This window comes from Odocoileus virginianus, chromosome 14 (genome assembly GCF_023699985.2).
Source record: "Odocoileus virginianus isolate 20LAN1187 ecotype Illinois chromosome 14, Ovbor_1.2, whole genome shotgun sequence".
Classification (NCBI taxonomy): Eukaryota; Metazoa; Chordata; class Mammalia; order Artiodactyla; family Cervidae; genus Odocoileus; species Odocoileus virginianus.
In genome coordinates, this window is record NC_069687.1 from 45,370,809 (window position 1) to 45,659,166 (window position 288,358).

The 288,358-nt window shown below is 41.5% G+C and overlaps 2 protein-coding genes, 4 long non-coding RNA genes and 2 pseudogenes across 10 annotated transcripts; 6 read left to right on the top strand and 2 right to left on the bottom strand.

Moving 5' to 3' along the window:
• The first annotated feature begins 46,481 nt into the window (after nucleotides 1–46,481).
• Nucleotides 46,482–69,944, top strand: LOC139038190 (uncharacterized). The gene is made up of 3 exons (XR_011491116.1): nucleotides 46,482–46,895; nucleotides 49,713–49,858; nucleotides 68,619–69,944. It is a non-coding gene; the product is annotated as an uncharacterized lncRNA (long non-coding RNA).
• Nucleotides 58,382–65,215, bottom strand: LOC139038189 (uncharacterized). The gene is made up of 2 exons (XR_011491115.1): nucleotides 64,770–65,215; nucleotides 58,382–58,892 (listed from the first exon to the last, which is right to left on the bottom strand). It is a non-coding gene; the product is annotated as an uncharacterized lncRNA (long non-coding RNA).
• A 4,891-nt stretch (nucleotides 69,945–74,835) lies between the features above and the next one.
• Nucleotides 74,836–181,293, bottom strand: ANKRD55 (ankyrin repeat domain 55). 5 transcript variants are annotated; one of them, XM_070476701.1, is made up of 12 exons: nucleotides 181,158–181,293; nucleotides 180,764–180,854; nucleotides 149,744–149,866; nucleotides 143,072–143,202; nucleotides 139,949–140,058; nucleotides 128,027–128,087; nucleotides 117,928–118,056; nucleotides 105,636–105,820; nucleotides 97,418–97,585; nucleotides 92,329–92,555; nucleotides 77,426–77,518; nucleotides 74,836–75,316 (listed from the first exon to the last, which is right to left on the bottom strand). In XM_070476701.1, the coding sequence occupies exons 2-12, from the start codon at nucleotides 180,819–180,821 to the stop codon at nucleotides 75,195–75,197; spliced, it is 1,407 nt and encodes a 468-aa protein (XP_070332802.1). In that variant the 5' UTR covers nucleotides 180,822–180,854; nucleotides 181,158–181,293; the 3' UTR covers nucleotides 74,836–75,194. The 5 variants fall into 5 exon arrangements, with proteins under 5 accessions (XP_070332802.1, XP_070332798.1, XP_070332799.1 ...); XM_070476697.1 differs by having other exon boundaries at nucleotides 91,894–92,555; nucleotides 181,158–181,292; XM_070476698.1 differs by having other exon boundaries at nucleotides 91,894–92,555; nucleotides 181,125–181,292.
• LOC110134497 (poly [ADP-ribose] polymerase 1 pseudogene) lies at nucleotides 82,795–86,085 on the top strand (annotated as a pseudogene).
• LOC139038262 (uncharacterized) lies at nucleotides 116,823–130,313 on the top strand. Its single transcript, XR_011491220.1, has 3 exons — nucleotides 116,823–117,390; nucleotides 119,516–119,592; nucleotides 130,020–130,313. It is a non-coding gene; the product is annotated as an uncharacterized lncRNA (long non-coding RNA).
• On the top strand, nucleotides 135,120–143,680 carry LOC139038263 (uncharacterized). Its single transcript, XR_011491221.1, has 3 exons — nucleotides 135,120–136,998; nucleotides 141,982–142,191; nucleotides 143,299–143,680. It is a non-coding gene; the product is annotated as an uncharacterized lncRNA (long non-coding RNA).
• LOC139038167 (protein VCF2-like) lies at nucleotides 161,310–169,011 on the top strand. The gene is made up of 2 exons (XM_070476380.1): nucleotides 161,310–161,339; nucleotides 168,798–169,011. The coding sequence occupies exons 1-2, from the start codon at nucleotides 161,310–161,312 to the stop codon at nucleotides 168,918–168,920; spliced, it is 153 nt and encodes a 50-aa protein (XP_070332481.1). The 3' UTR covers nucleotides 168,921–169,011.
• A 68,797-nt stretch (nucleotides 181,294–250,090) lies between the features above and the next one.
• LOC110150621 (E3 ubiquitin-protein ligase RNFT1 pseudogene) lies at nucleotides 250,091–251,348 on the top strand (annotated as a pseudogene).
• Nucleotides 251,349–288,358: the final 37,010 nt, after the last annotated feature.

Genomic DNA, 288,358 nt, shown 5'->3' on the forward strand with positions numbered 1-288,358 from the left:
ACTTGGACGTTAAAAGCCTGACAACTTGATTTTCTGCTAATGATGAACTAATTTTTCTAAAGCAATGGGGAAAATTTAGTAAAAGAGGGGTGCAGAGAGAAAAAGCATACTTTGGAATGAATACGAAAATATTTTAACCAGAATAAAGCTTTTAGCTCTTCCAAATCTAGGCTTCCTCTTCTCACATTGGCCAACACAGTCATAGGTGTTGACCTGAATGAAGTCATGCTGGATTCACACTGGAATGAAGAGTGTCTGCTTCTTTAGTCTGATATCTGCTGTGCGGGTAGAAGAGGGAAAAGATCAACTAGATGAAAACTTGCTTTCAAGTACCTGCGCCAGGGGCTTCCCTGGTGACTCAGCGATAAAGAACCTGCCTGTCAATGTGGGAGACGTGGGTTTGATCCCTGGAGAAGGAAATGGCAACTCACTCTAGTTCACGGGGTCTACAGTCCATGGAGTTACAAAAGAGTTGGATACGACTTAGCAACTAAATACCACCACCACCTAGGCCAGAGCTTAGAATGGGATATTTTCCTTGGGGTTGACTGACTTGGGACTGAGCCTCAGAGGTCATGTAGAAAATTTGCCAGTGACTTTCAAGGTAGGTCACACTCTCTATTGTGGTAAATAAAGGGGGAAACTGAAAAACTGCCTGGCACCAAACTTCTTTTGTGGCTCGCTCAGTTGTACATTGTGCAACTGTGGGAGGGAGGATTCCTGTCACACACCTCTCCCCCTTTGGCTTTCTTCATGCTTTCCTTTCACTTATACTCTCTTACCTCTTAACATCATAATCACAAATGTTTTTCCATATCCTGTCTTTGGCTGCGTGTGTGAAGGCAGAACAAGAAATGAAAGAATGAGCAATAGCTCTGAAGTGTTTACCTGGTAGGAGGTGATAAGAAAGCTGTTGTTGTTTGTTATTTAGTCTTCCAGTCATGTCTGACTCTTTTGCAACCCCATGGATTGGTATTTTCCAGGAAAGAATACTGGAATGGATTGCCATTTCCTCTTCCAGGGGGTCTTCCTGACTCAGGGATGGAACCTGTATCTCCTGCCTGCATCGCCTGCATTGCAGGCAGATTCTCACTACTGAGCCACCAGGGAAGACCATTTTGAACTTATCAGATTGTATTGAGAGAGACTTTGGAGAAAAGTCTTTTCTAGCCACAAGGTTCTGTCGTGTTGTTCCGTCCAATTCAGGAACGTCATGGCACTACTTTCTCTGAGTAAGGTTTTACTATGTGTGAAAATCAGAGTGATAATAACAAACATTTAGTGCTTACTATGTGCTAGACACTTTCCTAAGTGCCTTATATCTTAATTCTCAATTCTCACGACAGTTCTATGAAATCGGTATAGTTATTGTCTCTGTTTTAGAAATGGGAAAACTGAGGGACTTCCCTGGTGGTCTGGTGGCTAAGACTCCACGCTCCCAGTGCAGGGGGCCAGGGTTCCATCCCTGGCCAGGGAACTAGATCCCAAATCCCACAACTAAGAGTTTGCATGCTACAACTAAGACCTGGGGCAGCCATTAAAGAAATATTAAAAAAAGAAGACTGAGTCTCAGTGGTGAAGCAATTTTCCCAAGATCTCACTGCTGCTAAATGGAGAATCTGGGACTTGAATCCTGAGACTGTGCTGTTGAACACTCTGAAAACAGCTATTTATAAATTATAGTGTATCAAGTTATTTTTATAATTTAAAACATGTAGTCAGCCATCAATGTCTAGATCAACTAGGGCTCCTTATGCTGTAAATAACAGAATAACCCAGTACTACTTCTGAGAGAAGTCCAGAGGCTCCAGGAAAACTTTGATCCAATGGCTCAAATGTTGGCACCACGGATGTGTCTTTTCTCTTTTCTCTCTACTCTGCTTCCCTAGTATAGTTAGAGCCTTGGGCTCTACTAAGTGGTCACCTGAATAATTACATGTTTTCATTCTATGGTGACAAAATACCTGCAAAAGTTTGAAAGTTAATATTACTACACCATTTTAATGGGAGAAGAGTGAAAGCTTGCCTTTCCCCAAAGCTCTAGCAAACATCTCCTCATGTGTCATTGGCTCTAATTAGGTTGCATGTCCACACATAAACCATGGCCAAGAGAATGAGCTAAACTGATTAGCTTCAGTTCGCTGGGTTCCACTTATGTAGTTCACACAAGCGACATGTCTAAGAATGAGAGGATGGTTCCCCAAAGCAAATACAGGGGGGGTTATTTCATGGAGGGAGAATATATGCTGGGCAGGAAATGGCAATTGCCAATGACACCCATGCTCCTACGGCTGAGAATTATTCCTATTTTCTAAGAATATTTTTTAATTCCATATACTTTTTGTTTCTTCAACCTACCGTTATGGCCCAAGCAATTTCCAATATTGTTAGAAGCTTATTCTACTGACTACACTCATCATGTGTTTATTAGCTCTAAGAAGTCTTCAAATAAATCCCTCTGATATAGATACTAAGAATAGACATAGCTGGAGGATATACGTATGTAGTCAGTCATGTCCAACTTTTTGTGACCTCATGGACTATAGCTCGCCAGGCTCCTCTGTCCATGGGATTCTCCAGACAAGAATACTGGAGTGGGTTGCCATGCCCTCCTCCAGGGAATCTTCCTGACCCAGGGATCAAATTCAAACCTCCTGCATCTCCTACATTACAGGTGGATTTTTTATCACTAGTGCCAGTTGGGAAGCCCACCTGGAAGGCATAGCAATTTCAAATTAGCCTGGGTGTGGTCTTGGAAAGAGGCAGCTGCCTGGCTGCTCCCCACTACTCTTTTTTTTTTTAATTGAAGTACAGTTGATTTACGATGTTGTTCCAATCTCTGTTACACAGCAAAGTGACTCAGTTTTACACTCACACATGTATTTTCAACTATTCTTTTCAATTACAGTTTATCTCAGGAGGTTGGATATGGTTCCCTGTGGTAGTAGGACCTTGTTGATATACCTCCTAAATGTAATAGTTTGCATTTATTAACTCCAATTCCCAGTTCATCTCTCTCCCTCTCCCCTGCCTTGACAACCACAAGTTTCTATATCTGTGAGTCTGTTTCTCTTTCATAGATATGTTCATTTGTGTCATATTTTAGATTCTACATATGAATGCTATCATATGGTATTTGTTTTTCTCTTTCTGACTTACTTCATTTAGTATGATAATCTCTAGTTGCATCCATGTTGTTGCAAATGTCATTATTTTTTCTTTTTATGACTGAGTAGTATTCCATTGTATATATGTACCACATCTTCTTTATCCACTCATCTGTCAATGGACATTTAGGTTGTTTCTGTTGGCTATTGTGAATAGTGCTGCTATGAACACACTAGGGTGCATGTCTTTTTTTTGTCTTTTTTTTTATATTGTAGTGGGTTTTGTCATACATTGACATGAATCAGCCATGGAATTACATGTATTCCCCATCCGATCCCCCCTCGACCTCCCTCTCTACCCGATCACATGTCTTTTTTTTTTTATTATAGTTTTGCCTGTGTATATGCTCAAGAGTGGGATTATTGGATCATACAGTAGTTCTATTTTTAGTTTTATGAGGCAACTCCATACTGTTATCCATAGTGGCTGCACCAATTTACATTCCTACCAACAGGTTAGGAAGGTTTCCTTTTCTCCACACCTTCTCCAGCATTTGCATTTGTAGACTTTTTAATGATGGCCATTCTGACTGGTGTGAGGTGGTACCTCATTGCAGTTTTTATTAGTATTTCTCTAATAATTAGTGATGTCAAGTATCTTTTCATGTGACTACTGCCATCTGTATGTCTTTTGCTCCCCACTACTCTTGCCTCTCCTACAGCCAAGCTTCAAGTCCCTCTTTGCATGGCTTTTGGGGTTTGGTTTGTGAGGGGAGAGGATGAGGAGAATGTAGGTTCTAACTTCCCAGCAGTATTCAGCCTCTTTTGCTTCGTCACCATTATCCCCAACAGAAAAAAACTGTAGACACCAACATCTACTCCTTCATGACCTGAGAAACTCTATAGCTTGAGTAAAAAGACCAAACAATGGGGAGAAATTAATTAGGATTATGGCAAGTTATGGGTGGAAGGAGCATCCACTGCATGACTCTGAAAATCCCCAGCATGGCCCTGGCATCAGTCTCTGAAGACATATAGTATCGTCTCTGTGAGACGTGTTTTTCACTTTGGTTGGATTTTCACTTGTAAGAGGGCCAATTTCTCTTGGATTTGGACAGAATATTTTAGATCCTGAATTTGTGGGTCCATACTCATTTGTGCTTTTCCTAAGTAGAATAGGCAGGTTGAACTTGTGGATTAACAGTCAATATGTGCCAAACAAAATATTTTCCACTTTGAGGCAAGTAACAAGTTCCAATATTCTACTTGGGCCTTTCACACATAAGCAAATGGGTCACATCATTAACACTGCCTTGGCGGGGGTGGGGTGGGGGTTATATGATCGTATTTGTAAAGCTAACATTCTAGAAGAGTGGGAATTATACAAACATGGAGAACTATTAATCAGTGTTTTGTGCTCTCAGATGATTTGACGCTTTGTGTGTTAGTCTCTAAGCAAAGTTCAGAGTGATCACATTATGCGTGATGGTGCAAGGCACTGGCCAAGCGGTGGGCAGCTGTTGGCTCTGATTTCTGTTCTGCTGGGCCAGGATGGAAGCAACCAGTTAGGTGAAGAGAGGCAGACAGATGCCTTTCACATGAGGGGCAATTAGTTATGATTTGGTGTTTATATTATGGGTCTGAGAAGAGTCACTGGAGAAGAGACAGAAGACCAAACAGCTCTACCACTTCTCCAGTCTAGTAACTTTAGGCAGGTCACTAACTTTAGGAAGGTCTCATCTGAACCTCCATTTCCTCATCTGTAAAATGGGAATATAATCTCTTTCCATAAGTTATTATGGCCATATAAAGAACAGTATGGAGATTCCTTAAAAAACTAAAAATAGAAATACCATGTGATCTAGCAATCACACTCTTGGGCATATATCTGGAGAAAACCATAATTCAAAAAGATATGTGCAACATTCATTGCAGCACTCTTTACAATAGCCCAGACATGGAAGCAACCTAAATGTCCACCAACTGAGGAATGAATCGAGAAGATGTGGAATATATGTACAATGGAATTTTACTCAGCCATAAAAAATGATGAAATAATGCCATTTGCAGCACCATGGATGGGTTTAGAGAGCATCATACTAACTATGTCAGACAGAGAAAAACAAATATCATCTAATATCACTTATATGTGAAATCTGGGCTTCTCTCATGGCTCAGCTGGTAAAGAATCCACCTGCAATGCAGGAGACCCTGGTTTGATTCCTGGGTCAGAGAGATCCACTGGAGAAGGGATAGGCTACCCATTCCAGTATTCTTGGACTTCCTGGTGGCTCAGCTGGGAAAGAATCAGCCTGCACTTTGGGAGACCTGGGTTCAATTCCTGGGTTGGGAAGATCCTCTGGAGAAGAGAATGGCTACCCACTCTAGTATTCTGGCCTGGAGAATTCCATGGACTGTATAGTCCGTGGAGTCACAAAGAGTTGAACACAACTGAGCAACTTTCACTTTCATATGTGAAATCAAATAACAAATGATACAGATGAACTTATTTACAAGCCAGAAACTGACTCAGAGATCTCCAAATCAAATGTATCGTTACCAAAAGGGAAACTTTGGGAGAAGTGATAAATTAGGAGATCGGGATTAACATACACACTACTGTATATAAAGTAGATAACTGGTAAGAACCTACTGGGAGCACAGGGAGCTAGCTACTCAGTATTTTCTAAGAACTTATATGAGAAAAGAATCTGAAGAAGAATGAGTATGCCTATACATGAGGTTTCCCTGGGGTCTCAGACAGTAAACAATCTGCCTGCAATGTGGGAGACATGGGTTCAATCCCTGGGTTGGGAAGACCCCCTGGAGTAGGGCATGGCTACCCACTCCACTATTTTTGCCTGCAGAATTCCATGGACAGAGGAGCCTGGTAGGCTACAGTCTATGGGGTCGCAAAGAGTTGGACATGATTGAGCGACCAACATTTTCACTGTATTATATATACATATATATATATATATAATTTGCTTTGCTGCATACCTGAAACTAACATATTGTAAATCAGCCATATTCCAAAAAATTATAAAAATACAAGTTATGAAATCTAAATCAGATAGTACATGTAAAGTTGATTTATATGGAAAAATATAAATGTTAAGGTATGTTATTATTGTCATTAAAATTATTATTAAGTTAACCATTCAAACACTTGCATACTGACTAGTGAACTGTGATAGCTTGGTAGAGATCTGTGGCTTAGGGTCTCAAAATAACAACAAAAACATAAATGTTGGTACTAGTCTCCCATTTTACAAAAACAAACATAAATATCTATCCTGATTCTACACGTAGACTCACAGACAGACACATATACACACACACACAGCAATTTGTCTACTTGGTGTCCTTGGTAATGATGTGGTGGTGTTTTGTCATTTTTTTTTTTTTGATGTTTCTAGTTTTTGCTACCCATTTGCAAAGTAGTCAATGCTGGATTCTTTCAAATTCCAGAATCATTAACTTTTAAGAATTGGTGAATACTCCAGAAATTTGTATATCCAACCTTATTTTATAGATGAGAAAATTGGGACCTGCTCTGCTTCTAATTAGACCGTGGTTCAAATAAATAGTTAATGGCAGAATTGGGATAATAACCCACAGTCCTAGGCTCTTTCCATTTTCCCAGGTAGGTAAGATATAGGATCCAGTGATGTGGAGCAGCCTGGGTCTGATGTTAAACCCTCAAGTGATTGCATTACATGGAGATAACAGAGTCTTTTGTCTACAAATAATTGAGGGTTTTGAGTAACTGGCTGAGCCTGATAGAAGTCAGAGATAGATTGTTCTGATATCAGACACTGTATCATCTTAAGGATTGTTTAGGAAACACTGCCATAGTATAACTCTTGTTAATTGCTTAGGATAAGAAATTATGCCCACCGTTAGAGTTAACCATGTATTATGTGACAGGTATTCTACTTAAGGTAACTTTATCTTTCCACCAATCTGGAAAGTTGGTACTAGTTTCCCATTTTACTGAAATCAAAGCTCAGAGAGACTAGGGAGCTTATTCAAGGTGACAGAGCTAGTAAATGTCAGACCCAGGATTCTAAGCCAGGTCGAGAAGGCAATGAAACCCAGGTTCTTTCTACCACTTAGTTAATACGGACAACTCAGGGACAAAGACTGATTGTCTCATTGATGGCCATATCTTTAGTTCCTAGCTAAAAAACTTCCGCCCCCGAAATTAGTTGTCCTAAGATGGAGTTTCTTGCTTAACTCAATTCACACTGTTAAAATTCTCTACTTCAAATAAGTGCTTGAAATGTTCCTTGTTACAGTGAATTCACACTGCAGTGACCCCAACTCTCCAAATCTTTCTAAACACTTCATGTTCCTGCCTGGAATTTGAAGGGAAGGAAAAGAATCATTATACCTAGTCACATATGGAAACTTTGGTTTGAATAAACACAAGAAGTACAGACTTGGGCAAACACTCAAGTTAAATAGGATTTGATTACAGCTTAGGGTTAAAACACAACACAGACTATACAGTCCATGGAGTTCTCCAGGCCAGAATACTGGAGTGGGTAGCTGTTCCCTTCTCCAGGGGATCTTCCCAACTCCAGGGATTGAACCCAGGTCTCTCCCATTGCAGGCGAATTCTTTGCCAACTGAGTCACAAGGAAAGCCCTAAAACACAACCTTAGATACTTTTTGGATAACTAACTGAAGAACAGACCTGAACCCTGTGTTTCCTGGGAGCAGTACACATACTTGAATATTGAGCAAAAGATCCTGGAGAGGAAGGTGAGAAAATTTTTACTGTTCTACAATCTGACTTCAATTATCTTACATGTAGAACATACACAACATGCTTTACTTTGGAAAACCTCATTCCATGTGACAGGCATATGGGCCGTGAAGCGGGTGGGCAGATGACCAAGGGTCAGAACATCTTTGAGTCCTGGTTCTGAACAGTCCTGACTGTTCAGCTTTTGGAAGAGAAATTCACATAATCTCTCTGAATTTCACTTTCCTGATGGGTAACATGGGACTGACAAAGGCCGCGCCCGGGTACTGCACAGGGATGGTGTGAGGGCCAAATGAGACAAAGACTGCAAAGAGCTAAGGAGATGTAGGGAGTTAGTAGCAACCGCAGAACTTCCTTGCTTTGAGAGTGACTTCTGCGAGAGGGTAGTGGCTGGGGAGGTGGGGAGCGGGTGGAAGTGTGGTGCTAAGGAGGACATTGGTAGTGTTTACTTTCGGATGTTAACCCACAGCTGCCAGGCAGGCAGAAAGCCAGGGCCAAGCCTGCTGTCTCTACTGCATGTGAGACTCCAGTTCCTCTCTGCACTGTTCACTCACTGCCTAGTCTGTGAACAGGGAAGGACTAGGCCCTTCACATTCCACAACCACAGAGAGCAGGCAAGTCAGCACTGAGCCACCGAGAGGTTGGGTTCCTAACAATAACTGCTATCTACTATGTGTCAGGCATGATGCCAAGGATTTTACATACATGATCTTATTTATTTTGCATGTCAGAATATGAGATAGGTATGAGCATTATCCCATTTTATAGATGAGGAAATCAAGAGTCAGAGCAGTCCAATGACTTGCCCAAGATTATAAGTAGACAACAGTCTTCAGTGAGAGTCTAATCCAGGTAGTCTGACTCTAAAACCCACATCCTCAAACACTGAGACGTACTGTCTTCTTAGAAGCCCGAGTAATCTCTGGCTCACATACCTTCTCACACCCTTAGCTTCCTGCCACCAAACAAAACCCACTGCTGGGATCCAGATTCTGAAGAAAGCAAATGCAGAGAAGGGGGTTGGGTGCTAATGATGATCTAGAAACTCCATTTCCGACTCACCATGTAGAGCTGCATCAGTGCAGTAAAGTCCTGTCCTGGAAGGGTGACCAACCTTTCATCTGGTTACCTGTGTCTTTTTGCTGCTGGAGATTCTGGCTAATAGATGTCATAAAGTTGTCTAACCCTAATTTTAGGCCACCACAGGATTAGCATTGTAATTAAGTCAGGGTTTTTCTTTTTTTGGCTGTGCTGGGTCTTGTGGTGCCCACAGGCTTCTCTTGGTGCGGGAGCATGGGCTCTAGAGTGCCAGGGCTGAATAGTTGCAGTGTGCAGGCCTCTCTAGTTGTGGCTTGTGGGCCTAGTTATGGCATGTAGGATCTTGATTCCCTGACCAGGGACCGAACCCATGACCCCTGCATTGGATGGTGGATTCTCAACCATTGGACCACTAGGGAAGTCACAAGCCAGGGTTTGATGTGGTGGTCATAAACCAAGGAATGTCTGTGACCTGGAGATGGGGAACAGTTGCTAAAAGTGACAGCAACTGGTGGCACACCAACTCTTACCTCCATGGACCAATGGAATCACCACCTGTAGGAAATATTTCCTGAGCGTGGCTGGAATGCCACACACAAAGCTAGGTGCCAGGGACTTACAGATGATAAGGCACTTAAATGTAAAAGAAAGTCATAGAAGATAGTATAAGATGAAAACAAATCAGTGGCTCAGAAAGTAACTGAATTCTAAAGAAGAGGAGATAATTTGGGGTGGAGAAGTCAGGATGAACTTTACGAAGGACAGAGTGAATTAGACTTTGAAAGAGGGATGAAATTTGACTATGTGAAAATGGGTGGGGATTGGAGGGAGAAAGGTGAGAAAGGATGGCATTGTGGGAGAAGGTTTAGTGCCAAGGTAGGTTCAAGAAAAGTGGGAATGAACACTAGTGTGGAAGGGTGCTTTCTGCTCATTGGGCCAGAAGTGGCTTCCACACGTGAATCCTTTAATACAGTCCAGAAGTTGGAGGGGCTTCGGGATGGCTTCATCCGGCAACTAAACAGGCCAGGTTTTCACCTCTCTGCTCTGCAGTTCCTAGTGTCACATTTAATAGTCAGGCAGTGTATTCCCTTGTTCATATCCAGCAAAAGAATGATTGATTTATCTTTACCGAAAATCTCAAACTAACCTGTCTATGTACTGCATTGGCTCAAACTGGCTTTAGGCCTGCCTGTTCCTAAACCCATCATTGAAGGAAACTGAATATTATGAATGGCTTGTATCAGTGGATCTCAAACCTCAGTCTACACAGGACTCACCTGGGAGAGCTCATACAAACACATATTGCCACCTTGTTCTACCTCAGAGTTTCTGGCTCAGTAGGTCTTGGGTTGGAATTTACATTTCCAGCAAGTTGCTATATGATTAGTACTACTTGGTCCAGAACCACACTTTGGGGAGCACTATCTTAGAATGATTATTCATATTGGGGGTGAAGTGGAGGTTGGAGCCTCGATCACAATGTCTCCTATGGATATGGCCACTAAATGCACTGGTTTATCTGGCACACAGCTCCTGTTTATGTCTGTTAAGCCAGTGTGATTATGTCTCCTTTACTCTCAAAACTGCCCCGGTCACTTTCACATATAAATTGCATGATTAGCTGACTATAAGATATAATCAGATATATCTATAAGGTATAGTCCGATATATGTGACTGGCACTGTTTAGTTGCTGGATGAAGCCATTATCTGAAGACAGAGACCTTTCCCTACAAGTGAGCCCAGGCTAGGATCTATCAGTAAAGTATGTATTCCAACTGGGAAATCTCTTCTTTGTCCTGTGTCCAAGGATGTAAAAGAGGGGGAAAACCCAACAGTATCAACCATCAACCCATTAACAGTCAGGACTGTTGGGTCCTGACTAATGGGTAGGAGCACTGCTCTTAATTTGTCAGGAAACTATCCTCTATTCATAAAATAAATATAGCTTTTGATACCCTTTTTGCTTAATGTTCTTAACAGTATAACTCATTTTATTAAGCTACATGTTGCTTCAGTTATGTCTGACTCTTTGCGGCCCTATGGACTGAGGCCCACCAGGCTCCTCTGTCCATGGGGATTCTCCAGGCAAGAATACTGGAGTGGGTTGCCATGCCCTCCTCCAGGGGATCTTCCCAACCCAGGGATCAAATCTGAGTCTCTTTATGTCTGTTGCAATGGCAGGTGGGATCTTTACTATTTTACTAAGCTGTAAGGCATCAATTGCAAATAACTCATTTAATGTCTTATGTTTATTGACTTATAATTTTTATGAAAATATGAAACACTTATATTAATCTAAAATATTCTATTTTAAAATTTTTGACCATAATGCAGTTCACAGTAAAACAGAGTTCAGAATTAATAAATAGTGTTAGTTGCCAAGTACTTTTGATTCATCCAGAACTAAAAATTTTTGTTGAAAATTTATTACATCTGGCAGTCATAGTAGGAGGTCATGTAATTTCTGGAAGAAAAGCAGTGAAAGAATATTCATGTTTTTCTTTCTTAATCTAGCACACTTTTCTTAGTTTCTTCTACCTAAAAGTTACCAAGACTAGGTTTGAAATGATCTTACATATCAGACAGCTCCCACCTTATTCATAAAATCATATTTAACCTCTTGAGTTTCTTAAGAAACTGATAGCAAGCAGTGTTTGGGGTGCAGCTTAAGAGTTTACTTAAACCACTTCCTCCCAACCCCACACAAAATCACAAATTCAAGCAAAATCTAGATGAGAATCATAGATATCTCATTCCTCTTTGCAAAACCAAGAATTGTGAAATTTTACTTAATTCAAAATTGTTTGAATTGTGTTGTTCCAAGCCTTTTAATAGACTTTTCTCCTTATGCCAATGTAGCCACTTATGGTTTCAATCCTTTGAGAGGGAGACAACTTGGGGTGAAACTAGCAAAATAGCAATATTATAAAAGTTTAAACAAGGTAGAAGTTTTGAGTTGGAGAGAGCCTAGCAGTCTTCTTTAAGCTGTTGATCATTTAGGAATCTCCTCTCTAACATCACTGGGAAAAAGATTCTTTAAAACTGAGTTACTGCTTCCAGTGATAGAAAGGCCACAGTCTCAAAGGGTGGGGGATTGGTTTCATTGTTGAAAAGTTTTGCTAGAAAGTTTTCTTACAGGGAGTCACAACTGTGCTGTGCTGTGCTTGGTCGCTCAGTCATGCCTGACTCTTTGCGACCCCATGGACTGCAGCCCACCAGGCTCCTCTGTACATGGGGATTCTCCAGGCAAGAATACTAAAGTGGGTTTGCTCTCCTCCAAGGGATCTTCCCAACCCAGGTCTCCCACATAACAGGTGGATTCTTTACTACCTGAGCTACCAGGGAAGCCTAAAAATACTGGAGTGGGTATCTTATCCCTTTCTCCATGGGATCTTCCCAACCCAAGAATTGAATTGGGGTCTCCTGAATTGCAGGTGGATTCTTTACCAGCTGAGCTACCAGGGAAGCCCCAAATGCAGTGATAAGGGTGACATCCTAATCTAATAGGACAAGCAGTCTTAAAAGGAGAGAGGAAGAAAGGTCTCTTTCTCTCCATTGCATGCACTGCGTGAGAAAAGGCCATGTGGGGGCTCAGTGAGAAGACAGCCACCTGCAAGCCACAGGAGAGCTCTCAACAGAAACTGAATAGACTGACACTTTGATCTTGAACTTCTAGCCTCCAGAACTGTGAGAAATAAATTTCTGCATATAAGTCACTCAGTCTACAGTGTTTTGGGGCTTCCCACGTAGCGCTAGTGGTAAGGAACCAATGAAAGAGACATAAGAGACGTAGGTTCAATTCCTAGGTCGGGAAGATCCCCCTGGAGGAGGAAATGGTAACTCACTCCAGTATTCTTGCTTGGAGAATCTGATGGACAGAGGTGCCTGTTGGGCTACAGTCTATAGGATCGATCACAAAGAGTCAAACACGACTGAAGTGACTTAGCACACACACACCATGGTATTTTGTTATAGTGACCTGAGCTGACAAAGATATGCTGTACAGACTGCCTTTTCAATACCAGTGGTCTCAGCTATTATGCCCATCCTAACACAGTCTTTAAAATGAAGATTCACAGTGAGTTCTATTTTACCTAATTGCTGTGAAGCTTGGGTCTGTCTCGTTGAAAATAAAGTTGTCTAAAAATGGACATAGAGTATTCTAAATTCATTCTGACCAGTGCAGAATACATTCAAACATTATTTTCTTTACACTAGATTGCATGTGTTCCTGTGGGCCATACAAATGTTGGTTTTAGGTTTTCAGGAACACATTATTTACAACTTAAATTTATGGCCACCTAAAATCTGCATATTTTTAAAAGTGAGTTTCTTTCTGGGTCCTGTAATCCAATAGGCTCATACCAAGTATGAAACCATATGAAGAAAAATGTAGAAATTTAAAGAAAACTGACACAGTTGACCCTTGAACAACACAGGTTTAAACTTAAACATTTCTACCCCGCCCACAATAAATAGCACTACATGATCGAATCTTGAATGTGGAAAGTTGGATGTGGAAGGCTGACTAGAAAGTTAAACTCAGATATCTGAGTGCATGGGTGTCCCTAACTTCCTCATTTTTCAATGGTCAATGGGATTTCACCATATAGCTGTGAATCCCAAGAGCCAATTGGTTTACATAACATGTAAGTCAATTATACAGTATGTTGGAAGGGGCTAAATTCTATGGAAAACAAGAGAAAGGAAAGCAGAGCAGGAGTTCTGGGGATTACATTCTTCTGGTCAGAGCACAGCAAGAAGCACCTGTTCATTAACATGATTGTTAACTTTTTCTGTTTCTGTTGCCTCAAACTCAACCATGAATAAATTGATCACTTTGGACACTTATGTATTTCACATATTTAATATCTCTAATGCAGAGTTGTTATAGACTCTGGTAATTAATTCAGCTTAGGAAATCGTCACTGAGTTATTCACTTAGAGTAACAACTTGTGATTTTATTTATTAGTGATATATCTGATTTTGAAATGCCTTCATTTAGTCAATTGACCCATCATCCATCATTTAGTCAACAAATATTTATGGACTGCTTGTTATGCAGAAGGTTGAATTATATGTACATGTATTAAAGTTATAATTAAAGAATTACAAACTTTAGAATTCTTGGATATTTATAAAGGTAGAATTAGGTGTCTAGAAATATTGTGAAGTTAAAAAATGGCAGTATGTTTTAATGCAAAGAATAAAGCTGAGGTATGAGTATTTTTCATTTTTTTTGTTTTTACCATTGTGTAAGAACATGTTGGTTGGTCTTAAAATACCTCTCTGGTAGATAGATTAGCATGCCTTCCTTGTTGTATATGTGGGGAAACTTGAAACTCCAGGAAGATAGGTATCTTGTACTTAGTCATTCAGGCAGTGTTAGTATTGCAGTGGGAAACTGTAGATTTCAGGGTCACTGTCTAGCAACATCTGATTTTGAGTCAGTTAGTGTAAGAGATCACATGTTTTGGCTCCAAGCATCTCTGGGAGTCAGGGGCCTCTCACTGTAACACCCATTCTGACCTCCCCTGTTTCTGGGGTTCACATTCTCAGTGTCAAAAGGCCTCAGGTAGCAGCAGTTCTCAGGATGCTCCAGGTCATCTTAGCCAATGGGGCCCAGCCTTCCCTCTAGTCCAGATATCAGCAGATACAGAAGGAGGGTGTAGGGGTGAAAGTGGGGCAGGAGAAAAGGCCAGAAGAAGGAAGCAATCATGTTTATTCCAGTTCCTTTATTTTACTGCTACTCCCAGCTTGTAACTTAAAGTTAAGTCGCTCAGTCGTGTCAGACTCTTTGCGACCCCGTGGACTATAGCCCACCAGGCTCCTCTGTCCATGGGATTCTCCAGGCAAGAGTATTGGAGTGGGTTGCCATCTCCTTCTCCAGGGAATCTTCCCAACCCAGGGATCGAACCCAGGTCTCCCACATTGCAGGCAGACACTTTAACCTCTGAGCCACCAGGGAAGCCCGGCTTGTAACTTATCCTTCTCCTAATCAATTATAGGAACAACAACAAAAAAGGAAGATGACAATCATAAAAGAATCTAGACAAGTGCCACTGACCATTTAGCTTTTGGGAATGTCATGTTGTTAGGCTGCACCCATAGACCTGCAAGCCTTGTAGCTGCCCAGCCTGGCGGCCGAATGGAGCATGTAAACAGTGACAGAGACCACGATGATTTATTGAGGAGGGGATCTTTCACGTCTGCAGCAAAAGGAGCTGGAGCAACATGCCACTGTACGGCAGACAGTAGGCAGAATGTGGCAGCAATCGCTCTTGGTGCGGTGGGGGGCGGGGGGCGGCAGGGAGGAGGCTACACTTTCTAGAAGAAATTGACCTCAGATGGATTCATCAGCTACCCAGGAAACAAGCAGCTGAACCACATCCCTCCCAGCCCCTCAGGTGAATGACCATCACAAGGGCAGATGTTTTCCTTTAGTAAATTAGCAGGTGGAGTCATTCTGGCCTAAGGGTTAGAACGGTCACTCACTGAGGCAGGGGGCAAGCATGTTCACATGAGCACGATGTTGGTAAGGCAGGGCTGGCTGAGCAGGGGGATGGACAAAGAGCAAGAGAACTTCTGGAGTGGCCTGACCCTGCACGTGTTCATGCCTTAACTTTTGAACACTGTTATCTGGTGGTTTTCGATCTGGTTACAAAATGGACAGAAGGCATATTACCCCCATGAAGATGTATTAAAAATACCTGAGAAAGGAAACAAAGTGAAAGTGTTAGTTGCTCAATTGTGTCCGACTCTTCGAGACTCCATGGACTGTAACCGTTCAGGCTCCTCTGTCTAGGCAAAAATACTGGAGCAGTTTGCTATTCCCTTCTCCAGGGGACCTTCCTGACCTAGGGATCCAACCCGGGTCTTCTGCATTGCAAGCAGATTCTTTACCATCTGATCCACCAGAGAAGTCCAAAAATACCTGATGAAGTGGTGTTAAACTGGGAATCTCTGCCTTAGACCTTCCCAAGATGATCTCATGCTAGTGAAGATTCTCAACCCTGGTTGCACTTTATAATTACCTGGGGAATTAAAAATGAAATTCCCAGGCCTGAGGCCCACCTCCGAGGCCCACCTCCAGGTGTTCTGAGTTCTTTGGTCTAACGTACAATCCTGAATGACACTTTTTGAAAGCTCTAATGTGTTTTTAATGCACAGCCAGGATCACCGCCCTGGTGATCCCCTGTGGCTGACAAGAGAGCAACCCATCCTGCATGTCCTAAGCCCAGGTGTGTGAGTGTGGAGAAAAAAGTTGGGGACCATCAGCCCAGTGACTCTTAAACTATAGTTCACACACCAGCAGCATCAGGATCACCTGGTAACTTTTTGAAAATGCATGTTCTCAGGCTTAACTCCAGACTTACTAAATTAGGGATTCTCAGGGTGCGGTCCAGAAATCTATGTTTTAAAAAACCCTGCAGATGATTGTAATGTATAGTAAAATTTGAGGTCCACTGTCCTAACTTAACCTATAGTATTCTGAACTTGTAATTTGAATATAATTGGGTTGCTTGCATGCGTGCTAAGTCGCTTCAGTCTTGTCAGACTTTTTGCAACCCCATGAACTGTAGCCCTCCAGGCTCTTCTGCCTATGGGATTCTCCTGACAAGAATACTGGAATGGGTTGCCATGTCCTCCTCCAGGAAATCTTCCCCACCCAGGGATTGAAACCCTGTCTCCTGCAGCTCCTGCATTGCAGGTAGTCTTTACTGCTGAGCCACTGGTGAAGACCGTAATTGGGTTAGATACCTATTTTTTTCTGACAGAGAGAACATTTTAGTTATAAATGTGAATATAGATAAGGCTTTGCTTGGCTAAGTGAAGAGTGTCTATAGAAATCTAAGACAGTAACTGAAGAGGACTCAGCTTTGAGGTATAGGTTCTTTCCCAAGAAATCACACTGCATAGGCAGACATCTTCTCCCCTGAGCTAAGCTCTTTTTGTGTTGACTATGAGCTTAAATTTTAACCTACTCAACATAGGCCCTTCCCTATAATCAAACAATATTTTCAAAGACAATGAAGATCAGCAAACAAAACCTTGCACTAGACAGAAGACTGAAAACACTTGAAGTCACCCTGAGCCAAGACGTGTCCCTGGGAATTCACTGGGTCTTTAACAGCCATAACATGATTTGATCACGCCAGAGAGCTGTGTCATCACAGTTGGAAATGAAAAATGATATTTCCTGATCCATTTTGTCCCTCAGTGATCCTGTTGGCTCTGAGGGAACCTTTAGATATGAAACTTCGGAGGTGGGAAGCTGTGTGTTTTCACACATGCTTCATGTTATGTTTCCAGCTTTTGATCACATCAGTGAGGACTTCAGCAGTGCCCTAAGCAGGAAAACCGTGATATCATTGGAAAAGCCTCCCTGCTGACAAACTTTCAGATTTCTTTGTTGTGGAGGAATTTATTATAGACTGAAACAGGTCTGAGGGATAGGCTGCTTTAAGATCTCACCTGCTTCATATATAGCTCATAAATTCTCTAGGAATAGATCACTCTTACGGGGACTGAAGACATGTTTAAAGTCAGAATCTAATGATTCACTCTGAGATTTCATATCAAGCCACAGGAACTAAAAATGCAACTATATTTCCTAATGTGAAACACAACCTGTAATCTTAATCCATTTAACTTCCTCAAATGGCCATATTACTCAAAACAGCCTATTTCTTCATTGAGCATAGATGAATTTCCTCTGTGGTAACTGTCACAATCTGACCCAATGATATATCAGGCTCCCCTGGCCACTTGTGTCTTCTTCAAGGAAAGACACTGAACAAACAGAAATGGTTTAGTCAAGGGCATGCGCTTGGATCAGATTACCCATATTCAAATCTACCAGCGTGGCTTGAAAGGGGTATACCTCTGGGTGGTTTCTTAGTCTTTTTAAAGTACAGTTTCCCCACCTATAAAATGAGGAAATAATAGTACCAACCTCATAGTATTAGCAATAGCACAGGGTCTGTTACACAGGGAGAGCTCAGTAAATATTACCTCTTATTTGAGTGGTTTACAGCAAAATGGTTAAGAACAGGATCTTGAGGCCAAACTGTTTAGTTCAAATCTGAGCTTTGCCACTTACTAGCTGGATGATCTTGGATATGTTTCCTAACTTCTCTGTGTTTCTATTTCCTTATTTATAAAATAGGAATAGTAATGTTATTTCACAGGTTGCTGGAGGATCAAATGAATCATTGCATGTAAAGGGCTTATGATGTCAATTGGCATATAGCTGAATTAAGTATTGGCATAAATCTGAATTAAGTAGTAGTCCTGTGATATAGGAATCATGACATGGAATTCTTCTCAGGATATAGCAGGGACGAGTCAAGAACCTGCTCTCAGGTAGAATCAGACTAGTATTTTTCTCCTTAACGTCCTTACCTGATGAAGGCTGGCTAATTCATCAGAGAGAGAAGTGAAAAAGGAGTCCAGAGGGAACTTGGACAGCACTACCACCAGGTTTGCCCCTCGCGTCTGTAGGGCACCAGAGTATTAACCAGCCCCACTTACCATATTTTAACTGCTTAAATGTCATAGATCAAGTAAACTATACCTCAGAAATAAATAAATTTGTTCTGGGGATGTAAGGTATAGCACGGTGACTATTGTTAACAATACTGTATTACATATTTGGAAGTTAAGAGAGTCAATAGTAATGTTCTTATCACAAGAAAAAAGCTGTACGTATAGGAGGTGATGGATGTTAACTAAGCTTATTGCATTAATCATTTCACAGTATATACATACATCAAATTGTTAAGTTGTAGACCTTAAACTTATACAATGTCATGTGTCAATTATATCTCAATAAAAATGGGAAAATGTTATAGATCAAGCTAGAAAGCTGTTAAGTAAGACATTAGCAAAATTCTCCTATCTTGAGAAATATTTCTTTACAACCACTCCTCAGAGTTCCGTGCCAGAATTTGGAGGTAGAAATGGAGCCAGAGGCCAGCCCCTGGCCCCAAGCCTCTTCCATTGCCAGCTTCTTCCTGTGTCCCATCTCAGCGTTGAAGGTGTACCCTCCTCATCCCCACTACCATACACAACTCAGGGTTGAAAGCGTGCTACCTAGCAGTCTCGAGCGAAGTTCCAGGTGGAGTCCTGGATACTAGGAACTCCTTCTAAGGGGAATGTTATACACTAAATGTTGTGGCCCCTGCCCCAACCCCTGAATTTATATTTTGAAGTCCTGACTTCCAGTATGGCTATATTTGGAGATAGGGCCTCTAAGGAAGTGTGTATGAGTGCTCAGTTGCCCAGTTGTATCTGATTCTTTGTGACCCCATGGACTGTAGCCTGCAAGACTCCCCTGTTTATGGGACTTTCCTGGCAAGAATACGGAGTGGGTTGCCATTTCCTCCTCCAGAGGATCTTCCCAACCCAGGGATCAAACCCATGTTTCCTGTGTCTCTTGAATTGGCAGGCAGATTCTTTACCACTGAGCCACCTGGGAAACCTGTAACCCCTACACTGTGAGAAAATACATTTCTAGTATTTAAGCCTCCAGTCTGTAGTATTTTCTTATGACAGCTGGAGTTGACTGATACAGGGAGTGTGGGGCAGGCTCCTGTTGGGCGCATCCCTTGGCCCTGCAGAGTCTTTGTTCGATCTGTGTGGAGGAAAAGCAACCAGAGGAGAGCTCTTCAAAAGAGTTCCTCTAAAGAGAGGGCCTCAGGGCAGGAATCCTTTTGAGCCCTAAAGCATGGTCCTTCTCAGGAAGTGGAGAATCTATGAATTTCCTTTATACTTGGTCTAGGGATCTTGGGCATTTAGGCCAAGATCCAACTCTTTTCCATCCTTTATACTGTAGCCCGGAGGCTCCCCAGTCCAGGGGACTTTTCAGGCAAGAATACTGGAATGAGTTGCCATTTCCTCCTCCAGGGGATCTTCCTGATTCAGGGATCGAACTCATGTTTCCTGCATTGCATGCAGATTCTTTACTGCTGGAGTCATTGAGGAAACCCAAGAACTAAACGGATCTTGGCAATTATGGTCATGGACTTTTCAGCTAGAAATTACCTTAGGGGTCATTTGGCCTTGGTTTTACAATTGGAGAAACTGAGTTCTACAGACTTTCCAGAGTTTGCAGAGAACCTTGCTGAGAATTTGGATCTCTAAAATCCTGGGCAGATACTCTTTTTAATTATTAGCTCAAGTTTCCCAATTTTTGGATTAACTTCCAGAGGCCTACTCAATTTGCCAGGAGAAGAACTTTGGAGAATGCTTTAAGAATTCTTGGGCTCCCCTGGTGGCTCAGTGGTAAAGAATCTGCTTGTCAGTGCAGGAGACACGGGTTCAATCCCTGATCTGGAAGGATCCCACATGCCGCAGAGCAACTGAGCCCGTATACCACAACTATTGAGCCTGCCTGCTAGAGCCTGGGAGCCACAACTACTGAGCCCACGTATCACAACTACCGAAGCTTGCTCACCCTAGAGCTTCTGTCGTGCTACAAAAAAAAAGCTACCGCAACGAGTACACTACAACTAGAGAGCAGCCCCGGCTCGCTGCAGCTAGAGAAAAGCCCTTACGGCGACAAAGACTCAGCACAGCCAAAAATAAATAAATAAAATTATTTTTTAAAAAAAAGAGAGAGAGAATTCTTGCCTCATTGTGGGCCAGAGCTACTCATGTCTGCTTGACCCAGGGTTGATGAGACAAAAGCATTTGCTTAAAAATCATACATAGCTGCCATGTAATTATTTGCATTTTCTTTATACTTATTAACTTAGGAACAAGTGCTTAATAAGTTTTTAGGGCAAGACTTTGAATATTTACACACTGTTATTCACCCCATTAAGACAAACATATGACTATAGCAAATACGGCCCTTTGAGATTCAAAGGAAATGTTTGTTTACATTAAAAGTCTATTGAGGTCACTTGAAGGAAGCACTTTTGAAGCTGGGTAGAGGAGGCCATGGTAGGCTGCAGTCCATGGGGTCGCTAAGAGTCGGACACGACTGAGCAACTTCACTTTCAATTTTCACTTTCATGCATTGGAGAAGAAAATGGCAACCCACTCCAGTGTTCTTGCCTGGAGAATCCCAGGGACAGGGGAGCCTGGTGGCTGCCATCTAGGGGTCACACAGAGTCTGACGTGACTGAAATGACTTAGCACAGCAGCAGAGGAGGCCAAGATGTAGTTCAGTAAAGGAGTTCATGTTCTCTCTCATTCCTGAAGGCCTGGGGGCATTGAGAGGGGAGCAGGTAGGACCTCAGAAGATCAAGATTTAGAAAACGTGGTCCAGCACATCCGGAGTTCTATGCAGCTTCTGTCCTTTTTTGATGATATGATAGGTAACCTGTTCCAGACCTGTATGCAGGTCAGGGAGCAACAGTTAGAACTGGACATGGAACAACAGACTTTTGACTGGTTCCAAATAGGAAAAGGAGTATGTCAAGGCTGTATATTGTCACCCTGCTTATTTAACTTATATGCAGAGGACATCATGAGAAACGCTGGGCTGGAAGAAGCACAAACTGGAATCAAGATTGCAGGGAGAAACATCAATAACCTAAGATATGCAGATGACACCACCCTTATGGCAGAAAGTGAAGAGGAACTAAAAAGCCTCTTGATGAAAGTGAAAGAGGAGAGTGAAAAAGTTGGCTTAAAGCTTAGTATTCAGAAAACTAAGATCATGGCATCTGGTTCCATCGCTTCATGGGAAATAGATGGGGAGACAGTGGAAACAGTGTCAGACTTTACTTTTTTGGGCTCCAAAATCACTGCAGATGGTGACTGCAGCCATGAAATGAAAAGACGCTTACTCCTTGGAAGGAAAGTTATGACCACCCTAGATGGCATATTAAAAAGCAGAGACATTACTTTGCCAACAAAGGTCCATCTGGTCAAGGCTATGGTTTTTCCAGTGGTCATGTTTGGATGTGAGAGTTGGACTGTGAAGAAAGCTGAGCACCGAAAAATGATGCTTTTGAACTGTGGTGTTGGAGAAGACTCTTGAGAGTCCCTTGGACTGCAAGGAGATCCAACCAGTCCATCCTCAAGGAGATCAGTCCTGGGTGTTCATTGGAAGGACTGCTGCTGAAGCTGAAACTCCAATACTTTGGCCACCTCATGGGAAGAGTTGATTTATTGGAAAAGACCCTGATGCTGGGAGGGCTTGGGGGCAGGAAGAGAAGGGGACGACAGAGGATGAGATGGCTGGGTGGCATCACCGACTCGATGAGCATGAGTTTGAGTAAATTCTGGGAGTTGGTGATGGACAGGGAGGCCTGGCGTGCTGCGATTCACGGGGTCGCAGAGTCGGACATGACTGAGCAACTGAACTGAACTGAACTGAACCTGTTTCATTGATGATAATCAGTCTTTTTGGGTATGGAGAAAGGTATAATTATAATAATAATTTTCATTTACCTAGGGAATTTTTCATATCCAAATGACTCCTACACATTTAAAGGCATTTAAGCTGATTGGCCCTGCACTTTTAGTATTCCTAGTTGGGAAATGACATTATTAAGATTCAGAGAAAAAAAAAAGATTCAGAGAGACTAATAAAATGATTGGCTCACAGTCATGCAGCTGAGAAACTTAGAGCTGAGTTCATGTCTTCTGGCATCAACTCTTCTATAGGGTGCTATAAAAATACAACAGCAAGAGAGTATGGACATTTCTTCTTCAGACCTTAGCTGTGCTTATCAAGGGAAATTGTTTTAAGAAGGTATGCTAATGTATTTTGTTTCCTCCCACTAAGGGCTTCCCAGGTGGCACAGTGGTAAAGAATCCACCTGCCAATGCAAGAGATATAGGAGATGCAAGAGATGCAGGTTCAATCCCTGGGTCGGGAAGATCCCCTAGAGAAGGAAATGGCAACTTGCTCCAGTATTCTTGCTGGGAATGTCTCATGGACAGAGGAGCCTGGTGGGCTACAGTCCATGGGGTCACAAAGAGACAGACGTGACTGAACACAAGCACACCAACAAAAACTGAGGCTGTAAGTTTGTGAGCATCCATTGCTCACATCTTGGTCAGTTCAGGTGGTTCCTCTCCTGACTCCAGGAGGAAAGAGTTGTGGCCTTCTCTCTGCAGCTCTGCTTTTGACAGAAATAATCACACTGCTGCTGTTTTTAGTTTTGGGTGGATAAGATTGGGAGATACCTCAAACTGGTATGCAGTTTATCTACTGAAAGGAGTAAAAGTCATTCATAATGTTCCAGATAATTCTGTTAAAGCATAACCTAATGTTCATTGGCTTTTTACTTATTACAGAAAAAAAAAACCTCGTAGATTTCTTTATAGAAAGTTTGCAAGTCACAGACGAGTATTAAGAGGAAATCAAGTTCACCTGTAATTCTACCTCTTCGAGATAAACACTGTGAACACCTTGATGTGTTTGCTCAAGTCTTTCTGTTCTGTATTAAAATACCTGGACCATACTATACATATTATATCTTGCTTTTTTAAATTTAATATTTTATGTTATTGCATTTCCTCATGTCATTAAATGTATTTTAAAATGCATATTTATTTTAGTAGATGCTTTCCTGCTGTTGAACACTTTGGCTTGTATCTAAATTTTTCAGTCTTGTACATAATTCTATAATAAATATTCTTCATGTAATTCTCTATTTCTAACATTCTTAGAATTTGAATCTTGGAAATAAATTATTAGAATCAAGAACCAAAGATCCTTTTGAGATCCTTGATACTTAGAGTCAAACTGCTTTTCAAAGAGGCATTACCAGCTTATTCCACCACCAGTAGCTCAGAAGAGTGTTTGTTTCATGATTTCCTCCCAACACTAACTTTTGCCTCATAGGTTAACACTGGGATCAGGCTCCTGAATCAAACTGTTTAAAACTGAATCTTGACCACATCCTAGCTATGTGGACTAGGAAGAGTTGCTTGGCTGGGAGGAGTTGCTTAGCTGTTCTGTGTCTTAGTTTCTCTTCTATTAAGTGGGCTTAGCAATATTGCTTACTTTGTAGAGTTGTTATGACATTTAAATGACATATTATACATAAACACTCAGAAGAGTACCTAGTACATAGTAAATACCCAATAAATGCTGGTCTATGATCATCAGTAAAATTCCCTTCCAATCTGATATATGAAAACTATCTCATTGTTACATTAAATTGCATTCTTTGATTACTAGTGATGATAAATATTTTTCATGCTTCTTGGCCATTGTGTATGTCTGTGAATTACTATTCCTGTCCATTGACTACTCTCAATTGGGATTGCAGTTTTCTTGTTATAGATTTCTTTGGGACTTATCCATAGTAAGGAGATTTACTTCATGCATGTCCCTTATACTGCCAATATTTTTTCCCAGTTTGCGATTTGCTTTTAATCTTTATAAATTTTTTTGTTATATAAAAGTTTAAATTTCTGTGTGGTCAAATATAATGTCACCTTTGACATATTTTTCTATTGCTTTTATACTTAGAAATCCAGCCCTTTGCCCACATTAGTTTATAATACATTCTTTATCATTCATTCATTAATAAATTGGATTTTTTATATTCCAAAGTCTGTTTTGAGATTCACTAAAAGATACCATTTTTGCATCAGTAATACCATGTTTTAATTATTCTAGCTTTATGTTTTAATACCTGATAGTTTTTTTCTTTCAAAAATTTCTTAGATATTCTTTAATTCTTTTTCTTTCAGTTTATAATTATGTCGACTGAAAAAATACATGCAACCTACAAGTGGAGAGTTATGTTTTATTTGGTGGAAATTTTTAGGACTCCAAGACTGAGAGATAGCATTTCAAGTGGCCTGAGAGTACTGCTCTTAGGAGGTGAGGGGTGGTTGTACTTTATATAGAAGTTTTGCAGCAAAGGGCAGATGGCTTGAATTTCAAAAGATTTTGTAAATTAAAGAAAACCAGATATTTCAAGTTAAAGAATTTAGGAACTTTTCTGCATATGGGAAGATGCAAGAGTCTGGCCTCAGTGAAATCATTCCTTTGACATGACCCACTTCCCTGGTGGCTCAGACGATAAAGCATCTGCCTACAATGCGGGAGACCTGGGTTCAATCCCTGGGTTGGGAAGGTCAACTGGAGAAGGAAATGGCAACCCACTCCAGTATTCTTGCCTGGAAAATCCCATGGACAGAGCAACTTGGTAGGTTACAGTCCATGAGGTCGCAAAGAGTTGGACACCACTGAACGACTTCACTTTTCACTCACTCAGCTATCTGGGGCTAGTATCCTGTTTTCACATCCTGAGTTCCTCAGGGCTCACCTTAGGGAGTGGGTGTAGCCTGATGAGAAACCTTCCTTTTGAGAACCTGTATGCAGGTCAGGAAACAACAGTTAGAACTGAACATGGAACAACAGACTGGTTCCAAATAGGAAAAGGAGTACGTCAAGGCTGTATATTGTCACCCTGCTTATTTAACTTGTATGCAGAGGACATCATGAGAAATGCTGGGCTGGAAGAAGCACAAGCTGGAATCAAGGTTGCTGGGAGAAATATCAATAACCTCAGATATGCAAATGACACCACCCTTATGGCAGAAAGTGAAGAGGAACTAAAAAGCCTCTTGATGAAAGTGAAAGAGGAGAGTGAAAAAGTTGGCTTAAAGCTTAATATTCAGAAAACTAAGATCATGGCAGTGGTTCCATTACCTCATGGAAAACAGATGGGGAAACAGTGGAAACAGTGTCAGACTTTACTTTTTTGGGCTCCAAAATCACTGCAGATGGTGACTGCAGCCATGAAATGAAAAGACGCTTACTCCTTGGAAGGAAAGTTGTGACCAACCTAGACAGCATATTAAAAAGCAGAGACATTACTTTATCAACAAAGGTCCATCTGGTCAAGGCTATGGTTTTTCCAGTGGTCATGTTTGGATGTGAGAGTTGGACTGTGAAGAAAGCTGAGCGCCGAAAAATGATGCTTTTGAACTGTGGTGTTGGAGAAGACTCTTGAGAGTCCCTTGGACTGCAAGGCCATCCAACTAGTCCATCCTCAAGGAGATCAGTCCTGGGTGTTCATTGGAAGGACTGATGTTGAAGCTGAAACTCCAATACTTTGGCCACCTCATGGGAAGAGTTGACTCATTGGAAAAGACCCTGATGCTGGGAGGGCTTGGGGGCAGGAGGAGAAGGGGACGACAGAGGATGAGATGGCTGGGTGGCATCACCGACTCAATGGGCATGAGTTTGAGTAAACTCCGGGAGTTGGTGATGGACAGGGGGGCCTGGCGTGCTGTGATTCATGGGGTCGCAAAGAGTGGGACACGACTGAGTGACTGAATTGAACTGTAGCCTGATGGCTGCTAGATAGCAGGTATTCTCCTTCCTGGGTTCCTTTAGGGTTCACCCACTCACGTTGGAGGGCTGCAATTACTGAGGATTGTGAAATCTTCATTTACTGATTTGGCAGGAAATATTCGTTTCGCAGTTGCTTTCATATCGTGTTGTAAAGTTCCCATACACGGAAAATCTTTTTAATTAGACTAAGATTTAACTCATAAATTAAATCTGCTTTAGGAAGGTGAACTGTTTTTTCATTTATTACAATTTTAGTTTTAAAGTTAGACAGATTTACTGTTTTTGTGGTTGTTTTCATATAGCCTTATATGTTTCTTACTAAGATTATTTCTACAGTTTAAAAAACATTTTTAAATTATAAATTGGCTTGTTTCTCCCACTATATTACCGAACTTATTGCGGACATATGGGGCATCTACAGATTTCTGGCTGTTTTGCATTTGACCGCTCTGAGGAACTTTCTTAGAAATTTCAAAGACTTATGGTTGAAGGCAAAAGGAGAAGAGGGAGGCAGAGGATGAGATGGTTAGATAGCACCATTGATTCAATGGACATGATGTGAGCAAACTCTGGGAGATAGTGGAGGACAGGAAGCCTGGCAGGCTGCAGTCCACAGGGTTGGAAAAAGTCAAACATGATGTAGTGACTAAACTACAATGGTTGAGTCAGTCAGATTTTCTTAGTTCATAATCAGATCATCTGGCATAACGTTAATGTTTTTCAAATAATTGTATCTTTTTTGTTTCATGGATATTGTTAACTGTCAAAAATGTGTGGAAAATGCTATGTCTAAAGCAATCTTTTCTTCCCTGTGCTCTCCACTTCTTTGACAGATTTCCAGAGGATGAGTTGAGGGTGGGGAGAAGAACAAGGGCGGTGCTTATCTGCTTATCTGGGAAGAGGCAGAGAAGCCTGCACAGCACAATTGCTGTAACCTGAGGGCCGGCTCTTGACCTACTCTTGTCAGCGATCCTTTGTTTCCCATTTCTCTGCCGGGAGCCTTGCTTTTCCCTCTCCTCCTTCTATGAAGGGGGATACGGCAGGGGCTGTAGCCTCTGCATCCAGGAAAGAAGTTGCTGACATGCTTCTAGTTCTACTAGGAGCCCGTTCATCTTTGGCCAGGAATAGCACCCTGGATCAGCTCTAAGAGTCCTTAGTGCTCCTGAAAGTGTTAGTCACTCAGTCATGTCCGACTCATTGTGACCTCTAGCCCACCAGGCTCCTCTGTCCATGGAATTCTCCAGGCAAGAATACTGGAGTGGATAGCCATTCCCTCCTCCAGGGGACCTTCCTGACACATGGATCAAGCCTGTGTCTCTTGCATCTCCTGCATTGGCAGGCAGATTCTTGACCACCTCACCACCTGGGAAGCTCCTGTCCTGATGGAATTCCTCCCTTCTCTCCACCTTCCCTGCTCCCAGCTTCCTATGAGCCACCAAGAACACTCACCTTGACACTTGCAGTAGCTCCTCTCCAATCCATTCTCCTCTCAGGGACATATTTTATTTTTTTTATTTTTTATTTTTTCAGGGACATATTTTAAAAGCCAAAATCAGAAATACACTCCCTTGTTAAAAACTTTTCAGTCCCCATTGTGAAATGGAACAGGACACTATGGTCTTTGCCACCCCCAACCCCCCATCATGTCCCCATGTACTCTGCCTGCTTTTTGTCTGTGGAAAATTTTAGTCAAAGAGTAAGTTTAATCAGAGAAGTGAGAAATGCTGAAACAAAGGAAAACAGTCAAAGGAGATGAAATAATAATAATAATGTCATTAAGCATAGTCAAGGACCTTTAGTTCTCTCTCAAGGGTTACAGATAATATTCCTATGAGCTGTCTTGTGGATACCAAAACCCCAGGTGGAAAAGTTAACTATATGATAGCCAGACTATTCCTAGGACATGAGCTGCCACAATTCTGAGAATTGACAGCAAAGAAATGGGAATGAATGGACCCTGGAACTGAAGATTAACTGTACCTAAAACAATCAAGATAATTCTGGTCAGACCGCTGATGACCAATTTGAAGATGACTTAGAGACGTTTCTATATGTAGCAAACCCCCCCACAAGGCCTTACCCCATGGTTGTCAGTTGGGGGAGTTGGCCTTTGGACAGCTTGCCACCCTTCCACCCCACAGTTGCCAGCATCTGAAATAAAGCAAACTTTTCTTTCCACCAACCAGGCCTGTTTATTGGCTTTTGAGCAGTGAGCAGCTGGATCCCATGCACATACTCTTTCACTAACAATAGGGCTTAGAATGAAACTCAAACTCCTTAACATGGTGCCATGTGATTTGGACTGTACAGTCCATGGATTTCTCTAGGCCAGAATACTGGAGTGGGTAGCCTTTTTTTCTCCAGGGGGTCTTCCCAACCCAAGGATCCAACCCAGGTCTCCCGCATTGGAGGTGGATTCTTTACCAGCTGAGCCACAAGGGAAGCCCTTTCTATCTCTAATAGCATCTAATGCTCTCTTGTCCTTGTTCTCTGGGCTCCTACCACTCTGCCTTCTTTCTTTCTCTAGAACACACAAAGGGCATTGTCACCTCAGTTCCTTTGGACTTGCTACTCCTTCTGCCTGGAACGTGTTTTTCACTCTAGCCCTTGGCATATGTTCACCTTCTTATGATTCAGGCCTCATGTGTGTTTGTCAGTCACCCAGTCCGACTCTTTGTGACCCTGTGGACTGTAGCCCGCCAGGCTCCTCTGTCCGTGAAATTCTCCAGGCAAGAATACTGGAGTAGGTTGCCATTCCCTTCTCCAGAGGATCTTGCCAACGCAGGGATCTAACCCATTCTTCCTTCATCGCAGGCGATTCTTTACCGTCTGAGTCTCCAAGGAGGCCCCTCAGCGGTCTATTCAATACCCATGTCCCCACACTTCCCGCTCTTAGAGCGCCTTGTTTGTGTTCTTCAAGGCACTTATCGCAATCTATAATGATCTTGTTTATTTGTTCACTAATTAACCATGTGTTTGCCACCTGGATTTGGTTTGTTCTGATTACATCTGATTACGTCTAAATCCCTGGTATCCAGAACCATGGCATAGAAAGCACTTGAAAAACAATACTTTAACCTGTATTATTCCTAGAAAATGATGTCTGCTACCAGGGCTTGCGTGCATTTGGGGGAAGTGATTTCATGTAAGCCTGGGGGTTGGGGAAGAAAAACAGTGAAGCAGGAGAGCCAATACAAATGTTTGTCTTCAAGTGGCTACTCAAAGACAGGGGATCGTGGAGACGGGCTTTTGCTGTGCAGCCACATAGAATGTGTCTCAGAACTGTCCATTCAAGGGACAAAGGAAGTGGGTATCTACCCACTAGATTCTGTTGCGACTCTGGTCAAGGGCTGTTATTTCAATGGGTGCATGTGGGACCAGGTATAAAATTCATGAGGTCTAGTGCAAAATGAATTTATAGATCCTTGTTCAAAAGTAGTAAGAAATTCAAGACAATGAATGATAGAAGAGTCTTAAATCAAGCCTGGGGCCCTTCTGAGCACAGAACCTGTGACACTGCACAAACCTCATGATCAAGCTCTCAGGCCCTAGGTGTCTACCTGGGTGCTAAGCAGGTTCTGGCAGGCATCTTTCTGGATGTCAGAGAAACCCCGGGGGCAGAACAGTTAGAGAAATGAGGGGAAGCTGAAGGAAGGTGCTTCCAGATTACACCTGCAAAAAACAGATTTCCCAGCAGTGACTGGAGGAAAGTGTGGGCTGAGAGGATGTCAGGACTGGCCACTAGAGGTATCAGATACCAAAAAGAATAAATGAGTTTTGTGTTACTATTGCTCACTGAAATGCACCTAAAATTCCAGAAAACCTAAATGATAATTTTGAGAGTAATCATTCTTATATTTTTGACGTTGATGAATACATTCCTTTTGCTTCACCCTTATGTATGATCTTGGTATTAGTTTGGGAAATGAGATTATTATGTGAGCAAACACCCTATTCCTGGTATTCTGTACACTGATTATTAAAATATTAAGTAATAAAATAGTTTTGTTTTCTTCTGTTCTGATTACTTACTGCTGTGTCACAAAGAACCCCAAAATTTAGTGCCTGAAAACAGCTTTTTTTTTTTTCTTTCTTTTAATAGTTTACAATTGTGTGTCAGAAATTTGGGCAGGGTAAGGTGTCAACTTAGTCACTCGGTATTCAACTGTGGGGTAAGCTGGCCTGGAGGGCCCAGGATGGCTTTGCTTACGTGGCTGATAGCTCAGCAGGATTGACTAGAAGTCTGGGCTCAGCAGGGATGGTCAGCCAGGGCACCTCCATGTGTCCTCTCCAGCATGGTGATCTCAGGATGCTCAGATTTCTTGCTACCCTTCTCAGGGCTTCTTGAGGGTTCAAACGACCCAGGTGACAGCTGCAAGGATTTTTGTGCCTTAGCCTCAGAAATCACGGAATGTCACTTTTGCCACATTATATTAATATTTGTTAAGAACATCTCTAAGGCTAGCCTGGATTCAAAAGGAGGGGAATAAACTGATCTCAACTGGAAAAGAGGCAAAGAATTTGTGACCATCTTTAATTTACTATGTCCCTTCTAAACTTTCCTATATATCACACGGTAGGACAATTGATCCCTTTGGTATGGAACCAGTGGTATCTTCAATTAGGGTTACCAGATAAAACACAAATATTGCATGAGACATATTTATACTAAAATTTATTTGTTGTTCATCTAGGGGTCCTTTTTTCCTCCTAAATCTGACAAGTGTATCTTCATTACTTCTAAGTAAATTGCATATGAGGGGCTTCCCAAGTTGTGCCAGTGTAAAGAACCTGCCTGCCAATGCAGGAGACACAAGAGACATGTGAGTCAGGAAGATCCCCTGGAGAAGGGCATGGCAACCCACTCCAGTATTCTTGCCTGGAGAATCCCATGGACAGAGGAGCATGGCAGGGTACAATCCATGGGGCCACAAAGAGTTGAACATGAGCGAAGCAACTTAGCACGCATGCACAAACAGCATATGTACTAAAGTACACAGTAGATATGCCAGTGTGCCCTCAGAATAGCCAAGGGAGATGAGCTGAAAATCAAAGAGTACATCTGTAACATACAGCAAGGCCCAAGGAGCAAACCACATGCAAGGAAAGGCTGGTTTACTTTTCTGATTAAGTAAAAATTAGCTAGAAGGCTAACTGTTCTTCGACCTAGGTTCTGCAAATTGTCTAAAGTATAGGAAAGACAATATGCAGCAGTAGTACAAGGCCCGGGCTCCGAAGCTCTTAAAATGTGCTTTAAGCATTAACACAATTTTCTAAGGTATCCTAGAGGCCAGCTCTGTCCAATAGAATTTTCTGAGATGATGAGAATATTTTAGGTCTGTGCTGTCCAGTATGGTAGCCAATAGGCACATGTGGCTATTGAGCGCTGGAAAAGTGAGGAACTGTTCTTTAATTCTTTTAATTTTAATTAATTGGTATCTACATTTAAATTGCCACATGTGGCTAGTGGCTCCTATATTGTGCCATGCAGCTATCTACAGTCAATGATATTTGGTCACTCCACTAACATTAACACACTACATCAAAAGTTCACTTCTGCTTTGTCTCTCTGTGAGCCCCATGAATTCAGAAAGTTAATCCAAGCTTGCTTAAGTTTAAGGCAATAGATTCTAGATTCAGGAAAAGAAGTTCCATTTCCCCATCTTGTACCCAAGGTGACACAACTAATTGATCATGGCATTTTTTCCCCTTCTGAGCAGAAAATCTTTCCCTACAGTTAGACTCTGTAAAGCCACTGCTCATTGAGAGGAAGGGCTAACAATGTGTTGAGCGTTTTATAAAGCGTCACCTCAGAATTAAATCCTTGTCATTTCAGCCATGCAGATCTGCATCTTCTTCTTTGTGTTAGAAACCAAGATATCATTTCAAATGTGATTGGACATCAGCCTACTCTGAGACAGTCCAGTCATTTAAAGGACAAAGGCACTCCTTTCCCGCCTCACAGTATTTGCAAGCATAGGTGCTCAGTCCCTCACTTGTGTCTGGTCCTTTTGTGACCTCGTGGACTGTAGCTCACCAGGCTCCTCTGTCCATGGGATTCTCCAGGCAAGAATACAGAAGTGGATTGCCATTTTCTCCTTCAGGGGATCTTCCTGACTCAGGGATTGAACCTGTGTCTCCTGTGTCTCTTGCATTGGCAGGCAGATTCTTTACCACTGAGTTATCAGGGAAGTCCCTCACAATATTTGACAAAATTTTAAATATTGATCTTCTGATTTTCATTTCACTTTGCTTATCACATATACATAATGGAGGTGGGACATAGGAGAAGAAAAACAAAAGAACATTTCCTAAGTGTCTGTGTCAGCACACTGCGAGTTGCTGCAGATATTTGATGTCAATTAGCAGCTAGAAGAACCACACTGACAGAGTATAAGAAGCATCTTTAATTTTCCTTTTCTGTTGTACCTCCCAAGAAGTGAATAATTTTTGGCAGAGAATATTTAATTCAATTTACTTATTAATTCATTCACTTATTCTTTCAGTGATATTATTTAAGATCTATTAAGTATAAAAGCCAGTGCTTGGGTGCAGCATACAGACAAGGTCCTGGCTTCAAAGTGTTCAGCTTCTTGGAGCACAAACTAAGAACGAAGAGGCACGCAATACAGAGGAGAGTGTGTTTGAGGAGGCAAGAAAGGCTGCAAAGAGAAGGTGACCCTTTTACTGGGTGTTGATGGATGAAAAGGATTCATCAGGCAGCAAAGGAGAGTCTGTGTGCTCAGGCACTCAGTCGTGTCTGATTCTTTGTGACCGCACAGACTATGTAGCCCTCCAGGCTCCACTGCCCTTGGGGATCCTTTAGGCAAGAAAACTGGAGTGGGTTGCCATGCCTGCCTCCGGGAGATCCTCCCAATTCAGGGATCGGACTCAGGCCTCCCACATTGCAGGTGGATTCTTTACCATCTGAGCCGCCAGGGAAGCTAGAGAATCTCGACTGGGGTAAAATCATATATAACAGCATGGAGGTTTAACAAGATCATGTGAGGTATTTGAGAAATTGTGAGCGATTTACCATTACTAAAAGTTCTGCTCTGGAAGTGATGTGTAGTCACTTACAATGGTGTGTTGTAAATTATTTTGCAATTTCATGATGAACTTAAAGTAATCATTTGGTATGTAAGTGAGGCTGTTGTGTTTGTGAAGATGTTGTCATGTGAAGTATCAGTGTATTATAATATTTCAGTAAAGTCAGAGGGAAAATGACATGCTGCTAATTAGCTGTCTGATGTTAAGCAAGTCAGCTTGGTTACTTTAGGTTTTAGTTGCTTCATCTATAAAATGGAGAGATTGATATAGAATTTAGACTTAATTGTTTTTCTACTATTCTAAGAAACAGTAATTATCCTAAGGACTCATTCTCAGAATGAAGGAAAAAAGAAGATCAATAGGTATTTATTCAATCTGTCTCCATAATCTTATAAGCAACCAAAGGAAAAGAGATAAGTATGTCTTCAGTATAAATTTGCACAAAATGATTAAAATCTGCTAAGACAGTGTTAAGGTGGAAGTTTGGACTGCTGGATGCCAATGGCTGGGGGAGGGGTAAAATATGGTGAGGAAGAACATAATTGTGAGTCTAGGCTGTCCTGTTTGAGGAAGATTTGCCAGACTTGTACAAAGCAATCAGAAAAAAAGGATGCTGCTATGCTCTATCAATATCACTTTCTTAAAAAACAAAAGAGATTATTCCTGGAACTCTGATAAGAAAGGTTCCAGTAGTCAGGTCAGCTGAGGTTCAGCCAGGAAGGCTATTTACTTAATATTGTTGCTGCCTGGATTGAAGAGAAAGAGACACTCCTAGCTTCAAACTCAGCCTAGGCTATAAAACATGGAAAAAGGATTCATGTGTTTTCTAGGAAGAAGCAGATGTTATCAATAATAATAAAAATAATAACTCTATATAGCTGTGTTATTGTAAGATTCATATATGAGAACCCATACCCATATCACATTCATGTGTGATAGATGCCATTTGTTCTTTAAGTAAAGGTAGTAATGCATTTGCAGATAACCAGATAGTTCAAAAAAATATTTGATTTGTTAAACCTAAATTAGGAGGTGAATTCTCTAAGAACAACCAGGGAGTATCTGAAGTTCCCACACCTACAGATTTCCTTTCATCCCAACAAATATTCATGACATGTGTGCCAGGTGCTGTGCCAGATGGTATGTATACATTGAATGATGAAACGAACACAGACTGGTCCTCCTAGAGCTTAGAGTCTAATGGAGGAAACACAGTAAAAACAAATGCAATAAAAAATATCTCACTAATGCCTAAAGGAAAACAACAGCGTGTTACAAGAGGAAAAAATGAGGAGAATGTAACTTATGTTGAGGAGCCAGGGAAGTAGATGCTGGCTGCTCTTTTCCTTGCCTGTAAGAACAGACTCCATTCAGCTATCAGGGATTTTTCAGAGCAAAATACTTCTGTAAGCATCCAAGTGATTTAAATATTAATTCAGGATTTTTTGGTCATGAAAGTTTTAAAATCTTCACCCTTGACACGTTAGTCAAAAACTGTTTTCACTCATTGCATCCTGACCCACTATAAAAATAGCAACATAATCTGTGCTACTCCCTTCAGATCTAGACAAAGTTTCATAAAACCTCCTTCATTCCTTGCTCTGTAGAAGTCAAAGCCCATTTCACTACTTCTGTAAAGTATTGAAAGCGTTTATGATCTCATGGTCATGGCTGGCCCTGAACTCCTGCTTTTGTAGTTGTTGTTGTTCAATTGCTAAGTCGTGTCCAACTCTTTGCAACCTTATGGATGGCAGCACACCAGGCTTCCCTGTCCTTCACTATCTCCTGGAGTTTGTTCAAACTCATGTCCACTGAGTTGGTGATGCTATCCAACTATCTAATTCTGTATCACCTCTGCTTTTGTAGATGGGTTTCGATCATGGAACATATTGCTTTCCTATAAGTGCAATCTCTATTCCCTGCCATGTTAAATCAGATGTGAAATTCAGCCTCCTTTATGATCACCACAGAGCCACCACATTTGTATGTATAGCAGACTTTTTAAAAAGTTTTGAAAGGGAATGAGATGAAGAAGTGAGTTGTTAGCAGCAGCAGCAGCAAAGTCCTGTATGACATGTCTGTGCTTCTCATAATGATGTCAATGTATTCTTGGGAATCTGTGGCTTTGTGCCTGGAAATATATGATGTCTTAAGATAAAAAGAATCTCTTCTTGGCTCAGAATGGTTCTCCCAGGGGCCATATTTGTGCTGTCCTCTTCCTTTTGGACATTGTTCCCTGCATCTCATTGCTGTAATATATAGACTGAATCTTTTAAATGTGACTGGTGTGTGTGTGTATCCATCCTAATGTACACAAATGTGATTTGCATCTTTTGTTCCCTCTGTTTTTCTCTTGAAGAGAAAAGCAGAAGCAAGAGGCAGAAAGGAAAACTGTATTAATGGTCTCTAGCCCTTGGATTATGCTTTCCATTATCTTTTCTGATTACATGAGTACTAGATGAACTTCTCCCTCTAAAACTGAAAGTGTTAGTCGCTCAGTGGTGTCTGACTCTTTGCAAACCCATGGACTATAGCCCACCAGTCTTCTCTGTCCATGGGATTTTCCAGGCAAGAATACTGGAGTGGGTTGCCATTCCCTTCTCCAAGGTATTTTTCCATCCCAGGGATCGAACCTGGGCCTCCAGCATTGCAGGCAGATTCTTTATCATCTGAGCTACAGGGAAGTCCTAATCTGATTATATGAGCACAGATGACCTTCCCTCACCAAGCTAATTCAAATATGGTCTGCCACTTACTACCAAACAATTCTGATTTATATAATAAGTGTGGCAATTTTCCTAAAAAGTCATTTTTACTATCAAATTCGTGCAAGTCCTAATATTGTTTTTATTTTAAGTCAAATCATTCAATAAAAGCCATATTATTGAATAGAATGCCTGGCTCTATCCTAGGATATATATATATATATATATATATATATATATATATATCTCCAGGACTGCACACTTAGGTGCTCAGGTTGGAACTGTGGAGGAAGACTCACTACTCACAGTTTGGGGAGGGATAAAATCAATCCTTCAAAGAGAAGGAACTTTTGCCTGAGGACCTGTGAAATAATAAGTTTTTTATGCACTTTCTAGTTGGATGTACTTGGGGTGTGGGGTAATAGAGGGAGAGATGTGCAATTGAGTAGTAACATCAGAGAAGTCTGCTGAGCCATCTGGCATCAGGAGAATTTGCCCAACTTGCTTTCTGGAGGGTGTGAAAATTTTATATACAATTTATAACACAAGGGCTTCTAGAGAGGCTTAGGGAAAACTCAGGGCTGTCTCAAAAGGTAGAGGAACTAGAGAGCTAATCACCAACATCCCTTGGATCATAGAGAAAGTAAGGGAATTCCAGAAAAACATCTATTTCTGCTTCATTGACTATGCTAAAGCCTTTGACTGTGTGGATCACAACAAACTGGAGAATTCTTAAAGTGATACGAACAGCGGACAATCTTACCTGTCTCCTGAGAAACCTGTATGCAGGTCAAGAAGCAACAGTTAGAACTGGACATGGAACAATGGACTAGTTCCAAATTGGGAAAGGAGTACGACAAGACTGTATATTATCAACCTGATTATTTGACTTTCTGTGCAGAGTACATCATGTGAAATGCCAGGCTGGATGAATTACAAGCTGGAATCAAGACTGTTAGGAGAAATATCAACAGCCTTAGATATGCAGATGATCGCACTCTCATGGCAGAAAGTGAAAAGGAACTAAAGAGACTCTTGAGGAGGGTGAAAGAGGAAAGTGAAAAAGCTGGCTTAAAACAACATTAAAAAAAACTAAGATCATGGCATCCAATTCCATCATTTCATGATAAATAAAAAGGGAAAATGTGGAAACAGTGACATATTTTATTTTCTTGGGTTCCAAAATCACTGTGGATGATGACTGCAAACATGAAATTTAAAAAATGCATGCTACTTGGAAGGAAAGCTGTGACAAATCTAGACAGAGTATTAAAAAGCAGAGACATCACTTTGCTGACCAAGGTCTAAATAGTCAAAGCCATAGTTTTTCTAGCAGTCATGTGTGGATATGAGAGTTGGACCATAAAGAAGGCTGAGTGCCAAAGAATTGATGCCTTCATATTGTGGTGCTGGAGAAGACTCTTGAGAGTCCCTTGGATTGCAAGAAGTTTTAACTTGTCAACCCTAAACGAAATCAACCCTGAATATTCATTGGAAGGACTGATGCTAAAGCTGAAGCTCCAATACTTTGGCCATTGATGCAAAGAGCTTACTTGTTAGAAAAGACCCTGATGCTGGGAAAAATTGAAGTCTGGAAGAGAAGGGGATGACAGAGGATGAGATGGTTGGATGGTACAAGTTTGAACCATCCAACCATACAAACTAATGGACATGAATTTGAGCAAACCCAGGGAGACAGTGAACAACAGAGGAGGCTGGCATGCTGCAGTCCATAAGGTTGCAAAGAATTGGACATGACTTCAGCAACTAAACAATAAACAACAGTACTGTCTCAAACTGCTGGGAGTAAGTTTTAAGTCCTCAGCTTCCTCCCCCAGTACAGAAAAGTTCCAGTTTTGAATGGAAAGGAAACACTTGTAGCTCCATTTCCTCCCAGGCACAAGCAGATCTAAAAAAAGAAGCTAGGCGAGCAGAATGCTTCGTTTGCAAAGTGATGAGGAAGCAGAGCAATAGTGGTAACAGAAAAGGTTTGAGGCTAGCTCAAGCAAAAAAGAATTGCAGATTTGGAAACATACATTAGTGGATGGAAAAAGTAGATAAATCTACCTAACTACACAGGGAGGGGTTTGTCATTGTTTTCTTTCCTTTGAAATGAGCATTATCTTCCAATCTAAGCATTGACTATTTCTCATTTCTCTTCTCTTATCTGGGAGCTTCTACTTGAATCTTATCCATTTTAAGTAGATGGTTAACTACAGCAGGATATGGCTTTTTTCTTTTTTTGAACTTTCTATTTTGTGTTAGTGTACAGCTGATTGACAATGTTGTGATAGTTTCAGGTGAATAGGGAGGGATTCAGCCATACACATTCTTGTATTCATTCTCCCCCAAACTCCCTTCCCATCTAGGCTGACAAATAACATTGAGCAGAGTTCCACGTGCAGTAGGTCCTTGTTGGTTATCCATTTGAAATACAGCAGTGTGTACATGCCCATCTCAAACTCCTAACTCAAATTTTTAAGAAAGGTTCTAAAGTCACTGCATTTGGTGTGATGATTTCAGTTTGACAAACACTGGAACAGAACAACTGCATAGCCCATGTCTGTGATCTGCTTCACCTGACAGCTTACTTTTATACTTGTCTGTGGAAAATGTCCAGATGCCATGATGACAAACAGATAGTAAAGGTAAGTTGGCAGGCCCCAGGTGTCCAAAGTATAACTTGACTGGGTTATAGAATAACCAGGTTGTCCAGTATTATTATGCACTTGTTCCCCAAACAGGCTGCACCCCATATACATCCAGAAAACTTTAAAATGTTTTCCAATTTATTTTAAAATTTAAAGAGTAAAATACACTTTTTGGTGTTAAGTTCTGAGTTTTGACAAATGCTTGTTACCACCATCACAATCAAGAAGTAGAACCATTTCACCACTCCTCCCAAAATTCACTTGTATTATCTTTTTGTACTCAAAATCTATCCCCACCCGTAAACTCCGGAAAACACTCATCTGCTCTCCATCACTAGGTTTCACATTTTCCAGAAAGTCATATAAGTGGAATTATAGTATAGAAAGGGAATTCCTTTACTTTGTACAATATACTGGAGATTCATCCTTGTTGTTGCTTTTATCAGAACTTTGTTCCTCTTAATTGCTGAGTACTATTCTATTATACAGATGTACCACAGTTTGTTTATATACCCTCAGCTCAGAGACATTTAGGTTATTCCCAAATTTGGATGATTACGAATAAAGCTGCTATAACCATTCATATGTAGCTCTTCGTGTGGACGTACATTTTTATTTCTCTTGGGTAAATACATAGAAGTGAGATCCCTGAAAAGTTCTGAAAAATATTCCTATTTCCACTGAATTTCAATCCCTTGGGTTTGGGGCCATGGAATATGTACTTCTAAAATGCTCAGCAGGTGTGACTTCTTAATGGGTCTGGAATGTTCATTTAGGGTGAGGAAATGTCTTAAAAGAAATATAGATGCTTTTGGTACATAGTGATGTACTAAACACCATTCAATTGTATACTTAAAATGGTTAATTTTACATTATATGACTTTTGCTTTAATTTAAAAGAAACTAAAAAAAAAGGTCCCCAAGTGATTCTAATTTTTGGATGTTCTGATCTTGGGAGGCTGTATGTAGATAGCTTTCATTTTTAAGATGTTTGTACTTGTTACAGACTGGTCTCAGGAGAATGTAACTGGATCTTGGGTCCAGGCTTCAACGTGTGAATCTGTAACAAACTGAATCTTCTTTAGAAAGTTCAAGGAGTCTTAACAACTTCTGGTGGTTAGAAGGTAGACTGTAGCTTATGTGCCCTCTTGGAGTTTGTGCCAAGTTTGGTTGGATGCAAAATTTTGAGATCATCAGATTTCTGCTCCCATCTAATTATAGCTCCTAGGAATAAGTATGGCCTCAACATTCAAAAAACTAGATCATGGAATCCAGTCCCATCACTTCATGGCAAAAAGTTGGGGAAACAATGGAAACAGTGGCAGATTTTATTTTCTTGGGCTCCAAAATCACTGCAGATGGTTACTGCAGCCATGAAATTAAAAGACGCTTGCTCCTTGGAAGAAAAGCTATTATCAACCTAGACAGCACCTTAAAACACAGGGACATTACTTTGCTGACAACGGTCTGTCAGGTCAAAACTATGGTTTTTCCAGTAGTCATGTATGGATGTGAGAGCTGGACCAAAAGAAAGCTGAGCACCGAAGAATTGATGCTTTTAAACTGTGGTGTTGGAGAAGACTCTTGAGAGTCCCTTGGACTACAAGGAGACCCAGCCAGTCAACCCTAAAGGATATCAGTCCTGAATATTCACTGGAAGGACTGATTCTGAAGCTGAAGCTCCAATACTTAAGCCACCTGATGCGAAGAACTGATTTATTGGAAAAGACCCTGATGCTGGGAAAGAAAGAAGGCAGGAGGAAAAGGGGACGACAGAGGATGAGATGGTTGGATGGCATCACCGACTCGATGGACATGAGATTGAGCAAGCTCTGGGAGTTGGTGATGGACAGGGAAGCCTGGCATGCTGCAGTCCATGGGGTCGAAGAGAGTCGAACAAGACTGAGTGACTAAACTGACAGGGTCTAGCCTGTACTGAAGTGAAGCAGTGTAGCTGAGATCCTTCTCACCAGAGAATTACCAAGGGGTTGGATCACAATGATGTTACAGTTTGGACTTGAACCAGTGAAGAAGATTCAGTGATTGAACTCCCCAGTGTTCAGATTGCATCTGACCCTGAGCAAAAATAGGAAATTGCTGTACTACCATATACACCTTGCCTTCCCTGCCTTCCCCTGCTTCCTCAGGCTGACTCAGGGCTGGAAGCATTCACTGCAGACTTGCTCATGGAGGTGAGGAACAGTCAGGCAAAAAAACGTCAGTGAAGAAAATTTGTTTGGATTGGCTGCTTCTTTATCTCCCTTTTCTGGACTTCTTCCCCACAACTTGGTGTCTTTACAGACAGGCTCCCAGGGTGGAGAGCTCTGAGGCTATCTACCCCAGCGGTCTTTATGTACTAGACCATTTTCTGACTACTTCTATCTCCTCACCCTTATTTTTCCTGTATTCTGTCCTCCCTTCAAGGCTAGTGTGAAATTGGAATTAAGGTGTAGAGAGTGGTAGTATCTGAACATATTTGCTCTCTCTCTGCTTCTAGGTGATATGTTATTCTCTCCTCATTATCATCTGAAGAAATGAGAAGGGCAGAAGTGAGGACACACAGTAGGACTGTTGGTGAAGAAATTTTTTTTTTTTAGGTCAGGGAAACATTTAGATGCATGTTACATAGGAAATTGACTTGAATGTTTTCTTCTCTTTATATAAAAGGTCAAAATTCCAGAGTATTCTGTGGAAGCATAGTTAACTTGCTTATCCACCCATCCCTTCATCTATCCATTCATCCATCCATCAATTATGGACCCCTTCTATGTACATGCTGGGCTTCCCTTGTAGCTCAGAGGTTAAAGCGTCTGCCTGCAATGCTGGAGACCTGGGTTCGATCCCTGGGTCGGGAAGGTCCCCTGGAGAAGGAAATGGCAACCCACTCCAGTATACTTGCCTGGAGAATCCCATGGATGGAGGAGCTTGGTGGGCTATAGTCCACGGTGTTGCAAAGAGTCGGACACGACTGAGCGACTTCACTTTCACTTTCACTTTATGTACATGCTACTGTGCTTTGTGATACATTATAATATATGTTGGGAAGGAATAGGGAAGAGACAAAGATAAGATAAATAGATGCCTTAAGGCAGTGACTGTCAGGGATTTATCATCTGAGAGAATTGGAAAATCTTGGCTGGTACACACAGTGATGATCCCTGAGGAAAACAGCACAGCTGCTTCACAGGCTGTAAAGGAGACCAAAAAAAGCACATAATGACATCTTGGCAAAATGTACCTCCAGGCACATTTCCCAGAGGGCTGTGGTTGCCTGGTCTGCACCCCTCCTTGGTTATAATAGTGGCTAGCAGGCTGTGTTCTGTCATTAGTAACAGCTCCCTTTGTGGGAATAGTGGTGTAATTGTGGACAGAAGTTCATGCTGGGTTCTATTTATAGCCTCTGATGACTCATTAATATGTTACCTTAGCAAAGGCTAGTTCCAGAGCTAGCCGCTTATTACCTTTCAGTCACAAACATTCTCACTGGAATATTCTGATGAAATAAAAAGCAAATTATCTGTAAAATACTGCTAGCAATTTGCACATCAGCCTTTTAATTGATATAATATTAGCCACACTTATATTTAGTATTGCAAACTACATTTGTCAAAAGTACTGGCATCTCCTGGTGCTTACCAACAGGTAGATTTTGTGTGAAGGAAAAAAAAAAAATTCACGGGTAGTTTTCTAAAGAGTTTAACCAGCAGTTGATCTGGAAAATATGTTAACCAACCTTCAAAAGTATTTCCGTTCCCGGAAGTCTTTGCACCCTCTGTGACTAGGCCCTTTGTGACATTTCCACACACGTGACCTTCACACTCATCACTTTGACTCCAGCAGAGAAGTCGTGGTCGAAGGTGACTCTAAGCTTTGTTGAGATGTTAGGGTAAGACTTTGAAGCTGCAGTGCATTTATCAATTCAGTCTGAAAAACAACCTCTGTGGTTAAGCATGTTAAATCCCCCTGTGCTTTCATAGCAACTTGGCTAAAGGTTATTACCATGAACACTGGAGGATGAGTGGGAGACAGCTTAGACCAGAGCACTGTCACCAAAATGAGTTCAAAGAAGTTACTCATCTTCTATGCATTTTGGCAAAATCTCATAATCAGATATTATTCTACACTTTGTTAAAAATACAGCCTATACCAAAGACTACCAAAGCCAAGTGCTAGCAAAGATGAAAGCAACTGGAAATTTCATACATTGCTGATGGAAATGCAAATGGTGCAACCACTTCGGAAAACAATTTGGCAGTTTCTCATAAAGTGAAACACACACTTAGCCCATACAATGATCTCAAACTCCTAGGTATTTACTGAAAAAAAAAGTGAAAACCTATGTCCCTGGCAGGTAGTGGTACATGTGGGAGGAAGAGAGTATTCAGGCTGAGCAAGTAGCATCTCCAAGAGTGGGACAAGGTATGGGAATGGAGAATATGGAGCATGGAGTGTGGGAGAGAAAAGAAGATGAAGCTGGAGACCGCCAGTGTTGAGCTTGTTGGGTCTTTGGTCTTTATCCTGAGATTGATGAGAGACTATTAAAATGTGTGAAGCATGAATCAGACATGCCTTTTGAAAAGATCAGTCCAGCTGCAGTGCAGAGAACAGACTCGAGGGAGGTGTGGAGGACTGTGGGGGGGGCAGTTGCCTTGTCTGGGATAGTTCACAGTGGGTTGGGGCTGTGGCATTGGGGATCTTCTCTTTCACCCTCCAAACTCCTGAGATAGTTTGCATTGATGTATTTTCTATAACAACAGAAATACTCTGTTTAGAAATAGCAATATTTCTAATAGAAAGAATGATGAATTGCTTGCTTAAAAAATCTGTTTATTAGAAAGCCCAGAGATAAATCCACGTACCTATGGACACCTTATCTTTGACAAAGGAGGCAAGAATATACAGTGGAAAAAAGACAACCTCTTTAACAAGTGGTGCTGGGAAAACTGGTCAACCACTTGTAAACGAATGAAACTAGAACACTTTCTAGCACCATACACAAGAACAAACTCAAAATGGATTACAGATCTAAATGTAAGACCAGAAACTATAAAATTCTTAGAGGAGAACATAGGCAAGACACTCTCCGACATAAATCACAGCAAGATCCTCTATGACCCACCTCCCAGAATATTGGAAATAAAAGCAAAAATAAACAAATGGGACCTAATTAAACTTAAAAGCTTTTGCACAACAAAGGAAACTATAAGCAAGGTGAAAAGACAGCCTTCAGAATAGGAGAAAATAATAGCAAACGAAGCAACAGACAAAGGATTAATCTCAAAAATATACAAGCAACTCCTGCAGCTCAATTCCAGAAAAATAAATGACCCAATCAAAAAATGGGCCAAAGAACTAAACAGACATTTCTCCAAAGAAGACATACAGATGGCTAACAAACACATGAAAAGATGCTCAACATCACTCATTATCAGAGAAATGCAAATCAAAATCACAATGAGGTACCATTACACTCCAGTCAGGATGGCTGCTATCCAAAAGTCTACAAGCAATAAATGCTGGAGAGGGTATGGAGAAAAGGGAACCCTCTTACACTGTTGGTGGGAATGCAAACTAGTACAGCCACTATGGAGAAGAGTGTGGAGATTTCTTAAAAAGCTGGAAATAGAACTGCCATATGACCCAGCAATCCCATTCCTGGGCATACACACCAAGGAAACCAGGTCTGAAAGAGACACGTGTACCCCAATGTTCATTGCAGCACTGTTTATAATAGCCAGGACATGGAAGCAACCTAGATGCCCATCAGCAGATGAATGGATAAGAACACTGTGGTACATATACACAATGGAATATTACTCAGCCATTAAAAAGAATACATTTGAATCAGTTCTAATGAGATGGATGAAACTGGAGCCCATTATACAGAGTGAAGTAAGCCAGAAAGATAAACACCAATATAGTATACTAACACATATATATGGAATTTAGAAAGATGGTAATGATAACCCTATATGCAAGACAGAAAAAGAGACACAGGTGTATAGAACAGACTTTTGGACTCCATGGGAGAAAGCGAGGGTGGGATGATCTGAGAGAACAGCATCGAAACATGTATATTATCAAGTGTGAAACAGATCACCAGCCCAGGTTGGATGCATGAGACAAGTGCTCAGGGCTGGTGCACTGGGAAGACCCAGAGGGATGGGATGGGGAGGGAGCTAGGAGGGGGGTTCAGGATGGGGAACACATGTAAATCCATGGCTGATTCATGTCAATGTATGGCAAAAACCACTACAATATTGTAAAGTAATTAGCCTCCAACTAATAAAAATAAATGAAAAAAATGTGTTTATTATAATATATTCAACATATAAAAAGGAATTTATGTAAAATATTAAGGTAAACATAGAGAACATAATGAAAACTGTGCAAAGCCATCTCCCTGTTTCAGAACCAGAACATTATTGTTATGAAAATCTTTTTTAAACCAGACTCTGTGCTTAATTTTAAAAAGGGATTGAAAACTCTCCTTGGAATGTGGTGATATCAGGACTTTCTAACAATTAGAGCTTTTAGGCAATAGAAGAAGCTGCCTCAGGAGCCCGTGGGAGGTCAAGAGCAGTCTGTGTGAGAATGCAGAGGAAGGGTTCCCAGGAGCGGAGGGAGGTCGAGTGGATGGGTGCAAATGTGCTCTTCCTAAAACCCTCTGCCATGATGCTGCAAAGAGAAGAAATAAATGGGAAGAGCAGAGCTTTACGGGGGCATTTAAAACCCTGAAGTATTGGCTTCTTAAACTTAAATGTGGAATTGTAGCTATTTTTTGAAGTCCTTTGATTTTTGGAATATATAAGATAGAACAAGGTTTATACAAATAGTCCTATACACAGAAATATATGTGGCTGTAATATTTTAAGTTCTTGAGCCCAGAAACAGTGAGTTAGGATCAAGATGAGGAACAGGACAGAGTTTTTGAATACAGGGAAAGAGTTGCAGCTCTATTTTCTATCTGTAGCAGGAGGTGGCAGACCATGGCTTTGCATCCAAATGATGTTTGTTTTTGTATGGCTCACAAGCTAGGAAGGGTTTTTACATTTTAACTGATTGACTGAACTTTTAAATTTAAGATAATTGCAGATTTACATGCAATTATAGTATGTGCATCTATTATTACACAGAAAAAATAAGATATACTGGATTCATCAAAATTAAAACTTGTGTGTGTCAGTGAAAAGGCACCCCACAGAACTGGTGAAAATAATTGCAAATCACATGTCTGATAAGTGATTAATATGCAGGAGATATAAAGAATTCTTACAATGTGAAAACATGAAACCAAACAACCTATCAAAAGATGGGGAGAAGACTTAGACCTTTCTCCAGAGAAGATAAAAAATGACCAATAAGCACTTAAAAATATGCTCAATATCAATATTCAATTGCTTTATAATCTTAAACAGAATACCATGACCAGACTAGATGAATCAGGATTCATCCCTGGAAAGGGGAAGAACCCAGTGTTTGAGACACATGGTCACCTAATACTTGAGCAAAACTAGAATTTTGTCAGCAAAGAAAAATGTGGGGGAATGAATGTTGGGAAGCAACAAAGAGTGTCTGCCATTCTCACCGTTTGGATGTCTGCAACCTCAGTTGTGGAGTCTGCGAGCCAGGATGTGGGCTTTCACCAGACACCAGATCTGCAGGCACCTTGATCTTGGACTTCCCAGCCTCAAGAACTGTGAGAAACAAAGTTATATTGTTTATAAGCCACCCACTTTATGATACTTTGCTATAGCAGCCCACGCTGACTAAGACACCATTCAATGCCTCCTTCCATCTGGTCTTGAAGTGTTTTTGAATGTTGACTTTCCTTTCCTAGGTGACATAACTCGGTAGTAGTCATCGCTCAATTTGTGGGTAGAAAGAAAATGTTCGTGCAGAATCTCAGATTTACCCAGTGCTAACCTACCCCCTCTTTTTAGGAATAGGAGAAAAAGTCTGAGAAATGTACCTCTGACTGAAATAGAGAAAAGAGAGCAATGATGTCAGTGAGAGAGCTTCTAGGAGAGTGAAGTCAGACAGATGGATGATGCCACAGCAGACACTCTTGGGACTGAATACTTCCATAAGAGGGGCATATGGGGCAAAAAGGAGAAGGAAATGGCAACCCATTCCAGTATCTTGCCTGGAGACTCCTGTGGACAGAGGAGCCTAGTGGGCTGCTGTCTATGGGGTCGCACAGAGTCGGACACGACTGACCTGACTTGGCAGCAGCAGCAGGAGTGTGGGGGAAAAGGACATGAGAACTGAAATTTTGCTGTGATGGTGAGTGCCTGGCTGTCAGACTCTGTTCTCACTCCGACCTGAGTCTGACATTTTGAGTGATTAGAAGTTTGAATGGGGGCTATTAAATTCAGATTAGTCCAGAGGAAGGCTGTCCTGACAAGGGTTAAAGCCCCGTCTCTGCTAATCAGCAGCTTTTCCCACCTTCAGGCCTCTCGGTACAGCAATCCTTGCCTGCCGCTTCCAGCAGGTCTAGTGTCTCCACAAAGATAACTCGAGTCTTGAGGAGGGTCCAGTGGATTGGGCCTCCTCCTCCCCCAATCAGATCTCTTCTTTTCTGTCTGAATTATATGCAATGCCATCCCTAGGGTCAGAGCACCTTTCACACTCTTGTTCAGACTCTTAAGAATCTTCCCTAAAATTTCGTTTGTATCCATCTGCCCTGAGTGCATTTTGTTGACACCCTGAGTACAATCTGAATCTTGGGAAGCATTCTCAGAGCATTCTGTATCAGGAATTGGAGTGGGGAGGGATTGAGGGTGGGATAAATTCTAAGAGGCACAGATGGGATAGAAACAGGTATCACCATTAGTGTTCCCTGAGATTAAGTGACAGACGGCTGGGATAGTGGAAGAGGCACACCTAACATCCTCGGTAAGTAAGCAGAAGTGTGAGTGTGGAGAGAGTAAGTGGGAAGCATCAAGAAGGCTGCTTCACAGCTAAATATTCCTCCTTCAAAATCCTTTTAGTTTTTGATGTGATAAGTAGAGAATTTTTGCTACAAATCCTTATGGCTATGATAAAACTATTAACAGAATATTTTGGAAATAATGTTTTATTAATTCATATTGCTACTCTTTTGAGAAAGGATATAGAAACTGAACGGTACAGCATGAATAATAATTAGAAATAAAAGAATAAGGACAACACAAAACAGAGCCAGGAATGTAACTAAAAATGCACACCATAATTATTAGTCATGACCTGGGTGCAGATTTAACTTCAGGCTGACCAGCAACCAACTCAAAGTGGGAGGTGTGACTGGTTATGCAGTTTACATAGTTGATAAGATAAAAAAAAGCCAGTGGCCCAAAATAAGTAAACCATTCTTTGTACTAAGACCTGACAAATTCTTTGGAGAGTCTCCTGGATAGGACAGTGTGAAACACTGACATGGATTCTCCAGGGAAAAATACTGGACTGGGTTACCGTTTCCTACTCCAGGAGATCTTCTGGACCAGGATCAAACCCATGTCTCTTATATCTCCTGCATGGGCAGGCAGGTTTTTTACCACCAGTGCCACTTGGGAACCCCATATTTTTTAGGAGATACAATGACAGAATCTTTTAGTCCAGCAAGTTGTACTCAGGGGAAAGGTGGGTGGTGGTAGTGGTGGGCTCTTTGAAATATCAGTACATGTTCACAACTGTGAAAAGCCACCAAATATTGCCAATATAGGAAATTTCAATGTCTCAGTGAGGAAAAAACATTAATAGTCCATTTTTCTAGAAGAAGGAGAAAGTTCTACCTTCAGAGCCCTATCATTGTTCTTTCTCCAATCTATGGTATGCAACGTGTGTGTGCACACACATACACACATACACAAACACACACACACAGAGACACACACACTTCTCAAATTCACATTCCATGTCTTGGATGAATGAGGGAAAGGGTATACTGTAATTGTTTTTAAAATTAAAAAGGAGCCACTAATTAAAATTACTGCAAACTGACACTAGGCAATAAATTATAATTAAATATTACCTATTCTTTTGCAACAGTGGAGTCAGATTCTGTGGGTACTGAAGTTTATATAGCTTTGGGCACTCTTGTTAAGATAACATAAAATTATGAAAAACACGGGCATGAAAATAGATAAAGAGAAAATAAATCACAGCAAATGACTAGAGCTGTGGAGATTTCAGTTCGTTCTTTCTGAAATTAGGCAGTTTACCAGAAACGCTTACATAGAAACGTTTCCTCCCTTTTCCACCATCAAGTAACCCCCAGCACTCACAGGGGCCTCTGCAAGTAAGGGACCCTGAAGCTTAACTGACATTAATTCATGGCTTAAGAGAAAATCCTGTCCTTGGTTCCCATCACTAAGTCCATCATCTTTTCCTAGAAGATGAAGCTTCTTCCTTCCTCTGTTAATGCAAACTTTGAACTGTTATTGACAAGTCCCCCAAAGAAATCAATGCCTTTATTTTCTTGAAAATGACTTCATATCCATCTGGAAAATAGAATAGCTCCCAGACTCATTCTTTTTAAAGTGATCCTTTGCCCTCACTCATAGCTCTAAATACGGCTCTTTGGCTGTCATGTGAGAGAATTTCCAGAGAAGTTTTTTGGGGCCAAAGAGGAGGAATGTGAGATTGGCTCTGCTCTGTGAGGCAAACAGCGGGAAGCTGGGAAAGTCTCTGAATGTGTCTTGTGTACATCTTGTCCTGTCTTCAAATCAATTTTACTTTTGTTTCTTGGATGAAAAGCTGTAAGCTGCCACTGAGGAGCTGTGAGAATGTTGACTTCAGTTTTGTAACAAATGAATTTGAACGTGGAAAAGCCAGATGGAAAAACAGTCTCCAATCTGAAAAGCGAAAGGTAAAATCTACTTCTAGAAAACTATTGCCTATGACTTGGAGAAAAACTAGAATTATTGTAAAAATGATGCCAGTTTTGTTGAGTTTCCTCTCACTTCTTGTAATTTTACTCTGGGATTTAAGCAGTGTTAGCATATTTGCCACACAATAGATTTCCTGTAGTAAGAGGAAAAAGTCATAGGTTGAGTTTATCTGAAGGAAGGCAAGGCCCTCTGATGATTAACGCAAAAATGAAATGTGGTCAGATTTTTTTAGAAGTCAGCCATCAGTTTAACCCAGGAAGATCCCTCCTACATGGCCGTGGATCCTTGCAGTAACTGAGCCCCTGGCAGCTGCTTCATGGAAGTGATCCAGTTCAGGTCCCTGGGAGGTGGTATATGATGAGCAACTCCTCGGTGATTGTGAGTACTCAGGGGAGGTAGGGCTCTGAGCCAGGGCTGGAAAGCAAAGCCTGAGGTTCTCAGGCCTGAGAGTTAATCTTCTGGTCCATGGGTCTCTGCAGAAATTGAGGAACCCTTTTAGAACTGATACTTTTGATTAGGCAGCCACAGGGCTGCCAACTGGAATGTATCAAACTGATTGACCAATGAGTTTTATAGGAGATCTGAAAAGGAATGAAATGGGAAACAGTGTACATGAAGGAAATAAAGAAAAGAAAGAAAGCAGAAAGAAATTCAAGCTCAAAGTCTGGAGAAGAGACACCGACTGTTCTGAAGTATACAACCACATGAATTCTCAGTATACACAGACTAGTGTCGAAGAGGTCTGACCTGGATAAAAACTTAAAGAATTCATTCATTTTTAGAGTTAACATAAATTTACTATTTTAAGACCTGTTCCTTAACCATTAAATAACTGAGAAAACAACTAGAAATCCTCCTGGGATGGCTTAAATGCCTAAAGGGAAAAAAAATTGTGATCAGTTCAGTTCACTCAGTCATGTCCAACTCTTTGCGACCCCATGGACTGCAGCATGCCAGCTTCCCTGTCCATCACCAACTCCCAGAACCAACTCAAACTCATGTCCATCATGTCGGTGATGCCATTCAACCATCTCATCCTCTACTGTCCCCTTCTCCTCTCGCCTTCGATCTTTCCCAGCATCAGGGTCTTTTCCAATGAGTCAACTCTTCGCATCACGTGGCCAAAGTATTGGAGTTTCAGCCTCAGCATCAGTCCTTCCAATAAATATTCAGGGTTGATTTCCTTTAGGATGGACTGGTTGGATCTCCTTGCAGTCCAAGGGACTCTCAAGAGTCTTCTCCAACACCACAGTTCCAAAGCATCATTCTTCAGTGCTCAGCTTTCTCTGTGGTCCAGCTCTCACATCCATATATGACTACTGGAAAAACCATAGCTTTGACTAGACAGCCCTTTGTTGGCAAAGTAATGTCTCTGCTTTTTAATAGGCTGTCTAGGTTGGTCATAGCTTTTCTTCCAAGGAGCAAGTATCTTTTAATTTCATGGCTACAGTCACCTTTTGTAGTGGTTTTGAAGACCCCCAAAATAAAGTCTCTCACTGTTTCCATTGTTTCCCCATCTATTTGCCATGAAATGATGGAACCAGATGCCCTGATCTTAGTTTTCTGAATGTTGAATTTTAAGCCAAACCTTTTCACTCTCCTCTTTCACTTTAACCAAGAGGCTGTTTAGTTCTTCTTCGCTTTCTGCCATAAGGGTGGTGTCATCTGCGTATCTGAGGTTATTGATATTTCTCCTGGCAACCACAAAGTTGTGATGAGGGCAATTAATCGTTCTTATCTAAATATATGCTGCCAAAATACTTTAAGTACTTGAAAACAGTTGGTTTCCTTCAGAAGTCTAAACATGATTTTGGCATTTGTTCTGTAGATCTTAATTTTCAAAATACTATAGATTTAGAATATATCTTGAAATTATTCTGCACTCTTTCTTTTTAGCAGGATGAGCAAGAACATGGTCTTATTCCATGTGGAATACATGTAGCAATAATAACAATTATTATAGCAATAATAATTTTGGTTTCCCATTTTTGTATTTACTATGTACCAGCCTCTGTACTGATTTATTTTTGCTTATGCTTTTTTTTTTAAAATCAGGTTTTTTGTTTTTATCACATCATGTGGGATCCTACTTCCCTGACCAGGGATGGAATCTGTATCCCCTACAATGGATACAGAGAATCTTAACCACTGGACTGCCAGGGAAATCCCTGTATATGCTTTTTGAGATTACATTTTTTTTAAAGTTGGTCATCTCCACCCAGCAAAAAAATGTATAAGAAATTGAAGAACATAGAGTGAGAAATACCATAAGTAATTCTCCTCTCCTTTCTTGTTCCCTAATCTTTCCCCCAGAATCCAGTAGGTTCACCAGTCTCTCCTGTTCGCCTTCCAAGTTATTGTGCTGAGCATTTAAAATAAGTGATTTCATTTTATCCTCACCACAACCCTATGTGGCAACTATTATTATCATGTTTATTAATAGATGAGGAAACTGAAGCACAGAGAGAACTTGCCCCACATCACAAGAAAAGTAGGAGAACCAGGATCAAAATTCACAGCAGTGTCATCGCCACAGTACTTCCTTCCTGCTATCTTCACTCCAGATGGCCGCCAAGCCTGGCCTCCACTGTCTCTCTCCTCTTGTCTAAATCCTACCAATCGTTCAGGACCCCGGTCATAGTATTACTACTACTGACATTTACTGCGTGCTTTCTGTGTACCAGGCCCTTACACAAACACACACAGTCTTACTTAATCCTCACTGAGCCCTATAAGGCATGTGTTATTATTATCCTCATTTAACAGAAGTGAAACTGAGACTTAGAAAGTCACACAGCTCACAAGCAGCAGAGACCAGAGTCAGGCAGGATGGTCTGGTTGAGGCCCTTGCCTCCCAGCTCAGACCCACCCACCCTCACCAAGCTCTCCCTGACCTGCTGTGTTTCACTCCTCTCAGAAAGCCTCAACACTTTTCCTCACAAACCAACATGGTATTAGCTAGCAAACCATCCTGTATTATTCTCTGCAATTCAGCATTCTAGAGTCTTCTCTTTCAACTTTGCTGTCCACCCCCGGAGAGCAAAGTCTCTATTTTTAATGCTCAGTCAATTATGCTTAGCAAGTGCCTGGTGAACGGTAAGCGCACAACACACAATTGGGGTGTTTTATTATTAAAAAATATCTTAGCTCCATGTGAGCAGTTGTAGAAATCCTAATGAGATCTTACAAAATAGAAAATGGACTCATGAAAATGAGCTCTTTAAACTTCTGTCTGGAATGATGTCATCAGCATATTTAACTTTTGAAAAATCAAATCAATGAGCACTAGAGAAAGTGAGATGAAAAAAGTCAGTTTAGAGAGTGCAGTGATTCTGTCCGTGGGCGTGCACCAGGACCCTGCAGCCTGGCTCTGCTGGATGGGTCTCCATTCCAGGGGCTTTTCAGAGTGTGGTGCAATGCTACCTTCCCTCTGGTGTGGTTCTATTGCTTCTACTGTGCTGTGCTGGGTTTTGTTTATTTTTTTGTGTTTTTAAATATTTATACAACACAGCCTTTAAATACAAGTTGACTATTTTATCTGGTGTTTAACTGAGGACACTGAACTGGCTTCAAATGCTAGAAGATAATCCAACCATATATCCTTCTTTTAGGAAAATTAAAGCGTTTCTACTTTTGGAACCCAACTGCAGTTTAAGATGCTACAACACTGTACTTTGTATCTAAGAACAAAGATGGTCCCTAGACAGGAAAACTTCAGATCCTTTTAGTTTACTTGCTCCAATATTGGGCAAATAAATTTGCAAACTACTTTCCACAGTGAAAAAAGATCTCTGTGTGAAATGAGGTTGTTTTTGTTTTGTATTAGTTTGCCTTTTCTCTTTGCAGTGACTCCTCTCAACTTGCAAATTAACCCTCATCATGGGTGAGGCCTTTGCTTAAGAAACTTACAACAACACACTCTGATAAGTCAACTTAGCATAAACTTCCAAGTAAAGGGAACCCCCGCTGGGTGGAATATTGGGTTAGAAGTTCTCCAAATTTCCTCCCAAACCTCACTCTGTAATGATATTCCAGCAGCCCTAAATTTACTAGAACAAAGTTTTCTGAGTAATTGATGGTCTCTTTCCTTTAACCAAGCACATTAGCTGCTCTCCAGACCCTCAGGTCCTTTGGTAGCTGGATCATCAGCTGCACTTTGGGCCACTTTGCAGGGCTGTGGGGACTACTGCTCAGACCTGCAGGGACATATTTAACCTGCTGATTTTGGGGTGGCCCCAGTTACTTACTGCTCTTGTCTGCCTTTTGTTAGCTCAGCGTAACCACAAGTGGATAGTTAAATTTAAGGAAGATTAAGTGTTATTTGAAAATATTTGTATCCTGGAACCCCAGGCAAGGGTGGAGGTCTACTTTGGAGCCCTCTGAAAGCAGAACAGACTTCTAAACTTTGAGCACAGGGCCTCTCATCAGAAAAGCAGGACACCAGTCTGGGTGAGGAAAACTTGCAGGGGAAGGCTACCAGCCCTTGCCTCGATGTTTGGGGCTGCCTGATAGTCTCCGTGTCTCCTTAACGCTGTCTTGCCTTGTTGTGACCCTTTTCTGACTTTGTTTAGAAATGATTTTCTTGACGCACTACCCAGAGACCCTCAGTTAAACCTTCATTCTCCTTCTCAGGGGCATATTGCCATGAACAGGCTTAAAAAGCCATATCCTCTGACAATTTCCTTCCCCATACCTCACTTTCCGCCTAGTCTCACAACTCTTGTTCCCCAAATCTGAGTGTACTTTCTTGATAAGCGAGGTGGGCCAGTTATAGGACTGCCCAGTAAGGCTTCCATTTATCAAGCCTCAGCCCAAGTGTAGTTTCCTTCAGGAGGCCGCCACCCCCTCAAACACCAACTCCCAATTCCCACTCACCTGAGACCATACTCCTCTCTCGCTCACACGGCACCTGCCTCGATACACTGATCTATGTGGGACCCGGTCTGTCTACTTCTCTGCCTTACACCCTGAGCTGTTACCTCAACAACTGGGTTTTATTCATCCTTACCCACAGTTCCTGCAAGTAATGTTTTGGGGGATAATCGACCCGCCTGGGGAGTTTTTCTCTCATTTTCCTCAGCTCTCACATTTTTACACTTTCATACGTTTTCATATAAACAGAAATATAGAACAGTATACAGTGAGTACGCATTTATCTAGATTTACCGTTTTACTAATTGCTTACATCTTGCCATATTTATTTCACCTGCTCTTCTTTGCTCAGCTATTTCAAAGTGAATTTCAGATTTATTAACATTTTACCCCTAAATACTCATACATCTCTGAAAATAATGACATTTTCTGACCGAACCATAATACCATTTTCACACATATTCATATTATCATACCTAATAAATAGTTCCCAAATGTCACCATTGTCCCCAAAAGATTTCTTATGACTGGTTTATTTAAACTAGAATCCACTCCGGGTGTGCCTTGGTAGGTCCTTGACCAACCAATTGGAGACATTCACCTATTATGTTCCTAAGTCTCTTTTTCAACAGTCCTTCCCCTCTTTCCCATGTTTATTGACTTGTTGAAGAAATCCAGCCAATTCTATCAAAAGTCCCACTTTCTTGTTGTTGTTTAACTTTGCCAGACTTCCGAGGTGAGCTGACCTAAGGAGGAACCGCAGACACCGCTGCAGGAGTCTCCTCCATGGCAGGGACCTCCCCCTCTATCCTCTTCTTTGTTCTCATCATCGTGGCACAAATCCTTGAGGCATCAAGACCAAAGAGTTACCCTGTTCTCTCACACCTTCTGCTTGGACGTCCCTTTCCTGTCCTTGCCGTCAGCTAGTGAGAGCCTTCCAACAAAGCAGGGGCCTGCATAGCTCTCCCATCCCTGCCAGCAACAACCACACGAGACCCTGGCACCTGTAAAACATGCTGGGGAGAAAGTCTTTGAACTTAGGACTCTCGAGTCCCCATGAATGAATCTTTTCATCATCAGTAGCAGCAACCAGCAGCCACCATTTTGAATGAAGTTAAACTCTCTCCTTTTTATGCTGTTCATGGGGTTCTCCAGACAAGAATACTGGAGTGGTTTGTCATTCTGTCCTCCAGTGGACCACACTCTGTCAGAACTCACCACTATGACCCATCCATCTTGGGTTGCCCTGAGTGGCATGGCTCATAGGTTTATTGAGTTACTCAAGCTCTTTCACCATGACAAGGCTATGATCCATGAAGGGGCTTCAACTGACTGGTTCAAAATTGGGAAGGGAGTACGACAGGATGTATATTGTCATCCTATTTATTTAACTTTTATACAGAGTACATCATGTAAACTGCCAGGCTGAATGAATCACAAGCTGGAATCAAGATTGCAAGGAGAAATATCAACAACCTAAGATATGCAGATGATACACTCTAATGGCAGAAAATGAAGAGGAACTAAAGAGTCTCTTGATGAGCTTGAAAAAGCAGAGTGAAAAATCTGGCTTAAAACTCAACAGTCAAAAAACTAAAATCATGGAATCTGATCCCATCACTTTATGGCAAATGGAGAAATAGTGGAAGGAGTGACAGATATTATTTTCTTTGGCTCCAAAATCACTGTGGGTGGTGACTGCAGCCATGAAATTAAAAGTCACTTGCTCATTGGAAGAAAAATTATGACAAACCTAGACAGTATATTAAAAAGCAGAGAGATGACATTGCCAACAAAGATCCATATAGTCAAAGCTATGTTTTTCCAGTAGTCATGTACAGATGTGAGAGTTGGATTATAAAGAAAGCTAAACATTGAAGAACTGATGCTTTCAAATTGTGGTGCTGGAGAAGACTCTTGAGAGTCCCTTGGACTGCAAGGAGATCAAACCAGTCAATCCTAAAGGAAATCAACCCTGAATATTCATTGGAAGGACTGATGCTGAAGCTCCAATACTTTGGCCATCTGATGGGGAGAGCCAAATCATTGGAAAAGACCCTGATGCTGGGAAAGATTTAAGGCAAAAGGAGAAGAAGGCAGCAGAAGATGAGATGAATAGATAGCATGACTGTCTCAGTGAACATGAATTGGAGCAAACTCCAGGATATAGTGAAGGACAGGGAAGCCTGGAGTGCTGCAGTTTATGGGGTCGCAAAGAGTCAGACACAACTGAGCAACTGAACAACAACAAGCTCTCCTTCAGTTTCCATGAAGTCAATGCTGTTTAGTCACTAAGTCACGTCCAACTCTTATGATCCCATGAACTGTAGCCCTCCAGGCTTGTCTATCCATGGGGTTTCCCAGGCAAGAAAACTGGAATGGGTTGCCATTTCCTTCTCCATAAAGCCAATAAACCTTTTAAATTCATCCCTGGAAAAGAGCCTGCTTTCTATGTGATGTCAGGTCCAGTAGTGCCACCACCACTCTCTTGCCCCAGAGAGTTTGTCTCCAGGCGGAAAATCATTCCCACTGGCTCCTGCTGGCAACAAAGAGATTTCCACTGATTTGATGGAGAAACATGACGGGATTTAGTCTCTGCTGTAAAGTCAATAAACAATTGTCTTGGCTGAGATGCTCCAGCAAATCACCCAGGAAGAGCAGGATCTACTTTCCATTTCAGAGGGATGGGTGGAGGTGGGAGGTGGTGGGCAGCTTGGAGTGAGGAGAAAGAAGGAAGTTGATGGGGAGGCTGGGAACAGCTGTGGGTTTAAATTGGAAGTTCTAGGCCACAGGCAGTCAGAGAACATGAAAATTCAGGCAAACAGAGGATTCCTGAAAGTGTTCATCCCGCTTTAGGGGAAGAGAGGAGTGGAGGAGGACAGTCATGGCAGCAGAAGTTGTGGGTTAGAAACCCTGGAGGGACAGTTCCAGCCAGCCTGATATGAATATGTTTACTTTGGCTCTGTGGAATTTCTAGTTGTTTATTTTTTTAACAAGGAAAAAACTCTCCAACAACTCATGTCTAGCGGTGGAGCAGGTCCTGAACGTGGCAAAATGCCTGATACTGAAGGGGAGAAACAAGAGGACTTTATGATTTCACAGGCTTCCCTGGGGGCTCAGCTGGTAAAAACCCACCTGCCAATGCAAGAGATGCAAGAGATCTGAGATCGACCCCTGGGTCAGGAAGATCCCCTGGAGAGGGAAATAGCAACCCGCTCCAGTATTCTTGCCTGGAAAATTCCATTGACAGAGGAGCCTGGTGGGCTACAATCCATGGGGTTGCAAAGAGCCATACTTTCACACAAAATTCTCAACTGGGAGATTATAGTTAAACCTTTTCATTTCCTGGCTTTTCCTTTTCCTAACTCTGTTTCCTGTTTTCCCTTTTCGCTGTGGTGTTCCCTTCCCTGCCCCCCAAGACACAGACACATTCCATTCTCTGGCAAAATCAGAGCATTATTTGGTTTTGAAATAGTCACTGCGGAAGTTTATGAAATCTTTTTCTCTAGGTTTCATTAAGGCGGATCTGAGCCTGTCTCTTTTGCAACAGCGTAGGGAGGGGGTGGGGAGGGTGCTGGTGAGAGATCAGGTGACCCCTCCAGGACTCCCCTCTTTGTGGCACAATAGCAACTTGATCCCCAGAGTGGGGAGAGAGGGCAGGACTGGTAGAAACTTCTGTGTTCCCTCCTCAAGATCCAGTGGGAGGCCTGGGCTTTCTGGCAGGTCACTTGGCCTCCACTTTGCTGCATGGTTGATTTGGAAAGCAGATCGCTGAGAACAGCAAGGAAAGCTGGAACCTTGAAAATCCCTTTTATGTGAGGGCCTTCCTAATGCACAATCAGGGATGGATCTGGATCACCTGGGCATGCAGAGGGCCCTACCACTTTCTGATGTCAGCCATGTGGGGTGGGAGCTCCCTTTCCTGTAGGAAGCCACTGTGGGAAGTGGGGCCTCGGAGTTTCAAACAGCTTTGGCCTTCTGTAAGTACATTAGGAAGCTAATGTAATGGAATGTAATGGAAATCATCACTTGAGCTTTAAAGCAGATTAATACTTTATTTGAAGGCAATGAATACAGAAAATAGTCTAAAGGTTTTGTGAAACCAACAAAAACAAAAAGGGTGTTGGTGGGAGAGGGAGGGAGAGAGTGGTTGGAGTTTGTGTCTTTAAGTTCTGGATAATATGCAGTGTGAGTTTCAGGAAGTTGACTTGGTTGTCTATGTGAATTGCACTTGCCCTTTCTGGACTTCTATCTTTAGGTTCTTTCTTCCTGTTCTTTAGCCTCTGCTTCTCTGAGGTCAGCCCCCCACTTCTTCAATAATTCTTTCCTGGGCCACCAGAGCTTCTTGGGCTTTAGAAAACCCTCCCTTCTCTGTCCTTCCCCAATGTTCTTGTGACTGAAGGCTCACTGGGCACACAGCAGTCATTCCTATGATCTGAGCTGGCGCCCAGGAGAATAGCTGTGCTGGTCCCCACGCTGTTCCCTGGAGCTTGGAAGGCATCTCCTGGGCCTACAGCTGTGGCTAGGACATAAGACCTACCTGTTAAAGGAAGGAAAGAGAAGCACTTAATGACAAGTTTTGTTTTGTCTTGTTTTCTAGTTATAAGTGAAATCACTATCAGAGAAAAATTTGATTGTAAAATTGGCATCTTTTTCTCTCCCAATACACACACACACACACACACACACACAAAGTTGTTGTTCAGTCACTAAGTGAAAGTTTCTCAGTCGTGTCCAACTCTATGTGACCCCATGGGCTGCATAGGTCCATGGAATTCTCCAAGCCAGAATACTGGAGTGGGTAGCCTTTCCCTTCTCCAGGGAATCTTCCCAATCCAGGGGTAGAACCCAGGTCTCCCGCATTGCAGGCAGACTCTTTACCAGCTGAACCACAAGGGAAGCCCTAAGTCGCTAAGTCGTGTCCAACTCTTTTTCAACCCCATGGACAGAGGGGCCTAGTGGGTAGCTCCTCTGTCCATGGGATTTCCCAGGCAAGAATACTGGAGTGGGTTGCTGCTTCCGTTTCCAGGAGATCTTCTAGACCCAGGGATCAAATCCAGCTCTCCTGCATTGGCAGACAGATTCCTTACCACTGAGCCACCTAAGTATAATCTGTTGGGGAATTTTTCTTCTCTTCTACATTGTAAGAGAAAATAAAAGCCCCTAGAGAGAAACTCCCTCAAAATCTTGCCACACATCTGCAAGGATGCTTGTCTTCCTCCTCTCCTTCCATCACAGTTGAAGTGATTGCTCATTGCCAAGGTCGTTGTAAGGCTCTATATTTCTCTTGCAGTCTGATAGACTGCTCCACTGCAGATCTCTCCTCTCTCCTGCTGCCTCACTTGCTACCGATTCCTTTCACTAGTTTTTAAGCAAGCCCAAGTTGTTTAAAGTTATTTCTCCTAGCCTAAAAATAGTATCTTCCGCAGCTTCTACATTCCTTTCCAATGTATTAATATTTTCATAATTCTATATTTTTTTTGAGATCTAGACAAATTTATTGAAACATAAAGGGTGTTAGCGGAGAGGTCATTGAATGGTATGTTACATCAGGCCACATACTGCTATATTTTTGATACTCTGGCATTTGAAGCCTTGCTGACCAGGGAAGGCTTTCTCTGCCCCTCCCCCACCCCCACAGGGATAACTAATTCCTAGAGATATAACACTACTCACTTGAGAGTGTACTTTTTCTATGCAAAGGAACTAGTTCCAGAGCCCATACCCCAACCACCTCCTTTACTGGTTTTCACAGGGTCCTTACACTTGGCCCACTATCCTCCTGCCCTAATCACCCCAGGGCCAGATACTAGAGGACTGGAAACAGCCTCTATGAGAGCCTACTAAAATTTTTTCAACTAACCAATCCTAAACCTTCTTACCCTGTGTTGCTTTTCTTTCCTGTAAAAAACCATAATCAAATCTCCTGTCTATGTTTTCCCTCTCTTTATTCCTCCTGGGCTTCCCTGTAAGACCCTGTGAGGCCTGGCGCCCCACCTCTTGAAAACAATGAATAACAAATTGTCTTTTTGATGGCAGTCATCTCCTGATCTGTTGGTCTCACATTACTGGAATAATAATGAAACCTATATTTTAAAACAGTCACCTATCTCCTTGTCATTTAGTCGCTAAGTTGTGTCCAACTCTTTTGAAACCCCATGGACTATAGCCTGCCAGGCTTCTTTGTCCATGGGGTTTCCCAGGCAAGGATATTGGAATGGGTTGACATTTCCTTCTTCGGGGATCTTCCTGACCCAGGGATCAGACCTGCATCTCCTACACTGGCAGGCAGGTTCTTTACCACTAGGGAAGTTTACTTCCTCATCTGGTTCTCTCTGGCTTCAGTCAAGTGTATTGAAACAGATGTCTGTACTCACCATCACCACTTCCTTATCCTCCACTCTGAAATTCTCCTTGAAATCTGGCCTCTGTTCAAACATTCCTCTGCTACCTCTCCTACCAAGATCACTAATAACACTGTTGCTAAATTTTAAGGTTTTTTTCCCTGACATTATCTGATTTGAGCTTTAAGCATCATCTGATACTAGTGACTACTATCTCCTTGAAACTGTCCTCCCTTGGTTTAGTGATATTCATATTTTCCACTATAATTTCTTAGAATCCTTTGTGGGTTCCATTTCTGTTATCTGTTCATCACAGAAGCCACAGAAAATTCAGTAGTGTGCTTTCATCTCCACATGGATGTCCTACTGGCATTTTAGATTGGGAACTTCCTAAAGTGAGCTCATCATCTCCACCCTTGAGCCTGTTCCCAGTGTCCCACCCCTCCCCACCCCGCCCTGTGCTCCCTTTCTTAGTAAATAGTGACATCATCGTTGAGTTGTCCTAGTCAGAATCCTGATGTCACCCTCAGCTCCTCCCTCCACGTACCCTGAATCCAGTCAATCATCAAGACCCATTCATTTTACATCTTGAATATTTACAATCCCTTTATTTCTATCCCCAATGCCTCTGTGTTCATTTGAGTTACTGTATCTCTCACCTGGTTAATGCAGCAAACTCCTGACTACCTTCTGTTCTTCATATTGCAGCTGGAGATCTTTCTGTGCATTCGCATCAGGGCATAAGCAACCTGCTATCCCTACTTTATACCATTTTGATGGTGCCTCATTATCCTGCCGATGTTAGGACAAAGTCCAGATTTCTCCCACATCCTCTTCAAGGACCTTCATCTTCTGTTCTTTGTGAGCCTCCCTGGTCTCTTGCCTCATCATCTCTACCCCCACCCCATCATACTAAACTGTTTCCAGTATCTTGGAAGCCCTTTCTCCACTCCCAGCCTTTGTGCAGTTCCTGGGACTCCCTTTCCTTCTCCTCTTCCTGGCTAACTCAAGCTTATTTCTTAGATCCCAGGTTAGAGGTTTAAGTCCGTAATTAAAGCCTTTTCTGATTTTCAGGTGCTCCCGGAGGCAATAGAATCCCTCCACTAAAAATCTCACCACGCTCTGTTGTCAGTGCCTGACTCCTTGCTTGTTTCCCTAATTGTTCCAAGCACCTTGAGGGCAGCCCCGTGTCTCCTTAACTGGACCATTTCCAACACCTTGCCCAGTGCTGGCACAAAGAGTTGTTGAATAAATGACTGTGATTCCAACCAGTGCTTGTGGACAAGAGTGCTTCAAAGACACTGTCTATCCTGAGAACACTAAGATGATTGTCCTCATGCTTCCTTCATCATCAGGAGTAACATTCATTGAGCACTTACTGTGTGTCATGCAATTTTCCAGGGGTAAGGAAAGAAGCCAAACCACTTCCTTGTTCTTCCATTGAAATGACTTTTAAATAAACTCACTTTCATTTTTCTTTTCTTTTTTTCCAGTGGTGATTAAAACTGAGATCATTCTCGTAGAGATTGGTGCATAAAAACCCCAAGGGCTAATCACTGGCTTGAAGCAACACAGACCTCAGGGTGATGGATTATCCATGATATGTTTTGACCGCATGCGTATAGCCATTCATTAGATCCCTGGGAATATTAATGCCAAATCATCACCGCTTAAAAATGTGCTGTCTTAAAAATGTTTAGGGACTGTCTTTTAACTTGTTGAGTTGGACCACGTGTTTCCCATCTCTAGTAATTAAATGAATAGCAAGCTAATAATCTATCTTTTGGTTTGTTTGTAGGCATGCAATTGCTAATATGTACTGGGGAAAAGGAGGTCATTGTGGGGACTGATGATATCATTACTTATGAGTGAGTGGAATTTTTGTTGGTTTTCTAGAGCAAACAGATGTTTACATGTCTGAGCTTTTGAGCATATCTGGCAGAGGCTGAAAAAAACAATGTATCTTGCATTTCTTAACTTGCAGTTGCCATCCCACGAGTCTTTACCCACATTTGTCATAGAACATTTTGCAAAGACCTTATAGGAAGAACCAGGCATTCCTGGATTAAGTTATTCCATTTCTTCTTCATAGAGAAGAAATTGCATTATTTAATGCTTCCTTAAACCACCATTCAGCCTGGGGAGAAAAGGTATCTTAGTTCACTTGGGCTACTATAAAAAAGTACCAGAGGCAGGGTGGCTTATAACAATAGAAATTTTCTCATGGGTCTGAGGCCGGGAAGTTCAAGATCAAGGTGCCAACAGTTGTGGTGTCTGATGAGTGCCAGCTTCCTGGATCAGAGATGGCTGTCTTCTCCCCGTGTTCTCACACAGTGGATGGTGCAAAGGAGCTCTCTGGGATCCTTTTAAGGGCACTAAATTCATGAGGGCTCTACACCCATGACCTAGTCAGGGGTGATGGTATTAGTAAGTGGGGCCTTTTGGAGGTAATTAGCGATAAGGTTAGGAGACTGAAACCTTCATGCCTGGAATTAGTGCTCTTGCAAGAGAAACCCCACAGAGCTCCCTGGCCCCTTCCACCATGTAAGGACCAGTGGGAAGTCACTAGTCTGCAACCTGGAAGAGGGCCTTCACGCAACCATGCTGGCACCCTGATCTCAGATTTCCAGCCCCCAGAATTGTGAGAAATATATTTTTGTTGTTTATAAGCCACCTAGCCTGTGATATTTTGCTCTAGCTGCCCGAATGGAACAAGGTAAATGGATCCTGTCCAAGAGAGCTTCCTAGGGTAGAGAAAGGACCCTAAGAGAAAGGCAGGTGATCAGAATCTTGGGGCAGGTAGAGAAATACCGCAATGGAGACAGAGTGAGATAAGCTTTTAGAAGTCCCACTGGGGAAAGAGGCAGCTGTACCACAGCCGCACCCAGAGGGCAGAGGCTGGAGCACAACTCTGTCAGTCTTGCTAGACTGTTTCTTTGTTCCTCCCTCCACTCTCTCTCCCTGACTCTGACCCCGAGGGGTCTAAAACTTTGCTAGGGAGTTGGAGAAAAGGTGGATAAAGGAGGAGAGAAGAAGCCAATAACACCTAGTTTTTGGTTGCAGGCTCACAAACCTGAAGACAACTTGATCTAGAAATTTAGATAAGAATTAGGTTGGAGTTTCGATGTTAAACTGTTCTGAACTTTTAAAATAACAGGCTGTTCTTGAGCCTGGAACACCTACGGGACCTGCTTGAGTTTTAATCAAAGCCCTGAAACAATGGTCCATGTTTACTATGGAGTGGTGAACAAGATTAAAAGTGTTTTCACGTTCACACTGTCTTGTGACGACTTCTTAGATAAATGGGTTACATACACATTTAGAATGTTTGCTAAAAAAATATTCAGCTCAATACTCTACAGCCTCTTTTCATGTGTATGGACATATCACAGATATGTAATCATAGACTTGTATGGTTGAAAGGATATTTAGACATGTTCTAGTCCAAAGCACTCTGTACATAGGAAAATTGTTTCATTAGGACCTCTTTCAGTTCCAAAGTTCTCTAAGATTTTATGGTACTGATAATCACTCATAGAAGACGTTAAAACAACACTGCTCTCTTAAGAGCATGCATTAGACTATTGTAAAGCAGAATGAAGTAGCCTCTGGTGTTGGGGAGGCACTCAGGATACAGTTGGTTCACTGTTTCTGAAAAGAACATAAAACTGATTGCTTTGTTTGTTTGTTTGTTTTTTTAATGTTGACTGGGGATCTGCCAGCTTAAATAACTGCAGTGCTTGACCAAGAGCCCAGCCTGGGAGGCCAAAGACAGAGAGTCCAAAGATTGCCCTTGTTTTAGACAAGATCATTCCTGTTTACCTTCAGAGAATGTTTGGTCCAGAGATTTAGGCTTCCAAGATGTCAGCTTTTCCATAGAGTGTTGGTTCTGCATCCTTGGATTTTTCTCTCCACTCTAGCAGCAGAGGCAAATCCAGGAGGATCTTTCAAGGACTTTTAGGTAGGAAAAGAGAGGGGTAGGCTATGGCCACACTCTATTAGTCACATTTCCTTCTGAGTTCTCCATTTAACATTACCAAATTGCCTCTCCCTTCCTCCTCAGAATCACTTACCATGTGTAGAATACGACTGGAAGGAGGTGGGAAGAGAAGGCATCTTCTATTGCAGTTTGGTGAGCATCCCATGGTTGATAGAGCCCTAACGATGCTAATAGCTCTCGCTTTCTCTTCTTAGGCCTTCAGTGGTTTTGAAGTAGCAGCAGTGACCGAGTAGTTAAAGTCTCAGAGCAGAGAGGCCATGGTCTGGAGGTGGGTTGTGTGTCAGGATCTTGTATATTCAGACAAACACGGAGAACAGTGACAAGTGCGTGTGGAACTTCCCTGGAGAAATCCCTTGGGCGATAGGAACTGATAGAACCCAGGAGTCCAGCATCTCAATGGCCTTGGGATTGAAGGAGAAGGTTTGAGCAAAAGAGCTCTGTTTCAGCCTTGGGGATTCCCCAGTGCAGTTTCAGGTTGACTGTACTAGGGAGACTCAGCTTATACCAGCTCTGGGCTAATAAGCCTCCCTGGCCTGTAAGAGCTTGCAGGTTTCCTATTGCCTGGGTTGCTGGTTATCAAGAATTCTGATGAAACATTAGCTGTAAAGCAAAGCCAATAACCACTCTGTTGTTTTGCTGATATTTTCCTTTATAGTTACAGGAAATTTTCCAGAAAAAGGGGATCTTAACACCAAAAACCCTCCTGCCCTTCGAACATAATACAATAAATTGACTGAATTGATTGAATAGCTACCCATCAGTTTATTCTCTCTTGGAGCTGCTTGCTGGATGTGATCTGAGCCCAAATGCAGTGAGCACAGTTCTAGATCCAGGCTGTCTGCACCGGAATCCCAACCCTGCCATTTGTAGCTGTGTCACCTTCTTTGTAAAACAACCATAATAATGGTACTTACCTTTTCAGGCTGTTGTGAGGGTTAAACAAGATGACTCCCATAAGTATGTACTAAACTCAGAACAATGGTGGTACATGGTAAATGCCTGAGGAATATTCAACGTTGATCATGAATGGGAGCACTTAGACCAGATCTGATAAGAGGATGCCAGAGAGCAGTAGCTGTATCAGTTCTCCTTTCTTTTATTGTGACTTCAACTACAAATGTCTTTTTTTTTTTTTTGGCTGCTCCATACAGCATGCAAGATCTTAGTTCCCCAACCAGGACTGGAACCCATGCCCCTTGCAGTGGCAGCACAGAGTCTTAACCCCTGGACCACCAAGGAAGTTCCCAAATATAATTTTCTAACATGTTCAGTATCCTCCACTGACCTCCATCTGCTTGTCCTTTTCTTTCTTCTCTTCTTTGCTGAAAGTTTGGATGGCTGTTTCTGTCCCTGATTTTTATTCCTTTCTCCTCCATCATGTACCCTCCAGCTGTAAAAGTCTCCTTTATTTATGCCTGACTCTGGCCTCCAGTCCCCTGCCCGCCATCAAATACCTCCTGAAAAGTTCCTTCTAATGAAATCTTGTCTTTATTGCCCACTTAAAAAATCGCTCTAAATTAAGTGGAGTGGTGCCCTCTGCTTTTCTCTTTCCCCCTCCTTTTATTGTATAAATTCTCAGAGGAAATGAAACCAGCAGAATCTGGACTATTAGCAGCAGCAGTGCCAGTAATTGGGAATCAGATTTTATGGAGTTTCTGGGATATTGAAGGGATAAAGTCAGAGAACAGAACCTAAGATAATTAACAGTTTTCATAATTTCTTTACCTGTATAAATGCAATCTGGAGAATTTGGGTTGGCATCCTCACAGACAATGAGAATAGGCATTTTGTTTTTTTCATAGCTGTAGTTCCCTCACTGGAACAGTGCCCCTAATGGGTGTTCACAACTTTTTTTTCACTTAACTGTTAGCAGCAAAAGGGAATTGGTAAATGGTAAATGAGAACAAGAGAGCATTTATTAAAGATTATTCTCTATCACCACTTTTTATGAATTTTTAATTAAGAGTAAAGTTATTTTAACAAGTTTTTTTCTTTGCATCAAAAAGACACTAGCAAAATTGGAAGGACTAGCATATTTTATAAAAGCATGTGTTTTGAATCTAAATGGCCATTCTTTTTTTTTTTTCATTTATTTTTATTAGTTGGAGGCTAATTACTTTACAATATTGTAGTGGGTTTTGTTATACATTGACATGAATCAGCCATGGAGTTACATGTATTCCCCATCCCAATCCCACCTCCCACCTCCCTCTCCACCCGATTCCTCTGGGTCTTCCCAGTGCACCAGGCCTGAGCACTTGTCTCAGGTACATGGCCATTCTTCTTCATCATATTATTCGTTTTCTTTTAAAAATTGTCAGGAAGACATGTTCTTCAGATACAGTTTAATCAAAAAAAGGCAATTACTCATATGTTCACATTGTTGTTTGTTGTTCAGATTCTTTGATATCTCATGGACTACAGCACACCAGGCTCCCTTGTCCTTCACTATCTCCTGGAGTTTGCTCAAATTCATGTCCGCTGAGTCAGTAATGTTATCTAATCACCTCATCCTCTGCTACCCGCTTCTCCTTTTACCCTCAATCTTTCCCAGCATCAGGGTTTTTCCCAATGAGTCGGCTCTTCGCATCAGTTGGCCCAAGTATTGGAGCTTTATGTTCATGTTGGTGAAATTTTAAAGTAACAAAAATCAGAGCAAAGCATTACATTCTATTATTATGATTTGTAAAATTAACTTTCAAATGTTGAAGATAAGACACACGAGAAGCTTCTTTATGTTTTAAGTTTCATTTCTTGTAAGAACCAGCATTTAACTGAGAACCTGTCAAGAGGTGGATTGTTTTTACACAGTGCTCCATGTCTGTGTGTGCACATCATTGGTCTGAGCTACACACAGCCAGTTCACTATCATCAGAAACTGAAAGTTGATGGGTCTAGGCCTCACCTCTTTCTTTCCTTCTCCTCCTTCCAGGGTCCAAGAGCCCAGACACAGGATGGGTAAATGGTTAAGAGAAATAAGAACACAGAAATCAATTTGTTTTGCTTCTTGTGAGCTGTGGGTGTTAAAAGGTTTGAGAGAAGAGAGAAAGTAATGGATAACTCATTAAAACACTGCCTGTTGATGGAATACCATCAACACCTCTCACTTTCTACTAGTGTAATTCTTGTAAAGGAAAATTGTTGGATCGTGTTCTTCCTGCCCCTCCACCCTGAGAAACTCTAATCTCCACTCCTGACTGGGTTCAGGGCTGGCTGGCAAAAGGATCAGCTTCATCACCTCCTACCCCAGTTCTATTCTTCACGTCCCACAGAGTTTCCGAAGTTGACTCTCTTTTCCTGAATAGGTCTACTGATGAAGAAATGAGGTTAAATTAGCATGAAGTATCAGTTTGAGGAAGAAAAAGTTAGCAATGCCAACACTTTTGATATTGGGGCTGTATTGTCAAATACGTTTTCTTTTTTGCCTAACCAGTAAGGTTACCACTTTATAAGAACCAGTCCAGATTTCTTTATACTCTGACCACTTGTACCACCTACAGAAAGACTCTAGTTTTTACTCACACTCACACACACACACACACACACACACAAAGATTCTGGTTTTTAGTGTCAGAATCTTAAAGAGGTACAATGTTGATACTATGAGTTATCATTTCAGTTTTTTCTTCAAATTAATTTATTCATGTCTAGAGCCTTTTTATTTTTTTATTTTTAGGCTCTGAGAGTGTGACTCTGGGAGGAACAAAAATAGTGAAATAATGTTGAGACAATACTTGGTTTTATTAGAAGATAATTTACTGACTTCAAATCACAAAAATATAAAGAATCAAAACAGAGAGTATATAGCTCAAACAATAACCATTTTTTTCTCTAAGAAATATAGGAAAATCCTTATCATTTAACCCCATATGAACTCGTTATATCTTTTATACTTTACATGTTGTTTTTTTTTTCCCTGCAGCATCTACCGCAATGCAAGCATTAATGAATGTTTGTTGAAAGAATGAATGGCGGCTGATTCACAACAAGCTAAGGCAAAGATGGGGAGACAATGGAAACAGTGACAGACTTTATTTTCTTGGGCTCCAAAATCACTGCAGATGGTGACTGCAGCCATGAAATTAAAAGATGCTTGCTCCTTGGAAGAAAAGCCAAGACCAACCTAGACAGCCCATTAAAAAGTAGAGACATTCCTTTGCCGACAAAGGTCTGTCTAGTCAAAGCTATGGTTTTTCCAGTAGTCATGTACGGATGTGAAACTTGGACTATAAAGAAAGCTTAGCACCAAGGAATTGATGCTTTTGAACTGTGGCATTGGAGAAGACTCTTGAGAGTCCCTTGGACTTCAAACACTTCAGTGTTTGGACAGAACAGACCAGGGATGTGTCTTCTCCTAGCCTCTCACCATCCTCCAGCCTCTTTTCTAGGAATGACCTTTGGAACCATCTTCTCCTCCATTGTCTGCTTCCATGATCAACTAACACTGGTTTTGAGCTTAGTTCCTTATTGCAGATCAACCATGAGCTACCAGATGTGTCAGAATTATTCCCCTGAGGTGGAGGCCACACCAATGCCCTGGTCAACCTGCATCTGCAGGTCTCCTACATTTACCTCTCTCTAGGCATCTATTTTTGACCTTGATGATATGGCTCTAGAATCACTTCTTCCATACGTTGGTTTAGGAGAAGCTGAGGGCTCCACAAGTCTCTTACAGATGCAAAACCAATGCCATAGTTGTGCCCTTTTCCAGGAGGTCCCAAGATGAATGGGTAAAACCCTGAATGCTGTGGTAGCTGCCATGATCCTGGAGAAGAACCCAAACCAGGCCCTTTTAGATCTGCATGCCCGGGATCTTCCCAGGTGACACAGTGTTAAAGAATCCTCCTGCCAATGGAGTAGACATAGGACACTCGGGTTGGACCCCTGGGTGGGGAAGATACTCTGGAGTAGGAAATGGCAACCCACTCCAATATTCTTGCTTGGGAAATTCCATGGACAGAGGTGCCTGGTGGGCTACAGTTCATGGGGTCACAAAGAGTCAGACACAGTTGAGTGACTGAGAACACATTCACATCCTGAGCACACATACACACTGCACGCACATGTGCATAGAGCCTGGCAGACTACAGTCCATGGTGCTGCAAAGAGTTGATTAAGCAACTGAGCATACATGCACACAGTGAGCACACAGGCACGCTGCAGTCAATAGGCACCTTTTAAACCACCTGAAGCTTTCTCTCAAGTTGTGGACCAAATAGAAACAATAAAGAACTTTGCAGAAGAAAAATTTTCTTACGTGTTCTTAATTCTGAAAGATTTCCCCCCCTCCCCCAGATGTTATACCCAGTGGTGTATTGGTAAGCCAGATTAAAAAAAAAAAAAAAAGTATGCCCTGATTTGTAGTGTTTGCCAATTTTCATGGTGAAAATGTTCCCGCCATGGCCAATTTCAAGCTACCAATGATTGAAAAACTAGTTCACCAAATTCCTGAATGTTAGATTCATCAATCAAATCTTGCAAGGTGGTAAGAACTAACTCTAGCACATTCACTGAAACAAAATCCTACTCACTTTGTAAGCCTTTATTAGACTCATACAAAGGGCTTTATGGAAGCTTAATCTTTATCCATAGGTGAAGACAGGATGTGGCAAAGGGAAGGTCGTGCTTGCTAAGCTCCCTAAGATGGAGATTTAATGGTCTAGCTCTCAGAGTTTGAGGGAAGGTATCTTAAATCTCAATTCATTTTTTTTCTTTGTATTACACTGCCCCTCTCCCCTCCCCGCTTGCCCCAAGTCACTTGTTCAGAGAACACTGGGATTGATTTCGTTGAGTGAACTATTTAGACACATGAGAACAGTGCCTTGATTTTCAGCTTTTCTTGAATTCAAAGGTTTGCTTGGCTTTTTCATATAGATCTGACAAAACTCCTCTAATAGGCTCCTTCTAGCTGTAAACTATAATGCTGATTGGCTTCACCTTCTGTTTTTTTGCTTTCTTACATACTTTCAGAAACTTTTGTTTCTGAAACAAAAGTTTTTGTCATCTAGCTCAGCAGTTTAAGTTATGCTTTCAATTGCAGTTGATGTTTGGCTCAATACAATACAAATGGCAGAGCAGGGCTTAGCAGTGAAGTGTCTCTAGTCCCATAGTCCACATACATAATTCCCCAACAGTGTATTCCTGTTTCAGAAACTTCATAAGTGTGGCATACCTTTGGCATAGCCTTCTTTCTGAATTTATTTATTCAGCCTATCTGTCATCCAAGCAAAGTGGAGCTACAGTTAACACTTGTACAAAAAGCCCACCAACCCAGTAATTTTCGCTAGTTTTTGGAAGTTATAGTTCCCCTCCTCATTTTTCTTAGTTTCCTTCAGTAATTACCTGGTTTAACACAGATGTAATTTTTTCCAGTAAACACTTAATTCCAAGGCTCTCATCTCCCTAGAATTAAGCCAATATAAATAGATTTCTGTTCCTCTAGCTTATTATGCCTTCCAAGTCTATTAGGTCACAGCTTGACACATAATATGATTTTAGAAAATCCCACTAAATGACTGATTAGAAATATAGCACTTTCCCCTAAAACAAACATAACCATTGATTTTGATTTTGCCCCTCTTAAAACTGTAATGTTTAAACTGCCCCTCTTTAAACTGTACTGTACTCTTTAAATTGTACTGATGCATGTCTTCTGGCAAGTATATCCTTGTGTCTTAAAGAAGGTCTTTTGAAAATAACCCTTCGGAATCCACCATAGGCTTAAATGAGGTAATTAAGAAGGAACATATTTGACCTTGTGTGTGTTCAGTTGTTTAGTTGTGTCCAACTCTTTGTGACCTCATGAACCATAGCCTGCCAGGCTTCTGTGTTCATGGGATTTCCCAAGCAAGAATACTGGCATGGGTTGCCATTTCCTCCTCCAGGGGATCTTGCTGGACCAGGGAGGGATCAAACCTTTGTCTCTTTTGGCTGATGATTTGGCAGGTGGATTCTTTACCACTGAGCCAACTGGGACACCCATCAGCATGAAATATAACACTCAAGCCAAACACTAAATTAAAGGAACATGATAGCAGCTCTCACACTCTGTAGCTAGATTCATTGTTTTCAGGGCAAATTTTATTTTAGAGTCAGAAAATTCTATCAGAATCACATATTTCCTAGACATTGAGATAAAAATATTAATACTGGTAGTTGAATACTGTCAACAAACTGTAGGTCTCTATCAAAACTTGTTCTTCAGATACATTCCCATTCTGACCTCCATTTTAGTCCAACTTTGGTCTTTGGGGCAGCTGAATGAGTTCCAGGATATTTCCAGAGGTCAAATCTAGGAGGTCAGTGAATAAATTGTATGAAAAGTTGAAGAGTTTCCTGTCAGCCATGTTATTCTGGCATAGTTGTCACCAGAAGGACAAAGGTAGCTCTAACACTAATACGTAAAAAACAGGAAATAACTTGTTAATTATTAAATCTCTGGTGAATGGTAAATCATCTTGCAATTGCTGGTGGTCCACAGACTAGGAAAAATGAGAGCAGTATTTACTTTATTGCAGAGCTGGATCTGCAATGTTGCCAAGATATGCTTGTATTAGCTCTGTGACTTTGAGCAAATTATTTAACTTCTCTGTGTTGGTACCTTGTCAGTACTTGGGAAATACAGGTTGTTGTAAGGATCCAAATGAAATAATGTATGCAAAGTTACTATTTTTATGTGCTTTGCAATAAAGGGGAATATAAGTGGTAGAAGAACAGAAAATCATTTTAGAAGAAAAAGTTGCTTGAAAAAAAATTGGGCACAAATTGGTGAGTATCTCTATCTGATATGGTCAGTAAAATATTGGCTGAAGAATATCCTACACCAAGCAAGCAAATTTATCTAGAGGCAAAAGGATAGTTGCTCTATTTAAAGAGGTGGTAATGGGCAACATGTTACTTCTTTTTAGCTAAGCAAAGATTCTTAAATCAACTTGGATGGAAAGGCCCAACATTAGAAGATTCCATGTGCATATATATAAGTACAAGTGTTGAGGGATGGTGGGTTTTATAAAGGGTGTTTTGTTTTCTTTTATTGTTTTGACCTCTTAACTTTCCACTTGGTGATCTCTTAGGGCCCGAGCTTTGGTTAGTGTGGAAATCTTTTGGATAATTCATAAAGAGTTGAATTTCTCCCTTCCTGACGCAAACAGAAGGATTGCATTTCTGTATCTGCTTTGAAGTTAGGCACGTCCATATGACTTAATTTAGCAAATAAAATGTGGGAAGAAGTGCTGAGACTCACCTCTGATTTTCTCCATTTTGGTGACTAAGGAAGTGCAAGTTGAAGGAGAATCTACATCAGCCAACTCTGCCAGCTAGAAATGAGACATGCATTGTGAATGAGAAAAAAAAAAAATATTGTGTTACCCAATGAGATTCTGGAGGTGCTTATTACTGAAGCAGAGGCTAGACTATCATGGCTAGTTGAGGCAGTGTAGGGCCAGGTATCTACACATGGATTCAGAAGTAGCTAAGTGACACAACTGAACAGCCTGATGTTTACAAAGAATGATTATTCAAAGACAAAAATAGCCCCCACATACACACAAAAAAAACCCTTCAGAATCTATGTCCTGGGAACTCTTCCATTTGCACCAGAAACTGCTCTCCCTCTAGCTACTGTCTAGCTTGGGAGGTTGATAGGTTTATTCTTTATAATCCCCGATATAGATAACTATCATTAGCAAAATGAGACTGTGGACTATTAGCTTCTTTCCTGATCACTTCTTACATCTCTCTACCTTGCCAACTACCTCTCTATCTCCCTATTTTCTTCCCTTCCTTCTTTCCTAAAGAAAAAAAGAATAGATGATTGAGCACGTAAGTATGTTCCAGGTACTGTACACATTTCTAGATGTGTAAAGCCAAGTTACTATGATTTGGTCTCAAAGGAGCTTCTATCTAGTTAATGGCACAGTCTGACCTCCCTAAATAAATATCAATAATACTAACATAGAATGGTAAATGTACCACTATCAAGCCTGCTGAATGGTAATAACATGGAGTGAGTATGATCTTATATGGCTAAATCTTGAAATTTCAATTACTCCAAACAATACACAAACCATTTAGTAAGGAGATCTGTAGTTAGTAATAGTCTTTTTGAAATTTGCTACATCATAAGTGTGGGAATATCTTGAGTAGACAGAGACCATTATTTTGAAACAGGAAAAAAAAATGATTAAATATGTAGAGTGTTTGAGGAATGCATGAGCAATGTCTATTTCATTCCATTAGGTCAAGATGTAGACTTTTCCAACTCACATGATTTTCTCTATTAGAACAAACAATCATATCTGAAAATGACAATAGGTGGAAATAATCTTATAACAAAGAAGATATATAAACATTGTTAAATGATTTATTTGATCTCTAGCCAGGAACTGACAGTGTTGGAAAATATTTTGTAGATGATTGTACACTTAAAAGCCATAAACACTGACTGATGAAAGAAATTTACTGTTTTAATTTTAATTAAGTTTTGTTAACCCAAAGTGGCTGACTTTATTTTTCTGGGCTCCAAAATCACTGCAGATGGTGATCGCAGCCATGAAAGTAAAAGATGCTTACTCTTTGGAAGGAAGGTTATGACCAACCTAGACAACATATTAAAAAGCAGAGACATTACTTTGTCAACAAAGGTCTGTCTAGTCAAGGCTATGGTTTCTTCAGTGGTCATGTATGGATGTGAGAGTTGGACTATAAAGAAAGTTGAGCACCAAAGAATTGATGCTTTTGAACTGTGGTGTTGGAGAAGACTCTTGAGAGTCCCTTGGACTGCAAGGAGATCCAACCAGTCCATCCTAAAGGAGATCAGTCCTGGGTGTTCATTGGAAGGACTGATGTTGAAGTTGAAACTCCAATACTTTGGCCACCTGATGTGAAGAGCTGACTCATTTGAGAAGACCCTGATGCTGGGAGAGATTGAGGGCAAGAGGAGAAGGGGATGACAGAGGATGAGATGGTTGGATGGCATCACCGATTCGATGGACATGGGTTTGGGTGGACTCCGGGAGTTGGTGATGGACAGGGAGGCCTGGTGTGCTGCGGTTCATGGGGTTGCAAACAGTCGGACGCGACTGAGTGACTGAACTGAACTGAACCCAAAGTGGAATTGCAATAAATGTAAATAACACATATGGAATGTGCTTTTTTTATTCAGCAAAGCATACATTTTTTAAAAACAGAAAATCATTTAAAAAAAATCAGCAAACATGCCACAAAACAAACCAAACATAACTAAGGTTCCCTGCTGATAACATACTGTGACTTTTTATTTGACTTGTAGAGGTCACAGAAACTCACAGACTTGCTATATATACACAATTAAAGATTCTAAGTGCTTATGTGGAACAAAGAACTTTGAGTTAAAAAACCATGAATGGCTTATAGAATGCAATTTACTAGATCAGTCTTCATTCTTACGAACTAGAGTAATCTTGTTCTTTTACAGTTGAAAATAGATCTTGTCTATATTTTCACAATCAGTGACCCACAGCTACTTTTCATCATTGGTGGAACTGGCAGAGTTTTCACTCTCTTCAGCTGGTGGACTGTGTCCCCGCTGGCTTGGAATAGCAGGAAGCACTCGGTTGGTCCGTAGAGGTTCTCCAGACAGAACTGGGAGGAAAGAATAGAAGGAAAGACTTTCAAGGTTTTCTTCTCTTAGGAATGGAGTGGTGGTAGAAGAACTGTGTTATATCTGAAGGAATAGAGGTGCTTCTAAGAAGTTTTTCTTGCAGAAAGCTAAACTTCAGGAGAAAGTCATGTGTATCTACCTATCAAGCTTACACATAGTCAGGGATGTTGTGTGTGCGTGCTAAGTTGCTTCAGTCGTGTCTGACTCTTTGTCAGCTTCCTCTGTCCATGGGATTCTCCAGGCAAGAATACTGGAGTGGGTTGCCATGCCCATCTCCAGGGGATCTTCCTGACCCAGAGATTGAATCCACGTCTCTTATGTCTCCTGTATTGGCAGGCAGGTTCTTTACCACTGGTGCAACCTAGGAAGCTCCAGTCAGGGAAGTCTAATATGCGCAATACGAGGCGGGGCTGAGTTTGGTGAAAACATGATCAGGCTGTGTGTGCCTGGCAAAGTTCTCTTCCTTGGGTGGAGCAGCCCTTGAAAGCCAAGTCAGCACAAGGTCCTAAATAAGCCCCAAGACGTTTGTACTGTGCTTTTATGCAAACCTCAAAAGGTTCTCAGGTTTCTTTCAGGAAAGGCACTGTACCTTTCCATTTCTTTTTCATAGAGCTATAGTTGATCAAAGATCTTTATCTTTCCCTGTCTCCTTAAATTTAATCATGAAAAGCAAAGCTGCTGGGCTCTGTCAAAGAAAATCCCCTCTCCTTGGCTTCTCTAGGCCATACTGGATTTAAGGCTAAGTGACTCTTTCCTTAAATGTCTTTGTGACTACATTTCTGCTGAAAGACAAGGTCAGACTTGAGTTTCATTCAGTGATTGAATTCACACCATCCAAAACTCTCTCTTTAGACAAATTAGTAAGGGCAAGGAAAATAATCTGTCAAGGAAGAGGTCTTGGTTTCTGCTACTAAGTATGTGTGTGACTTTGGACAAATCTTCACTTCTCCCTTTCCTTATCTGGAAAAAAAAAAAAGACAGAGTTGTCCTAAGACCCCATGGTTCTTGGTTTTTAACTAAACTAAACTCTTGACTTGTACCATCTGTACTGCAGTCTGGGGAAGAAAAGATATATTGCTTATTTACTCTGTGCAAATGGTTGCCAAGGATTTTGCACATGTCATCTCATTTAATCCTCTCAACAATCTTATCAGGTTGCACTACGCTTACAGGCTACAGGAAGAAATTGAAGGAAAGAAAGGGTAAGGGACTTGTCTTAAACAGAGCAGCTTCTAAGTCATCTAATCTCTGCAATTAAGAGGATGTAGAGTGTGTGTGTGTGTGTACATGTGCATGCGAGTGCTTGCACACATGTTATAAACCAGTGCGTTGGGATAGGAAGAACAGGAAGAAAGGAAATTAGAATCCAGTGAGTATTATTTGTTTCTTGAAGCAGCTGACTCAGTATCCTGTAGCTCTGCAACTTACTGCCTAAATAATAATGGGTGAGTCATGTGACCTCTCTGAATCAGCTTTCTAATCTACACTGTCTCAGAGTACAGATATAAGCATATACAAACTCAGCATTTTTGAGTGTGGGGCCCTGGAATCCATTTTATAACAAGCACCCTAGATAATACTTAGGCACAGGCAAACTTGATCACTTGGTGAATAGAATATATTAACAGTTTATATTGGGAGAAGTTTTGTATAAAATAATGCCAAAAGTAAACCTGTTGAACATCATACTTGATTATTCCTTTCTGCTAAGGACTGCAGAGCCTGTGAGTACAGAGGTAACACATATTTCTTTCTGTCCAATATAGTAAGGAAAACAATGTCAGGAAGCCAGTCTTAGAATATTTTTTAAAGCATTAAAGACATTAAATAGTACATAGCAAAATAAACTTCTGTTATTGTTTTTATAGTCCAAACATAAAAATTCCTCAAGGAAGTGACTATTTCTTTTAAATAAGCATTACCATGTTGGATGGAGCTTTAAAGACTGTCTCTAGTCTATTTTCCTATAATTTTCAAGTTTTGGTACTTGATGTTCTCTTGGAAAAATGAAAGTAAAATGAAATAACATTTAGTCCTAATAACAGCACTACTATTTGCAAAGGAAGCTGAGGAAGATTGAAAATACTTACATTTTTGGTCTGGTAGGGGAGCTAGGTTGTTCCGAGTGAAAGGAAGATCCCTGATTTTGGGTCTGTTTGGGGAGAGGTGCTGAAAATTTTGTCCTGGGGACAAACATAATTTGTGTCAATCATTTGAGACTCAACCAAGTGCAAATGATAAAATCCAGTGGATTAGAGACTCATACAAGGTGTTATAGATCATGAAATTTATGATGGTAACAACAAAATAACTACACCATATTCAGTTTCTATCACATGCCAGTCACCATTTAAGTGAAAGGAAAAATGTATCCAAAATCATTTCTTGAGTAAACTAGATTTAAAAAATTATAAACAAGCACAATTAGGGACTTCCCCAGTGGCACAGTGGATAAAAGTCCACCTGCTAATGCAGGGGACATGGGTTTGAAGCCTGGATGGGGATGATTCCACACGCTCTGCAGCAAGCAAGGCTGGGCGCCACAGCCACTGAGCCTGAGTTCTAGAGCAAACTGAGGCCCACACACTCTATGGCCTGGGAATCACAACTGCTGAGCCTGTGTGCTGCAGCTACTGAAACCCACACACTTAGAGCCTGTGCTCTGCAACAAGAGAAGCCACTGCAATGAGAAGCACGCACACTGCCACGAAGACTAGACCCTGCTCATGGCAACTAGAGAAAACTCAAACAAAGCAACAAAGACCCAGTGTAGCCAAAAATAAAGAAAAAAGAAAAAAAAAAAGCACAGTTGTCATGTACTGCACAAAACTCAAAAGTTTGAAAAATAAAATAGGGTATTAATGTATCATGTATTTGTGAATCTGTGTTGAAGAGTGGGTGATGAGTAGGATATATTCTTCAAGATCAGTGTTTCTTAATCCTGGCTGCACTGAGAAATTATCTGAGGAGTTTAAAAAAAAAAAAAGATGCTACTCTGACTAAACACCAACCACACCGATCAAATGAGTATCTCAGGGGCTAGATAGGATGCCAGATTTGTTTCAGCTCCCAGGTGATTCTAATATGAATCTAGGATTGTGAATTATGAGATGGAAGATGAGAAGTGAATGAAAGCATTTTGGAGACCTGGAATATATCATTTAAATGACCAGTAGTGCTATGCTGGAGCTGTGCATACCCATTTTCAGGAATTTTGTGAGATGGTTGACATCACACTTAGTGGCTTGACTGACATCAGCCATGGTGGGAGTACTTACATCAGGGAAATCAACAAGCACTGATTTTTCTCTGAACAGCCACCTACTAAACATTTATTAGCACATGGGCACTAGGATGCAAAAGTGGGAAGCCAAGAGATAACTGGAGTAACAGGCAAATTCAGCCTTGAAGTACAAAATGAAGCAGGGCAAAGGCTAACAGAGATTTGTCAAAAGAACGCACTGGTCATAGCAAACAGCCTCTTCCAACAACACAAGAGAAGACTCTACACATGGACATCACCAGATGGTCAATATCAAAATCAGACTGATTATATTCGTTGCAGCCAAAGATGGAGAAGCTCTATATGGTCAGCAAAAACAAGACCGGGAGCTGACTGTGACTCGACCATGAACTCCTTATTGCCAAATTCAGACTTAAATTGAGAAAGTAGGGAAAAACCACTAGACCATTCAGGTATGACCTAAATCAACTACCTTACAATTATACAGTGGAAGTGACAAATAGATTCAAGGGATTAGATCTGATAGACAGAGTGCCTGAAGAACTATGGACAGAGGTTCATGACATTGTACAGAAGGCAGTGATCAAGACCATCCCCAAGAAAAAGAAATGCAAGAAGGCAAAATGGTTGCCTGAGGCGGTCTTACAAATAGCTGAGAAAAGAAAAGATGCAAAAAGCAAAGGAGAAAAGGAAAGATATACTCATTTGAATGCAGAGTTCCAAAGAATAGCAAGGAGAGAAAAGAAAGCCTTCCTCAGTGATCAATGCAAAGAAACAGAGGAAAACAATGGAGTGGGAAAGACTAGAGATCTCTTCAAGAAAATTAGAGATACCAAGGGATCATTTCATGCAAAGATGGGCTCAATAAAGGACAGAAATGGTATGGACCTAACAGAAGCAGAGGATATTAAGAAGAGGTGGCAAGAATACACAGAATAACTATGCAAAAAAGATCTCCATGACCCAGATAACAATGATCCTGTGATCACTCACCTAGAGCCAGACATCCTGGAATGTGAAGTCAAGCGGGCCTAGGAAGCATTACTACAAACAAAGTTAGTGGAGGTGATGGAATTCCAGTTGAGCTATTTCAAATCCTAAAAGATGATGCTGTGAAAGGGCTGCACTCAACATGCCAACAAATTTGGAAAACTCAGCAGTGGCCACAGGACTGTAAAAGGTCAGTTTTCATTCCAATCCCAAAGAAAGGCAAAGCCAAAGAATGCTCGAACTACCGCACAATTGCACTCATCGCACATGCTAGCAAAGTAATGCTCAAAATTCTCCAAGCCAGGCTTTAGTAGTATGTGAACTGTGAACTTTCAGATGTTCATGGTGGATTTAGAAAAGACCGAGGAACCAGAGATCAAATTGCCAACATCTCTTGGATCACAGAAAAAGCAAACGAGTTCCAGAAAAACATCTACTTCTGCTTCATTGACTGCACCAAAGCCTTTGACTCTGTAGGTCACAACAAACTGGAAAATTCTTCAAGAGATGGAAATACCAGACCACCTGACCTGCCTCTTGAGAAATCTGTATGCAAGTCAACTAGCAACAGTTATAACTGGACATGGGAGAACAGACTGGTTCCAAATTGGGAAAGGGGTAAGTCAAGGCTGTATACTGTCACCCTGCTTATTTAACTTGTATGCAGAGTACATCATGAGAAACGCTGGGCTGTATGAAGCACAAGCTGGAATCAAGATTGCTGGGAGAAATATCAATAACCTCAGATATGCAGATGACACCACCCTTATGGCAGAAAGTGAAGAAAAACTAAAGAGCCTCTTGATAGAAGTGAAAGGGGAGAATGAAAAACGTGGCTTAAAACTCAGCATTCAGGAAACTAAGATCATTGCATCTGGTCCTATCACTCCATGCAAATAGATGGGGAAACAATGGAAACAGTGACAGACTTTGTTTTTCTAGGCTCCAAAATCACTGCAGATGGTGACTGCAGCCATGAAATTAAAAGACTCTTGCTCCTTGGAAGAAAAGCTATGACCAACCTAGACAGCATATTAAAAAGCAGAAACATTACTTTACCAACAAAGGTCTGTCTAGTCAAAGCTATGGTTTTTCCAGTAGACATGTATGGATATGAGAGTCGGACCATAAAGCAGGCTGAGCACCAAAGAACTGATGCTTTTGAACTGTGGTGTTGGAGAAGACTCTTGAGAGCCCCTTGGACTACAAGGATATCAAACCAGTCAATACTAAAGGAAATCAGTCCTAAATATTCTTTGAAAGGTCTGAGGCTGAAGCTGAAGCTCCAATACTTTGACCACCTGATGAAAAGAGCCTACTCATTGGAAAAGACCCTGATGCTGGGTAAGGTTGAAGGCAGGAGAAGGGGATGACAGATGAGATGGTTGCACAGCATCACTGACTCAATAGACATGAGTTTGAGCAAGGTTTGAGAGATGGTAAAAGACAGGGAAGCCTGGTATGCTGCAGTCTGTGGGGTCCCAAAAAGTTGGACACAACTGAGTGAATGAACAACAAGGACCACAAGATCAGATAGGATTAGGCTTAATTCCCAACTTGAGCAAGTGATGTTCTCTCTCTCAGTCTCAACTTCCTCATATGTAAAAAGTGGATAATAGCTTTCTCTGTCTTTTCCAGTTGTTATAAAGATTAACTAGGAGAACAAATGTAAAGCATTTAGTTTATAAAGTAAACAATAAACGTTAGCAATTATCACAGTGTTATTCTATGGCATTTTAAAATATGATCTCCTAGAGAGTGGGGCATGTATTCATTTGATCTTTTACTTAGCAGTCTAGTAGGAACCAGAGTCACTACAATAAGGCCCATAGGGTTTAAGTCTTCTGTTTGAGTAAAGCAGTCCTTACAACAGGGGGAAAAGATCCACCCCCATCTGCTTCAGTGAGTCCAGTGGTAGATTTTTAGGGGTGGTCATCTGAGCAGTGTCATTTGAGCAATATTAAGCAAAATTTCCAGTCTCCTGGGTGTACATTTTGCCTTTATGTTTTTATTCCTTTGAACTTTGAAGGTTAAATAACCTCATAAGTGAAAGTGAAATCACTCAGTCCTGTCTGATCCCACGAACTCTAGCCTACGAGGCTCCTCCATCCATGGGATTTTCCAGGCAAGAGTACTGGAGTGGGTTGCCATTTCCTTCTCCAGAGGATCTTCCCTACCCAGGGATCAAGCCCAGGTCTTCTGCATTGCAAGCAGATGCTTTTACCATCTGAGCCATGAGGGAAGCTCTTAAGCATTGTTTAAAAAAAAAAATTCCTGAGTAGAATTACAGTAAAACCTGTATCAACTCATATCTGACTATTTATCCATGAACACTGGAGCAGAAATCTGCAAAACCAAAAATGAGATGATAATTACGGGTAAAGCTATAGAGCACTTACTATGGTCAAACACTTAACTAATTGCTATATATGTAATCTCATTTAATCCTAACAGTCACTTTCCCTTGTGAGAGAGGTACTATCATCCCCAGTTTCCAAATGAGGACACTGTGATTTGGAGGAGTTCTGAATGGAGCTCAAGGTCATATGACAGGAAGTGACAGTATCTGGACCCAACCCAGGTCTGTCTGGACCTAAAATTCACACCATGCTGCCTCCTTAGGGGCCAAACTGGTATAGATAGGATGGGAGAAGTGGCAGAGAGGGACTTCAGCAGTGATTTGGGAGGAGGTGGGAGGAGAGTCAAACTTTTTGCCACCCTGACATTTTGCTCAGTTTTGAAGAACAAGGTAGAATGTAATGTGCATAGTTCAAAGATCTCTTATCTGTGCTGCGGGCACTTTCAGGGAGTGTCCAGCCTGTGGAGGATGACCACTGTCTTAGAATAAAAAGGCAGAAAATTTTTTCTTAGTTAAATGAGGAAATAGAAGAGAATGAAGATTAATAATAATAACAAATACACACAGCACTCACCTATTGCAAACTCTTTGCATTCCAGAGCCTAGAGTGCAAAGAGGAGGCAAAGTGTTCAAAGTGGCTGATGGGAATAGAAACAGATGAAGTACTTTTGAAGGCCATGAGTAGTGCTGTGAAGATATCACAGAGGAAAGAAGGGTCTAGAGAGATCAATGTGTCTTGAATCCCATAGACCTTGCTTAAACATCTGCTCTGCCACTTCCTAGCCACCTTTATGACCTTAGGCAGGTGGGGTAACCACTCTAATCCTCCAATTTCTTTATCTCTAAAATGGGGATTAGAGACTGCAGTAGCAGAAGCGGGTCTCCAGGTCGCGGCGTCGGGCTCCCGGAGCTGTAAGCGGCAGGAGAAGGATGGCGGAGTCTTCAGACAAGGTCTACCGGGTCGAGTACGCCAAGAGCGGGCGCGCGGCTTGCAAAAAATGCAAAGAGAGCATCCCCAAGGACTCGATCCGGATGGCCTTCATGGTGCAGTCGCCCATGTTCGATGGGAAAATCCCGCACTGGCACCACCTCTCCTGCTTCTGGAAGGTTGGCCACTCCATCTGGCACCCTGATGTCGAGGTGGATGGGTTCTCCGAGCTCCGCTGGGATGACCAGCAGAAGATCAAGAAGATGGCCAAGACTGGAGGAGCGACAGATGTTTCAGGCAAAGGCCAAGATGGAGTTGGCAGCAAGACCAAGAAGACGCTGATTCACTTTGGGGCTGGGTACGCCAAATCCAACAGAAGCACGTGCAAGAGCTGCATGGAGAACATAGAAAAGGGCCAGGTGGGCCTGTCCAAGAAGGTGGTGTACCCCGATAAGCCCCAGCTGGGCATGGTTGACTGTTGGTACAACCCAAAGTGTTTTGTTCAGAAACGGGAGGAGCTGGGCTTCCGTCCTGAGTTCAGCGCAAGCCAGCTCATGGGCTTCAGTTGCCTCACTGCAGAGGACCAAGAAGCCCTCAAGAAGCAGCTCCTGGAAATCAAGGGTGAAAGAAAGAGAAAAGGCGATGAGGTGGATGGAATAGATGAAGTGGCCAAGAAGAAATCTAAAAAAGAAAAAGACAAGGAGATTAAACTTGAAAAGGCCCTCAAGGCCCAGAATGACCTGATCTGGAACGTCAAGGACGAGCTAAAGAAAGTGTGCTCAACAAATGACCTGAAAGAGCTGCTCATCTTCAACAAGCAGCAAGTGCCCTCCGGGGAGTCGGCGATCTTGGACCGAGTGGCTGATGGTTTGGTGTTTGGCGCCCTCCTTCCATGTGAGGAATGCTCGGGCCAGCTGGTCTTCAAGGGCAATGCCTATTATTGTACCGGGGACGTGACTGCCTGGACCAAGTGTATGGTCAAGACACAGACACCCAACCGGAAGGAGTGGGTGACCCCAAAGGAATTCCGAGAAATCTCTTACTTCAAGAAACTGAAGATCAAAAAGCAGGTCCGTATATTCCCCCCAGAGAGCAGCGCCCCGGTGGGGGCGGCACCCCCGCCCCCCGCAGCTTCAGCGCCTGCCACTGTGCACTCTGGCCCCCCAGACAAGCTATTATCCAACATGAAGATCCTGACTCTTGGGAAACTCTCCCAGAACAAGGATGAAGTGAAGGCCACGATTGAGAAACTCGGGGGGAAATTGACAGGGACGGCCAACAAGGCCTCCCTGTGTATCAGCACCAAAAAGGAGGTGGACAAGATGAATAAAAAGATGGAGGAAGTAAAAGAAGCCAACATCCGCGTGGTGTCTGAGGACTTCCTCCAGGACATCTCCACCTCCACCAAAAGCCTTCAGGAGTTGCTCTCCACCCACCTCTTGTCCCCCTGGGGGGCCGAGGTGAAGGTGGAGCCTGTTGAAGCAGTGGCCCCAAGAGGGAAGTCAGGGGCCGTGCCCTCCAAGAAGAGCAAGGGCCCCACCAAGGAGGAAGGTACCAACAAATCTGAAAAGAGGATGAAGTTAACTCTTAAAGGAGGAGCAGCCGTTGACCCTGATTCAGGTCTGGAACACAACGCACACGTCCTTGAGAAAGGCGGGAAGGTCTTCAGCGCCACCCTCGGGCTCGTGGACATCGTCAAAGGGACCAACTCGTATTACAAGCTGCAGCTCCTGGAGGATGACAAAGAGAGCAGGTACTGGATATTCAGGTCCTGGGGCCGTGTGGGCACGGTGATTGGTAGTAACAAACTGGAGCAGATGCCATCCGAGGAGGATGCCATTGAGCATTTTATGAAATTATATGAAGAGAAAACCGGAAATGCCTGGCACTCCAAAAACTTAACAAAGCATCCCAAAAAGTTCTACCCTCTGGAGATTGACTATGGCCAGGATGAAGAGGCGGTGAAGAAGTTGACGGTAAACCCTGGCACCAAGTCCAAGCTCCCCAAGCCAGTGCAGAACCTCATTAAAATGATCTTTGATGTGGAAAGTATGAAGAAAGCCATGGTGGAGTATGAGACTGACCTTCAGAAGATGCCCTTGGGGAAGCTGAGCAAAAGGCAGATACAGGCTGCATACTCCATCCTCAGCGAGGTCCAGCAGGCACTGTCCCAGGGCAGTAGTGACTCTCACATCCTGGATCTCTCCAACCGCTTCTACACCCTGATCCCCCATGACTTCGGGATGAAGAAGCCCCCGCTCCTGAACAATGCAGACAGCATGCAGGCCAAGGTGGAAATGCTGGACAACCTGCTGGACATTGAGGTGGCCTACAGTCTACTCAGGGGCAGTTCTGATGACAGCAGCAAGGACCCCATTGATGTCAACTATGAGAAGCTCAAAACTGACATTAAGGTTGTGGACAAAGATTCCGAAGAAGCTGAGATCATTAGGAAGTATGTGAAGAACACTCACGCGACCACACACAACGCGTACGATTTGGAAGTCGTCGACATTTTCAAGATAGAGCGCGAAGGGGAGAGCCAGCGTTACAAGCCGTTTAAGCAGTTGCATAACCGGAGGCTCCTGTGGCACGGGTCCAGGACCACCAACTTCGCAGGCATCCTGTCCCAGGGTCTCTGGATAGCCCCACCTGAAGCGCCTGTGACAGGCTACGTGTTTGGTAAGGGGATCTATTTCGCTGACATGGTCTCCAAGAGTGCCAACTACTGCCACACGTCCCAAGGAGACCCAATAGGCTTGATCCTGTTGGGAGAAGTTGCCCTTGGAAACATGTATGAACTGAAACACGCTTCGCATATCAGCAAGTTACCCAAGGGCAAGCACAGTGTCAAAGGTTTAGGCAAAACTACCCCTGACCCATCGGCTAGTATTACTATGGATGGTGTGGAGGTGCCTCTCGGGACAGGGATTTCATCTGGTGTTAATGACACCTGTCTGCTATATAACGAGTACATCGTCTATGACATTGCTCAGGTCCATCTGAAGTACGTGCTGAAGCTGAAGTTCAACTTATGACATCCCTGTGGTGAGCTGTGAGGGGTGCAGCCTGCTGACTGACGTGCTTCGCACTGACCAGGCAGAAACCTCAGCTGAGGTGCTGAGGCATAGTAGCTTCACTCAGTCTCCTTAGAGAGGATTTTATATGAACACTTGGTCACATGTTTCAACGATTTTCCCAACTTTTCAAATCCCTTGATTGTGTTGGGTGGGGGAGCGGGCAGGGGGCTGTTCAGGGGTTTTTCTCCTACCAGCCATAACCCTGGTAGGTACAACTGACAATAGAGGGAAAGTCGGGGAGGGTCTTAACTGTCTAGATTAGTCCAATGAAAGAGACTTGCAAGCCACGTTAGAACGTCTGCCTTACTGGTTTCCCCAGGGAAGGAAAAAAATAATCTTCTACCCTTGTTTCTAAGTATTCATCTTTAGTTTTGGAAAAATGTTAAGTGTTTATTTTGAAGTCAAAATAAAAACTAATTTCGTACTAAAAAAATAAAAAATAAAATGGGGATTAAAACCTCCTCTTCTGCAGTGCTGTTGAAGGGGAAGTCTGTGGTTCACTGCCTCTGAGGAGGCTTAACAAGGGGGAGGAGGGATTCTTTCATGATGGATAGTAAAAACGGGCCACACCTCCTACAGCAGTCAGGAACCTTCTACATAGGAGGCAAGTCTGGGCTGGTTCTTAAAAGATTGTAGGACTCTATCAAGCACTCAGTGGATGGAAGGTTAAAAGAAAAAAAAAAAAAACATAGGCAAAGACGTCGTAGAGTAAAAGGTATGGGGTCCTCAAGAACTGAGAGATATTCAAGGAACTGTTCAAGGGGATGGGGGCAGGGGGAAGGATTGAAATGGGAGGTGCAGAAGTTGAGAAAAGCAAGTGAGGCCAGGCTACATTGGGAGGACTTTGCCAGCTAAAGAATCTGGCCTTTGTCCTAGAAAGATGCAAAGCTGCTGATGGGTTTAAACAGAGGTGGTCACGACATCAGACCTATGGAGGGAGGAGAGGGAGTTGTTGCTGGGATAGTCTAGAAAATTCTGGAGAAGAAATTTCTCTCTTGAGGGAGAAAGGAAGCAAGCACTTTCTTAGGTTCCTTGTGATGACTTGTAAATAACCAGGCTGGTAGCAAACACCACAGAACTCTCTGTTCCATTTTCTCTGAAAGCTGCTTGCAATGAATTAAGCTGATGTGCTCCAAATTCCCTCATTTAGGTTAAGTGCCTTATCCCCCATCCTCTCCATCTAGCCCACTGACAGGTCTCAATAAATGTTAAGCAATAATCATTACAGCTAAATGTTCAGAGTTGCTGATGTCAGCACAGGATATTAGCTGCCAGGAATTCAAACGGTAGGAATCACTGCTAGCCCATATTATTTCTACTAAACCCGGGGCAGGAAAAGAAAAAATCCAGGGGAGAGACGATCCAAGTTCAAGCCAGTGGTGCAGTGGTATGATTTATAGTACCCAATTGCTTTACCACATTAGGTTTTCACATCAAGTATGGGAGCTCAGTGCAGAAATCTGCTGAGTTTCAACCCGCCTAAACTAACAATTTAAACCACTTAAGTGAACTCTCCCAACTGTAGTCTGGAAGTTTCAGTAGTTGTAAAAAAAAAAAAAAAAAAAAAAAAATCTCAAATTGGGTTAAAAATATTTGCAAAAATAAAATCCATAAGGCAGAAATATTTTTCTTTGGGGGAGGATGGTGTAGTTTCTAAGAAAATCACATTGTAAAAAATTTGGTAAGCATGCTATCAACTCGATTTTGAGATTTAAATACAGAAATAAGGGAAGCTCTTATTTTGTGGGTTCAGTCCCTGGGTAGGGAAGATCCCCTGGAGGAGGAAATAGCAACCCACTCCAGTATTCTTGCTTGGAAAATCCCATGGACAGAGGAGCCTGGCAGGCTACAGTCCATGGGGTTGCAGAGTCAGACATGACTTAGCAACTGAACCACTTCCACCACTATTGTATATGTGCTCAGCCTGACTCTTTGTGACCCAATGGACTGTAACCCACCAGGCTCCCCAGTCCATGGTATTGTCCCTGGCAAGGATACTGAAGTGGATGGCCATTTCCTCCTCCAGGGGATCTTCCCAAGCCAGGGACTGAACCCTCATCTACTTGCATTGCAGGTGGACTCTTTTCCTCTGAGCCACCAGGAGGCTGTGTGGTAACTTCTTAGGAGATATGGGTTAAAGTTCTGAATATGTCACTAATTAGTTGTAAGACTGAACAAGTTGTTTTAACTTTTCTAGGCTATGTACATTATAACTGGAAAGTCCTTTATCAAACAAAACAGCCCCAGACTGTGTATCCAGAGAGTAGGAAAACTGTAGCTGAGAGAGATGACATGTCTTGCCTTATCAGTCAGGGCTCATTCAGGAAAATGCAGACCTCTTTAGACCTCTGAAAGAGAGGCAATTTCATATAGAAATTTCGTTATGCTGGTGGTAGAAAAGCTGAGAAGCCAGATGACAAGGTTAAAGGCCATCCAGAAATTAACCACAGAAGGAGGATGCAACCACTTCTGTTCTGGAGTATAAGAGAAAGAGCTGGTACTACCAAGGCCCAGAAGCTAGTGGGAGCCAGAACCACAAGTGAGGGGCTGTGAGGAGGAAGTGGGAGGAGTAGAACCCCTACTGGAGAGTTCATAGGAAGCAGAGGGACATTGAGGAGAACTACACTGGTTTTCCGCGTTCTCCTGCTCTTACTCTTGCCAATGCCTCCTGGCACTTCCCCAAAAGTACCTGGAGGCAGCTTCCAGGGAGCCTGGGAGGTGTAGTTTCCTGAGATACAGACTAGAGCTGAAAGTAAGAGACTAGATCTGAGAGCAAAAGGGCAGTTGAATAGTATATTTGCTTAAATGTCATCATCTATAGCTTTTGTCTAAGGCACTGGGCTTAGTGTAGGGTCTGGCACATAGTTTAAAGAAAAATCCACAAATTTGTGTGCATTTATATAGTACTATGTTCAAGTCACTATTTTAAGTATTATAAATGTATCAATTTGTTTAACCTTAATAGCAATTCACAACCCTAAAAGTTGGGTATTTCTTCCCATTTTTGACATGAGGAAACAAAGGTTCAGAGAGATTCATTAACAGCAAGTAAAAGAGAGCCAGGACTTATGGACAAAACAACAACAAAAGTGTGACTTTAAAAGACCTCTCTTGGGGAATTCCCTGGAGGTCCAGTGGTTAGGACTCAGGTCTTTGATTGCTGTGGACCCAGGTTCAGTTCTTATCTGGGGAACTAAGATCCTATAAGCCATGTGGTAGCCAAAAAAAGAGGAAAAAAAAAGAATTTTTCTCTTAACCACTGGATATGCTGCCTCTTGACAAATTATAATAATAGACACTCAATAATCATTTAAAGAATGAGTGAAGACTAGGGTCCTTTCCATTTAAAACCCTTATGATTTTCATATGTAAACATGAGAAGAAAATCAATTTAAAGTGAGTTGTATAATCAACTTAGAAAATCCATGTTCCTGAAAGTTCATTTATAGACTGAAGATTCTTGGGATATTTATCTTGTCATGACTCAGTTACCTAGAATGGCTCCTAGTTATTATCAGCACTCAAAAACATTGGTTGAAGAAAATAAAAGCTTTGATCCAGGCACAGCTAATCATTTAATGTTCCCTTGGAGAATTCTGCTAGTCCTTTTCTGCTTTCCTGCCCCTAGGGACTTTTCAAGTCACTTCACTGGAAAAGTGAAATCAATCCTCAAATAAACTTTATTGAATTTTCTTTTAAGTAACATGGAAAGTTTTAGATGGCACATGGAACAGAATCTATGAATTCCTATTCAATACCTACTCCCTTTTTTCTCTTAGAAACAAAAATCCAGTTTTAGAGGTATAGTCATGTGATCAGCTAAAAGACAACAATTCCCAGTCTCCCTTGCAGATAGGCAGTCATGTGACTAAAGTTCTGGCCAATGAGATGGAAGTAGACTCTAGGACTTATGGGCAATAACTTATTACACTTGCTCTTAGCCAAAAGGCCGAGAAGCAATAGGAGATAACTTATTAATGGGAGATAATTCAGATTGGGGACGTCCATTCCCCCCCTACCCTTCCTTTCTCCCTGCCTCTCTCCTTTCTCCTGCTCTTTCTCCAAAGGATGAAAGCCCTAGGTTAAGTTGTAGAGAATACAGATGGAAGGAGCATGCGTCTCTGGTGATCATGGTTCACCAAGCAATGGGAACCATAACGTTCAACTTCTTTCATATGAGAGGAATAAACTTCTATGTTGCTTAAACCACAGTTATTTTGGGTTTCTGTTACAACAGATGAACCAATTCTAACTGATAAAGAAAAAACAGCCCCAGGCTGTCCTGGGAACAGAAAAAGAACAAGACTTTCAAAAATCTAAAAAAAATTTTTTTTTTTCCTAAAAAGAAGATATTAGCCAGGACAGGACTAACTCCAGAAGGCAGGCTGAGCCAAGGCCCTGGAGGCCATCAAAGTGTTAAAAGACAGGAAACCAATATCTTTGCTTCCTTACCCCTCCACAGAACACAAGGAAAACTACCCACACTCCAGTGCTCTGAGGAGGAAGTAAGACCTTGAGGGAAGTTCTTCTCAGGAAATAGCTGTCACGTATTTATTCAAGTAAATATGTTTGAATACAAATAAATATGTATGAGAGAAGTCGTATGCTGCCTCACAGGTTTCAGACACCAGGCACGTGTAAATGAGTGAGGAGAGCCAGACCCATACTGCATATTAAATGGGAAGGAATAGTTCTTACCTCCAAAGATATATTGATCTCATCTACTTCTTAAAACATACATAAACCCTCTTGGTCTTTCACTTTTCTACTTTTGAAAGAAGCATGGATTCAAGAAACATATCATTTTCCCTCTTAACCCCACTATAAGAAAAACAACAGAAACTTATTGATAAAGAACAACAGACACTCCATGGAAAGAGACTAGAGAGCGGTGTGGACTGGGCTGAACTGGGGACAGTGATGTCCAAGTGGTGTCCATAGGGATACTGGTTACTCAGATCTAGCCAATTATTGCCAAATGGAATTTGTGTTTAGTGTTGCTAGATTTTTCAATTTCTCTGGCGAACCTAGAAATTTAAATTTTTATGTGAAAATTTCATGATTTTTAAATGTTAGTAATTAATTCACTTGATGACAAAATAAGATATTATAGTAATGACCTGATTTTGGAAGCTGTCCTGAAGCTTATGCTTTAGAACAATAGATCTTAGTCTCCACTGTACCTTAGAATCACCTGTGGGTGATTTAAAAATATATAAATAAAAGTTTTAGTGTGATATGTTTGTTTAGAAATGGGTGAAAAGTAGACACATATATATTGCTTGTATGTGTACAAAAATATAGATTCTTTAGTGTGATGTGCTTATTTAAAATGTATATATATGCATATATACAAATACTTAAATACATATAAAATACTTCTGGAAGGATAAGCAAAAAATTAATAACATAGTTTGCTTCGGATGAGGGGCACTGCATAGCTGCGGGCAGACACAGGAGGGAGAGCTGCCAGGTTAGTCCTTTGACATGTTTGGAGTCTTGAACCATAAGTGTGTGATGTGTTCCCTTTCTACACATACACGTGGAAGGCATTACTCTTTTCCCTTCTGCCTCACCAAAATTTTGGTTCAGTGGGCCCAGAGTGGGCATTGAACACCTGATTTAAAAGCAAACAGTCACACAAACAAATCAACCCCTTGTAGGTGATATTGGCAAGTATCCCTGCTTAAGAATCCTTGCTGGTGGAAATAATAATATTCCTGCTCCAATCTGCCAGTCACCACACATATTTGGTGGGATGGGATAAGATGAGAAGGCACATGCTTCTACCTGATGGTTGTCTTCAGGTTGGAAAAGCAGACTGTTTGCCTAGCCTGGACATCCTGAATCCAGTGGACTAAAGGGAAGTCCTCCAGGCTACCTACTCTCCCTCCTCACTCAGGATGGGATGACATGTTTCTTGTACAGAATCTGTCAGGAATGAGGAAGGACATTACCTGATGAAGGATTATGTAGATGAGGAAGATGTGGGGGCCCTGATACTTCCTGGTGGCCAGATCTGCTGGTGAGCAACCTGTCTAGCAGCTTGTCAGATGAAGACCTAGTCCAGGCTTTATAGAACACCGGGTGAGAATCACCTTTCCAAGGGTTATCTAGCAATGCCTGGCAGCCAGTTCTGTTATTCAACAAATCTTGCTCACTTCGGCTTTTCTGAGATCGCTGGGCCACATGATGAGTACCAGAGCTCAGGCCAGCATGGGAAGTGGCCCCCTGGGAGGCTGTCAGGAAGTTATGGCCCAGGGTGATGGGTGGGAGGCTCTGTGTTCTGATTGGTGGAAGCCCTTTACGGGCCAGAGGCTTCTTTTCTGGCAAGTGATATTTTGAGTTTTCTGAGGTCCTCTTCTTAAAGTCAACCATAGCCACCTGCTCACCAGGCTGCTCTTGGCAGTTGGTATCCACGTTGCTGTCGAAGGTGGTGATGATGTCATCGACTTCCGAGGTGTGCTCCCCTCTGTGCCAGTCCCTGCTGGGGTCCTTCTGATAGGCCCTCTGCTCTTCCTTTTTGTTCTTGCAGAAGATTTGATTGAGCATGCTGAACCGTCCCTCCTTCTTCTGGGGTCTACTGTTCTGGGCAGGAAGGGGTCTAGGAGGCTCTGTTCTACAGGAATATAAAACAAGGATGCTCTGTGAGAACAGGAAGTGGCGCAACAGCAGTCATCAAACAAAAAATACCTCCCTCTCTTCCACCTCCAGAAGGAGATCATTCAAAGCCATTCAGCGCCCTCTCAAGTTAAAGGTGATGTGCGAGAGCTACTCACAGCACCCTTTGCCACCACCTTCCCTGCCATGGTCAGTCCACTGCCCAGAATTAGAATATTTCTTGGTTAGATTTTGCTTGTTCCCTCAGGAACTATCCTTTCAAATTTTGTTTTTGCCAGGGGATCAAGTAAGCGGAAAATACCAAATACCTTCAGGGGTTACTGTTCTTACTTCTTAAGGCCAGTCAGTAGGAGTGCCAGCTTTAAGTCAAAGAAATAAAGGCCAAATGTTGTGTTCAGGCTTTAGCTAGCAGCTGGGTGGAGGATGCAGAGCTGGGGGAGGGGAGTCTGATTTTTTTCAGGCGTTCTCTGAAAAGGCTCCCCGGAGATAAGGGCAGAGCTCTGACATTATCCACCGCAGGAAGCCTGCCCATTTTACGCTGTTTGTGTGTTATTTATTTCCTGTTGAGTTTTTACTAAATTTCCCATTGAAAAACACTTAAAATAAAGCATACTAAAGAAAGCCAAGGAGAGAAGCTTTTGTCTGGGCTTGGGCTGCGGAACAGGAAGTGTGCATGCCAGAATTTGGGCGTGGCAGCAGAAGAAAAGTGAGCAGTGTCCAATGGGCAGGCAAATTCTGCAGGGAAAAAGATCTGCAGTTGGCTGGCTGGCTCTTCTTGTGTGGAGTTTCCCTGAGGCACTATGCTGTTTTTGTTGCTTGGAAATTTCTGTGTTATTCTCTTTTGAGGCCACAATTGATTTAGTGCTTTCTGCGGTATGGGTTAATGATGAAACCGGACCTGTGTGCATGCCCTAAAAGCAATATTGCAACATTACTTTTTGCAGTGAGATATTGTAACCTGTGGTTTGAAAAGTATCACTCCTCATTTTGGCCACATCTGATGAAATTTTTTCTTTTTCCTGTAGGTCACGCAGTATATAATTGAATCTTTATTCCTGTGACGAATTTTTATCTTCCTCCTTTCACCTTCCAAAAGACTTTGTGAAATATGAAACACAGATTCTGCACTCCTGACACTACCAGAGAGAGAACCCCAGGAGATCTCTAACATTCCTGCAAGTTTTCCCATATAGAATTATGCCCCTGTGCTAACTAAATTAACTAAATGCTAATGCTACTTCAGCATCTTCTGCAATCAACCTCCTCTTCCTATTAAGGTTGTGATTTTGGCCAGTGGGTCTCAAAGTGTGGTTCATTGAACCCTGGAGGTGAGGTCTCTGACAGGCTTCATGAAGTTAAAACTACATCATAATAATATCAAGATGTTGTCTTTTTCACTGGACTGCTTTTTACACCAAGCATGCAAGAGAGAAAAATGGGTAAAACAATGGGCTCTTTGGCACAAATCAAGGTAGTAGTAACAATAGACTTTCATTAAAACAAAATTGCCATTTAATTTAATAATGCCCAGTAAAAGTTATTCATTTTACTAAATATTGATCCTTGAGATGCATTTTTTTTTTTTTTTGGACAAAATAGAAAGTACTCATAAGCAATTCTGTTATATACTGGTATCACCAACTCAATGGACATAAGTCTGAGCAAACTCTGGGAAATGGTGGACTACAGGGGAACCTGGAGTGCTGCAGTCCATGGGTTCACAAAGAGTTGGACATGACCGAGTGACTAAAGAACAACAACCCTACACTAATATATGATGGATGTTTTAAGGTAAAACATTTGTGGAATTGTTTGAGTGGAACTAGATACTTTTTTCCCCCATGAAACATCATTTCAATGGCTTCTAGGCAAGTTATGGTTATTTGGAGTTGGGCATTTAATTTTTCAAAAATGAACAGAGTGAGTCTGTCATTTCAAGGTAAACAATTGACAGTAATTGTCGCCAATGACAAAAATCTAACTTTCATGCAAAAATTAGAAATTTTGGAAAATTTGTATGCATACTTTGAGCTTGATAGCTTCCTGATACATAAAACCTGTTCTGATGAGATCAGTAGTGACATTAATAAATATGATTTTTTTTTTCTAATGTTGTAAAATGAAATGTATTATTTAATGGAAGATCTTCATAACTAAGCAAACCAATGTTCTTCAAATGACCAATGCAAGATATAAAATCATGCATAGGTATAAGACACATTTAAGGTGCTAGAGAGATGAATGGATTTTAATGTAACAGAATTCAAAAAGTTCACTGATAAGGTGACAAAGTCCACACTGCAACTAATCTTTGGGAAACTATTAGATTGGTACAAAAATAATTGTGGTTTCGGACCATAAATTTTAAGTCATTATAACTAGGCTCAAACCGATCTTTATTAATCAAAATAAGAACTATTACAATCAACACATTTTTGCCAATGAGAAATAAGTTTGTTTATTCCTGTAGTGTAAAAATCCATGCTTCAGGATTCGATGAACCGTTGGAAAGCATCTTCTGCCTCCTGCTGACTGTGGAAGCATTTCCGCTATAAAAAGTTGTCGAGATGCTTGAAGTGATAGTCGGTTGGCAAGAGGTCAGCTGAATACGGCAGATGAGGCTAAACTTTGTAGCCCAATTCGTTCAACTTTTGAAGTGGTGGTTGTGTGACATGTGGTCGGGCATTGTCATAGAGAAAAATTGGGCTCTTTCTGTTGATCAGTGTTGGCTGCAGGTATGGCAGTTTTCAGTGAATTTCATTGATTTCCTGAGCATACTTCTCAGATGCAATGGGTTCATTGGGATCCAGAAAGCTGCTGTGGATCACTAGAGCGGCAGACCACCAAACAGTGACCACGACCTTTTTTTAGTGCATGTTTGGCTTTGGGAAGTGCTTTGGAGCTTCTTGGTCCAACCACTGAGCTGGTCATCACTAGCTGTCGTCTAAATTTCACTTTTTTTTGCATGTAATAATCTGATCAAGAAATGGTTTCTTGTTGTTGCATTGAATAAGAGAAGATGACACTTCAAGATGACAATTTTTTTTTTTTTTTAATTTCTGGCCAGCTCATGAGGCATCCACTTATTGAGCTTTTCCACCTTTCCAATTTGCTTCAAATGCCAAATAGCCGTAGAATGGTCAATACTGAATTCTTTGGAAACTTCTCGTGTAGCTCTAAGAGGATCAGTTTTGATGATGGCTCTCCGTTGTTCATTGTCAACTTCTGATGGTCGGCCACTGCGTTCCTTATCTTCATGGCTCTCACGTCCTTTGCAAAACTTCTTGAACCACCACTGCACTGTACGTTCATTAGCTGTTCCTGGCCCAAATGGGTTGTTGATGTTGCAAGTTGTTTCTGTTTCTTTGCAGCCCATTTTTAACTCAAATAAAAAAATCATTCAAATTTGCTTTTTATCTAACAACATTTCTATAGTCAAAATAAATATAAAAGAAACAGCAAGCAATAAGTCATTAGGAAAAAGATATAAAGTGAGAAATGCACATTAGAAAGTTGTATAACATAACCACATTTATTTAAGAATGTACACCAATATCAATGGCAAAGTTCAACAGTGTAAAACTGCAATTACTTTTGTACCAACCTAATGCTATTTGTTAAGTTTTGGTGTAGTATCAGAGGAAAAGTATCCATAGTTATCTCAAAAGTCTACTGAAATACTCCTCCCTTTTTTACATATGTGTTTATGTGAGGCCAGATTATTTTCATACACTTCAGTCAAAACAGTCACATTGCAGTGGGTTGAATGCAGAAGCAGATGTGGGAATCCTGCTGTATTCTATTAAGCTTCTATAAAGCTATCAAGGAGACTTGAAGAGCAAAGTAGAATAAAGCTGCTCTTTTCATCATACTTTTTCTGGATGGTTTTGAAGAATAATTTATTTTTAACTAAAAATATGGTATTAATCTTAACTTGTAATGGGTTATTATCACTTTAAGTTACTAACTAAATGTTTTATCAAAAGTGTCTCAGTTTTAGACACTTTTCATGCCATAAATATTGATAGGTGTAACTCACATCAACAAAAGCTCTTTTGGGTCCTCCATAATTTTTGAGTATAAAAGGATCCTGAGAACAAAGAGTTGGAGAAATGCTGATTTAGGCAAAAGAGCAATTAGTGTATTGCCTAAATGGATGTGGAAAGGGAGAAAAAGGAAAGAAGAGATTAGAGTTCAGTAAATGTTAGGCTGATACACTCAGGCTTACTACTACCATTTTGCTCCACAGATTCAAGGACATATCATTGTTAGATAATGGTGTCGATAGAAAAAAATGCACAACATGAGAGCTGTGAGTCACTATTTATTTGGGGGAAAATGAGGACTACAGCCCAAGAGACAGCATTTCTGATCACTCAAGAGTGGTGAGCAGAGGTGGCTGGGAACGTTTTGGTGAAGGGGAAGTACATGCAATCGAGCACATACTTTTTGTAGGAGCCTGTTGCTACTCATAAGGAACAGTTGTCACCGTGAAAGATTTTTGTGCTTTTCTCAATATGAGGAGATGCAGGAACAGGGACTCATAAAATTGGTTCCTGAAAACATCTAACTATCTAGAGGCCTGTTCTGTCAGTGATTCCAGGGCACAGAGAGCTTCATTTCTGCTCTCCACCTTGAGCTCCTTTCTGTGGTGGGGCTGTTGAAAGTCAGCAGCTGCAGCAGCACATGGTTTAATCCTTGTAGAGGTAGATGGCAAGTGCCAATTCGTAGTTGGCAATGTCAAACACAATTATTAAGTTATAGATCGTTTTGTGCTGGTCTTGGCAGTTTAGACAATTGCATCCAATTTTATAAATCTTTGAGACGAAATAAAAAATGAGTGCCTCGCAGTGTGCTCACCTGCCCTCTTGGGAGAGGAGCTTGACACAGTCCGTGTGGCCGCAGTACAGGGCGTAGGCCAGGGGCGTGCTCTCATTGATGTCGCGCAGGTTGCCGTCCATGCCCAGCTCCAGCAGTGACTGCACACAGTCTGCTTTCCCTGCAGCTGCAGCCCAGTGCAGAGGCGTCCTGGGGGGCCACGGGGGGATAGCACAGTGTCTGAGTACATGAATGATACAGGTTACCTAGCTGACAACAGCTCCTGCTCAAAGTTGGGTCCTGGCAGGACAGACTTGCTGCTACTTAACAGTGTGGAAATGGGATGCACTGCATGGGGCTTCAGGGTGATGGTGGATGTGTATAGAGGCCTCTCTAATTCTGATACTCTGTGGCCTTTCCCCTTCTTTGGTCTTTCTGCGAATTTCCTCAAAAAGGAAGTAGTGGGTCAAAGGGGAGGAACAATTTGAAGGCTCTTTATACACAGAGCCAGATTGCCTTCCAAGAAAACTGACTCAATTTTTCCTCCTACCAGCTGTGTCCCTACTCCTTCCTAATATGAAGTGTTATCAACATCTTTCAAAGATCTGTGCCAACTTGGTAGGCAAAATTAGTACTTCAGTGTTGCTTTAATTTGCGTTTCTTTAAATAACATGAGGAAGAACCTTTGAAATACATGTTTATCTGACATTTTAGTTTCTTCATTGAAATGACCCTTAATGCCCTATGTCCATTTTTCTATTAGGTTGTTAGCTTTTCTTACTAATTCATATAAGCTTTTAAAATATTTAAGGTATTGGGTTTTTTCTAGGTTTATGAAAACATTTCCTCTAATTTGTTACTTAGCTTTTAATTCTTTTAGTGGTTTTCCATAAACATTTTAAGAAACAACCACATTTATTTACCTCTTCATTTTTGATTTGTTTCACGATTTTACGTTTTAGAAAGTCCTTCATTAGCCAGAAGGTAGATACATACTCACCAGTGTTTAAACTTTTGATAAATGGCAAGACTATAATTTTCTTAAAAAAACCCAGAGAGTGGGGGGGAAATATTTGCAAATTACACATCCAACAAAGATAGCATGTAAAGTATTTCAAAACTGAACAATAAAAAATATATATACAAATCGATTTAAAAAACTCGCAAAAGAGTGAATACTTTATCAAAGAAAGTGTATAACTGGTTAACAAGCACATGAAAAGATGCTCAGTAACATTTTTCATTCAGAGAAATGCAAATTAAAACTATATGGGAATACTATTACATGCTTATTTAAATGGCTAAACTTTTTTTAAAAAAGGATTTATATATGTGTATAACTGAGTCACTTTTCTGTATAGCAGAGATTTACACAACATTGTAAATCAACTATACGTCAATGAAAAAAAAAAGTTAAAAAAAAAACAAACAAACCTGGCAATACATGTACGGATGAAGATTCAGGGCCACTTGAACTTTTATATATATTTTTAGTGAGAATGCAAAATGGAAGTAGCCACACCAGAAAATAGTTTGTCAGTTCCTTCTAAAGTTAAGCATACTTACCATATGGCCATGCAATCTCATGTCTATTATCTATAGCTAGAGAAATGCAAACTTATGTTTACACAAAAACTTGTACACAGTTTATAGCTGTACTGTTGGTAATCGTCCAAAAGTATAAAAAACCCAATGTTCTTCAATGCGTGAATGGACAAACTATAATTTATCCACAAAATGGAATACTACTCAGCAGTAAAAAGAACAGCCTACTGGTATATGGAACATAGATGAATCTGAAGTGCATTCTACCAGGTGAAATAAAGCAATCTCAAAAGATTACATATTGTATATTTCCATTTACATGACATTCTGGAAAAGGCCAAACCCAAGAGAGAGATCTAATCCATGACTGCCAGAGCTTGGAGATGGGGAAGCCTTGACTATAAAAGGACAACCTGAGTTGGTGTTGGAATTGATGTCATTTTTTCGGATCTGCCTTGTGGTGATTGTGTGAATCTATTTATGTGTTAAAATTCATAGAACTATACATCCAAAAAAAGTAAAGTTTACTGAATGTAAATAAATCAGAAACCAATATTTTATTCTAGATTTCTTCGGATTTAAACAAAACTGCACGTGTATCTGAATGTGTATTCTGATATACGTGGTGAGGTGTGGAGCCAATCTATTTTTCCAGTTACATAGCCAGCTTTTCTCAACACCATTTATTAATGCAGTGGGATCAAATTTTAAGATCCTGAACTGTGTACATACTTCTCTACCCATCCCCTTTCCTCCATATAAGGATATGGTTGACTTTATGCTCAACTTCAAGGGAGGGATATAGCAGGGTAGATAAGAGAAATAGTCAGTGTCTTCCTGTTTCCTAAAACCAAGCCCAGGACTGAGAGCAGATGTGGAGCAAAACAGTTCCCCAGCTGTAGAAAGAACTATTAAGGCAAATGGGACAAGAAGGTGATAAGAGCATAAAGGACCACTGGACTCAAGAAGAAAGGGGACCTGAATCTTGCTTCTTTGGCAGAGATGCTGGGAAGTAGGTGGTTGGGGATGTCTGTGTGGTGTGTCTGGACAGTGGGACTCTGGGGGGCTGAAGAGGGGCATGGTGATAGATGATATTCCTGTGAATGGGGTTTCCCATGAAGAGAAGGGCTATTCTTCCTGTCAGTCCCTCTGGGAGAGGATCAATCCTGGGGCAGGAAAAGAAGGCATGGAAGGCCTCTCCTTGGCTTCATTCTGGGGCTTGAAACCTGGCAAATGACCACCCCTGGAGAGCCAAGAGGTCTCTCAGACATGGAGGCAGTCTGGGGGCCGGACAGAGAAGGACTCAGTTGGGTCCATCTGTGAAGGGGCTCAGGACTTAGTACTGGGAGAGTATCCATGTCCACAGGATGACTAGAGTCCCCATGGGTAGACTGTGTCCTGTGTCAGTCAAGCATCCTACTCATGTTATGATATGGACAGCAATTTGAGGACACTTAATGGAATTTGATTCATTCCATTCTCTTTGAGAGGCCTCCAGACAATATTTATTATGAAACAAGATGAAGCACCAGCCATATTATACCCTCCTGATTAGAGAATATATTGCCAATAAGTCCAGTAGATGGAGGGTTGGACAACACGTCAGGTTTATCATCAGTCAGGTTTATCAACACATGACAGTTCTCTCTGGGATATTGTGAAATACTCCTTTATGACAATCGCTGAGTGACTGTACTAATGGTCCCATCACTTCATGGCAAATAGATGGGGAAACAATATAAACAGTGAAAGACTCTACTTTGAGGGGCTCCAAAATCACTGCAGATGGTGACTGCAGCCATGAAATTAAAAGATGCTTGCTCTTTGGAAGGAAAGTTATGACCAACCTAGACAGCATATTAAAAAGCAGAGACATTACTTTGCCAACAAAGGTCCGTCTATTCAAAGTTATGGTTTTTCCAGTAGTCATGTATGGATGTGAGAGCTGAACTATGAAGAAAGCTGAGCACAGAAGAATTGATGCTTTTGAACTGTGGTGTTGGAGAAGACTCTTGAAAGTCCCTTGGACTGCAAGGAGATCCAACCAGTCCATTCTAAAGGAAATCAACCCTGGATATTCACTGGAAGGACTGATGCTGAAGTTGAAACTCCAATACTTAGGCTACTTGATGCGAAGAACTGATTCACTGGAAAAGATCCTGTTGCTGGGAAAGATTGAAGGCAGGAGGAAAAGGGGGTGACAGAGGATGAGATGGTTGGATGGCATCACTGAGTGGACATGAGTTTGAGCAAGCTCTGGGAGTTTGTGATGGACAGGGAAGCCTGGCGTGCTGCAGTCCATGGGGTCGCAAAGAGTCGGACACGACTGAGTGACTGAACTGAACTGAAGAGTGACTATATTAATTTCTCTTGAGGCAGGAGGTAGATGGCCCCCAGAGTAAAGTTTAGAGATTCATTCTTTGTGGACAGAAACTACAAACTATCAATAGCAGGACAACTGAGAGAGGAGGCTGGGCCCCGCCCAAACAGAAGATAAGAGCCCACATATTTCTCATTTTTTGAAGTCAGGAGGCCTCCCAACTGCACATGCATAGAAAGGCTTCTTGGAGGTCAAAACGGGAGTGATGCTGATGCCACCCAACCATAAGCCTCTTTCATCTTGGCTAAGAGATGTGTGTGTGCACATGGGAGGCTCCTGAGGTATAACAGATATGAACTCTGAACCAGGCAAATTAAAACGATTGGCCAAGGAAACCTGGAAGAAATGCCCCATATAAGTAACTTAAACTGCCACGAGGGTGCAATTCTTCCTTTGAGTCCGTCTGTGTGTCTATCCACATATACTGTACTCTTTTTCCTCCTAATAAATACTTTACCTATTTCACTACTTTCAATCTTTGTGGGAATTATTTTTCTGCACGCTGAAGGGCCAGGGCCTTGTTCCTGATCTTTGGTCTAGTGGCTGGGATTCAGCTCTCTCACTGTTGCGACCCGACCTCAATCTCTAGCCAGGAACTGAAGCCCTGCTTCAAACGAGGCAGGCTGAGGCAACCTGAGATCATTCTGAACATCAGCATGGAAGAAGCGGTCCAGAAGGACACAGGGCAAAAATTATTTTGCATAAACAAGAGAAGCATAGATAACTTCTAACTAATACACATAAAGCCTTGGCAGGCAATGTGTAGTATCCAATTTCAAGTTATGTAAGTTGCAGTCCCTTTCTTATCTCTAAGCTTCAGGATAGTCTTCAAACATAGCAGATTGGATTCAGTTATCACAGTGAGGAGCTGGAGAACCAGGGCCCATGATTCAGAAGAAATTCATCAGAGGCAAGCAGTGGGCTGATGAGGTGGTCTCTGAATGACAGGAAATGATAGGTACAAGAATACATTGTTGGTAAGGTGTCAGAAGCCAAGGAACCATTTATGGAACATGCAAACATTCCCTAGATAATTCCCAGAAGTATGTAGGGAGGAGAGTTTGATTAAAGACTCTCCTTCCTAAAGATAAATGACTTGGGTACTAAAGGAAAGCATGACTTCATAGACTGATGAAATTTGGGACCTTTAAGCTATACAAGCTATTTATGAGTTATGTATTCTGTACCATCAATCTTAGGCTAGCACCAACATGTTTTAAAATGTCATAGATTTATGATGTGTTTTAATAATCTAGGAGGACTAGTTGCCTCATATTTTCCCTCATCCTCTTTTTTTATTTTTTAAAATCATTGCCTTATTTTTCTTCCTTTTTCTCAAAAACTTTCTATCTGGAATAAAAAAAGAAGGGAAGCGAAGCCACAATTGTTGCCAATGCTTCAATACTTAAACCTATGAAAATTTTGAAAAATTCTCTACTAACACAAGCTTACAGTGTCAATGTGAAGGTAGAGCTATACAATGTAGGATGCAAAAACTGAAACAAAATGAAGAGCAGGATGAGCTGAGCTCTGGAGCAGAAACTAGACCCTACTTGGGATTTTACTTCACTTTGAACCATCGTAGGGCCCAATCTTTCACACTTTCTTACTCCCTTTGGATATACTTTCTTCCCTGAGACTGCGGGAACTAAGTTTTCTCTCCTAAGCATGGGAGAAATATCAATAACCTCAGATAAGCAGATGACACCACCCTTATGGCAGAAAGTGAAGAAGAACTAAAGAGCCTCTTGATGAAAGTGAAAGAGGAGAGTGAAAAAGTTGGCTTAAAGCTCAACATTCAGAAAACTAAGATCATGGCATCCGGTCCCATCACTTCAGGGCAAATAGATAGGGAAACAGTGAAAACAGTGGCTGACTTTATGTTTTTGGGCTCCAAAATCACTGTAGATGGTGACTGCAGCCATGAAATTAAAAGACGCTTATTCCTTGGAAGGAAAGTTATGACCAACCTAGACAGCATATTAAGAAGTAGAGACGTTACTTTGCCAACAAAGGTCCATCTAGTCAAGGCTATAGTTTTTCCAGTAGTCATGTATGGATGTGAAAGTTGAACTGTAAAGAAAGCTGAGTGCCGAAGAATTGATGCTTTTTAACTGTGGTGTTGGAGAAGACTCTTGAAAGTCCCTTGGACTGCAAGGAAATCCAACAAGTCCATCCTAAAGGAGAGTGGTCCTGGGTGTTCATTGGAAGGACTGATGTTGAAGCTGAAACTCCAATACTTTGGCCACCTGATGCAAAGAGCTGACTCGTTTAAAAGACCCTGATGCTGTGAAAGATTGAGGGCAGGTGGAGAAGGGGACGGCAGAGGATGAGATGGTTGGATGGCATCACCAACTCAATGGACATGAGTTTGAGTAAACTCTGGGAGTTGGTGATGGACAGGGAGGCTTGGCATGCTGTGGTCCATGGGGTCACAAAGAGTCAGACACGACTGAGTGACTGAAGTGAACTGAAGCATGTGATAATTCAAGTGGGAAATACTGTATTAGAGCTGCTTTTAGAAGTATTTTGAAGTAAGCAAACTTTTTTCTAGCCCTATTTTCCTAAATGTGTTCCTTAAAAATATTTTTTTTCCCCTATTTTTATTTATTTGGCCACATGGCATGTATTCCTTGACCAAAGTTCAAACCCCCACCCCCTGCATTGGAAGCAAGGCATCCTAACCACTGGACCACCAGGGAAGTCCCCCTACATGTGTTCTTTTCTTCGCTTTTTGGATCATTCAGCTTTTCTCTCCATGTAACAAAATCCTTCCACTTTTTTACCTGCTCAAGTTCAATATCTACTCTTCAGAAAAGGTCTACTTTCAATTATTTATATATTACTTTTAATTAAAGTCATCCTGTTAATGGTCTCCAGCTTCTGAGACTTACATGGAACCCAAAATTTCTTTCTTCTGTGTTATAAGGGTTTCAGGTATCAGGAAGTAGTAGGAAGTGCTTCTTGGGGAATCGAAAATCATGGAAGTAGGTGGCTAAATTTGCACTTCAATAGAAAAAGCTTAAAAAAACTATGCATAATGTACAAGCCTTATACTTATTTTCAACAGTCTTATTTGTTCTTATATTATTCTTATATTTTCATTGAGTCTAAAATGCCTAACTGAAGCAAAGGTTAGATAAGCATTGTAACTGAAAAATTCTATTAGTTGATTATGGATGAAGGGCCAGTAGGTGAAAAGCTCTACATTTAAAAGACAAGGGTACAAGTTTTCTTCGAGTTACACAAGGTTGTGATCCATGTGACCATTTTGGTTAGTTTTCTGTGATTGGGTTTTCATTTTGGAGGCCATGGATTTAGTTCTTACTTCTTCTGTCAGCATATTAAAAAGCAAAGACATCACTTTGCCGACAAAGGTCTGTTTAGTCAAAGCTATGGTTTTTCCCGTAGTCGTGTATGGATGTGAGAGTTGGACCATCAAGAAGTCTGAGCGCCACAGAATTGATGCTTTCCAGCTGTGGTGCTGGAGAAGACTCTTGAGAGTCCCTTGGACAGAAAGATCAAACCAGAAAATCCTAAAGGAAATTAACCCTGAATACTCATTGGAAGGACTGATGCTGAGGCTGAAGCTCCAACACTTTGGCCACCAGATGCGAAGAGCCAACTCAATGGAAAAGACCATGATGCTGGGGAAAATTGAGAGCAGGAGGACAAGGGGACAACAGATGATGAGATGGTTGAATGGCATCACCAATGCAATGGAAATGAATTTGAGAAAACTCTGGGAGATAGTGAAGGGCAGAGAAGCCTGGCATGCTGAAGTCCATGGGGTTGCAAACAGTGGGACTCAGATTGAACAAGTTTTCACTTAGTTGCTAATTACTTCTTAGGCAAGTCTCTTCACCTTTCTGGACTCAGCTTCCTTTTCTATGTAAATACATCTTTAATGACTGAAGAAAACCAAAACAGAACCCTGATAAGGTCACATCTAGTTCTGAACACAAAGCCTCTATTGTGCTCTTCTCTGGATAACAAGAGCTTGTTGATTTTATGACATAATCCAGGAATGAAGGAAAAAAATAAGACTTACTGTTAAGAACAAAAAGTGTATATAGCAGGAAGCTGATATACAGAAAGCCTTCTGAGAACAGTTAGCAAAAAGTGGAAAGTCTGACAATACAGTCACAGAGTTTCTCTTCATAACAATGGTTTTTCCTGTCCTGACTAATATAGGGCAGTTTTTATTGTCACAAGCCCAGGTATAAATATTAACATTACTGGCAGTTAGGATATAGTCATATAAGATAACTCCTTAAACATCTTCTTTGTTTTGAGATTAAAATTTGGAAAAGGTGACAGAGTGGCCACGTATACCTGTCATCCACATCTAGAGCCTGCAGGTTGCACTCAGGGACCCTTGCCAGCTCGTTGATGATGTCGCAGAAACCTGCTGCTGCGGCGATGTGCACGCATGTCTTGCCACTCTCATCGTCATAGTTGATTATGGACGGACCCTGGTGATGGCTCAGAATGATGGAACACAGAATTCTATTTCCACTCTGGAAAACAGTCAAAGAAAGCTCATTATGTATAATCCAGTGCTCTTCCCTGTCCGTGCAAATTAAGATAAAAATTCAAAACAAACAAAAAAAAATTCAAAACAAACACACACGAAAATAAAATGCATTTTATCAAACCCACCAACAGATTTCCACTTGTCTCAAGTCCCAGTAGGGATTTTTGTCTCCTGTAAGAGCTAAATTGTCTTCCATGGTTAGTGGGGAGGACTTAAGGTATGTGGGTGCTTAGTCAGGTCTGACTCTTTGTGATCCTATGGACTGCAACCCATCAGGCTCCTCTGTCCATGAGATTCTCCAGGCAAGAATACTGGAGTGGGTTGCCATTTCCTCCTCCAGGGGTCTTCCCCACCCAGGGATCGAACCAGTGTCTCCTGAGTCTCCTGCACTGGCAGGCAGATTTTTTACCTTTGATCACCTGGGAAGTTCAAGGAGGACTTAAATACGGGTGTAATTGACTGACATCAGAGCTAGCATGATGGGTGGGCCATCTAGATAACTTCCCCATTAAATGTATGCATCTTATTTCCCACTTGCTGTAGAGGTTGACCCCTTAGAAGCTGGCAGAGTTAATTTTAATATTAACAAAATGACAATGATGAATACTGACTAGTGGCATAATGATGACCAAAATGATCTGGTAATAGTCAAATTGCTATAAGTTGCATGTAATTTAGTTGTCAAAAATCCTTTTTGAACAGAAGTGGGTCATAATTTAGTAGCTAATTAATAAAGAAACAAACCAAGTATGAAAAGGAAAGAGCTTCAGGAAACCATTTAAATTGGATCCCTCTCTCTGTGTAGATCTATAAGTTTTTATCTTATCTTTGGAATGAGATTTCTCTACAGTCTTTTTAGCAACCTGACCCAGCCTTAAAAGTCACCAGCTTTTCCTTGAGATTCAATCCCTGTGTCAGGAAGATCCTGGGCATGGCAACCCACTCTAGTATTCTTGCCCGGAGAATCCTACGGACAAAGGAGCCTAGCAGGCCACAGAGTCCATGGGATTGCAAAGAGCTGGACATGACTGAAGCAGCTTAGCATGCCTGCACTACATAAGCATTTGCAATTTAAGATAACAATAAATCCTCAAATGCCAATAAAATAAATTCATTCTATCTCACCCTGTGGAAAGTCTTATCTTCCAGTTTTCTACTGATACCTGGGTAAAGATTATAAAACAGTCCGAATAATTCACCTCCTTTTTCTCATTGAATCTACAGAGACCCTGTATCTCTAGGCAGCAGGACGTATGGGTAGAATGGAGGTCCCTTGGAGGCATGAGGAGCAGGTTAAAGAAATGGGAGAGATAGGCTGTAGTTCTGGGGGCCAGGAGCCAGGTCACATGCCAGACTCAGGGTCCCTGGGCTGAAAGGGAGTACTGAACTTTTTAAAAACTGCAATTCTAATACACTCCAAATGCTGTTCAACAGCCATCTCATAATAAATTTCCCAAGTATGTAACATTTCTTTTGGCATTCTTCCCACTTGATTATTTGACCCCAGGGTTGTGTTTTAGAACCTCTGAGTCAGTTTGCACAATTCCGTGGAACAGAACCCATTCATTTTGGCTTTTCCTCTTCCTTTCCCTCCCCTGTCCCTGTTTTCTCCAAGAACTCTCCGGATATCCTGTGACTCAGCATGGCTTCTCAGAGAACCACTACACAGTGAACCCTGCAGTGTGCACCCCCTGTATTGGGGACAGCGGCTGACACCAGTTCTGAAAGCTCTCACAGGCCCAAAGGCTGAGGGCAGCAAAGCTCTCAACTTTGAGCCCCAGGAAGAGTGCTGAGTGTGTTTTAAATGCTATAACCATGGCCAGCTACATAATCTGTGGGGCCCAGGAAAAACGTGGAGCCCCCTGCTCACATGCCAGAGGAATAATGTGTTCCTTTCTTCCGTGGTATCTCTTTTGACCTGTCATGGCGAGTTTTATTTGCTATTTAGTGTCACACTCGGTCCCTGGAGGAGGGCATGGCAGCTCACTCCTGGGTTGCCTGGAGAATCCCATGGGCAGAAGAGCCTGGTGGGCTACAGTCCTTAGGGTTGCAGAGTGGAACATCATTGAAGTGACTGAGCAGGCTCGCACGTCACACTCCCTTGGGCTGGGCATTCTCCCTGTGAGTGCAAGCCCTCCCAGGCGCCTAGGGCTCTGGTTTGTCACCAGATCCTTCCTGAGTCTATCATCCCCAGAGCCCTGCCAGGGGACTGAGGACACATCCACGAAGTAGCCCCTGCCTGCTACCTTTAGCCTTCCGTCCGTCTCACCTTCCCCCTTGCATCCTCTTCTCCCTCCATCCTTCCTTTGTCTCACAATGACTTTTAAATAATTTGGATCAATGAGTTCAGGTCCATGACATGCCTGTCATCAAAAGGTTGCTACAGGGAACACATCTAAGCTTTCATGCCTGCTTTATCAGCTTTCCTAAGATTCTTTCACCTAATGTTACTTAAACATATTTTGAGGGGTCTGACATACGTATATTTAAGACAATCGAGAAGCCCCTCTCCCCTTTTAAGAAGCACTAGCCATTGGAGAAGTAAAATAGAAGCAAAAAAGAGTGTCCACTCAGTGAATTGATTTTGTTTACAGTTTCCTGGAAGAGCAAGGGAATTCAGCTTGCCAAAGTGTTTTAAAGAGCAAAACAGCCTGTCACGGGTTCTCCTCCTGTGTGGGATGGAGTGTCAAGCACAGACGGAAAAAACACACTCGTCTTACACACAGTCTTCCTCCCTCCTTGCCTGACCCGTGGAGGAGCCATTTTGGAAGCAGCCAGCTTAGATGCGGGGTGGGGGTGGGCTGCAGTCCGGCACATCTGAGTGGGCCCCGGCTGAGTTCACAATTCCCTTGTGAGCTGGACTCTTTACATGGCTTTTCTGGATAAGAAAGATTTCACCCGGTTACCCCTTTCCTCCAAAATGCCTTTGTCCTGAATCTTTCAGACCATTCCTTTGTCTCCAAATCTAACCCTCATTTACATCACCATTGTTTTTATAATAATGTCCTCCCAAGAGTAATGGTGATAGTGATGTTTACCGAGTGAATGTTCTGTGCCCAGCATGGCATGTTCTCACTTGTTTAATCCTGACAACAACTCCATGGTTGTCAGGACTAAACAAGTGAGGACTGTAAGGTAGGTACTCTTATCATCCTCATATTGTAGAGGAGAAATTGGAGGCACAGAGGGATTCTGTCTGTCTGTGAGTCGCTCGGTCGGGTCTGACTCTGCGACCCCATGGACTGTAGCCTGCCAGGCTCCTCGGGATTTCCCAGGCTAGGGTACTGGAATGGGTTGCTGTTTCCTTCGCCAGGGCATCTTCCCAACCCAGGGATTGAACCCAGGTCTTCTGCATCACAGGCAGATTCATTGTCCAGTGTCACAGCCCTGAGGTGGCAAGGCTGGGACTGACTGCAGAGCCCTGGCACTTTGCTGTTACACTATTTTGTCTTCAGTTAAAGGAATGGTTTATTTATTTGATCCTGCATGTTCACACGGGAGGAATTAAAGTGAAAACTGCTGTTGGTATCAGCAACATCAGTAGCAGTGAAGTGTGTCTTACCAACTGAGACCTTCTCTCCACATTTGGTGCTTTAAGAGCCTCTCCTAGGAAGGCTGCATGGTGCACCCTCACAAGAATTTGAGAGAGCCCTAGTGGGGTCCCTAGGGCTTCCCTGGTGGCTCAGTGGTAAAGAATCTGCCTGCAATACAGGAGATGCAGGAGACGCGAGTTTGATCGCTGGGTTGAGAAGATCCCCTGGAGAAGGGTATGGCAACTCACTCCAGTATTCTTGCCTGGGAAATCTCATGAACAGAGGAGCTTGGAAGGTTATAGTCCACGGGATTGCAAAAGAGTTGGACATGACTGAACGACTAAACAACAAGAAAGAGAGGTCCCTAGTTTGTGAACAGAGGCCCTGGCTCAGTGGTCTCCTGGTAACAACACTCTCTTCTGAACATCCATCAGATGGAGTCTCCAGGCCTGGGAAGCCTCGGTCACAGACACCAGGAAGCATCAGGAGAGAAGACATGGGTGTTGCCCAAGGGCCCCTAGGAAGATTGGAGAGTGAATTTCCATTTGGTGGGAGTATCGTTCAACAGGGGAAGAGTATTGTATAGATCTTATTATGCAGCTCTAGAATTCTGCATTAGGTGGCCAAATGAGATTGTGGGTTTATTTCTTTTTCTTTTATTGTGTTGTTTTTGTCTGTGGGTAATCCATGAAATTGCCTTCATGTAACTTAAAGACGGCTGGGAACTACTGAGTCCTAGTCATTTTCTCTTTACACCTCATGAAGGAGAAAAATTCATAAAGGCCTTGCTAAGAAGAAAGTTAGGTTAAGATACAGCAATTTTGTTATCAGAGACCGATAAAAAACAAGATTTCAATATACTGATTGTAGAACCTTTTTATTCTAGGTGACTTCCCGAGAAATCTTAGTGCAAGATTTAGGATTAGTTGTTTATTTGTTAACATGTTGGGGAAATTAGTTCTATGGTAGGTTCTTCAGGGAGGGAACTCCAATCTCTGCCCTTCTCTCGGAATCAGGGGGTCTGTTTGTCACATGACAGTGACTGCACAAAGGAGATGAAAGGGTTTTAGGTCACGTGACCCTTTTAAAGGTCTAGGTGGTTCTGTGCTGTGAGAAGAACACTGACCCTTAAGTTCCGCTGGAGCCAGATGTGTTAGACTGGAATGGAGTTGGAGGGGAAGACCTACTAGCTTGTGAACTAGTAGAATGTGAACATGAGAGTTGAGGGTTTGTGGTTGACTAGGAGAGAAGTGATGGAGAAGGCAATGGCACCCCACTCCAGTACTCTTGCCTGGAAAATCCCATGGACGGAGGAGCCTGATAGGCTGCGGTCCATGGGGTTGCTAAGAGTCAGACACGAATGAGCAACTTCACTTTCACTTTTCACTTTCATGCATTGGGGAAGGAAATGGCAACCCACTCCAGTATTCTTGCCTGGAGAATCCCAGAGATGAGGGGAACCTGGTGGGCTGCCGTCTATGGGGTCACACAGAGTCGGACATGACTGAAGTGACTTAGCAGCAGCAGCAGCAGAAGAGAAGTGAAGTGAAAGTCGCTTAGTCGTGTCCAACTCTTTGTGATCCCACAGACTATACAGTCCATGGAACTCTCCAGGTCAGAATACTGAAGTGGGTAGACTTTCCCTTCTCCAGGGGATCTTCCCAACCAAGGGTTCAAACCCAGGTCTACCACATTGCAGGTGGATTCTTCACCAGCTGAGCCACAAGAGAAGCCCAAGAATACTGGAGTGGGTAGCCTATCCCTTCTCCAGCAGATCTTCCCGACCCAGGAATTGAACCGGGGTGTCCTGCATTGCAGGTGGATTCTTTACCAACTGAGCTATCATGAAGCCTGACTAGGAGAGAAAGGTGCCCAATATCCTAGCTTGGAGTCAGGACCCTCTTCATAGTTAGCCCGTTTGGATCCAGGCTTTCTGCTTGGCCTGATACCAGAGTCTGCTGTACCCCAAAACTTGGGGCGGACCTCCCTGCAGGGCTACTGTAAGATAGAGATGGTGGGGGCGAGGCAGTGAGGCACTGTGACCCTCAGCTGCTGAACTACAGCATTTCACAGGTGTTCTAATGATTAATACGGAAAACACCCCCACGAAACCTCCTTCCTTGCTGTGGTCATGTGTAGAAACACTGTCTTTCTGCTGAAATGGAGCCTAATAAAGAGTAACTTGTAATAAATATTGGCTGAACAGAGCATAAACAGATAAATAAAACAAGCCTCACAAACTATGGGCAAAGCCAAACTAGAATTTTACCCGTTCTTTTCTTAGCTTTCCTCTCTTCTTCTTCTTGTCTCCCACCTTTCACTATCTTTTCACTTCTTTCTTTGCTTGTGTTTACTCCTAGGTGAGTTCTTGTTTTTTGGCCATCAACCCATCTCCTTCCCTCTCTGCAGCCAAGCCCTGGGGAGCTGACACATGCAGGCCACTTTAATTTAGGCTATCCTTTAAGATAACTCCATCTTTGCTTCCAGGGTAATGGGAGTTGATTTAGTAGATTTGACTTTCTCTTTGTTTATTCTGGGCTTATGTGGTTTTGTAGTTTTCCTTTAATCAAGCACTGGGAGTTGTGTGGTCTGGGTATCCATGGGTGTAGGGTGAGCTTGGACAATGGTAACCTCTCTGTGAACTAGTTTTCCACCTGTGAACAGAGGGGTTGGATTAAATGACTTTGTGTGGTCCCTCCCAGCTCTAAGGTTCTTTCATCTTTGGTCTGGATCCACTGGCCTGTGACATTTATAATTATCCTTTGGCATTCTGAATATATTTAAAGTATATTTATAGAATTTTGACACAATTCAAACAGTTGATCACATATCTCGGCCACCACAGGAAGGAGGAGAATTTCATGCTAGACCAAATCAGTCTCAGACACTGGTGGCTTCATGGTTATATTCAAGAGCTCCAAGGGTGTGTGTATAGTTTCCTTAATCACATACTGAATGAACAAACATGAAATAGTTGCTTTATATTAGGGCAGTTCTTTTCTTTCTACCCACCCTTGAAAAATGCACTGCAAGAAGAGTACTACTGAGGAAGCTTCTAAATAAACACATTTTCTAGGATTAGGAGGAAGGAGCTAGAGGCGAGATTTGAGGGGTGGTAGATATTTGGCCTTCTTGCTGACCTGTCATCATAGCTATCCTAGATTACATATCATTTGAAAAAACTCCTTGATACCAAGGCGATGCATTCCTGGAGGCCTCAGTTAAGCTGAAAATGGCATGTCACAGAAAGAACCCAATAAAGAACTAATTCCAATTCCAGTGGCTTGCAATGGATAAGCTTATTGAACTGAATTCAGTGAAAACTTTTTTGGTGCTCACAAAGATTCACAAAGGTCTGTTTTGGGTCTTGAGAGACATCTGGATGAGTAAGGCATGTTACCCTTAAGTATGTGGTCTAGAAGAGGAGATTCAGGCACTCCACTGATAGTAACACCAGCAATAGAAGGAAGGAAGTGCTAGACAGAGGGGAAAATTCTAAAAGGGAGTTCAGCAAAGAGGGTAAACTTAGTTGAGCCTTGAGAAATAAGGAGGAACAAGTATAAATTCTGCAGTTAGAAGGGATGATGCAGGGAAAGTAAGAAGAAAAAAGTATTGGGACTTCCTCGATGGTCCAGTGGTTAAGAATCTGCCTTCTAATGCAGGGGACTTGGGTTTAATCCCTGACTGAGGAACGAAGATCCCACATGTGGTGGGGCAAATTAACCTTTGAGCCTCAACTGCTGAGCCAGAGTGCCATAAGGAAAGATTCTGCATACCACAACTAAGACCTGATGCAGCCAAATAAATCAATAAGATTACTGTTAAGTATATACCACTTAAAGAAAAACAAGTAGAAAGAAATGCTTCACCAAAAGGGAACAGGATGACCAAGGGGAAGACTGGATGAATGTTTATCATGTATTGAGGGGATTATTAATATTCTAGTATGATTGGATTAATGTCTATACAGATTGAAGAGGAAAGGCAGGGAGTAGGGTGGGGTGGGGAGTGGCTGTTCACAGCAGTCAGTGCAAATCAAAGAGTTTGCTCTTTACCAAAAACAGCACTTGCTGAAGGTTTTTGAGCTAAGAACCAAGGGTGACCATCAGTGTTTTGGTGTAGTAACGGTTATGTGAGTACGTTCCTTTGTGATTTGTAGAAAGAGCACCTGGCGGCAATGTGAGAATAGAGTAGAGGAAGAAAGGGCTGAAGTAGAAATACAGATACTGAAACTTCCTGTGAGAAATAGGGGAAGCTTGCCCTAAGGCAGTGACGGTGGGTGGACTTAATCATCTCCATTTGTTCTTTCTGGTTAACTCCCTTGTTTCAGCCTGCTCTCAGCAGATGTGAGCTGCATTAAATGGGCTCCTTTGCCCTGTGGCTGCTAGGTGGGATGGGCCAGTGAGTGGCACTGGCAGGAGATGGACGTAAGGAGGAAATAGTGCCTGGGGCATTTGTCTTTCAGTTCTCTCCCTGCTAGATAACAGGTTGATTATTCCATCCAGGGCCACCGCTTCTGTCCTGGGCCCTCTCCTGCAGCTACAACTTTTGCTGTGTCTTAGTAACCTCTCCCTCCCAGGCTCTTTTAGGCCCTGATTCCCTATGGCAACCTGTGGTTGGGTGTAAATAGCCTTTTTATGAGTCTATGCTCAATTAATCCCATCTAAGTGGGCTGCTTTGTGCTAGGACCCTGATCTATACAGTGGAGATAGAAAAGAGGCAACTGTGAGACCCGAGGAGGTGGAAGGAAGAGGTCTTGACAACCAACTGGACGTGAATGATGATAAGGAAGGAGTGTTCAGGGACCACCTGGAGGCCTCTGTCTTGGACTAGAGGGAGGATGGAGATGTGATGGGAAGGAGAGACTGTGGATTCAGTTTGAACGCGTTGACTTTGACACATCCATGGGAGATGATGGGAAGATGCCTGGTAGAGCTGGAAATGTGAGCCTAGTGTCAAGAAAGAGGTCAGTTGCTGGATTTTGACCTGAGAAAATTCTGAGTAGATTGGTAGCTGAAGTCATTGGAACCGGTGGGCTTCCTGAGAAGAGAATGAAAAAAAGATTTATGACTAAATTTCTGCAGTGTTGAGGAGTGAGAGGGAGATGAAGCTGAGAGAGACCTGTGCAGACTCCTGATAAGTGAGTGCCATCACAAATAGGCGGGAACATGCCCCGAAGCGACTGAGATTTCATTAGGGGAGACTGGATGCCGATAGGGACAGGGTTCTGCTCAGCATTAGCCCAGAGACAGCCAAACAGTGGAGTCTCCTGGGCAGATGGGGGAGGTGAATGAGGGCGATGGGCCCACAGGAGGGCCCCACCAGCTACCAAGGGACCTGAGAAACGGGGGCAGAAGTCAAACATAGTTTACTTTCTGGGAGTGCGTGCTTGCAAGAAAGTGTTAGTTGTTCTGTTGTGTCCGACTCTTTGCGATCCCATGGACTATAGCCCCCCAGGCTCCTCTGTCCATGGGGATTCTCCAGGCAAGAATACTGGAGCGGGTTGCTATTTCTTTCTCCAGGGGATCCTCCCGAGCCAGGGATCGAACCCATATCTCTTATGTCTCCTGCATTGGCAGGCGGGTTCTTTTACCACTAGCACCACCTGGGAAGGCCTTACTTTGTGGGCCGTGTTTCAAATCTTTACTGCTTTGATTATCTGGGTCAAATACAGAGGCTTTATTAACTTGAAGTCCTGTCACTTTAAATATGGTCTCATATAGTCCCAGAGAAAAGCCCCAAGTTCAGTGAAAGGAATAAATGACAACAGGAAATAGGCCTATTTATATGGAAAAACTTCAAGAGGAGCAGAGTGCTGGCCCCATGTTATAAATGAAGAAGATAGCTAAAGGAGGCAAGTGTAATCCTGGTTGACATTTGGAATTACCCTTGGTCTTCTCTGTAAAGTAAAGGGCAAAGCACATCACTTCTGAATTTTAGTGCTAGCTACAAGGAGGGAGGGGGTGCACAGTTCCTCCAGAGTAAGATTCTTAACCTTTGTGGTCTGGTTACAGATCCTCATTGAAGAGTTGAAGAAATAGTGGACACCTTTCTCAGAAAAACGTATGCTAACATCCTCACACACCCACCCATGCAATATCACATGTGATTATAGGGGTCCTAGAAGGGACCTGTTGTGTTAATCTCTCCCTCTTCCCATGCCACATACAAAGTAGGTGCTCACTAAGCATTTATTAAGCTATTGAGTATATAAATGTGTGAGGCATTATACTTAGTTTATAAAATCACAGGTCAGAATGAAATATCTTAGGTAGGAGTAGTTAAGGTTTTAGCACCTGTTCATATGAATTCATTTATCATAGTGATTTTCAACTCTAGCTGGGCATTACCATCTCCTAGAGGAAGGGAAAATGTTACAAAAATACTAACACCTGGGTTGCACCCCGGAATAATTGACTGAAAATAGGTATGGGGTTTGAGAATCAGTATTGCTTAAAAGCTCTTCAGTTGATTCTAATGTGCAGACAGGACTAAAATCAATGTAGCAGGTTAAAAGCCACATCATTTAGTAGACAGAAAGATTATATAGATAGTATGTTAATTAAGCTTTCATAAAGGAAATTTGGGACCATAATAAAAACTATAATCTCTTCCAATTACATAGAATATTATATATCACTGTCATGCACACTATCTCATTCATACCCCAAAGATACACCAATAGTTAAGCCAAGCAGGCATCAGTGACTTTTCTCAGAACAAATCCGGTTCTGTTAATGCAAACTCAGATCCTCTGAGCTGAGCACATTTTTCTTTGATTTTGCCTCTTGGAGGATGAAAACAGGGGTTCCCACCCACAAAGAGCCCAACTCATTAGATCTGGAGTGGGGTCTGGGAATTTGTCATCTTACAAGCACTGCTGATTCAATTGCAAGCCTGCGTCCCAAAAAGTAGCTCTAAATTGTGGGTGCAGTGGAAGAAGGTGGAGCAGAGGAGGCATACAGGTAAGAATTACTTGGGGAGATTTTTTTTCAAATGCACATACAGGAGCCCCATCCTAGATCTATGGATTCAGAGAACAGCAGTGATGAGAGTGAAGATACAGAAAATGCTTGATTCTGATACCACTGTCACCCCAGCTGAGAACCAACACACATGGGATGCTTCTTGATTGCCCAGCCATATTGCCCTGAGGCTACTGCTGCAATGGAGACCCCTGACCAGAGGACTAGGTGCTGGGCAGGAACTGGCATCGTGCGGCAAGGCAGCTGATTAAATACTGAAAGTATGTAGGAGGGTGCTAAGGGCAGGTGGGGATGACAAAAACAAGCTTTGTTCATTTCAGAGTTTTGTCAGGGCTGGCCCTGCTACAGAGTAACTGAAGGCAAGCTTGCAAGAACAAAAACAGAGTAGTTTCCAAATCACTTCTATTTCCCCTTGATCTCAGGCACACATGTCAACTCTGAAAGTGCCAGGTGCCCTTCTCTGCCATGTGTGGCACGTGAAAACACCTAAGTGAAACCACTGTCGGAGCGCATAGAATCAGGGGGATACTGACTGCAGTTCAGCAAGGGTCCCTTTATAGGGCTGATGGAAATAAACCGTGGGGATGTCTACATCAGGCATCAAAAGACAGAATGGGCTGGCAGGTTGGTTCAAAGGATGCATAGTACTGCTCTCAAGGACAGAACAGATAACTCTTAGTTAATCAATCCCTTTGAATGATTTCCCTAGACAACACCTCAACAAAAGTTACTGATGGTCATTCTTTCACCTTAGTATCAGTTCGCCTCTCTTTGGGCTGTAGATTTCTGATTTCTCTGGTCATGTGTACTGATACAGACTCCCTTTGGGGATAGCGAGGTAGGGTGTCATGAGCTGCTGTTTTCAGGATTCAGAGTAGAACTCAGGGTCGCCTGGAATTACTCTGCTTCAGAGGATTTGGAAGGAAGAAGAGACTCATGGTCCAAAAGACTCTGAAGGGACTTCCTAGTAGTTCTTTGAAGAATTATCATGGAACACAGTGAGCCCCTCAGCAAGCACTGCTGGAGAGAGTGAGGTATGTATATATGTGTATGTGTGTGTGTGGAACAGCTAAGGTGGGCTCTGCCTGATATTCTGTAACTCCTCACCCTCTTTACCTTGGCAGGATTTCTTCTCAGCAACTAAAGTACCCAAATACTCCAAAGTGATGTCTGCTGTTGCCCCTCTGGGTATGGATGGAGGGAGGAGGGCAGCATGCATATATCTTGCTTGCTCTGTCATACATATAAGTGAAGTGAAGTGAAAGTCACTCAGTCGTGTCCAACTCATTGCAACCCCATGGACGATATAGTCCATGGAATTCTCCAGGCCAGAATACTGGAGTGGGTAGCCTTTCCTTTCTCCAGGGGATCTTCCCAACCCAGGGATCAAACCCAGGTCTCCCGCATTGCAGGTAGATCCTTTACCAGCTGAGCCTCAAGGGAAGTCCCATCATGTATATAAAGCCCACATCAATGCTGGGACTGTGCCTTACAGGTCTGACTTGCTCAGAACTGTTAACACTGCTTCACACCATTTACACTTGAGACAAGCGCACTGGCTAATTTCTCACCTGGACTGCCCAGTGGAGAGCTGTTTTGAAGTCTTTGTCCACAAGGGTGGGGTCTGCCCCCTTCTTCAGCAGCATTTGGGTGTGTTGAGGCCGGTTGTGGAAAGCTGCCCAGTGGAGTGCTGTCATCCCCTGCAAAACCACAGTCAGAGGGACCGAGATGAGCACAGGCTATTAGGAAGGAGAGTCCACTCTCTACACACTTTCTCCCCAGGCCCGAAGGCATCACCAGATGCGTTGGCTGCTGACTGTCAGTTCACTTGTTCCTTGAATCATTCATTCAATGGTTACTCCTTGGCTTCCTACCTGATGCCAGGCAAACAGATGTCAAGGATACGATAGGGAATAAGATCAAAGAGATCCATGTCCTCGTGGGAACTCCACTGTGGTAGAGGAAGATAATAAATGCACACAAGCAAGCCAAAGGATTTTCAGGACTGTTGAATGCTAAAAAGAATGCACCTGGGGTGCCATGACAGCGTAACCACCCTGGAGGTAGGGACTGTTCTACATGGGCCTCTGGGAGCCGAGGTAACCTGAAGGTAGAGACCAGCGAGCAACAAGTCACAGAGGCAGACACTTGTGATCAGAGTATGCTGGGATGCCATCTCCCACCACCAGACCAGAGCGCTGTCTCTTTACTAGAGTATCCCCAGAGACTGACCCAGGCTAGATGAAAAATAGTTGAATGACTGAATGAATGAATGAAGAGGGAGAGGAGGAGAGCCATGCGAGATGCAGTTGGAAAAAGAGGCAGGGCTGATCCTTGGAGCGTGGGATGGGGAATACCCTGTATAAGGCATTTGGATTTTATTCTGAAGTCAGTAGAAAGACAGTGAAGGATTTTAAGCAGGTGTTGACATGACCTGATTTACACTGTTTAGAAGAGATCACTTGGTGGCAGCCTGGAAATTAGATCTGGATGAGCCAGTCTGGTGAATTCCACCTTCTCTCCTAGCTTAAGGTCACATGTTAGGTACGGTTTCATAATAAAATGAACTTCTGCTGGTAAACATTTGCCAAAAAGAACCAGTAGTATTTGAGAGTGGACTATGAAAAGATGGCCTCTTCTCCTTGAATATAGCTCACAATTACATGAAATATATCTAAAATGATTCTAGATTAAGATGCCTGGTAAAGGGAGTGAAGGAAGTGGACAGCTTTCTCTTTTTGCAGTTGTCTCTGCATATAAGACAGTGTTACCACCTTGGCCTTCTCTGCTCATCCAAGATGAGCTGAGTGCAGGAGATGGGCTGCAGCCTAGCTAGGAGGGCAGAGCTATTACTATTCCAGATAACACATTAATCATGTTCCAGATAATACATTCCCTGGAGAATTGAATGGCAACCCACTCCAGTATTCTTGCCTGGAGAATCCCATGGACAGAGGAGCCTGGCAGGTCCATGGGGTCAGAAAGAGTCGGACATGACTGAGTGACTGACAGACACACAGATAATACATGGATATGTATTGATCTAGAGAGCTTTATGAGTTCTTCTGTATATTATCTCAATCCTTCAAATAACCTTTTGGATTAAATATAGTGGTGAAGTCTGTGGTGCTCACCAAATTCTATTTCCTCTTCCTCCAGGGCACATACTGAGTCTACATTCCCCAATTTCCTTGCAGATAGGTGTGGCCACGAGATTGAGTCCTGACCATTGCCGTGTGAGTAGAAAGAACGGAAGAATAGAAGCCCCCACTCCTCTAAGGCCTGCCTAGAAAATAAAAACTGTGTAGTCTTTTATATATTTTCTCTTTCCTCACCTGACAACTGAATAGAGGGGAAGATAAGTCTCAAGAAGATGCTGGGATCATGTGATTAAAAAGTCCAGGACCCTGGTTGATGAAACAGGACAGGGTCAGCTCATCAACCAGCAATGAACAATGAAGCAAGCAGGAAAAAGCTTTTATTATGTCAGGCACTGAGGTTTTGAGTTTTTGCTATAGCAGTTGGTCAGCTCTGAAAGGTGTCACTGTCCTTCCCATTTTATGGAGGAAGTTGAGTTCTAAGGAAGTTCTCAAACCTGTGACTGAGCACAAAACTGAAGCTAGGGTTTGAGGTTTGCGGCGCAGTGGGATTAGAATGTAAGTCCCCTTGACCAGTTCCACATTCTAAATCATTAAATTATGGTCTGCTTTTAAGTTTCAAGTGTCATATAACACTGAGCCTCCAGACACTCTTGAAGATATTTCAAGAAATTGGTTCCATATGGAAAATAATGACCGTCTAACAACAGTGGAACTTCTTGTTCTTATTCCTGCAGCTGAATATTTACTTGAGGTTCAGAATAGCTCAAAGCATTTCAGTGGGTCCTCTTTAATTTAATTTGGCCCACTGGAATTAGAAATCTGGACTCCAGGGAATCAGATTCTTTTTATTCTGCAGTGATTACCCCTTTCCCAGAGCTGAGTACCATTTGCTTTAGAATCATTGGCTTCATTATGAAGTGCCACCAGCCCCAGGACTACAGACATCAGAGACAATTCTGAATTACTGGAGTATAAGCTCATGAAGGCAGGGCCTTTTTCCGCCCGAGTCCCTGGAACCTAGAACAGTGCCAGTCACATTGTGAATGCTAAGCAAAAGCTTGTTAAATGGATGAGTGACTTTTTATGCTTCTGGATGGAATTTTTTGCTTTTGTAAAATTTGGCTTTGCTTTCTAAAACCACTCACATAAGAAAGACAGAACATGACTTCTTTATAGAAAATGAACTTGTCTGCTATGATCATTGTTATCAACTGTTCAGTTGAAACCTGTTGAAACTGGTTAAAATTCTTGATGAGTCCTCCAAATGAGGTAAATGGCAATCACTATATGCAGAGAGATTGATTTAGCCAGGTGAGAATTCAGCATGAAATTGTGAATTAATTTAATTCTTGTTAGGACACTGTTAATCCTTGTCTCCTAAACAGTTTCTAGGCTTTAGGAGTTTTTGTTTTAAAGCAACCACCACTCCTCCTTAACTCCCTGTTGAAAAACCAAACAACAACAACAAAAATGAAAACAAAAAAACCTCAGCTCATGCATGTTTTGATAAACAGTGCGAATGGCCACTACTATTTTTCATATACCTACTTGGTGCCAAGAACTTCATTCACTTCATTGAATCTTTACAACAATCCTGAGAGATAGGTATTTTTAGACTCATTTTACAGGTGAGGAAACTGAAACACAAGTTAAATGATTTCCCTAAGGTCACTGACTGGGTATAAGACAAGTTGGGATTCAAATTGGGGTCCCTCCCACTCTGGAGGAAATTGTTTATTCCACACATCAAGCTACAAGATTTCATTTTGGAAATGAGTTCAGATACTGGAAAATTTTTTTCTTTGTGATTTTAGCTGGATTTGGGATCTTCTCACTTTCTAGACTGGTGATTCTCAAGCATAAGGGTTGCCACCCTGTATTATTATTTGTTTCATTTGGCATCACTTCTAGTTTTCTTCTGAAAGTGCAGCTGGCAAATATTTAGTTTAGTAAGCTATTGAAATATATATATAATCCCTCCCACCCATCCTCTACCTTGAAATTTGGGATCAGTGTTATAAATCACTGTTGATCCTCTGAGTGGCCCCAAATCAAGACTTGAATTACTCGATTAGTCTCTAAATAATAATACATTATAATATATAATATAGATATGTTGTATATTTATATTACAATACAAACAGGCTTCAAACATTCAGTCAAGTCAAGAGAAATTTCCTGTTGCTATTTTTTTCAGTTGGGCTAATGAGAAATAAAAATACACCCTCTTAGATTTAGTAATATGAAAACCAAAACTTTCAAAATCAGCTCAAATGCAACTCTTTGTATTGCACAACACACTTTGTTCAGGAACTGTTTCCTACAACTGCGTCCTCCTTCTTTTAACTTCTTTAACACATCGCTAGCACATCGTAGTTGTGTTATGTTAAGACTGGTGGCCATTTAAGGGGCAGACTTCCAGTTTGGCAATTGGCGTCCGTCCTGAGCTGCGATAAGAATTAAGATTAAGCTGTGATGCACTTTAATGGCAGAAGCTGTAGCATATTCACTATGGTATGCCCAAGCACATGGTATGTATTTGAGAAATGTTTGCAGAAAGAGTTAATCAGTGAATCACAGATTTTCCAGGTTCCCTTGGATTCACAGGGAGTATAAAACACCAGAGTCTGTTGAATGAAAGCCAGCCACCTGTGTCTAAACTGTGATGCCCCTCATTGAGGACCCAACTGGGCCTTCAAAGAATCTGAGAGCTAAAAATCTAGGAGTCTCTGGAAGATATGTTGCAACACACACCCAGATGGTCCTGGTGACAGTAGAATTCTACTTCTTTGAAAAAGAGGGTATGTTGGCTCTGAGTGTAGAGTAACTCACACTCATTTAAGAACATAGCTCTCTAGAAAGTTTTGGAGGGAGAGGTTAAGTTTTGGAGGGAGAGGTTAAGTTTGGTTGACTTAGGAGCCATTTCGAGATTGTTGATAGAAACAGCTGTGTGTGATAGCTGTTGTGTGCATGGCAAGCTGGCTTTGGAACACACTCTGGTGCACATGAGTAATTCTGTGCCTTGAGCCTGTGCCACCAACATTTCAGTTAGGGCTTTCAAGTCCTATTGTCTTCTCAGAACTTTTTTCTTTTTCTCCAAAACCACTGTAACTTTTGTGCTTTATGAAGCAGAAATCTGATTCAGTGTTTAGTAGTTTTCTGTTTCAGAACTGCACTTTTAGACCAGCTCTTGCAGATGCTGAAAGGCATAGAGAGAAACGTGTGATGTGGCTGGGTGCTTTGGTTCATCCCGCATCTTGGTGCACCGGGGGATAGAATTCTAGCAGGTGCTTGCAAGATCAGCAAAACAATTCTAGGTCATTTGAAGGATCTAGAAGTTCACAGAAGTCCAGTTTGGCTCTCTTTGACATTTTTATATTCACATATTATTAATTTTGTGACTACTGCTCACAAAAGTTACAGAGGGCCTTCCGTGTACAAAAAACTAGAATAAAGGATATAATTTAAAAGAGTCTAAAAGAACTTCTAAAACAAGATAAGAAATTCAGTAATAAAAGCCATTTTCTTCAAATTTATGTGGGTAAAAACTTACAATTATAGATCACAAAGGGTAGTAAGGCATTAGCAAAAAGAGCTTGCATGTAAATATTGCAAATTTGTTCTTTAAAATATTTTGGTATCTGTTTTTCAATATAATTTTTTGTAATGTTATGTATTTTATATTACATAACTTCAAACAGTTTTCTAAGAAGGGATCCACAGCCTTCTCCAGTATACCAGATGTGTCCATGTCATGAAAATGGACAAGGACTCCTGCCCTAAAAGCTACAATACATTTTTGGGGAAGCTCTCAAATGATATAAAATCTTATTTTTTTGAGAGTATATTTGGAAATAATTAAAAGTCACAGGGAGTCAAATCTGGTAAATAAAATGAGTCATTCATGGGTTGGGTCAACACAACAAAGAGGGGAAGGACAATAAAATAAAATCATATGCCTTTTTCTTGAATTTAATAAGTTAATTCTTTATCTAAATATATATTTTAGGGAGACTCTACTATGTGTAAGTTACTGAATTAGATTCTAGGGATATAAAGATAAAAAATACATGGTCTGCCTCTAGGACCTAACAGTGAAGGAGGGTCTGAGGAGAGAGGGAAGTGAGAGTCCTGAGTAGCACTGACTCAATTTGTTAAGGTGTTCATTTTTAGAATACAAATTCTGGTGCATTAAATTTTTTTGACTTTATTATTTTACCTTCTGCCAGCTGTAGGGCAAAAAGATTTCTAAAGTCAGGGACTGTTTCTATTGATTTTGCCTTTTTTAATGCACAGTCCCTGCTTGTGCTGTATCCTGGGAATGTTGTAAGTAGATTTTACTGCTAAGAATTATATCCAAAGATTCACGTCTGTTTTTGCAACTTGGATTTATTTTCTGTGAGTGCTGTTGTAATGGAAGTTTGAATTGTCAGGCCACTCACAAAAATCTACTTATATCAGAATGTACATTAATATAGGACCAACTATCTATTTTAAATACCATGCATAACAGTGCTTTTCTGGATAAATGCATTCAAAATTCTAATGCAGATGCCAATATTTTATAGTCCTTCTTCATGGGGTGCTCTTCCTGTCAGAGCTAAAACGAAAGCAGGAGAGTTAGATTCCAGGAATTTAGCAACTTAATTCTCTGTGGCTGCAATAGACAAGCCCCTCTCTGTCAGAGATCCCCTGAGGTCCCAAAGAACAAAGACACAAAGGACAATCTGACCATCTGACCCATGGTGACTTTCCCACAGTGTTAAATCCTGCAGTGTGGATAGCTTCCAAACAAGTCACTTTATAATTAAGCAGTGTGGTTAATGAAGCAAGAAAAACAAATAGATCATTGGAATGAGAACTCAGAAATGAAACCACATATTAAAAAAAAAAATCTTGTAACAAACTAAAAGAAAATTTAGCATGATGTAGTTATGTCGCTAGGGGTAGGAAAGGCCTTTAAAAAGGATACCTAAAACAAAACAATAATGGACAAGAATGATCATCTTGATTATATCATATTTTAAAATTTCTGTAGAGGAAAAGACATCACAAACAGTTCTAAAATAAAGAATAGACTATGAAAAAACATTTGCAACTCAATAGCAGACAAAGGATTGGTCAGAATATAAAATAAACTCCTATGGGAACTTCCTTGGCAGTCCAAAGGTTAAGACTCTGTGCTTCCACTGCAGAGGATACAGGTTTGATCCCTAGTCGGGAAACTAAAATCCTGAAAACCATGTCATGTGGTCAAAAAAAAAAAAAAAAAAGCCTCCTATGACTATGTAAGAAAAGGTGAATGGACAAAGGATCTAAATAAATAGGCAATTCACAGAAGATCTAAAAATGAGCACTGTACCTATGAAGTTATGCTCATTTTCACTGGTTATTAGAAAATCCAACAACAGGAAAACAGTGATAAGCACGTTTTACACTATGAGTGGAGCTATAAATTGATGCAGTTGTTTTGAAGAACAACCACGCATGCATACTAAAAATTAAAATAGGGAACCCTTGTACACTGTTGGTGGGAATGTAAATTGGTGCAGCTACTACAGAAAACAATATGGAGGGTCCTTAAAAAACTAATAATAGAACTACCATATGATGCAGTAGTTCCATTCCTGGGTATATATATCCAGGAACAATGAAAACACTTATTTGAAATGACACATGCACCCCAATGTTCATAGCAGCATTTTTTTACAATAGCCAAGACACGGAAGCAACTGAGTTCCCATCAATAGATGACTGGATTAAGAAGATGTGGTAATACATACAAAAGATTGAGAAAGTATATATATACATACTATATATATATACACAAAAGAACAATTACCTGCAGGCTAAGGTGGTAGGGTAGAAGTAATCAAGGACTTCTAGTATTACTTGTAATATTTAACTTTTTAAGAAGCAAATGTGTTCATGTATTACTTATTCAAGTAAAAACTAATAGTACAAAAAATGTTTCAAGTTACTGAGCTCAGAACAGCATAGCCTCTAGAGTGACAGTCATCTCTGATATAAAGTGGTACATATTATGTTTTGTTTTACATGAGCAATTAGAGGATGGCTGCAGAAAACATTTTTTTTTTCTTCTTCTCTCCCTCTCTCCATTCTTTAGTTTCAGTTAACAATCTGTCTCAATTAAGTTAGATTTCTGTTAATTGATCATTTAATCTTTAAGCCTCATTGTGACAAGCTTGGGAGCCCTTTAGTTATTCTTGGAAAATAATTTTATTCAAACTCTGTAGGGGATATGTTTGGCTCTTCCCTTTTGTCATCAGGAAGCCGTAATGCTTCGCCAGCACTAGCTTACCTTTTCCCTGATTTCTTTTGCCTTGCTGTTTTGCTTCCTATTATTTAACAGATGTAGGGTGTGTGTGTTTTAACTGTTACTCCTTCATATATAATGGAGACTGTACTTGGAACTCATTGGAAAAGTGATTATGGGGTTGGGGTGGGGGTGGGGCCAAAGGTGATTGCTTATTCAGAACACTGAGAAGCCAAATCCAGGAACTCTACCAAGGTAATAAATGGAAAGGAAAGCCTGGGCTGTGTTCTTTCCATTTCAGAGCTATCCTTATTTCCCAATGGCAAAGAACAAATTAGCCCTTGCAAATTTATATGGATTGGCTCACACCAGCAATATATATGGGCTTCCCTGGTGGCTCAGATAATAAAGAATCTGCCTGCAATGCTGGAGACCCACGTTTGATCCCTGGGTTGGGAAGATCCCCTGGAGAAGGGAGTGGCAACCCACTCCAGTACTCTTGCCTGGAGAATCCCATGGGCAGAGAAGGCTGGAGGGCTACAGTCCATGGGGCCATAAACAGTCAGACATGACTGAGCGACCAACACGCACACACAACATATATATGAAAGAAAAACACAGGCAAGCATTAGTAGTTGGATTCAGGTGGATTTCAGACATGCTGTGATATGGTGTAAAGAGGAAGCTATGACACTGATGGCAAGGGTCCTTGTTGAGGCATCTGCTCAAAAAAGCCAATAGGTCCAATGCTGGTTAAGACCAAGAGGAGTCTTGTCTGAGAGGTTGCTTTGCACAAAAAGGAACTACAGACTTTTCTAATATTAACCACATATTGTCTGAAAAGTGTTAAAACTACCACTGTTAGAAAGATCTCCGACTGCTTTCATTCTCACCACCAGCCAGGGGCCTCCCAGGGTGGGGAAAAATAGGGAACTGTCACTTTGCTAGGGGATGTTCGGCTCCACTGAGTTGGGGACAGAGTTGGATGTCTGTAGGAGAAATTTAACTTTAGGGTGTACATGACTGAATTTGCCCCCTTTTATTTAATAAGTCCCAGTGTGGGGTGGGGGTGAAGGAAAAAGCTGAGGGTGTAAGAAGTGGTTGGCTAGTTGCCCAAAGTCTAGAAGTTCTTAATCAGCTGACACAGACTGCAAGTCCCCAGGCTCCCTGCTTTCACACGAAGGGCACTTTCTCATCTCTGGTTCTCGTTTTTAAAGCAGAAGTTTAAAACAGTGCAATATTCTCTCACATGGGGTTTTGCTTTAAACGACTGAAGATGAGGGGTAGGTGAAAGCAGCTTATGACCACCGAGTCAGAGAGGTGTCTGACCTTAGAGCCAGACTGTGAAGTAGGGACTTTTTGATGTGGTCATTAATGCCAAGCCAGTTGGAAGGAGGCCTTTGATCCAAAGGCTCAAGGAAGATGAGATGTGAGCCCGAGAGAAATATGGAGTAGGGGCCCAGCCCCTGTTAGGGGCTTCCTCCCACTCTGTCTTTGGCCAGTCGGCCTCCTTGAAATCAGAGTTATTTTACATCTTGAGGCATATACATTTTCAATACTATCGGGCCTTCTTAAAATTATCTGACATTCTTAGTGAGGTCAAGTTAAGTTTACATTTAAAAAATTCCATTAAGGATCAGGTATTTAAATCTGTTTTTTGAAGCTGGTTGAAGAAATTAGCCTGGCTAATAAAAACCAGACTTGGTTTTTTAAAAAGAGTTAAATAGATACAAGCCCCTCAGTGGCTCTGGGGCAGCTCTGCCTGGTCTGATCCACCCTCCCTCGGGAACTTTGTTGAGAGTGTTGCTCTGTCTTCTTGGACACCTGGCACAGGCATGCCTTGCAAGGTAAAGGCAACAGCAGTTGTGATCATTGGCATTAATAGTGTGGCCTCTGGAGCAGGGAGCCTAGAATTACTATCTGTCTGTCGTCTTCCACTCAAAGAAAGAGCATCAGCAGCCATCGAAATTTTTGGTTCTCGAGAAGACAGGAAAGAGCAATATTTATTTCCCAATGTCCAAAGGGAAATTACAAAATCTCAGTGGTAGATAAATGCTTAAATACTTAATGCAATAAATCCTACCCAATTAAAAGCTATCCACAGCCACAGTGGGATAAATTTCTGCCTGAGAATTAATAATAGAGACACAGGCTTCCCTCTCAGGGTAGGAACACAAAACTGCTCCATCCCTTCCTTGCATCTTTAAGAGAGGAAGCTCTGTGGTTCAGAAAACCCTTTTTCCTACTCTAACCTGCACAATGTCCAACCATTCCTTGTGAGGGCAGGCTCACCTCATTGTCCTGGTGATTAATCTCGTTGAGGTTTGACTGTTGCACCAGGACTGTAAGGAGCCTGTAAAGAAAAACAGGAGAAGTAGCTTTAAAGAACAGAATCTGTATGAGAACATGACATTAAAAATACAGTCTGCTGAAGGCCTCCAAATGACCAGATGCCCTTTGCATTTACTAGGGGAGAGATCTATGGGAAAGAAGCCAGGATGATAGGTAAGAAGGCCCAGGAAGGCAGGTAGGAGGAAGACCTCTGTCTCTTCTCTCCCTCCTCCCTATCTTAGTGCTTCTGAAGGGTGAAAGGGAATGCAGAAAGCAAAACCTCAGGCTTATTTTATTCACCAGACCTGTATCCCTTTGTGTTCACTCTAAGAAGCAAAGTTCTCCACTGCTTATTCTTTATTCATTTTGCACAAACTTCGAGTGCTTTCAAATTGCTTCACTACTTGGAATATGTGTCATACCTTCTAAATGTACAGGTTATACTCAGTCAGCATTTACAATTTTGCTTATTCTTTCTAAAACACAAAATATTTCAGCATGCAGTCGCAGTTATCAGTGTGAAACAACAGCTGATGATTCCTAAGTTCAAGTTCTTATCTCACTTGGGCCACATACTTGGTTGACTGAGGTCAACACTCCATCTGTGGGAGAGAAGCAATTGAGTTTAGGAGCCCAGACTCTGGAGCCAGACTGCCTGGGTTCACATTCCAGTTCTGACACTGACCAATTCTGTGACCACAGGCAAGTAACTTAACTCCTCTGTGCTTATGCATCCTCATCTGTAAAATGGGGGGAATGAAAGTGCCTACCTTATAGCTCAGGGTGAGGATTAAATGAGTTAATATGCAGACAGCATTTAAGGCATGCCTGGAGCACAGTGTTATTTCTAGAATACTTAACCCTGGACATTTTAACCCAGGCTCCATCTCAGAATTCCCTGGAGATTTTTTAAAACCACAAATACCTGGGTTGTATATTCAAGGTTTCTGACTCAGTAGGTCTGGAGAGAAGCCTAGCTTCTACTATTTAAATAAACTATTCAGGAAATTCTTGTAAACAATCAGATTTGGAAACTACTGAGGAAGATGCTGAATGAATTAATCAATGGATATTCATTGTCATAGACAGAATTGTGTCCCCCGACTCCCAATTTATATGTTAAAGCTCTAACCTAGTGTGTGTGCATGCTCAACTGCCTTGTAACCCTATGGACTATAGCTCATCAGGCTTCCCAGTCCATGGAAGTCTCCAGGCAAGAACACTGGAGTGGGTTGCCATGCCCTCCTCCAGGGTATCTTCCTGACCCAGGGATGGAACCTGAGTCTCTTGTGTCTCTTGCATAGGCAGGCAGGTTCTTTATACCACTAGCGCTATTTGGGAAGCCCCTCTAAGGCCCCCAGTGCCCTAGAATGTGACTGTATTTGGAGATAGAGCCTTTAAAGAGGTAGCTAAAATGGGGGCTTCCCCGGTGGCTCAGATGTAAAGAATACACCTGCAATACAGGAGACCTGGATTCAATCCTTGGGTCAGGAAGATATTCTGCAGGAGAAAATGGGAACCCACTCCAGTATTCTTGCCTGGTGAATTCCATACAGTCCACGGGTTCAAAAGAGTCAGACACAACTGAGCAACTAACACACACACATACACACCGCACACATACAAGGTAAAATGAAGGGTGATTACAGTGGGCTCGAATCCCGTTTGATTAGTGTTCTCGTAAAAGAGATTAGGACACACAGACTGACACAAAGACACACGCTCATGGTCGGCTTCCCTGGTGGCTCAGATGGTAAAGAATCTGCCTGCAACGCAAGAGACCCAGGTTTGATCCCTGGGCTGGGAAGATCCCCTGGAGAAGGGAATGGCCACCCACTCCAGTATTTTTGCCTGGAGAATCCTATGGACAGAGCAGCCTGGCAGGCTCCAGTCCATAGGGCCCCAATGAATTGGACATGACTGAGTGACTAACACTTTCACTTCACTTTCGCAGTGGAAAGTGAAGAGAGGCAGCAAGAGGATGGTCACTGAAAGCCAAGGAGAGAGTCTCAGGGGAAACCAGGCCTATTAGCACTCTGATGTTGGACTCCCAGTCTTCAGAGCTGTGAAAAAATAAATTTCTGTTGTTTAAGCCACCCCGCCTGTGGCACTGTGTTAAGGTCACTCCAACAGCAAACTCAACTCACCAAGAAGATAAACAGTTGTCTGTGTGGAAACAATTTTAAAAACTCAGAAATTATTTTGGAAGAATTATTTGAAAAATAAAATGGATTGTTGTTCTGCTGAATCAGATTTTCACTGTTGCTCAGCTTAGGTTACACCTAAGTTCCTAAGTATTAAATTGCTTAATACTGATCAGAGGGATTGATCATGCTGCATTACAAAGAGTACTTATATGGGGATAGACTTCTTCAGTGAGGGTGAAATAAACAGGAAGCTTAAGTGGTGGTGGTGGTTGTTTTTTTTCTTTAATTTTTACAATGTTGTGTTGGTTTCTGCTCTAAAACAATGTAAATCAGCTATAATTACACATATATTCCCTCCCTTTTAAGTCTCCTTCCCTCCCCCTACCCATCCCCCTAGGTCATCACAGAGCAACGGACTGGGCTCCTTGTGTTAAATCTAGTCTTATCACTGTGTGGGGGGAGCCAGGACAATGCTGTGATTTAAATCTGTCTTCACCACTGTATGACCTTTCTGAGCTTCTGGTTCTCACTTCGTAAAAAGGATAATAACAGTGGTGGTGGTGGTGAGAGTTAAATAGTGTGACAGGTGTAAAGCTCCTAGTATACAGATTTTAAAGGAACAATGGTTATGACTAAAAATGGCGCATTTATTTTATCCTTTCTGAATTCTAGAATTCTTCCATCAGGTGGGAAGATGCTACAAAAATAATTTCATTATGGTTAAACATTGTTTTTTATGCTTTCCTTTACAGCTTCTTTATGAGGGGAGGGTAACTGGTGACTATCTTTCTTCTTTCTCTCTTTCTTTTTCTTTTTCTCTCTCCTCCTTTCTCGTCCCCTCGCCTGCTCTCTCCTCTCTTCCCTTCCTCTCTCTCTCTCTCTCTCTCTCTCTGTGTCTCATTGATGGCCATGGTCTGATATCTAAGGCACATCTGGTGTAAGTGCTAAGGAGAGTGGGAGGGAGCAGGGGCTCAGTGGTGTCCAGTCTGGTTATCCTTGGCTGACCCTGAGCAGACTGAGATCATCTGCAGTCAGACAGGCTTTTCTGGGGCTACTCCAGAGCAGCGTGATCACACTGGGGGGAAAGCGAACTCTACCTAGATGGGAATGGAGGTGGGGAGATCAAGACCTCTTCTCATCCTGGGTGAGCCTCTGAAGATCACGGGGTGAACCCTATGCTAGATGTTTCTGTTTGCCTCTCAGCTCCAGCCTCTGCCCTGCAGATTCCTGCTTTGAAGGCTGACCTCCAACAATGTCATCATCCAGGTCCCCTGCCCTCTGGCTTCCACTGGGTTTGGTCAGTGGGAGAACCTGCAGGAGGAAGGAGAGGAGCCACTTCCCTTTCTGACAGTGACTTTTTCCCTCTACTAAAGGCCTGGGGTCCTGCCCCGTGGCCCTTCTCCTGCACTCCAACTGCAACTACAACACAGTTTCCAATAAGAGCTTCCTTCCTCACCTCTTGTGAGCCCGGGTGAAACATTTTCCTGCCTTAGGAGGAGAGTGGGGGTGGAGATTGTCACCATCTCTTGTTGGTTGATTTCAGATGTGTTACTCACTCAGTTGTGTCCAACTCTTTGTGACCCCATGGACTGTAGCCCGCCAGGCTCCTCTGTTCATGGAATTATCCAGGCAAGGATACTGGAGTGGGTAACCTATTCCCTTCTCCCAGGGATCTTCCCAACCCAAGGATCAAACTTGGGTTTCCTGCATTGCAGGCAGATTCTTTATCATCTGAGTCACTAAGGAAGCTCTAATTTCAAATAGCCTTTCATTAAACTTTCTTAGTCATCCCTATTGCATGTTTTCCCTTTCATGACTCTGAGTGATATATGCAAATCTATTCTGCTTGCCTCCATTTGATTCCTAAGTCACTAAAACTCATCAATCTTAAAGCTGGTACAAATTTACAGGTGAGTATTCTCTCTCTCTCTCTCCCACTTTATGAGAACAAATGACCCGATGCACTACATTGCTTGCTAAGGCCAGCACACGTTGCCTTGGTTATCCAGCTTGGACTAGAACCCAGATGACTGGTTTCAGCCTGGTGCTTCTATATTGTTCTGTGCTTCAGAGGCAGTTTGCAAGAAACCTGTCCCACATCTGTCTTAATGACCAGTAGACTTGCAGACCTCTTAGTTTTGTTTTCTTAGCGTTCCTGTTATGTGCTAAGCTGACCCAGGTGTATTTATCCCATAACCCTCAAGCCCATCTATTATCATTAGCTAAAACTCTGTCCATCTCTCAGATCTCCAGCCACACCATCAGGCCCACCCCCTCCCAGCTGTCAGGACAGCAGGCCCAGGTCCCAGCAGACAGGCAGAGTCGGGGTGATGAGAGCACAGAGGCTGGGGCCAGACTGCCTCTGTGAGAACCTCTGCCCCCTCACCAATCAGCCAGACCTTGGACTCATTAGGAAACTCTCAGTGCGTACATTTTCCTACCTGTAAAATAAACGTTAACACCTCTTTTCTAAAGATCTGTTGTAACTGTAAATGAGTCAATGCCCATAAGGCTTTTAGAATGGACTTTATATACTATAATAAATTCTATATAATGATTGATTTCTTACTACAAAAAGGTCCTACCCTTATATCTTGGGGTTCCCTGATTGCCATGAGCTGATTGGTTGGCCAGGGAGAGCTCAGCTAGAAGTATCCTGGAAAGAAGGGAGGTTTGTCTCCTGGAACTTCTCTGTTTTGCTGGCCCCTTAGGCTCACAGTCCTGGAGCTAGTTCAGCCTGGGGATGACTGGGGAAAAGGGTCCCCAAAGCTGCCATCTGCTCTCCTGTCCCTGAATCTGCCCAGCGGTAGAAGTAAGCTGCCATGAAACATCCACTGCAGATTAGGATGCATCATCTTGAAACTAGAGAGCGGGATCAAAGAAATGATTTCCTTCCTCCCTCTAGCTGCAATCAAGAGAATAAAGAGGCAGAGCTGCCGGCACTTGACAGGAAAAAAAAAAAAAAAAATCTGCTGGTAACCATGGAGATGATGAAAATGACTTTCAGAGAGCCCTGTGACTGCTTTCAGAGGAAATCGCTGCTTGCCTTCCAACTCTAGCGTGCACAGCGTTGTACAAACACAACTGCATGCTCTTTGCAGATTTGTTAATGATTATGCCCCCTCTTTCACATCGCGCCCTCTGAATGTCCTAGCCAAGGAAGCAAGAAGAGCCATGGGAAGCGGAAAGGGAGAAAACCCAGACCTGCTGAGAAGTGGAGTATCCAAAGCAGGAAGGGGACTCACGAGAGGAAACTTGTGCTCCTTTGCTTTTGTCCATCCAACTTGCCCTCGTGTGCTTAATTTTAGGCTCTTCCTCCCTGCAGGAGCTTAGATTCCCACTGAGCTATCACTTAGCCAGGGCTGCACATTGACTGGCTGGTTTGCTTGCGAGTTGTTTTCATCAGAGAACCAAAACCTCTCTGGAGGCAAAGGGCTAATTGAAGTGTCCCCTTTGCTTGTTTACAAGCTGCTTCAGTTTGAGACTTCACTCTAAATAGTCTCCAGCAAGCACCGAGTGGAAGGAGTCTGTGCTGTTTGGAAATCTAGGGGTGAGTAGATTTTAAAAGGAGTCTGAGTACCTGAGTACAAGTCCACAATGTGGCCAGCACATATACTTATGATTAGAGGAAAAATATACATGTATGTCCACTGACAAAGGTAGAGAAGGGAGTTTCAGAGGAGCTAATGCTTGAGTTTGATGTTCATTGGGTTCTAAAATCTTGCGATGCTCTATGTCCCAAGGTTAAAACAAATAGGAGTGATGTTCATACCCTGATGAACTTCACAGGAAATGTGTTCTCATGTCAGTGAGTACAGGACTGTGTGTACACGTACCTGTGTGGTTGTATTTTTTGTGGACCTGTGTGTGCTAAGGTGGAAAGGCCAGGGTGAAGGCTGGTAAGTGGTGGTATCGGGGTTTCATTCTTTAGTGCTGATCAATTATACCTTTTTATTTCTATCTTCACTATCATCATCATCAACATCCTCACCCTTATCCCTCATCATTGTCACTAACACTCAGTGAACACTAACAGTTGATGGTCTCACATATTTTCTCATTTACTTCTGCCTTCTTACCTAGGAGGTAACTACTGTATTACTCCTACTTTCTAAAAAAGAAAGCTGGACCTTAATATGTTTACTTGCCCAATATAATGTGTCTGTAAGAGATGGAGCCAGATTCATCCTCAGCCAGTCTGACGCCTGGGCTGGCACTCTTGCCCACCCTTTACCTCCATCCAAAAAAAGGATTTTAGGTGGTTTTCAGATACATATAGTAAGACAAGATCACAAGAAGAAACTAGGCAGAGAGAAAATGAGGGCAGGATAAAGAACACATAATTATGGTCCTATGCGCATGCCAGAGGTGAGACACAAATTGGGTTTTGAGTTTTCTAAATATATAAAGAGAGAAACCTGATCATAAGTCACAGTGTCCACATAGTAAAAATAATTCATCAGAAGAAGCACAGGAATTCCTCCTTTAGTAGAAATTTTTCTTGTGCGGTTTTTCAGAAAAGATTGTTTTTGGACACTGTAATGAACAAAATATTTCCTGACAATCAGACAGTAAGGAGTTCTGTAAGTCTGTTTCTTTTTTTGTTTTGACTACATGGTGTGCAGAACTTCTTGGATCGAGGATTGAACCTGTGTCTCCTGCACTGGAAGAACAGAGTCTTATTTACTGGACTACCAGGGAAGTCCCATAAGACTGTTTCGCATAAGGCCTCTCGGGGTAGACTGAGAGCTTAAGGACAAAATGTGGCCATTAAAATGAATTCAACAGGGTCCACAGCAGTGGACTCCAGGAGCATGGCACACCCCCTGGGCAGGTTACTTATCTTCACACATGCTCTAGGCAATTAGTTATCTTCTTGATGCCTTAGTTTTCTCTGTAAAATGGGGATAGAAATATTACCTATCACATAGAGGTGTGGTAAAGTTTAGATGAGATAGCACATAGAAAGTGCTCAGAATTTTGCTCAGAACATGATAAATAATTAATGCTGCTTGTCATCATCATGCTTGTTATAACTATAGACCACTATGCTTTAATGGTCAGACAAGCTGGCCTAAAGTTGTGTCCATTTAGGAAAATTAAACAGTTGAACAGATTTAGATGACTTAATGGAAGATCACTCCCTTCTGCATTATGATTTTAGGATTAGAAGATGCCTGTAAGGCAGACTAAGATTTTTTTCTTAGAAAGTGATTCTGAGTTCAAGCAGACACATAAATGGGCAGTTGAAGCCCAAGTTCTTTGGCTCGGTTAGTTTTGCCTTGAAACATTTAATGCAGATGTTATCAAACTCAGACACAGCCATAAGGTTTCTCAATAAAACAATGATAAAGTATCTAGTTTTAAGCAATGTAATTCCATAAGAAATCCTTTCAGTCAAGCTAGTTTTGAAATGTTCTCTAGGTAACAAAGTCAGCTGATTTGCTATATGGGTTGTACAAAACTATAGGTTGACCCTTGTCATCTATCTCTACAAAGATTCAGTCCAAACTGCTGAGATTGCTGACTTAACCCCCTGAAAGGAGTTCAGGGTGGAGATCAGGAATGAGACACCCCGAGCTCTGGGGAAAAAAACTGGCAGAACAGGCCTTCAAGGATTTAGATATTTTCAGAAGAAGGCTTTATGAGCCCAATTCTTACATCTCTTCATATCTAGAAAAGCACTAAAATCTTTCATGGTGACAACTGCTTCTCGTGACTCACAGTAACTTTCTACAAAAATACATGGTCAATGTATGTACTCCCCCTTCACCAAAATCACACAGACACTGACCTTCCCCTAACCTCTTTGCAGTAGTTTCTCAGAGCTATCTGAAATGCTATCTCCTGGGCTATAGTCCTCATTTTGCCCCAAATAAAAAATTCACAACTCTTACAGTGTATAATTTTTTCTCTCAACAGTTGTTAAGGTTTAACCCAATTCATTTTTGGATAACATTTATCAGAAATGCTAATTTGGGTTTTGGAACATTTAATCTTACCCTTTGGGTTCTACTAGTTACAACAGCTAGCATTACCATAATTAAAGCAGATTTTATCTTCCAGAATCAGCAAACTATCCATCTAGGACAATAAAATGATATCATTAGTACAAAGAGAATTTTATTTTTCTGGCTTCAGCTCTTCCAAAGGTGGTGACTGGGTCATTTGGGACAGTTTCATGAGAAGGGGAAACCACAGCTCTGGGTTCTCTCAGTTACAGTGATGTAATGTAAGTCCTAGAGAGTCTAGAGGCATAATAAGAACTAGCCTAATAAATCCACAAAAGAGGAAGTATGCTTAGATTGTTTTTGAATATATTATTGCAGTGATTTCAGATGATAAGCTTACTCTATTGACCAAATTGAGGATTTTGATGCAAAGGCTTGATTCACCCATGAGGTGCAATAGTTTAATGGCAGAGCCAGATTCTCACCAAAATTCGTGTCTCCCTTTCTTGGATTGGAGTCATGGCCAGGATGTGGATTCTTTCTTGGTCAGGGACTATGTTCCCTAGCGCTTCTTATGGCCAAACGACTCATCCTTATTAATGGAATGTGAGCGGAAGTGAACTGTGTCATTTACAGGCTTTTAAAGAATTAAGTGAGGCTTGTCTACTCTCCTCTTACCCTATCTGCAGGCTGAACAAAAAGGATTCTGTGATCCTAGGAGAGAATGAAGCCACAGGCTGGCATCTCTGAATCATCTGTGGAGGGGAGCCACCTCCCCTGCTCCCAGTCCACGAAACCTACGTTGGAATAAACTTATACTATGTTAAAATGCTGGGTAAGGCTTCTATGGTGGCTCAGATGGTAAAGAATCTGCCTATGATGTAGGAGACCCAGGTTCAATCCCTGGGTCAGGAAGATCCCCTGGAGTAGGAAATGGCAACCCACTCCAGTATGCTTGCCTGGAGAGTTCCAGGGACAGAGGAACCTGGTGGGCTACAGTCCATGGGGTCGCAAAGAATTGGACACCAGTGAGTCAGCAACACTTTCACTTTCACTTTCCCTGGTGGTCTAGCGGTTAAGAATCCACCTGCCAATGCACGGGACATGGGTTCGATCTCTGGTCCAGGAACATTCCACATACCGCAGAGCAGCTAAGCCCATGAGCCACAACTACTGAGCCTGTACCCTAGAGCCTATCCTCCGAAACAAGAGGAGCCACTATGACAACTAGCCCTGAATCGCAACTAGAGTGTAGTCGCTGCTCACCTCAACTAGAGAAAGTTTTTGTGCAATAATGGAGACCCAGCACTGCCAAACATTAAAAAAAATACTGAAGACTTAGGTTTTATTTCTTACAACAGCTATGATTACCATAACTAAAGCAGATGTTCATTTTACAGAATTAGTTATATAGATTTTGAAATGACTGCTCTGAGTGAGGTAGGTAAAAAGCACCTAAGTGGAGTAAATTGATGCAGAATAGTCTTTAAAATGATGGCTCAGATGGTAAAGAATCTGCTTGCAATGCAGGAGACATGGGGTTCGATCCCCGGTTGGGAAAGATCCCCTGGAGAAGGGAATGGCTACACAATCCAGTATTCTTGCCTGAAAAATCCCATTGACAGAGGAGCCTGGCGGGCTACAGTCCGTGAGGTCACAAAGAGTCAGACACAGTTAACACACACACTCTTGGAAAAACAGTATGATTTTGTGACTAAATATTTTTGTGGGTTGTCTAGAAAAGTCATTCTTTTTTCATCAAAAGGTAGTCATCTTTTTATGATGTCCACAGATTGTTAGCTCTGGGCTTGCTGTTTCTTCTCTAAACTTCCTTGTTTTGTTGGGCTTTGAGTAAATCTAAGTTTTCTATTATTGCTGGATATGATCCAATGATAATAAGAGGCAAGACTTGGTTGGGAATAGTCCTGGAATTTCCCGAGTCCTCTTACTTTAGTGTAAACCAGACTGAAATGAAGAAACCCTATCACCTCTCAACCTGGAAGGGGCCTTGGTCTCCTCAACCCCCACAGGCTTCAGTTTACTTCTGGACACAAGGTGTGGAGGAGGAGGCAGCAAAAGGCAGCCCCTGAGGTTCTGGCCTGCTGCCTAGCTCTGGGACGTCAAATTCCTGTCAGAGGTCTGCTCTGTCAGCAAAGGTTCAGGAAGTGCCTGGAGTGTTGCTGATTCCATACTGGGAAACTCTTATCAAGCTGCTAGGAGGGGCTTTTGAAAGATTGGGGATCCAGGCCACTTAGTACAGAGGACTGTCTGGGCAAAACTTTTTCCTTTGTTGCACAATCATCTTACAAGAAAGTGACCTTCTCAATCATCCAACTATTTGAGGACTTTCTTTGCATGGCCTCCAGCATCACACACTCCTGCTTTTCCTGCTAACCCACTGTTTACCCCATGCCCTTTCAGTCTCCTTTGCTGGGTCTTTGCCGGGTCTTTGCCTTCTTCCAGCTGTTGACTTACAAAAAATGCACAGCATGAGAGTTGTGAATTAAGTTTTATTTGGGGGCAAAATGAGGACTGCAGCTGGGAGAACTCAAGCAGCTCTGAGAAACTACTCCAAAAAAGAAGGGGGGAAGGTCAGCGTATATATGAGATTTTGGGGAAGGGGGAATATATGCAATCAAGTGCTCATTTTTCCAGGTTTCTTCCAGTCTCATGAAGCTTTTGCTAGTCACAAGGAGCAGTCATCACCATGGAGGATTTTAGTGCTTTTCTAGATATGAGGAGATACAAGAACTGGGCTCGTAACATTGGCTCCTGAAAATATCTAACCATCTGAAGACCTGTTCTGCCAGTTTACCCCTGGGCACAACATGTCTCATTTCTGCTCTGAACTCCTGAACTCCTTTCCTGGTTGTGGGGAGGTGAGGGGTGGGTGTGAGAGGGGTGGGGGTGGGGTTTTAAAATCAGCAGCTGTAGCAGCACATGATTTAACCTTTATAGAGGTAGATGTGTGCTGAGTTGCTCAGTCATGTCCAACTCTTTGTGACCCCATAGACTGTAGCCCACCAGGTTCCTCTGTCCATGGAATTTTCCAGGCAAGAATACTGAAGCGAGGTGCCATTTCCTACTCCAGGGGATCTTCCTGACCCAGGGATCAAACCCTCATCTTTTGCATCTCCTATATTGGCGGGTGGATTCTTTATCACTAGTGCCAGTTGGGAAATACCCAGAGATAGATGGCAAGTGCCAGTGACATGTTCCAGTTTGTAGCCGACACCGCCCTTAAATGTTGGCATGACTCTGGGTTCAGACAGTAATGCTCTTTTACCTTGTTTGGTTTCTGTCATACCCTCATCACTACTTGAAATTACACTATTTATTTGTTTGCTAGTGTGCCACTTAACTCCTTCACTAGAAAGTAAGATCTGTGAAGTCAGAGCCACTGTCTTGCTCATGTGGAAATCTAGGGCCTAGAGCAATGCTTGGTCCATAATAAGCATTCTAAGCATGCAATAAATAGTTATTGAATTAATCACTGACTGACTGAGTGAAAGAATATACAAATTCAGATGGTGACACAAAGCATTTCTTATTAAATCAGAGGCTAGGAGAAAAGGATTTTATCGAAGTCAATTTGAGAGTGATATTAGAGTTGAGATAATTGCAGGGTATTTAGATTCACTGAGATGTGGTCCTGTGTGCTGTGAATACCAAAGAAATGGATAAAATTTGTTTTTATTTGCTACAAGGGTTGGATTAGGTGAGCTTCTAATCCAACTTGGGTGCATCCCAATTTGAGTGTCGCGTGAACCTGGCTAGAGACGTACCTCACATCGGGCTCAGCGGTGGCAGCGTGCAGTGGCAGACGGCCGTTTTTATCTGGGATATTGTGCTTGGCACCATTTCTGAGTAGACTCACACAGCCTTCCAGCCATCCCTGGAAGAGCAAAAGCAATGTTATATAACACAATCCCGCATGACATAGTACCAGAGTCCAACAAACTTTCTCCAGTTTTCTTTCCCTCTCTTCTTTTGGTTTGGCTTAAAACATATTCTACTTGACCTGAGGTGGTTGGTTAAGGCCCATGCCTCCCATTCAGACAGCAGAGGACTGAAGGTCTTGAGATGAGGATTCTTGAGTTTTCTGGAGGACCTTTTCCTGTCAGGGGCAGACAGATCCTAGTCTTCTGCCTCTGTCTCCCCAATTCTAGGGCCACTCGCTGAGATTCATTCCCCTTTTATACTGTTTCCAGAGCCAAAGTTGGCAAGTGATGAGGATGATTAGTCAACTCTAGACCCTTATGGGCTTAACTCCAAATCACGCTAATTCCAAAACTGGATGCCATGGCCCAATTTCAAAGCTGGGCTCCTATGTCATCATTTTATTTAATTTATTTATTTTTGGCTTCACTGGGTCTCTTGATGCACAAGGGCTTCTCTAGTTGCAGCAAGTGGCGGCTACTCTCTAGTTCCAGTGTGCAGGCTTCTCTTGCTGTGGAGCATGGGGTTCAGAGTTGGAGGGCTTCAGTTGTGGAGCTTGGACTCAGCAGCGGGCTTGGACTCAACATGGGCTTAGTTGCCCATCAGCAAGTGGAATCTTCCCACACCAGGGATTGAATCTGTGTCCCCTGATTTGGAAGGAGGATTCTTAACCACTGGACCGCCACGGAAGTCCCTAAGTCCTTAGGTCCCAAACTCCACTGTATGCCTTAGTTCACCTATATCTGAAATATGGCCCTTCATCCCCTTTTCCAAGTTCTCTTTCTAGCAACCCCAAAGATAACATCTTCGTGACTCTCATCAGTCTCTTTTCTGATCCCTAGAATTCTAAACTGAACTCTACTCCAATGGCTGGGACCCTGCCAGCCACTGACTGCCCTTTCTGCTGCTGAATATGGATCTATCACCAGCACCCTCTTATGTCTTCCCAATTGTTGTTTATCCACCTCTGAATTCCCCAAGACCCTTCCTGTGAACTCTCTGTTGCCTACAAATTCACCAGATTGAGACCTGATATTGCCATGTCTGAAGCTTGACTCCTCCTTGGTTAGCACTTAAAACTGGGTCATTTCTCCACTGTCTTTCTGATTTCAAAGGGAAAATATAATTGCAGGCTAGTCCTTCCTTTCTGTTCATTAATACTTTAAGTAACTGACCCAACTCTGCTGAAAACTGAGCTTGGCTCACATGCCAAGGAGAATACCTCCAACATTCATCCAGAATCACTTGGGTTTCCCACCTAATTATAAATAAACTTATAAGTAAATGCAGTTATGATTATGAATAATAATATAATAAAACTCTATTTTTTCCTCTGCTTTATTCTATCCTGTATAGTTAAGAGTCAAGATTACCCAGTAACAAGAGAAAGATTACTGAATATTTTCCCTTGTAGTACTGGTAGTAATAAAAATGTTACTTAAATGTGTGGAAGAGAAAGAAAGATAATGATAAGAACTTTCACTTCTGAAAAGTCTAGGGAAAAAAACTTTCAACAAAAGCACAGTAAAATTCATAGGTTCTAAGATTAAGTATGACTTTGTAGAGCTGACCAATAATATCTGAGTGTTAAGTAGACGCAAACAGTTTTCAGTCTTGAGTCATAGTTTACTAAGGTATTAAATCTGGTTTTAATTCCTGATGCTTAAATTAAAAGTTCTCTGATTAAAAGGAAAAATATGAGCAGGAGACCAAAAGAAAAGCATACTGGACAAATTTCAGAGTTGCCAAATTGTAGAGTTGCCAAAGTTTTATAGCTCTTGAAAAACAAATCTTCTGATGGAGGAGGGTTTGAAACATTTTTATCATTTTGCAACATTTCATGGAACTATGTATGTGGTTTTCTTTTTTTCTTCCTCAGAAAAGAAATCAGAAAACTATGGACTACATCTGAATCTCACAGTCATTGTTTAGAACCAAAAAACTATGTTTTGTACTACTATGTGCTGGGTGACTGCATGTGGTTCTCCTTCAGTTGTGCCCAACTTAGGGTATTATTTTTACTACATTTTACAAATGAGGAAGCAGGCGTAAAGAGGTGAAGAAATTTGCCTAGGACTACACCTCTATGGTAAGTTTATCTGTATATTGAGTTTGAATTTGTGACTGAGAAAATTTCTGAATGTTCTCTTTGTCAAGTTTCTCTTTAATACTTTAATTCAAACATTGCCAGAGAAAGTGATGGGCTTCAGAGTGTAATGGCTAAGACACTACCTATTCTCAGCTCCCAGGGAACCTCAGAAGAGCCAGTGAGGGGCCCTACCTTGGGCTTCCAAACAGAGGTGGTGTCAACAGTCGAGGGTAATGCTTTGCTGTCATTCAGGCATACTTTCCTATGCAACCCCTTAGAATGCGTTCCCAGAAAGAGTTGTATGCAATGCTGGCACCTCGCTAAGCTCACTGCTCACCATCATCTAGAGAACTTCCTCCCTGCCCCTTAAATGGCTATCTAGCCCAAGAAATGTGAAATTTTGAATTTTAGAGGAAATGTAGCTTGATTTCAGTGATTTCTGTTTGCTTGTTGTTTGTTGTTGCTTAGCGGCTTAGTCACGCCCGACTCTTTTGCAGCCGCATGGACCTGCCAGGCTCCTCTGTCCATGGGATTCTTTAGGCAAGAATACTGGAGTGGGTTGCCATTTGCTTCTCCAGGGGATCTTTCCTACCTATGGATCGAACCTGCATCTCCTGCACTGGCAGGCGGATTTTTTTACCACTGAGCCACCAGGGAAGCTCCTAGAGGCTTATTAGGAAGATCCAAAATGACTTAAATCCATGCTACCAATTCTAAGTGATTACATAAATGTTGGAGATGATTAAGGCAATATTTCTGAACTTCTATTTCTATTGACCAGCTGCACAAATCGAAGATCACTCTTCTGCAAGTGGGGGCCCCATAACAACACATCTAGTCCACCCCACTCCTTCACACGCGCCACAAATACAGTTGGTACCAGATAGGTTGCCAGACAGAGACTCGTGCGGCCATAAGCGTCCTGCGTGTTAATATTGGCTCCCATCTTCAACAGCAGCTTCACTGTGTCCACTTGACGTCCAGAAACCGCATGCATTAAGGGTGTGCATCCTGAAATGAGACATTTCAACAGCTTTTAAAAATGTTTGACTTGTGAAATTTATGAGTCGACTTTATTTACCTGTTCATTTATTATGTTCTTTGCAGATGAACTACCCTCAACACAAATTCAGCTGTTGAGCTGAAGAGAGATGATGATTGTTGCTGCATTTATATTAGGTTGGCCAAAAGTGTTTTTGTTTTTTTTTTCATAAGCTGTCTCTCATAGTGCTTACTTGTCTCTAACTTCATTCTAAACAATTTTGTTTGGTTGTACTGTGATAGCTGTCACATCAGCATGCATTTAAAAAAATTATCAAAATTGGTGAATTTTTGTAGCTATTTTAATATTGGATGGAAGGAGAAAGCAACATTTTTGGCATATCATGCTTTATTATTTCAAGAAAGATAAGAGCACAACTGAAACTCAAAAAAAGATTTGTGCAGTGTATGGGAAAAGTGCTGTGACTGATTAAACATGTCAAAAGTGTTTTGTGAAGTTTCATGCTGGAGATTTCTTGCTGGACAATGTTCCACAATGGGGTAGACCAGTTGAAGCTGATAATGATCAAATCAAGACATTAACCGAGAACGATCAACATTATACCACACAGAAGGTAGCTGATATATCAAAATATCCAAATCAAGTATGGAAAACCATTTGTACCTGCTTGGTTATGTTAATCACCTTGATGTTTGGATTCCACATAAGTTAAGCAAAAAAAACACTTTGACCATATTTCTGCATGTGATTCACTACTTAAATGTAACTAAAACATTTTGTTTTTGAAACAAATTGTGATGGGTAATGACAAGTGGATTCTGTACAATAATGTGGGAACATAAAAGATTGTGGGGCAAGTGAAATTAACTACCACCAACCACACCACAGGCCAGTCTTCATCCAAAGAAGGTGACATGTATATGGTGGGATAGGAAGGACGCCTTCTATTAATGAGCTCCTGGAAAACCAAACAATTAATTCCAACAATTGCTCCCAGGGCTTTCCTGGTGGCTCAGATGGTAAAGCGTCCGCCTGAAATGCAGGAGATCTGGGTTTGATCCCTGGGTCGGGAAGATCCCCTGGAGAAGGAAATGGCAACCCACTCCAGTACTCTTGCCTGGAAAATTCCATAGACTGAGGAGCTTGATAGGCTACAGTCCACGGGGATTGCAAAGAGTCGGACACGACTGAGTGACTTCACCTTCACTTTCTATTGCTCTCAAATAGACCAACTGAAAACAGCACTAGATGAAAAGTGTCTGGAATTAGTCAGCAGAAAATACATAAGAGTTTTTACTTAAAAACTGAAGGAACTTTTTAGCCAGCCCAATATAAATTATCCATTTTTAGACCCTATTAAATCTTTTGTAATCTTGCTGTAATTGCTTGATTAAAACATTTTGTGCAGATGATAAAGTTTGTATATTACCGCCTTGGGAATCAGTATAATTTGGGACATAACAGGCAGGGTTAAGCCCAAGTTGGTTTGAACAACGCAGAATCTGGAAGTATCTTTAGAAAGCAATGCTGACTAGGCAGATAGGTACAGCACACACTTATTGGAGGTTATTAGCTGGGAAATAGATGGGGAAACAGTGGAAACAGTGTCAGATTTTATTTTTGGGGGCTCTAAAATCACTGCAGATGGTGATTGCAGCCATGAAACTAAAAGACGTTTACTCCTTGGAAGGAAAGGTATGACCAACCTAGAGAGCATATTAAAAAGCAGAGGCATTACTTTGCCAACAAAGGTCTGTCTGGTCAAGGCTATGGTTTTTCCAGTGGTCATGTATGGATGTGAGAGTTGGACTGTGAAGAAAGCTGAGTGCTGAAAAATTGATGCTTTTGAACTGTGGTGTTGGCGAAGACTCCTGAGAGAGAGTCCCTTGGACTGCAAGGCCATCCAACCAGTCCATCCTCAAGGAGATCAGTCCTGGGTGTTCATTGGAAGGACTGATGCTGAAGCTGAAACTCCAATACTTTGGCCACCTGATGCAAAGAGTTGACTCATTGGAAAAGACCCTGATGCGGGAGGGATTGGGGGTAGGAGGAGAAGGGGATGACAGAGGATGAGATGGCTGGATGGCATCACCGACTCAAAGGACATGAGTTTGAGTAAACTCCAGGAGCTGGTGATGGACAGGGAGGCCTGGCGTGCTGCGATTCATGGGGTCGCAAAGAGTCATACACGACTGAGCGACTGAACTGAACTGAACTGAGTGATACAAAATCACTGCAGCCATGAAATTAAAAGATGCTTGCTCCTTGGAAGGAAAGTTATGACCAACCTGGACAGCATATTGAAAAGCAGAGACATTACTTCTCCAACAAAGTTCCATCTAGTCAAAGACATGGTTTTTCCATTAGTCATGTAGGATGTGAGAGCTGGACTATAAAGAAAGCTGAGCACCGAAGAATTGATGCCTTTGAACTGTGGTGTTGGAGAAGACTCTTGAGAGTCCCTTGGACTGCAAGGAGATCCAACCAGTTCATCCTCAAGGAGATCAGTCCTGGGTGTTCATTGGAAGGACTAATGTTGAAGCTAAAACTCCAGTACTTTGGCCACTGATGGGAAGAACTGACTCATTTGAGAAGACTCTGATGCTGGGTTGAGGGCAGGAGGAGAAGGGGATGACAGAAGATGAGGTGTTTGGATGGCATCATTGACTCAACAGACATGAATCTGAGTAAGCTCCAGGAGTTGGTGATAGACAGGGAAGCCTGGCGTTCTGCAGTCCATGGGGTCGCTGCAGTCCATGGGGACACAACTGAGCAACTGAACTGAATTCTCCCCTACTTCATTCTTCTTTTTCAAAATTGCTTTAACTCTCCTAGTTTCTTTGCTTTCTATATAAATTTTAGATAATCTTGTCTATATCCACAAAATATATCTTACTTGAGTTTGATAGAAATTGCATTAAACTTGTATATGAATTTGGGGAGCATTTCATGTTTACTATATTGAATCTTCTAATCCATGAACATGATCTCTCCATTTATTTTAGATCTTTGATTTCTTTCATTAGCATTTTATGGTTTAGAGTATGTAATTCTTGAATGTATTTTGTTTTATTCACACCTGAATAGTTTTTATTGAGTGATTTTACTTGGTATTGTGGTTTTAATATTGATGTCCATGTGTTCATTTCTAGTATATATCAATAGAAATAAATTTGGTTTTGTATATTGATCTTGTATTCTGGGACCTTGCTCAACTCATTAGTTGGAGTTTTTGATAGTTTTTTTTTTAGGATTTTTCTATGTAGACAATCAAGTTGTGCAAAAAAAGGAACAGTTTTCTTTTTCAATATGTATGCTTTTTATTTCTTTTCTTGCTTTTTTGCACTGGCTAGAACTCCCAGGACTATGTTGAATATGAGAAAGAATGAACTTTTTTGCTTTGTTGCCCATCTCAGGGGCAAAGCATTCAGTCTTTCACCAGTAAGTAAAATGTTAGCGTTAGGGTTTTTTGTAGACACTATCTATCAAATTGAGGAAGATCCCCTCCTCTCCTATCTTCCTGAGAGTTTTTAATAATAAGTGTGTGCTAAATTTTGTCAAATGCTTTTTCTGTATCAATTGATATGCTCATGTGGGTTTTCTTCTTAGCTGGTTAAAATGATACATTGCTTAATTTTTCAAGTTTCTTTTTTAAAGGTTTATTTATTTTTGACTGTGCTGGGTCTTCATTGCTGTGTGGGCTCTTCTCCAGTTGTGGCAAGAGGTGGCTCTTCTCTAGGTGGAGTGCACTGGCTTCTCATTGCAGTGGCTTCTCTTGTTGCTGCTCAAGAGCACAAAGTCAATAGTTGTGGTGCATGGGTTAGTTGTTCCACAGCATGTGGGATCTTCTTAGACCAGGGATCAAACCCATGTCTCCTGCACTGTCAGGCAGATTCCTTATTACTGAGCCACCAGGAAAGCCTCGATTTTCAAGTGTTGAAATGGACTTCCATTCCTAGAACAAGCCACATTTGGTCAGGATATATAATTCTTTTTTATATATTACTGAATTCGGTTTGCTGGTTTTTAAAATTTTTTATTTACTTTTTTTTTTTTGGCGGCACCTCACGGCATGTAGAATCTTAGTTTCCCAATCAGGGATTGAACTTGTGCCCCCTGCATTGAAAGTGTTGTCTTAACTACTAGACTATCAGAGAAGTCCCTATTTGCTGATATTTTGCTAAGGATGTCTGTCTATATCTGTATTCATGTGGAGTATTGGTCTATAGGTTTATTTTTTATATCATCTTGGTCATATGTTGATATGAGGGTAATATCAGTTTCATAATCATAACTCAAAAAAGTTTCCTCCTCTTCTGGAAGAGATTATGTAGAGTTGGTACTAATTTTATTTAAAAGTTTCTCGAAGTCCCCAGTGAAATCATCTAGGCCTGATGATGTCTTTTTCTGGGAATTTTAAAATTAACAATTTGAGTTCCTTTATAGTTATAGAACTATTCAAATAATGTCCTATTGGGTGAACTGTGGTCATTTATCTTTTTTGAGGAATTGCTCCATTTCATCTAAATAGTCAATTATGTGTGTAGAGCTGTTTGCTATATTTTCTATTATCCTTTAAATGTCTGCAGGGTCATTGCTGATAGTCATAACTTAGATCTCTTTCATTTTCTTTTTTGTCCTTATTGGTAGAGGTTTATAAGCTTTATTGACCTTTTCAAAGAATTAGTTTCTTGGTTCACTGATTTTCTCTATTTTCTCTCATTTCAAACTTCTAACGCCAAAGCAGATGTACAAGTAATTCTTCTTTAAAAAACAAATGAATGAAGAAACTACCATGGATAAATTAGGGAGCAACCACACACTTTACAAAACATTTTATTGTCATGACAAGGGAATTCCAAGCTCCTCTTATGACAAGTCAACTGGTTAAAAATGATTAATTACTTCCCAGAACTACTAGGATAGAGAAACCAATGATAAATTCTTTGTTATAGTTCCATAAGTCCTTGAGGCTGCCACCCCCTCCTCTCCTCCTCCTCCTCCTTTTTGTTTTTCTTCTCTTCCTCTTTCTTCTTTTTCTTAGTCTTCATCTTCATTTTTTAACCCTTTTTTTCTTTCAGTTGTTCAGATTGTCTCATTGCTATTGTTCTCTTTTCAATTTCATTGATCTTTACTCTGCTTCCTCATTCTGCTGCTGAGCTTAGTCATTGAGTTTTTAATTGAAATTATTGTATTTTTCAGTTTAAAAATTTTCCATTTGATTCTTCTTTATATCTGTTATTTCTTTGCTGAGCCTTTCTACTTTTTGTTTGTTTGAAGCATACTTGTAATTGCTCACTGAAGCATTTTTCCATGGTTACTTGAAAATCTTTGCTAGGTAATTCTAACATCTCTCATCTCACTGTTGGCATCTATTGATTGTTTTTTTTTTTTTTTTTTTCCAGTTTGAGGTCTTATTGATACTTGGTATGTCAAGTGATTTTCTTTGAAACTTGGACATTTGGAGTATTGCATTATGAGTTGCCTAAGTCTTGCTTAAATCCTCTATTTTAGCTGTTTTTTTTTTCTAATACTGCTCCAAAGGGGAAATGAAGGGGGAACACCACCTCAGTACTGCCAGGTAAGATTAGAAGTCTACGTCCCTTCCTTAGCCTTCATTGACATCTAAGGGAGAAGACTCTTCATTACTGGGTGGTGGTGAGAGTCCTAACTGAAGAAGGAATCCCCTCACACTGCCTCAGTGGTGGCAATGTGGGGACTTCGTTACCAGGTGAAGGTGGAGGTGCAGGCTCCCAGCTTGGTCTTTGCTAGAATGAATGGGGTTGGGGTTGGGGTTTGTTGTTGTTGTTGTTTTGGTGGGATTGTTTGGTGGAGTAGACTCATTATTGTCTAAAAGATTTTATTGTCTTGCTATGTGACCACTTTCTTGGTTCTTTGACTAGAGAGCAGGCTTTTGTTGGGGGCTTTTTTGTTCTCTGTCCATTGACATTTCTACATTGTCAGCTTCTTCAGTTCTAAGTCTGGGAAATTCGGAGCAAAAAGGAAGCCCAGGAAACTCACCACTATGTCATTCCTTGGGTCTCAAGGTCCTAGCTAGTCTGTCATTTTCTCTCTACCCTCCAGAGTATTCTTATGTTTATGCTATATACAATATTCAGGATTTTTAGTTGTATTTAGCAGAAGGAATTTAAAAAAAAAAAAGGTCCTACTTCTGCCCCATCTTCCCAGAAGCAGAAGTCCCTGCTCTCTGACTTTAATAATCACACTTTCCCTAACATCCACTGCTGCCAAAAATAGCCTCTTCTTTTCATACACTTCTTCTAAGGTCATCTACTTTGCCTATCTACTTTTGTCACTCATACAAAGAAGTTGAAAACAAACCCAAACTGAACAGCTTTATGAGAAGAGGTGATATAAAAGAGTTTGAAGATTTGTGTCCATGACTCTCATTAAATAAAATTCCTTGACCCTTCAGTATCAAAGTAGTCTTTCAAATATTATTTTATTAACATTGCTCACCTCTGGAGGCCATTTCTGAAAGGACAGATCAGGACATTCTGCAGGATCCAAAATGCATAAATAGCTCACCTTCACTGTCACAGCATTCTAGGATGGAAGGGTCTTCCCGAATCACAGCAGTCAGAGCACTGACATCTCCGTTAGATGCTGCCTGATAAACCATGGTCAGGTCAACTTCTTCAGATGAATCACCTTCATGAATCAAACAGAGACAAACTTAGTGTGTGGAGAGAATTCACTGAAAGAGTAACAACACCCGGAGGGTCACCCACACAAGTGATTCATGAAAATCTCTCTGGTGAATCTAGGCAGAAGGCTGAGTCATACTGATCACACACAACTTCACTACTTCTGAAGAAAGGTGGGCCCCGGTGGGCTGCCTTGTAACATCATCACATATTGGGAAGGAGTTTGAGGGAGTAAATGTCCTCTGAGATTTAATGATTCTCTCCAAGCATTCAGACTACTTGAAACCAGTGAGAACAGATTGGAAAGTGCAGCGTTTATCTTGGTTCTGGGTCTCCCTTTTTGATCTGAAATATGTTACTTTCCCTTTCAGTGACTCAGTTTACCCACCTTTGAAGGAGATAATGTGCTCCTTATTCTCTGCCCTTTAGATGGGCTCTCTACCCTTTCCTCTTGCTCGGAATCCTGAAGGCTAACGTTACTGACCACATCACCCAGGCCTCCTGGCCCTCAGTGTCCATGGGTGGCAATGGCAAAAGAGTGGTGAGGAGAAGAGGAGGAGAAAGAGACGGGGCATTTCCTTCCTTCCTCTAGTACAGAGTCTAGTAGCAGCTGCTTCTCTCTTTCAGCAGGAGGGTCCTTTCCCCAGAACCAGACCTCACTGGGCTCCCTGTGGTAACAAATATTGTCCTTTCAATCCTGCCTCATCTCTGCATGCGGTCCCTTCACAAAAGCCCTTCATTTGAACCATATGGGGTTTCATGACACGGTGAATTCAAAAGAAACAGAGCTATATGACACAAACATAGGGAACAAATGTCCAGACACCAGTGGGGAAAGGGGGTGGAGGATGCATGGGGAGATTGAGATTCACATGCATACACTATTGATGCTATGCATAAAATGGATAACTAATGAGAACCTACTGTATAGCACAGGGAACTGTGCTCAATGCTCTGTGGTGACCTAAATGGGAAGGGAATCCAAAAAAGAGGGGATATATGTATACATATAGCTGATTCACTTTGCTGTGAAACTTACACAACATTGTAAAGCAACTGTATTCCAATAAAAAATTTTTAATTAACAGAAACAGAGCTATATGCAACTCCTTTGAAATTGATGTGTGTTCAGTTGCTGAGTTGTGTCCCATTCTTTGTGGTCCCATGGACTGTAGCCCGTCAGGCTCCCCTGTCCAGGGAATTTTCCAGGCAAGAATACTGGAGTAGGTTGTCACTTCATCCTCCAAAGGATCTTCTTGATTCAGGGACTGAACCTCATCTCTTGCATCCCCTGAGCTAGCAGGCAGGTTCTTTACCACTAGTGCCACCTGGGAACCTTCCTAGCCACTTGGATTATACCTTTTTGCATGTTTGAACCAACTAATAGTATCGCCAAAAGTGACAAGAGAACTGTGGGTCAAGGGACCCCAGGGGAGCAATGGAAGGGCTGGAAGAGAAATTTTGTTTATGAGGACACCTCTTGTGAAGTGCTGTGCCGAGGCCCCCTACTTAATATCTCCCACATGTGGCCATGGTTCAGGGAAAATATTCGTGTATAAGAAAAGTTGTGTTTTTCTACTAATGTGGACGTTATGCTAGAGACACTTTACAGTTCTAATGGATCTTTAGTTGGCAGTGGTCCTAACCCTTTGGCTCAGTTTCCTTGTCCCATTAGTTCTGGGAAGTCACTAATGACTTTATAACCAGCTGACCTGTTCCAGGAGAAACTTGTCACTGAAAATGATTCACTTGCGACAACAAACTGCCTTGTGAAGTGAGTAGCTGTTCCCTAATCTAACCACGGTAGGTTTGTTACTGTAGAAGCTGCTTTCAAAGCTAACTCACATGTGCATTTGACTGAAGCCTGGGAGTGAGTGGTGACAGATGTGAAGGCAAGTGCCACTTCTGTGTAAGTGTAAGGACTCTGGAGCTGCAAGAGTGGGGTTCAATTTCTGGTTGGTACTAACCAGCTGTGTAAATTTGGGCCAGTTACACTCTCTGGGTCTTAGTTTCCTTGTCTTCAAGATGGAGATGATGATGATAATAACCATGTACCTTATAAGGTTGCTGTGAAGAATAAATGAGTTAATATTTAACCCTATATGCTCTTAGAACAGGGCATAGTGTGTTGTAAATGCTGTATATACTCGGCTACCACTACTGTTACCACTTTTTCTTGAGAGTGTGCATGTTTCAAGAATATTTGGAATCTGGGGGATGTAAAGAAAAAGGTCTTTCTGATGATGGCTAGATGAAGGATGCATAGATTGCATACAACATTCACTCTCTACTAGAAGCCCTCCCAGGAGCACAGACATCGTGTGAGGATCATTCATAATATCTCTGGACACAAGAAACAGGGCCAAGACTTAAGCATAAAGATGGGCCTGGTGTCAGGTTGTATGACTTGATACTGAAGATGCTGGAGATGTCAGTTCAAAAGGAAGGTCATGATGGTGGGCTGAGGTACATGGTGTTCATAACCTGTTTATATCACATGTATAAATGTGATACATAAATGTGTACTCATCACTGAGTGCAATAAAATCTGTAAGGCACATTCATCACACTGTTATGTAACACACAGCTGAGAGAAACAAGGAATGCATTGCCTGATAGAATAAAATTCCAAATAATTTACCAGAGGATTCTAACAACATTGAATTTAATAGAGATAAGCTAAAGGTAATATCTTTCAGTCCATAAAATATTCGGTTGAACTAACTGAATGGTGGTTGAACCTGTTTGGTGGCTCAGACGGTAAAGAATCTGCCTGCAATTTGGGAGACCCAGATTTGATCCCTGGGTCGGGAAGATCCCCTGGAGGAGGAAATGGCAACCTGCTTCAGTATTCTTGCCTGGAAAATCCCAAGGATGGAGGAGCCTGGTAGGCTACAGTCCATGGGGCTGCAAAGAGTCTGACTCTATTGAGTGACTAATACTTTCACTTTCATTGTGAGCCTTTAGTTTTGTTTTCTTTTAAAAATATTTATTTATTTGTTTATTTTTGGCTGCTCTGGGTCTTCACTGCTGTGTGAGGGCTTTCTCTAGTTGCAGAGAGCAGGGGCTACTCTCTAGTTGCGGTGCGCGGGCTCCTCATTGCAGTGGGTGCTCTTGTTGCAGAGCACGGGCTCTAGTCGTGCAGGTTGCAGTTAGTTGCTGCGTGGCGGCTCAGCATTTGCAGCTGTGGGTTCTAGAGTGCAGGTTCGGTAGTTGTGGCACATGGGCCCAGCTGTCCCAAAGCACGTGGTATCTTCCCAGACAAGGGAACAAATCCGTGTTTCCTGTATTCCAAGGGGAATTCTTAACCAGCGGACTGCAAGGAAGCCCGAACTTCTAGTTTTTGTTCTTTAACATCCCCTTACCCTGCTGGTGACCTTAACTTGATTATTCTCTATGGACTATCTCCTCTCCTCTTTCAGCCCATGGAGTTGACTAGTTCCTGCTCAGGGCTGGCACGTGTGACTAGAACTAAGCCAATCAACACCAGCACTATCCTGGCCACAGAGATTGATTCAGGGATGGACCCCAATCAGAGCCCATGAAAGCCCGTGACAGTTTGGATATTTTGGGATTGCTGGGAGCAAGTTTTGTTCTACCACCCCTGAAGCCATGAGTTATGGGGGACATCTCATAGGCAGAGGGCCTAAGAATGAAGACAGGAGAAGAAGAACAGAGCTGGGCTAAGAGAAGAAAACAATTGAGACCTGGTGACATCGTTTAAATCCTGAATCAAGCCATACCTTAAGCCAGCACCATTTTGGGAACATTTACATGAACCAATACATTTCTTGTTTTTGTTTAAGTTTTTTGCACAGATTTCATGTATTTGTTTTTCTTCTTAATCACTGAAAGAGTTTTAACTGACAAAAGGTTTTTAGTGGTGGCACATTAGAAAAGCACATAGACTTTATTTGGGAAGTTAACGCCATGGGAATTAACAACTAGTAGGTCTCTGGCTGTAGTAATAAAAGTCTAGTAACAAGAGTTTAGGTGATAATGGGTTTTTTCCTGTTTTTCATTGTGCTGAGTCTTACTTGTAACACTCGTAATCTTCGTTGCTGCATGCAGGACCTTTTCTGTGGCATGTGAGACCTAGTTCTTGGACTAGGGATCAAACCCGGGCCCCCTGCTTTGGGAGCGCAGAGTCTTAACCACTGGACCACCAGGGAAGTCTTGGCTTTCCTCTCTTAACTAACTGGTCATTTTCATGCCGAGGTTTATGGCCCATGGACTAAATGGGTTATAGGTAGGTAGCTGAAGGATATTCAGAGGAAAGTGACCTGAGGATGACTGGACTTTATGTAATAGGGTGAACAGTGGAAGGAGAGGGCTGTGAGATTCCTCTGTGAGGCCATGTTGGTTGCCTTCATTTATTTGAAGACTTTTTTCAAGTGAAAAAAATTGTGGTAAATATTTATAACATAAAGTTTGTATTTTAACCATTTTTAAGTGTAGAGTTCAGCAGCATGTGTATCACCACTATCCATCTCCACAGTTCTTTTCATCTTTCAAAACTCAAATTCTGTATCCATTAGACAAAAACTCCCCACTCCTCCCTCGACTCCTCCCTCCCCTTCGTCTCCTGGAAACCATTCCACTTTTTGTCTCTATAAATTTAACCACTCTAGATATCTCATTTAAGTGGAATCAACATTATCTGTCCTTTTGTTACTGGCTTATTTCACTTAACAGAATATCCTGGATATTCACTCACATTGTAGCCTGTCTTAGAATTTCCTTCTTTTTAAAGGTTGAAGAATCTGTTGTGTGTATGTAACACATTTTGTTTATTCATTCATCTATTGGCGGGCACTTGAGTTGTTTCCACCTTTTGGCTATTGTGAATAATGCTGCTGCAAACATTGGTATACAAATAATTTTTTCAGATTCTGCTTTCAATTCTTTCAAGTATATACTTAGAGGTGAAATTGCAGGATTACATGATAATTCTATTTTCAATTTTTTTAAGGACACACCGTACTATTTTCCAATGTGGCTCCAACAGTTTATATTCTTACCAACAGTGCTCAAAGGTTCCAATTTCCCATGTCCTTACCAACACTTGTTATTTCCTGTTTTTTGCTTCTTGTGTTTGTTTTAATAATAGCTAGCCTGATGGGTGTGAAGTGATGTCTTGTGGTTTTGATTTGCATTTCCCTATGATTAGTGATGCTGAGCATCTTTTCTTTTTTTTTTTTTTTTTTCTGGTTTTTTGGTGTTTGTATATCTTCTCTGGAGTAATATCTAAGCCTTTTGTCCATTTTTAATTGGTTTTTCTTTTTTTCTATTCAGTTGTAGAAATTCTTTTTTATATTCTTGATTTAACTCTTTATTAGATATATAATTTGTATATATTTTTTCCTATTGTGTGGGTTGCCTTACCACTCTGTTGATAATGTTTTGATATACAAAAGCATTTAACTTTGATTAGTTCAAATTGTCTGTCTTTCATTGTCTATGCTTTTGTCATTACATCTGAGAAATTCAATTCATTTTCATTCATTTCAAATTCAATATCATTTTCCTTCTACATTCTCTTCTAAGAGTTTTATAGTTTTAGGTCTCATGTTTAGGTCTTTTATCCATTTCAAGTTATTTGTTGTAGATGGTGTTAAGGTAAGGGTCTGACTTTATCATTTTGCACTTGTCTGTCCAGTTGTTCCTGAATTATTTGTTGAAAAGGCAATTCTTCCCTCCAATGAATGGTCTTGGCACCCTTGGTGACTCCTAAGTTGATCATAGATGTATGAGATTATTTCTAGACTCAGTTCTATTCCACAGATCTGTATGTCTGTCTCCATGCCAGTACTATACTGTTTTGATTGCTGCAGCTTTACAGTATGGTTTGAAATCAGGAGGTGTGAGACCTCCAACTTTGCTTTTCTTTTGTAAGTTTTTTTTTTTTTTTTTTCCCTTTTGGTCATTTGGGGTCCTTTGAAATTCCACATGAATTTTAGGATGGATTTTTATATTTCTACAAAAACATCATCAGGATTTTGGTTAGGGACTGTAAATATCTGGGTAGTATTGACATCTTAACAACATTGTCTTTTAATTCATGAAACACAAGACATGTTTCCATTTATTGGTGTCTACTTTCTTTCAACAGGGTTTTATAGTTTTCAGTGTGTAAGTCTTTTGCCTTCTTGATTTTATTCCTAAGTCTTTTATTCTTTTTGATGCTACTATAAACAGAATTATTTTTCAAAGAGCTTTTAGGCAGAGAAGTTTATGATTAAACTTTCCTGTGAAATTCCAGCAGTTAGATACAGCAATGGTGAAAATGACAGAAGGGTATTTTAATTGTCAGAGCACTGTAAAAATATCCTGGGTCACCTCAAGAGGTGGTATGAACTTCTGTTGTTAAAGATGTCTATCTTGGCTAGGTGGTCACCAAGGGGGTGTGTTCCAGAAGGAATTCAGACACAGAGAGAAGCACAAGGTATGGGGAAGGAAAGATGTGTGCGGCAAAACAGAATGTATTTCAGAGTTTCTTCTAGCCCTGAGATACTATGTATGTGTGCTTAGTCATGTCCATCTCTTATGACCTCATGTCATAAGAAGCCCACCAGGCTTCTCTGTCCATGGGATATTTTAGGCAACAATACTGGAGTGGGTTGCCATTTCCTCTTCCAAGGGATCTTCCCAACCTAGAGATTGAAACTGTGCCTCCTGAATCTCCTGCTTGGCAGGTGGATTCTTTACCACTGGGTCATAAGATAATATACTAAATTACAAAATGATTAGGAAATAGGAAAGGAACGAACTTCCATGGAACTTGTGTAGAAACAGTCAATTTAAATTGCAGTCAAAGCAAATAATTATGCCTAAACCTGAGATAGTACAAAGAATTTCAGTAGAAATGAGGAAGGGTGATTTAGAAATAGCAAGTATGAGAAGAACAACTGATGGTCCTGATGGAATCTAAAACAGAAGCAAGAAAAATTCTCTTATATCAGAAGTCACAAAGCCATTTAAGATATGCAAAAGATCTACATAAACAAATGATACATAAATTCTTCCTTCTCTCCTTCTTTCTTTATCCTCTTGTTATCTACTATTTTTTTTCTCTGTTTATCTATCAACCAGCTATTTATCATCTATTTATCTTTCTTTCCATTTAATTTTAGAGAAGGAGCATGGTTTGAATGGCTTTTTGTCTCTCCAAATGTCTGAGAGTTAAACAGATAGACATATATGGATGCATAGAGAAAAAGTTCTATAATTCACAGAGGGAAAGAGACTGAAATAGAGAAAATGGAAAATAGACATTAAAGAATAGAAAGAAAGAAGTATGTGAACAGATGTGGTTTAGTCACTAAGTTGTGTCTGACTCTTGTGACCCCATGGACTGTAGCCCAACAAGCTCCTCTGTCCATAGGATTTTCCAGGCAGGAATACTGGAGTAGCTGCCATTTCCTTCTCCAGGGGTTCTTCCTGATCTAGGGATTAAACCTGGGTCTCCTGTGCTGCAGGCAGATTTTTTACCAACTGAGATACCATGAACAGATGTAGATTATATTTTTACAAAAAATTATCTGTATATATGTATATAAATGGAAAAATATAAGACAAGAAGAATATGCATCAAAACATCAATAGAGATAATTTCTTACATATTATTCAGTACTCTCTACATTTTACCAATTCTCCACAATGAATCTATATATATTATTGTTGTTGTTTAGTTGCTAAGTCATGTCTGACTCTTTTGAGATCCCCATGGACTGTAGCCCTCCAGTCTCCCCTGTCTGTGGGGTTTTTCAGGCAAGAATACTGGATTGGGTTGCCATTTCCTTCTCCAGTGGATCTTCCTGAGCCAGGGATCGAACCCACATCTCTTGAATTGGCAGGCATTGGCAGGTTGATTCTTTACCCCCAAGACACCTGGGAAGCCCTTAGATATTTTTAATAATCATCAAAATAAACCAAATGTTAAATGATGGAGAGGAGAGTCTTACTAGCTTTATATTAATGTGTTACTACTAGAAGGGTAGACACAGCCTGAGTGAGAAAACAAGTCCTTGATATTTGACAAACTGCTGAGAAAGGAAAGACATACATGTATTTTAAAAATTCCAACCTTTATAAACACCCTAGTAAATTTTTTAAAAAACAGGAACATATTTTAAATTTTATTAATTTTTACTTAAAAATTAAAAGGGTAGGTTTTTAAAAAATCATCTCTTTCCCTCATTTTTCATGGTTAAAAACCTTTAACAGTTTTTTGCATGTGTCATAAATTAGCTACCTAATTTCAAGGGCCCAGCTTTTTAATAGTAGGACTGTAGACATATGACAGTCTGTTAGAAATGTTTTGGATTAGAGGGAAAAAACAAAAAAATCAAAGCTTCTCAGATTTTATACAAATGGTTCCTCTACATAAAGACTCTGTCCCTGGATTCTTGTGGACTTCCTTGGAAAAGTCCTTGATGGCATCAGCTACTGAACCTACTTTGTTGGAATTATCCTGAGGTCAGCTTGGCATTTGTTCTTCTTAAACTGAGACCATTTTAAGGAACAACAAGGTCAATGTAAAGACAGATCAGTTACTTCAGTTTCAAGTGTCCAGACCAGAGGGCGCTGGGAGGATTTCTTGGGTTCATTCTATTCTGAGGATCCTTGGATGGCTAAACCCAGCCTAGAGTCACCAGTGAAGTCAGGCTTCATTTTAGGCAACTATAGAGGATTCCACAGTTATTTCTTTGATTGTTTTTTAGAGTGGAATTGACTGCACCTGCAGAACTGAGAGTTATTCATTCATCCATTTACTTAACATCTACCCTAGGTTAGTGAGATTGCAGGTACACAGGCTGTAGAGTCTCTGCTCCTAAGGAAGTAGGAGGAAGACAAGCTCCAATGCGAAAAGGAGTGTGTCGTTTACGATTGAGATACACCAGGGATATTATGGCAGGACCGAGGAGAAACGATTTGAACGAATAGTTTCCTGGGCCTTCTCCTAGTCCAGGCCCATCTGTCCTCCTGGAGGATTATCCTAGGTGCTTTGGGGACAGTAGAGAAATTGTTTTTGGGGGACCGCCTGGAATGATCTGTCCATAAAGTGGTGAGGCCTTTCCACTTTTAGGGACGGCATCAGGCCTTCACTGCGCCCCAGTTGGCTCCATGTAACAATATTGCCACCCGCTGGTGATAAGAGTCTCTCTGGGCCTTGACCTGGGCTCTGAGCCAGGATGGTGCCAGTTGGGAATACTCTGGCCATGCAGGAACAAGTTTAAGGTCACTGATACTGTTGCTGGCATTGAAGTCAAATGAGTTTCATGTGACTCATCTTATATATCATGTGATACACAGCAGACATATATGGAAGCGATACAGAAAAATAGTTAAGAGCCCAGCCTCCAGATTTTGAATTCTAGCACTGCCAGTTTCCTGCTAGCTGTATGATCTTGGGCGAGTTACTTCTTTATTCCCATTCTTCACTTGTCAAATGGGTAACAGCAGTATTTACTTCACAGGGTTGTTTCGGGAGCTAAATGGGTTCATCCAGATAAAGGACAATACCTGGCACAAAATATTCAAAGTATGTCAGTGATCATATGCTATCACTATTACTACTTTAAAAAATATGGATTTACTTATTTGACTGTGGTGGGTCTCTGTTGCGGTGCAGGCTTTCTCTGGCTGCGGGGAGCAGGGGCTTTCTCTAGCTGTGGCACACGTGTTTCCCATTGCTGTGGCTTCTCTTGTTGCCACGCACGGGCTCTAGGGTGTATGGGCTCGGTAGTTGTGATGCACAGGCTTAGTTGCCCTACAGCACATGGGATCCTCCCAGACCAGGGATCGAACTCATGTCTCCTGAATTAGCAAGCGAATTCTTAATCACTGAGCCACCAAGGAAGCCCTCACTATTGCTACTTTGATAGCGATAGGAACCTCTGTCTTCTTTCCCCATAATGAGACCCTCAGTCTTGCTCAGCAGACTGTAGAGAATTTTGTGAACTGAAACATTTTGCTATTTTGCCTGTTTTCTCCTTTAGTCCCTCAGGGTGTATTGGCTGAGGTTTTAAGAGTGTTTTATAAAGTGCCAGTCATATAGGAGTACAAAAAAAGAGTTTCTTTCTAACATTTTAAAGAGAAAAATAGCTCCAAGCTTTCTGCATGTACCAGCTGAGAAAAGATATTCAAAGCAACCTTCTTGCCGTGGGAGTGGAAAAGAAGGGATTTCATTCTGTGGGAGGGAAGTCTTGCAACAATATTATCTCAAGGGTAAATATCTGGCCACAATCAGACCTTTCTTCATAACCAAACTCGTGATGCAACACATGTTGTAAATCTCAAAATCACTGTATTTCTCTGGGTGATTCCTCTGACCTGTGAATTCCATTCCACAGTTAGCATCTCTACTGGACATGGGGTGGGGGGTAGTGCTGGGAAATGGAATTTGCTGTTCTAAGAAGCATGTCTGTGTGAACTTCAGTAATGATGAATATCTAGAAAGCATTTTCATAGAGGGAACTTTCATTTTAATAATGTGCTTAATTGCTCCAATCGTGTCAGACTCTTTGCAACCCCGTGGACTGTAGCCTACCAAGCTGCTCTGCCCATGGGGTTCTCCAGGCAAAAATATGGAGTGGGTTGCCATTTCCTTCTCCAGGGGAATCTTCCCAACTCAAGGATTGAACCTGGGTCTCTTATGTCTCTTGCTTTGGCAGGCGAGATCTTTACCACTAGCACCACCTGGAAAGACCCCATTTTAATAATACTAGCTCTTAAAAAGATCTCAATTTTTAATACATAGGACCTTTAGTATATGTGCAATGAATGAATTGATTGATTGGTATAGTTTTCATGTTCAATGGGCTTTCTCACCCACTGGAGCCTTGTGGAAATCTCACTGATGTCAACAATGTTGTGTCAAGAAGTTCTTTGGTAAGTAGGCAAGTATAAATCTTAAATGACTTTTATGAAGGATTGTGTTAGCCTAGCTGGTTTTTGGAAACTGAAGAGTAATCTACATGTTACTTTGACCACTGTTCCTTCAGTCTTCCTCACTTTCATCTGGATCGAATGTATGACACCACTCACCTCTCTTACTTTCCAGAAATGGGAGATGTTCATGTCAGGAATTTGCCATTTTAACCTGGGACTTTGAAAGGTGAGGAATAGGTGAAGGAGCAGAGTTTGTTCAGTTTGGGGAAGAGAAGACTCAATTGGACAAGACAGCTGTTTTCAAATATCGTAAAAGCTAGAGGAGAGTTTAGATTTGTTTTCTGCAGATCCAGTGAAATTTGATCCAGTCACTGAGTTGTGTCTGACTCTTTGTGACCCCATGGACTGTAGCCCACCAGGTTCCTCTGTCCATGAACTTCTCCAGGCAAGAATACTAGTGGATAGCCATTCCCTTCTCCAGGGGATCTTCTTGACCCAGGGATTGAACCCGGGTCTCTGGCATTGCAGGTGAATTCTTTAACAGTTGAGCCACCATGGAAGCCCAGAGAGCAGAGCTAGTTATGGTGGGTAGAAATTGGCAAAATTAAGACTTTTAATGACTAGAGCTGTTCATAATTGGAAAGGATTATCTTGTGCTCTGTGTGTTCCTTCTCACTACCCATGTCTAAGGAGGTTCTTATCAAGCATATCTTGGGATGCTCTTGAGGAGATGTCTGTATGACTAGAAGGTTGACCTCTAAGGTTCCCTCTGTGATTGAGAGTCTATGTGTCTTTCTCACATCAGTGTAGAACCAAATAATGAATCACTTACTCTTGATGGACAATGACAATTGGGCTGAAAAGGGTTTGGAGAAGTGGGTCTTCCTTGAGTCCTTTAAAAGGCATCCTCCTAGTGGCCCTCCACTGTGGTCACTTGTAAAATTGCCCCAAGAGCCTTGATAGCCTGAAAATATTTTAAGAAAACAAATGCAGTTTGGGTGGTTGGTCCAAGTGTTAGAGATTGAATCAATCTCTTTCTGTAGTCCTTGAGATTCCATGGCTCCTGAAGCCCTGGTACAGTTCCCTTCTGGCATCTGGGCTTCTGTGGCCATCTTCATTGTCTTGACTCTGCTTTCTTCCTCTTCATGATAATCTGATGGATTCCTGAATGTAGTTGAAATGGAATCAGGAATCACTTCTTACTATATTGGGCTTGTCGCTTTATAAAAGGTACAGAATAAAACCCAAACTGGTGAATAATCACCCTTCATGTGACCTCACTAGAATATTGTCAGTATGGCTTTCCTCTTACTGCAGAAAAAATTATCTTGAACATTAGATAGTAGAAGTAGATAGACAGTGTTGGATACATTGAGTCTGTGTTTGTGGGTTAGTCACTCAGTTGTGTCTGACTCTTTGCGACCCCATGAACTCTAGCCTGCCAGGCTCCTCTGTCCATGGAGGTCTCCAGGCAAGAATACTGAAGTGGGTTGCCATGTCCTTCTCCAATATTGTATATATTGATAAATTGATTTAATTAGCATATTCTTTTCCAATTGACAAATTGAAGAGAAGTAGATATAGGGAATGAAGTCTCATCCTTCCCAATCCTCGGAAATAGAATTAGGAAAAGAAGGAGTCTTCTGCTCCTTTAATAATTGTATAAAGCATATCACTAGGATTTCAAGTAGAGTTGGAGTAAATAAGTAGCTTTCTTCAGTTCTCATATATTATGGGTATATGGTTACCTAAGGCTGATTCAAACTGTATCATCTAGCTGTGAGTATGTAACGTTGTGAAGTCTAAAAAAAGTGACAAAGCAGCAAAGAAAACCATAAACAAAACAAAAACACAACCTATGGAATGGGAGAAAATATTTGCAAATGATGCAACTGGCAGGAGTTTAATTTCCAAAATATACAAACAGTTCACACAACTCAACAATAACAGAACAATAAAAAAGGGGCCAGATCAAGAATAATATTAAAAGCATCTAATGACTGGCTTGTCAGGTCCCATATCAGACTGCAGGCAGGCCTAACAGCTGAAAAAGGGTTGATAACTTTTTAAGCTGCTGTATGGTGGCTTGTGTGTATTTCTGGGGAATGGTTAATATAATCTTTATTGATCTGAGGATATAGAGCTATATTAAGGTTGTAACACTCAGTGACTAATAGCATAGTGCCAGAGTTACATTTTACAAAAAAAAAAGGGATCATCCTGATTTTTTATTTGATGTTTTCTCTTTTTTAAACATTTAATGTGTGCTCAGTAGCTCGCTCAGACGTGTCTGACTGTTTGCAGCCCTATGGATTGTAGCCCACCAGACTTCTCTGCCCATGGAATTTTCAGGCAAGAATGCTGGAGTGGGGTGCCATTTCCCATTTTAGGGGATTTTCCTGACCTAGGGATTGAACCTGTGTCTCTTGTGTTAACTGCTTTGGCTGGCAGAGTTTTTTTTAACCACTAGTGCTACCTAGGAAGCCCAAACATTTAATTATTGGATCATAAATATTTTCCCATGCCATAAGGTAAGATTTGAAAATGTTATTTGTAAAATGTGGCATAAAATTCCATTGATTGGACTTAACACTATTGATTTAATCATTCTCTTAATGTTGAATATTTAAATTCTTTCACTTTTGGAGGGAATTATTCATTCTGTGGCTATTCCAAATAATACTATAACATTCTTGCACATATGTCTTTCTGTGAATCTTTGATTATTTGCTTTGGACACATTCCTAGACGTGAACTTATGAAGCAATGAATTTTTGGCTCTTTGTCAAATTTCCCTCCTGGAAGGTTGACCCAACTCACCCTCCCCAAGCAGGACCTGACAGCAAACATTTCACTTCATTTTTTTTTTTACTATTTATTTGTTTAACTGCACCGGGTCTTCATTTCTGTACATGTGCTTTATCTCGTGGGGAACATGGGCTACTCTCTAGTTGCAGTGTGCGGGCTCTTCATTACTGTGGCTTCTCTTTCGCAGAGCACAGGCTCTAGGGCCTGGGCTTCAGTGGTTTCTGCCCATGGGCTCAGGAGTTTCAGCACTCGTGCTTAGTGGCCCGGCAATATGTGGGATCTTCCTGGACCGGGCATTGAAACAGCCTCCTCTGCATTGCAAGATTCTTAACCTCTGGACCACCAGGGAAGCCCTCACCTCATTCTTAATGACACTGCATAACTGTTTTTTGTCTTTTTTTCAATGCTGGTGTGAAAGAAGGAAATGAGTATATCATTTCCAAAGGTCATTTCTTTTATTGTTCCTGAGAGAGAAGTTTTTCATATATTTATGGCTATTTCATGAATTAGTCATAGGTGTCCTTTATGTATTATTTTAAGGCATTTGTCTTTATTTGATTGATTTGAGAAAGCTCTGTTTACAGTAAGGACATTAACTCTTCATCTGTTATCTAGGCTGCAGTTACTTTTCTCTGTTTGCCACTTAAGTCCTCAGTTTGTTTTGTTGGATATTGCATTTATGATTCATGGTTTTTATGATTAGAAAGGTCATAACCCACGGAACCTTATACTTAAGTGTTAACATTCAGTTGTGTCCGACTCTTTGTGACCCCATGGATGATACAGTCCATGGAATTCTCTAGGCCAGAATACTGGAGTGGGTAGCCTTTCCCTTCTCCAGGGGATCTCCCCAACCCAGGGATCGAGCCCAGGTATCCCACATTGCAGGTGGATTCTTTACCAGCTGAGCCACAAGACCCAGGAATCGACCTGGGGTCTTCGGCATTGCAGGCAGATTCTATACCAACTGAACTATTAGGGACGCCCTCTGTTAACATTTAACTATGATTCATATGAAATCTTTTTTTTAATCCTCAAGTGGTTTTTTTTTTAAGTTTTAAAAAATTTATTTATTTTTACATATGTAACTTTTAAACTTTATTTTTGTGTGCCATAATTACCCTTTTCCCCCAACATCAGATAATTCTCCTCTTCCTCACTTGTTTGTAAAGGCAACCTTACATAGAGTTAACACATAGTTAACACATAGTTAACACCTTGGAGGAGGCGCCTCCTACAGTCCACTCATTGGAACTGAAGCCTGGAAGGCAGGGACCCAAGAACCATTTGCAGTGGCACAGGCATGAATGTGGAAAAGTGGCCAAAGTGCACTCACTCACATTCCAAAGAGTCTTGTCGTCTGCCTACAGTCAAGGTTCTTAGCTGGTTTTGTGTTTCCTGTATGGTTCTGAGTTCTAGAATTTTTGCTAGCCTATTGGAAGGAATTAAACTCAGAACAATCTTAAAGTTAGCAAAAATATCGATGCAATCACTTTCATGGCACAACAACATCCTCCAGCAACTATGAAAGCATCCACTGTTATTCTCCTGTCCCCAAGGGGTCTCTGTCACTGTCTGAATAGCAATCATAATGATGGTCAATGATTACACCATGCTTATTATTACCAGGCACTGTGCTAAGCCTTTTGTAGAAATCGACTCATTTAACGCTTTGTGGCCCAGCTGCATGGGTCACCTGCAATGTGAGAGACCTGGGTTTGATCCCTGGGTTGGGAAGATCCTCTGGAGAAGGGAAAGGCTAGCCACTCCAGTATTCTGACCTAGAGAATTCCATGGACTGCATAGTCCGTGGGGGTAGAAAAGAGTCAGACACAACTGAGAGATTTTCACTTTCACTTATGAGAATGATTCCCATTTTATGGATGAGGAAACTGAGGCACCAAGCAGGAAAGTAACTTGCCCAAAGTCACACAGGTAGTAGTGAGTAGTGAGGCTCAGATAAGCCTGCAGACTGTCAGGCCTTAGACTGGATCCTCTGACCAATGTGCACTATTGTCTGTCACTGCCTGTTGACTCAGGAGCAAAGCCTTTATGTGTTTCAGTGAACTCATGACCTTTCTTGGTGCTGGACAACATTCCACATGTCATTCTCTCTTACTCACAGCAGCCTATACCAAACTGTTGACAAGCTGTGTAGCTCAGCAATCTTCTCCGCAGGCATTATTGTGCTGTAGTTTATACTTATTTGTAACAAAAATTAAATTTTACATGTTAATTGAAAATTGGTAATGCATCTACAAAGAGCTGCTTCTACACTCGAGAGAGAGAATTAACATTAGTGATAACAGCATAAAGAATCTAAAATGAGGATTAGTGAATTCTTTTAAAACATTAAGATAAATGTCAAGTGACCAAGGAACAAATAACTTTCATACTGAAGCTCAGAAAGAGAGCGAAATTTTTCTAATTTATTTTCTAAGGCTAACATACACTGCTCAAGACATATGCATACAGGCTCCTATGTGGACCCAATTTGTAAACTCTGAATTCTAGGGTTTAAATTAAATTCTGTCAGATTAGATTCAGTTGGATGTTGAAAGAATAATACACCATGACTGGACAGAGCTTATTCTAGAATATAGGTGTTTTAATTTTTCTAGTGCCTATTAATAAGATACATCACATCAGTAGAACAAAGGGGAAATATAGGGTTACATAAATAAAGAATAGAAAGGCATTTAATAAAATTTAATCTCTTCTTTAAAACTGCTTAACAACTAGGAATAAAAGATTTCCTTCTCAATATAATTAACTACATCTATTTCTAACCAATTATAAACATCACACCTAATAGTGAAACAATAGAGAAAGAAAGAAGACAAGCTTTATCTAATGCAGTAATGCTGTTGTTTAGTTTCTCAGTTGTATCTGATTCTTTTGTGACCCCATGGACAATAGGTTGCCAAGCTCCCCTGTCCATGAGACTTCCCAGGCAAAAATACTGGAGTGGTTGCCATTTCCTTCTCCAGGGATGAAACTCGCATCTCCTGCATAGGCAGGTGGATTCTTTACCACTGAGCCACCTGGAAAACTCAGTAATACATGAAACAAAAAGAAATGAGATGACAGTCATAAAGAAAGAACAAAATTATCAGAATTTAATCAAGGCTAACTTTTAAAGATGACTCATGTTCCACGCACTGTCCTAACAGCTTCCTTTGAATTAAGTTATTATTTGTTTCAACAGTTTTATGATGTAGGTAGTATCTTTACCCCTATTAACAGATGAGGGAACTGAAGCAGAGAGAAATTTAATAATTCCCCCAAAGTTGTACCACTACTAAATGTCAGAGCAGGATTTGAAACCAGTTAATCTGGTTTCATCATGTTTAGAATTAATGTTAGCCAGATTTAAAAATAAATAAGAAACTAAATAGTTCTTCTACATTAAATATGAGGAAACTAACTCCCTTCATTGACAATAACTCAATAAAATGAAAATATAAAATGCCCATTAATAAATATTCAGAATCTAAATAAGGAAAATTACAGAACTAAGAAAAGAGTTGGATTCATTAAGATACATGCCATGTTTCCAGACAGGTGATCTAAACAGCATAATCAATTTTAATTTTTACACAGATTCATTTTTAAGTTTGATGTCATTTCAATAAAAGTTCCAACAGTTCTTTGCGGGGGGCAGGTGCAGAAAAATGATATTAACTTTCATTTGTGAAAACAAATGGATAACGTTGTGTTTTAAAGAAGGGAAAAAAAGAATATACTTAAGTATTTGCTTACCTATGCACAGAATCTCTCTGTCAGAATGCATAGGAACTGCTTACAATGTTTTGCGTCCAGTAGGGCATCTGGATGGCTGGAGGGGTTGGTGTGAGGGGAGATTTTTCATATATTGTTTTATACCTTGAAATTATGTGAATGTATTATTATACCAAAAGAAGAAACAAACAAAAAGAGGAACCCTCCCCGACCAAATTGTAAAAAAAAAAAAAAATTTTTTGAAAAAAAGTATTGAGGGAGGATTCCTCTATCAAATAATAAAATGTTATGAAACTGTAATAGTTTAAAAAATAAGATTATGCTTTAAGACTAGATCAGTCCTTAGAACAAAATAGAAAGTCTAGAAACCTGCCTGTCACCAGCATGGAAAGTAGAAGCTCACACATAGACTGGCTTGTAAGCAATGGAATGAGTTATGTCTAAAAGTTAAGTCTTAGACTGAGAAGATAGAACCCCAGAAAAAGAGGAAAGGGAAAGCAGAAGTACTCCAGGACCTATGAGCTTTCCTGGTGAATTATTTTCCTTCTGATGTGGTTTTCCTGCTAGGCAAATTCTGCCTTTTCCAATTTCCAAGTAAAAAGGGGTGCTATCAAAAATAGATTCTTAGACCAACGGAATAGAATAGGAAGCCCAGAAATAAACCCACACACTTTCAGTCAGTTAATCCATGACAAAGGAGGAAAGAATATACATTGGAGAAAAGACAGTCTTTTCAATAAGTGGTGCTGGGAAAACTGGACAGATACATGTAAAAGAATGAAATTGGAACTTTCTCTAACACCATATACAAAAAACAAACAAATAAAAATACCTTCAAAGTGAATTAAAGATCTAAATATAAGACAGGATACTATGAAGTTTCTAGCAGAAAATATAGGCAGAACACTCTGCACAAATCATAGCAATAATTTTTTGGGTCTGTCTCCTAAAGTAAAGAAAATAAGAGCAAAAATTAAACAAATGGGACCCAATTAAGCTTAAAAGCTTTTGCACAGCACAGGAAACCATCAACAAAGTGAAGACAACCTACTGAATGGGACAAAATATTTGAAAATGACGTGACTGATGAGGGATTAGTACCCAGCATGTATAAACATGTGCAACAGTTCATACAATTCAACATAAAAAAAAAAAAAACTGGTTTAAAAAAAATGGGCTGAAGAACTGAATAGACATTTTCCAAAAAAGAAATGCAGATAGACAACAGGTATGTGAAAAGATGCTGAAGGTTTCTATAATTCTGGGCCAGGATTAAAGGAAGTCAGCCATGCCAGGATGATTTTTCAGAGCCACTTTGGCTTGTTCTGGTCCATCTCTGGTCCTCACCATCATCCCACTTTGCTTCTTCGACCAATGTTGCCAAGGCCACTTCAGTTACTACTAATGTATTTTCTGATCCTAAATATGAACATAGGGGCCCAAGTACCAACATGCTATTGGAATTAGGAACATAGTCACTGAACAATAAGCAGAAAAGAAGAAGGAATGATAATAAAAATGATAATCACCATTCTCTCCCGTCCAAAAGGAGTAAGAGAAACTCTATCTTCCAGGAGTCTCAGGATGCAATGAAAAACAAAAGGAAGGCCAACTAAGAGGAACCAAAGTGTGTGCATCTACAAGCAGTGACAATAATAGGAGCAGCAGTGTTAATTCCCCGGACAGAATAATTGGTCCAGAAAACAGCTTAAACCAGATCATTGTTGAACCCAACATGAGTACCCCTCAGTCTTTATATGAGATGTATGCATTATGCCAAGGTCATTACTCCCACATCAACCAGATCTTAAGGAAGGCACACTTCAACAGCCTATCACAGTGAGGACAATCTCCAACATAATGAACTAGGTGCTCCTTATTCCAGACTAAAATTTGTTTATAAAAGCAATTGCACACATACACTCATGAAAGAAAAGATACTCAGTATCATTAATCATCAGAGAAATCCAAACCAAAACCACAATGAGGTATCACCTCACACGCATCAGAATGGCCATCATCAAAAAGCACACAAGTAACAAATGTTGTCAAGGATGTAGAGAAAAGGGAACCCTCCTACACTGTTTGAGGGAATGTAAATTGGTGCAGCCACTGTGGAAAACAATACAGAGATTTCTCAAAAAACTAAAAACAGAGCCATATGATCCAGGAATCCCACTCCTGAGTTTATATTCAAGTATAACAAAAACGCTAATTCAAAAAGATACATGTACTAAAATATTCGTAGCAGCAATATTTACAATTGCGAAGACCTGAAAGCAACCTAAGTGTCCAGCAACAGATGAATGGATAAAAAGCTATGGTGTATATATTCAATGGAATACTACTCAGCCACAAAAAGGAATGAAATTTTGCCATTTGTAGCAACATGGATGGACTTGGAGGGCATTAGGCTAAATGAAATAAGTCAGACAGAGAAAGACATATACTGTATGATATCATTTATATGTGGAATTTAAAAGACACAACAAACTAGTGAATATAGTGAAAAAGAAGCAGACTCATAGATACAGAGAGCAAACTCGTGGTTACCAGTGTGAGGGAGGAGAGATAGGGGAGTAGGAGGTACAAACTATGATAGGCTCAAGGATGTATTATATAATATGGAGAATATTGCCAGTATTTTGCAATAATTGTGTGCTAGTTGCTCAGTCACGTCCGACTCTTTGTGACCTCATGGACTGTAGCCCGTCAGGCTCCTCTGTACATGGAATTCTCCAGGCAAGAAGATTGGAGTGGGTAGCCATTCCCTTCTCCAGTGGATCTTCTTGACTCAGGGTTTGAACACAGGTCTCCTGCATTGCAGGCAGATTCTTTACTGTTTGAGACACTATGGAAATTAACCTTTAAAATTGTATAAAAATTAAAAAATAATTTTTAAAAATGAGTGCTATGCTATGAATTCATTATAGAGGGGAAGATTACTTGACAGATGGGTGTTCTCTTGACCAGGGACGACCGGTTGTCCATGTGACCTTAGGTAGATCATTTATAAGAATCACTAGCATTTGCTAAGTGATTACTCGGGCCAGGCATGGTTCCAAGTACTTTGTGTGCACTACACCATTAAATCTTTATAACCATGCTCTGCAGATTGTTATAACCATCTTCATAACAACCCTATAACCACTTCTAGCAGTTTCTGAGTGATTACTATGGGCAGCAGTGGTTGCAGGAGCGTTGCAGATACTCATTAATTCAGGCTCTATAAACAGTCCCTTGTGGTAGCACTATCTTAATCTACAAGTAGGCAAGTGAGGTGTAGAGATGTTAAGTCGCTAGGTCATGCAGTAAGCAGCAGCAGCAGCCATGCCCATTACCAATTCACAGAAAACTAGAATTTGGGTGATAAAGTCTAACTGTTTTTATTTTTCCTTTGCGCTTGGTCTGTTTTCACTTGATCACAGTGGGCCTCGCACAGAGGCTTCATACTGGTACTTGGCACTTCAGACCAGAGCTCCTCCTCCTGTCCTTGAGCACAACAGCTCGATTCAAGATGGCAGCAGCGGGCCCTGTGCCGAGACACTGCTCCCGGCACTGTGGTCTGGAGCTGGGCCATGCACCTCTGTGGCTCCCCTGTGTGAGCTCCGTCCCTCCCCGCTGCTGAGATCCCTATAAAGCAGCCCTGCCCGTGGCCTGTGGGGAGACCGTGTCCTCCAGAGCGGGGGTCCCCAACCTCTGGAATCTAGTGCCTGATGATCTGAGGTGGAGCTGATTAATGATAACAGAAATAAAGTGCACAATAAATGTAATGCACTTGAATCATCCCCAAACTGTGCCCCGTCTCCGGTGGGTGGGAAAACTGTCTTCTGCGACATGGGTCCCTGGTGCCAGAAATGTTGGGACTGTTGCTCTAGAGCCTGAGCTTGCACCCCTCCACTCTTTGATCAAAGAATAAAATTCTCCTTTACTTCTGAACTAAAGTTAGTCTCGTTCTGTTGGCTCCAATGGCATTGGTCAGAGGGACCCTTGCTGCAGCCTGACAGGAAAGGGTCGGTAACAAGAGTGGCAGCACTGGGATTTGAACTGTTTGGTTTGACCCCAGTGGCCATTACAGTTCACCATGCTGCTCCATAGCTAACCCTTCGGTTTATGTTTTCACATAGAATTATACATTCACTGAGATTCCTTCAGTGCTACAAGTGACTACTATTCTAAGACAAAACACTTCCAGGATCCATTCTTCAACTGGTTTTGGCGGTGACCACCTGAAAGTGGACACCTCTAAGCCCACCTCTAGGCCTCTCGATAGTGGTCATGCTGAGTCAGCTGACTTGCTGCCGAAACTCTAGGACATCTTTTTTGAATAGCACTAAGTAAGAAGGATAAAAATATCAATTCAGATGAATCTCAGATATACATCTCACGGTTCTTAAAAAATAAGGCTCTTTGTTCCCCAAAGTTGTTTGGGGAGTTGTTTTTGAAAAACAAACACCAGATTGTGTTCTGATTTACTGTTGTGAATTAGAGAACAGAGAAATGATCTCAGGGTCACCCAGGATCAAAGCTTAAGATGTCAAGGTTAAAATAATTATTTTTCCTCTTTATCAACTGCTGTCTGTGACCTTGATTATAGGATCAGGGTTTACTGAGCTATGTCTTGGAGAAATGCTAACCTGTTTTTGCACAGAATAAACATGTTGAGTAGGAAAATGATAAAGAACCTGACTTCAAACATTTCTGTGGTGCAAGCCAAGCCCTGACCTTGCAAATTCCCAATTCTTATCACATCAGTTCCACAGCTCATATTCCAGGGTAATCCTCCCCTGTAAGTCTCCTCCTCCTCCTAGGAGGCTGGTGTCTGTCTTTGCTCTAAGGGCAGATTGCCATGGATCCACTCTTACCATGGAGGAGGTCAACCTGTCCCTAAACTGAACCCACTGTGCAGAGCTCATTTCAAATGAAAGCCCAGCCCTGGTGAAACTTGAGCAAATTTAGCCACCATCACCTTTATTTTCCTTTGTACTAAGAGTCATGAAGGGGTTGATGGAGTGTGTTATAAGAATGCAGAGAGTATAACTTCATGGTGAATAGGAGTGTGAAGAGGGCTTGAGGGTCAGAAACCAGAGTTAAAATTGCAGCTTTGTCTTTGTCCTGTGTGGCCTTGGATAAGTCATGTAACCTCAGGTGGACTAGAAATTGAATCTCTCTCAAGGGCTGTGTTGAGGATCAAGCAAGATGATAGGCATGAAAGTTTCATATAGTGGATGAATAAATGGGAGCTGCTTAATAAGCCAGAGTTATTGTTCTTCTTCTGATTATTGCTACCGGTTAATATTCTTGTCCTGATTTCTGTTTCCCTATAGAAACTATTCTCCATCCCCACATGGAAGATGAATTGCTAGGGTCCATATCGGCAGCTGAGAAGCTGGGAACAGGCTGGGGCCAAGAGAACCTCTGAAGAACAGAGCCCTGTGCTATTTAAGAGAATACAATACTTTGTATACTGAATTCTTTTTTGTATCGCTGGAATATTTTGAAGAAGGTGACACTAGCTTTACATATAGAAAGAAACCTGAGTATTTGAAGAACTCCATAAGAACCAGTTGACATCTAATAGTGCAACACTGGTAACCTCAACTTACCTTCTAAAAGAATTTAAATAATACTGTGATAACCTGAGATGAGTACATCACCCATGTGGTGTTCTGTCTGCAGATGCATAATCTAATCTAGTTGTGGGGAAGTGTTGACAAACCCACAAGAAGGAACTTGGTATTAAAAAAAGAGAGAGATTGTAAGTCAAAAATGTCAGTGTCATAAGAGACAAAGCCTATAGCAGTATTCTAGACTGAATCCGGCACTGGGCTGTGGCTGGGAGCAGGGCATGCTGTAACAGACACTACTGGATCAATAGACAAAATTGGAATGCAGGCAGATGAGACAGAAGAGCATACACTCATGTATACACACAAAGTCTCATACACATACATACATATAGAGAAAGAGGCAGAGAGAGAGAGACACCAAGACTGAGAGATGCAGAGACAGAGAAAGAGCTAACAATAAAGTAAATGGGGTAAAATGTTAACATTAGGTGAATCTGGTTAAAAGATATACAGTTTTCTTTATACTGTTCTTACAATGTTTAAGTTTAAAATTGTTTCCAAACGAAAGGTTGGAAAAGCATCAGAATGTTATTAAATATTGCATGTGTATATTTTAAAATTCTGAGGCTATTTTTAGAAATGGAAATATTTTCCATGTAGACTGGAACATTGTCTCTTCATTTCCTCCCCCAATGAACCCAATAAAATAAAAGTGGCCTCATCAACAAGCAACTGATATTTAAAGTTTTCACATAGAGAAAACAAACTTGAGGGCCCTTACTTAGCACACGAACCTATGTATTAGGCTTGTGTGTGCTTAGTTGTTCAGTCGTGTCCAACACTTTGAGACCCCAAGGGCTGTAGCCCGCCAGGCTCCTCTGTCCATGGAGATCCTCCAGGCAAGGATACTGGAGTTGGTTGCCATGCCCTCTTCCAGGGATATATTAGGCTGATACGTATGGTTGAATGTGGTCTTTGTGCAAGACAGTATCGAGCCCACTCCCATTTTTTACACCAACCTTGGGTCTCGGTGTATCTAGACCCTTACCTTCTCACCTTATCCCATATTTGGGAATGAGTGAGATGTTCATTATTCTACTAGTTTTGTAATAAAACTAGTTACAACTTTGGTGGTTTTCCCTTCAGTCTCCTTTAAAATATCCTTGCATCCAAATGGTTACCTCAATGGGAAAATCCATGGATATCAGTTGCTCAACACAGCTGTAACTAAGGAAACGTGAGGTTAATGAACAGAGATGAATGAACATTATGAATAACATAATGAATGTTAATGAACAGTAGGAAAAGCTCGGTGTGTTGACCCAGCTGACTTCCAGACAACGGGCTAAGTTGAGGGTTTGCCTTCTGAAGCTGATCTAGCCAAACTGTGGGACACAATATCAGGATTGATTAAGGAGATCTGGCTCACCAGGTGGGCCTCCATTCCCTCTGCATACCAGTCCCAGATTCTCCTTCTTGCAATGCATACTCAGGCCAGAGGCCCTAATCTGGAGGACATTGCGGCTGTCCTGCGGTAGAGAATGCCGACAATGACAGCACGCCCCTCACCCTCACTTTCGGTTTCCTGGCTCTCTAGGGCTGTGAATAGTAATTGTTTGGATAAGATCAGTCAGGGGCTTCCCTCTAGCTGGGCTTCCTTGGTGGCTCAGCTGGTAAAGAATCTGCCTGCAATGTGGGAGCCTTGGTTTTTATCCCTGGGTTGGGAAGATCCTCTGGAGAAGGGAACAGCTACCCACTCCAGTATTCTGGCCTGGAGAATTCCATGGACTGTATAGTCCACGGAGTCGCAAACAGTCGGACACAACTGAGCGACTTTCACTTTCCCTCTAGCTAGGTCCAGCAGAGGAACCAGGAGCGGACATCAGTTGCCAGGAGTTGGTGGGTGGAAAAGAAGTTCCTGTGTGCTGCAGAGATTCTGCACAAAGGAGGCAGAGGAGCGAGAGGGGCAGGCCTCCTGTTAATATGTTTGCCTGGCTTAGGTCTTGAATGGGCAAGAAGATTGGAAAAAGGATTCTTCTTCCATCTCTTCTTCCCTAGGCTCCTCTTTCTTGACCAAGAGAGGGAGAAGGATGAGTATTTTTCCAAAGGTGACAGATCATCTCCTTTTAAAACTCTGGACTGGTCATTTGCCATCAAATCTTCCTTTGTCTGGATCATCAATCTGAAAATCTAATCACAAAATTTACCTCCATGTTCCCGGTTTCATCTCCTTCAAGGTCTGTGCTAAGCCTAAATTGTCCCCTCTTTCCAATCTCCTCTGACTGCCTTTTCTCTACTCCTTCCCCAAGTCCCTGGGAAAACCTGCTTATTCTTCTTTTGGAGGAATCTGATTGTCACAGCAGAATTTTAACCTTTGCTTTTCCAGCAAATTGCGTTATCTAGGCACTCTACGTTCATTTTGTTTAGAGTTCCCATTTTGGATGAAAAGTTGGAAATTAAAAGCAGACATCTGTACGTGGGAGCATCAAATTCCACAATACAATGTGATAATAGCTTGATTCTAAAAACATAGGCTTCATTAATTTTAATTTTTGTTAATGTCTTATTTCTTCATTAAAATATATGGTTGACCAAGGAAGAGTACTGCAGTAGAAAGAAGATGGGTTTTTAAGTCATGCAGGTTTAGGTTTGGATCTCAATTTTGCCATTTTATCTCATACTCTTTCTACCCCATCTCCCAAATGCCAAACTTCCTTCTAGCTTAAATAGGAGTGGATTTTACCAAAAACCCAGTGAGGCAGCTGCATACATCAGAGAAGGAACTTGAAATCTGACCTCTTTTCATGCCATAAAGCAGGCTAATTGGTGGCCCTAAAGGTATCTCCATGTCTCAGTCCCTGGGACCTGTGAATAATACCTTAGAAGGCAAAAGAAGGAATATGACCTCAGATGTTGAAAGCCTGAGTTCAGGATCTTGAGAGTAGATGTTTATCCTGGCATATCTGGGTAGGCCCTAAGTGCAATCACAAGTGTTGTTATAAGAGCCAGGCAGAGAGAGCTCTGAGACGCACACACAGAGGAAAAGGCCACGTCAAGACCAGAGGCCGACTGCAGTGACGAAGCCACAAACGGTTAGAAGCTTGAAGGGGCAGGGAAGGATTCTTCCCTGGAGCCTCCAGAAGGAGCACACCGCCTGCTGACATCTTGATTTCATACTTCTGGCCTCCAGGACTGGGAGAGATTACATGTCAGTTGTGTGGAGCCACCCAGTTTGTGGTAATTTGTTACAGCAGCCCTAGAACATGGACGCTCTGCACTGATCTGGGCTGGAGGGCTGAGCGCCTCCTCACATTCTCTCAGCAACCCTACCAGAGAGAAACCTGTGCGGGTGGGCCACTGCCCTGACAGATCCCTGTGAACACAGTGCTCAGACATTTCTCATAGAACCAGGAAGGGCTGGGCTGGGCTGGGTGAGGCCCTTGGGAGCACCCTTCTCAGTTCTATTTTCTCTCGGAGCCCTGGGTTCCTCCTCATGCAGACGTCTTCGGTTATATAACTGAAGTCTCAGCTTTAGTAGGAGCCTCTGTGTTCTGTAGTAAATGATTTTACTACAGGTCCTTCCCTGCGTGTGGGCTCTGAGAGGGAAGACAGCCAGAAGCACGTGGGACCAGAGATGTGTTACCATGGTGAGAGCAGGAAGCACAAAGCCAGAGTGGAGAGCTGTGAAGACCCAGGCTTCCTCCTCATGCTTCATAGAGAAAGCCAGAGATGTGGCCTGAACCCCCTGGTCAGACAGATAACACAGTCTTTGAGCCTCCCAGTCACCCTGTGAAGGTAGAACACTACCCACATTTTACAGACCAGAATTCATCAGTGAGTCCCAGTTCACGCAGCTGGGATGAGGATTAAGACTGGACTAGAGCAAATGTCGCTCTGTCCCCAAGACCCTGGCATAGCGTTGTCTTATTTCCCGCTACTGATGAGAAAAATAGAAAAATGCAGTTGGAAGGACTCCAGATCTACCTGATTTTGATTTGAGCTCTGAAGATCACTGTGCATGTGTGCATGCTAAGTCGCTCCAGTCATGTCCAACTCTCTGTGACCCTATGGACTGTAACCTGCCAGGCTCCTTTGTCCATGGGATTCTCCAGGCAGGAATACTGAAGTAAGTTGCCATTTCCTTCTCCAGGGGATCTTCCCCAGTCAGGGATCAAACCTGGGTCTCTTATATCCCCTGTATTGGTGGCCAGGTGCTTACCACGAGAGCCGACTGGAAAGCCCAAAGTTCATTATGCATTAGTATTTTCCAAGTGCTCATCGCTGACCATTCTCTGGGCAACCATAGGCCAAGGCTACCTGGGCCCAACCCCCACTTCAAAGTAGCTATTAAGACCAGAGATTGCCCAGGAAAAGAAATTTCTTAGTCTGTTGTCTGGATAGCAAACAGCTGGGTCTCAGTCCCCTCCTTTACTAACTGTTCAGGTGCTCAGTCATGTCCTGGAGAAGCAAATGGAAACCCACTCCTGTATCCTTGCCTGGAGAATTCCATGGACAAGGGAGCCTGGAGGGCGACAGTCCATGGGGTCACAAAGAGTTGGACATGACTGAGCAACTATCACTCACTCACTTAGACAACTCTTTGCAACGCTATAGACTGTCGCCTGCAAGGCTCCTCTGTCCATGGGACTCTCCAGGCAAGAATACTGGAGTGGGTTGCCATTTTCTCCTCTGGGGGATCTTCCTGACCCAGGAATTGAACACACGTCTCCTGCGTCTCCAACACTGCGGGTGGGATCTTTACCACTGAGCCACCGGGGAAGTCCCCTATTACTAATTAGTTGTATGCTATTCTCACAAGCGGGCCTACATTTTAATCTCTCTGTGCTTCCCTTTCCCATCTGAGAAGTTAGGAGGATAGATGGAAAGAGTGCTTCTCCATATTTGTTGTACATTAGAACTTCCTGGGGAGCTTTGTCAGGCCATGTCCCTCACCAGTTAAATTGGAATATCCAGTGATGGGATCCAGGCAGAAGCATTTTCAAAAACTGGCTAGGTGATTTTATATGTGACCAAGTTTTTTTTTTTTCAATGTTACATTTCATTTAGATAGATCTGTAATTTTGTAGTGATGAGAAAAGAAAGTCAGGTCTTTAATAATCATAATAAAAAATAATAAAAAAGCTTACAAACAACAATGCAATATTTCCTCCCCAGCTCCTTGCCCCATTGATGGTTAACAGCTGGTAGAAGATGCAATGATTCAAAATCAAAAATAAAAACAAAATAAAAAAGCAAGCCAACCCCAGGAACAACCCACACTGTCAATGAGTTTCCATATGTAATTCAAACAAGCAGTGAAATGTCAATCACTTGTGGAAAAACCATGGATTTCCTTGGTTTTTGATATGTTTTTCTTTTGAAGGTAAAATAAAATAGGACAGAAAGTTATACATAAATGCCAATTCCATAAATGCACTGTCGTTGCAGCAGTCTTACACGACTTCTAAGATCTTTCCAGATGTAGTGTCTTTTGTCCACATCTGCATGTAAAGCCAGTGACCACTAGGGTTTTGATTCCCCAGGTATCAGGAATTCCAGGAAAATCCTCTACTAAAGCACCAACCACACTCAACTTTTCAAGAGAAAGTCATTTCACCATGGTTTTGCCCTACAATATAATATTTAGAATCTATGCAATGGTCTAAATTTGTCATGACCTTTCATGTTTTTAAGAAGGTGGAAGGATTAACATGATAACAGAACTATTCAGCTATCATTCAGTTAACTGTTATTCTGTGGGTTGCTCTAAATGGTACCCTGGAGTTCTAAAAAAAAAAAAAAAATTAATGTAATCCAGTCAACTGGTCTTAACTAAATCCTCATTTGTCCTGAAGACTGCTAAATTTGAGCCAGAAATAGAGAGGAGAATACTCTTTTATATCTGGGGAACTCACAGTTCAGGGTTTAATAATTATAAATATTATTTATAATATTAATAATAATAAAAAACAGCCACAATTTGAAAGCACTTAATGCATATCACCTGGAGAAGGGAATGGCAACCCGCTCCAGTACTCTTGCCTGGAAAATCCCATGGATGGAGGAGCCTGGCGGGCTACAGTCCATGGGGTTTCTTTTTTTTGGTGGGGGATGGTTCAAAGAGTCAGACATGAATGAGTGACTTCAATTTTTTCCTAATGCACATCAGGCAAAGTGACAGATGCTTTTTATACATTATTTTAGATTATTGCAACAACCTTGCTAGGTAAGCATCATTTCTTCAATTTTACTGTTGAGGCAGTTAAGGCCCAGAGAGGTCAGGTAACTTGCTAAGGTCACACAGTAAGAAGTAGTTGTTCTACAATTCCAACCTATTCTGCCCGTGCTATTTCCACCGTACCACAACACCTCTGGAGAGAAATGATTGAGAAAGAAAGATGGAAGTCACAGGGAAAGAGTTAACTTACAAAGGTGGGGAATCAGGCCTACGGTGGAGAAATAGTTGTGAGTTGCTCACATGAAAGGTGCTGTAAGAAAATAAATATTATAAATTAATATTTTAACTGTCTTTTGGGCTCAGTCTTGTTAGGAGCTACAACACTGGAATAGATGAATTCATTATGAAGGGCTAGTTCTTCATACTCAGTTCTAGCTCCCTCAAATTAGCCTTAATAAAAATAAACCTATTGTGTTCCTGTTTGGATTACATAACTCAATAATGTCGTTTTTTAGCCAGTTTGAGGTCTTTGGGTTTCAGCGTATTTTCACTCTTGCTGATTGCCATCACTAGCACAAACAAAGAGAAAGGATGCAGTGGGCACAGCTGTAGCAATCACTTTGTCTACAGTGTTCACATTCAAATACTGTGTGAATCGGCACATTCTGAAGATACACACAACATATGCATCAGGCAATTGCTCAGAAATCTAAATGTAAATCTGTAACTTGACAAAGCACTGAAAAATAATTCACCCATGAAACCAGATGTAGCTTGAAGAATAGGTAGTAAACACACTATGGCCTAGAGCAGGAAAAGGGGGAAAAAGAATTTTCTTAATGAGTCTTTCATGGACCACCATTTTCAGCCAAAACAATTAAATAACCAAAGGATCTTAGCATTCTGAGGAATACTCAGATGTTATTGAAAGTGGTTTAGGTATCAGATATTTTTTAAAAATCTTCTAAAAATATTTATTACACTTAAAGAATGGAAATTTCCTGCACTTACAAAAGAGAAGGTGCATGATTACACATAGGTATTTATATATATATATAGACAAACTTCATATGCAGAATGTACATGCATAGGCTATATGGCTGAATACATGTTTTTTTATGAGAATAGGTCAATTTCACAGTAATTTTTTTCATGTTGAAAATTACCTCCACATTGGAAATTGGGAATCAGAAAGATATATCCTTTCACTGCAAATAATAACATGTCATTACACAACCTCAGAGGAGATAATGCATCAACAGCAAGATAAATTTGGGCAACATCTATTCCTGGAGGGAATCAAGAGATATTTACAAAACTATAGCAATGCGATACTGGGTTAGTAGATTGAAATATATATATATGATTTTTTCTTTTTATGTTGCTTACTATAATGTATGTATTTTTTAAGATCTGAACAAAAAGCTAATGAGAATAAAGATGGTACTATCTGAAATAACTGGTTTGCGCTTGATACCCAATTTTTAAAATTTGTATGTAGGAGCACTATAACAAGACTAACAGACCATAAGCTTGTTTTTCCCTTGCAAATGCTTGTCAAATGAGAAGTGAACATTTAGAACAGGTTTGTTTTCTATGTGAAATCCTCTTTCTGCATCACACACACACACTCTCTCCTTGTAAACTGCAAATCCCTACATTGAACTAAAGATGCAAAGAACCAAAGGATGAGTTAAAGCAGCATTTTTACCTTTCTGTTGATCAAATACAGATGGAGTGCTGAAATCCATGGTTGCCTGTCTCATCATCTACCATCAGAATGGCAAAAAGGATCCAGGTCTCTAGAGAGGAGAAAACACCGTCTCACACGTTACAGTCAACACAGCAGTCAGACACAGCAACCCCTGCCAAGCCCTCTGTTTGAGAATTCAGCATGCATCAGAGCTGCAGGTCGTTGTCAAGGCAAATAATGAAAATAGGTAAATGTTATTCCTCTAATACCTGACAGGAAAAAGACTTACTTCTTGTGGTCTCACTCATCAGCTATCCCCGTGTGTAAGTTATTATACACTCTCCAGCCCCCAACAAAGAGAGAGAAAAAAAGCTCAAACCCTGAAAAATGGTGTTCATGGAGGGCCACCTGCCTTGGATCTGGGCCAGGAAAATACTGGAGGTCACGGAGATTCAGCAGCTGGTGTGTTGCTTTAAACCAAAAGAAATCTCAATGGGTGAGTGAGGATTCACAGGGCCAAACAGAGCATGTGCAGAGCTGCCAATGCAGTCTGGATTCGGCTGTGTTCTTGGGGGAGTGAGAACTGCATTTGGGTCATGTGAGCAGAGTGCCATCTCAATGGAATAGCACGTAAATATTGTAGCAGGAGGCTGCTGCCCATGTGCTGTATGGAGTCGTTACAGGCTTTCCCCACTCATCTCTAGTCTCCCTTCCACTCTGTTCTCCAAATGACAGGGAGGATGGGGGAAGGAAGTGGCATTTGAAAGCTTGCATTTCAGAACTCAGATATCCATAACGATAAAATTAAAACAGTGTGCAATCGCAAGGGTGTTTAGTATTATATGTGGTGGGGAAAAAAGCCTCAAAATCACCTGAATGTGTATCATTTGAGGAGCAGCTTGAATAAATGGTAGCAAACTCATACTCTAGATTTAAAACTCTGAAGTAAATCTATATGAATTTATTTGGTAGGATGATTCTATTAACAAATGGAAAAAGTTATATATTCATTTGTTTACATTTTTATTAAACCACCAACCACCTATTGTATATATAAATACGTGTATATATGTTCATAGGAGCAGAAGAAGGTGTATGAAGATATACCATTAATACTGGTTCCCTCAGGGTCTTCCCTGGTAGCTCAGCTGGTAAAGAATCCACCTGCAATATAGGAGACCCTGGTTCGATTCCTGGGTCAGGAAGATCCCCTGGAGAAGGGATAGGCTGCCGACTGCAGTATTCTTGGGCTTCCCTTGTGGCTCAGCTGGTAAAGAATCTGCCTGCAATGTGGGAGACTTGGGTTTGATCCCTGGGTTGGGAAGATCTCCTGGAGAAGGCAACGGCTATTCACTCCAGTATTCTGGCCTGGAGAATTCCATGGATGATATAGTCCATAGGGTCACAAAGAGTCAGTCACGACTGAGTGAATTTCACTTTCAGGGATTGCAATTACAGTAGGAGATTTCTAACTTGTTCTTTTTCTACCTCTGTATATTTAGGCTTATCATAATAAGCCTATTATTTTATATTTGTTATTAAAAACCTGATATAATAAATTCGAAACAAGCAAAGCTCTACATTCAAGACAATCAGATATTTGGAGAAGTCCAACAGTCATGTAGAAGATGCTCTCATATATGCTGTTGATAATGATAATAATTTAAACTTTTTAATTAGTGTGTGACTATAAAAATAAAAGCAGAAACCAACAGTCTTTTTCAATACACAAGCTTCTTTCTTATCTCTTGCCTCACACATTTTCCGCATCAACACACTGTCTGGCCTCAGTTCCTTGTGACAATACTATGACTAACTCACTTTCCTCATATCAGCCTTCCCCCTACAAATGCCCTGTGTTCATTTTACTTTAAAAGCAGGCAAAACCTACTTCTTATAAATCATTACCCAAAATGTGCTCCATAGATGTATTTCTTAAATTTTCCAGTGCTGTGTGTCTTTTTTTTTTTTTTTCCATTAAATGTGAAAATCAGACTTTTGGGACTGAAGAGTGAATTGGTGAAGACGTTTTGGCTTAAGCTAGTGGATATTCTGCTAAGGAGAGATGGCCTAAACTCACCCAACTGACTGAGGTAAAAGGAGTTGTGGTTACTTGGTCCCAAACACTAGAAAGATTAAGGACTTAGATTAACTTCTTTTTAATTCATTTGTTCATTAACTCATCAATGGCTATGGAAAGACTACTACGCTCCAGTTATTTTGACAGGCACTGATGATGCAGCTGGAAGCAAGATAAGAAAGATCTCCAGGCTCGATGAACTTCACTTTGGGTATAGCTTCTGCTTCTGGCTACACTGCAGGAATAGGGACTGGATTTACCCTCCAGTTCAAAGAACTAGAAAACTAAACAAAATATTTGAAGTGATGTTTTTCAGACAGCAGGCAATGTAGACCAGATATCCCTGGGAGAAGAGAAGTGAACTGCATCTGATGAGTCTCGCTGGCTGCTTGGGGAGAATTTTCAGGCTGGGATGAACAGGGAGCATGCGGTGGATTCAACGGTGGCCCCACCACAAAGATGCATCTGCTTCTTAATTTTTAGAACCTGTGAATGTGACCTTATTTGAGAAAGGGGTCTTTGCCTATGTAATCAAGTTAAGGAGCTCAAGGTGAACGCATCTTAGATTATCTGTGCGTGCTAAGTCACTTCAGTTGTGTCCAACTCTTTGTGACCCTATGGACTGTAGCCTGCCAGGCTCCTCTGTCCATGAGACTGTTTAGGCAAGAATACTGGAGTGGGTTTCTGAGCCTTCCTCCAGGGAATCTTCCTGACCCTGGGATTGAACCCTTGTCTCTTACATCTCCTGCATTGGCAGGTGGGTTCTTTACCACTAGCACCACCTGGGAACTCCTAGATTATCTGAGTGGGCCCTAAATTCAACGACAGTTGTCCTTAGAAGAGATAAACATAGTGAAGTCATGTGGCCAGCGATTACAATGATTCAGCCACAAGCCAAGAAGGTATAGTTGAAGCCACTATAAGCTGGAAGAGGCAGGAACAGACTGCCTCCTAGAGACTTCAGAGATAGTATGGTGCTGTTGACACCTTGATTTTGAACTTCTGGTCTCTAGACCTGTGAGAAAATAAATTTCTATATTCTCAGCCACCAAATTTGTGCCAATTTGTTACAGCAGCTTCAAGAAACTAACACAGAAGAGGGCTTCCCAAAATAGGTGCAAGTCTCTGTAATGTGATATTTCTGTGCCCATTTATATCATTACCAAAGCCAAACGAAAATACAGACAATTCCATGTTTGTTAAAGGGCTGTTAGGGGCTCATTTTGAAGAAAAGTGTCAGAGTAAAAAGGACACGAGTTTGTTTTTTGTTAGCTGTGTGATTTGGGCAAATTATATAACTTTTTGAGCCTGTTTTAATCTGTGGTGTGCGTACCCCACCCCCTAACTTCCTGTGAGAGTTCTTATTGCTCAGTCCACTTCTCAGGCTGCAAACAGAGAGAGAATTTTCTTCTGTAGAACCAGAGCCAAGTGTAAGATAACATTTGGTTGTTTTTTTCAAGTGTGTTTTGAATAAGGCCATTATTCAGACATATTCACACACTTTTCACAGATATCGGGTGCCTGTGATTCAGTAACTCTTATCTGTAACGTAGGAGGGAAGAAGGGAGGTCTGGGTGACTGCAAAATCTGGCTGTGTGCTCCCTCTCCAGATTATCTCTCACCACCCTCCCTGTTCTCACATCCGGCCACACTGGTCTCCTTTCCGTTCCTGGGTCATGCCATGCCCTTTCCCAAACTCCCAAAACTTTGCTATTTTTTCCCTTCACTTGGAATGCTTTCTCCCCGGTTCAAATGTCACTGTTACATCGAGGCTTTCTCTGACCACATTTTCTAAAATAGTCTTTCATTCCTTCACCCCATTTGTCACTTCCTTCTTCAGCATGCCACTTGGTGGATTAACAATGAGGAATACCCTCACCAGGAAGACAGGCCTTTGCCCATGTACAACATCTCTCTAGTTCAGTGCTTCTCTGACTACCTATGGTAAAGGTTGCTATTGTTCAGTAGCTAAGTCATGTCCAACTCTGCGATCCCATGGACGGCAGCACGCCAGGCTCCCTTCACTATCTTCCAGAGTTTGCTCAAACTCATGCTCAGTGAGTCAGAGATGCTATCTAACCATTTCATCCTCTGTTGTCCCCTTCTCCTCCTGCCTTCAATCTTTCCCAGCATCAGGGTCTTTTCAAGTGAATCGGCTCTTCGCATCAGGTGGCCAAAGTATTGGAGCTTCAGCTTGAGCATCAGTCCTTCCATTGAATATTCAGAGTTAATTTCCTTTAGGATTGACTATTTGATCTCCTTGCAGTCCAAGGGACTTTTTTTGGTCAGAACTGTTCACTATGACCCGTCTGTCTCGGGTGGCCATGCACAGCATGGCTTATAGCGTCATTGAGTTACTCAAGCCCCTTCACCACAATAAGGCTGTGACCTATGAAGGGGTGTGGTAAAGAACCAGGTTTTCAAATTTTCAAAGCATCATGAAACTGATGCATTAATAAAAATATGATAAAAAATAATTTAAAAAGAAAAACTGATTTATAGACGGCAAGCCCCAATCTTTATTATTAGATTCAATAGGCATAAAGTTATATCAATAACTGTAATCCAAACAAGGAATAATAAAAGAATTTTTTAAAAGCACACATTGTTCATTGAAAGTACATTTAGTCATTAACATGCTATGCCATCCAATATGGTAGTCACTAGCTACATATGACTTTTTAAGTTTAATTAAAATTAAAAGAAATTTTAAAAATCATTCCTTCAATCACAGCAGCCACTGTGATTAAATTTTGTCATAATTAAAAACTTTAGTTCTTTAAAAGATGCAGGTAAGAAAATGAAAAGAAAAAAGACAGGAAGAAAATATTTATAAAACATATCTAATAAAGGATTTGTGTCCAGAATACAGGCTTCCCTAGTGTCTCAGTTGGTAAAGAGTCTGCCTACAATGCAGGAGACTTGGGTTCAATCCCTGGGTCAGGAAGATACCCTGGAGAATGGAATGGCAACCCACTCTAGTATTCTTGCCTGGAGAATCCCATGGAAGGAGGAACCTGGCAGGCTATACTCCATGTGGTTGCAAAGAGTCAGACAAGATTGAATGACTAACACTTCACTTCACTTCATCCAGAATACACAAAGAATTCTCAAAACTTAATGATAAAAACCCCTAATTTTAAAAAGAACAAAGATTTGAACAAAGACGTCACCAAAGAAAATATATAAATGGCAAGTAAGTATATGAAAACATGTTCAGCCTTATTGCTCATTAGGAAAGGCTAAATCAAAGCCACAATGAAATACTACTACACACTTACTGGAATGTCTTTGAAAAGCTAAAAATGTACTGTTTGCTGGTGAGGATGGTAGAACTGTGACACATTGCTGATGGGAATGCAAAATAACCCAGCCATTTTAGAAAACAGTTTGACTATTTCTTAAAAAGTAAACATAAATATGGCCCAGATATTCAAGTCCCTGGCATTTACTTAAGAAAAACGAAAACATATGTTTTCACAAATACCTATATGTGAATGTTTATAGCACTTTATTTTCACCTCAAACTGGAAACAGCTCAAACATTCAACAGCCAGTAAATGAATGAACAAGCTATGGTACACCCATATCCTGGAATACTACTCAGCAATGAAAACAAATTAAGTCCTTATACATGCAAAGAATGAGTGAATCTTAAATGCACTTGACTGAGTGAAAAAAGCCTGATTCAAAACACTACATTCTGCATATTTCCACTTGTAAGGAATCCTTGTAAAAGATACAGAGACAATAGAAATCAGAGGAGTGCCTTCCATATGGGAGGGAAAGGGACAAAAGGTACAAAGGGACCAGAAAGTACTTTTGCAGTGATAGAAATACTCTCTATCTTAATTATGGTGACAGTTATACACTCTCTATTCACTTGACAAACTCAGAGAAATAAACATTTCAATAGGGTGAATATTGTTAAATCATATCTCAATAAACCTCAAAGAATAAACAATATAAAATACATTTCTGTAATTTAAATAATAATGTTATCCTAAAATGTTTTAAAACACACTTGTAAAAATTCAAATGAATGAAAATAGTAAGTTTTAAAAATAAATAAATGTGAAGAAAACATAGGTAGTACTCTCTTTGATAAAGGTCATAGTAATACTATTTCAGCTTTCTCTCTTCAGGCAAAGGAAACCAAAGCAAAATCAAACAAATGGGAATATCCAAGCTAAAAATCTTTTGCACAGTGAAGGAAATGACCAAAAAAGGAAAAGGTTATCTCACTGCATGGGAGAAGATACTTGCAAAAAATATATCTAAGTTATTAATTTCCAAAATATTCAAAGAACTCCTACAACTCAACATAAAAAAAAAAAATCAGATACTTGACTTAAAAATGGCAGAGGATCTAAACATTTTTCCAAAGAAGACATACAGATAGCCAACTGTCACATGAAGGTGTTTAATGAAAACTAATCATCAGAGAAATGAAAATGAAAACCACAATGAGATATCACCTCACATCTGTCAGAATGACTATTACCCAAACGGCAGTAAGTAACAAATGTTGGTGAGTATATGTAAGAAAGGAAACTCTTGTGCACTATTGGTGGGAAGGTTAATTGATATAGCCACTGTGGAAAACAGTATGGAGATTCCTTGAAAATTAAAAATAGAGCTACCTTCAGTTCAGTTCAGTCACTCAGTCGTGTCTGACTCTTTGCTACCCCATGGACTGCTGTATAATCTAGCAATTTCACTCGAGTATTTATCTGAAGGAAAGAACCTCACTAATTGGAAAAGATACATGCACCCCTGTGTTCATTACATAGCCAAGATGTGGAACTAAATGGCAACCCACTCCAGTATTCTTGCCTGGAAAATCCCACGGATGGAGGAGCCTGGTAGGCTACAGTTCATGGGGTTACAAAGAGTCGGACATGACAGTGACTTCACTTTCACTTTCACTTTTCAAGTGTCCATCAATAGGTGGATGGGTAAAGAAGATATAGATGCACAATGAGATATTACTTAGCCATGAAAAACGAACTCTTGTCATTTGAGACAGCATGATGGACTGGGAGGGTACTGTGCTAAGTTAGATAAGTCATACAGAAGTATACAAATACTGTATTGATTTCACTTACACGTGGGATCTAAAAAACAAAACAAATGAACAAACATAATAAAACAGAGACTCACAGATACAGAAAACAAACAGATGGTTGCCAGAGAAGAAATAAATATAAATAAGTGCTTATTTTTCTTAGATTTGTATACACATTTAGATTGTAGTTAACAAACTAACCTTAAAATATCATGTATTTACCACTATCCTACTGTGTGTGACTTTCCATACCAGTGTGAGAGAGCACCCAACACGGTCTATACCATGATCATGGAGACAAGCCCCTTACCACAGGCTTGGAGATGTGGCAATGTTTAATTGCTACAGCCATTTCTAAATGGTTATGTTTATAAGCACTCTCAATTTTTTAGCGTATCTTGTATTGAACTGGTGACAAGCCAGGCTAGCACCAGTGGGGGCTCACACTTTGCATAAGTTTGGTTTAAATTTCTCTTCCTTTGACTCTTACCACGATGGCTTCTTCCTACCATCCAGGTCTCAGCTCAGAGAGGCCTTACCCAAACTCTAAATTCTATGTAAGCTGACTTCTTGCCCAACTCCAATAGCAGTTAATAAAATGTCTTCACTTTCCCTTCTGTGGCTGCCACTATCTGTAATTACTGTGCCTTTCATTATATCTTCATAATGTCTTCTGCTGCCACCTGCAATAACTGACTTAATAACATTCTTTTTATGGGCTGCCATTCCTCTCCTGTATGACATCCACCCATCCACCTTTCCTTCTCATTTCCTTCTTCTTTCTCAATAAGTCACTTGCATTGGAATAATTGTCCCAGGATCTTCTTCTGGGAAAACTCAGATTAAGACATTTCTGCAGGAGAGGATGAACTTCATAAAGACCCTCGTCTACTTTGTCCACTGTGTGACCCCAGTCCAGCTGAGTGAGGCACAAAGGGAGTGCTAAAAAATATTTAGTGAAGGAAGGACTTTATTAATGGACTTCCCTTGCCAAAGTCGATGACTTGTTGTTCATTGACAATGTTGCATTAGAACTCAATTAACCATTGCATATTGGAATACTTTCTTACTAAGAACTTTCTGGTGAGTTCTTCTGATATCCTTGACAGTTTCCTGTGTAAACAAAAAACCATGTATTTGTGAATTTCAGATGTGCTGCCATGTTTCAATAATATTCTGATAGTGTTGTAAACTGAGGGTGAACTTCCAGAGAGGTTTCAGGTATTCCTACATTTTATTCAGGTGAAACCAGAGCCTTCACTGGGATGAGCTCAAGTTAAGGAAGTGGGAGCGACAATGGCAGCATGCAGGCAGTGACAGGCCTGGGCATCAGACAGCCCTGAGTTTAAGTTCCAGCTCAGCACATTTCTAGCTTTGTGATACCGAGCAAATTACTTAACCACAGTTATGAATGAAGATAAAAAATATTTATCTCATAGGATTGTTGGAAGAATTAAAACCCAATAAAGTATGCAAAGTGCAATTGTGAGAAATTGGGATTATGCATTTGTTTTAAAGAAATCTGTTGAAGTCACTTACCTATTTTACTGAAAAATGCCCTTAGGTTTATTTCTGATTTTAGAAGGATATGCATAGCCTGTTTTTCTGGTTAAGTAAAAGCAGACCAAGGAAAATCAGTAGGTTAATTATTCATAAGACTAACAAAGTCAATCTCTTAAAACAAACATGGTTACAACCTTAAGGGACCAAATATAGTTCTCTACCACAAACTTTCTAAAATCTATAAATTCTTGTAACAAATAAAAGTCTGTAAAGTCAGAAGTCCTTGGATCTATGAACTTTCAATATTTTATCATGTTTTCCTGTACTGAACAGACTCTATAATGCCAAGGTGACAGGTAAGTGTAGCTTAAATTTAAATATTTTTTGATAACTGGCATGTAATTTTTTTGAAACTCTTTATTTTGAAATTGACTTAAAGGCCAATAACTAACCAGTACTTAACATTCTCAAAGAAGTTCAGTCAATATCTTCTTTATTTAAAACTTATCATTAAGATTCATGATATATAATTTTAATTAAAATTTTAATCAATACTGACTTAAATAATTCAGATTTTTTCATGTTTCTACAGTACTTGCTATCGACTGAATACTTATGGTCCCCCAAATTTTGTATGTGGAAACCTAGTGCCCAGTATAGTGCTGTTAGAAGGAAGGGCCTTTGGATGGTAATTAGATTATGAGGGTGGAGCCTTTATAAATAGGATTAGTGCTCTTACAAAGACTATTTTTTTGAGATTTCAATTAATTCTTCAGTTCAGTTCAGTTGCTCAGTCGTGTCTGACTCTTTGCGACCCCATGAATCGCAGCACACCAGGCCTCCCTGTCCATCACAAACTCCCGGAGTTTACTCACTCATGCCTATCAAGTCGTGATGCCATCCAGACATCTCATCCTCTGTCGTCCCCTTCTCCTCCTGTCCCCAATCCCTCCCAGCATCAGGGTCTTTTCCAATGAGTCAAATTTTCGCATCAGGTGGCCAAAGTATTGGAGTTTCAGCTTCAGCATCAGTCCTTCCAATGAACACCCAGGACTGATCTCCTTTAGGATGGACTGGTTGGATGGCCTTGCAGTCCAAGGGACTCTCAAGAGTCTTCTCCAACACCACAGTTCAAAAGCATCAATTCTTCGGCGCTTAGCTTTCTTCACAGACTCTCACATCCATACATGACCACTGGAAAAACCATAGCCTTGACCAGATGGACCTTTGTTGGCAAAGTAATGTCTCTGCTTTTTAATGTGCTATCTAGGTTGGTCATAACTTTCCTTCCAAGGAGTAAGCATCTTTTAATTTCATGGCTGCAGTCACCATCTGCAGTGATTTTAGAGCCCTAAAAATAAAGTCTGACACTGTTTCCACTGTCTCCCCAACTATTTCCCATGAGGTGATGGGACCAGATGCCATGATCTTAGTTTTCTGAATGTTAAGCTTTAAGCCAACTTTTTCACTCTCCTCTTTCACTTTCATCAAGAGGCTTTTCAGATCCTCTTCACTTTCTGCCATAAGGGTGGTGTCATCTGCATATCTGAGGTTACTTATATTTCTCCTGGCAATCTTGATTCCAGCTTGTGCTTCTTCCAGCCCAGCATTTCTCATGATGTACTCCGCATATAAGTTAAATAAGCAGGGTGACAATATACAGCCTTGATGTACTCCTTTTCCTATTTGGAACCAGTCTGTTGCTCCATGTCCAGTTCTAACTGTTGCCTGCTGACTGGCATATAGGTTTCTCAAGAGGAAGGTCAGGTGGTCTGGTATTCCCATTTCTTTCAGAATTTTCCACAGTTTATTGTGATCCACACAGTTGAAGGCTTTGGCGTAGTCAATAAAGCAGAAATAGATGTTTTTCTGGAACTCTCTTGCTTTTTCGATGATCCAGCGGATATTGGCAATTTGATCACTGGTTCCTCTGCCTTTTCTAAAACCAGCTTGAACATCTGGAATTTCTCAGTTCACATATTGCTGAAGCCTGGCTTGGAGAATTTTGAGCATTACTTTACTAGCGTGTGAGATGAGTGCAATTGTGTGGTAGTTTGAACATTCTTTGGGATTGCCTTTCTTAGGGATTGGAATGAAAACTGACCTTTTCCAGTCCTGTGGCCACTGCTGAGTTTTCCAAATTTGCTGGCATATTGAGTACAGCACTTTCACAGCATCATCTTCCAGGATTTGAAACAGCTCCACTGGAATTTCACTGTAGCCACTAGCTTTGTTCATAGTGATGGCTTTCTAAGGCCCACTTGACTTCACATTCCAGGATGTCTGGCTCTAGGTGAGTGATCACACCATTGTGATTATCTGGGTTGTGAAGATCTTTTTTGTACAGTTCTCCTGTGTATTCTTGCCACCTCTTCTTAATATCTTCTGCTTCTGTTAGGTCCATACCATTTCTGTCCTTTATTGTGCCCATCTTTGCATGAAATGTTTCCTTGGTATTTCTAATTTTCTTGAAGAGATCTCTAGTCTTTCCCATTCTGTTGTTTTCCTCTATTTCTTTGCATTGATCACTGAGGAAGCCTTTCTTATCTCTCCTGGTTATTCTTTGGAACTCTGCATTCAAATGGGAATATCTTTCCTTTTCTCCTTTGCTTTTCTCTTCTCTTCATTTCACAGCTATTTGTAAGGCCTCCTCAGATAACCATTTTGCCTTTTTGCATTTCTTTTCCATGGGGATGGTCTTGATCCCTGTCTCCTGTACAATGTCACTAACCTCCATCCATAGTTCATCAGGCACTCTGTCTATCAGATCTAGTCCCTTAAATCTATTTCTCACTTCCACTGTATAGTCATAAGGGATTTGTTAGGTCATACCTGAATGGTCCAGTGGTTATCCCTACTTTCTTCAGTTTAAGTCTGAATTTGGCAATAAGGAGTTCATGATCTGAGCCACAGTCAGCTCCCAGTCTTGTTTTTGCTGACTGTATAGAGCTTCTCCATCTTGGCTGCAAAGAATATAATCAATGTGATTTTGGTGTTGACCATCTGGTGATGTCCATGTGTAGAGTCTCTCTTGTGTTGTTGAAAGAGAGTGTTTGCTATGACCAGTGTGTTCTCTTGGCAAAACTCTATTAGCCTTTGCCCTGCTTCATTCCGTCCTCCAAGGCCAAATTTGCCTGTTACTCCAGGTGTTTCTTGCCTTCCTACTTTTGCATTCCAGTCCCCTATAATGAAAAGGACATCTTTTTTGGGTGTTAGTTCTAGAAGGTCTTGTAGGTCTTCATAGAACCGTTGAACTTCGGCTTCTTCAGTGTTACTAGTTGGGGCATAGGCTTGGATTACCGTGATATTGAATGAGCGCCAGGCTGCGACAGCGCAGGAGCGGCGGCCGAGAGGAGCTTCCCCACGCCCGAGGTCAGGGGTGGCGGCAGAGAGGAACTACCCCACCCCGGAGGTCAGGGGCCCCGCCCGAGAGGAGCTACCCCACCTCCAAGGAGCGGCTGCTGCGCGGGCGCAGGAGGGCCGAGAGGAGCTACTCCACGTTCAAGGTCAGGAGGGGCGGCCGTGAGGAGATAGCCCTTGTCCGAGGTAAGGAGCAGCGGCTGCGCTTTGCTGGAGCAGCCGTGAAGAGATACCCCACGTCCGAGGTGAGAGAAACCCAAGTAAGACGGTAGGTGTTGCGAGAGGGCATCAGAGGGCGGACACTCTAAAACCATAATCACAGAAAACTAGCCAATCTGGTCACAGGACCTCAGCCTTGTCTAACTCAGTGAAACTAAGCCATGCCGTGTGGGGCCACCCAAGACGGTCGGGTCATGGTGGAGAGGTCTGACAGAATGTGGTCCACCGGAGAAGAGAATGGCAAACCACTTCAGTATTCTTACCTTGAGAACCCCATGAACAGTATGAGAAGGCAAACTGATAGGATACTGAAAGAGGAACTCCCCAGGTCAGTAGGTGCCCAATATGCTACTGGAGATCAGTGGAGAAATAACTCCAGAAGAATGAAGGGATGGAGCCTAAGCAAAAAGAACACCCAGTTGTGGATGGGACTGGTGATAGAAGCAAGGTCCAATGCTGTAAAGAGCAATATTGCATAGGTGCCTGGAATGTTAGGTCCATTAATCAAGGCAAATTGGAAGTGGTCAAACAGGAGATGGCAAGAGTGAATGTCGACATTCTAGGAATCAGCGAACTAAAATGGACTGGAATTGGGAATTTAACTCAGATGACCATTATATCTACTACTGTGGGCAGGAATCCCTTAGAAGAAATGGAGTAGCCATCATAGTCAACAAAAGAGTCTGAAATGCAGTACTTGGATGCAATCTCAAAAACGACAGAATGATCTCTGTTCGTTTCCAAGGCAAACCATTCAAGATCATGGTAATCCAAGCCTATGCCCCAATTAATTCTTATAAGTGATCATTTCAGAGCTTCTTGAGCTGTAGTGTTCAATAAGGTAGCTACAAGCTAACATATATGGCTGTTGAACATTTAAAATGTGGCTAGTCCAAATTGAGATATGCTTTAAGTGTGAAATACATACTGGATTTTGAAGACTTAGTATGAAAAAAATAACACAAAATGTCCCCTTAATAAATTTAATATTAGTTACATGTTGTTGTTGTTCAGTTGCTAAGTCTTGTCTGATTCATTGCAACCCCATGGACTGCAGCACCCCAGGCTCCTCTGTCCTCCTATCTCCCAGAACTTGCTCAAATTCATGTCCATTGAGTCGGTGATTCATTATATATTATGACAATATTATTTTAGACATATTGGGTTAAATACAATAAATCACTAAAATTAATTTTACCTGCTTCTTTCTACTTAGTTTCGAATATGTTTACTAGGAAAACTAATATTACACATATGACCTGCACTTTATTTCTATTGGCCTGTGCTATTTTACAGGATCTTGGAAGAATATTTAGGAAAGTATGGTTAGCTGACTGGCTCAGCCATATTTCTTATTGTCGGCAGGACTGATGGGCCACAATCTGAAAGAGGGTAGAGAAGGAGGAAAGGAAGCATGGCCATACTGAAGATTGTGGAAGACTGAAGAGCCCAGAGAAGCCAGTATCATCATTTTCATTGTTACCATCACTATTATGTAACCCAGGAGTCAATCACCCACCCTTCAAGCATCACCTTTCTTTTTTATCAATCTATAGGTTGTCTTGGGCTTCTCTGGTGGCTCAGTGGTAAAGAACCTGGGTTCGGAAGACCCCTGAAGGAGGGCGTGGCAACCCACTCCAGTTTTCTTGCCTGGAGAATCCCATGGACAGAGGAGCCTGGCGGGCTGCAGTCCATGGGGTTATAAAGAGTCAGAAACAACTGAAGTGACCCAGCACGCATGCATGCACGCACAGGCTGCCTTAGCTTAGGGTCTCTGTGGAACCAGAGTTTTTTTTTTTTGGTGACATATTTCTTCTTGCCACTTCTAGCCCCTCATCTCCTTCTCACCTTGAAGCTTCCTGACCTGATCCTTGATTGAATGCTTCTACAACAACAACACAGTTGGGGATGAAGAAGCAGTGGCTGCTCAAGAATATTCTAAACTGTGGAGAAGAACAGTGGACCACATGATAAGGAGTCCTTGATGTTATCCTTGGAGCCAAGGACTTCATAAAGCACTTTTAAATCTGTTCCTTTAAAATCAGTGGATACTGTTCATAAGCTAATTAAGGCCTATTCTATGAATAAGCAAGTCCATATGGGTTTCCCTGGTGGCACAGTGGTAAAGAACCCACCTGAAAATGCAGGAGATGCAGGTTCGACCCCTGGGTCAGGAAGATCTCCTGGAGAAAGAAATGGCAACCCAATCCAGTGTTCTTGCCTGGGAAATCCCATAGACAGAAGGAGCCTGGTGGGCTACAGCCCATAGGGTTGTAAAATAGTTGGACTAAACAACAACAACAAGAAAGCCCATATACTTAAGAATTCCACTGTTTTACTCTGAACTCTATTTTTTCTAAAATCCTGGAAGAACATTTGAAAATTGAGGATGCCTATCACTTTACATTTCCAACTATACCCAGTTCTCATATAATGAAACAATAGTGTGAACTCTCTCCCTATAAAATATACTGCATATAAAATATGAGGGTGTTATCCTTAGGACAATTCTCATATCGCTTTGGTCTTACTATTCCAAACAAACATTTAACACTTACTATGTGTCAGAGACTCATCATATCAAGAACTCAAAATGTTCTCTAATTACACATAGGCTAAGGTTGAAATTGTCCGAGAAAAAGACTTGGAAAATTTCAACCTTACCCCATTTAGCACTCAGTCATAAATTACACATGGACACCTCTCTGACTGATATTTATTTGTGATATAATCGGGTTAGTTTTACACTCTCAACCAAGTCCTACATTCCCAGAAGGCAGTTGAAAGACAGATCTTCTCTCACAGCGCCAAAACAATGCTACTCACACAGTCAGTAGCCAGTACCAGATACTGCTTTGCTAAACACTGAATGTTAAGTGCCCAAATGGACAAACCCAACTTTTGGCAAAATGGTGAAGTAGGTGATGGAAGCCTCTGTCTCCAGAGTCAGTATTTCTCTCTCTCTCCCCTATCCAGTCAGCACAGTCCCATTCCTGGGTAGTGCAGACACCCCATCTCTGGCTTTGTCCAATGTTTTCCTTTTATTTTTAGTTTCCAAACTAAACCCTTTCTTTCTCATGCACATCATGATGGGAATTTGGTGAGTACTGGGCATTTCTAGCATGCTCAAGTTAATCTGCAGCAATGACTTTATTTATTCATCAATTATATGATCAATATTTAGTGAACACTAACTGTGTATCAGACAATGATCTTAATGCTAGCGACACAGTGGTGACCAAAAGAGAGATGAGATCCCCATTTATAAGAAACTTTTAGCTCAGGGATGATTTAGGAGGGCTCTTTCATGGCTTCCTGGCATTTCAGAGGGCATGGGTGCTTTTCTTGGTCACCAGAAGGCTGGGGAAGTATCTCTGAATGATTGACCCTCCCCATAACTGGGCAGAAAGAATATTCTTCCTTTCATCCCTCTTTCCTGTTGATTAACGCTGCTCCTTTGCTCTTTAAGAGACAGGTTTGCTAGTTTACCTTGCCCAGATGAAAAATGTAAAGGAGTTGCTCACCTTGTTATACCAGTTGGATGTATTCAAGCTAGCACTGGCTGGTAGGCATTGCTATTATTACCATAGGTGTTCACACATTAGAATAATTTTGGTCTTTTGAAATCTAGGATGTATATTTTTGAAATGCTTCTTTCTCTGAATTGCATTTACTTCAATTTTAGATTCCATCTCAACTGGAAAGATTGAAGATTTACATTCAGTTGCATCTGGATTGTGGCTATTCCCCCAGTAATGCAATGGATTTGGGAAAATACAGAAAATAAAATCTAATACAAACCCAACTCACTTTGCCTTTAAATATCTGTGGATGTGAACTTGCTGAACATCTCAAAAGTATTTTCAAAAAGTTCTAACTTTGGCCACATATTCTTTCCTTCTATTTTCAACTCATGAATTATTGGCCAAGTTCAAATGAAGCCCTGTGGTTTGAATTAAATTGGCAAGTCATAGGCAGCCTGGCTTCAGCAATCTTAACTGCTCCCCTCCCTCCCCTTCCTGGCAGACTATGGAGTGTTTAGACGATATTTTTCTTTGCATTAATTTTTCTGAGAGGAAATCCTTGTGAGACATCTAGTTGAACTTGGCTCTCCAAAGTTTCTTGTAGAGTTAGAAAAACAAAATTTGAGGTTACTAAGCAGGTTAATGGAAGAGAAACCTGTAGCTGTTTGCTTAGAAATGTTGCTAATGAGGCCAAAGTCTCCCTCTGTGGAGTCTCTCCATTTTGTGACCATAGACTGTGGCCACAAGGGGACAGGACAAGATCAAGTGCATTGCTGTAACTGTGCCAGTCCCCGCCAACTGCAAGAAGAACATTATACAAGATGAGACCCTCTTGGTAGATGAGAGCCCCAGTATGATCCTGTAGGTAAAGCTTCTTGAATTTTAGCAGGCATACATATCACTTGAGGGTTGTCCTAAGATATAGATCCTAATTGAGTAGACCTGGGTAGGAGCCAGAAATTATGTATTTCTAGCAAGTACCCAGATGATGCTGGTAGTTGGGCCATCCTTTGGTAGCATAGGGCTAGAATACTTTTCAAATACTAAGTAAAATATACACCTATGGGCTTTTGTACAGAGATTCTCTACTGAAGAGTAAAAACCTAGAAATCTAAAGTAAGTCCCCAAGGGGGTCTCAGAAAATCTATCTGTAATAGAAGTGAACCAAGGTGGAAATTGGTTAATGACTGGCAATAATTACCAGCTTGAATCTCCATTGCTGTTTTTCGGCTAGACGTTCTTAGAGCCATACAGTCTGAGCTTCCCTCAGAGTCCTGCTTTGCTCTGGCTCTGTGCACCTATGCAAATTATTAAGCCTCTGATTATTTTTCCTAATACGTACACTGGAGCTAATAATGGTACACTCCTTAACAGTTTATTGTGAGGATGAGATGGGATAACAAAACCAGGCTGTGCTTGAGCCAGCTTCTCCTGGCCCTCTAGAGCTGACTGCAAGATGTTCAGGAATTCTGTGAGGCATTTGGTAGCTTGAAATTGGCTGTGATGGGACTATTTACACCAAGGAAACTGGCAAATGTTACAAGTTGGGGGCTTTTTTTTTTTTTTGCACTGATTTACCATCATACCTAAAAGACCTAAAAGAGCTCAATAAATGTTAATTACTACTACCTTAGCTATCTTTTCTGAATTCCTCTAGCACTTGTTTGAAACACATCATTTAGCACTGGATAGTCCACGCCAGCTTCCTTCTTAAAGTATTCTGGAATTGAATTTTCAAGATTTAGAGTCTCTCAAAGGTGTGACCATATTCTGCCACATTCCATGATGAATCAATGCCTTCTATTTCACCTCTCCAACAAAAACATTGAGCATACTTTCAGAATTTTTGGAGTCCATTGCGCCAACAGCTTTGATCCTCTCTACACGAAACATCAGAATCCAAATTTAACAAACTCAAGGTAGATCCCAGGACATGACTGTCCCTCCCTAGGATGTCCAGTGATAAGTATGTGTGAATCAAAACAGGTAGGAACAGAATACATATAAGGTCTATAGATCTGTGGCCCTGTCACAGGTTTTCACACATTTGTTTAAATAATTGTAGCTGGTAGATTAATTGGAAAATGAATTACTCTGTCATAGTAAGTGAGGGGGTAATTTCCTTTAATGTGTTTGTGCTGACAGCATGATTTTGAGTAAAAGGGACCTTAAGAATCAGCCTAGCCATTCAACATTAATGACCTCAACTTTTCTCTTCTATGCCTCTAAATGTCTAGCTTTTTCCCTAGCCTCTCCATATTTCCTTCTGCTAGGCTATCATTACTTCACCTGATCCTACGTAAAAACTTTCTCTAGAGAAGCAGATTTGCACAGCCATTAAAACTGTGGACTCTGGAGTCTGATTAGTTAGGTTCAAACCCAAGTCTTACAACTTGACACTGTTTAAGCTAGGTCTTATTTTCTAATCTGTGAAATCAGAATAATACCAGCAAGTTTCTCATAAAGTTTTGGAATGAATTAAGTTCACTTAAATATGTCAAGCTCTGAGAGCAACACTTTTCATAGTAATTCTCTTATTATAGTACATTTACTATTATTATTTCCATCAATCATTCTAACTCTTTGCAACTTTATCCTTTCCTCTCCTCAAAATTCTTTTTCTTAGACTATATGTATGCTCACATCTTTCAGTTCTTAAAATCAAACCAGCACAATAGAAAGCAAAACTATGATGTTTCTTTTATATATATATTTTTTTGGCTGTGCTGGGTCTTTGTTGCTGTGTGTGAGCTTTCTCTAGTTACAGTAAGCAGGGCCTACTGTCTAGTTGCAGGGTGCGGGTTTCTCATTGCAGTGACTTCTCTCGTTGCAGAACACGGGCTCTAGGGCACGTGGGTTTCAGTAGTTGTGGCTCGTGGGCTCTCCAGTGCAGGCTCAGTATCTGTGTGGTACACAGGCTTAGTTGTCCTGTAGCATGTGAAATCTTCCTAGGCCAAGGATTGAACCCATGTCCCCTGGATTGGCAGGCAGATTCTTAACCACTAGGCCACCAGGGAAGTCCCAACTGTGACATTTCTTCAAACAGGTCTATTCTTCCTTTCCTGATGTTCGTTTTGGAGGAAGCAAGTCTAAAGTTGCTCTTTCCTTCCTGAGTACCCAAGATCTCCTTGGTTCTTTGCAATTTCGGCTCCGCAGCTGCTGAGTGCAGGCACTACTGTGCAGACACTCTGCTAACACCTGTTCTTATAGACCTGTTAGGACCTACTTCACCAGTGACCACATTCAGGTTTCCAGTGACTGAGGGAGTTGATTGGGAACACTTGCTATGAAAAACATACAGGCTCAAATAATATTTTACTCAAATCTCAGGGATATTACTACTTGAGCATCCAGCGTTACTTTAGGGGTAGAGGGGGGGCCTTAGCAGTTTAGCCTCGGCTGTGTGGTATAGAAGAAATAATGGTCAACTTTGGAATCACAGGATGTGGGCTCAAGTTCTCCTGCCCTACAGGTGGCAGATGCTCTATCAATAAACTGAAACGAATTATTTGCTCAGCAAGGTACTCAGGACTCTTGTCTTCTTAGTTTTAAGCTAATACACCAGCTGTCCAAGTTGGATCTGACTCTGACAGAGCCTGGACTGAGGTTGGTGTCTGGGCCTGTAACTCGGGCTTCTACGTGCTGGAATGAATATACCCGAGGGCTTGGAAAGACACTATCTCTGAAGGAGATTAAGGCAGGGGGATGAAGTGATAAAGTTGGCCATAGGACTCAGATCCAACCCTTGAGTAGAGAGATGAGGCTCAGATAGAATCCTCTCCTGCTTGAAGACGGTCTGGCATTTCTCAGGCATGATCTATATATCTTCTCTCTCTCTGACTGCCTCTGATCTCTTTTTCCCCTCAGGAGAACTTTAACCCTTGAATTCTTCCTGTCATGAAGCGTAAGTCAGATTGGAACAAAAGCTATCTTAACCATAGTCTTTTTACAAACAGAACCAGAGAGCTGATAACTAAACCAATAATTATCAGAGAAAACATTTTTCTTTTATTTGTAGGAAGAAAAATAAGGAAGTTTGGATTACTGCCTGACTGCTTGAGGTGACACTGTGGTGCATGAACACAGTATCAACAATCTGATGACATCAAGAGTTTGGGAGTTTCCTTTCCATCCTGTCAAAAAGGATGTTTTCATGTGAAGTTGTCCCAGATAAGTTTTCAAAGGCAGTGTGTTATCAGTAATCCCTTTTTTGGTTTCACAATATTTTTAGGACACAATTTTTTAAAAATGTATTGCTTCCTCCTGAAAATGATAATAGGGTGAACAGATTTAAATTAAGATTACAGAGCAGAAAATTAAATTTTTAGTCAGTCATTGTGTATTTTATTTGGTCTACATTATGTTAAACAGCTAGTTTGACGGTAGACTTTGGGTCCCTAATATGACCATCTTTTTGGTACCATGTAGACCCAACTTATATGGTTCTGAGTGAAATAATGCCTGAATCCTTCCTTGGCCTAATTTGTCCTATTTGTCTGTGAGAGATTTGCTAAAGGAGTTGTACATGCAGCAACAGATCAGCCTTTAGGCAAATTTAGCTTGATGGAATATTTCACCTATCGTCAGGATTTAAGCTTCCAGAGCTTATATTCTGACACTTCCCTCTCTTTCCCTCAGGGAAAGAAATTCTATTGAAACCCAAACTGAGAAATGAGGAGAAAAAAGAGAACTCAATTTGCACAATGAAATTTTTGGCAGGGCTAGGTTTAGGGAGACAAAACAGTAATTTTCAAGGGCTGAATCTGAATGAATCTCTGACTCTCCAGACAACAAGCCAAAGCTTTCCTTTACCCAGTTAAATAAACAAACAGAAATTCTATGGGTTAGGAATATCATTGTTATTTTATTGTCATGTTTTCTTTGTTATAATTCAAGACACAAAAAGCACAGTGGGAGAGGTTTTAGCTATTTGCTTGATAGACTGAGATATGAGAGAAGTGATTTTCATTATTAGCCTACTAAAAATATTTGATGGAAACAAGAGGTGATTTTGGTGATCTCTGAATCCCCTTCTGGCAAGGGTAGGCTCCATAAGAGGTAATCAGCTTCTTTAAGTTCTGCTTACATAATTCTGTTTGCATGAGACACACTCTTGTGTATAAAATTCTATGCTTGCCATGGACAAGCAGAGACCCAAATCAAAATTCTTAAGTTCTTTTATTTGGTGAAAAACCAATTAGTTGAGTTGGTGGAGATCATTCATTGAATCCTAATCAATAAGTGAGTATGGGGCACTGGTTGAGTGCTTGGGCTGACTCACTATCCCAATGTGATTTGTAAATTAGCTGCTATTCTATGACCAACTGCACCCTTAGCCCCCTCAGTCATCAGAAATGAGAAATTTATTCTCTTTTTAAAAGTCCAATTTTCTATGCATGGATAGATATAAATTAAGTCTACATTTTGTCTCTGGTGGTCCCTGCCCATCTTTCATCTTCTGATGTCCTATTTTCATTTTTATTCACTTCTACTTCAACTATGGACTTTATTAGAATTTATTTATATTTATAGAATCTATTAGGATAAATGATGACGATAACAAGTATAGAATTGCAAAGGAATCCAATTACGTAGCTATATAGTGAAAAACGTTTTAAAATGTTTATATAAGCATCTGCTTTAACACATTACATAGCACGATTTAGTAGTAGCTTTGTTAACTGTGGTAATTTTGAAGTAGGAGTGAACATAAACAGTATTATGAGATATCTATAGGATATATATGACATGAAAATATTTGTGATTTCTGTTGGTTACAGTCACATTGCATCCATTGCCATTGTGATTTGTGACAAGTAAATGCTGCCTTCAATTAGAGGTTAGTGAAAATAGTTTTCTATTAAGGTTTTAAGCAACTCCTTAATTCTATCTGTAAACACCTCGGGGAATCTTGAACCCTAACTTGAGAACTCAAGCGGTTTAAAGGAAAGAGCAATCACTTGTGGTTTGGAGACCCCATGGAGCAGATATTCCATTTTTATAACATTTTTCTTTTATTTTTAATTGTAGTAAAAACATATAAAGCTTACTATCTTAACCATTTTTATGTGTAGAGTTCAGTAGTGTTAAGCGTACTCATATTGCTATGTAACAAATCTCCAGGACTTTTTCGTCTTGCAGAACTTAAACTCTATATCCATTAAACATTAATCCCCACTTCCCCTGCCTCTCAGTTCTTGGAAACCACCGTTCTGCTTTCTTTTTCTATGAACTTAACTGCTTTAAGTACTTGGGATATTTGCCTTATTTCATGTAGTATAAGTTCCTCAAAGTTCACCATGTTGCAGCATGTGACAGGATGGGGCAGATAGTGTTACGACATCTTGCAGTTTTCAGAGAGTACTGGTTTGCTAAGTGATGCACAATGAATTAACCCATGCTTCCACTGGCTCTTTAGTTTCTCAGTTCCATGCATGTTCCCTTACACAATACTAAAGAACTTAGAAAGTAGTCTCCAACCATAGGGTAATGGAAAAAGTCTCTTTTTGAAATAGGACATAAGACATCATAAAGATCACCACTTTGAGAACCAGTGACGATGGAGGAGAGGTGCAGTGGGCATCGAGGGGCCAGAGTTACACTGGACATGTGTGCAAACAGCTTCTCATTTCCACAGCTTACCCAATTCAATGTCTCAGTCCCAGACAGTGTAAATGTTGTGTATTTCCACATGCTAGTACTTCTTGCTGCTCTGTAATAAAAAGACTTTCTCACTGCTCACTGCATAGACATATTCTTGAAATGTTATCACATCTAATGGGACTAAAGACCCACATCTTGGGGAGGTTATTTTGAAAGATGTGCAGTCTTGTTTCTCTCAAGTCCTTTCATGAGAAAGCAATGATAAAACCACAGCTTTGAATATCATAAAGTGAATTTGAACATATTTCATTAACTGTGTACAGTAATGTTTAAAAACAAGAGTGAGGTTTCTGTTATAGCTTTTTACATTTTGTACTAGGCTGGCAAGGGTAACCGATACGGCTATAATGGGGAATTAAAATTCATTTCACTGTACTTTTAACAGAAACCCCACTCTTCAAGTTAAACTAGGCTGTTTATAATTACTAACACATACTCTAATTCACTTTCTGTGTTCAGAGCTGTGGTTTTGCAATTGCTTTTTCAAGGAGAAACATTGATATTTTGGGACTACAAGCAACATATGGTATCAAGATGTGGTTTAATTTGCATTTCCCTCATGAGTAATGATGCTGAAAATCTTCTCAGTTGTATGTTGGCTGTTCTGAAGTTCTCTTTTGTGAAGTACCTGCTCAGGATTCTTGCCCAATTTAAAGATGGTGTTGTCTGTCTTTTCCTTATTCATTTGTAGAATTTTTGGAGAAGAATATTTTCTAGATACAAATGCTTTGCCAGGGTGTGTGTGTGTGTGTGTGTGCATGCGTGTGCTTGTGTGTGTGGATGCACATGTGTCAGCCTCAAGTTTTCTTTTTTCATCCTCTTAATAGTGTCGTTCATTGAATGGAATATCTTAATTTAATTAAACCCAATTTATCAATATTTTCTTGTGCCTTGTTTAAGAAACTGTGGCCTACCCCGAAGGTCCTGAAGGTATTTCCTGTATTTTCTTCTAGAAGCTTTATTGTTTTAGCTTAGACTTTTAAGCGGTGGTCTAGTGGTTTAGTCCCTAAGTTATGTCCAACCCTTGCCACCCCATGGGCTCCAGTTCACCAGGCTCCTCTCTTCATGGGCTTTTCCAGGCAAGAATTGTAGTGGGTTGCCATTTCCTTCTCCAGGGAAGCTTCCCGACCCAGGGATTGAACCTGTGTGTCCTGCGATGCGTTGGAAGGACTGATGCTGATGCTAAAGCATGAATGCTTGGGCCACCTGATGCGAAGAGCTGACTCATTAGAAAAGACCCTGATCCTGAGAAAGACTGAAGGCAGAAGAGGGTGACAGAGGATGAGATGGTTGCATGGCATCACCGATGCAATGGACATGAACTTGGGCAAACTCCAAAAGATTGTGAGGAGCAGGGAAGCCTGGCATGCTGCAGTCCATGGGGTCACAAAGCGTGAGACAGAACTGAGCACCTGCAATGCAGGCAGATTCTCTACTGCTGAGCCACCAGGGGCTTTTAAGTATACGATCCATTTTGAGTTAATTTTTATGTATGGTGTGAGAAAGGGTCAAGTTTCCTTTTTCCCATATGGATATCCACATAAGTCAGTCCCATTTATTGAAAAGACCATCCTTCTTCCACTGAATTTCTGTAATGCCTTTGTCGTAAATCAAGCGATTGGTCATATATATGTGGACCTCTTTCTAAACTCTATTCTATTCCATGGTCTCTTGTTTATTCTTTACCAAGACCACACTTTTAAAATTAGTCTAGCTTTGATACTTGGTTTGTTTTTCCTCTTCAAGACTGCCTTAGTTATAATAAGTCCTTTGTATTTCCATAAAAGTTTTACAAATAGCTTTCAAATTTCCACGAACTAAACAAAGCTGCTGAGATTTTTATTAGGAGTGCTTTGAATTTATAGATGAATTTGAAGAGTGCTGATAACAACAATCTTACATCTTTGAATTCCATGTTCATGATATACTCTTTCATTTATTTAGGTCTTCTTTTATTTTCCTCGGCAACTTTCTGTAGTTTTCAGTGTGAGCTCCTGTTCATTTTTCATTTGGTTTATTCTACATAATTGATGCTTTTGGCACTTTCAAAATTTTACTATCTAGTTGCTTGCTTCTTTTTCAAATAGAGTTACTTCTCTGTTGAAATTCTTCAACTTTTCTTCTATTTTGACTACCATTTCCTACATCTTCTTGAACATATTAATCATGGTTATTTAAAAACTCCCTGTCAGTAAATGTTAATACCTAACTTGCCTATAAGTCTTTTTCCATTAAATATATTTTTCATTTGGATTTCAGTAATTCAACCTTTTAAATTTTTTATTATATTTTTGTAGGCATTGTAATTTTTGGTTAAATGCCAGATGTCCCAAATGAAAAATTACAGGGGCTTTGGATGATATCTTCTTCCAAGGTTGTTTTAGTCTTGCAGGCAAATAGTCAAGTCTTGTAAAAATTTAGCTTTATGCTTTTTGAACTGAACTGAATGCTTCTTGGGCTTATTTATTTCAACTTTGTATTTTGCTTTTTACGGATTGGTTTTTATTCTTTTTTAAAAAAATTATTTAATGATTTTTGTTTGGCTGCACTGGGTCTTCACTGCTGTGCTCGGGCCACCTCTAGATGTCGCAGTCGCAGTGCATGGGCTCCTCATTGCGGAGGCCACTCCTTGTCACAGAACGCGGGCTCTGTGACCTGCCGGCTTCTGTAGCTGTCGAGCGCAGGGCTCAGCACTTGTGACACGTGGGCTTTAGTTGCCCCATGACATGTGGACTCTTCCCAGACCAGGGATCCAACCCATGTCCCCTGCATTGGCAGGCAGATTCTTAACCACTGGACCTCCAGTGAAGTCCACTTTTTATTCTTAAGGCATGGTTCTTACTCTCAGGGAATGACCCTTCTGAGGTTTCAGTTTAAAGCCTGGGATATTTACCAAGACACTTCCCCTTTAGCAAGTCTTTAATTATGACCTTTGGCTCCCTGGTAGAAGTCTCTGATCAGCTCTTTAGCTTCCCAGGTACTTCCTTCTCTCTCTGTGTGTCTCAGGTTGTGAAAGCTCAGCTTAGGAATCCATAACTTTAGGGAAATATGTATGCACAATATTAGGTTCCCTCTCTTTTTTTTTTTCCCCTGGGACTTCACTTTCCAGTAGCAAACTCTAAACTACTCCAAACTCTGACTTCTGCCTTTTCAGCCCAGTCTGTTGTTTTCTATACCCCCATTTTTAAATTTGTAAATGTCTTCAGGAAAATAGTTCAGATAAAATGACGAAAATAGGTCAGATAAACGTGGACTTTCCTTCAAACCTTGTCTGTGTTTGTTTGTTGTCTCTTGCCTTCAGACGATTGCTTTATGTACTTTGTCTAACATTTAAAGGTGCTTTTGAAGTCAGGGTTAGTATGATGCCAGCTATTCTGCTATAGCCGTGTAATACAGAACTATTTTTTTGTGTGATAAAATTAAACAAAAATCGCCTCAAATCCATTTTTCATAAACTCATCCAAGATCTGAGGTTAGGGTGAATGCTAAGTCACTCAGTCACGTCTAATTCTTTTTGACTCCATAAACTGCAGCCCACAAGGCTTCTCTGTCCATGGAATTCTCCAGGCAAGAATACTGGAGTGGGTTGTCATTCCCTTCTTCAGGGGATCTTCCTGACCCAGGAACCGAACCTGTGTCTCCTTTATTGGCAGGCATATTCTTTATCACTAAGCCAGAGAGTTGGTTAATTCAATGTCTTGATGACATCATGAAGAACTCAGATAGATGTTTTCTATCTTTCTACTCTGCCATCTTCATGTATCAGTATTGTCTTAAGCTACTTCTCTTGGTTCCCTGAGTCACAACATCCAATGGAAGAAAAGAAAACTTTCCTCTTATGTATCTCTTTTTATTGGCTAGTAATCTTTGCCCAGAAGCCCCCCTGGCAGACCTTATCTCATGAATTATTGAACATCACTAGATCCCTTGTTTCTGTTCCCAGCATGGAGAATGGGATTCCTCCCAAATCTGCATACAAGCCACAGACACCTCGGAAGAGGTGCACAACTGAACTAAATTTAAACGCTGCCGACAAGAAAAGAGGTTACTGGGTAAATAACCACTGATGTCTGCTACACTTAATTTTGCTGAACCTCATTTTCTTTATCTGCAATGTGGGGGGATGAATAATGGTATCTCAGTTATCGGTTGTTATAAGGAATAAATGCAATAATCCATGGATTATTTCTCCAAAAATTCCCCCAAGGCCCTTTTAAAAGCCTGTCTCATAGGCACATACTAATGGATGGCAAGTCCTATCAAAAGTGTACAAAGTCAACTGGGTAAAACAGTTTCTCTCTTCCTTGATGTAATTTCTAGAGTATTGTTAATATCTTATGGCTATCATTTTATTGACTTGGTGCCATATTATACAATAGGTACTGTACATATATTTTTTCTAATCTTAACAACAAAAATATAGTCATGCATGTTCTTGATTAATTTGCTCAGTCAACTTGTATTGGATTGCCAGTAATCTCATTTAGTTTCTTTCCAGGTAGCACAGTGGTAAAGAATCTGCCTGCCAATGTAGGACACACAGGTTTGATCCCTGGGTCAGGAAGATCCCCTGGAGAAGGAAATGGCAGCCCACTCCAGTATTCTTGCCTGGGAAATCCCATGGACAGAGGAGCCTGGAAGGCTACATTCCATGGGGTTGCAGAGTCAGGCATGACTGAATACACAACACACACACACACAAGCTCATTTACAGACAGTGCAAATGAGGTTTAGAGAGGCTGAATAATGTTCAAAGTGACACAATTAATAAGCGGCCAGATTAGATTTGTCTGACTCCAGTCTTTGCAAATCCCTTATAACTTCCTTTCCTGAAAGCTTCCTGGTGTTCTGTTTCACCAAGTTTAATCTATTGAAAAGAGGGGTGGCTGCAGCTGTTGCAGCGTGTCGGCTCATCTCAAAGATTTGCAGGAGAGAGCAGTCTGTTGTTGGCTGGTCCACACGGGTCACCGGCCTTCCCTGGAGCGCTGGGTTAGTTCTCCTCTGCTCCAGCAGGTGGCAGGCTGGTACCATTCAGCGCTTCCCTTCTTCACTTGTGAGAAAGCAACTCAAGTGGGGAGAAAAATTTTCTTGGAAAACTATAGAAATCAGGCTCATTACCTTTTAGTCCCAGTCTGTAGAAAGAGCAGCTGACACTTCTCATCGGCTCTCACGCATGAAGTGAGGGATGAAGTAAACTGCATTGGAATTAACCTTTTTACTTTTGAAAGGCGCTCTCCTGTATTTTATACATGTTCATCCCAGTTACAAATGTTAAGATGGTAAGGATAGATAATTGTCAGCTATAGCTCTCAGTTCTGTGGTTTTATTTGCTTACTTGCCATGAGCTTCCTAAAGCAGAGGGTATGAGTTACTTATCTTTGGGAATACAACATCAGGCAGAATACTGCGTGTTTGTGGAGTACATCAGTGAATGACTTGGAGGAAGATGATCTGGGTGTGAGCTTTGACTTGGTCATTTCCTGAGAGGCTCTTAGTAAGTCCATGCTTTCTGAGTTTCAGGTTCCTCTCTGGTAACACACTGATGATAATGATGATGGTGATGATGATAATTCATAAGGTTTTGTTGTGAGAACTAAAAGTATATGAAAAAGACTTCTTAAGTGTCTGTCAGAGACAGTTATTATTTTTAGGTGACCAGACCAAAGTTGCAAAATATATGAGTGGTTGATACTTTCTCATAGGGATTAGAATATAAAGTGCTTGGAGCTGGAATTTTGGCAGATGTCACTGGGAACATTTCACCTCTGGTTGTCATTTCCCACCAGCAGCTCAAGTACTCATCTTCATCATCTAACACGGAGACCCACTGAAGTCATCTACTTATTGTCTGTCCTGGCTCCAACTCTACCTTCTTCCACCCAGGTGTCTAAAGTTGTTATTCAAGGGGGTCCTCCCGAAACCTAGCTTCAGTCTGCTGTCTCCTGTGACCACCAGTCCCACCCACTCATGTCCATGCACACAGCATCTGCAGCAGGCTGAGTCTGGGAACCCCACATGCCGGGTGCCCGCTCACTTCTCTGCCTGTGTGTGCCCTCACTCCCGTTCCTTCTTCTCTCCCCATCCCCCTCCAACCACACTCACTCTCCACGAATCTCTCTTCCAAGAAGGCTTTCTCTAGCCACATTCAGCTCCCCCCTTAGAACTCCCACTGCTCTTATGAGGCAGTACAGATCACCGAATAAGTAAAGACATGGTCTTCGGATGTATTCATTCTGGAATCATATCCTGACAAGTTATTTAAACTTTGTATGCTTCAGTTTCCTTATTCTTAAAATGAGAATAGTAATAGTCTATAAAGCTATTTTGAAGATTTAATGAGATAATGTATATAAAGTGTTCAGCACAATACCTGGAACATAGTAAGCACTCCATACACAGTGGTTATTATGACTGTCATTATTATCACTAGTTTACTTGATATTTCTTTACTGCTTGTTTTGGATTATGTCTCCTCCTCCACCTAGGAATATGGTCAGCTTCTTGTATTTAGGGACCATATTTTATGTTTCTCTGTGGCCCTGGCATTGCCTTGTGCTTTCTCTGAACAAGAGAAGTGTGCCACAACTTTTATCACTCAATCAGTCTTACTTCATATTAAGAAGTAAAAGTGATCCTCAAGTTAACTTTTAGCAAAGCCACATGGAGACTGGTTGAAGATGCTGTTGCTGCATGCCAAAAATCTCCTCAGAGTTTTCACATTATAATAATAATAGAATAAATTATAATATACATTTATGTTAATAATGTAAAAATTATAATGCTATTATTATTTCTGACTAGACACTGGCCATTCAAAATTCACACAGAGTAGTCTGTATGACTGAAGTATATATTTTATTAGAGTCCAAAGATTGTTTTCTACACAATTTCACATTACCTGTAGGATAGGGAAGAAGTGAAAAAAGGAGAAAAATGTGACAAGTGGAAGTTCAGCTGGTAAAGAATCCATCTGCAATGTGGGAGACCTGAGTTCTATCCCTGGGTTGGGATCGAGGAGGTGGGTGTGGCTACCCACTCCAGTATTGGGTTTCCCTGGTCGTTCAGCTGGTAAAGAATTTGCCTGCAATGCAGGAGAACCCGGTTCGAATCCTGGGTTGGGAAGATCCCCTGAAGAAGGGATAGGCTACCTACTCCAGTATTCTTGGGCCTCCCTGGTGGCTGCAGGGGAGACCTGGGTTCGATCCCTGGGTCAGGAAGATCCCCTGGAGGAGGGCGTGGCAATCCACTCCAGTATTCTTACCTGGAGAATCCCCATGGACAGAAGAGTCTGGCAGGCTACAGTCCATGGGGCTGAAAAGAGTCAGACACGACTAAGCACACAACAAAATGATACTGACGAAGAATAAGATATTTGCACAGTTTACTAAGAGAGCATCATGAGATTGAGTTGAATGTCTCTTTCCTCACACCAGCTCTGGGGTGTTGTGACATGAGTGATGAATATGGCCTAGGTCCAGGATATGGCTGTTTTTCTCCTCTAGTTTTCATGATTTTCCAAAGCAGCACTAAACTACTTTCTCTTTCCCTGCCCAGAGTGGATGTGGTTGCGGAGCTCTCCTCAGTCCCAAAAGAGGTGATTGTACCTGGGGTCCCAGGGGACTCAGCTCTATTTCTCAAGTCCGTTGTATCTGCGCTGGGAAACCCTAGGGTGAAATGTCACTTCTCTAGAGAGTTAGGAATCTTCCCCCACAACCAAGTAGCCTGATCTCACACTGGATCTGAACCTTACCCTGGAGTCCCTCTGCTGGCTGTCAGAAACAAGAGCAGAAAGCAGTTCTTTGAACTAAGAAACCCTGGATGTTGTCTTTGAATGTAATGCATAGAAAAGAGTGTTCCTGTTTGGGGGGGGGCAATCGTCCTTGAGTTATGATATAAAATGAGGAGAGAAAACTAAGCTAGCAATAGTAACACAAGTTTCCCTCCACAAAGAGGATTAACGATTAGATTCCGGTATCAATCCAAAAGCAAAAATTAATTTACTACAGAGCACTGAAAAATATCTCCTTTGAAGAATACCTGTGGGGGACAACTGTAGTTTGTTTTCAGTGCGTGGCAAGATTAGAAATCAGTGGAGATTGCTCCGTCTGTGCAGGTAAAGCCACTGGAAGGCCTGCTCCTCACCTATAAGCACTTTGCCCTTCCCCCGGCTTGCCCAGTGTAGTCTAATCCATGAGTCCAATTACCAAGGCACCAGGGTGAGAGGTACCATAGAAATACCGCAGTGATCAGACACTTGCGCGTGCTCAGTAGATGGAACATCCTGATTACGGACTGGGCTTTGTGGCCCGCTGTGCTGGGATTTTGCTGACTGCCCTGACTTTCTTACAGAGAGTTAGGGCTCGGCCTCTGCTGCTTCGTTGCTGTGGCTGGTTCTTTTGCTCTGTCAGAGGGACCACGAGAAAGCATGGGCTCAGGTGTGTACCCAGAATAGGCAGCTGAAAGGCTTCTTACAAACAAAGGAGCAAGGCCTGGTGTCTGTCACCCAAAGGACCAGGAGAGCAATCAAAACCAATCACACAGGTAACCTCAAATCTTCTCTTGGCTCATTTTCTCATCAAGTGAAATGAAATCCATACACAATATGAAGTCAGTAGAAATACCTATCATGCCAAAGTAGACGGAGATGAAGAGGTTGAAAAATGTAGGGAACGCCATTGAGAAACAGATGGCGCCAGGTAGGAAATGCTGACCATAGAACAACAATAGAATTAGCAAGGCAATCACAAGAAGGACTCCTTTGCAGATAGGAAAGGGGCAGTGCTCTAAAGGGGCCTTAACCAACCCAGAGATGCAACACATCTAGCAGCCAGCAGGGGGCAGAGGTGCTCTATGTCTTAGAGCTCAGGCTGGGTCTACGGTTGGGCACCTTTAACCTCAAGACCGACAAATCCTGCTGACACTCCCCTGGAGTTCACACTTCTCTCCAGGAAGAGCAGCACCGTGAAAACAGGAGGCGGCTGAGCTCAGGCGCTTTGCCGTAAAGGTTGGCTTCGACTTCAGGAAATTTGCTGATTTTATGTCTTCTTGCATTTGCCCTCTTCCCATCCCACTTGCTTCCAACAAGAACCTCTCTGTTGGTTTGGGATAAAGGGCAGTCAGCTCTTTCAAAGTGAAGCCTATGGATACTCTGAAGCATGGACTCTAGTCTAGTTTGTCCCCTAATTTGTCCCTCTTACTCCGTCCTCTCCCTTTTGGTAACCATGTTTATTTTCTGTGTCTGTGAGTCTGTTCCTGCTTATTTATATTATTTTTGAGATTCCACATATATAATTTTAGATATCATATAGTACATATATCATATACATGAAAGTGAAAGTCACTCAGTCATGTCCGACTCTTTGTGTTCCCATAGCCCATAGCCCACCGGGCTCCTCTGTCCATGGAATTCTCCAGGCAAGAATACTGGAGTGGGTAGCCATTCCCTTCTCCAGGGGATCTTCCCAACCCAGGGATGGAACCCAGGTCTCCCACATTGCAGGCGGATTCTTTACTGTTTGAACCAGGGTAGGGCATGTATACATATATATACATACATACATATGTGTGTGTGCGCCTGCACGCCAAGTCACTTCTTCATGTGTGACTCTTTGTTACCCTGCAGGCTGTAGCCTGCCAGGTTTTTCTGTCCTCAGGATTCTCCAGGCAAGAATACTGGAGCGGGTTGCCATGCCCTCCTCCAGGGGCTCTTCCTGACCCAGGGATCTAACCTGTGTCTCTTATGTCTCCTGCATTGACAGGCAAGTTCTTTACTACCAGAGCTACTTAGGATCCCAATGTATGTATGTCTGAATCACTTTGCTTTACACCAGAAACTAACATTTTAAATCAACTATATGTCCATAAAGGAAAAAAAAAAAAAGCAGGGAACAAGGAGGATTGAAGAAACAAGTCAATCTAATGGGGTAATGAGAGTTAGGTAGCCAGGTTTCTCACTAACAGAAGGGAATGTGAATATAGAGAGAAAGCTGGAAAAAGCCATGTGCTGTAGGATTAGGACTGGAAGTTTCCCTGGTGGCTCAAAGAGTCCACCTGCAATGCGGGAGACCCGGGTTCAATCCCTGGGTTGGGAAGATCCCCTGGAGATGGAAATGGCTACCTACTCCAGTATTCTTGCCTGGAGAATTCCATGGACAGAGGAGCCTGGTGGGCTACAGTCCATGGAGTCACAAAGAGTTGGACATGACTGAGTGACTATCACTTTCACTTTAGAGTTCTCAGTATGGGGGGTCAGATGCAAAAATAAACATTGATGTACATTTCTGTGTATGTATGCACATCTATATCTTAACAAGTATGCATATACATAAATATAAATATTTCCTAGTGAAAGTGAAAGTAGCTCAGTTGTGTCCAACTCTTTGTGACCCATGGACTATACAGTCCATGGAATTCTCCAGACCAGAATACTGGAGTGGGCAGCCTTTCCTTTCTCCAGGAGATCTTCCCAACCCAGGGACTGAACCCAAGTTTCCTGCATTGCAGGCAAATTACTTACCAGCTGAGCCACAGAGAAGCCCATATAGTTACTAGCTCTGTCCCTGATTGAGCTTGGAAATACTAAAATCCCAGTAATGATAGGCCTGCCTAGACCACAGATCTTGGTTTCTAGACACTATTCTCCAATAAAAGGACACAGCATTCTCTGGAGAAATGGTTAATTCCAAGGATGAAAAATATAAGGCAAGTTTAGTATATCTCATGGAGAAGGCAATGGCAACCTACTCCAGTACTCTTGCCTGGGAAATCCCATGGACGGAAGAGCCTGGTAGGCTACAGTCTATGGGGTTGCAAAGAGTCGGACATGACTGAGCGACTTCACTTTCACTCTCATGCACTGGAGAAGAAAATGGCAACCCACTCCAGTGTTCTTGCCTGGAGAATCCCAGGGACAGGAGCCTGGTGGGCTGCCGTCTATGGGGTTGCACAGAGTCGGACACGACTGACGGGACTTAGCAGCAGCAGTAGTATATCTCATTATTCTAGATGATAAGCAAGTAATCAAAGAGTGATTGATACATGTCCAAAGGACACAGAAGATAGCTCAGAAGGATGCATCTGGTCCAGAATGGATGAGTTGAGTGTCAAAGAAATCATAATATCAAATTATAGCCCATTGACTACAATAGACATCCATTAATTTATCCTAATGTAAATAACTAAGAGAACACAATGGGAAGAGAATATTCCTCCCTATAGTATAATAATTCCAGCTAACAAATGTGGAAGGAATTAATGGAATTAGAAAAGCATAATTTGAGACCAATAGTGAAATTATTTTAGGCAAAAAGTATGAATAGATGCTAAAAGTAGTGGGTGAAAGTCAGATGAAGCATGGCATATTTACATGGTCTCAAAATAACTTTCCACAAAACACTGATTAACTGCAGAGGGAAAAAGAGTAACTCTAGAGTAGAGAGCCCTGGTAGATACCATTCTACTCAAGAGATCTAAGTTGACATCAACTGGTGACAGAATAGACCAACAGCATGTGTCATATTATAGGATGCAGTGCGAAGATCCAGCATCACATCTGTAATCACCCTGATGAAACCGAATAATCACACCTGAATCTAATCAAGAGTAAGCAGCAAACAAACCCAAAGTGAGCTATGTCTTTGAAACAAATCTCTTTGTGTGTGTGTGTGTGTTTGTGTGTGTATACATACATCCATATGTATAGGTATACAGACACATATTCTGTTGGTTCTGTTGTTCTTTTGGATTCAGAAGCTTTTGATCATGTAGCTTGCTACTTTTAAGTCTTTGTTCAAACATCACATTCTCAGAAAGGCTACCCTGATCACTCTACCAAAAATGAAAATTAATGATCTCTCCATTCCATATCCCTGATCCCCTGACCCTACTCCATTTTTTCCCCATAGCAATGTCACTTTTCACATACTGTGTTACTATTAACTGTGTTTATTTGCTGTCTCCATCCTCCATCATATAAACGTCATAATGGCAGGTGTTGTAGGATGAATTTCCTAGGAAAAATCTCTGAGATGAGATTGTGTGCAGGGCCATTGCTCTCAGGAACAGGGACCACTGGGGACTGAGGACACAGGAATGGGAGGAGAATAGAGCTGCATTTGTAACCTAGGTCTCAGCTAATGCCAGGGGCTGGGGGGGAAGCCCCGAAGCTAGGGCAGTGTTTCAGTGGTGTCCCAAACAGAGACTAAAGGGGCTGGGCCTTTGAACCCACATAGCGACCAGTCATGGGGTGCAGGCTGCCCCAGGGATGGGCATGTTGGTGGATGACACAACCCCCTTAGACAGAGGGCAAGTCCTAGGAGGCCTCAGCTGTGGATCACCTTCCTGCAGCACTCCAGGCAGCTGCGGAATGAGCAGTGTGCTCCGGACAGGGGATCTGGGCAGTGCATCTTGGCAACAGCCACAAGAACAGGATCTTTGTCTATGGCTGTATCCTCAGCTTCCAGAATGGGTCAGAGTTATTGACTGGACAGGCGGATGAATGAATGAATGAATGAATGAAGAGTTCCTTTCCAGAAAGCTCACATGCACACATAGGATGTGGCCACCCTTCTTAGTGGGCAAGCAGAATCACTAGAGTGTAAAAATAGAAAACAAGCCAACGCAATCATGGAAACCTTTAAGACAGTACAGCATCATAAAAAGAAAAAAAAAAGTAGCAAATGGGAGAAGAAAGACACAGGGCTGTTGGAAGGAGTGGCAAGTCTGGGTAGCCATCCAATAAATTTATACTGCAGGGAGTTTCCATGTTGACACGCGGATCCTGAGCAGTTCATTGTAAAACCAGGGTGTGCTGTTACAGGCCCGAGGGGCCGGGGTTAAAGAAAGCATCCTGCTAACACAAGGAACAACTGGCTCCCGTGACAGAATTTTAACAAGCCTTTTCTCATATCTGTTGACTTAGCGCAGGCCAGGGAATTCTTTGAAAGGCAACGAGGCTATAAATCAGCAAGTCCCGTAACGTGCATTCCAGGCAGCACACAAAGGCACCGTGGCTAAGTCTCCAGGAATGCCACGGTGAGTGGTCCTGGTGGTCGTGGGGTTAGACGCTGGGGCTGGGAATAGAAAACACCCAGAAGAGGGGAGCAAGGGAGCCCCAGCGAGAGCAGCGTGGTCTGTTTCTCATATAACATCCAGCACTGGGCCCAGAGTGCTGCCTGGGGGTACTCAGCACTCAAGGAGTAGCTGTCGGATGACTGCACGACAGCCAGGAGCCTTGGCTGTGGCCCTGGTTCTGTCACTCATGGGCTGTGTGACCTTGAGGAAGTCCTTTGACTTCTCTGAACCTTGGTCACCCTGTGTGCAAAATGTTGGGCTCAAACACGAATGGAATCTTTGGGAGTGACTGACCCATGAGAGTTTCTGAGTCTCAAAAAATATTCAAAGAAGTTTCTGAAGCTGTGGAAAGGAGAGAACAAAGCCTGCATGGCAGAGAGGAGCCTGCAGTCTTCTGAGCTAAGACAGGAACCCGGGATGGCAGAACCTGCCATATCTGCCCTCCCACCCCTACCCCCACCCCAGGGAGATTCACAGGGTTAGTAGGGGACTGTCGTGTCCACGTCTCCAGGGGAAACGCCTCTTCTCCTGCTGCCTAAGGCACAATGATTCCCCTGAAACTCTACAGACCCCATCTCCGGGGAAGCCTGAAGCCAAGTTGAGGTGGAAGAGGCCAGTTCTCTCTGATGCCCATTGCAACTGCATTGTATCTGGGGCAGGTCTCCCAGAGGCCCCAGTGATGACAGGCTCTCACCAAGAAAATGAGAGTTCAAACTCTAGCTTTTCTGCTGCTTGCAAACCTAGCAAGTGACCTGATTTCTCTGTGTGTGTATATATACTTCTTGGTGTCCGACTCTTTGAGACCCGGTGGACTGTCGCCCGCCAGGCTCCTATGTCCATGGGATTCTCCAGGCAAGAATACTGGAGTAGGTTACCATGTCCTCCTCCAGGGGATCTTCCCGACCTAGGGACTGAACCACATCTCTTGCATTGGCCGTCTCCTGTATTGGCAGGCGGATTCTTTACCACTAGCGCCACCTGGGAAGCCCTAATGCGCTATCATCCAACAGCACAGGTGTGATCCAGCGGTAGAAGTCATGAACTCAGCATGGCCGCTTCCCCTCTCTGCCTCTCTCTCTTCCTGCCTTCTTTGTTTTCACCTTTCCTTTTGTGCGAGCAGCCCAGCTAGTCAGAGTAGAATATAAGCAAGGCCAAGGACGTGAGTTCAACGTCCACACAGGACCAGAATCCTGCTCCTTGTCCTGGCCACGTCGGTCCTCAACAGTCAATGTTTGTACGCTTCCTTATCACGGAGCAAAGGCAGTTTGTCACTGACCAGTATCACTGTGGGCAATTCCTATTTACTCAGCAAGGATGCCAAGCATTTTTAATCCCTGAGTCATCAGGAAGAGGAATTTGGCACCAGGGGAAATGGGGAGGGGGATGAACGAGATGAAACCAAGTGAGGCAAGAATGTAATCATGTGGGTCAGGTTCTGCCATTGTGGACACAGAGGAAGACAGAGGTGATGGTTTTTCCCTTAGAAAAGTTGACATGCTGACCCCAGCTCTCCCTCTTCTAAAACTGAAGAAGAGAGGGCTATGATAGGTGTGTGTGGTTGCCCCTCTCTCTCTTAGAGTGGCACCTTATGCTGAACGAGGGTTTCTAAATCCCTGGGCTGGGATCCCTGCAGGGTGCAGACCTCACTGCAAGAGGCCCTCAGGGTCTCCGTATGCACTAAGCAGTATTTGTATGCCATGCAAGGATAAGTGCAAGTGCTCCTGTGGAGGAGGCACGTCATTCTGACGTAAATCTGGGTCCTTACACTTAAATCAGTTGGAATTTGGACTTTCAGTCCAGCGAGGCTTGATAGGTGGTGTCTCCGCTGCTCCAGATGCTCTCTTCTGCCCCATCTTTCTCTGCACCCTCAGGTTCAACAGTCCAGCCATGGTTATACGCCTCATAGCAGGCTTTCCTCTCCACTTGGGGCCCAGGGACCCATGACTGTCTGGGTCTTTGCCTGTAGTATCAACCTCCTTATGAGCTGAATCTGGGGATAGGAGGGGCACTTGGCTCCTCCTGGGTGCAGAGGGATGGTGGCTCAGGTGGTGACAGTCAATTTTCTTTCTCCACTTTGGTTGATGGCCTCACTATGCCTACTCCTCTTTTTCCTCCCAGCCCCTTTTTTCTCCATCACTGTCTTATCATCACCCCTCTTCCCCTTTCTAAGTTGCTAAAAATGGTCTTGTCACACTTCTCCTCGTCTCTTGCTTTTCCAAGATCTTGCCTGCTCTTCTAAGTCTTTCACTCTGTATTTAAGCCATGAAGATTCCTCCTCTGCAGCGCTGTCAGATGCTCTTAACACCAGCTGATACTCCAGTGGGCCCAGAACATTACTATGGGTCAAGTGGACACCAAGATGGTGTTGAAAACTGAACAGGTTTAAAGTGGGAGAAAGGCATCTGTTGGGCCTTAATGATGTGCCAGGGAATTTACACGGAACATATACTTAGTCTTCATAGCATCCTTCAGAGGTACTTTTACTCCCATCTTATGGGAGAGCAAATTAAGTCTCAGAGAAGTTGAGTACCAGAGCTGGGGTCTCAATGAGCAAATGAGAGTCATAACTTATCCCAGGTCTGGGAATTCTCTGGCAGTAGAGTGGTCAAGACTTCACGCTTTCACTGCCAGGGCCCAGGTTCAAACCCTGGTCTGCCAAAAAAAAAAAAAAAAACCTTATCCCAGATCTGTCTGTCTGAGTCTGGAGCTCACCCTTGTTTCTACACTTCAACTTCTCACTGACTCCACAGTAATCTTCATCGCTACCTCTGGCTGATGCGATTTCATCTTGGCTCTCAGGAAAATCTGATATGTCAGGTTCAAATTTAATCAGAGTACCCTATAAATTATAGTTGGAGAAGCAGAAATAAATATGTCAAGATGATCTATGGGATAAGAATGAGACACAAGCTCCGATAATTTGACCTGAGTTGAAAGATGCTAAGTGTGTGTGTGTGTGTGTGTGTGTGTGTGTGTGTGTCAGAGGGAGAGGGAGCGAGAAAGAAAGAAAAAACATATCTAGGAAATTAATAAAAGCATCAGTATTGGGCCATTGGTCCTGAATGCTGGAGCAAAATGAGACAGCAGCTCAGGAAATGCTTTTAATGAACAGAGACCCTGACTTGGGAGGTATGTATGATCCAAGAAGAGGAAAATCTTAAATTTCTCTCAGCTAGTATTTTATTCTAAAGAAATACTGCATATAGTTTATTATTTGTAAGATATACATTGAGTAAGGTTTTTAAGGAGAGACCAAGACTCTGTGTTGATCAGTTAGTGAAAATGTTATCAGAGGCTTGCTTGCAGGAACCTGACCCTGAATTTCCCCTAAGAATGATGACTAATAATATTTGCTAATTCAGTTTTTGCAGAGGCTTTATAGAACATAATGATTGTAAATCATGAGAATCGACTATGTGTGTGTTTGTTTGCTTGTTACATTGTCTGTCCCATTAGATAGTACGCTCCATGAGGACAGACGTTGTGTCTGTTTTCCTAACCTCTAGATCCCTGCAGTACCCTGGCACATACCAGGAATCAAATAAATCCTTTTCTGAAAGAATGAATGGAAGTCAGGAAGAGAATCATGATAGTGTATAATCACAGAAGTCGAGGGAGCTTTGAGAAGTGAGTAATCAATGCAACCCAAGCAGAGGGTTTGTTGGAGTAAGGAGGGGCAAGTGTCCAGTTGGCAGATGGAAGTCATTCATGGCCTTGGGACATTCCTTTCAGCTGAGGGAGGAGGCAGAAGCCAGATTGCTGAGATCTGAGGAATAAGCAATGAGGAAGAAGGAAAAATAAGTGTAGGCCACATTTTTGAGAGGTTTGGGTGAGAAGTGGGGGAAAGAGATTCGACAGGAGCTAGAGGAGCATCTGGCTGAGAGGTGGGTCTCTCAGGACTGGAGAAACTCCTGGAAGAATATGGAAGTAACCCTGAGAGAGGAACAGGATGGGGGAAGTCACAGAGAGAGGTAGGAAAACAGAATGTGGTTCAGGAGAGAGACTGGGCTCTCAACAAGAAGGAGGGAGCCCTCAGTTGTACAAACCAGGGAAAAGGGCAAAAGGATGCGTGTGGATGTGAGCATGTTTATGGTGAAGGAGGCAGGAAGCAGCAGGGGATCCTTCCTGACTGCCTCGATTTTTCTTGGTAGAGTAGGGGGCCAGGTGCAGTGTTAGAGAAGGAGAGGAAAGGCTCCTGAAGGCTGAGCCTCAGGCTTGGAGGCAGTGACGGGGCTCACGGCGGACAAATGGAAGACCTGACGGGCAGAGTGCCACTGGAGGCCATGGTGCTGCAGTGGCCTCAGCAGCCAGGGTACCAACAGCAGCCCAGGCAGGATGCAGTGCTGCTGATCTGCTTTGGGGCTTTGTGGGACAAGTGCAGTGGGAGAACTGCAGAACAAGGGGGCTGGCATCTATGAGAGATGAGAAAAGTTCAGGCTGGAGCAGCCTGATGGGTAGGAAAAGACAGAGAATGAGGGACCTGTGGTACCCATGAGCTGGAAGAGCAGGGAGGGCAGGATAAGGATGTGACAGGGGAGGGTCAGAGGTTCCTGAGGAGCACTGAGTGCTGACTGAGCCCAGAGTGTTGTCATATGGGTGAGTGGTTGAAGGTTACTGAGTTCCCGGCCATAAGAAGATCCAGGGTTGCAAAACCAATAATCCAGCTAGCCTTGTATTAATTTAGTTAGTGATTTCTTGAATAAACTTCTTACCTGTGGCTTAAGGCCTTAAGGAGATGACAGTGATGCAAAATACAGTGAGGTTTGCTCAGCATCATGTATATGAGGAAAATGGAAATACTATTCTCACAAGTCAGACAAGTAGAAGAGAGTCATCCCTTCCTCCATACACTTCACAAAGCATGATGGATTAATTTTTTGAAAGCAACTTGAGATAAAGTTGTACATACTCAGAAGTACTGAGGTATGAAAGAAAAAAGTCTAGACTCAGGGTTAATGTATCTAAGTGTTATTCTAACTCTGTCCCTAACTAGTCTTATGATGCTGGGCAGGTTTATCACTCTGGGCCCTCATTCTCTTAACTGTAAAATTGGTTGGGTGTTGATATCTAAAGTCATTTCTCATTCTAAAATTCATAGCATTTTACAGTTCTCTAAAAAGTAGTAGTAGTTTTATTGTTTGTTGTTTTTGTTTTACCATCTGAGCTATGCGGGAAGCCTTGTCTAACTCAATGAAACTATGAGCCATGCCATGTGGGGCCACCCAAGACAGATGGGTCCTGGTGGGGAGGTCTGACAAAATGTGGCCCACTGGAAAAGGGGGTGGCAAACCACTTAAGTATTCTTGCCTTGAGAACCCCATGAACAGTATGAAAGGAAAAAAGTTAGGACACTGAAAAATGAACTCCCCAGGTTGGTAAGTGCCCAACATGCTACTGGGGGTCAGTGGAGAAATAACTCCAGAAAGAATGAAGAGACTAAGCCAAAGCAAAAACAATGCCCAGTTGTGAATGTGACTGGTGATGGAAGTAAAGTGCAATGCTGTAAAGAGCAATATTGCATAGAAACCTGGAATGTTAGGTCCATGAATCAAGGTAAATTAGAAGTGATCAAACAGGAGATGGCAAGAGTGAACATTGACATTTTAGGAATCAGTGAACTAAAATGGACTGGAATGGGTGAATTTATTTTTTTTATTTATTTTTTTTATTTTTTATTTTTTTCATTTATTTTTATTAGTTGGAGGCTAATTACTTCACAACATTGCAGTGGGTTTTGTCATACATTGAAGTGAATCAGCCATGGATTTACATGTATTCCCCATCCCGATCCCCCCTCCCACCTCCCTCTCCACCCGATTCCTCTGGGTCTTCCCAGTGCACCAGGCCCGAGCACTTGTCTCATGCATCCAACCTGGGCTGGTGATCTGTTTCACTATAGATAATATACATGCTGTTCTTTCGAAACATCCCACCCTCGCCTTCTCCCACAGAGTCCAAAAGTCTGTTCTGTACATCTGTGTCTCTTTTTCTGTTTTGCATATAGGGTTATCGTTACCATCTTTCTAAATTCCATATATATGTGTTAGTATGCTGTAATGGTCTTTATCTTTCTGGCTTACTTCACTCTGTATAATGGGCTCCAGTTTCATCCATCTCATTAGAACTGATTCAAATAAATTCTTTTTAATGGCTGAGTAATATTCCATGGTGTATATGTACCACAGCTTCCTCATCCATTCGTCTGCTGATGGGCATCTAGGTTGCTTCCATGTCCTGGCTATTATAAACAGTGCTGCGATGAACACTGGGGTGCACGTGTCTCTTTCAGATCTGGTTTCCTCAGTGTGTATGCCCAGAAGTGGGATTGCTGGGTCATACGGCAGTTCTATTTCCAGTTTTTTAAGAAATCTCCACACTGTTTTCCAGAGTGGCTGTACTAGTATGCGGAATGGATGAATTTAATTCAGATGATCATTATATCTACTACTGTGGGCAAGAATCCCTTAGAAGAAATGGAGTAGCCATCATGGTAAACAAAAGAAATGGAAATGCAGTACTTGGATACAATCTCAAAAACGACAGAATGATCTCTGTTCATTTCCAAGGCAAACCATTCAGTATCACAGTGATTCAAGTCTATGCCCCAACCAGTAATGCTTAAGAAGCTGAAGTTGAATGGTTCTATGAAGACCTACAAGACCTTCTAGAACTAACACCCCAAAAATATGTCCTTTTCATTATAGGGGACTGGAATGTAAAAGTAGGAAGTCAAGAGATACTCTGGAGTGACAGGCAAATTTGGCCTTGGAGTACAAAACAAGACAGGTCAAAGGCTAACAGAGTTTTGCCAAGAGAATGCACTGGTTATAGCAAACACCCTCTTTCAACAACACAAGAGAAGACTCTACACATGAACATCACCAGATGGTCAATACCGAAATCAGACTGATTATACTCTTTGCAGCCAAAGATGGAGTAGCTGAGAAACTCTATACAGTCAGCAAAAACAAGACCCGGATCTGACTGTGGCTCAGATCATGAACTCTTTATTGCCAAATTCAGACTTAAATTGAAGAAAGTAGGGAAAACCACTAGACCATTCAGATATGACCTAAATCAAATCCGTTACCATTATACAGTGGAAGTGACAAATAGATTCAAGGGATTAGATCTGATAGACAGAGTACCTGAAGAACTATGCACGGAGGTTCATGACATTTTACAGGAGGTAGTGATAAAGACCATCCCCAAGAAAAAGAAATGCAAAAAGGCAAAATGGGTTCTCTGAAGAAGCCTTACAAATAGCTGAGAAAAGAAGAGAAGAGGAAAGCAAAGAAGAAAAGGAAAGATACACTCATTTGAATGCAAAGTTCCAAAGAATAGCAAGGAGAGATAAGAAAGCCTTCCTCAGTGATCAGTGCAAAGAAATAGAGGAAAACAATAGAATGGGAAGACTAGACATCTATTCAAGAAAATTAGAGATACCAAGGGAACATTTCATGCAAAGGTGGGCACAACAAAGGAAAGAAATGGTATGGACCTTGTATTAAGAAGAAGTGGCAAGAATACACAGAAGAACTGTACAAAAGAGATCTTCATGACCCAGATAACCACAATGGTGTGATCACTCACCTAGAGCCAGACATGTTGGAATGCAAAGTCAAGTGGGCCTTAGGAAGCATCACTACAAACAAAGCTAGTGGATGTGATGGAACTCCAGTGGAGCTATTTCAAATCCTAAAAGATGATGCTGTGAAAGTGCTGCACTCAATATGCCAGCAAATTTGGAATACTCAGCAGTGGCCACAAGACTGGAAAAGGTCAGTTTTCATTCCAGTCCCAAAGAAGCACACCATGTCTTAGTTGCTGCATGTAGGATCTAGTTTCCTGACAAGGGATTGAACCTAGGCCCCTTACAATGGGATTTTGGAGTCTTAGCCACTGGACCACCAGGGAAGTCCCAAGGATTCCACCTTTTGGTTTTTCAGATGGTAAAACTAGGACAAAGGAGATAAAGTGATTAAATAATAGTGAAAGAATTGGGACTAGAAACAAGTCTGATGATCTGAAGACCTTGTGCCTTCCTAAATCTCTACGGTCCTTCGTGCATAAGCTAAGGGAGTCATGACTGTAAGCAATAATAAAACTGTCTTTGAGGAAGCTTGCTTTCAGATTGGAAGTGACTGTATCTCTTTCACTTTCTGTTCTTTTGATTATTTATGCTAATTGGGACCAAGTAAACTTACTTAAGTGAAAGATACAGTCTGTAAATGCTGTTTAAATAATAGTGTCAATCTTCTCCCCAGTGACTGTTTGAACAGTTTATTTGGTGGTTCTATATTTAATGTAGGGCTTCCCAGGTGGCAGAGAAGTAAAGAATCTGCCTATCAATGTAGGAGACACAGGTTTGATCCGCGGGTCAGGAAGGTCCTGTTGAGAAGGAAATGGCTACCCACTCCAGAATCCTTGCCTGGGAAACCCCATGGACAGAGGAGTCTGGCAGGCTAGAGTCCACATAACTTAACGACTAAACAACAACATTTAATGTGGAAACAGAACATGAGAAGCAGCAAAAATACTTGAATCATAGGTTTCAAAACAGTCATATCATCATAAATAACTTCATCTCAAAAAAAAATCTTGAAGGATATTTTGAAAAATAGAAATGGAACGAGGGTATTGTGGTAAATAAAAATAGAGAAACGGAAGTCCAGAACTATTGTTATCAATGTCTGAAAGAGCTCCGCGTTAGGGAGGAAATTATTCCCTGCTTCCTACCACTGTTTTTCATATTAACTTATCTTGTTAACTTTATTAAATCCAACAGGAAATAATTTCAGCATCACTGCTAATTTGTTTTGACGTGCCTCAAGAGAGCTATTTTTTCCTTTTAAATGGTGCCTGCTGCTTTCTATCAAACCATGCCCCAACTGAAGGGGCATCTGTTATTGGAATGCCTTTTCAAAAATAACAGTGGAGTCTGAACGTCTGGAAGGTTTACAGTAAAATCTTCTATTTGAAGCCCACATTTGTGATGGAATGCTTGGATAGATTTCATTTTTTAAGTCTTTTGAGAAAATCGTCATGTGTGATCATGTTCCTATAGCTGAACTTCATCGGTTAAATCTGACTCTCTGAGGGTTGAGTAAGGGGCATCCCCACTGGAGGTGTGGCCTGAGGTCTGCTCTGAATGAGTCTACAACCCGCAGGGCAGGGAGTTCTATGATCTTTAAAGCTAACTCCTTGCTTCTGCCCAGAGTCAGTTTCTAGTAGCATCTATTTTGAATAACTTTAAGCCAATTTGGTCATCTAGCAAATATCTAATATTCTTTTGGCATTAGATGGTAGATGTGGAAATGCTGCAAGATCACTTATTCACACCCTCACTACCAGTGAGATTGTTAAAACAAATGGCATAGTAAAATGAGAGTACATTATATGAAAGTGAGTCGTGGATCAAGTTTTGGTGGATATGTTAATATTTATTCATAAGCATGGGAAACAAATGCAAAGATATTTAAAAGGCAGAATGGGCCAGTCTTAGAAGGTCAGGTTCTTTATGATGTTATAGATGCAGGGGACTTCCCTGGTGGTCCAGTGACTAAGATTCGGTGCTTCCAATACGCAGGGGACCCACATTCAATCCCTGATCAGGGAACTAGATCCCACAAGTTGCAACTAAGAGTTGGTATGTCAAAACTGAAAGATCCCACATGCCACAACCAAGATAGAAGATCCATGTGCTGCAACTAAGACCTGGCACAGCCAAATAAATAATTTTTTTTTTTAAAGATGCAGGACAGAGATCTGAAGCTGAAGCTAGGCTTGCCAGATTCTTCCTCCTAACTTATCACTTATCCCTTATGCTAAGTCACAAACCTACTGGGATGGATTTAGACACACCAAAGTGCTAAGTAACCACTTCTGAAAAGTATTGATTTCTGATTGGAATTCTCAATTGCTAATTAACTACCCCTGAAGGGTAGATTCCTAATGTTAACTAACTGCTGTTAAATTGCTAGCTGGAGTCGGTGTGTATCAATACATTATCCTGTTGGGAGCTACATACAGCATCATTATTCTCCCAGAGTCCCAGGCTACACCCTGCAGAGGGACACATATCATGGCCAACTGCCTTATCCATCAACAGACTCACACGTCTAACGAGTAATCATCTCTCCAATCTACCTTCTCTTCTCGTCTCCAGAGTCACTGACCTAGTTTCAGTCCTCAGGAAATTTCCTTGATAGGATGTTACAGCCTGCTCACTGCTCCTTTTACCCCTCTCTTCCTATGGTTCATTCTCTTTCATCCTAAAAAAGTCAGACCCTGCCACTTGTGGGCATAAAATCTTTGGAGAACCCCTATGGCGTTTTGCGTATATCCAGTCTCCTTAGCTGACCTCAAGCCACTTCTCCCTAAGGATATCTATGCTCTTGCTATCCTACACCTGTCACAAACATTGTGACCTGGTTTATCCTTCAGGCCCCTGGTAGGTGCAGGCCCTTCCTCCTCTTAATCCCTGGACAACATCATTTCTTACCTTAAGGCCTCATTTATGTTGCCTCCACTGTGAAGGGCACAGGAATTGTTCAGGCCTTTGTGCTCCCACAATCCTTTCTGTTTATATTCATCAGTAGCAGCTATTCTGATGTGCATAATACAGAATGTCTAGTCACTTTTGAGCTTCATATAAATAATGAATTATTTGAGTTATTTGTCAGTCCTATGTAATATTAGTCGCTCAGTCATGTCTGACGCTTTGTGATCCCATGGACTGTAGCCCACCAGGCTCCTCTGTCCGTGGGAATTTCCAGGGAACACTAATGGAGCAAGTTGCCATTTTCTTCTCCAGGAGATCTTCCCAACTCACGGATTGAACCTGTGTCTCCTGCATTGTAGGCAGATTCTTTACCATTGAGACACTGGGGAAGCCCAAGAAGAGACTACACATGTGATTTTGAACCAGGGACCTTTTGAATGTTAGGCAAACGAGATAACCACTACACTACGGAAACTGGGAACACATTTATACTAAACATTATTGGTTATGCACCTTAATTTAAAATTTAACTGAACATCCATTTTTATTTGCCGAGTCTGGTAAGCTTAGCTGCACTGTAATTCAACTGTTTACTTGTCTGTCACTTTGAGGCCCTTGTATTCTAGAGAGCAACTGGACTCCAGGCCTGGCACCAGGCTTCTAGCCAGTACATGTTCCTTGAATAGAAGAAAGAAAAAAGATCAAAAGAGAAATAAATACCACTGCTTGTCTTTTTCCATTTGGGAAGATTAAAAATAAAAATGCTGGGTTCCTCTATAGCGATAGGTGAGAACAATCCCGATACTATGCAGTATTTTAGAATCAAAAACTGTTCCAGAATGAGGGATGGCAAAATGGGGGCAGAGTGGATGGATATTTTCTAGTATGAAAGCCAAAAGTTATGGCTGGCATATGGAAGCAGTAAAAATAATGACAGTGAAATAATGTTAAGTATGTGGAATCCACATCAATACACTTTTAGGGCATCCCTGTTGAATCCTCACAAACCCTCTGAGCAAGTGCTCATTGTAAGGTGCTGGACTCTTCTACTCCCCCATTTTTGTACCATGTCAGCTCTGGCTCCACGTCCTTCCCAAAGACCACCTCCCCCTCAACTCCACCCAGGGAAGCTGACTTGGTAGGAGAGCTGTTCAAAGCCCCACCTTGTAAATGGAAGGTAATGCATGAAGTTGCCAGGTTTCTCTGAAAGATTTGCACTCACTCCCATTTCTTTTTTGGGAAGCTTCCTCTGCCAATAAGAGATTTTCAGACTTCACTTTTGTCTCACTCTTGTGGCCATATGACTGCATTGACAAAAGTTTGCTTTAATGGCTTATGACTCTAGAACATAAAGAAATGTTTCAAGGACAGGGAAGGGGATAATAGCATGCAAGATCCTGTATAGAATGGACCATAGAGCACCTCCCCACCTACACACACATTGCCTTTCCCTGAGCCCATGATGGGAAACCATTCAAAACGCCAACTTGAGTAACAACCCTTAAATGGACATTGTTTGGGTATGAATGGATCCCATTGGCTTTAAATGTTTTGATCCCCACATAATTCCTATTTTAGGCACATTGGTTACTATAGAGACTAGAGCCACCTTCATTATGGATGGTCAAGAAAGGACATGGGTAGAGCAGAGGTCTAGGGTCCAAGGTCCAAGTCTTAGCCCAATCACAGACTCACTGTGAGGCTGTCCATACTTACCCAATTGCTGCACCCTGCCTTAATCAAACAGGAGTGAAAGGTATCTGTGCTGGACCCCTCTGGAGAGTAATATTCATATACTTTGTCTTAGGGAGTGGGTAAGATGGACAGATTTGGAACAAGGGAGAAAGATTCTAATGGAAAGTAAATTTAAGAAAATATTGAACTTGGAAGGCTGCTGTTGATCTACTAGGTAATCAACTATCAAATGGGAAAGGACTCCTTATCACATGTCACCTCTGGGGTTGGGATGTGGGGTGTGTCTTGGGGCATTTTTTAAAAAGTGTGTGTGTGCACCATATACACCCAACCTCAAATTCCTAAACATAATTTGTAAATTAATAAATTTACAACTCTTTGTAAATTATTTACCTATCTTTTAAAAGGAATGATTATTTCTCTAGCACCCCACTGCACGTATTTTGATTTTTCAAACAACTTTTTATGATTAAGATTTTTGGACATAAAGCTGAGAGGCAAATAGTGTAAAGAACTTCCATGTATCCATTACCCAGTTTTAACAATTATCTCATATTCTATTTCATCTCACTTATCTTTATGTTTTCTTTTCTATACTATATTACAGCAAATCCCAGACAACGAATCATTTTGCTTGTAAAATGTGATAGCTTTTTATTTTCTTTAACAGATAAAGGCTTTCTTTACATAACAACAATATGCTATTTTCACACTCAGAATAATTGACAATTCCTTAATATTTTCTAGTATTTAATTCATGTTCAATCCCAGGTAATCTCAAAAATACCCTTTGGTAGTCAGTTTGTTGCATTTAGAATTCATGCATGGCCCAGGCATTGTGTTTAAGTTTCTTGAGCATCTTTTAATCTTGAATTCCTTTCTCTCTCTGTTACACATGCAAGAGCATGCATGTGTGTGTACGTGTGTTGGGCAGGGCTGGGATTGGGGTGGGAGTTAACATTATCATCACCATTGGTAGTAGTTTGCTGAACAATTTGTAAGCTAGTGACATTTTATTCTTAAATATGGGTTTCCCAGGTGGCTCAGTAGTAAGGAATCCTCCTGCCAATCAGGAGACTCAAGTTTGATCCCTGGGATGGCTACCCCTCCAGTATTCCTTCCTGGAAAATTCCATGGACAGAGCAGCATGTCAGGCTACAGTCCATGCGGTCGCAGAGTCGGACATGACTTACTGACTAAACAACAACAATGATCCTTAAATATTTCAACCTATTCCCACTAAGAACAAGGGCATTCTCCTGCAAAGTCCCATTAAAATATCACATTAGGAAATTTAACACCAATACAATACTATTATCTATTATTCATTCTGTCTTCATATTTCCTCACTTGTTCTCATAATACCCTTTGTAGCTTTCTTTTCAAAAATCTAGGAGTGAATACAGAATCAAATGTATTTTTTCTTCATGTCTCTTAGATATCCTTCAATCTAGAACATTCATTCCCCAGGTGTTTTTGTCTTTAATGTTGAAAATTTTAAGTGTCTTGGCCAATTATTGGGCAGAATGAAACCTCAGTTTGATTTGCCTGATTGTTTTCAGTTCTTAGGAGAACTAATGAAACAATTTAGCTCAAAGTTTCCACATGTTGAGGCTGTTTTGCTCCTTCTTTTACTGGTGTGCATTCCCTGAAGAATTCCCTGACTTCAGGGATGTTTGCCCTGAGAGCAGCACTTATGTCTGGTATTTTTCATGTCATAATGTGGAATAAGAGTTTATTTTCAGGGGATTTTGCAGGGTCTTAAGGATGCATCTGGAGCACTTATTCTCAGTCTTGCTCTTGAGATTCTTCCTTGTTTCAATTCAAAGAACAGCAGTGTGGAAGGGACAGCCTCAATGTGTGGAAGCTTTGAGCTGACTTATAACAAAGCCGCTACATATACTCTCCCTAGTGGCTCAGATGGTAAAGCGTCTGCCTGCAGTGCAGGAGACCTGGGTTCAATCCCTGAGTTGGGAAGATCCTCTGGAGTAGGACATGGCAACCCACTCCAATATCCCCCTGAAACTCAGTCTAGCCTCTTCCACTTAGAAGTGTGGAGTTTCCCCTCCATCTCTCACAGTGAGAACAGAAGCACATTGATCCTGTGCGGATCTCCAGTCAGCAGCGTTGTCTGTGTCCACTCTTGTCCTTTGGTCCCTGGGGTGAACCCTGGTGTAGCCAAGAGGACTGGCTTGCATTGGTCCTTGGTAGCTATGTATGGCTGGTGTGGATGAACCACAGAATAGCTTATTGTTTATTTTCTGGCCAGACGTCCTGGGGCTGCTTAGCAGATATCGAATTAGGATCCCCTAAAATAATGTTGGAGGTTGGCAGGAGGGCACATTCTGGTAAGGTCTGCCATCTCCATGAGGGTCTTTGTGTCCATGCCAGCAGCTCCTTTCCTTCCTTTGCAGGGATGTGTATTCTGTGGGGCCCTCTCTCCCATCACCAAGGAGACTGTTGGGGTTGGGCAGGGGTTATGCAGATGGTGCCTCAAGTTTAGTCCCTGCTACAGGTCTGCTTGTTTCTTGCCCACATAGCTGTACTTTACCTAACAGGCCATGTAGTGGAAGATCTGGGAAGAAGAAGGATGGGATAGGGGAAATGCTCTCTGGTAGCACAGTCACTGGAGAAGGAAATGGCAACCCACTCCAGTATTCTTGCCTGGAGAATCCCAGGGACAGAGGAGCCTGTTGGGCTGCTGTCTATGGGGTCACACAGAGTTGGACACGACTGACGTGACTTAGCAGCAGCAGCAGCACAAACAGTGAATGATTTTGAATCACTAGGAAATCCTACCTCCCCATCCACTCTACCTCAGGTATCATCCGGTGCCAGATTCTGACCGATAACTATCCCCTCCAAAGGAAAATTGGGTACTTGCCATGGGAACTAGGATCAAATCTGTACTGTTCATGCTTTCAGAGTTGTATAGGGGAAACGGAAAAGAACAGAAGGGTGAAGGACAGTAGTGACCTACTACCTCTAGTGACCGTGCGTAAAATATTCATCATTATAATGATGATCACAGTTGCCATACAATGTGCTGTGCTGTGCTTAGTCACTCAGTCATGTCCAACTCTTTGCAACTCCATGGACTGTAGCCCGCCAGGCTCCTCTGTCCATGGGGATTCTCCAGGCAAGAATACTATAGTGGGTTGCCATGCCCTTCTCCAGGGGATCTTCCCAACCCAGGAATTGAGCCCAGGTCTCCCACATTGCAGGCAGATTCTTTACCATCTGAACAACCAGGGAAGCCCACGAATACTAGAGTGGGAAGCCTATCCCTTCTGCAGGGAATCTTCCCAGCACAGGGATCAAACCAGGGTCTCCTGCATTGCAGGTGGATTCTTTACCAGCTGAGCTACCAGGGAAGCCCATACAATAGTTATTCTATTTAATTCTCCCACACAGTGTTAAGGAGAGATTGCAGTTTCCACAGAAAAGGGGAAGATGCTAAAGCTCAGTGAGATTTGCAGCTATTTAGATGATCAGTGGAAGGCTAGGACTTGACCCAGTTTTTTGATAAGTGTCACAAGGAGTTTTCTATAAGTTCTCTCCACAACCTCCAATCTCATCATATCAAATTAGACTTAAGAACCAAAGGGTTTCTTCAGAAGACAGAAGACTTGCTTGGCCTAGGGTTGTTGATATAGATATCAATTATGTATCTTCATATAATTCAAAGAATTATGTATCTTCATATAAAAGATTCATATGAAACTCAATTCATAAAAATAATTCATATAAAACTGAATTATGTGTGTGTGTTTGTATGTGTGTGTGCGTAGTATAGGTACATATCTTGTGCTAATGAGCCTAGATGATAGGATGGAGGTATAGAAAGGTGAAAAACAACAATAATTGGTTTTGGCATCAGTGTTTTTCCCAAACAACTCATTTCTAGAGCCAGGTCTGTTGAACAGCTGTAGCTGCTGTTGACTTGAAGGTTGTAGTGTCAGAAAATGTAATCAAAAGGGGGGTAAGGGTAGAAGAGAGAAGGATGCTCCTAAGTGGGAGGAGAAGCCACAAAAACCCAGGCTGCCTGGCTTTGGGACTCCCAGACCAGCAGAGCTCTGGCTCTTTGCCTGTGTATGGGAGGAGGGAGCTTGAAGCTGGGCCAGAGGTCTGGCCAGATCAGAGGCTGGACCCCTGAACTGCTAAGGGAATAGAATTCTTTGAGTTTAGAGCCTGGGAAGTTTGTTTAGAAGGACATAGGAGAGGAAATATCAGAAAGGAATAGCTAGGGCTATCTTCATTCATCTTAGGCCTATGTCTTCATGGACTATATTCCTATGCTCCAATCTTTGCAGCTAAAGGATTAAAAATGTCATGTCTTGGTTTTCCACAGCATGCTGAAGCAGTGGTTTTACCCCAGTGATCATCATCCATATGTTATTGTGGGAGACACTGAGACAATTTGAAATCTCTAGGAGAAGGAAAAGGATGGAGTTTATTTTCCATTCCTTTTCCAAAATAGTGTCCTAGGCATCCAAAACATCAAGAGGTTATGGAAAGAGGCTCTGGCCACAGAGAAACTATTCAATCCCAGAATTACCATTTATAAGCTGTGTGACCTTGCTAATTTTATCAGCCTCTCTGATCCTCAATATCCCCATCTGCAAAATATAAAGAATAATGCCTTATAATGGCTTATGAGGGTGGAAAGATATAATGTATGCCAAAATGGCGAGGCCTGTTTCCAGTACAAAGTGCGAACTAGCTTCCTTCCTCTCTCTACCTCCGATCCTCATCTTTCCCTTTTTCCTTTTACCCTAAGTCAGCACTTTAGAAAAGGCATTATATGTATTTTTAATTTCTCCTGAAAGGCTGAGCAAATCTAGCATGTGGATTGGATGAGGTGTATGAGATGAGTGTTTATGAGAACTGCACCAGGGGACCCATCCTCTTCTATCCAAACACTTGACTGCAGCTCAGAAAAAGGGACAGACAGCCCAGCCCCGGTGTACACAGGCCAAGGAAGACCAACAACACTAACAGAAGCCAAGTAATTTCCCCACCAGGCAGAACTGAGGGGCCTGAAATTAAAAGAATAGGATATGTTTCCAGACATCTGTTTCTGTTGGGGGTCCTAGCACTGATCCTTGCTCGAGGGTCTGAATGCCTAATTGCTGGAGGCATCTCAAAAGAAATTTAATCAATGGAGGCAGAAACAAATCAGTTGGCAAGCTAGCCCAAATGAGGTGCCCTCCACTAGAATCCTATAATTGCCTGAGTTGGATTCCCATCAGACAAGATACCCAGTGAGATAGTGGAAAGCTTTTTGTATCTGGAGTGAATAGAGATCTAGGGTAGGAAAATTACTAGAAAATTAAAGAAGGCAAATACAATGCTGAACATTTGACTGTAGCCCTAGAGTGAATTTTTGTTTCTGTTCTAAAGCTTTGTCAATAAGCCTGTAATAATTTTGAAAGAGACAGATGATAACAATGACTAGTGGAATACAGGCAGAAGAGCAAAAGTAATATGTGTTCCAAGTTAGAACTGTATGTTTAATAATGCAAATCTGGAACTTTGTGGCTCTGAGATGTAACTGCCTTAAAGTAATACAGCCTTTTCTCTCTCTCTCTCTCTCTCTCTCTCACTGTGTGTGTGTGTGTGTGTGTGTGTGTGTGCGCACACGCGCGCGCACACGTGTGTGTATATGTGTATGTGACCAGTAACCGGGCTCAAAGGCAATTCCAAAGGAGGGAGTGTAGAGACTTTTCCAGCAAAACAGAGCTCTTGAACAAGTTTTTAAAACTCACAAGGTGACCACTCTGAGCAAGACCCTTACCTGAATGAAGAAGAATTAGTGTGAAGGTGCAGAGCTTTGGAATCAGAGAGCCCACCTGAACCCCAAATCCTCCAGTTACTAAATAAATGCCTTTGGGCAGGATTATTTTCTGAGTTCTAATCTGTAAAATGAAGAAGTCATGGGGATAAGTGTGGGATAAGTGTGGGAAGGCGGGACCCGGCTCACACTGGGGCACGGATGATGTTGAGTGTTGGCGTTCTGCGGCCTTCCTCACAAGTATGAACTGGTTTCTTCCCTGGGCAGGCGCTGCTCATGTCTGCTCAGTGCTGTCTGCCCCACATTGCACTCCCCGATCATATATTAGGTGGGTTTGCTTAGTTATCGGGAAGGGCAGGCCCCCCTCCTAACCTCAGGAGAGTGGGTCACGGTTACTCTAAGCCCAGGGTAACCCCATTCCCCTTTCCAGTATAAAGGAAGGCTTGAAGCTTTTGCTAAGAATTTTGCTATCCTAGTAAAAGGCACAGATGTTGCTTGCAAAGCTGTTCTCCTTTCCTTCCATTTTCAAAGTGCAAGTGATGCCTGAAACTGCAGCCACCATTTTGGGGTCATGATGCAATACACACAAGGATAAAAAGTGAATAACCAAAGATGAAGAAACTGGTTGTTACATATGTAAAGAACAGACTTTTGGATTCAGTGGGAGAAGAAGAGGGTGGGATGATTTGAGAGAACAGCATTGAAATATAAAATAGATAACCAGTGAGAGTTTGATGCATGAAGCAGGGTACCCAAAGCTGGTGTCTGGGACAACCTGGAGGGATGAGGTGGGCAGGGAGGTGGGAGAGGGGTTCAGGATGGGGGGACGCATGTATACCTATGCCGATGCATACTGATGTATGGCAAAACCATCACAATATGGCAAAGTAATTATCCTCCAATTAAAATAAGTAAACACATTTAAAAAAAAAAGAAACTGGTTGTTAGAAGACAGAAAGAACCTGAATTCTTGATGATATGATTGAGCCCTTAACTGCTGAACTTCTTATTTGCTGAGATGAATAAATGTCTATATTGCTTGAATCACCCTTAATTGGGTTTTCTGTCACTTGCAACTAAAAGCATTCCTATCTGATATTCCTTCCTTTTGAACAGCATCTCTTTCTGAAATGCTGAAAAGTCAGCAGCCTCTCTCATAGCCCAACTGACATCTTTGTTTCCAACTGGCTTCAAGGGATCCCTGCTAAGGTAATAGCTGGACATAATGTATGTTTTTATCAAAGAGTATTTACATTTTAACATAGGATTCCTGGGACTGGGAAAATTTCATCAGACAAAGGCATAAAACCGTCATGGCAGAATGACAGGTTGTGGGATGGATACTTTGCAGTGGACAAAGTCTTAATTTCTGTCCCTTCAATCCCAGTGGTATAAGTGACCACCTGGTCTACCTATGTCTATTCCCCAGAGACCTGCTCTAGCCCATGCACTCAAAGTCTGGCCCACCAGCAGTACTAGTACCACTTGAGGGCTTTTAAAAATATAACATGTCATGCCCCAGCCCAAACCTGTGGAACTGGAGCCTGAATTTTAACAGAAACCTCCAAGTGACACGTAGGCACATTAAAGTTTGAGAGGTGCACCCCAGAAGACAGAATTGCTAGAGTTAGAAAAAGACCAATTTCCTAGTACCAGGAGAATAGTTGGCAAGGCACAACGTTACAAGGAAAAACTCTCAGATTGTCCTCTTGTCCAGCTATAGGGACCTGGGGTAAATCACATTTGTTGAATAAATAAGTCTGATTCTCTCAGAGTCATCTGAACATGGAGACAAGAACCATCTAGCAAAACTCACTTGTTTCAAGATTACATCTTATTTTTTGAAAGAGACATTAGTTATGTAGAAATTGAGAGACATAACAGAGATGGAAATAGTGATGCTGCGGTCTAAGGAAGGACCACTGGGGTCCAACATGCCCTCACATTACAGGCCCTCAATTAGGTAGCTTCCTGTGAGCATCCACCCCTCCCTCAAAAGCTCAGAATCTCGTTATTGGCAGTGCCTGGTGATCACATGATAAGAATTATCCATATCAATAGAAACAAACCTTAGTTTGCATGAGACTCAAGGATGTAAACAAAATTAATTAAATAAAATATACAACCATCCCACTGGCAGAAAAGCTTTCTTTGGCCTGTTTCAGGGAATTATCTCCATGTGGCAATCTTCATGGTAACCCAAATCATAATCAGAAGTCATCTTTCTGTTTTATCAGGAGATACCATAAATCTGGGGCCAGACTTCTTGAAAGTTCCTAAAATCAGTTCTTTTTAATGACAGAATTACCCGGGAGGCAAAATCAAAATGAGAAGAATGCTTTGTGTGAGTGGAATCATCAGGGAATAAAAAGAAAGGCATATTCCCTCCCCTCACAAAGTACAACCCACATGTTAGGTTTGGTGGTGGGCTGTAACCAGTTGTGAAGTAATCACCAGCAATTTATAAGTTAAAGTTCTGAAGTCTGCACATGATATGATGCTTTGGAAAGCCTCAAGACTACCCTCGGGCTCAATGACTTGTTAGCACTCACAAGACTCAGAAACTGTGATGCTGACAGTTGCAGTTTACTAAAGTGAAAGGATCCAGATTAAAATCCATAGAGAAAAGTGCATGGAAAGAAATCCAGGAAAAACCAGGTACCAGCTGCCAGATCTCCCCTCCAAGTGGAGTTGCAGGGGGATACACTTTACTTGCTAGCAATTGTGTGTGACAACACATGTGAAGGGCTGCCAAACAGGGAAGCTCCCCTGAGTCTTGGTGTCAAGGGTATTTTAACTTAACAGCATTTGAAGGAGGATTATCAGTCATGGGCTATTGTAAGGCAAAAATAACGAGAGGCTGAGCTATGGTTGTGGATCTGGAAAGAAGAGTCTTAGTAGAGACAATTCAGATACAGAATCTATGGGATTAAAGTTTAAGAATTAGGTAAATAGTGACATGTCAGAGAAAGGAATGGAAAAGAAGTCGAGAGTCACACATGTTTCAGAATTGAGAGTACAAGGTGACTGGGATGACTGTGTGATACTACAAAAAACAGGGAAAATGGAAAATGGGCACTGGAGACAATAGGAAGAGGCATGGGGGGGTGGGGTGGGTCAGAGATAATCCATTAGATTTGGAAACGCTGACTGTGAAATAGAATGTCCAAATGATGTCCATTACGGCATTTAAAAAATGATCCTGTAGTCATGAGAGGGTTGAGGTTTGAGAAACTTAAGCATCAAGGTCATGTGGAAATAAATAACATTATCTTGAATATATATTTTATCCAAAAACCTAAAAATAGCTAATAAGCACATGAAAAGGTGCTCAACATCGCTAATTATTAGAGAAATGCAAATCAAACCCACAACAAGATATCACTTTACACCTGTTAGAATGGCCATTATCAAAAAGTTTACAGATAAATGTTGGAGGAAGTGTTAGTCCCTCAGTCATGTCTGACTCTTACATGACCCTGTGGACTGTAGTTCACCAGATTCCCCTGTCCATGGAATTCTCCAGGCAAGAATACTATAGTGGATAGCCATTTGCTTTTTCAGGGGATCTTCCCAACCCAGGGATCAAACCTGGGTTTCCCGCATTGCAGGCAGATTTTTTATTGTATGAGCTACCAGGGAAGAAATGATGGAGAAGATGTGGAAAAAATGGAACCCTCCTGCACTGCTGGTGGGAATGCAAATTGGTGCAGCCACCACGGAAAACAGTAAGCAGACTCCTTAAAAAGCTAAAAATAAAACTACCATATGACCCAGCAATTCCTCTTCTGAGTAGATATTTAGAAAAAATGAAAACACTAATTCGAAAAGACACATGCACCCAAATTTTCATAGCAGCACTGTTTACAATAGCAAGACATAGAAGCAACCTAAATGTCCACTGACAGAGGAATGGATAAAGAAGATATGCTACATATACACAATAGAATATTACTTAGCTATTAAAAATAATGAAAACTGTCATTTGTAGCAACATGGATGGACCTAGAGAGTGTCATACTGAGTGAAGTAAGTCAGAGAAGGAGAAACATTGTACAACATCCCTTATATGTGGAATCTAAAAAGAAACGATACAAATGAACTTATAAAACAGAAAGAGATTTGCAGACTTAGAAAACGAATTTATAGTTGCTGGGGGAAGGGATAGTTAGGGAGTTTGGAAAGGTCATGTACACACTGCTATATTCAAAATGGATAATCAACAAGGACCTGCGGTGTAGCATATGGAACTCTGCTCAACGTTGTGTGCCAGGCTGGATTGGGAGTGGGTGGGCGGGGTTGGGGGAGAAAGGATATTTGTATATGTATCTGGCTGTGTCCCTTTGCTGTTCACCTGGAACTATCACAACCTTGTTAATCGCCTATACCCCAATACAAAATAAAAAGTTTATGGAGAGCAAGATGGCAGAGGAGTAGGTGGATGTGGAGTACATCTCTCTCCACAGATACATCAGGAATACACCTTCAGACACAGAAGTGCATGCAGAACACCAGCTGAGAGAGGAGTAAACTGACCAGCAGAATAGAATATATAGAACCACGCAAAACTTGGTAGGATGAAGGAACTAGGGGGAAAAACAGGAGTGTTAGTAGGACTGGACCTGCCCTCTGCAGGTGGGGGAACTGAAGCAGGGGTCGATCCCCACATCGGGGCAACTGTCTTAGTCAGAGGAGGAACATTTAAGGTGAGAGTGAAACAGCTGATCTGTGGCAGCCTAAATGGAAAGAGAATCAGATAGTCCTTGCCACGGCCATACGTACCCCAGACAGGGATGCAGGTCCCCTGGAAGGCACAGCAGCTTGCAGCTGGAGTTTAGGGGTTGTGGAGCAATCCCAGGGTGAGGGCTGCTGTTGACTGTGGAGAGACTGATCATGGGGATGGGAGAGAGGAGACTGTGGTGGGAAACGCCTGAGGAGGACAGTTGGGCAGCCATGGAAGCAAGGAGATAGTGCTGAGTTATGTGTAGGGGCTGGAGCCATCACTATAGCCTCTCTCACCCCACACACCAGCATTGGCTGCTGAACAATAGAGAGGCTGGGCCATCAAATGGCTGATGCCTGGAACTACAGAGTAGGACCCCACCCAGGGCGCCCCTTTAAGTGCCTGACACGCCGATCTACAGAGTAGGACCTCACCCAGGGCGCCCCTTTAAGTGCCTGACACTCCGATCTACAGAGTAGGACCCCACCCAGGGCGCCCCTTTAAGTGCCTGACACGCAGATCTACAGAGTAGGGCCCCACCCAGGGCGCCCCTTTAAGTGCCTGACACGCCGATCTACAGAGTAGGACCCCACCCAGGGCGCCCCTTTAAGTGCCTGACACGCAGATCTACAGAGTAGGGCCCCACCCAGGGCGCCCCTTTAAGTGCCTGACACGCCGATCTACAGAGTAGGACCCCACCCAGGGCGCCCCTTTAAGTGCCTGACACTCCGATCTACAGAGTAGGACCCCACCCAGGGCGCCCCTTTAAGTGCCTGACACTCCGATCTACAGAGTAGGACCCCCACCCAGGGCGCCCCTTTAAGTGCCTGACACGCCGATCTACAGAGTAGGACCCCACCCAGGGCGCCCCTTTAAGTGCCTGACACGCCGATCTACAGAGTAGGACCCCACCCAGGGCGCCCCTTTAAGTGCCTGACACGCCGATCTACAGAGTAGGATCCCAGCCAGGGCGCCCCTTTAAGTACCTGACACGCAGATATACAGAGTAGGACCCCACCCAGGGCGCCCCTTTAAGTGCCTGACACGCCGATCTACAGAGTAGGATCCCAGCCAGAAGGACCCTTCTGTGTGCCTGACACGGAACAGAGAAGGACCCCAGGCAAGGGAGCCTTCTAAGTGCCTGAATGGGCAGAGCTACAAAGAAAGACTGGCCAAAGAGGCTTTCTGATCGACAGCTGCAAGAGGCCAGAAAAAAGACTCTGATAGGGCCATAACTCCTGTGGTGGAGGCAGTCCATGCCCCTGCACACTTGGTGCCACCAGGGATCCCGCAAGCCAAGCAGCTGCATCACCTTCACGTTCAACTCTCACTGGGGCAGAGCTGCCACCGGCAAAAAAAGTCTTGCATCTATGCACACAGGGCCACTTCGGTCATGTCCAACTCTTTGCAACCCGGTAGACTGTGGTCTGCCAGGCTTCTCTGTCAGGGGGGTTCTCCAGGCAAGAATACTGGAGTGTATTGGCCAATACTGGTTGCCATACCCTTCTAGAGCACTATATTTCCTGCTGCCCTAGCCGCCAACTCCCCTGAGTACCTGGTGCTGCCAGAACCCCTGCAACCCAAGCAGCTGCATCACCTCCACACCTGGCCCTCACAGGGACAAACCCAAGTCCTCCAGGGCAGCCTCAGGAGCAAACCCCAGTGGACAACCGATATGCAAAGGTGAAAATAAAAGCACAATGAAACCCCAGGGCACTGTGGCTAAGGAAGAAGACCGAAACCTTCCCACCAGCTGTACAAGCTGCAGATCAATCAATCCACACGATCAACTGGGAAGACTCTATGTCTATGGAAGATACAAAATGACACTGAGAGCTCCCACAAAAGAAAACGCACTAGTTCTGATAGCTGTGGACATCGGACACAAGAACACACAGGAGTAGGACCAGATTAGAATCTGAGCTGGCCCCACAGCAGGTTCAGAGATCAGCACAGTGTTGGAGGGCATCCTAGGGAGAGATCAAACCCTAAGGCTTTGAAGTGGGAGCACTGACTCCAAGGCCCTAGACTGCCAGAGAACTAACCCTATGGAGTATCAAATAGTGAGAAATCACACAAAGAAAACCACTTGAATACAAGACCCGGCATCACCCAACCACCAGTAGCACCCTGTGCAGGAAGCCTCATCTAAACAACAAACAAAACAAAAATACAAACCCAATCATCAGCGGACAGGATTACTCGGCCTTGCCCATCAGAGGAAAACAAACAAACAAAAAAACTCAGCACAAATCTCACCCTATACAAAGCTTACAAAAACCACTGCACCAACCTTAGGAGAACAGAAATCAAATGGAAGAAAGAATTCAACACTGAAAGGGAATGGGAGACCTCAAACAAAATAAGTTAAAAGAAATAATGAAAAGGCAGAGAAATACTACACAAATGAAGGAACAAATTAGAAACACAGAAGTCCAAATAAATGAAGAAGAAACAGGCAAACTACCTGAAAAAGAATTCAGAATAATGGTAGTAAAGATGATCAAAAACCTTGAAAACAAAATGGAGAAAATGCAAGAATCTAGAAGAATTAAAGACTAAACATACAGAAACAAACAACACAATTACTGAAATTAAAAATACTCTGGAAGGAATCAATAGCAAAATATCTGAAGCAGAAGAATGGATCAGTGAGCTGGAAGATAAAATGGCGGAAATAACTTCTGAAGAGCAGAATAAAGTAAAAAGAATGAAAAGAACTGAGGACAGTCTCAGATACCTTTGGGACAATATAAAATACACCAACATTTGAATTGTAGGGGTCCCAGAAGAAAAAGAGAAAAAGAAAGGGTATGAGAACATTTTTGAAGAGATTATAGTTGAAAATTTCCCCAACACGGAAAAGGAAATAGTCAATCAAGTCCAAGAGACACAGAGTCCCATACACGATAAACCCAAGGAGAAACACACCAAGACACATACTAATCAAACTAACAAAGACTTAACACAAAGAAAGAATATTAAAAGCAGCAAGGGAGAAGCAACAAGTAATATATAAGGGAAACACCATATGTTTAACAGCTGATCTTTCAGCACAAACTCTGCAGGCCAGAAGGGAATGGCAGGATATATTTAAAGTACTGAAATGGAAAAATCTATGACCAAGGTTACTGTAGCTGGCAAGGATCTCATTCAAAATTGATGGAGAAATAAAAAGCTTTTCATAGAAGCAAAAGTTAAGAGAATGCAGTACCAGCAAACCAGCTTTACAACAAATGTTAAAGGGACTGACACAGTCAAGAAATACAAGACAGGAAAAAAGATCTATAAAATCAACCCAAAACAATAAAAAAAAAATGGCACTAGGAACATGTATATCAATAATTACTTTAAATGTAAATGGATTAAATGCTCCAACCAAAAGACACAGCCTGGATGAATGGATACAAAAACAAGACCCATATATATGCTGTCTATAAGAAACACACTTCAGACCTAAAGACACATATAGACTGAAAGTAAGAGGATGGAAAAATATATTCCATGCAAATGGTAAGCAAAAGAAAGCTGGAGTAGCAATCCCAATATCAGACAAAATAGACCTTAAAATAAGGAATATTACAAGAGATAGGGAAGGACACTACATAATGATCAAGGGATCAATACAAGAGGAAGACATAACAATTGTAAATATCTATTCACCCAACCTGGAGCACTTCAGTACATAAGACAAACAGTAACAGACAAAAAAGGAGAAATTTTTATGACAGTGAAATTGTCTTTACTTTAAAAACATTTTTAAAAGTCTTTAATTTAAAGACAGTAACACAATAATAGTAGGAGACTTTAACACCTCACTCACACCATTTGACAGATCATCAAAACAGAAAATTAATAAAGAAACACAAGTCTTAAATGATATATTAGATGAGATGGATCTCATTGATATCCTCAGAACATTCTATCCAAATGCAGAAGAATATACCTTGTCAAGTGCACATGAAACATTCTCCAGGATAGACCACATCTTGGGACACAAATCAAACCTCAGTATATTTAAGAAAATTGAAATCATATCAAGCATCTTCTCTGACAACAATGCTATGAGACTAGATATAAATTACAAGAAAAAAACTGTAAGAAAAACAAACACACGGAGATTAAACAATACATTTCTAAATAACCAATAGGTTACTGAAGAAATCAAAAGGAAATCAAAAAAACTTCTAGAAACAAATGACAATGAAAACACGACAACTCAAAACCTATGGGATGCAGCAAAAGCAGTTCTAAGAGGGAAGTTTATAGCAATACAATCTTACCTCAAGAAACAAGAAAAACATTGAATAGACAACCTAACTTTACACATTAAACAACTGGAAAAAGAAGAACAAAAAGCCCCAAAATTAGTAAAAGGAAAGAAATCATAAAGATCCAAGCAGAAATAAATGAAAAAGAAATGAAAGAAACAATAGTAAAGATTAATAAAACTAAAAGCTGGTTCTTTGAGAAGATAAACAAAATTGACAAAACTTTAGCCAAACTCATCAAGAAAAAAAGAGAGAAGAATCAAATCAACAGAATTAGAAAGGAAAAAGGAGAGGTTACAACAGATAATGCAGAAATACAAAGGATTATAACAGTATTATGAACAACTATATGGCAATGAAATGGATAACATTGAAGATATGGACAGATCCTTAGAAAAGTTCAATCTTCCAAGACTGAACCAGGAAGAAATAGAAATTATGAACAACCCAATTACAAGCACTGAAAATTGAAGCTATGATCAAAAATCTCCCATAAAACAAAAGCCCAGGACCAGATGGCTTCACAGGAGAATTCTATCAAACATTTAGAGAAGAGCTAATGCCTATCTTTCTAAAACTCTTTCAAAAAACTGAAGGGGAAGGAACACTTCCAAACTCAATCTACGAGGCCACCATCACCCTGATACCAAAATCAGACAAAGGCAACACATAAAAAAAGAAAACTACAGGCCAATATCACTGATGAACATAGATGCAAAATTCCTCAACAAAATTTTAGCAAACAGAATTCAACAACACATCAAAAAGATCATACACCATAATCAAGTTGGGCTTATTCCAGGGATGCAAGAATTCTTCAGTATACACAAATCAATCAATGTGATAACACCATATTAACAAATTGAAAGATAAAAATCATATGATTAATCTCAATAGATGCAGAAAAAACCTTTGACAAAATTCAGCACCCATTTATGATGAAAACTCTTCAAAAAATGGGCATAGAAGGAACCTACCTCAACATAGTAAAGGCCATATATGATAAGTCTACAGCAAACATTATTCTCAATGGTGAAAACCCGAAAGCATTCCCCCTAAGATCAGGAAAAAGACAAGGGTGTCCACTTTTACCACTATTATTCAAAATAGTTCTGGAAGTCCTAGCTAAAACAATCAGAGAGGAAAAAGAAATAAAAGGAGTCCAGATTGGAAAAGAAGTAAAGCTCTCACTGTTTGCAGATGACATGATACTGTTTATAGAAAACCCTACAGATGGTATCAAAAAATTACTAGAGCTAATCAGTGAATTTAGCAAAGTTGCAGGATACAAAATCAATACACAGAAATCACTTGCATTTCTATATACTAACAATGAAAAATCAAAAAGAAATTAAGGAAGCAATCCCATTCACCATTGCAACAAAAAGAATTAAATATCTAGGAATAAACTTACCTAAGGAGTAAAAAGAACTGTACACAGAAAATTATAAGATGTTAATGAAATAAATCAAAGATGACATAAACAGATGGAGAGATATTACATGTTCTGGGCGGGAAGAATCAATGTTGTGAAAATGACTATACTACCAAATGCAATCTACAGATTCAATGTGATCCCTATCAAATTACCAATGGCATTTTTCACAGAACTAGAAAAAAAATTTCACAATTTGTATGGAAACACAAAAGACCCTGAATAGCCAAAGGAGTCTTAAGAAAGAAGAATGGAGCTGGAGGAATCAATCTTCCTGACTTCAGACTATACTACAAAGCTACAGTCATCAAGACAGTATGGTACTGGCACAAAAACAGAAATATAGGCCAATGGAACAAGATAGAAAGCCCAGAAATAAACCCATGCACTTATGGGTACTTTATTTACTTATTTATTTTTCCCATTTATTTTTATTAGATGGAGGCTAATTACTTTACAATATTGTAGTGGTTTTTGCCATACAGTGACATGAATCAGCCATGGATTTACATGTGTTCCCCATCCTGATGGGTACTTTATTTTTTACAAAGGAGGCAAGAAGATACAATGGGGGCAAAGACAGCATCTTCAATAAATGGTGCTGGTAAAACTGGACAGCTACATGTAAAAGAATGAAACTGACCACTTCCTAACACCGTAAACAAAGATAAACTCAAAATGGATTAAAGACCTAAATGTAAGACCAGAAACTATCAAAATCTTAGAGGAAAACATAGGCAGAACACTCATGACATAAATCAAAGCAAGATCCTCTATGACCCACCTCCTAGAGTAACAGAAATAAAAACAAAAGTAAACAAGTGGGACCTGATTAAATTTAAAAGCTTTTGAAGTTTAAAAAGGAAAGGAAACTATAATCAAGGTGAAAAGACAACCTTTAGAATGGGAGAAAATAATACCAAATGAAACAACTGACAAAGGATTAATTTCCAAAATATACAAGCAGCTCATATAACTTTATACTAGAAAAACAAACAACCCAATCAAAAAGTGGGGAAAAGACCTAAACAGACATTTCTCCAAAGAAGACATACAGATGGCTAACAAACACATGAAAAGATGCTCAATATTTCTCATTATTAGAGAAATGCAAATTAAAACCACAATGAGATACCACCTCACACCAGTCAGAATGGCTATCATCAAAAAGTCTACAAACAATAAATGCTGGAGAGGGTATGGAGAAAAGGGAATGCTCTTGCACTGTTGTTGGGAATGTAAATTGACACAGCCACTATGGAGAGTCCTTAAAAAACTAGGAATAAAACCACCATATGACGCAGCAATCCCACTCCTAGGCATACACCCTGAGGAAACCAAAATTGAAAAAGACACATATATCTCATTGTTCATTGCAGCACTATTTACAGTAGCTAGAATGTGTAAGCAACCTAGAAGTCCATCAACAGATGAATGAATGGATAAAGAAGTTGTGGTACATATACACAATCGAATATTACTCAGCCATAAAAAGGAACACCTTGAGTCAGTTCTAATGAGCTGGATGAACCTATAACTTATTACACAAAGTGAAGTAAGTCAGAAAGAGAAAGATAAATACCATATTCTAATGCAAATACATGGAATCTGAAAAAAATGATGCTGAACAACTTACTTATAGGGCAGCAATGGAGAAACAGACATAGAGAATAGACTTATGGACATGGGGAGAGGGGAGGAGAGGATGAGATGTATGGAAAGAGTAACATGGAAACTTACATTACCATATGTAAAATAGATAGCCAAGGGGAATTTGCTGTATGGCTCAGGAAACTCAAACAGGGGCTCTGTATCAACCTAGAGGGGTGGGATGGGGAGGGAGATGGGGGGAGGTTCAAAAGGGAGGGGATATATGCATACCTATGGCTGATTCATGTTGAGGTTTGACAGAAAACAACAAAATTCTGTAAAGCAATTATTTTTCAATTAAAAAAATATAAAGTTTGAAAAAAAAAGAATGTGATCCACACGCATGCACGTGCGTGCACACACACACACACACACACACACACACACACACACACAATGGACTATTAGCCATAAAAGAGAATGAAATACTGTCATTTGCAGCAATGTGAATAGAAATACTGTATATATCACTTATATGTGAAACCTAAAAAATAATACAAATGAATGTACATATGAAATAGAAACAGACTCACAGGAAAAACAAACTTGTGGTTACCACAGGGAAGATAGAAGTGTGGAGGGACAAATCAGGGGTGTGGGATTAAAAGAAACAAACTACTATATATCAAATAGATCAGCAACAAGGAATAGATAAGCACAGGGAATTATACTCATTATCTTCTGTTAGCCCTGTGTTAAAGAATCTGCCTGCCAATGCAGGAGACACAGGAGACTTGGGTTCAATCCCTGGGTCAGGAAGATCCCCTGGAGGAGGAAATGGCAATCCACTCCAGTATTCTTGCCTGGAAAACTCCATGGACAGGGGAGCCTGGTGGGCTACAGTTCAAGGGGTCGCAAAGAGTTGGATGTGATTGAGCATGCATGCACTATCTTGTAATAACCATAATGGAATACAATCTGCAAAAATAATGAATAACTATGCTACAGATGTGAAACTAACACAATATTTTAAATCAACTATACTTCAATTTTTAAAAAAGAGAACGTGGTGGGAGAAAGGAGGCTGACCTAGAGGAATTTAGAGGAGAGAAGCAGAAGTGAATTGGGTTGGAAGCCAAGGCAACAAAGGGAGTCCAATGTCTGACATGCCCTTGAGAAGTCAAGCAGGATGTCGGAGAGACTGCTGAGCCTGGTTGGCAGCAAAGAAAGCTGATATTTCATGACCTTGAGGGGTATGTTGGCCAATCTTCAGGGATTAGGGAATAAGTGAGTACTGGGAAAGCCAAGGACAGAGCCTCTCTCCCTCACGCCTTGGGGAGAAGCAGGAACTTGTGGATGGGGGTGGGCCAGTGGGAAAGGCATGGATGTGACACAGGCAACCCAAAGCAAAATGCTGACCCAGCGGGCACCCTAAAGCTTCAAAGCAAGCTTAGAAAAGCAAGTTCCCCAAAGGCCTTAGATGATGACAAGCTTTTCTTTCTCACGAAGCTGAGGCAGCTCCTTTGATAAGGCCCCTCTCAAAACTGGTGATACTCTGACAGTCCCTCAGAGACCACAGGGAAAAGGATCCCACAATCAATTATTATCCGGGTGCTCCTCACTGGTCATGGAATTTGGCAGGTCCCTATATGCCGCGTTCCAGCTCAGGATCTCTACTCTTCAGATTCAAGGGTAATTACCACTCTGTTTATTTTATAAAAGATTAATGGTCCCCCCTCCTCATTTCTCAAGGACAAACTTTCGTCTGTATAGAGTGAGTCATTAAGTATATCAGCTCAACTGCTCTGGTTGCAAGATTACAGATATAAAAATCATCTGATTTTGACAAAAAACAGCTGCAGCTTTTCTTATTCTCTTGAGCCCACCATCACATGCAGGGAGAGGTAGAGAATGTGACTAGTCAGGTTATGTGATATAGAGACACATGACCTTCACCTTCATCAGCAATCTTCCCAAGGCCCTCCAACAAGTCACCTTCGCTAAGAAGTCCCTCTAGGACACTTTAACTCTATTCAACCTACTCTCAAGAGCTACTCCCATGAATAAGGTGGAAAATAAAGGATGAACAGCAAGGGACATTTATGCTCAGAAAGTTTACAATCTACCAGTAATACCATAAACAAAACTCACTTAAGAACTAGGACTGATGGTGGTTGAGGTGTTGAGCAAGAAGGCAAGCTCAGCCCTCAGGCAAGACTTTCCAGAGGAGGTGGCATTGAAGTTCATCTTAAGGGACACTGATTTTGTGTGTGTGTGTGTGTGTGTGTGTGTGTGTGTGTGTGTGTGTGTGCATGCATGCATGCACATGTACACACAAATGCACTGGGGTTAATCAGAGGGAAAGCAAAACATCCCAGGAGAAGGTACTTTATTAAACAAACACATGGAGGCAGAGAATTGCAGTGCATGGGTAAGGTGTGGGAAAATCAGAGTTGGAGGAGGCTTTTGGTCCAGAGATTCACAAACTTTGATGTGTGTTAGATCCACCCAGGCAGCATGTGACACTAGCCCAAGCCTTGCCCTTGGGTTTTACAAGCTATGCTGCTGGGACTTGAGGATGTTAATGATTAACCAGGGTCCCATTGCTCATTAATTAGCAGCTGAACTAGCTGGAGAACCTGTTTTCAGGGAAGGACAAGTTCTTTCATTTGCTTATTTTTTGTTTTTGAAAGCACCTGAGGTGTAAGATTTATTAAGTGAGTTATAAGAGAGAAGACCAAAGAAGCAGGTTGGACTTAAATTATGGAAAAATTGGATTAAAGGGAAAGGAAATCGGAATATTTCTATCAGCACACAGGGTTGCTGAAGATTTCAGAGGGAGAAGTGATATTGTCAAAGTCATTAGAAAAGTGATCTAAGAACAAAACTTAGGGTTTGCCCTGTTGACTGGAGACAGAATCACACTGGCTTACAAATCTCGTATCTTTCTGTCAGCACAGTGCCCCCACCCTCATCTGAAGTAGGTTCCTCTGGAAGTCCACAGAGGCCAGCTTTTTTCCTCCTTATATAAATCATGAAATATCTGTGAGAAAATATCACTTCATCAAGCATCTTTCAAAACAGCTCATTAAGTCCCCGGAATGCAGTCAGTGGGAGGAATGCACATTTTCATCTAGTTTCTGGCCCAAGGGCAATATGTACCCAGTCTCCTGCCCTAACTCACCTGGACTGCCTCCATGGCAGGAAGAGTAGCCACAAGTCTATGCCTGAGAATAAAGGCAGAGTGGAGGTGAGTGACCAACAGTAAACCAGTGACAGTAAGCCAGGAGTTGGGTCTACAGATGGTAGGCTTCTCCACAACATGATGGGCAGATGAAGAGCTAGAGGATCACAACTGTGTTGCTCCTGGAGGTCTGGGGGCTGAGGATCTGGGCCCTATTTATGTCTACCTGGCTTAACAAGAACTGAGGGAGAAGGATGGGAAAGGTAGTGAAATTTGTACTTCCTTTAGCTCAACAGTTATTTATACTGGGTAACATGTGTATGTGCATGCTAAGTCCCTTCAGCCGTGTCCGACTCTCTGCGACCCTATGGACTGTAGCCTGCCCAGGCAGCTCTCTCCAAGGGATTCTCCAGTCAAGAATACTGGAGTGGGTTGCCATGCCCTCCTGCAGGGGATCTTCCTGACCCAGGGATCAAACTTGCATCTTTTACACCTCCTGCATTGGCAGGCAGGCTCTTTAGCACTAGCGCCACCTGGGAAGCCCAAACTGGGTATTACTGGCATTGGAAAGACAGCTACTTGGGCTGCCAAGCAGGGCTGAAATGCTGGTGGTGGGGTTTGCTGGTGATGGCCCTGTCTGAAGGCCTCACGGTGTCTCCCACTTTTCCTGCTGTCAATACCCAGGCCTCCGTCCACTCAATGTCACAAGGGGAGGCAGAAGCCAGAAATAAAGAAATCTGGATCTCAGGACTCATGCAAGCTAACTTTAGCTAATTGCTCAGCCATTCTGGAGCTGCAGTCAGTGAGGCTGCCTCAGCCTCTCAATGTGTCCAAACAAGATTGACAGGAGAAGCTTCCTGTTTTTATTCTGGAGATGTTCATATCCAGATAAACTCCATACCTAAAGAGTGTGCTGAAAATCTAAGCTCCAGAGATATTACTATAAGGTCAGGAGTCCATAGCTGTTCCCACGGATGTGTACACAGCCAGTTATGGAGTCACTCCCACAATGAAGCAAGGCAGCCTGATGTAAACAACATAGAGCCTGGAGATCATCGTAGCTCCTTCTCAGAATTCAAATACCTCTTCAAGGGATTGCAAAAAAGTCTTTCATATATTTTGATTCTGGGTGTAAAACTTGTCATGCAGCATGTAACAAGAATTGCTCTTGGAACTGGACTGCTCACAACTTTAATATATGCAAATGAAAGCACTGTAAACCAGGTTTTTCTAAGAGAAGGGTGCTCAGAGATTCAGTGTGTTTGGTTACTGGTAGTCTTAGCAGGATTTTCCATTCTTTCATATTACACGTTTTACTCTCAGTCACTTCATTAAAGCTTAATTTTAAAGATTCCTACCATAGTCCATTAGAGTTTCTGGGAAGTACTTTGGTTCTTTGGAATTACAGGCTTCATTCTGACATTCCTCTTCATGGGCTTAAAATGCCTATTTACTTAAAATGCCTTCTTTCATCATGCCTTTTAAATCCTAGAATTACTGGTATATGCTTTTAGAAGAATTTTGCCAGTATTAGCAAACTTTTGTTCCCATACTAGTTTGGTTTCATTACCTTATAAGCTATGAGGAGTTTAGTAACATAATTAGATGGATTCTTGGAATATTGCTGGTTTTATTCTACCTCATACTAAACCTTTTGGACTTTTTTTGACATTAAGAATTTTCAGACAGGTTTTGCCAATATTTTTTACATGACCAAGTTATGGAGTGGCTGCCAGCAAGAGACAGTGTTCAGATGCAGATGATATTTGTTCAATATGTCAAGATGAATTTCAAAAGCCAGTTCTTCTCATCTGTCAACATATATTTTGTGGAGAGAAAAAGCATGACCAATGTACAGAACTGTGATTTCAGACCATATAAACAAATGGAAACATGGAGTCACTTCATCACAGCTTTGAATGTGTGAAGTTTTAAACTTCACATTAAGGTAAAAAAATACCAATTTCGTTTGGTTACAGTGACTATTGATAAAGGCATTAGAATGGGTTTTCAAGACTAGATGTTAAGGAAAATGTTTCCAAATGGTTTTAAAGTATTACAATAAGACTTAAGTGTGTAGTCCAAATTATCAAAAGATTAAATGAAAGAACTCCATATTTAAAAGTATATGTAAGTTAATGTTCAACCTAATGCACATGCAACATTTATTCTTCCTAATTACTTGACAGATAGCTGCAGTGTTAAACTGTAAATGTGTTTGCTTATTAATGCTACCAAAATGATAATTGCATAACTAGAACTTGTAGTTTTACAGGAATTCAGCTACTCTTTCTGACATCATTTTCAAAGTAAAAACTATTTTTCATAATGTTTTAAGACATATTACCTGAATGTAAGATTTTCTTTATCATTGACCTTTATAATTATCATTGAAAAAATTCTAAAATTTTAAAATAAAATTTGTATTTAAAATGAAAGTTCTAAATGATATATTTTACCTGTAATAATCAGATTTTCTAAGGAAGCTTAATTCATTGATAATGACATATTTTAATATTGTAATTTTCTCTGTAGTATGATCAGCAATCATTGAGAATACATGACTTAAATTGCTTTTTGTTTTGTGGACATCATGCATACAATTCTGCCATCAGCTTTAATGTTCAAATCTTCCTTTTTGTGTAATATCATGGACTATCCTGAAGTAGCTATTAAAATAACTCACATGGATTAAAAAAATAAGGCAACTATTAATACTTGACATCAATAGCTGATCAATGCACGAATCACCTGCTTCCTTGTATCTTCACCATGTGGAAAATTCCTGTGGTCCCTATTCCATAATTTTTCTCTTTCTTTCTGTCTTCTGGAGGGTATAATATAGTTTCAACTGAAAGATTAAACAAAAACATCTTAAGTGGAAGCACTCCTTATAGAAGAAAGCTCAAGATTGTAATTAAAATTTTGGTGATGGCATTGGATGCCACAGAAACTATCACCTTCGAACAAAGATTAGGCTAAAATAACCCAGAATGAGGAAACTCTTTTAGAAGAATCATCTGCACTATACATTAACCCACCTCCATTTTGTGTGAAAGGTGGAAGGTCAGAGGTCACATATTTTATCCTCACATTGTGCTCAGACAGTGTTTCTCCATAGGCATGTTATTTAGAACGTAATGAAGTCATTCTGTGTTACCTAGAATCTCTGCACAATGCAGGACACGCAGTACCCAAAAATGCCAGCAGCCTCCTGTCTTGAAAAGCTGAATGTCATGGGCACTGCCTGCTTTTGTGTTTCAGAGTACACTGCATAAACTATTTCCTCGGATCAGCTTAACAATTCAAGATATTAGTAACATCTTCACTCTTTAGATGATGAACTGAGTTTTGAAATGGATTGCTGACTTTTCCACAAGGCTACTGAGGGGTGCTGCTGGCTCTAACCCCAAGAAACTGACTCTAAATTCAGCTCCTTTCCTAAAATATTGTGCTGCCTTTCAATGCAGGCAGAGACTCAGACCGGATCTCAATCCATTAGTAAATACATGCAAATGAATTGTTGCTGTTATATTTCTAGCTATCTTCTAAGGAGCCCGGGTCTTTTTACACAGATGACACTTTGTTCTGCGGGTCCTTGGTGGCAGGGTAGAGCTGTGAACTAAGAGGACCTGGGTTAGTTTGGCTAATGGAGGGAGCAGATCATGGAGCTTCCAGGGACAATGGGGTGGGGAGGGGAATAGGAAAGAGAACACTGGGACCTAGTCACACCTTGAATAATGCAACATGACCTACCCATGCCCTCTTCACCCATGAGTCTCAAACCTTCAGTACAATGTATTACTCATGAAATGCTTAGAGAGTGAGTTTTTGGGATAAAATGGCAAAGGGCTGAGAGTTACTGCTGGGTCGGGAGAGGCTGATGCAGAGACAGCACATGTGGACCCAGAAGCCAGAGGCAGGAGGAGGGACCAGGAGGGTGTCAGTCACTCTGAGAATCAGCAGAAATCAGGCAAGGCCTGGGGTTTTCACAGATGTGTGAATTCACCCAGATGTCTCAGACTGGGTGCACCAGTTCACATCTGAATCATAGACAATTAATGTGAGGATCCAACATTGCTGGGCTATCGGATACTTTCAGGTGTTACAGGGAGGAGAACCAACCTGTGTCAGAAATCACCCAGCTTGAAACTTTCCCAAAGGCAATCTAAAGATTCATCTCCTCTTTTAATAAAATTCACACACTATTTGAAGTGACTAGTCATTTACTTTTCAGACTGATCAGAACCACAAGAGGAATTCTCTGAATAGAGTTAAAATTGGTGAATGTGAGATGTGATTAAGATCCAGAAATAAATGCCCTGAGGTCTGTTCAGCTAGTGTCCCCAGAATGTTCACTTCCATAAGCAGGGAAGAGACAACCATTCCAGGTCATTCTCTGTAAGTAAACCCAGGATGCTCATGTAACTTTCATGACCAGATCTCATAAAAATGACAAAATGACAGAGAATGACTGAATCACATATGAAACAAGGACCAAATGTTAAATATAATTATAATCCAATTATGATTATTATACATTAGGATTCTCATAAAATCATCCAGTTTGTTCTCAATAAAAACTTGGTGAAACCTGACTTGTATTCTTTTGGACACACTAGTCTGTTCTTGTTTTCTTGTTGGAATGTTCTGGTTTGCTGCTTTTTTATATTCAAGACCTTATTACTGCGTGAGAAATGTTCCTTATCTTTGCATGTGCACTAATCTTTACGTCAGAAGCAGGAGATGGTGTCCCTGGCTGCCTGCACAGCCCTGCTGCTGAGTCTGAGAGCTGAATCTGAGTGCTGCCCCCTAGGGGTTCTCTGATGCAGTGCCCTGCAGCCCTGGGGAGGATGCTCATCCACTCTAGGCCAATCTTCCTGTTCAAGGTCCTCAGTGTTTCGCATAGTTCAGAAAGGAGAATAAAAGAAAAACCATTACTGTTGTAATGGTTTGTAATGCTGATGTTTCTATGCCGATGCTTCTCAACAGGCCTTTCAATTCCCCCTCATTGTTCTAGTCATCTTTCTAACCTCTTGCCCAAGGCAGGCTCTGGCCTGACCTGTCCCCGACACAATTATCAGTGGTTGACCCTCATTTAAATACTAATAAAAATCCTTAGCAGCTGTACCAGTTTGCATTCCCACCAACAGTGTAAGAGGGTTCCCTTTTCTCACACCCTCTCCAGCATTTATTGCTTGTAGACTTTTGGATAGCAGCCATCCTGACTGGCATGACAGCCTCTATGGAGAACAGTGTGGAGATTTCTTTAAATACTGGAAATAGAACTGCCATATGACCCAGCAATGCCACTTCTGGGCATACATACCGAGGAAACCAGATCCGAAAGAGACACGTGCACCCCAATGTTCATCGCAGCACTGTTTATAATAGCCAGGACATGGAAGCAACCTAGATGCCCATCAGCAGATGAATGGATAAGGAAGCTGTGGTACATATACACCATGGACTATTACTCAGCCATTAAAAAGAATTCATTTGAATCAGTTCTAATGAGATGGATGAAACTGGAGCCCATTACACAGTGAAGTAAGTCAGAAAGATAAAGACCATTACAGCATACTAACACATATATATGGAATTTAGAAAGATGGTAATGATAACCCTATAAGCAAAACAGAAAAAGAGACACAGATGTACAGAACAGACTTTTGGACTCTGTGGGAGAAGGTGAGGGTGGGATGTTTCGAGAGAACAGCATTGAAACATGTATATTATCAAGGGTGAAACAGATCACCAGCCCAGGTTGGATGCATAAGACAAGTGCTCGGGCCTGGTGCACTGGGAAAACCCAGAGGGAGACAGGGAGGAGGGAGACAGGGAGGTGGGAGACGGGATTGGGGTGGGAAATACATGTAAATCCATGGCTGATTCATATCAATGTATGACAAAAACCACTATAATATTGTAAAGTAATTAGCCTCCAACTAATAAAAAATAAATTAAAAAAATACTAATAAAAATCAGAATGGCATTGTGTTCTTTGAAAATAAACTTGATAAGCCTGATATCTCAAAAGAAATCCTGCAGTGGACCTCTCCTCAAAACTTGAGCAGTGCTTCCATCACAGCCAGCATAGTGGAGGAACATTCTACCCAGTTTCCACTCTTTCCTCGGTGGCTCTAGATTTCTACTACCACCTGTTTAGAACCCAATGTATTATAAGGAAACGGCACAGAAAAGGAGCACAGCTACTGCTCAAGCAGGCAACTCTCAGGGTCCCAGAATTTATATATAAGGATTTAGAAAATATTCTAGAAACCACAGTAGCAGGGTCTTCAGGGACAAGTAAGACAATCAGAGACCCTTAATTTTAAGGGAAGAAAAATACAACCATAAGCTTACCATCTTTATCTAAATAAACTCTGTATGTTTGCAAGTGAGTCCTTTACTTTGAAGCATGGATTTGAAATTTGCATGGAATGGGAATCCATCCAAGCCAATTTGTTGTTGTTCAGTCTCTTAGTCGTGTCTGAATCTTTGTGACCCCATGGATTGCAGCACGCCAGGCTTCCCTGTCTTCACTATCTCCCAGAGTTTGCTCAAACTCACGTCCATTGAGTAGATGATGCCATCCAATCATCTCATCCTCTATTGCCCCCTTTTCCTCCTGCCCTCAAGCTTTCCCAGCATCAGGGTCTTTCCAATGAATCTGGTCTTTGCATCAGGTGGCCAGAGTATTGGAGTTTCAGCTTCAGTATCAGTCCTTCCAATGAATATTTAGGGTTGATTTCCTCTAGGATTGACTGATTTGATCTTGCTGTTCAAAGGACTCTCAAGAGTTTTCTCCAGTACAACTTGAAAGCATCAGTTCTTCGGCACTCAGCCTTCTTTATGGTGCAACTCTCACGTCCATACATAACTACTAGAAAAACCATAGCTTTGGCTATACAGACATTTGTCAACTTGCCAGGTGTTAGTACTTCATTCAGGACATGGCCGTCATTCTTGCATGAAACTACTAACCATCCACATTTTTGAACACTACTAATTTCACCAATTAAAAACTATTTCAAACATTTCCTATGCTAATCAATTGGCCTCCTGGTGTACATATAGTTAATTTTATTTATGATACTAAGTGACCTAGCAAAGGAAACTATAAACAAAACACAACCTATGGAATGGAAGAAAATATCTGCAAATGATGTGACCACCAAGGGATTAACATTCAAAACATACAAATACCACAAAAACTCAACAACAGAAGAACAAACAAACCATTCAAAAAACAAGCAGAAGATCTAAATAGACATTTCTCCAAAGAAGACATACAGATGTCCAAAGGCATATGAAAGATGACCAGCATCCCCAATTATTAGAGAAATGCAAATTAAAACTCAATGATGTACCACCTCACACCAGTCAGAATGGCCATCACTGAAATGTTTACAAATAACAAATGCTATAGAGGATGTGGTGAAAAGGGAATCCTCCTACACCATTGGTGGGAATGTAAATTGGTGCAGCCACTGTGGAAAACAGTGTGGAAATTCCTCAAAAACTAAAAATAACATTGCTGTATGATCCAGCAATCCCAATCCTGGGCATATATATCCAGACAAAACTCTAATTCAGAAAGATATTTGCACCCCTATGTTCATAATAGCACTATTCACAATTGCCAAGGCATAGAAACAACCTAAATGTTCATTGACAGATGAATGGATAAAGAAGATATGATTATATATATAGATATAGATATACATGTAGATATATATGAGATATCTATCTATATATCTATATCTCTATATGTGTGTGTATGTATATATATATATATATATATATATATACACACACACACAATGGAATATTATTCAGCCATAAAAAGGAATGGAATAATGCCATTTTCAGCAATATGAATGGACCCAGAGATTATCATACTAAGTGAAGTAAGTCAGAAAGAGAAGAAAAATGCCATATAAAATTACTTACATGTGGAATCTAAAATATGACACAAATGACTTATTTACAAAGCAAAAACAGACTCAAAGACAGAGAGAACAGACTTGTGGTTGCCAAGAGGTGGGACATGAGGGAGGGGTAGATTGGGAGTTTGGGGTTAGCAGATGCAAACTAGTATATACAGAATGCATAAACATCAAGGTCCTATGGTATAGTGCAGGGAATTATATTCAATATCCCGTGATAAACCATAATGGAAAAGAACACAAAAAGAGAATGTGTATTTATGTATAACTGAATCACTTTGCTGGACAGCAGAAATCAACACAATATTGTAAATTAATTATACTTTGATGAAATAAATAAGTTACCATCTTAAAGATCTTGATTCTGGCATGGGTTCTTCATCCATTGGTTAACCACCTTTGGAGGGTAGATCTCCAAAACATGGTATTGACAGGTATATTATCATATGTGAAATAGATCACCAGTCCAGGTTCGATGCATGAGACAGGGTGCTCAGGGCTGGTGCACTGGGATGACCCAGAGGGATGGGATGGGGAGGGAGGTGGAAGGGGGGTTCAGGGTGGGGAACACATGTACACCCATGGCTGAGTCATGTCAATGTATGGCAAAATCACTACAATATTGCAAAGTAATTAGCCTCCAATTAAAATAAATAAATTTAAAATAAATAAATAAATGCTAGCTAACTGCTGTTAGACGATAGAGTAACTTGTGTATACAACTATATCACAACGCTTATACTGAGGTATAGACAGAGTTGGAAGCAAGAGAAAAAGGCTGATTTTCTGCTTTGTGAATCCTACCTCAGTAGGTGCTGAGTCCCATGGAAGGACAGGCTCTCTTTGCTGGAGACTGACTTGTTTTACAAGAAATAAATTTTGATTGAGCTGTTTCTAAAACTTTTCATTTGGAGGACTAGAATTCCACTGACCCAGAAGTATCTAGAATAAATAGTACACCTGTACTTAGAGATTTTAGAACCTTAGAAAGAATATTTGAGTCAAGCGTCACAGAAATGAGTCTGTTCTTTGATTCAGTTCTCCACCTCCACTTTCCTCTGCTGCTGCTGAAAAACTCTAGTAGAGAAGCATATAAAAGTGAAGAAGCATAAATTTCAAGTGTGTTATCAAAATTCCATTGATTAACAGAAAAAATGTTACTGGTGAATCCTGGCTGAAAGGTAAAAGTCTATTTGTTTTTAAAAGACATTCTCCCTAAAGTGTAAAACTATTGTTTTTGTTGACTCAAATTCTTTGTAAAGTATGTCAAGCCCTTTCAAGAACAATATGGAATACAAAAAAAACCCAAACACACACGCAGGTACATGCATGCACACACACACACAACTGTAACTCTCATTGATACTTTAACACAAGGTTTGAAATTAAAATCAGGCAACTGAAATCTTAAAATAATTTCACCATAAACCTTGGTAGTTTTGAAACTGTCATTCATCAAACACCAAGTAACCTAAACTTTGAGATTAAATTTCTTCTGTAGAACACAATTCAAAGAATCTTTCCCATTTTGAGTCTTTTTTGGAACAAGGCAGGTATGGAAATATGTAAAGTAATATAACAACAAAATAATACAATAAAATAGTAAATGAACCAATGCCTAAATCTTATGAAGTAGCTCAGCTGACCAACATGCATTTCATTTTGCTAGGCTTTCTTTCAGCAGCTTTGATCTCCTAGATATTGCATGGCTTCTGAAAAAAAATGGCAGAAATAAATCAAAGTGCAGTAAAAAAGGCAGCAAAGGCAAGAACAGTAAATGTACCTTTGGTTTCACTAAGCTGAGACATTTGCAGTCTCTGGCGTTCATCGAGCTGGTGTTAGGATGATTTTTTTTCAAGCATCTGGCTTCTTGAAAGAGACAAACCCCCTAAAGCCAGAGGGGCAAGATCTGCACAGATATGCAGACTTGTGTGGAGGTGAGTATGGAATAAACTATACTGCCTGAATGATATGGAGGAAGGGCCCCAGAAAACCTCTCTGTCCTCAGACTACGTCCCTCACTACTCTGGCATGGCTGCCCACGCTTCAATCGCTAAAGACTTTATTTGTTGGTTTTAAGACTGTGATTTTTCTAACTCCTTTAAGCTGCCAACATTCCCCCATTTAATAAAAATTTAGGGGCTTCCCTAGTGGTCTAGTGGTTAAGAGTATGCCTGCCAATACAGGGGACACAGCTTCCATCCCTGGTCCGGGAAGATCCCACATGCTGTGGGGCAACCAAGCCCATGTGCTACAACTGTTGAGGCAGTGTTCTAGAGCCTGTGACGTGCAACTACTGAAACCTGGGTGCCTAGAGGCTGTGCTCCTCAACAAGAGAAGCCACTGCAATGAGAAGCCCGAACAGCATAAGAAAGCCCACATGCAGCCATGAAGACTGAATGCAGCCAAATATAAAAAAAAATAAATGAAAAGTTAAAAAAGAAAGAAATCTTTAGCAAATTTTATTCAGAGGCCTAATAAAGCAGATAAAAGCCGAGATGCTGTAACTGAAGTAGATGACCCATCTGGGCAGCCCCTTACTCCCTCTGAGACACATCCACAAACTGTTAAGGCTCATTGAAGGACACTGAAAAACCACCGGGTTAAACAAGAGCTTCCCAATTGGTATACACAAAAGGATTACACAAGTTGGGAGATACCAAGTCCTTCCTCATAGGTGGGGCTGATGGGGAGGTGTGGGCGGAACTGTGGCCAAGCCCTCTGTGACCCATTGTCTCTCACTTTTATTTACCTCAGTGGTGGGCTTCACTGGCGGCTCAGTGATAAAGAAACCCCCTGCCAATCGTGGGTTCAGTCCCTGGGTCATGAAGTTCCCCTGGAGAAGGAAATGGCAACCCAGTCCAGTATTCTTGCCTGGGAAATCCCATGGACGGAGGAGCCTGGCCAAAGAGTTGGACACAACTGAGGTACTAAACAATAACAATGGGAATGTTATTATCATTTTCTGTTGTGTGCCAGGCATGAGAAAACGTTAGGGAACACTAGGTTAGGGCATTATGCTCTGACTGAGTTTATCCCACCAAATTATTGCTGGTTATTAACACCTTAGCATGCACTTTTCCCTGCCAAGTCTCCATGGAAAGGAAACATCCTTCAAGCAAATCTGGGCAGGGGAGAAGCTGGATATATGGGTCATAAGCCAGGAAGCTCTGGGGAAAGAAAGAATTGAGTAAGAGTCCACAAGAGAAGGCTGGAAGTGGAGTTCTGGATGCCTGGCACCAAAAGGTACGACGCTAAGAAAAGAGGAAAAGGCAACTCAGAAAGCCCTGAAGGGTTCTAAGAGAAGGTCCAGCTCTCCCACCACAGGAGGATCAGTCCTGCTCTCAGGCTTGGCTTAGCCCATGGCGATCCCACACGCAAACACAGACTTTCCTCCGGAGGGAGTTTCCTCCTGAGGGAGTTTACTCCTGAGGGCAAGTGCTCATTTGAGACACCCAGAGGAGTGGATTATTCCACCTGGAAGAGGGTGGACTTGAGTTTCGAAAGAGCCGATGAGTAATTGCAAGTGGGGGACCCATCACAGAAGGAGGCAGGCCCTGACAGTCTCTGACTGAATAAACAGTGCCACGTCCCACCTCCTCCCTCCTCAGCATCCCGTCCTCTTCCTCTGTTTCTCAACTTCTTTTCCCATCACTCTGACTCACAAGTGTCAGCCACAGGAGTGGCTCCCCATCTCCAGGCCCCTCAGAGATCTCATTGTAAGCGGTTTCTTCTCATCCCCGTCCACTTGGTGTTGGGCACCAATCCAGACCCGACCCACTCTTCCAAAGGCGCCCCCTGAGGTGCAGCTTCCTGGCAGGCACCTTCCACAGGCAACAACGATGTGGCTCGGAGGACCGATGCGCCAGACGGACAATCTGAGGTTTATGGTTTTTCAGCAAGGGGTTCACAAAGCCCTGCCAATTCCCCCTTTGCCATTGGCCAATTCCCTTTCACTGGCTCTCCCTGCCTGTCATCTGCTTTGTCAGCCAAATCCCTTTTCATTTTTTCTCAGCTTCATCTTGGACTCAGGCCTAGTAAGGCCTGTCAAGAAGATTCCTAGTAGGAAGTTTTATCTCTTCCACCACCATCCTGAGAGGCGTTGCCTGTCCTTCTGTAACACGTTTCACAGGAAGGCATTCCCATGTCTGAAGTGGAGCATATTGGACCAAAACACCAAGTGAACAGTCGCACACATTATTATTTTCAAATGAGAATTTAAATGGAAAGATGTGACACAGCAATCCACTGGGGAGTTTGGGGGGAAGGGAGAAAAAAATGGAGGAAAAACTGAAACAGGGAATGTCCTTGTACAAAACTGAAAATCTTTAGGGAGAGTCAAGAATTATTCCCCAAATGGCACAGTCCTGTTTTGGAAACAGGATGCCTTGAGTTCTGTCTAAATCCACTCACCATCCAAGTCCTTCAGAATGTTCTGGGCCTGTCCCAAACTCACTTGCTTTTTTTCTCACCAAACTGCTCATTATTTCTCAGCATGATTCTCTCAGTGTTGGTGAAGTATACTTATTATTACTCACACACAAATTGCTGGGTCCACTGGAGGGACTTTTCAAATTCAGTTTTCTTCCCAAGGGATGACCTTGGTGTCTAGATGGGTTTGTTAAATCTAACACTTACTGAGGCTTACTAGGTGCCACACACTTCGCATGACTTACCTTATTTCATTCTCATAACAACTCTATGAGATAGGTATCATTATTGTCTCCATTTGAGGATAATAATAGATAGGGAAACAGCTGAGAGAGTCTGAGCCTTTGGTCAAGGACAGAGCTATTACTCAGTGATGGAAACAGAATTCTAAATCAGGTGTGTCTAACCACAGAACGGAAGCTCTGAACCACACGAACGCTCATCATCTCCTCCTTTGTTGAAGCGGTTTAATGTGTATTGAGTTTAACGTTTAAACTATTTGCAGTTTGGGAACAGAAATGCCCGCTCCCCAGTTGGCCTCAGAAAATACAACTCTCAAGCCCACTGCTCTTCTGATCTCTACAGGAAAATCAATCTTTCTTAACAGATCCAGGCAGAGACGAACACTCCCTCAGCTATTGAGCTTCTACGCAAACTGAACGCAGCGTCATCCGACAGGGTCTGCAGACCCGTCCGCCCCACATCCTGCAAGGTGGTGTGGCTGGGCTCTGCTTCCTATCCACCAAGATTCAATGAAGATCCCTCAGGTTGCGGCAGTTCTTGAGGAGGCAAAAAGGAAGATCACTCACTTCTCACCCTTTAGTGCTACTCTGAGTCCAGAGGTAACACACCAACCTGGGGCTAATCCGCAGCGGCACCATTTCAGACGCACTCGCAGCCACGTCCCAAGGCTCCAGACTGCCCCCTAGAGGGCAAGATTCTCTTTACTTCCTTCAACCAGTTGGCTCAGGAAGCAAGAGCCTGAGGGGTGGTGGAGTGGGAGGGGCGGTGCTGCTTCGTGGGAGGGGGGAGGGAGGGGAAGGGAGGGGAAGGGGGGAGGGGAGGGGGAGGGGGGGGAGGGGAGGGGGAGGGGAGGGGAGGGGGGAGGGGAGGGGGAGGGGAGGGGAGGGGGAGGGGGAGGGGAGGGGAGGGAGGGAAGTAGGGTGGAGTTGGGGTCAGGCGGCTCTCCTTCTTTCTCATTTTTCTCTCAAAGTATTAGTTCTGTTTCAGAGGCTTCCTTGTCCCCGGATTGCAGCTGTGGTCACCCACTGACCCTTAGTTCACCTCAGATTTCAATAACTTTGAATTTCAGAGAGGAGGTATTGGAGCTTTAGTGTCTTCCTTCACAGGTCCCTGGGTTTCTCAGGCAAGTTTGCGCCCTCTCCTCTCAGAAAAGTTCAAGCAGCACTTCTTAATAGTCTCACAAAAAGAAAAAAATCAAGCTTCATTCACTCTGCTACAATCATAATTCAACTCTCAGGGGAAGCCTAACTACTTCTCGATAACTTGGCGTCTGCCATTTAGCTCTTAGATGAATTTTGTCTCCACAAGAAATTTGGAGGCATGAACTTTGTGAGCCTTTCCATGGCTGTTAGTGCTCCTCGGAGCCCAGTAACTGGTGTTCACCAACTAGGGCCCTGGAAGAGCCTCTCTGTTCCTTTTGTCCCTTTCCCATTTCTTAGCGATGTTAGCATCAAGGATGAGCAGCCCATTAATATTGGCAAGGCTGTTTGGGCTCTTCAAAGGGGAGATGTCAGAGGCAGGATCCTGGGGGGCTGTAAGTATTTTATTCTCAACCACCCTGCAGCCTTTCTGTATCAAACCTCTAATCTGTAATATTATAACGTAGCTGAATCATATTTCCAATTATCTATCTTCATCTGCATCCCCACAGGACACCAGGGGGTAGACTGGAGACTCAGGGTGAGCCTGGGAAGATTCAGAGATTTTAAAAGAAGCTGATTAGCATAGTATTTGGGAGAGATTCTCTTCCCTTCTTTGCTCTGCTTTTATCTGATCCCAATTGGCCTGAGAAGGCCAGCCAGCTCCCAGCCTGCTGGCTGAGCTGCTGCTCCCTGCCTGGGCGGGTAGGGCCGTTGTATTGAGAGAGAGATGAACTACTTCTTGCTACCCTTTGTAGGCATCCTCCTCTTACCCTACCCACCATGACAGGGTTTGCACTGCCACAGCTATAAGGTGTGAGGATGCTCTTTCCCCTTTGGGTACTATGTTTCAAACTCAATAAACTGTCATGAAGAGGAATAGACAATAAAAGTTACCAATTCTTAACCAACTTCTGTTGCCAGGCACTTTACCAACACTGTCTTTTTTAATCCTCAGGAAAACTCTGCCAAGGAGATTTTATTCCATTTCCCTATGTGAAGAATTCAAGATGAACAAGGTTCACCTAGTAAATAACTCACCTAGCAAATGTTGGAGCAGGACTTCAAATCCCAAGTCCATGGTGTTTCCTCTGCTGCTGCTGCTGAGTCGCTTCAGTCGTGTGACTCTAATATTGTGGTCTGAGACCTGGGTTATGGCCTTCCCTTGGGGAATTAGCCCAGACAAACGCAGCACGCTTTTCTAATCAATTGATTCTTTTTTCAGTCAAAAAAACATGAAAAAAGATATGCCTAAGTATTATATAACATTATAATTTGCCATTGCAATGGATGAAACTATTTTAAAATGGAATTAAGCATGACTTGAAGTAATTATCTCACTCATTTTTTCTAAGTATGGTTTTTAATCTCACAGGTGAGTAAAACCTGAATTTCTAAGTCATTCTCAGTTTTTTATTTTGAACTTCCTCCTCTTTGTCTATAATGCTAGAATGTTCTGCAGCTTCAGTATCACCATGATGCTGTGAGCATATAGGAGTTCTTCTGTGATGGTTACAGGCACAGACTACATGGCCTTCTCTGGTGGCTCTGTATTGGAGAGTCCACCTAGCAATGCAGAAGTCACCAGTTCCAGTCCTGGTTCAAGAGGATCCCACATGCCTCGGAGCATGGCTGCTTTCTAGAAAAAAAAAAAAAAAAAAAAAAAAAAAAAAAAAAAAAAAAAAAAAAAAAAAAAAAAAAAAAAAAAAAAAAAAAAAAAAAAAAAAAAAAAAAAAAAAAAAAAAAGTACTCTTTTTTGTAGAGAAAGGAGGCATTTCTAATTTCAGAGTCATGAATCCAGTCATAGAAAGAAAACTGCATTTATTATTAGAAGAAAATAAAATGTTAAGAGTAGTTATCTCTGGGGAATACATGTAACTCCATGGCTGATTCATGTCAATGTATGACAAAACCCACTACAATATTGTAAAGTAATTAGCCTCCAACTAATAAAAATAAATGAAAAAAAAATAAATACTCTAAAAAAAAAAGAGTAGTTATCTCTGAATAGTAAGACTACTATTATATAAATCATTTAATTTAGTTTTGGGAGCACTTTTCCATCATTTCCCAAATATTTGATGGATCTATTTTACTTTTACTATATAAAACTTGTAAAAAAAAGAAAGTTTCAGGAATTACATAAATTGATACCTAAGGTACTTTCCAGCTTGTCTGTTCTCTGTAAACATTTATTAATATTTTGATAACAGTTCTGATGTTTTTCCATTGTTTTATTTGATACACTAATGAACACTGCCAAATGCTTGTCTTAATGAACTTAATTTCAGGAGCAAAATCATCACCACTTACTTCTCTTCTGTCATTGTGCCTCTGGCTGAGAATGTTGCTGTCGCTGCATACCAGGAGGGGCCTTGACACCTCCTTTCTTTAAAGAAAATATTTATTCTTATTTGGTTGCACCAGGTCTTTGTTGAGGCACATGAGATCTTTGATCTTCATTGTGGCATGTGGGGGCTTTTAGTTGTGGTATGTGGGATCTAGTTCCCCCACTAGGGATGGAACCTGGGCCCTCCTTCATTGGGAGCATGGAGTCTGAGCCACTGTACCATCAGGGAAGTCCCACTGTCACCTCCTTTCCCAGGACCATATGCAGTTAGAAGCCTCTGGAGGTTGGCAGTGAAGGCTGGGGTGGAGAGACCAGCGGTCACTGGGAAACTGGGACAGGGACGGAATCCTGACAAGACTGAGCTCTGCCGCGAGTTCAGTCATCTCATGAGCTAGGGACTGGTGAGCCAAAGGTAGATTTCTCAAGAAACATGGAGCCTAAGAGCAGAAAGGTGGAAAGGTCTGTTCCCCATTAACCCTTGTTCTCTGCATGGTCAGAAGCCAAAGACCACCCCAGAAGGTGTGAGTGGAAGTTCATTTTCCTTCTGACCTTTCTGTCTTGAGTCTTTGAGTGATGATGGCTCTGAAAGGTAGTAATTAGTGCCAATTGAGGTGATGCCTTTGTGAAGCTGACACCTCTCCATTAGGAAATGGACTGAAGCCAATGGACCAGCCACTCAAGGCAGGGACAAAAAGCTAAAAAATCAGTGCCTGGCCAAACTCTACACAATTAGAGTTTTCCTCCAACCATGCTCTGGTGCACAATGGGAACCTGTGCAAGGATGAAAATGGGAACTCCAAGGTTGAATGCCACCCTAAGCCTTGGCATAGAGACATAAACAATAACAAGGAAAAAGAGACACAATGGAAGAGAGAATAGGAATGGGGGCAGGGCACTTCAGTGTGCTTTTGTGGGGCAAAATAAATCCAGTTAGAAGAGAATAGCGTAGATTCAGCCAAAGGCACTCATCTTAATTCAGTATAAAGCAATTTCCTGATTTTTAATGAGTTCTGTCACTTGCATTCTGTCAAATTTCTTGTCTCCTGTTCTTCTGTTCTTTATTTAATCTCCACAGGTACCCAGAATTCTGCTAAAACTTGGCATCATCAAAGAACAAAAGCTTCACTCACTTATTATAAAAACATGTTAACTGTTTTCTTCTTTTTCCTTTAGCCCAAACCAAGCCTTTTTCTACATGTAAACACAAATGATCTTTAAAAGACAAATATGAATGTGTCACTTCCCTGTCTAAACCAATCCCTGGTTTGCTATTGCTATTGGACTGAAGATAAACATCTAACAGACTCAACATGTCCTGGCTCTGGAGCCCCCACTGGGCCAACCCAGTGCCTCTCTCCCATCACTGTGTACTCTCCTTTGCACCTCTGTGGTCTGGATCTGGATCTTGAAACAAAATATTCATATAAATATATATACTGACATATATGGAAATGACCAAGTTTGATATATATCTAATCAAGTAAGATATGTTCCCTGTGACTAGAAAGCTCTTTTCTCCGCACTTTGCCTGGCCGCCTCCCATTTTTATTCTTCCAACATGTGGAATGGTCGTTTCAGATCCCTTCTGCCCATTTAAAGTCATGTTTTCCTTAATATTCTTTATTATAACGCTGTTCTTTCCCTTACTTAACACTTACCATCCTGCTGTATATATTTCTTTGCCTTTTGTTTCCCCCACTAAATTGTTAGGTCTAGGATGTAGGGACATATATACCTTATTCCCTGCAGTCAAGCCAGATAGTTTATCCCAACCCTATATATTATGAGACTCCATTGGCCAAGGGTGGGGTTTGGACATCAATATTTTTTCATAGTTTCTTGGGTGATTCGAGTGTGCAGTGAGGGTAGAGGACTGTTTATTCAATCTACCGTCATCATTTCAGGAAGAAACAAATGAGGCCCAGAGAGGTCATATGACTTGCTCCAAGTCTTCTAGCTGCTATTAGTGGTAGAAACAAGGACACAGTTTTTTCAGAGCCTGGTCTCTGCATACTATGATGTCGTTTCACCTAACATGGAGAAGCTTTCTAAGAGCATAGAGAAAATGTGTGTGCTTAGTCGTTCAGTCATGTCCAGCTCTTTGTGACCCCATAGGCTGTAGCCTACTAGGCTCCTCTGTTAGTGGGATTCTCTAGGGAAGTATACTTGAGTGGGTAGCAACTCCCTTCCCCCAGGAGATCCTCCCAACCCAGGGACTGAACCCAGGTCTCCTGAATTGCAAGCAGATTCTTTATCATCTGAGCCACCAGGGAAGCCCACATAGAGAAAGGTCTCTTTCCATTTTTGTTTTTTTGTTAGGAGAACTAACAAACTAACAAACTAACCTGTTTACCTGGAACTTCCCTGGTTTTAGCATGTTAAGAGTCAAGGAAATACTATCTACCTCAGGTAGTTGTTGTGAGGCTTAAATGAGCTCATATTTGTAAAGCCCATGACAAAAAGCCTGGTGTGTATGTAGTAGAAGATCAGCTACTGTTAGTTTTTGAATGATACGGAAATCTTTGGGAACAGGCAACCAAGGTAGAAACTCTCTCTTCCTCCCACCCTCCCTCCCTCTTTGCTTTGTTCTCTTTTTCCTTTCTTTTTTTTTTCCATTTATTTTTATTAGTTGGAGGCTAATTACTTTACAATATTGTAGTGGTTTTTGCCATACATTGACATGAATAAGCCATGGATTTACATGTGTTCCCCATCCCGATCCCCCCTCCCGCCTCCCTCTCCATCCCATCCCTCTTCTTTTTCCTTTCTTAATACAGGTGTTAAACATATAAACACAGAAAGGAGGTGTCTCTCAGGAAGTCTAGCAGTTGTGAGCACACTAAAATACTTTTTTTAACCAGCCCTCATTACTGTCTATCAACTCTGAATGCCACCCAGACATCTTTAGGTCGTGTAATTTCTCCCTGCCAAGTGAAAGCATTCATGGTACTCAATCATTAATCAGCTACTTAAAACCGCTCTCGCAGGGCTTCTCAGTCCCTTGGGCATCCATGCTGTAACCCTGGCACAGTGCCTACTTCCTGGAATCTGGCTTCTGCAGACTTCCCAGATGTTGGTATGCCAGACTAGTTATTTTTCTAAGGCAGCCCTGGAGTCCTCGGGCTACCAGCTGAATTTGATCCATATGGTAGCTCTGGGAATGGCAAGATGCCAATTATGTAGAACATGGGCCATTGATATTGATTTGTTTGTTTATTATCTGCACAGGCCAACTGAAAGATGAACTTGGAGGCAACTCCAGCATGGTAACTGGGGTGTTCATTTAGTTAGTCTTACCTCACTTGTTCTGGTGATCTTTGTTTCTTTAGCAAATCCATATTAGATGAGACAGTTCATTTGTGAAACTGTGAACTCAACAGAAATGCAGAAAATCAGAGAATTTTTGAGGATGGGGCTTTGAAGATTAGCTCATCCAACCCCCTTGACAGTAGAGTGCATTTAATATATTGTTTATGTAGCATTGTACAATCCACCAGGAAATTCCTCTAATCTTATCATTGCCCATCAGTTAGTGACAAGAGGACATGGGGAAGGAAAGCAGCTGCAGATTTTGATGCGGGAGGGCAGTGGGCAGGTGAGGGGGAACACATCTTGTTTGATATGCCAGCGAGAAAGCTCGGCATGGAAGGAAGAGTCTAGGGAGACTAGCAATCAATAAAATCTAACATTCTACAAAGCCATAAAAAAGAATGAACTATTTATATAGACTTATCTGATGGCCCAGATGGTAAAGAATCCACCTGTAATGCAGAAGACCTGGGTTCGATCCCTGGGTTGGGGAGATCCCCTGGAGAAGAGAATGGCTGCTCACTCCAGTATTCTTGCCTGGGAAATCCCATGAACAGAGGCTACAGTCCATGGGGTTGCAAAGAGTCAGACCTGACTGAGTGACTAACACTTTCATGTTTAAACAGTGATTTGGTATAACAGGGATAGATATCAAAATAATTATGTTGAGAAGAAGAAGCTAGACGAAAAGAGTACACACTGCATGCCATGTATAAATGGTTCTAGAAAATAGAAACTGACCTGTAGTGACAAAAGAGATCAGTAAGTTGCCTGTGACTATACAGCCATTATTCAGTAGGCTCCTGGAGTAAAAACTTGGCTCCCCTCTTGAACCCTGTGTCTCCTTCCCACTCCTTGTCCCATGACTCAGTTGGCAGGCCCAATAGAATCTACCTTTTTAATTTTAATAACTTTTATAATAATAAAAGTTAATAAATAATAAAACTTTTATTAATAATTTTAATAACTTTTCTGATGGGGACCATTTTTCTAAGTCTTTATTGAACTTGCTACAATATTGTTCTGTTTTATGGTTAGGGTTTTTGGCTGGGAGGCATGTGGGATCTTAGCTCTCCAATGAGAGATGGAATGCACACCCCTGAATTGGAAGGCAAAGTCTTAAGCGCTGGATTGCCGGGAAAGTCCCCAGACTCTTACCTTTTTAGTACTGTTCACAATCATCTTTTTCTCTCTATTATCATAGTCACCCTTGGGTCAGAGCTTCAAACATCATACATTATCTTGAGTAACCTCCAACCAATCTCCTTACCTATATTTTCTACCTGTTCTAATTTATCCTCTGTACTGTTGTCAGAGTAACTATTAAGTATTTTTTGTTTTTTAAACATTAAACTCCCCCAATATAAAACATTTTAAAATTATTCAAAATAAAAAATTATACATAGAATTACAAATACCTTTCTATTGGAGAAGGAAATGGCAACCCACTCCAGTATTCTTGCCTGGAGAATCCCATGGATGGAGGAGCCTGGTGGGCTACAGTCCAAGGGGTCGCAAAGAGTCGGACATGACTGAGCGACTTCACTTCACTTCACTTCACTTCATGTGTCTATAACCCAGAATTAAGAACTGTTCACGTTTTGGAATTTCTATTTGGCATATTTTTTAAAAAGAAAACTTAAATGACATCATCTTTGTTTTTTATTCCATCTACCCTATCGATGTTTCACAGTTTATAACACTGTCATTGATCCCATATATAGGTATGTACTTATTTAGGTCATGTTTTTATGCTTTTATTAAAATATGTAACCTTGTGTTAAAAGTTAAATAAAGTGATACCTGAAACTTGCTTTGTTGCACATGTTTAAGATTTATGCATTATGATAGATATAAAGATGAAATTGACTCTATATTGCTATATTATATCATATGAGCAAATCACACTTTACTCATTATCTTATGAGTGGGGCATTTATGTTATTTCCACTAAATAGATTTTAAAGGGTCATTGGTAGGAAAAATAAAGGTACATCTGATCACCTCCCGTAACTCCATACCAATTACCTGTTATCCTATCTCATCTGCCTCCACTCTTAAATCTCTCTTCATTCAATCATACAGTCACTTACACGTTTGTCAAACCAGCACCACTGGCTGACACCTCCAGCACATGCTGACCTCCTAGTCTATGAAAGTAGGAAATGGCAACCCACTCCAGCATTCTTGCCTGGAAAATTCCATGGACAAAAGAACCTGGAGGGCCATAGTCCATGGGTGGCAAAGAGTCAGACACAATTGAGTAACTGAGCACACACACACACCTACATAAGAAACTTCATCACATTATTATAATTCTGGTGTCATTTGTGCCTCTCCCACCTGTGACTATGTCTTACTGTATCCTTGGTACTTAGCATAATGCCTCCAACATAGTAGGCATTCAGTAAATAGCTGACTATGGTGGGTGATGGCTGTGAAAATAAATTCGGAGCCAACTTGCAGGATTCTTCTGGGAAAGCCCCAGGTTTCTGGAGTGGAGTAGAAGACCTCTGGAAGGTTAGAGTGGTCATGAGTCAGGAGACACAGCGCTAGGTAGCAGAGAACATGGGAGGCAAGCTACTCCCAGACCACAAGGGCATGACATGCCCAGAAGTGCCAGTTTTCAATCCTGAAGGATTTTTCTGTTATGATGGGCTCAGAGACTATACGCAGTTTTTTTTTCCCCCTAGGTTTTCTGAAAGTTTAGGTCAGGGTGTTGGAATGCAAAAGTAGGAAGTCAAGAAACACCTGGAGTAACAGGCAAATTTGGCCTTGGAGCATGGAATGAAGCAGGGCAAAGGCTAATAGAGTTTTGCCAAGAGAATGCACTGGTCATAGCAAATACCCTCTTCCAACAACACAAGAGAAGACTCTACATATGGACATCACCAGATGGTCAACACAAAAATCAGACTGATTATATTCTTTGCAGCCAAAAAATGGAGACACTCTATACAGTCCACAAAAACAAGTCCAGGACTGACTGTGGCTCAGATCATGAACTCTTTATTGCCAAATTCAGACTTAAATTGAAGAAAGTAGAGAAACCCACTAGACCCTTCAAGTATGACCTAAATCAAATGCCTTATGATTAAACAGGGGAAGTGAGAAATAGATTTAAGGGACTAGATCTGATAGACAGAGCGCCTGATGAACTATGGACAGAGGTCCATGACATTGTACAGGAGACAGAGATCAAGACCATCTGCATGGAAAAAATGCAAAAAAGCAAAATGGCTATCTGAGGAGGCCTTACAAAGAGCTGTGAAACAAAGAGAAGTGAAAAGCAAAGGAGAAAAGGAAAGATCTACCCATTTGAATGCAGAGTTCCAAAGAATAGCAAGGAGAGATAAGAAAGCCTTCCTCAGAAATCAATGCAAAGAAACAGAGGAAAACAATAGAATGGGAAAGACTAGAGATCTCTTCAAGAAAATTAGAGATACCAAGGGAACATTTCATGCAAAGATGGGCTCACTAAAGGACAGAAATGGTATGGACCTAACAGAAGCAGAAGATACTAAGAAGAGGTGGCAAGAATACACAGAAGAATTGTACAAAAAAGATCTTCATGACCCAGATAATCACAATGGTGTGATCACTCACCTAGAGCCAGACATCCTGGAATGGGAAGTCAAGTGGGCCTTAGAAAGTATCACTACAAACATAGCTAGTGGAGGTGATGGAATTCCAATTGAGCTATTTCAAATTCTAAAAGAAGATGCTGTGAAAGTGCTGCATTCGGCCAGCAAATTTGGAAAATTCACCAGTGGCCACAAGACTGGAAAAGGTCAGTTTTCATTCCAATCCCAAAGAAAGGCAATGCCAAAGAATGTTCAAACTACCACAAAATTGCATTCATCTCACAAGCTAGTAAAGTAATGCTCAAAATTCTCCAAGCCAGGCTTCAGCAATACGTGAGCCGAGAACTTCCAGATGTTCAAGCTGGTTTTAGAAAAGGCAGAGGAATCAGAGATCAAATTGCCAACATCTGCTGGATCATCAAAAAAGCAAGAGAGTTCCAGAAAAACATTTATTTCTGCTTTATTGACTATGCCAAAGCCTTTGACTATGTGGATCACAATAAACTGTGGAAAATTTTTAAAGAGATGGGAATACCAGACCACATGACCTGCCTCTTGAGGAAACCTATATGCAGGTTAGGAAGCAACATTTAGAACTGGACATGGAACAACAGACTGGTTCCAAATGGGAAAAGGAGTACGTCAAGGCTGTATATTGTCACCCTGCTTATTTAACTTCTATGCAGAGTACATCATGAGAAACACTGGGCTGGAAGAAGCACAAGCTGGAATCAAGATTGCCAGGAGAAATATCAATAACCTCAGATATGCAGATGACACTACCCTTATGGCAGAAAGTGAAGAGGAACTAAAAACTTGATGAAAGTGAAAGAGGAGAGTGAAAAAGTTGGCTTAAAGCTCAACATTCAGAAAACTAAGATCATGGCATCTGGTCCCATCACTTCACGGGAAATAGATGGGGAGAGAGTGGAAACAGTGTCAGACTTTATTTTTGGGGGCTTCAAAATCACGCAGATGGTGATTGCAGCCATGAAATTAAAAGACACTTACTCCTTGGAAGGAAAGTTATGATCAACCTAGATAGCATATTAAAAAACAGAGACATTACTTTGCCAACAAAGGTCCATCTAGTCAAGGCTATGGTTTTTCCAGTGGTCATGTATGGATGTGAGAGTTGGACTGTGAAGAAAGCTGAGTGCCGAAGAATTGATGCTTTTGAACTGTGGTGTTGGAGAAGACTCTTGAGAGTCCCTTGGACTGCAAGATCCAACCAGTCCATCCTAAAGGAGACCAGTCCTGGGTGTTCCTTGGAAGGTCTGATGCTGAGGCTGAAACTCCAATACTTTGGCCACCTGATGCGAAGAGTTGACTCATTGGAAAAGACCATGATGCTGGGAGGGATTGGGAGCAGGAGGAGAAGGGGATGACAGAGGATGAGACGGCTGGATGGTATCACCAACTCGATGCACATGAGTTTGGGTGAGCTCTGGGAGTTGGTGATGGACAGGGTGGCCTGGTGTGCTGTGATTTATGGGGTTGTAAAGAGTCAGACACGACTGAGTGGCTGAACTAACTGAATTGTATGGGAAAAGCTAGCATTTTATAGTCATTGTTTTTTATTGACTTGAACCTAAGTGTGTGTGATAAGAAATGGTTTAGATGCCAAAAGCATGTCTTCCTTAGGTTCCAAAGAGATGCTCAAGTCAATGTAATTAAATGAAAGAAAATTCAAATAAAAGCAGTAGGATGTGTCAGGACCTGTACTTGGCACACTGCTTGACTCAGGAAAGAACTCTGAGAATTGTAAAGAAGTGACAAGCATCTCTGATAGAACGTCTACACAAGGAAATCCATTAACCTAGAACATGCAAAGACAGATAATGAAAGATGTGAATATTTGCACTCACATACAAAGTTTGTATCAGCATTTCATCACTGCCTCTCATAAGTGAGTGCTACTTTCTTTATCCTGTTCCTTGTAAATGATTTTGCTCATAATGGTTATAATAAAATGCAGCAGTAATAAAATATGATGAAAGATAAATGAAGGTATTTTTAAAAGTAGCTGTATGGAAGATTGTTTATGTTGCATGGCAGGCCATTTCTCATACTAAAACGGGCTAAATTTGCCTACATAAAACATGATCTTGTTCACCGCTTTTCCTGTAAAGACTACTGCAAACGCATTGCCTTCCTTAAACTCTTTCAGATTCATCCTCTAGTCTTTGTATGTTGCACACTGGATATAAACAATTGACTTATTGTTAGCCTTAAATGAAGGTGAACCATTTCTCCTGGGGGATTCCTAATTCCTGGGAAGCCTGATGAGCTATATTTTTAAGAAAAACTCTTAGTCTTCATTTGGGGTCTTGACATGAAGCAGGCTTGTGACTTTGAGATCCAACACACCAGAAATGAAGACTCTTAAGAAAGATTCTCCTTCTTACCATTGTTATGGATTAGAAAGAGTCTAAGGTCTGGCCTTTATTTGCTCTTTTCTGGGCTTTTCTTTCTCAAGTTGTAGTCCAAGGAGGAAGAATTATTGTTTGTTTGCTTCTACATCATCAATCTCTCCCATCTCTCTACACCCCATCCCTCTCCAGCTGAGTACTGAAATCTAAAGGTGTTTGTGGGTTATTTTTCTTGCCTCAATTAAGGTCTTTGGTGGGAGAAATCAGAACAGACTTGTCCTATACATGTATGGAGCAGCTCTATACAGTCAGCAAAAACAAGACAGGGAGCTGACTGTGGCTCAGATCATGAACTCCTTATTGCCAAATTCAGACTTAAATTGAAGAAAGCAGGGAAAAACACTAGACCATTCAGGTATGACCTAAAACAAATCCCTTACCATCATATAGTGAAAGTGACAAATAGATTTAAGGGATTAGATCTAATAGACAAAGTGCCTGAAGAACTATGGATGGAGGTTTGTGACATTGTACAAGAAGCCATGACCAAGACCATCCCCAAGAAAAAGAAATGCAAAAAGGCAAAATGGTTGTCTGAGGAGGTCTTACAAATAGCTGAGAAAAGAAGAGAAGAGAAAGGCAAAGGAGAATAGGAAAGATCTACCCATTTGAATGCAGAGTTCCAAATAATAGCAAGGAGAGATAAGAAAGCCTTACTCTGATCAATGCAAAGAAACAGAGGAAAACAACAGAATGGGAAAGACTAGAGATCTCTTCAAGAAAATTAGAGATACCAAGGGAACATTTCATGCAAAGATGGGCTCACTAAAGGACAGAAATGGTATGGACCTAACAGAAGCAGAAGATACTAAGAAGAGGTAGCAAGAATACACAGAAGAACTATACAGAAAAGATCTTCATGACCCAGATAAAGATGATGGTGTGATCACTCACCTAGAGCCAGACATCCTAGAATGCAAAGTCAAGTAGGCCTTAGGAAGCATCACTATGAACAAAGCTAGTGGAGGTGATGGAATTCCAGTTGAGCTAATTCAAATCCTAAAAGAAGATGCTGTGAAAGTGCTGCACTTAATATGCCAGCAAATTTGGAAAACTCAGCAGTGGCCACAGGACTGGAAAAAGTCTGTTTTCATTCCAATCCCAAAGAAAGGCAATGCCAAAGAATGCTCAAACTACCACACAATTGCACTCCTCTCACACCCTAGCAAAGTAATGCTCAAAATTCTCCAAGCCAGGCTTCAACAGCATGTGAACTGTGAACTTCCAGATGTCAAGCTGGATTTAGAAAAGGCAGAGGAACCAGAGATCAAATAGCCAACATCCACTGGATCATCGAAAAACCAAGAGAGTTCCAAAAAAACACATCTGTTTCTGCTTTATTAGCTACACCAAAGCCTTTGACTGTGTGGATCACAACAAACTGGAAAATTTGTGAAGAGATGGGAATACCAGACCATCTGACCTGCCTCCAAAGAAATCTGTATGCAGGTCAAGAAGCAACAGTTAAAACTGGACATGGAACAACAGACTGGTTCCAAATTGGGAAAGGAGTTAAGACAAGGCTGTATATTGTCATCCTGCTTATTTACATTTATATATATATCATGTGAAATGCCAGGCTGGATGAAGCACAAGCTGGAATCACAATTGCTGAGAGAAATATCAATAATCCCAGATATACAGATGACATCACTCTTATGGCAGAAAGTGAAGAAGAACTAAAGAGCCTCTTGATGAAAGTGAAAGAGGAGAGTGAAAAAGTTGGCTTAAAGCTCAACATTCAGAAAATTAAGATCATGGCATCTGGTCCCATTACTTCATGGTGCAAATAGATGGGGAAACAATGGTAACAGTGAGAGACTTTATTTTCTTGGGCTCCAAAATCACTGCTGATGGTGACTGCTGCCATGCAATTAAAATACACTTGCCCCTTGGAAGAACAGTTATGACTAACCTAGACAGCAAATTGAAAAGCAGAGACATTGCTGACAAAGGTCTGTCTAGTCAAAGCTATGGTTTTTCCAGTAGTCATGTATGGATGTAAGAGTTGGAGTATAAAGAAAGCCAAGTACTGAAGGATTGATGCTTTTGAACCGTGGTGTTGGAGAAGACCCTTGAGAGTCCCTTGGACCACAAGGCGATCCAACTATTCCATCATAAAGGAAATCAGTCCTGAATATTCATTGGAGAGACTGATGCTGAAGCTGAAACTCCAATACTTGGGCCACCTAAAGTGAAGAACTTTCTCGCTGGAAAAGACCCTGATGCTGGGAAAGATTGAAGGCAGGAGGAGAAGGGGGCTACAGAGGATGAGGTTGTTGGATGGCATCACTGACTCAATGGACATGAGTTGAGTGAGCTCTGGGAGTTGGTGATAGACAGGGAAGCCTGGCTTGCTGCAGTCCATGGGGTCGCAAAGAGTAGGACATGAGTGAGCAACTGAACTGATTACAATCATCATCACAAAATTCATTATCTTCATAAATAAGAACATTATCACAGTCTCAATCTCTTACTAGTCATTTACTATGTTCCTAGCCCTGTCTGAAGACTTTTTCACACATTTTCTCATTTAACAGTCACCAGAACTTTATGGAGAAGGTAATAATACTGCTCTCTGACTCCAAATTCATGGTCTTTACCACTGTATCACATGTATGGACACAGCATAAAATACTCCTCACTGTTTATAGCTTTTAATTTGGGAGAACTTTTCGTGGCAATTTCTTAATCCCGGACCTAAGTTCATAGCTGCTCAGAAGGATTGAAAACATATCCTACAAACTCATCTTAAGTTTGTTCTAAGCGAAATATAATTATGAAGGTAATCTGCTCCCCGGCCCCCCACCCCGAGTAAGCCATTTCAAGTAAAATATGCAGTAGTTCTCGCTTTCCCTAAGTGTGACTTGTGGAGAGCTGACTCTCTATAATTTTAATTCTATATTTTCTCTTCAGTTGCTTTTTGAAAAAGTCTTTATTTGGCAGCAAGAATCAAAGAGGGGGGAAAATCTCTGTAATTTTAAGGGCAGATTGGCTTAGATTGATTTTTTAATTTTATTCTAATTTTATATTTGAATATAATGTGGTAACTGAATTTTTAGTAATATTCTTCTTGACAATAAGGAGTGAATTATGAATTCCCATACTCCTTGAAACAGATTTTACAGAAAGAGACTCCACCAATACAAAGTCAGTTTGTTTTCTTTTTTAAAAAAATAATTTTATGTATTTACTTTTGGCTATGCTGGGTCTTTGCTGCTGTGTGGATTTTTCTCTAGTTCTGGCGAGCCGGGGCTACTCTCTGGTTGGGGTGTGCGGGTTTTTCACTGTGGTGGATTTTCCTCCTGCGGAGCATGGGCTCTGGGGTGCGTGGACTTCAGAAATTGTGGCTCACAGGCTCTAGAGCACAGGTTCAATAGTGGGGGTGCACAGGCTTAGTCGCTCCAAGGCATGTGGGATCTTCCTGGATCAGGGATCAAGCTTGAGCGCCCGGCATTGACAGGCAGATTCTTTACCACTGAGCCACCAGATAAGCCTGTCAAAGTCAGTTTGAGCCCATTTACAATAAAAAAGAAAAATCCCTGAATTATGCATATATTTAACAACAATGTACAATACTGTGTTTTGAAAACAGCAAAACATCACTGAGTTAAAATAAAGAAGACCTATTGAATAGGAGACGTGTACTATTTGTATTGATTGGCAAGTTCAACATTGTTCAGTTCTAAAAGATCTAAAACAGAGGTTCAAGGGGTTCAGAGTATATCACCCCAAAACCTGCCTCTCTGGCGTAAGATTATTTTGAGCTGAAGGCAGTCAAGAAAAAGTAGACACAGGAATAGCTCACTGTCCTCCCCAATCTGCCTGAAAGCAGAACATAAATTCCCCTTGTGAGAGTGTTCCTCCTACTTCTCCAAACCAGGAAGCTGATAACAACTTCATCCTGTGAGAGAAGATGGCACAGAGAGTCTATAGAAACAAATTGTATAAACTAGCTCTTATCGTCCATTTTTTTCCCCATATATTTACCTTCTCACAGTTGGCCAACCCCAAAAGTCTGAACAGCTTTTCCTTTGTTTTGTCACCAATATCCCCATCTTTGCCTTGTTCCTTTTATTCTTACATCATCCAGGATTCTCTACTCAGGTCCTCTGGTCTCAAAAAAAAAAAAAAAACCAATTAATTGATGAACTTTCTTATTGTCTACTGATAAAAGGCCTCTATGAAAAGTTATGAAAAGCCAAAAAACAGAATAATCAAGGGAAATATAAAACCCACAATTGTCTGACTTATAAAGTATGGCTTTTTGATCTGATGGTAACAAAATTATAAGACACACAGTTTTTATTTGATCCATGCTTTGTCTCTGATCTATGTTATCCCCAGGCAATTTCCCAGTACTTAACCACTAATCTAAATTCCTGGACATTGCTTGATATTTTGCCCAGTTTTCAAGACCAGTGCCTTAAACACTAAACCTTTTCATGATTCAGCCTCCTGTATCTTATAAGGGTCTCCTACTCAAGGTCTCTTTGGAGAGACAAACCTAGTTCACAAATGACCTTAAGTGCAGAGTTGGTTGACACTTCCCATTCCCAGAGATTATGTAGCATTGCCAATATGGTATAGTAGTAAGATTAAGTGATTTTAAAATCACACTGCCTGGTTTTAGCTCCTAGCTCCACAACTTTAAACAAATTACTTAACCTCTTCATGCCTCAATTTCTTCATCAGTAAAATGAGAATAATGGTGCTTGCCTTGAAGCCCTACCTTGTAAGGTCATGCTGAGTATCCACTGGGATGATAAACAAAATCTAGTCAGGAATCATGAAATATTTGCCACTATTTTGATTATCACTAATTCTTCCTAGCTCTAGGTTATCAGTTCTGTCCACCTTTGACTTAACAATGAAAAGGCAAGGAGAGGCAACTCCCTTTTAAAAATACTCAACTATTTAGGGAGAGGGGCTTATGCTTAGAAGAAGTAGAGAGTAATTTGAATTAAGAGGTAGGTAGCATGATAAGCAAAGAGCTATATTCCTAGAGATACACTCTTTAGAACTACTGGGTAGATATGCTACAGGGATGCCCCCCACCCTCCCTCGCGGAACTTTCTAGCCCACTGTCTAACTCAAGTTTCAAGAGTAAAAATTGAATCCATCTTTTGTTCTTCCCCTTGCCCCCCTACAAAGAAAAGAAGCAAAGAGTTTTAGATACTTGGTAACTGTGGTTTAGCTACTTTACAGATTTTCTTTCTACAAGTAGGTCTTATCATTCCCTTTAATCAAATTTGTAATTCTCCTCTAAACTCTTTCCAAGTACTGCATTTTCTTTGGTACTATGGACACAGCTAGATGTGACATTCTATCAATACCACGGGTCGACTTAGGGTGATTATGATTAGTAGACTATTACTGCTTTATGCTACTCTCTTAATAATTGGCTCTCTGGTGCCAAATTTAGTCACACGAATACAGCACTACTGAGTTTCAAACTTTATTTCTAATTCTACAAGTATTTTGTTCAGATGTATATATGTACATGGCCTGTATGTTAAGTTATTTGAACTATGTCATTATTACAAAGGCTGCTTTCTTATGTTCTTTTATCTTACTATGTTCCAGCGGACATATCCACTGTTGAGAATGGAATTCTCCATGGTGAGAATGAACCAGAGGGGTCATAAAACTGCATTCTGCAGTATTTCCCCTATTTGTTATGCATGCCTTGCTGATTTAGAAATTATTCAAGCTTCCAAAAGAGGAAGTGATTTTTAAATAGGAATAGTTAAAATTTTTCTAAAGCATTAGTGTTTCTAGCTAGGGTGAATGTGAAAAACAGGAGCTTCAAACATCTAAAAGTTAAGAAAGTGAAGACAGAAAAACTAAAATATAGGAAGGACAGGGAAGAAGCACTAAAATTTCTACTCAACACAAGGCCATTCTGGCTATTCAAAAAGAGATGGGATTTTAGGTCAACCATAAATATGACAGATAACCTGATGGAAGAAAGGGCCTGAGGCTATGATTGTGGAATGCAGCCATCTCTAACTCCTCCTGTCTTTGCAATTAGAGTACTTTTTGTAGAGGAAAGACTTATTCTCTCTAGCAGTAGAGTTTTTTTAATAAAGAGTTTGGATACAAAATGTATGCCCACTTGCAATCTCAGAAAACAAAGTAGGCATGAAAATCTTAGTATTATTTCTTTTTCTATCACTTCAGCATAATGTGAAAAATAATTTTGTTATTTTTGAGGTTTCACTGCTAAAGATCAAATTGGGCTAACAATTATCACTATTGACACATAAAAAGGAGAAACTCTATCGACCATCAAGATCAGCTAAGCCCCACTATCTCAAAGCTTTTCTTGTTTGGCTGTGCTGGGTCTTCATCATGGCACATAGGCTTCTCTAGCTGCCAGGAGCAGGTTCGTGAATGGGCTTAGGTACCTGCAGCAGGTGGGATCTTAGTTCACCAACCAGGGATTGAACCCAAGTTCCCTGCATGAGAAGGTGGATTCTTTACCACTGGACCACTGAGGAATTCCCTAAAGGGCTTTTGAAAAGGTTTATTTCTTGCTCTCATCACAGTACAGTGCATGTCCCTTTGAGGGAAGGCATGAGGAGGGAGGCCCTCCTCCATGCAGTCCTTTGGGCTCCTGACATGGAGGTTCTGCCATCTTCCATGACCCTGGGGGTACTCCTGGCTCCCCTGCATCTGGCTGGCAGAGAAGAGGAGACAGTGGAGGACCAAGCCTGGCAGTGTTGGCCACTGCCTTCACCCACATTCTTTGGGGCTAACTTCAAGGGAGACTGGGAAATATAATTTAGCTGCATGCTCAGAAAGAAGAGGAAACAGGTTTGGTGAGCATCTAGACAGTGTCTGTTCACATATATTAGTGGCAGGAAAGCTGAAGGTTGCCCCTGATTATAATTCCTTTTGGCTGCAGCAAATCCTTTAAAAGTTCAAGTTAGTTTAAAATTTTGAATATGGAAAGAGTTCACACTAAAAAAAAAAAATCTACTATTTTGGGGTTCTCTCAAAAATATCAGAAATCTAACAGACATTCTGGCCTGCATTTCTCCTTGACATTAAACGGTCAGAACAAAGCAGCAGTTTCTCCCTCCAGGGGCCAGCTCTCCAGTTCACCTTCTAGTCTGTTTCACTCACTGATCTGTCTGGCCCCATAACAGGCTTATACTTGAATTCTCTGGTCTGCATGATGATTCTACCTTTTCTATGTTTTATATCTTGTTATTAATATGTTAATAACAATAATTGACTGCAGTGGATTGATTTGGGCCTGTAGTTATTAATTATACTTTAGATGGGGGTGACAGCTAGTAACCAACTCAACCTAAAACTCCCCTTCTCCTCAGAAGTAATGTCTAGTGTCCAATTATGAATGAATGGAGATTTATTTTTTTAGTCTAGTCATTTGTTTAGTTATAATTCATATTCTGAATAGGAATAGTAGTCTATCAGAAACACTGTTGAATGTGAAAATTTTGTTTTCATTTCTTCCGAGGATTAATGCTTTGGGGGCTTGTAACTTTAAGATTCTTTTTATGGACTAAGAGCCCTCCACAGAAAAGCAGGTCTCAAGCAACAAAATGGTCCTTAGGTTGACAGTAGAACAGTTTACAAGAATATCATCTACTTCAAGGTTGTTGAATATTGGCTATTTGGGAGAGGGGGTGAGGGGGGATAGATTTGATACAGCTATTTAAAAAAAACTTAAATAAAAAGAAGATTCCAATATGGCTACCCTGTGGTCTTTTAGCTGAACTTGAACTAGTCCCATAATCAAAATTTGGAAAATCGTTATATTGAGGGGTTTTGGTGATGGTGAATTTTAAATGACCAATATAACTGCTTTGCTTCTTTGGAGAACTCTGCCTATAAATATCTCAGAGTTGAGTGTTAGACGTTTGTACACCATTTTAAAAAGAAGGAACTAGATTATCAAAAGTAAAACTGAACAAACTGTTTGCAGAGAAAATACCTCTTAACACCCTAGACAGCTGAAAAAAAAAAAATAAACATACCTTAGTCCAATTAACACAGGATGAATGTACAATATTATACGGAGAGTGTTATCTTGTTTGCTTTTTTCTTAACTGAGCAGAGATTAAAGTATTATTTTTAAAAACCACCTGGAGGGTGTTTTAGTGTTTCTGGTAAAATTACTTAAGCACACAATGGCCATCTTTCTATGCTTTTAGAGTTCACATGAATTTGGTTACATAAGTTCCATGGAGAGAAGTTTTCAGTGGATTAAAAAAAAAAAAAGACCAATGGAAGAAATGACTTTGTTTTAAATTTTTATTATTGATTTGGCTGAGAGTAATAAACTGCTAGTGCAATATTGCAGATGAGTCAGCCCTAGGTACCAGGGAATAAAGATAGAATTGTAAGTCTTGGTGAAGACAAAGAAAAATAAGCCCTTATGAGAGAATATATGAGTGGAAAATTTTTAAAAAGTTACCTTGAGATGGTGTAGTGTGGGATAGGGGGAGCTATCCCTGGAGAAAAAGAGACCTTTGGATGATGAGTGTGAGAGAGTCAGACTGAAGAGACCCCATACCCCTGAGTTACTTACCAAGCTCTAAATCCTCACCCAACACTAGGACATGGGAATTATTTTTTGTTGTTGTTGTTTTTGCTTTTTCTTTTATATATATATAAACATAAACTTTATTTTGTATTGGAGTATAGCCTTTTAACAATGTTGTGATAGTTTCAGATGAACCGTGAAGGGACTCAGTCACACTCACACATGTATCCATTCTCCCCCAAACTCCCCTCTCATCCAGGCTGACACATAACATTGAGCAGAGTCTCCCCTACTATACAGTAGGTCCTTGTTGGTTATCCATTTTAAATAAAGCAGTGTGTACAAGGACATGGGCATTGTTATCCCTTTGTCCCTGATGAGGAAACTGAAGCTCAGATTGATCAACCTGCTCAAAGTCCATATGAGAAGTAAACCGGGCTGCAAGAATTCAAGTTAAAGGCCTGGAGGCACCAAAGTCTGAGTGGAGAAGACCAAGCAGTGAATGCAGAGAAGTAGCACAGTGAGAGAGATTCAGGTAGAAAGACAATGGATGCAGCACTGAAGTAGAAATGTGGTTTACTGACTGGATGACTCAAAGGAGGAAGTTTGAAAAGACCTGAGGCAAAGTGTGCTGACGGATGAAACAATTCTCCCTCCAGCTCCCCAGACTGAATCCAGAAGTATGGGCTTAACTGGCACCTTGGTAACAGAAGGATACATGTTGGACAGGTTCCAACAGAGCAATAAAACCAATCAAGTGAACAGAGATTTATCTGTAGGAAAGATACCCAAATCCTAGTACCTCAGTTTACTTGAATTGGGGGGAGAGTTCCATGGCTGGCAACTCTTTGAAGTATGCAGAGTACTCGAGGAGTGATTAGCCGGCAGTGGGGGTATAACGGGGAGTTGAAAGTGATGAAATGTGGACAAGAAACCTCTAAGCTGATAGCAGAAAATGCTTTTTGGAAAACATACAGGGTAACTCCTTGAGGCCCTGATACTTTCCACTTTCCTGGACTAACTCCTTTTCTGGGAATCCAAATGTCTCCAGAAGAAACCCCCTTCCTCGCCTCTGCATCCCCATCTGCAGCAGGCGGGACTGTCTGATCTGGCCCTCAGGGATGCTGTGCCCAGGAGCACAGCGGCAGGAAGACCCAAATGGGCTGGACAAGGTGACTCATTTTCTTTTCCTCTCTTGGTTATTTCTATGAGTCATACACTTTCATGCAGTGCAAAATAAGGAAAGTAATATCAAAAAGCCTAAGATATTGTTATCAAATATTTAATGAAAAGAAAAATCCCTTTTCATATGATCCTTACAAAAATGTTTATTTAGTCTTTTCATTTTGCTGCCATTTCTTTGATTTATCAACATCTAGGAGGTGGGGTGAGGAGACTGGAGACTGTAAGCAAGACAGAAAGATTAAGGTGACTGGCGCTGCTGCTCCGAGGCAGTGATCCAAGCTGCTCACCCTTGAAAGGAAGGGGAGATAGTCCAGCTCTTTTCCAATAAGCAAGGACTCATCCCTTGAATAAGCTAGGAGTTATGGTCAACTGAGTATTCTTCAGCTTTGGGATTCTTGCTCGAGTCTAGATGGCTGCAGACAGGATAAGGATAAGGTGGTAGGTGATTTAAGAGTATGGATTTTGACATTAGGTGGTTTTGGATTTGAATTCTGGATCTGGCACTTATTAGGCAAAATCCTTGATTGCTCTGAGACTTAACTGTCAGAGCTAAAAAATAACAATTACACTAAAAAATAATTGTAATGATAACGTGAACATGTCTACTATTGACTGAGCTACTCTGTACCAGATATTTTTCTATAGACTTTACATATATTATCTCATGTCATCTTCATAACAACTGTAGATATAGTTACTAATATTGCCATCATTTTACAGGTGTGGAACCTGAGTCACAGAAAGTTTGAGGAGCTTGTCCAAGGTCAAGTGATTAGGTCATGGCAGAGGCAACATGACAGCTGCTTCCTCAGGTTGTGTGAGGCTCACTGAAGGTAAAGGAGCCGAAAGTACCAGTTTCCACTAAATGGACAACAATGTACACACTTACTTTTTTAAACTAAAGGAAAGGACGATTTTCCAATTTTTATCTTTCTTTTTTAAATAAATGAACGAGTTTCCCTACTATCAGCATCCTTTGTAAGAGTAGTTCCCTGTATTTCTTATTTTTAAACTAAATTATCTAAATTTCATAGCGATTATTTGCAAAAGAGTTGTGAACAACACTTGATCCTAGGCTAACACATATTCTCCAACTGTATTCAAGAATACAGTTCTGTTCTCCAATCAACCAAAATAAAGATGCAGCAGAAACCATGGAAACTTTACTTTCAGTAAACATGTTTACAAATCCAGAAGCATACTTCAGTGCAAAATGTCTTCTGTCTCTCTCTCTCCACACACACACACACACACCCCTCTAATTAGATGTTTAGGGTTATCCTTGAAGATGATACTGACAGGAGTTTTCTTATTCAGCATCTTGGTTGGTGTATTAATCTGTCTGGCTGCCATAAGATAGCACAGACTGGTAACAACAGAAATTTACTTTCCCACAGTTCTGAAGGCTGGAAAGTCTAAGATCAAGTTTCCAACAGGGTTTGGTTTCTGGTGAGGACTCTTTTCGTAGCTTTCAGATGGCTGTCTTCTCATAAAGTCCACACACAGCCTTTCCTTGGTGCTAGTAAAGTAGAGAAAGACAGCTCTCTCTCTTTTCCTCCTCTTATACTCGATTAAGTGAAAGTGAAGTCGCTCAGTCATGTTCGACTCTTTGTGACCCCATGGACGGAGTAGCCTGCATCAGGCTATGGGATTTTCTAGGCAAGAGTACTGGAGTGGGTTGCCATTTCCTTCTCCAGGGAATCTTCCTAACCCAGGGATCGAACCCAGGTCTCCCGCATTGTAGACAGATGCTTTACCATCTGAGCCACCAGGGAAGACTTATACTCGATTAGGACCCTGTAATTATGACCTCACTTAACCTGCTGCTGCTGCTAAGTCACTTCAGTCGTGTCCGACCCTGTGCAGCCCCATCCCTGGGATTCTCCAGGCGAGAACACTGGAGAGGGTTGCCATTTCCTTCTCCAATGCATGAAAGTGAAAAGTGAAAGTGAAGTCGCTCAGTCACCTCCGACTCTTCACGACCCCATGGACTGCAACCTACCAGGCTTCTCCGTCCATGGGATTTTCCAGGCAAGAGGACTGGAGTGGGGTGCCATTGCCTTCTCCTCACTTAACCTAATCACCTCCTAAAAGCCCAATCTCCAACTACAATCACATTGGGTGTTAGAGCTTCAACATATGAATTTTAGCAGTGGGTTAGTCTGGACTGATTTTTACCCTGGGGCCCATGTATTTCAGAAATTCATTCATGATTCATTCATTTTTATCACCCCCCCCCCCCCCCCCCCCCCCCGCCGTGGATTACAGTTATCTCTAGACAAGTTACTGACAAAGGACTGTGAATCAGGTATTTGGGTAGCCCATGAACAGATTTAATGTAATAGATAAGATCTTGTTAAAGCAGAGTGAAAAACCTTGGAATATAGGGTGGTGGTGTTCTCTCTAAAAATAAGTTTTGGTGGCTATTGTGCTCCTAATACTAAAGGCTTTTCTAAACATAAACAAGGACCTAAAAGTAAAAGTTAGATCTGGAAAGGAAAGGGCCCATTCTGCAGAAGGAACACATTCTTTCCAAAGGGTTTGCATAATTTCCTATGTTGCTTTCATGTTACAGAAACCAAACACTTAGGTGTTTGGTGACTACGTACACCAAGTTTCCACATAATCTCTGAAATCTCACTGGGGCTGGGTTAGTTAATTTAGGAAGGCTTGGTAACTTCCTGCCATGTGTCATTCAAAACTTTGGAAAATATGAATATACCATTTTCTTGCCTTTGGACATCATTCCTTACTCCTTTTGGCCATAGGCATGCTCAAATAGTGATGGTATCTTTGTATGTGGGTGGTGATGGGAGGGGTGGGGAAATGGGAGGGGTTGGGTTTCAAAAATTGAACTTTTCCTACTATAAAAGCTCTCATAATATTCAGTTTCTTGAGCTTCAAATAGTACCCATTTATAAGGTTATTGGTTTGAGAGACGATTTTAAAAATATTTTTAAAAAATCTCTCCTTTAAGAAGCCAAGACTAGGGACCCTATTGGTTCTTCCCACAGAGTAGAAAACCCTCATCCTTTCAGAACACCAAGGCCATGCATTTGCTGCTGTAATAGAAGGTTGATAGGATGCAGGTGATAGGATGCAGGTGATAGGATGCAGGGGAGGGTCCTACTCCTGATGGGGGTGTGGGAATGGTAGAGAAGAACCAACTGAAAAGACCTTTGTGGCCTAGGAGGTATTTGAGTAGGTGGAGGCAACACTGAGGCCAGAGAAGGCTCATGTTTCTGCTTGAGGGCTCCAGGAAACATCTAACTGGCTTCCACTCACCTAGTCTACAGGTAGAGGAGGTTCTGAGGTGTGGTGAGGGAAAGCCTGTGAGCCTCCTGGGGCCCTCTGGAGAGGCACGAGGGGGCTGTGCAGCAGAGGCAAGGATGGGAGGTGCTGTGGAGACAGAGGGGCTCAGGGTCTGCAGGCAGCGCTGGCTGAGGTGGGTCAGTGGGTGAGACAGCCCTAGGGCCTGACGATCCTGAGAGAGACCCAGTCACCAGCTCTCTGGCCACAGACCCCCAGGTGGACAAGGGCCCTGTGTCAGAGACCAGAACAGCAGGGGACGCCCACTGCCAGGCCCTGCCCTTCCTTTCTACTTCAAGGTCAGGTAAGCCATAGCAACCTCCTCCTCCTAGTCTTTCTTCTAATTTGCCACCTAAGGGGGAAAAGATAGGAGAAGAGGAGGGAGACTGAGAATAGGAAGGAAAGGAGGAAGTCTTTCGAAACTGAGATTTTGTGTCCGAGAATGACCAAATGTTACTAAAAGCACTGTTTAAACTA

What these genes read in the sequence shown, in the direction of transcription:
- LOC139038167 (XM_070476380.1), top strand. Translation starts at nt 161,310, where the DNA reads ATGGAAGCCCAGAGAGCAGAGCTAGTTATG. An exon ending in AGAGAGCAGAGCTAGTTATG is followed by an intron (nt 161,340 to 168,797) that starts GTGGGTAGAAAT and finishes AACAATAAGCAG; the next exon opens with AAAAGAAGAAGGAATGATAA.
- ANKRD55 (XM_070476697.1), bottom strand. Translation starts at nt 180,821, where the DNA reads ATGATGAGACAGGCAACCATGGATTTCAGCACTCCATCTGTATTTGAT. An exon ending in AGAATGCTGTGACAGTGAAG is followed by an intron (nt 143,203 to 149,743) that starts GTGAGCTATTTA and finishes GTCTCATTTCAG; the next exon opens with GATGCACACCCTTAATGCAT. An exon ending in CTCCTCTCCCAAGAGGGCAG is followed by an intron (nt 92,556 to 97,417) that starts GTGAGCACACTG and finishes ATATTCCTGTAG; the next exon opens with AACAGAGCCTCCTAGACCCC.